Source organism: Podarcis erhardii (assembly GCF_964252035.2).
Source record: "Podarcis erhardii genome assembly, chromosome: 12".
Lineage (NCBI taxonomy): Eukaryota > Metazoa > Chordata > Lepidosauria > Squamata > Lacertidae > Podarcis > Podarcis erhardii.
In genome coordinates this window covers 20,623,318-20,825,612 of record NC_138513.1, presented here as the reverse complement: position 1 = coordinate 20,825,612, position 202,295 = coordinate 20,623,318, and the positions used below count along the sequence as shown (strand labels likewise).

Below are 202,295 nucleotides of genomic sequence, written 5' to 3'. Positions count from 1 at the left end.
CTGAAGCAAAGTTCTTAACCTGAAGCACTATTTCTGGGTTAGCGGAGTCTGTAACCTGAAGCGTATGTAACCCGAGGTACCACTGTATTGGTATATAAAGCCCCTTAACAGCTTCGGACCAGTTTTCTTTCCACATCTACAAGCAGTCCATCTTTTAATGTGGCAGCATATATGTCTTGGAACTCCCTGACTATTGGCATTAGGCGGGTATTCTTGATGTATATTTTTAGACACTTTCTAAAAACTGATTTTATCTTTGTCTTATTGTTTAATACTGCTGGGGAACATATTTACCCTGAGGGCCATGTTGGTCGTGCTCTCGAAGTCTTCCTGGCAGTGGTTGGTGGGGTCAAAGCCCAAAGTGGGTGGAGCCAAAGCATCCATACACAATTTACACACAGAGACCCCACTTATGTACACATGCAATGTATTGAGAGGGGCTTACTCCAACGTAAGTGTGTTTAGCATTGTAGTTTTATTATATATTTTTGAAACCCACTTGATGACAGTTCTAAAAAACTGCTAGTGGGTGGTTTATATAACACTTATGTCTTTTTCTGAATTATCTGGCAATAGTCTGACAAGACAGTTGACACTAGGGATTGGAATAAAAAAGTCCACTTGAATAATGGCTCCAAAATCTTCAGGAAGCTTCCTAACAGCAGATATTACTTTCATCTCTCTCTCTCTCTCTCTCTCTCTCTCTCTCTCTCTCTCTCTGTGTGTGTGTGTGTGTTTCCATTTGACTCACATTATCCAGATGTTGTCAAGAGAGAAACTTTGGCATTAAAATGAAGACGACTGTTGCCCAACACAGGTGCTCCATATCCCCTCACTCCCCTCTGAACATGTTCTCCTGGACATTTGAATTCATTTAAAGTAGCTAGGTGTTCCCCTACTACCTCTTTTCCTATCTGGAATGGATCCCAATAAACAGTCTCATCCAGGAATGTATGTCTCCAGTTGGTCCACCTGAAATTGCTTCCTTAGAAAGTGGGTATTTGCAAGTATGCAATAGTTGTGACAATCAATTTGGTCAAGCACTGGCTTTTTAAAATAGTGGCAGTCCTATTACCTCCTTTAAGATGGCAAACACCATTCCCTCACACAGTGAAGCATTAACCGCTCCCTGTTGTAGATTATTTTTACATCGAAATACACCCACCCACACCCCTTATGGCACATCTGGAAATTACTAGCATTTCCCCCCTCATAGCATTTCAACATCTGTTGAGTTAGTTCTTCTGAATTAGCTGGTAGTCACCTGACCAAGACAATCACAGCAGCCACCAGAATGAAGACGTTACTTGAATAATTGTTCCAAAAATTTTACGGAACTTCTTAATATCAGTTTACTTTCACTTCACTTTTTTGTCTCATTTTGTTTTGTGTTTGTTTCTTATTTTCCAGCTAACACTCAGGGTGGAACAAGGCACTACTTCAAGTGCACACGAGAGAACAGCAGCCCCATTTCCTCCTCATTCTCCCTATAACACATGGTTCTTTAAATCTCATAACCTGGCATTGTTTCTTGCCCCTGCCCCACATTGGTGACTACTAGTGAGGACAAGAAAAAAACCAAAACACTCAGTGTAATGATGCCCAGAGGAAACAGAGCCTAATGAATTAGATGCTACAGAGGGGGCCATCAATGGAGAAGAAGGCTGTCAGTGTCTTCTACTCATGATAGTAATATTACCTACAGTATCAGATGCAGTTGCTGAGGACCACAAGTGGAAGAATACTGTTGCACTTGTGGACTTCCTGCTTGTGGACTTCCATGAGCATGAGATTGGCCACTCCGACAGCAGAATATTGGACTACACAGACCTTTGGTCTAAACCAGGGCTGCTCTTATGGGAAAGGCAACTTGATACACAGCTCCTCTTCCTCCAAGTCTGGTTTTTTGTGTTGTTGCTTTTTTGGTAATGTGAAGAAGATATCAGAAGCACCTCAAATGGCAGATGTTTGGGGAGGTGGCATCAGTCCTCTGCCTAATCATCCCAAGGCCATGACCAATCCCACTGCTTGGAAGACGTTTAGCTGGTCAAACTAACCTGCTCCGTCATGTGCAGTGCAGGATGCCACCCAATTGCCAGTGCTGAAGTAAGGTTCAACTGCCAGACCAATCAGCTTCTTTATATGGATTGGAGAAGGGCAGAGGTACAGCTTGGTAATTTTAGACCCTCCAGTCAATGGTCTTCCAGGCTGCTCCTTTTAGACGGCAATACGAGGCTCAACATATTTGTCCCACCCATCCACAAAAAATGTCCTACCTAAAAATGTGGCAGTCCCACCTAACAAGGAAGCCTGGCTATGGAGTGGCCGTGAGTCAGTCACTGTACTTCCATGTAACCCACCTCACAGGGTTCTTAGGATGAAATTGGAAGTTGGAAAACCACGGATGCCATCTTGAATTCCATGGAGAACAGGCAGAATATAACGAAAATAAGTCAGAGATTTTCAGTCGCAGTAATGATGCCATGCTTTCGTACACAGCTGATGGATAAGCTGAATGTGTGTTGACTTTGCCATTTTCATTTTTTTTGGGGGGGGGGAGGAGGAATTGTTCTGGCAGCCTAATCCTAAATATATTTGCTCAGAAGGAAGCTCCACTGAGTTCAAAAGCACTTACTTCCAGGGAAGAATACTTCCAGGCAGCCCGATATAAATTTAATAGAAAAAAAATAGCCCCTTAAGTTTCTTTGCTGTAGTGCCTTTTAATAATTTAACTCTAAATTCTTCTTTTTTTTGAACTTACTTCACCTTAGACACAGCTGCAGAGGAAATATCATTTGCTTGTTGGTTGCAATTTATTCCTGGGGAGTTGGAAACGGGTTTCTTAACATCCTGTTGTGAAACAAATTTCCTGAGAACAGTTCCTTTGACTTAAATATAACTTTAAATTACTATACAAATTCCTTCCAGTAGCACCTTAAAGACCAACTAAGTCAGTTCTTGGTATGAGCTTTCGTGTGCATGCACACTTCTTCAGATACACTGAAACAGAAGTTTCCAGACCCTTCTATATAGTGAGAAGGTGGGGAGGGGTATTACTCAGAAGGGTGGTGGGAATGGGTGATTGGCAGATAGCTGTGATGAGCCTGATGACGACTCTTAACGACTGCAATAGGTCTTACAGGAAAAAGCAAGGGGTGAAAAGGTGAAAAATGGCTTTGTCATGTATAATGAGATAAGAATCCAAGGTCTTTGTTCAGACCAGGTTTCTCCATGGTTTTAAGTTTGGTGATAAGTTGTAATTCAGCAGCTTCTCTTTCCAGTCTATTTCTGAAATTCCTTTGTAGTAAAACAGCTACTTTGAGATCTTGTATAGAATGTCCTGGGAGATTGAAATGTTCTCCTACTGGTTTCTCTGTCTTGTGATTCCTGATGTCCGATTTATGTCCGTTTATTCTTTGGCGTAAGGTCTGGCCTGTTTGTCCAATATAGAGAGCTGAAGGACACTGTTGGCATTTTATGGCATACACAATGTTAGACGATGAGCAATTAAATAGTCCCGAGATGGTATGTGTGATGTTGTTGGGGCCAGTAATGGTGTTGTCCGGGTGTATGTGGCAGCAAAGTTGGCATCTGGGTTTATTGCAGGCTCTGGTGCCAGTGTCCGTGTTAGGTCTGGTTGTAGTATTATTGTGGGTTAGGAGTTGTTTAAGACTGGGTGGCTGTCTGTAGGCAATGAAAGGTCTTCCTCCCAGAGCTTGAGAAAGAGAACTGTCATTGTCCAGGAGAGGTTGTAGATCTCTGATGATGCGTTGTACTGTTTTAACTTGGGAGCTATATGTGATGACTAGAGGTGTTCTGTTATTTTCTTTTTTGGGTCTGTCTTGCAGCAAGTTCTCTCTGGGTATCAGTCTGGCTCTGTTGATCTGTTGTCTAACTTCATCTGTTGGGTATTTTAGTTCTAAAAAGGTTTGCTGTAGATCTCTTAGGTGAGAGTCTCTGTCTGTAGAATTGGAACAGATGCGGCTGTAACGTAGTGCCTGGCTATATACAATGGACTGTTTGGTATGTTTGGGATGGTAGCTAGAGGCATGTAGATATGTTTGTCGGTCAGTTGGTTTACGGTATAAGGTGGTGTCTATGTGCCCATCCTGTATTTTTATAGTAGTGTCCAAAAAATGTATTTCTTGCATAGATTGATTCATTGTTAGGTTGATTGTGGGGTGAAAATCATTGAATTTCTGGTGGAAGGTGTTCAGGGTCTGTTGACCATGTGTCCAGATGATAAAAATATCGTCAATGTATCACAGGTACAAGAGAGGTTTGAGTGGGTAGGAGTTTAGGAAACGTTGTTCTAAATCTGCCATGAAGATGTTGGCATACTGTGGGGCCATGCGGGTGCCCATTGCTGTGCCGCTGATCTGAAGGAACAGGTCATCACCAAATTTGAAGTTGTTGTGGGTAAGGACAAATTGGCAGAGTTTGGTGGCAAAGTCCGCTGTGGTTTTATCTGAAATGGTGTTCCTTATAGCTTGTAAACCATCGTTGTGTGGGATGTTGGTATACAGAGATTCCACATCCATAGTAGCTAGTATAGTATTGTTGGGAAGATTATTTAAAGATTGTATTTTCCTCAGAAAATCTGTGGTGTCACGTACATAGCTGGGAGCACTGATGGCATATGGTTTCAGAACAGAGTCCATATAACCGGAGACACCCACTGTAATAGTGCCAATACCTGAAATGATGGGGCGTCCTGGATTTCCTGGTTTGTGTATTTTAGGTAGAAGATAGAAAGTTCCTGGTCGAGGTTCTGTTGGTGTGTTTGTGAGGATCTGTTCTTGGATGTGTGGGGGGTAGCTCCTTAACAATCTTGTTCATTTCTTTTTTGTATTCTTGTGTGGGGTCTGAGTCCAATTTTATGTAAAAGGCGGTATTGGAAAGTTGTCTGTGAGCCTCCTGAATGTAGTCAGTTTTGTTCATGATGACGACAGCTCCACCTTTGTCCGCTTCTTTAATTATAATGTCTGGGTTGTTTCTGAAATTATCTATGGCTCTCCTTTCAGCATGGTTTAGATTTTGTTGTAAGCGATGGTGTTTTCTGGTCACATCTGTTTGGATTCTGTGGTGGAAGCAGTCAATGTACAGGTCCAGTGTGGTATTGCGTCCATCAGGAGGGGTCCATGTGGAGTCCCTTTTTTGTGTAACCCCTTTTCGGTGGTAGTTGGTGGTCAGTGTTCTGTTGGGAGGGTGGTTGTTGTTCACCAGTGGGTTGAGAGGTGTTGTGTTGTGTTGTGAAGTTGTTGCTTGTTCTGCTTTGTCTTGTTGTTGTGTGCCAACAGTGTCCTTCAGCTCTCTATATTGGACAAACAGGCCAGACCTTACGCCAAAGACAGAGAAACCAGTAGGAGAACATTTCAATCTCCCAGGACATTCTATACAAGATCTCAAAGTAGCTGTTTTACTACAAAGGAATTTCAGAAATAGACTGGAAAGAGAAGCTGCTGAATTACAACTTATCACCAAACTTAAAACCATGGAGAAACCTGGTCTGAACAAAGACCTTGGATTCTTATCTCATTATACATGACAAAGCCATTTTTCACCTTTTCACCCCTTGCTTTTTCCTGTAAGACCTATTGCAGTCGTTAAGAGTCATCATCAGGCTCATCACAGCTATCTGCCAATCACCCATTCCCACCACCCTTCTGAGTAATACCCCTCCCCACCTTCTCACTATATAGAAGGGTCTGGAAACTTCTGTTTCAGTGTATCTGAAGAAGTGTGCATGCACACGAAAGCTCATACCAAGAACTGACTTAGTTGGTCTTTAAGGTGCTACTGGAAGGAATTTGTTTTGTTTTGACTATGGCAGACCAACACGGCTACCTATCTGTAACTTTAAATTACTATAACTGCAGTCCTAAGAATATTTACTGGGAAATAAGGGGCTAACTACTTCTTACCTATGAATTGTATATAACAGTGGCCAAATCAGATTTGCCTGCCGTAAGTGACTTCCTCTCAGCCACCCATCCTAGAGTTTCACATGCATGTCTGTCGTTGCAAAAAAAACCAACAGGTTTTGATTTGATTTGACTTGGAGGTAGGCTGTAGTGGAGGAATAATGGAGAGAAAGAGAGTGTTGTGACCTCACCTTCCCATGCCAACTTTTCATTCTAAATTCCTGAATTATGGAGCATCTTTGCTTTTTAACAGGGCATTGGAGGCACTCCCCAGTGTTACACGAGTTACAGTTGGTTTCTAAGACGTTTCATTTGTTGTTTGATAAGTTTAGTATGGAGCTAAGCGTGCAATCCTAAAACAGGTGGTGGGGAATCTGAAGACATTTTTAACTGTTCATACAACAATCTGCTGGGCTTGCACTAGGCTAAGTGAAGGGAAATGGCCTCAACAACCCATGTTTTTTCTGTCTTTTCCATGGAAGCTGATTAACAGATCAGCAAGATTATGGTGTGTGTGTGTGTGTGTGTGTGTGTGTGTGTGTGTGTGTGTTTGCCATGTTACGGTGCATTTCTTAATGTCAAAAACAGAAGTGAAATTTTCATTCTGCCTGACTCATTTATCAAGGAATTCTTGAAAAGCAGCAAACTCTGATTTGTCTTTTTTCCATGGGAGCGGTGTGGTAGGTTTGGTTGTGGCCAATGTCTTCCTTTTTGCTCCTAAATCTCTTGCTTCTCATCCAGCCGGCTTTTCAGGTATCAGGTAAGCTCTTTTTCACTTCCATCACCATTGTGAACTTAGCACTAGGTGCATTTTTAACTGTTTACTTTTAAAGCATCTTATGGAAGCTAAAGTTGTACTATTAAAGCTAAATCAATGAAATTTCAGCTACAAGGATGATTGTTTAAAAGAACAAAATGCATTTTAAACATGACAACAATACTATGGACCACTAATAAATACGGCACAGCATTGGATAGTTTAAAATAAACTACAGAATTAGCATGAGAGGCATTTCTCTGTTCTCCATCAATCTTATTGCCTCTTATTCTGAATCCTTGTATTATCATTTTACCAGCAGTTGTCATATTGGAAGGTATGTGAAACATTCTCTCCATGTTCCTGTTATTTTTCTTAATTTTACAGACAGTGACAGATTTCTGATACATAATGAAAACCTCAAGCTTTGTATACAACCCCAGAAATCTCGTTCCATCATCCTGGTCAACTGTGATGAGGATAATGAGGGGCAACATTTCAAGTGGGTTTCCGACGACCAGATTTTGAACATGGCAGTGAAGTTATGCCTGGCAGTGCCTTCCAAGTCAAACCTGGTTGCACTCACCCTCTCCCCCTGCAATGAGACAAGTGAACTTCAGAAATGGGTATGCAGAAATGACAGCCTCCTTGCTCTCAAACAGGAAGACTTATTTTTAAATCCTGAAAGTGGCCCCCAAAGCCGTGTTATGCTGTCTAAAGCAACCACCAGTACCTGGAAGATCTATGGAACGAAAGACAGTTTGTGTTCCAAGGGCTATGAAGGTAAGATTAAGAGAATCTGTTCTAGATGATCAGCTTGTCTATAGGCATGATGCTACTTGCATAACTTCAAATCATGTTGATAACCCAAATTGGATAGCATTTGGATTTCAGCCACAAGTTTCCCCCAATCCTACCTGGAGATGTCAGGTATTGGTTCACTTCAGTTAAAGTGAATGCTTCATCCAAGCATGCAAAGGAAGGGATGCTGAAAACTCCATGGATGGTGGAAACTGACAGACACAAAAAGTGCCTGTGTATATCTGAGCATTCGTGGACCTCTTGTATTGAGGACTTTGTCTTAATCATTTCCGCTTTGCCTAATTCTGTTCTCACCAGTATCTATCCAGTTTTCTCACCGGTATCTGTCCAATTTCTTTCAGCTCTGTATACCTTAAGAGGCAATGGTTTTGGAGCCCCCTGTGTGTTTCCATTCAAGTATCGGAATAAATGGCATGCTCAATGCATAAGAGAGGATGATGAACATGGACAACTTTGGTGCGGAACAACTGCAGATGTGGATAGAGACTCTTTACGCGGATACTGTCCAGTGAAAGGTAAACACTTAACAAGGTTTTATTTCAGGCCTTACTTTCCCACCATGTGATTGCTGCTTAGAGGAATGTTTCTGCAACTACAGCAGAAATGGGTGGGGGCACTTCCCCCCGTGAGTCAAAGCAAAATGAATCATCCGTAATGTCAGGGCTCCCCAACAGAATCAGGTCTACAGTTGTTCATTGGGGAGGATGTAGTTCCATTCAGATCAAAATTGAGTTCTGGAGCTGTGGTGAATACAGGAAGCAGACAGATTACATCCCAAACATTAGGTGTTTGGTAGGGAGCAACTGAGAGGAGGAAAGATTTTGATATTGTACCACACATGCAATGGCAGTTTCCTTCCTTGAGGCAAGGAAATCAAAGCAGAAGGGAAATGTCTCAGAAGATAGTTCCTTGTAACTATACATTTGTGCATTTTGAAATTGCTTCTGTGCAGTTTTCAGGATGTGTGTACATACTGACGTTTAAGCCTGTGAGGCAGGGCTTGCCGTTCATCCACTGACTGACTCTATAGGGAGAAAGCCAATTCACAAAAACTAGCCTAGGATCTAAAACGCTGATTGCATGTGGGGTTCTAGGTTATTTATATGTGTATGTATATGCGTCGGTTTCTTCCTCGGATGCAACACAAAATGCAGGAACACTTGTAGGATTAAGGGACAATGCCAGTGGTTCTCCCCATGATCACATAAGCACCTCTATTTCTGCATACTGTTTTGGGTATTCTTCTGAAAAGTGGCATCGAGATTAATAAATATTCAAATATCCATCACTGGAAGATTTAGCTTCATCACTGATAATTTGATGATTTGACACTCACGTTTACAGATGACCATGATGAATTATTCTGGACCAGAAACCAATGGACAGGAGATCTCTACCAGATCAATTACCTCTCAGTTCTAACATGGTACCAAGCAAGAAAAAGTTGTCAGCAACAGAATGCAGAATTACTGACGATCACAGATCTACAGGAACAAGCGTACCTGACAGGTAGGACATAACAAGGCATGTCTGAAGAAGTGATTGGTATCATTTGATTTCTGCTAGTTAAGAAATGCTGTCTAAACTGTATGCAGACATTACATGGCATAATACTGAAGTATCCTCCCACACAGCACAAGGTGATTTAATTTAGATCCAGCATGCCGGCTGAAAGCATTCATCTGATTAATTTCTTCTTGGCACAAGAAGGAAAGCTGGGAAACCCTAGTAATGTTGGAATGAGTTTTTTGTTTCAACCCACCCCATCCCCACATTGTAAATATACCCCCCCCCCGGCAACAAAATGCAATTCAACCAATTTTTCTTTTCCATAAATAGGATTAATAAATGATATATCTACTTACTACTGGATTGGTCTGAACGCTTTGGATCTTGACAATGGATGGCAGTGGATTGGCAACCATCCTTTTAGATATTTAAACTGGTCTCCAGGTGAGTGAGCATCTACAATGAGTTCAATACTGAAAGCCACCCCCATTTAACAGTCAGTCACCAATGTAAAGCACTTCCAAGGATTTGTTGGTGGTTTAAAACCCAGTGGATAGTGCTTAAAGTAATTCCTTTTAAATAGTCCAGGTGGCATTTGAAAATACGTAACTCTTTGTGGTCTAGAATGCAATTCCTGCTGGGATGAGGCAGAACCCATCTCTCACATTGTTAACAAAGGCTTTTCAAACTGTTGTACATGTACATTTATTTATTTCATAACATTTATATAATTCTTGATTGTAGAGAACAATAAAAAGTGGTTTACAAAACCTACGAGTGACTATAGTTAAGTGGCTAACTTACTGTTGTGCTATGCTGGTGACTTTAAAATATATTGTTTTGACTATGTGTGTAACAAGGTTTTTATTAAAGGCGGATGATGATATCTTCTAAAGGTGGAGTCTTCAAATAAATCATAAATAAAATTAGCACAGGGCATAAACAATGATCGTTTATATCCCTCTTGCTTAAAGGCAGCCCATCCCCAGAAACAGAAAAAATCTGTGGATCAATGCAGTCTACAAATGGCAAATGGCAGAATGAAAAGTGTCAGCAGAAACTTGGATACATTTGCAAAAAAGGAAACTCTTCATTGGACGTTTCTCTTATTCCCACAGGTAGGAGATTAAACCGAGAATGCTATTCATTTACCAAACCAAATTTCAAAAACTTATTGGATGGAGGGAAGGTTGTAGTCTCCGCCTGACCCTCCAAACACTGGGGTATCCCGTTAAAAGAATTGGGGGGAGTGGCCATATCCATGGGACCAGGCGGGGCCAGGGCCAAAGCCACTCCCCCAGACAGCGGTCCCTGCGGGGGTCACCCTATTTGATGTAAGACTTAGGAACCCCTGTCTGGATTGACCTACGCATCACTTCTGGTGGGTGGGCCGGAAGTATTTTGATTGCCCCATGCCCAAGCCAAACCTCCTTCATCTGTATTCAATAAAGTTGTGGCCTGATTTGACAAAAAACCCAGTCTTATTGGTCTCTTATTATACAGGTTGGGGTATGGGAAGTCCGATGCCCAGTCCTGCAATGCTATTCATTTTACAAACTAAATTTCAAAAACTTATTTCTAGTAATGGAGGTTTTTGCTATTTGTAGCAGTGTATGCGATGCCAAATGTTTCATTGGATTGAGATGCCAGAGGGTATTTTATCAGTAGCCAAAAATAAGTTATCTATCAGGAAAGATCTCAAGCATGGTCTAAAGGCATATGTTGCAGAAACCTTGCTAAAGCTATATTTTTATGTAAACTACTGTGATATTGGTGAAAGGAGATATGTTCTCAAGTTGATGTGAGGGTAAACAAGATGATAGATCCTATGACATGTTTCCTCATGCTTCTAATGGCTCATTATCTTCCGCAAGTGGAATGATGCTTTCAGGTTCAATTTCACCATTTAATTCAGTAGAGGAGGGGATCTTCAAACTGGTTGCCTCTCCCACTTGCTGCACTATGCAAAACTACGCAAATTCAGTGTGAGTAACCCCAAGGACTGTTGATTACCACATTGGCAATAATATATTCACAGGATGAAACAGATCACCCTGTCGTGTTAATACAGATGTCTTGATTTGCCTCTGCTGAATTCTGTATATTTTAATTAAGGATGTGAGTCAATAACATTGTAACAGCAGATAATTCCTATTTTTTAAATCCATTAAATCATGCTGCCTTAAATATTATTATTCTCTTTTTAGATGGCTTAAAGCCTATTAAATGTCCAGATGGCTGGGCTGCATATGCTGGCCATTGTTACCGCCTTAACAGACGCCCCAAGACATGGAAAGGGGCATTGCTGTCCTGTCGAAGGGAACGTGGAGATTTATTAAGTATACACAACACTATGGAACACAGCTTTGTCATTTCACAGCTAGGCTACCGTACGTACATCCAGCAAGTTCTGCATTCCTGTTATTTGATGTTTGTGTGAGTGTGAGTATGAGTATGAGTATGAGAGTGGGAGCAAGATGTTTACATTTTTTGCTACCACATGTGAGTATGGAATGTTATTGAGACCTTGCCCCGATGAAGAACACAATGGAGGGATATTCTTTTGGAAGCACAACAAGGCACAAGCCAGTTAAATGTGAGACATGGCACTGGCTTCTACAGCCTTCCCCAATTAGGTTCTCTCTATATGTTTTGAACCAAAACTCCCATCAACCCCAGCCAGTGTAACCAATGATCAGGAATGATGATTGGAGTTTGAAGTCCAAAATATACCAGAAGGTACCAGGTTGGACGAAAGCTGGGCATTAGATGCTGTCTAGTTGTAGTGCTGCATTTCAGGAGTGATGGTCTCCAGTGTAGTTTGCTATACTCAAACATGCGTAATTGGAAAGGAGTGGTGAATACTTTCTCCTGCCGCACTTATACACCACAAAGCTGTGTGTGGTAGGATCCTGTTCAACACCTTCGAAAATAAAATCTGGAAGCAAACAAATAAGATACATTTGTGTTTTTAGAGCCAACGGATCTTCTATGGATTGGACTAAATGACCAGAAGACTCCAATGTATTACGAATGGAGCGATGGCTCTACAGTGAGATTCACCAAGTGGCAAAAAGGAAAACCCACACAAATTAATGGTGTGCAAAGCGACTGTATCATCATGAATGGAGAGGTAAAAAATATGGAACCTCTAATATTGTCAGGAGCTGGAGTCAGGCGTACGTCAGCAATGAAACAATAAAGCAACCGATGTCAGTGAAGTTCACTTTGATTCAAAGAAGCAAAAACACTCAGTCCTAGTGGTCACAGCAACCCTTCCCAATAGGTCTTGCCCCAATGAACCAGTAGCGAGGACTGAAGTTCCTTGCATTCCCATTGCTTTCTAAGGCTCCCCTCCTGGTTCCTTCCCTGGCAACCTAAGACTCCATTGTCATGTCTCTCGTTGCTCTTCTCTCTTCATTTCTCTCTGTGTTCTAGGAGACCAGAGGAGAGGGGAGCTGGTGACAGAAGGAGGAGGGAGGCTCCCTGGATTCTTCAGCAGGCTACCTCATCTCTGTCTCCTGCCCCCTCTTTTCTCCTGCCTCTGAGTCTAGACTGCCCTCTGCCCCAGTCTCTTCCTGTTCACTAAAGCCTGTTGCCTCTTCAGCTTCTGACATCTCTTCCTCCTGTTCTGCTCCCTCTTCTTCCTCTGACCACGCATTGTTGCCCCACAACCAATTTCCTGACTCTGAGCCTTCTTCCCTTGGAGCTTCCCCAGCTGGTGCCTCCCACCACTCCTCAGCATCCAGCCTATCCATGATGGATATTTCCACTGGATTCATTTTTGTGTGAAAGACTGGACTAATAAAATACTGAGGATCTATCTTGCACTCCCACTGATGTGCCCACACAGCCCCAACTTGCAACTATCCTGTGCTACCTTTGCATTGTCCAGGTAAGCGGTAGCACTGGGGTCAGGAGAGTGGCTCTGCAACACTGCCCCAACATGCCAACCACTTTTCTGGAGAGTGTATGTTAGAATTCTGTGAGAACAGAAAAATAGCATGTAGCGTGGTGTTAGAGGCACAATTTGTCTTGATAATCTCACATTTTTAAAAAGCGATTTCATAGCTTTGGTACCAGTGCTTGGGTGCAAATTGTCTGTTGAAATTTCGGAAGCCAAAAAAGTTGAAAAGCATCCTATTTTGGGTGGCAATGCTTCAATCCCCTGCATTTCTGATGTTCTTAACCATAACCAGAAAAACCCCCAAATGAATTATGCAATTAGTTAAAAAATAAATTGCAGAATACATTTTGCAAAGTTAAAGACAGCGTATAAAGAGAGTGGGATTCAACTGCTCTTATAACAGAATTTGGATTGCCTGGATAAATATTTTTTAATAGAACAAATGAATGCAGTCCTGAATTTTTCTGTTTTAAAATTTTTCATAAGTGTGAATTAGACCACATTAGCCTTAAGTTCTCAAGATAGAAATGTATTTTCAAATGCTACAAACTCCTGTTTGCCTGTCATTAACAACTTCTCATTATTTTTTCTTGGTAATTGTACTTCGTTGGTTTAGACTATAGATTTCATGTAATTGCGAAATGCAGTTTTCTAGCATGCACAACAATAAAGAGTTTTGCATTGACCAAAAATGCATCAAATGTAAAAAATGAAAATGTTTAAGGCATTGGGTCCTTCTTGGTTGTGATTTATATTTCTTCACTTTTCTGTCTCCAGAGGGGCTACTGGGCAGATAATTATTGTGAAGAGGAACTTGGTTACATCTGCAAAAGAGAACCATTGGCATTTCTTTCTGAAGAAGCTGAAACTGCCAATCCAGATTGCCAGAAAGTAAGTCTAAAGTAAACTGTGTAAGGTAGAAAAAAAGAAAAAAGTTAAAGGACCCCTGGAAGGTTAAGTCCAGTCAAAGGCGACTATGAGGTGTGGCGCTCATCTTGCTTTCAGGCCAAGAGAACCGGTGTTTGTCCACAGACAGCTTTCCAGGTCTTTCCAAGTAAATTAGGTGCCTTGAACTTAATATGGCAATAACATGTGTCTATTGACTTTTTGAATATTTTGACAGGGCTGGAAAAGGCATGGATCCTATTGTTACTTAATTGGACAAACATCTGCAACATTTTCAGAAGCACAGGCATTCTGTGAAACAAACAAGGGATCTCTGACTTCTGTGGAGAACAGGTATTATTCTCTCCCCCCACCCTGCCTGACATTGGTTGACATGCAAAGTAACATTTATGTCATGGGAATCAAGAAGTGAGGTAAGCTGAGGCTTGAGCATGCTCAGTTTGAAACCTACAGGTGCTGCCTTGTGATTGGCCAAAGATCTGCAGGATACAGAAACCTCTTTTGGAGCAGAGACCCTTTTTGGACCTGGCTAGGGTCACCAGGTGGGCCTGGGGCTATTTTCCTAGGAGCAGCCCCTCTCCATCGACTTCTATTGTGATTTGTGATTAGATCACCCAGACCCTCCAAATGTCACTATTTTCCAGGGACGTCCCTGATTTAGAGAGGCTGTCCCGGTTTCTGATTTAATCGGGGAATGTCCCACTTTCCCTTAGGATGTCCCTATTTCCAATGGAGAAATGTTGGAGGGTATGGAGTTATCTGACCCTCTAAGTCATCTGAAGGCAATCCTGTATAGGGAAGTTTTTTTTAATGTTTAATGTTTTCATATGTTTTTATATATGTTGGAAGCCGCCCAGAGTGGCTGAGGCAACCCAGTTAGATGTGTAGGGCATAAATAGTAAAATTATCATTATGGAATGAGACGTTCCTATTTCCATTGGAGAAATGTTGGATGGTGTGGATCACCCTCTTTGCTGGCATCGGTCCCACCAGCTTCGCAGGTCACATGACTGAGTGGAACAGTCCTAAGATCCAGTTTGAATCCTCCTCCCTCCTGCACTGCCTATCCCATGTCCCTGTTTCAGGGCTTATGATGGTTTAAGGCCTTCCAGGCTAGGAGGAACCAGGAGGGTCCTGGGAGATGTGCTGGCATAACCTGGCTGAGCTCCACTTGTAACCCAGGCAAGCTCAGCCCAACAAATTATGTTTCAGGATTCTAAACTGCCATTTTGAATTATCCATTCTGCGTTTCTTGTGAATTTCCTATTTGAGCTGCCATCTGTGGCTTAACTTCCTACCCAGAGAGCCTTTAATTCCTTGTTATAGATTTACTGGTGGACCTGGACAATTAAGACTTTCAGCCTCCATGTATTTCCATCTTAAATATGTACGTGCTTTCTAGAATATCTTCTTAAAATCTTAATATTATGCTGTACAAATATGAGTTCCATACAGTGTTTTATTTCTAAAAAATAATGTTTAGGGGTACTCTCATTTTCCTACTCAGTTTGAAATATTGCCCCTCAATGAGGCTAAACTTAGATTCACAAAACGTTTAGGGGTATGTGTACCTTGTGTACCCCCAGAAAAAAGGACTGGTTCCATATATTACCTGAGTGTAGCTGAGGTTCACCCACTTTCAGCTACATGCTCAGGTTGCAATGTGTAAATGTATTGATCCGTGATGGTGGAGCTATAAGCGTAGCCACTCCTCCTTGGTCACTGTGATCCACCCTTTGCCCTTTGAATTGATGAGAGCTGGCCCATCCATGGTAAGCCATTAATTTAATTTTAAAATCTGGAAATTAGAAATCACAAACACAGAGAAACACAAATGTATTTTTTAATACAATTGTTATGTATTCTTCTCCACAGATATGAGCAGGCCTACCTGACTAGTCTAGTTGGCTTTCGTTCGGAAAAATATTTCTGGATCGGCCTTTCAGATGTAAAGCAACCAGGCACATTCCACTGGACCAATGGAGACAGTGTTCTGCTCACCCACTGGAATGCAGAAATGCCTGGTAGGTGCTGCCTGAAGCCTAACTGAGATTGTATTTCACAAAGGGTTTCAACTAAAGTGGCTCTTGTCTTGTGTCTCCAAAAGGGCAGCTTCCGGGCTGTGTTGCCATGAGAACTGGGACTGCAGCTGGATTGTGGGACGTTGTGAACTGTGAGGAGAAGGCACCTTTCATCTGCAAACAACAGGCAGAAATTGTGACAACTCCTGCCCCAACAACAATTCCCCCTCCCCCATGCCCAGAAGGATGGCATCCAAGCAATTCTAGAAGCGTGTGTTTTAAAGTAGGTATAGAACCTCTTGAGTCAAAGTTCTTGTATTTTTCAGTAGCAGAGCAAAGAGGGAAATAGTGGCTTTTGTCTGTCAGTGAACCTTTAAAGGTTTTTGGGAGTGCAACTTTTAGTTTCAGTTTAACCGCTCAGCACAAATTATTGTTATTCTTTTTATTGTGCAGTTTCGTTAAGTTTATTTGAAGTTCAAGATTTAGAAGGTAGAGGGCAGAAGGTAGATTACTGGTTTGGAGAAGGCTGGGAAGGATTTCTGCCTGCCAAATATTTTAACATTATCAGCAACAAAATGCTGATATTGTTCCTGCCAGTGCACAAGCAGCAAAACGGGATGCACTGCCCCGTCTCCCTTCTCAGCCTTGCCGCTGCAGAGATCCATCAGTCACCCTCCTCCAACGTGCGTCCGCAACTCATGCTACTGTACATGAGCACACATTACTCAGCAGTGTAAACACACAACAGTGCTGGCTTGAGGTGTGGATACTAGGCTACGTTTATTGAACATAAATCAGGACAAAGAAAACATGGCTTCTCTCCTTGTCATTCTTCTCGGAGAGAGAGAGACAAACAAAAGTACAGTGGTACCTCGGGTTACATACGCCTCAGGTTACATACGCTTCAGGTTACAGACTCCACTAACCCAGAAATAGTACCTCGGGTTAAGAACTTAGCTTCAGAATGAGAACAGAAATCGTGCTCCAGTGGCACGGCGGCAGCAGGAGGCCCCATTAGCTAAAGTGGTGCTTCAGGTTAAGAACAGTTTCAGGTTAAGAAAGGACCTCCAGAACGAATTAAGTACTTAACCCGAGGTACCACTGTAATTCAGAGCAGATGTTCCGCTCACGGGACTCCAGCAATCTGTGCTGGAATGTAAACACAGACATGCGACATGTAACAATCCCACATATCTGCAGCAAGGGTGGAATGGAATTCCCAACACTCCACACAGACAGGACAGAGAATTAAAAGTGATATAACATGAAGGGCGTTTTTTTAAAAAATAAAAAAATCTAGAGCAACCTTGTCCATCATAAACTTTTGTAATCATCGATAATTAAGATAAGCTTTTTGCTTTGTTCTTCAGCCTGTTAATTGATGCCTCTTCTTACATCAGCAGCTAATTTGTGTTCTGGATAAACCAGTTGTCATTAGTTCCAGTCTCAAAAAAAGAAGGGAAGTTTTGCTGACCTGATGCCCTAAGAGCTAACTTTATTATGGGCTATTGCGCAGTGTCTGGGGGGCCCAATGGAGGTTCTTCTCTCCAAAACACTCCTCCACTTCCGAAAACAACTCCTTCTCTCTGCAGAGGCATAGGAAGGGGGGGCGCCCTGGGTGTCATCACTGAGGAGGCTGACATTCGGTGCACCACCCACCGGCGACTCCCAAGCCTACCCTAAGCTGTCGATGTGGTGGTGCTGAGGTGACAAAAAAAAATATGCACTGGGTACCACCTGACTTTGCTGTGCCTCTGTGTCTCCGTGTGCAGCAAGTGAGGTGAACCCCAAATAATCTTCCTAAAAGCTGGTGTTTGTGACAAATATCTAATTGTATTCATATGCATCTAGGGCTATAACAAAGACCTTCGGGACAAGAAAACTTGGTTTGAAGCAGAAGATTTTTGTAGAACAATTGGGGGGAACCTCATGTCTGCTCACAATAAGGAAGAGCATCAGCTGCTAAGAAGGTTGGAAGTTCCATAAAATGTTTATTCACGTTGCCTCAGAATCAAAAGCAATGCTGGTTAGGGATGGGGAAGAAATTTGTTCTGTTTGCATCTTAATGTGAACTTCCCAATTTTATGTATTTACACCCCTAAACCAGTAGCTGGAGCAAAACTCATATCTTTTTTAAAAATTCACACTCTAAACCCCTCCATGTCTCTCATTCACACACTAACAAATGTGTGGCACCAGAGGGATCCCTCCAAAATGCTCTTTATTCCAAAGGGTGAATCCACATCCTAAACTGGCAGAATCAGAGATCACAAAAGCAGTGTCATCCCTCTCTTCACCTTGCCAGGCTTTCCTGAAAGCAGATGCTGACACTGGCAGCTCCTAGCTTCCCTTTCATTCTGCCACTTCTTCTACACTCTTTCCAGTGGCCAATGGCTAGAAGCTGCCATGTTGTTTCTTAGAAGTCCTCCTCACAGAACAAGCTCTGTTCTTTGATAGGGGGAGCCTCTGGGAAGTTTGAAGTGGCAGCTCCCAGCCAGTAGCTCCTAGAAAGTGTACCACTGCTATTATACCATTAAATTGTTAGGTCATAAAATTGCGGGTTTGTGGGTTGTTGTTTTTTTAAAAAGTACAGTGCAGCAAACGCTGAACAGGGAAAGCATTTCAACTCAGCCTTAGTAGCTTTAATCACCTTTAAAATTTGTGCCTCATTGTGGTAAAAGGTAAAGGTAAAGGTACCCCTGCCCGTACGGGCCAGTTGTGACCGACTCTAGGGTTGCGCGCCCATCTCGCTTAAGAGGCCGGGGGCCAGAGCTGTCCGCAGACACTTCCGGGTCACGTGGCCAGCGTGACGAAGCTGCTCTGGCGAGCCAGCAGCAGCGCAGCACACGGAAACGCCGTTTACCTTCCCGCTATAAAGTGGTACCTATTTATCTACTTGCACTTAGGGGTGCTTTCGAACTGCTAGGTGGGCAGGAGCTGGGACCAAACAATGGGAGCTCACCCCGCCGTGGGGATTCGAACCGCCGACCATACGATCAGCAACTCCTAGGCGCTGAGGTTTTACCCACAGCGCCACCCGTGTCCCTTTTCCCTCATTGTGGAGAGCCACTCAATTCCTCATTATCCTCTTACGAGAAGGAACCACATAATCTGAAATGTGAATTGCCCCTTTCTCTTTCAGTTGTGTAACAGATATTGCAGATATTCGTATAGGCACATGTGCTAGGATAGCAGAAAGAAGGCAGAGGAGAGAATGGCTGTGGTGCTGCCTCAGTACCTATTTTAACTGAGGATTAACAATATAAGGATCAGGCACAGTCAAGAAACACCAAACAGTTTTTGTATATAATGAAGAAAGGACTGGGATGTCTATTGTGATTAGTCAGATATTTTGTTGGGTTGCTTGTGATATTTTTTTTTATCAAATTCCTAAATGTGCCCATGGGCCCAAAAGCACAGGGGCCTCAGGGTTTATAAAGTTGTCAGCTGTAAAGATCCAGACTCAGCATTAAATGTGGGTGTGCCTAAGAAATGACCACATGTGATATGAACACACAGGGAGTTCCTGCTCTGAATGGCACACCTGTTCTAGAAACCTGATACTCTTTAAATAAATGAACTGATGACTGTTGCATTTATGCTGTTCTATCAGTTCAAAAGCACATCAAAGTGCAAGTAGATAAATAGGTACCGCTCTGGCAGGAAGGTAAACGGTGTTTCCGTGCACTGCTCTGGTTTGCCAGAAGTGGCTTAGTCATGCTGGCCACATGACCCAGAAGCTGTATGCCGGCTCCCTCGGCCAATAAAGCGAGATGAGCGCCGCAAGCCCAGAATCGGTCACGACTGGACCTAATGGTCAGGGGTCCCTTTACTTTTACCTAGAGAGTATCAATAGTCCTTATTTTGAAAGTTTCAAATCTCTGTATTGAAATCCATTCTTTGTTTCGAGTTTTCTGCACTCTATAATTATTTTTTATATATTTTAGAATTTGTGACCACCTGTGTTGGATTGGTTTAAATGAGTTGGAGCCTGATAAAGGATTTTCTTGGACTGATGGATCTCCTGTAAGTAAATGATTAATGCTGTTGTATTGATACCAAAATTATTATTAGTTTTAAGGTTCAAACACTCCTGCCCTCATACTAAACTCTGACAGATCCCATAGCAGTATTTTAAATGTTTAGCCACTGACATATCCAGCATGAAAGTCTTTGAACATATGCTTTGTATGCTATAACATTTTTGGACCCAATATTTAACACCAGGTCCTGCAGAGTTGCTTCAAGTTGCTGCTTGCCCCATTGGATTTGTTTTATTTTTTTTAAAAAAATAGTTTTATTATTACGATAAGTAAGGAATGGTGCTGGAGGAGACTCTTGAGAGTCTCATGGACTGCAAGAAGATCAAACCTATCCATTCTTAAGGAAATCAGCCCTGAGTGCTCACTGGAAGGACAGATCCTGAAGCTGAGACTCCAATACTTTGGCCACCTCATGAGAAGAGAAGACTCCCTTGAAAAGACCCTGATGTTGGGAAAGATGGAGGGCACAAGGAGAAGGGGACGACAGAGGACAAGATGGTTGGACAGTGTTCTCGAAGCTACCAGCATGAGTTTGACCAAACTGCGGGAGTCAGTGGAAGACAGGAGTGCCTGGCGGACCCTGGTCCATGGGGTCATGAAGAGTCGGACATGATTAAAAGACTAAACAACAACAACAACAACAACAAGGAACACTACATAAAAATGAAGATTTGGTGCAGGAACATTATAACAGGAAAACACACACTGACAACCCAGTTTGCATGTAGTGCAAACCAAACTATGGCTGGATCTAGGCACTTAAAAAAAGCATTCAGTTAAACACATTGCAATCTTTGTATGAGAAAGACTGTCTCACCAGAGTGGTGCATGCCCTAGTTATCTCCCGCTTGGACTATTGCAATGTGCTCTACATGGGGCTACCTTTGGAGGTGACAACTACAACTAAGGAGCAGAGGAGCTAGCTACTGCTGTGCACCCGGGCGCGGGGCAATGGGGGCGAGGCGAGCGTCCAAGGGGGGTGGATCGAGCTGCCCATGGCGGGCTGCTTCCTGGAGGGGTGCTGCAATGCTTTGCCAGCAGCCTTTGTCCGTTTGCTCTTCAATTTGACAGCTCGGGGGCTTCCCCCTCCCAGGAAGCAGCCCGGTAGCAGTGGCAACAGCACACCACCTGCCTGCGACACCCAAGCCTCCCCCGAGCTGTCAAAACTAAGGGGGAAGGGGGGAAGGTCGCCGGCAAGGCGGCACAGTTCGAGGCAGGCTTGGGAGTCACAGGTGGGCAGCGCGCCAAATGTCACCCCCCTCAGTGATGACACCCAGGTCGGACCGCCCCCACCGCACCCCTCTTCCTCCACCTCTGACTGGGAATGGCCGCTGAGACCATATAACACTGGTCCTAAAGGATCTACACTGGCTCCCAGTATGTTTCCAAGCACAATTCAAAGTGTTGGTGCTGACCTTTAAAGCATTCAATGGCCTCGGCCCTCTGACCTCTGAAGGAGCATCTCCACCCTCATCATTTGGCCCAGATACTGAGGTCCAGCTCCAAGGTTCCCTCGCTGTGAGGTATAAATAATATATTGTTGTTGTTGTTGTTGTTGTTGTTGTTGTTGTTGTTGTTGTTGTTGTTGTTGTTGTTATTCTGGTTAGCAAAAATGGAACTCCATATCGCCATCTGGTGTCAAAGCATGAGAATGCATAAGCAATGCATATAAAGCACTTTTTCTTTGCCAGTGTAGCTGAGTCCTCTGTCTCCTTTTCTGTAAATCACTAATGAAATCTTTATTCCTATTGTAGCTTGACTTTCATGAAGGCTTTTCACCTAACTATTACAAAGACAAAGATTGCAGAGGAGTGATTCTACATTATTCATGGTGGAAACCTGAATGGTGTGAGAATTATCACAGCTGGGTTTGTCAAATAAGGAGAGGTAAGATTACTTCTATTTATTTATTTATTTATTTATTTATTTAAATAATGTTTCATTGGTTTTTACACATATTTTCCAGCATATCATCCTTTTAAACATTATTTCAAAATCTTTGGCTATCACAGCATAAGACTCCCTTCAACCTTGACCGATGTTTCTCTAAAATCTTTTCTAATTATGCATTTTGTTACTAGAGTTATTGCTATAAATTCAAATCTTAGTACCTATGCTTAATTCTTTTCACGATAACTTATATATTACTCTTACAAAACTTCTTTTAACCCTACAAGCGATGTCAATTGGTTACAATTGCTTTCCAAATATGTCAAAAACTTCTTCCATTCCTTTAGGAAAGTCTGGTCCTGCTGGTTCCAAATTTTCCCGGTTAATCTTGCCATCTCAGCATAGTTCATCAATTTCTCTTGCCACTCTTCTTTAGCTGACAAAAACAAACCCCTGTGTTGCAATGAGAACCAATCACAGAAATATAGACACAACACATAGGCTAATAATTGTTAAATCATATATAATAGAATAATGATATCATTCAAAAGGTATAATAAATCTATTAGGGTTCATATATACAATGTAACAGACTAGTGGTGCAGAATAACAGACTAGTGGTGCAGAACGTTGAGCCATATGTTCAAAATAGGCGTCAAAGGTCAGTATTATGGGTAAATCAAAAGAAATTTGGTATTAGGCAAGATTTTGAACGGCGGTTATGTTGAAGGCCTTTGCAGATGACTTAGTCATAACAGTGGAAGAACCATTAACTAGTGCTAGAAAAGCACTAGAAAGAACAGAACAAATTGGACAAGTAGCAGGTTTCAAATTAAACAAGAAAAAAAAGTTAGTGAAAAATATGAACTGAGATTTGATTGATACATTGCAGCATCAGAGTGGAATAAAAAGGTAAAGGTACCCCTGCCCGTACGGGCCAGTCTTGACAGACTCTGGGGTTGTGCGCCCATCTCACTTAAGAGGCCAGGGGCCAGCGCTGTCCGGAGACACTTCCGGGTCACGTGGCCAGCGTGACATCGCTGCTCTGGCGAGCCAGAGCCGCACACGGAAATGCCGTTTATCTTCCCGCTGGTAAGCGGTCCCTATTTATCTACTTGCACCCGGAGGTGCTTTCGAACTGCTAGGTTGGCAGGCGCTGGGACCGAGCAGCGGGAGCGCACCCCGTCGCAGGGATTCGAACCGCCGACCTTTCAATCGGCAAGTCCTAGGCGCTGAGGCTTTAACCCACAGCGCCACCTGCGTCCCTGCATCAGAGTGGAATAGATGTTGTTAAAAAACTTAAATATCTAGGAATCTGATTAACATCGAAAAATATAAATTTATTTAAAGACAATTACACACTGTATGGAATGGTATTAAAAGGGACTTAGAAGTGTGGGGTAGAATGAAACTATCCTTAATTGGTAGGATTTAAGTTATTAAAATAAGTGTGCTACTGAAAATGTTGTTTTTATTTCAATCAATCCTATCTGGCAAGGGAAGAAGCCAAGAATTAAATTTAAATGGTTAACAGATATAAAAGAAAGGGGAAGCTTCTCCCTACCAGATTTGAAATTGTATTATGAAGCATCATGCCTTTGTTGGTTAAGGAACGGGATATTGTTGGAGAATACAGATATTTTAGATCTAGAAGGATTTGACAACAGATTTGGATCTATCTATGGTATCACAAAGTAAAAGTTCATAAAGGATTTGGAAACCACATATTTCAAAAGTGATTGTATGAGGTGTGGGATAGATATAAAAATCTATTAGAACGTAAGACACCATGGTGGCTCTCACCGCTTGAGGCAATGAGTGTAAAAAAGAGAAATATGAGTAAAAATTGGGCCACCTATGAACAATTACTAATAGAGATGGAGAACCAATGGAAGCTAAAGCCATATGAAGATGTAAAATGTATGGTGAATGATTGGTTGCATTATCATCAAGTCAATGAGATGTTTAAAGAAGATAAAAACAAAAATGGATTTGGATATACAAAATCAAGGTTTGAATTGGAGTTGGTAAGATTACTTTTATTTTTTAAAAAAATAATAATATTTATTAACATTTTAAAGACTGCAAAAGAAAGACAAAGAATTAAACAATACAATACAATACAATACAAAAACAAAAACACCACACAACACCAAGCCCCAAACATTAAATTAACAAAACCAAACAAACACAATTTAAAACACATCTAATAAGTTCAGTATCTTAACTTTCATTCACTTGTTTCAACGACCTCCTCACACCTCCCTTTTTGTATTCCACTTTAATTAACTGTTTCAGCAATTCCTTTCCCTCTTCCTCTGTTTTCTGCCCTGTAATTTATCTTAACATATTCTAACCTTATTTTTCCCTTTAATATATAATTGTCTTAACATATTTTAACTTTATTTTCCCTTTAATACTCTAATAATCTATTTGTACTTAATTCCTTGTAACATTTCTACTAAAGCCATATAGCTCCTTTCCAACATTTTTCTAACACTCATTAATTTTACAATATTTTTATAAATAGTCTTTAAACTTTTTCCAATCTTCTTCCACCGACTCTTCTCCCTGGTCCCGGATTCTGCCAGTCATATCCGCCAATTCCCTATAGTCCATCAACCTGGTGATCTTCTGTCCGATGCTCTTAACTCTTTTCCAAGTCCCTTCTGTGAGTCTTCTTCATATTTATACATGAACTTTACTTTGTCTTCCACTGATCTTATTTTCATTTTACTTCCTTTGAGGCTAAAGAGTAGATCTCGGGGAAACTCCCACCTAAATATGATTTTATTCCTTCTAGACAGGGCAACCAAATCTCCGTAGTTAAATCTAAGATCTGAAAGGTATTTCAGGACGTCTTTCAAAATTTCCACTCTTGACAGTTGTTCTTCTAAGTTCCTCTGGTATTTCCAACAGTCTCTTATTTTGTTCTTCTCTTTTTTCCCTCCTCTTCCAAGTCCGAGAGCCCTCACAGTTTTAATCTCTTCTTGACCCAAGTCCCGGTCCCAAAAGTCATCAAATTCCTGTGTAAGGAAATCTATCAAACTTTCCTTCTCCAGTTCAGGTAGGGCTCTGATCCTCAAAATCTGATTTTCTTTAAATTCAATCATAGCAGGCATCAACTTTTGGTCATCAAATTGCATCTGTAGGGCTGGGACTCTCTCTCTCTCCAATTGTGTTACTTTAGGTTCAACGGCAATAACTTTCTCCCTAGCCTTCTCCGCAGTTTGCCATGTCAAAGTAGATTTCTGTGTCAGTTTCTGAATAGTTTCTGTATTGGTGTTCACTTTTTGTCCCAAATTGTCAATTTTGGTAGTTACCACATCCACCTTTTTGTGAAGCTGTTCCAGTGAGTCACTTATCTTACATAATACAACCACTAAGGCCTCTTCTGTCAACATTCTTAACCGATTCAAGGTCCCCAGAATCTCACAGGTTTTTATCTTGCAGCTGGAAATTCCCCCAGCTCAACTCTTGTGACAGTTTCAAAAGCTTCCTCTAGAGGGAAACAGTTCCTCTAGAGGGAAGCAGTATCTATTTGTATTAGTCCTTTTAAACTCAATTCAAACAATAAAGTTAGTTTCAATTTTCTGTTACTTTTGCTCCTTTTTAAACACAGACAGAGACCATGGAAACAATGTATTCCTCTTATTTAACTAACTGTCAGTGAACCTTCTAATCACGGTCAGTCCTGTTGGCAGCCCGTTTCCAGGATCGGAGCGGTGGTATATTAACTCTGTTCGCTCTCTCCTGCAGGTATACTCAGTCCAAAACTTTCCCCCCTCTGCTCCTGCCACCAAGGGGGGTTTAGTATTTTTTACTGATGGAAATTTAGTCCTTTACAATAGGTTTTCCGAGACTTCAGCTTGCATCCTCATTGCTTCAATCTATTTACAAAAGGGGAAGGTGGACTTCCTGTTTTAGACCTCCCCGTTTCGGCACCAAATTAAGACGTTTAAAAATCCAATTCTCCGCTCTACTCACGGGTAGTTGCTTTAAGATCAAATTGTCCACAGGAAAAAGTCAGCACTCTCCGGCAACAGCTATGCGGCTTCGCTCCGTGGAAGAAGCAGTCAATTCGAAACACTGCACCGCTCACCCCACGTCGCTCCGGATCCCCGAAACCGGGTTTCCCCGCGAGTAGGGGAGGCGCAAAAGGTGCCAGCCGAATCCCACGTTCACAGGCTTCACCCGCCTGTGATTTCTAGTGGGTCTCCGCCTTCGTCGTGGCGGCCAGACCCGGATTCCTACAAAGCAAATTCCTCCCGATCAGAGGAATTCCGCCATTACCGGAGGCGCTAACCCGGAAGTCCCGGTAAGATTACTTTTAAATTACAACGAGTTCGTGAAGCAAAGTGAAGAGGACTTTTTTCTGCACTGCTGAAACTGGCTTTTTATTTATTTTATTTTTTAAAAAAAAAAACATGCTTGCTACTCACCTGGCCTTTTGTGATGAGGGAAAAAATAATGTGAAATTAATTTAGCTTTCATTATGAATGTTGCAGAGTCCAGAGCTTTGGCCGCCATTTTGATGAGAACAAGCTCGTTGTGAATACAGGAAGCTACTGATAGTTCTTTCACATAGGGTTATTAGCTGTGTCTCAGAAATGTAGAAGTGTGAAATGCTAGAAATAACCCTTTACTTTCATTGTCATGGACTCCTGTTTCATTTTTCAGGTGTACCATTAAAACCGGAACCAAGCAATGATTTTGGTATGTTGGCTCATACTGTCTTCTCTCACGTCACACGGGTCTTCCTTAAGCAGCATCATGACAGGTGGGGGTGGGTCTCTCAAGTCAAGGATGCTTCTGTCAGGAGCCAAAGATACTTGTGCTCCCTGACCCTGGGCACTCCAATTCCTGCCTTCCCTCAGAACAAGCAGATTTTAAGTAGCCCTAAGGAATGTTGGGGAGGAACTGCTCTAGCAGTTCTCTGCAGCCATTGAAAGTTTGATGATGATGATGATGATGATGATGACGACGACAACTTATTTATGCCCCGTCCATCTGTCTGGGTTTCTCCAGCCACCCTGGGTGGCTACCAACATAATATTAAGAATAATAATAATAAAGTGATAAAACATCAAACATTAAAAACTTCCCTAAACAGGGCTGCCTTCAGATATCTTCTAAAACTCAGCTAGTAGTTTATTTCCTTGACATCTGATGGGAGGGCATTCCACAGGGAGGGTGCCACTACCAAGAAGGCCCTCTGACTGTTTCCCTATAGCTTCACTTCTCACAGTGAGGGAACCGCCAGAAGGCCATCGGAGCTGGACCTCAGTGTCTGGGCTGAGACACTTTTTCAGGTATACTGGGCCGAGGCTGAGGAGCCAATGGTAGATCTCCCTGGTCTGGGCTTCCTCACTCCTCTGAAATGAGTTACACAAAAATGCAAAAGGACTGTAGCTCAGTGGTAGAACATCTGCTTTGCATGAAGGAGGTCCCAGGTCCACCATATGTCCAGGAAGCACTGGGAGAGATCCCTGACTGAAACCCTGGAGACCACTACCCAGCAGTGTTGACAGTATCCTCAACTAGATGGAGCAGTGGTCTGGCTTAGGCAGCTCCCTATGTCCCTAAGTTTCAGGTATTCTTGGCTGCTCATTATCATATTCTCATATTAGTGAGCCTTGGGAGTGGTTCTCCAGCTGGGATCTTCAGAAAAACCACCTGGCTATCTGAAGTTTAGTTGCACTAGGCAACTATTGAGTGTGATTGAGAGTTAAGAGAGAAATTATCTCATAGAATCATGGAATTGTTGGAAGGAGACCCTGAGAATCATCTAGCCCAAATCCTCTGCACGTCTACTGGGAAGTAAATTTCACTGATTTCTGTTAAAGAGGAATGATTCCATTCCTACCCTCCCTCTCGGACACAAACAATATCATCCACTGGGGATGAAGGCTAATCTGGTGCTTAGCCCAGACTGAAATAGGTCAAAACCATCAGTTCTCCTCAAGAGGATCTGAACCATGACCAACCTTTCACGCATCTTGCCCAAAAAGAAATATGGGTGGCTGACTAGCCACAATATGTGGAGACATAAGCTAGTACCTTTAAGCACGCACAGAGTGCTTTTTCTTCAATCTTACATACTTGCATTTCAGCCCCCACCCCAAATCATGCCATGATCATCACCACTGAACTAGTCAAGTTTTTCTTCAGAATCTGTTGTTCATGGTTCCAAGGTGCTCTTTCATTTTAATTATATATTATTACGGTCATACAGCTGTTTTGTTGTTGGTTTACTCTAATGTAGCAGTGTTAAAGCATGCAGTTCTGGGGGCAGGAGGGTGGACATGTTCACGGTGTGCTTCAAAACTGAAATAACACACATCACTGTTGGGGTCACCCCAGTTAGGACTATTAAAATTGCATGGCTTCACCACTGGTTGTGTGAAGTAAATTTATTTGTACTCTTGTATTTCATTTTATAATATTTAAAGTATCTTAAATTAAATGGGGGAAAAACATTTCTTCTTCTTTTGCAGGATATCCATTTCAAGTAACTGAAGACGGCTGGATTACATTCAATGGCACTGAGTACTATTTCAGTAACACAACTTTAACTTCAGGAAGAGCCCGGAGATTCTGCAAAAAGCACGCTGGCGATCTTGCTGTTATTGAAAGTGGAAGTGAAAACAAGTTTTTGTGGAAATATGTAAGAAATATATGAGATATATTTTCCCTTCTGATCACATATCACTAGGTTTTTTGGGTTTTTTGTTTTTGTTTTTTAAAAAAGCCAGATGAATTGTCGGATCATGACCATTTTGTTGCCTGCTATACCTTTTCTTCAGGATGGTGTCACCAGAAGCTTGCAGAGATTAACAGTGCAATCCTATGCAAGTTATACTGCACACATCTTACACTCTGTGCAGCTTCCAACATATATAAAAACATAATAAAACATTAAACATTTAAAAAACTTCCACATGCAGGATTGCCTTCAGACAGCTGGGGGGGGGGCAGATCCTTACACTCTAACATTTCTCCAGTGAAAATAGGGACAGCATAAGGAAAAGTGGGACATTCTGGGATCAAATCAGAAACTAGGACAGCTTCTCTAAATCAGGGACATCCCTGGAAAATAGGGACACTTGGAGGGTCTGAGTTACTTCACTCAGCACTGAATCAAAGCTCTGTTTCTCCCACAGCCTCCATTGCAGCCTGAGGCTCTGCCCCTAGAGAGAATCATTTGCCCATCCTTTCTTCTCTGGTGCTTGAGAAAGAGAGAGCAAAGACCGACCCACACAAAAAACGGAGATTTGTAACTGAATACCTTTTTCATGTGACAGTCAGCTGAGATACATTCTAAGTAAATTATCAACTGTCAGGCACTCTGCTTCTCTAGCGTTAAGCTTCAGTGGAAGTTTCCATGCTACACAGAACGCATACAGAGAACAGTTATTTTCCATTTCAATGTACAATTAAACACTTATACTTAACAATCAGGGAAATTCACGGGACTTTGGAATCAGCAGATTCTGCTGACTACTGCTAGTGTGGGGACGGGGGACGGGACAACGACGACTACCAATGGTACCTTCCTACTCTGCTGGGCAAAGCTGGGATCTCTGCCACAGCAGAGACATCTCAACCAGCAGCATTCCTCTCTGGACAAGCATTGAGGTGACCATATGCCACCCTAACACACACACACACACACACACACACACACACACACTGTCCAGGTATGAATTGAGAGAGGAGCCAGGTTTGCTCTCTAACTTAGTCTGGATTCCAGTTGTTGAAGAAAAGAGTTTCATGCCCTGCTTTTAAACTCAGTTGAAGAGCACAATCACTGTTGCTCTTGTTCATCGTTAATAGCTTCTTTCCAATATGGCCTGATTTGTAAACTCTGAACTCCATGTAGAATAACTGACATATTTTCAACTGGAGAACACCAGTACTTTATTGTGTTTCTTCCCCATCTTCCCCTGTGTATGTTGTAGGACATTACTTTCAGAACTGGAGGAAACCTTTTCATTGGTTTAATTCTGGGTCCGGATAGAGGTTTTGGGTAAGCGAACAGAAAAATAAAAAATGGAAATCAGATTTTAAAATGGTAATTATGTATTAAGTTTCTCTTAGATAACAGCTAGATTGGCATTAAGATAATCTGGATATAAGGATGTTCTGCCAACATTTTTGCTATTTTGAGCAGATACACTGATTGACACTACAGGCCTACGGTCTCTGCGATGGTGCTACAGAGGCCATAGGAAGCTTGCATTTCTTGCTCTGGGAGTGCAGAGGGAGGTCTGATCTTGGAGAGAGCGATTTCGTTCAACTACTTTGTCCTTATCTTGTCCCATTACTATGAAAGCTCAATGTCAGTAAAGCTGGAAAGCAAGTGTGTGCCAGAAACAGGCTAGGGGGAAAGCTTGGCTCCAAAGGATCCAGCCTTCGCGCTGCTCCCCAACCTGGTTTTGAGGCTGGCGGTAGGGGAAAGCAGCGCTTCCCCCCACCGCCAGCCCCACAAGCTCGGTTGAAAAGCCCGCAGGAGCGGCACGCTCTTTAAAGGGTGCACGGCTCCTGTGGGCTTTTGCGGGAGATGGGGGAATTCCCCACCTGCTGCAAAAGCACACAAAAGCTGTGCGCTCTTTAAAGGCTGCACGGCTTCTGCAGGTTTTCTATGAGGTGGGGGAATTCCGCACCGCTCTTGGGGGCGTTTCCCCAAGGAGGGAGAAGGGACTGAATGGCCGAGTCAGTCCCTTCTCCCTCCTGTGGGCTTTTGCGGGAGATGGGCGAATTCCCCCACTTCCTGCAAAAGCACGCAAAAGCCGTACGCTCTTTAAAGGCTGCACAGCTTCTGCAGGCTTTAAAGAGCGCGCCGCTCTTGGGGGCTTTTCCCCAAGGAGGGAGAAGGGACTGACTGGCCGAGTCAGTCCCTTCTCCCTCCTGTGGGCTTTTGCGGGAGTTGGGGGAATTCCCCCACCTCCCGCAATAGCAGAGAGAAGGTCTGGGAGAAGTGCACAGGCTGCGTTCAGCCTGTCCGCTGCTCCCAGAGCTGGGGGGGGGGGGGAATCATATTTTTTTCATTGATTTTCCCCTCTGAAAACTAGGTGCACCCTATGGTCAGGTGTGCCCTATAGAGCCCTGCTCTTTCCAGGTAGGTAAAGGTAAAGGACCCCTGACAAGCCCTAAGAATTATCTCTTTTATTAGGCTGTCAGCACTCCTTTGCCTCTCCTATTTGCATTAGGGCTAACGGTGCCAACCTCTTAATTACAATCATACAATGTTATATTTCCTCCAAGGCTGTCACACTCCTTTCTCCCTGTACTTTCTTTCTCCTCTGAGAAAGAGGGCACCACTCTCCTCTCTTCCTGAATCCAGCTTGGAAGCTGTGCACCCCTAGTTTCTGTTGCCCTCTGCTCCCAACCACACTCTGAATGTGGTTCAGCAATGACGTTCAGCTTTTCATGACACTACAAAAAGAGGGTGAGAGTACTTTTCAGCTGGTCTTCCTATCACACTGCCCCACATTCAGACCCCATCCCTCACCATAGGAAGGTTTTTCAATGTAATGTTTTTTTTTTAATCGCCATTATATCCATTAATCCTGCTCAGCATTCTTAGTGCTGCCAGCTTTTCTTGAAGAGCCAAGTCTCAGGCTTGGAAATTCAACACCTAAATATTTCTTTTCTTAGCCAGACATTCTCTTTGTTAAAAACAAAACAAAAGTCATCGTAAACTTATGAAGTGCAAATGAAGGACTAAATACCGCATGTTATCTTCTATAGCTGGGTGGATAGAACTCCAGTGACCTATGTAGCCTGGGCACCCTGGGAACCCAACTTTGCAGACGAAGCCGAATTTTGTGTGATCATGTATCGTGAAACAGGTAATTAGAATAAAATGTTACTATTATAAGCAGTTATTGAGAATGTGCATGCTTAATGGTGAGGATTAATATGAATAGGCACCACACACTGAATCACAATCACTATTCCACCCAAAATTAAAACATTAAACCAAGGATAATCCATTATGTTAAACCTCAATAATTGTCTTCCTTTGCATAGGGCAAGGTATTAAAGTGTTTTAAAGGATACTGAGGCATGGGGCCTCTTACTACTACTAGCTATTTTTGCCATTATACAAAAGAAAACTCTGGTATTTGGAGACATAAGGAAGTTAAACAGGAGAAGGATTTTATTTTACAACAAAACAGGTAAAACAAAAGATTTTGTCACGAGATAGAGTTCTTTCAAGAAACAACAACAACAACAACAATAATAATAGATGTCACGGAGGGGTCAAAGGACTGCGCTATGCTGCCCACCTCCCTGTGTAGGGGGAGCCCAGGCAGCCACTTGTCAGGCACCCCCCTCCCCGTGTTGGCCACGTGGCTATTCAGTGAGGGGGCCTGGGATTCGGCAGCAGACAGGGCAGGGTGGGAATCCCTGTGTAGGGCACTTGGTTCGTGACCCCCCTGCCCAAATTTGTGGGCCCAGGCCTATGGTCCTCCTGCCCACCAAGCTACGCCCCTGTCTGAAACAAGTTGGTACTTTCTGTCAGTTTCCCAACCTTCTGTAAATCAAATTACTGAGGCTCCTCTATTAGTATACCAGACCAGGGGATCACCCCACCCAACCTATCTTTTTGGGGATTATACTTCTCTCACTGGAAGTTTTATTCCCTTCCTACTGAACTGAGACCCACGTAGAGTGTTCCCTCGCAACTCCACTTCTCCTGCCTCGAATTCAGCTACCTGGTTCTTATACTCTTGAAGGACACTCATCACTAGCTTTCAATCTAAGCTCAGAGACTTCTTTCTCTGGCTGTGGATATTTTCCTCAGGGCGGAATACACCCTGCTCAGAGGCTATTTACAGTATCCAAATGAATGCCAGGAACTCAACTCTCAACTGCTTTCCCTTTTCCCCTCCCAAAGTGGTGAGCCCACCCTGCTCTGGCTAGCTGCACCCGCAGCCAGTCAGAGTAAGGCTGCAACTTAGCTCTCTGCATCACCACACTCTGGCCTACCTGAACTTTCCATCACAGATACCAATCAAATACTTCTGACTAGACATTGTTAGGATTGGGTTGTAATTCAGCATTCTCTGAGCAAAGGAGTACAGCAAGAGAGAGTTTAGGAAATACTCCCCCGACTGATTGTTTATATGTTGTTTTAATAACTTCGAAGGCTTTAATTAAGTCATTTCTAGTATGAAGTACTCTCTCTATATATATTTACATTATAAATCACCTCCTATATGAAACTGCATAGTACACTTGCAGTACAGCTGTTATTGTTGCATTTTATTTTTGTTGCTAAGCTATCACTTGGAATACATACCTGATGGGCTGTACTAGTGATTTGAGCTTACCTATTGACTCGTAACAACTTATCTGTTCAGGCTTATGGAATGACATCAATTGTGAAACTGAGAATAGATTTATCTGTGAAAGGCGTAACAGTTCTGCCCCTTCAACTGTTGCTCCGACAACGCCTGAACCTCTTGGAGGCTGTCCTCAAGGCTGGCACTTCTTTGGTAACAAGGTAACTAATACAGCTATTGCAAATATATTGGTATATCAGCCCTTTTCAGATACTATGGCACAGGCAATGAATACTTTTCCAGAGTAGTTGAAGATGCACAGATTGCCCTCCATGTCCCTAGTTCTATTCTATAGATTCCACATCCTCCCTCAGCCTTCGGTACATGCTATGAAGACTGAAAAGGTCTGTTGAGCTGCAAAAAAGGAAGTAACAGTGAAAGTGATAAATAATGTAAACTAAAACAAAACGAAACCTAATTGTCAAATAGGGGAATTGGCATTTTAAAAGCTCAAGATATATGCAAGCTACAGAAAAGAGCATTGAAAGTGGCTTCAAACTAAGTGTTCAGCATTTTTTCGTGCTTTAAAGTTAAATTAGCATTTATTAAACGACCATCTGAAAAAATACAGACTGTTTTGCTTCCTAACAAAGAGCCCAAATGCTGTTATCCTAGAGACAACACTTTGAAGAGTCTTGTTCCTCATTTCTGCCTTCCTCCATCCTTGTCTGATGGCATCATGTGATGTAGGCCCTCTCTCAATGGCATATCTGCACTTGCAGAGCTATCAGCAGAGATAACTGCCCTTTCTAGAGTACATGATTTCTCCCCAACCCTGATCCCATGGGATTCCCCTTCCAGTTCGTGAATCGGGGGTGGGGGTGGTTACAATGACTCTAAAACCCAGTTAAACTATCAGTTTCTGCTACTGCTATCCTGGCACCGTTTCGTGACTCTTGACTGCATTAAACAATTCATGGGTGATGGAATTTTGAAGTTTCCCCTGTTGTAAACAAAAATTGCCCCTTTCCCTTATGGGGTATCCAAGAGCCCATATAGAGTCGTTACATAGGTTCCCTATTGGTAGGAGAGAAATAACTGTGGCCAACCAGAGAATATTGAGAAGCAAAGCAGCTAGTAAGCTTGATCTTTATTGATCTGTTGCAACAGGGTGCTCCCCTCACCCGCAGGAGGAACCCAGAAAAATGGCGCGGAAGGCCTTATAAAGAATTTTGAAATTGCCACCCTGTAGATCAAGACCACCCCCAGAAACATCATACATACATCACAGAAGGGGTGTAACCTAAGACCACCCCTCAGATACATCATACCTACATCACAGAAAAAGGCAGAAAAGGCGGTCTTAAAACAGAAATTTGAATGTTGTTTTTCTCCTGTTGTTGTTTGTCTCCTGTCTGGCAGGTTACTTGATTGGATTGCCTGGGTAGCCTGGCCAGTCTTTTGTAGTGATAAATACTTAGTTCCTGGACCAGGTCACAGGGTCACACCCTATTCAAACAAAGACATACCCTTAAGACAGGATTTGTGAAGGAAAAGACAATGGGGAGGCTTTTCCATTTTCCTTTGACCTTGCAGAGAAAACATTTGGTCAGTTTAGGAATCAAAATGGTTCCAGGTTGGTCTTCTTGTGCTGATCTATGTACGTGCTTGGTTGGTACGCTTATGAACATTACCATATATCTAAGACCATAAAATTCCTATCATACCCTCTCCCTCACAGTGCTTCCAACTATTTGGCCTTCATGAAGAAGAAAGAAAAAACTGGTCTGATGCACAAGCTACTTGTGAAGATCTAGGAGGAAACCTGGCTAGTATTCCAAACAAAGTCGTTCAAGGTGCGGTCAATTGTTTTAAAACACTCTAGGGGCTACTGCCCCTAGTAGCCAACTCTGCCTACCCACCAGTTTCCATTCCATTGCCAACTTTTCTTTCTTTATGTAACCACCTCACCCCAGCTCCATGTTCCCCATCCCCTCACAGCTCCACAAACCCCCACCCCAATCCCTATTCTCCACTACACCCAGCCAGTTATGACTGTGTCTGCAGATGTGTGCAAATATTGTATAGGGAGTGGCTTCATATTTGAAAAGTCCTGGCACTCCTACTCAAGGTATCTTCCTGTCAGAGGAATTACTGGAATGTGATTCTAGCCATGACTAGTATCTAGTGATACTAACCATTTATTAGATAAAGGGCATTAGTTTAACAAATCTGTCATGTAAATATGTGTGTTTTTTTCATTCAGCATTCCTGACACTGCATTTACAAAGTGCTTCCACTGATCCTTGGATTGGACTGAGTAATACTTTCAGTCGAGGCACATTTGTATGGAAAGATAGAAGTGTTGTCTGTTATACAAACTGGGCCAAAGGCTTCCCACTTGGGAATTATGGTGTAAGTACTGCCTGTGAAGGCTTTCATCTCTTTCTTTTGGATCCATGAAGCTACTGTCATAGTGGATATCTAATCCACTATGCAAAATTGCAAAATTGCAAGTAAAACTGGTGTTGAAAGGGGGCAGGACGCAGAAATCCCCAATTACCTATAACAGAACCCCGGTGTAAGTGGCTTCCATAGGGGAGTCACAGAATGAATGTGGTTGGTCAAGGGAGCCATGGACTCAAAAAGGTTGAAAACCATTGCTATAGAAGAAATGGGATTCAAAATGACTGCAAAAGATTAGACAACGGCTTCAATGGGTCAAAGAAATCCCAATCAAAATGTAATCAACGTTACTCTCCACCTCCTGCCCCTTAAAACAAGAAATGTCCTACGTAGTATTTATTTTATTTTTATTTATTTAATTTCTATACTGCTTTATATTTTTAAGAAAAATCTCAAAGGGGTTTACAGCATATTAAATCAATAAAACATAAATAAAACAATCTGAAGAAAGTCAAATATAGAGTATACAGTCAAAGCAACGTAACAGAAAACTAAAATATCTTAAAGATTTCAAAATAAAACATTGCAAAGGAGATCAACTTCAGAATGCATACGGTATTTAACATAGTAGGGCTGGGTGAGTCTGGGCCCCACCTCCTAGGCCAGGTGGAAAGGGCCTTGCGATACAAGGGCTGTATAACAAATTTGACCAAGTTTCAGACCAAAACAAAGACCAGAGGCATTTCTTCTTGGAATAATAGTCCCCAAGGACACCTCCCCCAAAGAGTATTTTTCTATGCAACAACTGCAGCTCGGATTTTATATGCTCAAAAATGGAGGGGGAGAGAGCAGTCCCAATGAGGGAGGAATGGCAGTTGAGGATGACAGAATATGCAGAACTGGCTAGTTTAACCAGCAGAATTAGAGAACAAGTGGAAAGCATATTTAAGGAGGGTTGGAAAATGTTTCTAGAGTACATGAGGAATCATTGCAAACAGATTAGAACATTAGTAGGTTTAAATTCAGCAGTCTAAGTTATGTTGAGATAAAATGAGAAAGAAAAGATAAGGAATGACTAGAATGTGCAGCTGCAGTGGATGGTTGGAGGAAGCTGTGGAAAGGTGAAAGGGAAGTCAATGTTTAATTATTTAATGTATTGTTATAATGAATGTAAAATAATTTTAATGATGGAAATCGCAAAAAATTGGGGTGGGCGTGTTTCAAACCAAAACAGGCTGATTTGGGGAGATCTAGGCATCAGTTGAGTAAGGCTAAATATAGCTCTGGATCACTGTGGATTACACCTGGCTGGGTGGTCCAGAGTAATCCATGGTTATCAGTGGGTGAAGTGTTAGGTAGGGAAGAGAGGCAGACATCAGGTGTGCAAAGGCAGAGAGTAGATGGCTCTTGTTTGACTGTTTACTTTCTTACATTTTCGTTTCTTAGAAAACCGTCTGCGTTTTTATAACAAAGGAACCCGAAAGAGAGGCAGGACATTGGAGAAGTGGAAATTGTTATTCAAAGAAAAGCTACATCTGCCAAAGAAACACTGGTACGTGTTTAGAAGAGAAGTAACAGAGAACATTGCTAAATCCATCTTAATGAGTCCCAACCTGTTTTCTGTGCCATTTCATTTTGACCAGAAAGAAAACCGGATTGTCAGCAATGTAGTAGAGATTCCATACTGCCTATTATACAGCAAAGAAAGCAGCAGTCATGACAGCATAATTTTATACATGCACTGAAGTGAACCATGATGCCAAAGAACCCCAGTTACTATATGTGCCTACCGATATGCAACTTGATTTTTCTACAGCTCATCCTAAAAATAGGACAGTATGAGGCTGCTGACATAGGTTTAGTTGTCTTCTAGTGTAATAATATGGAGCCCAGTTCAGTTGATCAAATCACAGGCTTCTCCACTGACCTGTTCAATTTTTAATTTTTTTTTAAAAAGACCTAAACCCCATTTGTACAGCCACACTCCTTGGAGGGTGTTTATTGAACCCACCTTGAAAAACTGCATAGTCTTTGGAAACAATGAAGATGGGCTTCAAATAGGTCTGTGAATACTTATTAGGAATTTGATTGTAAAGAAAATGTATTCTGTGGTCTGATCCAGATCTGTCTTTGATTAAAACTTGACTGAACATTGGACTTGTCCACATTTAAAAGTACACAACAAGGTTTCTAAATGTTTCATTTCAGATTTGTATAAGATGTTGCAGGATGATTGTATTCAGAAATTTAACAGAATCATAGAATGGTAGAGCCATCTAGTCCAACCCTCTTCAATGCGGGAATCACAACTAAAGAATCCCTGATGGGTGGCCTTCCAACCTCAGTTTAAAACAGAACTGTTTCGGTGTCAGGTGAAATGAAATTTAATGTGTAAAATGAGCTTTTGCCTTTTCTCTTTATTGCTTTCCTATAGACCTTGCATTATCACGCTCTGAAATGACGATTCCAGTCTCTGGCTATACCCTCTTTGGAAACAGCAGTTACTCTCTTGCTGGCCCCAAAATGACATGGGAAGAGGCCCGGAAAAAATGCAATTCCGAACAGGCAGAGCTTGCCAGCATTTGGAATCCCTACATTCAGTCATTCCTGTGGATACAGGTGTTAAAATATAGGCAGCCCATGTGGGTTGGCTTGAACAGCAAAATGGTGAGTATATGCAGTTAACATTAGCATATTCACATCAAAGGTTTGTATTCAAAGGTATGTAGTTAGAAAGTGCAGGGCTTTTATTAACTCATTTTATTGAGCATAACTTCCCCCAAACAGCTTTGGATATAACCAATTGATAATGTATAAACACCCATAATAACCCAAAAGGTTTTGGCAAGAGAGCCCCTCCACCCAACCACTCTACATTTCTTGTTTATCTCCCAGAGAGAAAATCCTTTTCTGTTTCTCATACACACACCCTCAGAGGAATTGCCCATTCAGAAATAATATCCATTAAATAATATCATTTAAAAACACAGTAATACCTTTCATGAGCATTCTCAGAAGTACCAACTCCTGTACAGAATCCTGCTAGGGTGGCATGCATGTGATTAAACAAAAGAAGAAGAAGAAGAAGAAGAAGAAGAAGAAGAAGAAGAAGAAGAAGAAGAAGAACCTTTGCCTTCACTCTCATCTGTGGAAAGAAAAAGGTTCCTCATGCAGTAACTTAATTCTCCAACGCATAGGTCTTATGTCTTGTAAATCCTATACCTCCCAGAGCGGCTGGAGCAACTCAGTCAGATGGACAGGGTACAAATAATAAAATAATAATTATTATACATTATGTTTATAAGTCGTTGTGGCGTTTGCCCCCTAGGATGTGTCAAGGAAAGGGTTAAAATTGGTGTGATGTGATTGGCCAGTGAGAATGCAAGGGGGGAGTAAAAGGTAGAGGGGAGGTTTTGAAAAGACAGTTGAGGTCTGGGAGTTGTCAGTTGAGGTTTGGGAGTTGGGAGTTGGGAGTTGAGGTTTGTCAGTTGGGAGTTGAGGCTTGGGTGTTAGAGAAGGAAGAGGGTGGAATACGCAGTGGGTTGGTTGAGTTGTATTGTGAGAGAGTGAGAGGAATTGTTAGGGAGTTAGATAGATAGTTGGGAATAATTCAGTTTGAAGTTGCAGGAACTAAGATTTAAGAAACTGACAAGAGAAAAATAAACAGCAACCATACGCTTGTTCCTGCACTTAAAAATAAACTTGATTATTTGTTTATGTTAACAACTGTCTGGACTCCGTGTGTCCCCATGAGCAGTGGGGTGGTGGCAGCGAAGAAAGCAACTGCAGTGGTGGCACAGGGTCAATAGACCGTGAAACGTCCGGGGGCCCTGTGTGATCGCCACAGTCGTATATAAAGTTCAGTTGTCAGGCAAGAAGATAAGCAATTCAAGATGTTTTCTGCTGTGCAGCTGCATTTACATTCTCTCTTCTTCATGCTGCTTCTTTCTGCAGCAAATGCACACACAAGGGCTTGCAACCAGCATATATTAATGGAGGCAACTACCTTTCCATATGACTTCAGAGGTTATAAATATAACAATACCAGAATGACTTTCCTGAAAGATTATTAAGGGAGTGAATGTGTGTGGACATTAGAATGAAGAAGAAACCAAAGTAAATCACATGAAGTGCATCTTATGGGAAATGAACCCAAAATGTTTTTTTCAAGTGTTGTTCCACTGTGCATTTGTATTTTAGACTGGTGAGCAATACAAGTGGATCAACAACCGGAGACTGACATATACGAATTGGGCTCCTGAAGAGCCAAAGCAGAAGATAGCCTGTGTCTACCTAGACCTTGATGGTCACTGGAAAACAGGAACTTGCAACGAAACATTCTTCACGGTCTGTGAGCGACATCATGGTAATCAAAGAAAAATATCTGTTTTAATATGAGACATCTAACTCTAATTTCAATAAGGTTCCCATTTGAGCACAGAGATGAGAAAAGTGTTCTTGGTACTTCTGCCTCTTTCATAGTAAATAAATGAAGAATATGATACTATTCAAACTATCAAACGATAACAAATAGATCAGTGAAAATAGAGTGGAGTTTACAATAAAGAATCCAGTATCAGATAACTCCATTTAGGTCCCACTGGTTTTGACTGAAGAGACATAGGAGTGTTGTTGTTTTTAAGAAAACATTCCCAACTTTCTAATTTTCAGGCGATGTTGACTTTCTAAAGCTATTAATCCTTCCATGTCTCAGGAGGTTCAATGCACTGCTTTATCCACAAGAGCAGATGTTACAGTTTTGGGGTGCATAACATTATCCCATAATTCTTTGTAGACAAATTGGTCTGAAAAATGCAAACATGAGAGAAGCATATGTGGGTTAAAAAGCACACCCTGTCATCTGTCCAGGGGTCTTTGAGCTAGGCACCTTGAAAATTCATTTTGTGGTGAGAAAGAATGAAAGGATTTTCTTTCCACCTCTGATGCAAGTTTGACCTGTCAATCAAAACAAAGCTCTCCTTCCTTGCCCCCTCCCCACTGCGATGTCTGCTGTACCTTCCCCCGTCATGTGATGCTGGTGTTCTGGTACACTCATTTTCACATTCAGCAAGCACTTGTCTGAAGCAGTTTGTTTCAATCGTTGCTCTACATGCCCTTGTGAGTGGAGCACATTTGTCCAGTGGCATGGCAGCTCCAGGACGGGGTGAGCATCAGCTTTCTGCTTCTCACAGGGCAATTTCAAGATCCAGTTGGAGGCTGAGAAGTCTCAAGGGATTTCACAAGGGGCTGGTGGGCCAATGGCTTCAAAGCCTCAAAGACACATCTGCTGGGACCATTTTCTTGCTTCCTGACCTGCCCCTCCCCTCGGTGTAAGTACTTCATCAAACTCTTCGGGTGTCTTCCTGTTTTACTTTCACAAGCTGCAAACCTGCAGCTGCTGCACAAATATCTGGATTGCCATCAAACACTTCCATGGTCCCTGCTTTGTGCAAATAGTGCGAACAGATTCCATTTCACCTTGTACAAGCCCAAAATTCCTCTAAGGTACCCTGCTTCATCTCCTGATGCATGATTTGTCCAAATGTTTTTCACATCCCTAGTATTTATAGATTTTTCAGGTAACTATAATTTTTTGAAAAAAAAAGAAAAATATGTTTTTTCCATAACAGGTGACATCCCAGCGGAAGCACCACAGCGGCTAGAAGAATGCCCTTCATCAAAAGGATACCCAAAAGCTTGGGTTCCTTCTCGGACTCATTGCTATCAATTCTACCCTACATCAAATACATGGGCAGAAGCATTCATAAGATGTACTCAGCTAGGTGGGTGCCATTTTGAATCAGATCAGTGGCAGTGGTGGTTAGTATCCAATACTATAGATAGAACAGTCCCTTTGAGTTCAGTGGGGCTTATAGTGGATACAGGATTCTGAACTTTGACCAGAGACAGAGGCTGAAATTCCTGCCAACAACAAATGTGTGTTATCTTTGAGGCAGTGAGGTTCTCTGAATGAAAACTGTGTTGTTTAAATCAGTAAGATTCATAAGGTTGGACAAACCAGGAGGAATGGAAGAAATAACCCTTCGCCCAGAAACTTATTTCTTATTTTCTGAATCCAACAACAGAAAGTTTTAGCGTTCAAAGAATGTTGAGAGAGACCAGTATACAGGCCGGACACCAGGAATCAACACCATTAGGCTGCTGTCCTGAGCCCTCTCCTCTGATGGACTCACCATCCAGTCTTTCTCCCCTTCACTTGCATTCTCTCCAAGCAGGCATGGTGTGGTCAGAAAGCTTGGTTTCTGTGGCCTGCCATTTTAATTTCCCCTAAATACGTATGAGCCCAGACTGAGTATTTCTCCGCTGTTGGGGGAATTACAATGGTATGTGCAAATGGCAGTGCCTTTTTCCTGGTGGTGATGTAGGTGCCTAATGCAAGACTTGGCGAATGAAGGCAAACATAGGGGAGATGAAGTGGTTAGAGTTGCCAGTGCCTTGAAAATGAGTTTCACTAACTCATGTCTTCATTGCCCTAGAAAGGTGCTCTGTCACCCACCCACTGTTGCTGCCATCTTGGTCTGCCAGCAAGTCTCCATTCAGTTTTCATTTCCTTCCCACCATATCCACCAGTCCAGAATACTTATACTATTATTTCTCCTTGTATCACTGCAGCTCATTAAATGAAACTTGTATCCTGCTTCAGACTGATGGATCACATTGCAACAATTTCTATTTGATTAAAAAAAATGAATTATTTAAATTGCTTCTGCTTTAGAGGCTGGCATAGCAGACATGACATCATGTACTTTTGCTTCTGTCTTCTAATGATCTTTTCCCCAACTCATCAATATAAAATATCTTGATAGAGTGTTAGCTTTCTCTTGGGTTGATGCTAGAAAGCTGTAGAAATATTTTTAGTGTACTGTAACTTGAAGAACAGGGCGAATTATGGTGTGTGTGTTTTTAAGTATTAAAGCTCCATTTTTTTGTGAAGCATCTACCTTGCAAATTATTTTCTGTTGAAATTTGACTGAAGGACTTTCTTTTTCATTATGCACTTAATAAACGGACGAAGTTACAAAGGTTCTTCTCCACTAAAACATTAACCAATTGAACAGCAATCATAGAGATTTGAAAGACATGGATATTCAGTAGAGGCTGGTGCCCATTTGGACTTGGAGGGCAGCAGGCAGGGAAGCCAAGAGTAAGTGAAGCCAACACAAGTTGGCAGAGTTAAGCCAATGATAGGCAAAGCCCAACCAGCTCCAGTTTGTCGCCATCCTCCTCCCTGCTGACTTATACAAAGGCAACTCTGAGACAGACAGGAAGTGCAGCCCCTCAGTTATAAGTAAAAAAGTGGGGATGGTCAAGGACACATTGAGTTTGGTGGGGCAATGCCCTACCTGTTCTGAAAGGATCAGACTCCACTGGGCAGACACTTTCTCTTACATCTCTATAACTTCATATTGTTGTCAGTACCAGTCTTACCCCAATGGGCTGCTTCATGTTTATTTTTAATGGGAAGACAAATTTTAATGAGTTGACTTTACCCATTTGATGTTTTCTAGGTAGCACCTTGACTTCAATAGAAGATTCAGATGAGCTGGAATTTTTGGTGAAACACACTCAGCAATTCCGTCAACGAGAATTTTGGATAGGATTATTCCAAAATATAGATGGTGATTGGTTTACATTTAATATTTATTTTTAAGATAACAGATTTGTAATATTTATCCATGTATATAAGTATGTTAAGATATGGCACACATTTATTTCTTTATGAAATGAAAGAGCTCAGCTGGGAATGCCATCAGTGTTAGCAAACAGAGCTAGCAAATTCATTCCCGTTTGCATTTATGAGTGCTCTTGGCAAGCATTCAGGGGGAAAACCTCACTCATGTTCAGAGTAATATCTCCTGGCATGTCCATTATCATTTTGCCTTCTGCCCCTCCAAGGGAATTGTACCCTTTCCCCACATCCTAGTGCAAGCCATGGAAGAGAGGTGTCTAGCAATAATTAAATCCACAATAAAAAGTCATGATAAAGAAGCAATATCAAACCATTGGAGAATCAACTTTAAGAAGAACATTTAAATAGGCTGCATGTTGAAACTTTTTTAAAAAATTAAATTACTGAAGAAAACAGAGAGTACTTCCAACCACATCATCTCAGTAGGCCAAAACTGTCTTTAAATCAAAAGCACGTAGTCTTTAGCGAGGGGGGCAAAATGAGCCTTCCTTGGCAGGGAATTCCAAATCCTTGGAGCAGCTGTTGAGAAGGTCCATTATCAACTTCCTCTAAAATAGGCACCTGGTGTAGGTGGGACAGATTAGAAGGGCATCTTTGGAAGATCTGCACACTTTTAAAATAGGTTAAGGTAGTCTTCAGGTTGCCTGATCCCAAGCCATTTATGACTTCTGCCTGAGTAAACATGCGTTGCATTTGACTGCCTGAAACTTCCATATTGTCAGACTTATTAATAAAATTAGGGGGGAGAGATAGTTTCCTCTTCCCATTCTACTACTTGATTGTTAATTCAGTTCATTATATGAAGATAGAAGAGCTAGTCATTTGCCACCAAAACAGAGTTGTTGCAATTTGCTACTGATTTAGCAAAACAGTTTTCAAGTATGAAAAACATGTAATTCCTAGCTTAGAGAAAGGAGAACAAGAGGTTTAGCAACTGACAATGTTAATTATGGCTTTGATCTGGAGTGCCCCCTCTTTCACAGGACACCCACATATCTTTATCTAAATGCTGTTTCTGAGAGCCAGCAGCCATTCAAAAATATATGGTTCGGGGACAAGGGGGGCAGTAATGGCAGAAATCAGAGATATCCTCACCATTTTTCACAAGCAGAAATATGTAGGACATAAGCTTATTTCAGCAATGTATTATACAATAATTGAGGTTGCATGCATATGTTCCAGACTGAAAAAACTTCAGAAGAAGAACAGCAAGAATACTTTTAAAATGAATTTCCAATATAGAATGCATTGCAACGTGTTGCTCTTCCCTTTATAGTCATTATAACAATCATGTATTTTTGTAATTAGGAGAATGGGTATGGGAAGATAACACTGCACTGGATTTTATTAACTGGAAAGGTGAATACCCCATATATGATCCAGAATATGAATTTATGGGATCTGCTTCTGATGCCCCTGACTATCACAACTATTGCATTTTCCTGTATGGTGATAGTGGAGAGTGGATCAGGGGAAACTGCAAACATTCACGTGGATTTATTTGTAAAACAAACAAAGGTAAGACTTCAATGTTTATTATAGTTGATTTAGTGATACCTATGATACAAAGCAGTATCTGAACGCTGAGAAGACTTGCAGATCTTTTTTCAGCCAGAATTCACTGGAACTCATTTCCAGCACCTGTCAGGCGGGCGCCATTGCCATTATAAGAGAACAAGGGAGGCATTCATGGTGAGTTCCGGTATCTCTTTTTCTAGAAAAATAGGACTGGAGACGTGTATAGAATCAATAATACACTCCTGTCTAACTGTTCTCTGGCTAGATTCATAGTACTAGAAGTATATCTTTATCTGTCCTCTTCTTAAATTTATCCATGAATTCATGTCTATGGTTCTGCTGCCCAGATGGGGTAGGTTTCCAGTTTCAAGCCTGAGTTCAAGGGACTGAGATGGCTTTTGTGGCCTTGGCATATGACTTATACCAGGAGTTGGACAGGAAGAGTGTGGCCCTGTTGGTTCTGCTGAACCTTTCAGCAGCTTTTGATACCACCAACCATGGTATCCTTTTGTGCTGCCTTGCTGGGATGGGACTTGGAGGCACAGTATTGGCTGTTGTCCTGTGTGTCCCTCAGCGTTCTGTTCTGCCCCGCATGCTATTTAATATTTATATGAAACTTCTGGGGGCGGTTGTCTGGGGTTTCAGGGTTCAGTGTCACCCATATGCTGATGACACCTACCTAGCTCTATTTCTCCTTTCCACCTAAATCCAAGGAAGCTGTCTCGGTTCTAAACCATGCCTGTCATCTGCAATGGACTGGATGAGGGCGAATTAACTGAAACTCAATCCGGCAAGATAGAGGAGCTCTTGGTCAGTTGGAAGGCAGAACAGGGGATAAGGATTCAGCCTGTGCCGGAACGGGTAACATGCTCCCTGAAGACATAGGTTCACAGTTTTGACATGCTTCTGAGCACAGATGCCTAGGTCTCTCTGGTGGCCAGGAGTGCATCTCCGCAGTTAAAGCTAGTGCATGAGCTGCTCACATTCCTTGAGATATCTCATTTGGCCACACACCTTAGTTAAATCCTGCTTGGATTATTTTCATGTGCACTAAGTGGGTCTGCCTTTGAAAAGTGCTCAGAAACCTCAACTAGCTCAAAGAGATGAAGCCAGACTCTTGACCATGGCTGATTATATAAGGGAGCATAGAAATCCCTTGTTACATTAGCTTCATTGTGTAATTTGCTATGATATATTTTATTGCCCCTTAAGCATATCCTTTATTTTACAGTTTTTGAAGAGGCAAGTGGAGTACCTACAAAAAGTACAGGTAAGACTGTTTTATGAAAATAACCAAGTTATAAGTATAGGCATGTATGTTATCTGGAGCACTGGACTAAACATCCCCCCCAAAAAACCTTCCAATTCAAAATTAAAGAGACAATTGTCTGAGGGTCTTTTGAGAGGATTACCTTTGACAGGTAGTGGACATCCTTAAAATGACTGCTGGCAACCATTTACTCCCATCCCACCCACCCCCAAAATTAATTATCCAGATGTAGCATTGTTCTAGGGCATTCTGGGAGGGAAATGGCAGCTGCCACACAGAAACAGAAGTGTCACTCCTCCTAGCTGCTTACTCACATAGGCTATGTTGAGGAATTTCTGCGCCAAACCCCTTCAGACTAGTAACTGTAAGTTGTCACAGACTCCAAAGGCAAGCTTGTACTCTGATTCACTTCCATCTGGGAGCTTAATATCACATATCACAAATAGGACATAGGCTGCAGGTTTTGTTTGTTTTTATCTGATCAGATTTTTCACAGAAAGAGTATATCTAGATTAAATTGGGGTGGAGGGGAGATATAGGTACTTTGATGCGAATGTTGTCATGTAGATGCTGCAAAATAAATCTAAAAAGCACAGGAGGAGCACTTATCCCACCACAGACCAGCACAGTCCTTTTTGGGTCCCACTATTATAACGCATGTGACAAGAAATGAGAAGAAAGCCCAGACCACAAAGAAAAAAGAATTGCCGGAAGAAATATCAACAGCCTCAGATATGCTGATGACCCAACCTTGATGGCAGAAAGTGAGGAGGAATTAAAGAACCTTTTATTGAGGGTGAAAGAGGAGAGCACAAAATATGGTCTGAAGCTCAACATCAAAAAAACCAAGATCATGGCCACTGATCCCATCACCTCCTGGCAAATAGAAGGGGAAGAAATGGAGGCAGTGAGAGAGTTTACTTTCTTGGGCCTCCATGATCACTGCAGATGGTTGCAGCAGTCAAGAAATTTAAAAACGCCTGCTTCTTGGGAGAAAAGCAATGACAAATCTAGACAGCATCTTAAAAAGTAGAGATATCACCTTGCTGACAAAGGTCTGTATAGTTAAAGCTATGTTTTCCCCAGTAGTGATGTATGGAAGTGAGAGCTGGACCATAAAGAAGGCTGATTGCTGAAGAATTGATGGTTTTGAATTATGGTGCTGGAGGAGACTCTTGAGAGTCCCATGGACTGCAAGAAGATCAAACCTATCCATTCTGAAGGAAATCAGCCCTGAATGCTCACTGGAAGGTCAGATTCTGAAGCTAAGGCTCCAATACTTTGGCCACCTCATGAGAAGAGAAGACTCCTTGGAAAAGACCCTGATGTTGGGAAAGATTGAGGGCACAAAGAGAAGGGGACAACAGAGGATGAAATGGTTGGACAGTGTTCTCGAAGCTACCAACATGCGTCTGACCAAACTGCGGGAGGTGTGGAAGACAGGAGTGCCTGGCGTGCTCTGGTCCATGGGGTCACGAAGAGTCAGACACAACTAAACAACAACAACAACAACAAGTTAAAGTCCAAAGCTAGTAATTAAATTAAATTTACATTGCACTCACCATAGGTGCCAATTTCCTGGGGCCCTGAATGCCCAAGCACCCACAAAGTTCCCCATGAAGGGGCCGGGCACCCACTAATTTCATTGCCAGAGCCATGCATGCTTCATATCAAAGACCAGGCTGAGGAGTACAACCTGATGAAGAATGGTGGGAGCCTACCCCTCCCCCTGCTCATGGCCAGGATCCTGAAACTCCACAGGAGCAGTGGAGTAGTGATGATTTGGAACAATGGTTCACTGAGGGGCACAGTTCGGAAGGCAATAGTTGGGCAGAACTGGGAGGTGAAAGCAAGAAGACCAGGAAGAGAGTGAGCTAGCAGACTCTCTTGCACTGGAAGATGTGCAGCCTCTCAGTCCCAAGGCTAGGAGATTAGAAAAGCTGGCTGTGCAAAAGGCTCAATGATTGAGAGGTCAGGTGGCCAGGAGACGAGAGGATGGAAATGCCTAGAGGGAAGTAGGAGGAACCTTAATTGGGAACACCTGCACTCTGAGAATGGTCACTTGTTCCTTTGCTGCATTCATTAAACATTTCTATTACTGGTAAGAGACTGCTTACCAGTAATACCCTTTGGAGGGTTGCTGTCTTTCTGAAAGTGTTCATTTAGGGTTCCTATATGTCCGGAATTTCCCAGACATACACGGTATACTGCAGTCAGCAGCAGTGTCTGGGCGGAAATCGGGAAAATGTCCGGGGAAATCTGGGTGAATGGCAGCTCATGTTGGTAGTGCCGTTTTTGCTGATTTCCCATAAAAATAGTTTGAAAATGGCTTTTTTGAGATTTTGCAAAACAACTTTTCTGTCCGGATTTTCACCGTTTGAATATGGCAACCCTATGTTTTTAGTAGTGACATGGCAGGCAGAATCAACAGCTCAACCTTCTGTATGGGTCTGTATGGTTGTTCTGCTGGGGAAAGTATTTGATGCTCTCTCTGTGCGTCTTACATATGTCTTACATATATATATTTCCCCCCAGTAGAGCAAGATGATGTTCCAGAATTACCGCAAGGCAGACTGATGATGGTGGTTCTCCCGGCTCTCCTCATCGTTATTGCTGTGGGTGTTGCAGTCTATATTTTCTACAAAAGAAGACACAGACAGCCACAAACTTTACTAGCGGGTATCGAGACCCTTTCGCATCAGGACAGCACAATAGTTTCTCAGAATCAGTACTCAGAATTTATTGTGGAGAAGCAAGAGGGGGATTAATACATTCAGGCTCAAATGCTATGCACATTTACATAGGAGTAAGTGCCACTGAACTCAATAGGACTTACTTCTGAATGAGCAGGTTTAGGATTATACTGATAATTCATTTATTTCAAAGAAGTAACCAGCCGGACGACGACTGAGGAGGAGGTGGAGCTGGCCCCGCAGCATTAAGCTGCTAAACACGCCCCCTGGAGACACCTGGCTGGCTGCCTCCGGTGGGCGTGGGCACCAGCCAGGTGAGGAGGGGCGGGGGCTATGGCCGCTGGCCAGGAGGTGGAGCTCGGGCTCCCACCCACAACCACTCCCCTCTCTTCCAGGGAGGAGAGTCTTTGTTGGGAATTGTCCCAATATGCAGGGGCACTTTCTACAAATGGAGTCAGGATGTAGAATGCTCTGAATGTGTAATGTTTATTCAATAAAAATATATTCTATGCAGAGTATTTTCTACTGGAAGATTTTTTTTTTCAAGCTAAGGATCATGTTGTTGGTATCCTTCAGTTTTGCCACAAAACAGTGAACCATTCACACATAAAGCCCTTTAAGAAAGCTAAGAACCCACTCATCAGGTAGGGGAGAAAAGAGCCAAGGATGGTGAACCTACTTCCTCCCCTAGGAGGACCTCCACTCTTCTTCTGAAGAGCCAGTTGCAGGTCCAGGCATCATGCTCCCCAATCCCCAACTCAGATAAATAAGAGACCAACAAGACTGGTTTGGATGAAAACAGGCCACACCTTTATTGAATACAGATGAAAGAGGTTTGGCTTGGGCATGGAGCATTCAAAATCCTTCTGGCCTGCCCGCTGGAAGTGATGCATAGGTCAATCTAGACGGGGATTCCTAAGACTTGCATCAAATAGGGTGACCTCCGCAGGGACCGCCGTTTGGGGGAGTGCCTTCAGCCCTGGCCCTCCCTGGGCATGTGGACATGACCATTCCCCCTAGATCCCTTTAACAGGCTCCCCCAGCTTTTGGAGAGGCAGGCGGAGACTACAACTTCCCCTCCATCCAAGACCACGGATTTCCCCAATGCTCAAGTCCAGTTGTGAAGGTTGCTATGAGGCAGGCAAAACCATCGGGTCAGAGGCACTTTGCCCAGTGGACAAATTCCTACCGGGCCCCGTAAAGAACAGCGACTACCGTAGCCACAGCAAAATCCTTGACTATCAGCCTAAACCAAGGGTGGGTGGGGAAACCCGACGAAGGGACAAACAGGTGCAGGCTGCTTAAATGGCCACGGGGTGGACCCAATGGAAGCCTTCCCGCTCTGTCAGCTCCACCCCCTGGCACAGCCCACGCCTCAGCCTGCATCCCCATTCACCAAAGCAGGGTGCAGGCTAGGATCCGGCTCCTGATAGGAAGGGCACTGAAGCCATGGTTCCATCATCAGGACCCTTGTGGAACCTCTGCCGTCCTGCAATGCTGCCGCACCAAAAGGGGTGAGTGGACTTGTCAGGATTCACAAAGGACTCCATATGTGCAGCCAAGGTGCTGATTCAGAAAGAGCAACTGCATGCAAAACAATTCCTTGTATATGCAGTTTGTTTCCATCTGGATTGTGCCTCAGCCGTTTTACTTGTTTGGATGCCTTTCTGATGAGAGCTTAAAGCTCTACACTTTTCTTTGCTTCCTTCAGTGTGATAGAGAAAGCTTTCTTTGCTCCCTCAACCCAGAAACTCACATTGGCTGCTGCTCTCAGCATAATGAGGCCAGGAGGACACAAAGTGCAATGAATTAGATGCTACTGGGCGGGGTGGAGAGGCTTTTAAAGGAGATGGAAGTTTTCAGTGGCATCTAGTCGTGATGGCTATGTTGCTTCCATTACTGGAGGCAGAATTCCTCCGATCACTCACCACGAGTGAAAGAAGACTGTTGGACTCATGTCTTGCTTGTGAGGTCCCCATCACAAGCACTGGAGGGCCACCCTGAGAATAGAATGCTAAATGGGCCTTTGGTTGATCAAGCAGGCCTCTTCTTATCGGCGGGGGAAACTTGATTCACAGTTACTCCCCCTGCCCACCACAAAGTCTGTGTATTTTGTAATATGAAGGCAAGAGTGGGAGCAGAGCTAGCAGAGGTACCAGGGAGGGTTACAGCACTTAAACACAATATTGAAAACAACTGAAAACAACTAACAATTATTAAAATGAGGTGGGCCCTCAAAAATACCTCAAAGGTCAAAAGCCAGGGGAAAGTGGTGTGTCTTCAGCATCCTCCAGAAGCAATATAATGAAGGTGCCATGTGCACCTCTGTGGGGAAGGAGTTCCACAGTTTAGCAGCTGTCAGAGAGCGCCTTTTCCTGGCTACCTTCGCCTCTGAGGGTGGGGGAACTACCAAGAGCTGTTCTCTGCCGATTTCAGCAGCAAAGTGTTCTGTATGGAAGGAGGTGGTCATTGAGATATTTGGGGCATGAGCACTTTGAATTGGGCCCAGAAATGAACTGGCTGCCACGGCAGCTGTTTTAAATGGGTTATATGCGATACAAATGGAACCCCAGCCAGCAATCTGGCTGCTACATTTGGACCAACTGAATTCTCCAAGACAACTTCAAGGACAGCCCTATGAACGTCTCCTGAGAAGTAAGTCTCATTGATTTTAATGGGCCTCAAATGCGTAGGTGATTGCAACCTAAAGGTTCTTTCTGGTTGTAAGCTTCCATTGTTGGCATCAGAAACCGACAGGGAAGTAATTCTTGCTAAATAATAAATAATAAAAAGGTAGACTCCATTCGCCCCAGTTATCCAGGCTTGATTCACAATCACAGCAATGGGGTGAAAACTGCTTCTATGTTATCAGGTTTCCATGCTGCTCTGAAAATACAAATCTGATTTCTGGTTGAACTGATCTGATTGTGTGGTAGTTGCCAAATCTAGTAGTACACTTTTCCAGGTATTGCTACTGCTGGTGTTTATCACAATCTGCCTAGCCACATGGAAAAGAAGTTAACAGGAGGGAGGGTTCAATGTTCACCAATCACTTTCTGATTATGATCCTCTTGTTAGACCTCATTATAAGTTATATTGCTGATTACCTGATGGAACTGGCTGCATTATTTTCTGTTGCTTACACTCCTTTCAAGTACATTGGATTATTTAAAAACATTAAACTACATATCTCAAGATGTATATTTGTGTCAAAGAATGTAGTTTTAATAGCACCAAATAGCACAATTTTTCTAAGCAGCAGGATGTTGCTGGTAATACAAAAATGTTTGAGAAGAACAGTAACTTCTCAATAGATTCTTAGGGCATCCATTGCTATGAGCTCCTTTTATGACCCTCAGCTACTACAACTGCAACTGTTCTACTACTACAACTGTTCCTGTGCTGGGATAACTTTGCCTTACTAGTTCATACCCTCCAACATTTCTCTGATGGAAATAGGGACATCCCGTTCCATAATGATAATTTTACTATTTATACCCCACACATCTTACTGGGTTGCCAAAGCCACTCTGAGCCACTTCCAACATATATAAAAACATAATAAAACATTAAACATTGGGGGGGGGACCCTTCCCTATACAGGATTGCCTTCAGACAGCTCAGGGGTCCGATAACTCGATACCCTCCAACATGTCTCCAATGAAAATAGGGACATCCTAAGGAAAAGCAGGACATTCTGGGATCAAATCAGAAACCAGGACAGCTTCTCTAAATCAGGGACGTCAGTGGAAAATAGGGACACTTGGAGGGTCTGCTAGTCTTCAAGATTGGATTACTGCAGTGGACTCTTTGTGGGTCTTTCTTTAAGTCTTGTCTGGAAACTACAAACATCTACAAAGTTAATGAATACATAACTACTAACTATGTGAAACATCAGTATGCACAACAATTTTACAGAACAGTCCTGCATCTCCTGGGTGACGAACCATCTTTCCCAGAGAGCCACATTTCTTCATGGTTTGGGGCTGCATACAAACATTTCCTTTTCTTTTATAAATTCTTCTGAATTATCTGCTAATGGGCTAACCAGGCACCAACTCAGCAATTTGAATGAAAAAAATCATTTGACCACTTTTTCAAAATATTCAGGAAACTTCATAACATTGCAGATGACTTTCACTTCTCAATTCTTTTGAACTCATTATACTTTGTGGTTGATCCACATTTTCCAGATGTGATTGAGGAAGGAACTAGGCAGTGCTTACCAAACAGAACAGCTGCCCCATGTCCCCAATCTCCTTTGAACATGTTGCTCTTTATTTGCTTCCTGGTGTTATTTCCTTCTCTAGAAATGCACATTGGTTGTTGCTGGTGAAGACGAAAAACAAACAAAAAAACCCCATACTGCTTCATGAAGCCAAGAGAACACAAAGTGTGCTGAATCAGATGCTACAGAGGGTGCTATGGGTGGAGGAGAAGGTGGTCAATGAGAAGCCATGATGATGATATTACCTGTAGTATCAGAAAGTGTATGTGTCTGAGGACCACTGCAATTGCATCCTCCTTGTAGGCTTCTTACAGGATCTAGTTGGCCACTATACAAATAGGACTAAATAGGCCTTTGGTCTAACCAAGCAGGGCTCTTTTCCTAGGAAGGGGAATTTGCCTGCACAGTTGTTCACCACCCTCCAATGTCTGTATTTCCTGTAATGTGAAGCAGACATTGGGATCAGAGCCAGCTCCACCATTAAACTAAGGTGACAGTTGTTCAGGGGGCAATGGCATCAAACTTCTGCCTCTGCATCTGAAGCCCCATGACCATTGTCCCTTATTGGAAGACAGAGGTGTGTGTGCTACATGGCCTGTCCTGGCCTCACTAAACTAGCCTTTTGTGTCAGGCACAGTGCAAGTTGCTGTTTCATTGCCAGTGTTGAAGGAAGATTCGACTGCCATTCCAGTTGGCCTCTGTATGTGGAATACAGAGAGGCAGTGGGGCAAGAGCTTGGTAGTTTTAGACACTGAACTTAATGGTTTCCCAGGCTCCTCCATTCAGATAGCTATTTCAGTGTTTCCCAACCTTGGGCCTCCAGCTGTTTTTGGACTACAACTCCCATCATCCCTAGCTAGCAAGACCAGTGGTCAGGGATGATGGGAATTGTAGTTCAAAAACAGCTGGAGGCCCAAGGTTGGGAAACACTGAGCTATTTGGATTACTTCGGTTGTGAAGCACAGAATAAACCTTTCTCTCACCATTCCATTCTTTACCATTGCTTCTACATTCCTGACTTCTTACAGCAAAACTACTACTACTGCTACTACTGCTACTACAAAGCATTTTGTAAACCCTGGTGTGTGTGTGTGTCTGGGAATAATATGGTGAGAATGTGCAGTTTAGCCTTTTAAACTCACTTAAATCATAACAATATCATGAGTTAATGACCACAGGAATAAAATGGGGTCTCACATACATTGTCTCTCTTACACACTGTGCCAACAGATTCTCACTCTGTGACTTTTGAGCTACTTAACAACAAGCATCCACAGCAAGAACCATCCAACCTGTGATGGCCTGGGACTCGGGCTTGGACTTGGAGCCAGAGGAGTCTCAGTCCGCACCGGATCCTTTGCCTCAGGCGGCAGCTGAACCTGGTCTGGGGCCTGATTCTGAAGAGCCTCAGTCTGCACAGGTTCACCTGCAACAAGCACCAGCTGGTCCGAGTCAGGGGCCTGAGCCTGCCCTGGCTCTAGATGCGGTGATTACCTCATTGCCTCCAGCTGGGCAATCACTTACAGCTGCGCCACTACCAGTTGGGTCAGGAGAGGCTGAGGCGGCCTCTGGGTCTAGTAACCTGCCGACATCTCCCGAGCTGCAGAGACTGAGAGGTCTGAGAGAAGGAGAGACCTGAGTACTTGTAGGAGGAGTGCTCACCTTCTGGCAAGACAGGGTGGTGAGTCACCAGGGGATCAGGACCGGCCGTTACCCTGACAGAGATAAAAGGCTGCTGCACCCTGCCCCAGGTTGCGGGAGCAAGGTTGCTGTTTGCCAGAACCTGTCTGTCATCCTGTGCCTGGCCTTGCCTGGTTTCCTGCCTCGTGTCCTGCCTTGGCCCTGTCGGACTGACTCCTCACGGAACCCTTGGATTCAGGACTGGACCAGGACTGCTTTACTCAGGTTACCCCCAGGCCCAGCACACAACCCTTGTCCATAGCAACAGAGCAAAAAAACAAAACAAAACAAAAACTAAAGACAAAAGAGGGTGGTATTTCTCTCCCCTTCCCAGTCGTGAGGAAACTTCTGGGCCTCAAAGGGCTGATGTTGGCTATCTGCTTATGATGGAAGTCCATGACAAGAGACGTTATTCCCAGCCACCACTTCAACTTGCTTGGCTTACATCTGCCAACCAAGACTATAGGGATGGGGGACCTCAGGCCTAGGGACTGTGGTCCTCCAGAACCCCTAAGTGACCCTTGGATCTTTCCCCCAGCCACACACACTTCCCAGCCACTGGCCCTGTTTTGTACCCCTCCCCCTTGAGTATTTTGCCTGTCTAGAATGTGCCGTTGAAGTATGAAATTAACATTTGCTGCTCCACCCACTAGTATGTGGTCCTTTGAAAGTTTCCTAGAACAGAATATGGCTCTCAGTCTGAAAAATGTTCCCCACTCCTGTTATGGATCAAGACTAGATTACTTCTCTGGCAGGCTTCTTGGAATCAGATCCCTCCCCCCGGTGGCAGTAATAAAGCAGATCAAAAGAAAGGAGTGTTCTTACCAGATAAGATCTTTAATAATCATAGCAAGACACAAAGGAAGTCATAGCATGTTAAAAAAATGTGTTGTTCCCAGTAAAGGTTTTCCCTCTGTCCCCATTAATCTACATCATTCCTATGTCGGGTAATCTGATCTTGTTGCCATTGCGCTTTCTGTTCTATCACTCTCAGAGCCCATCTAGTCTTAGGCAAAGGTGGAGTCAGTAATGCTTTCCAAGGACACTGAATCTGCCAGCTGTCTCTCTCTCCTGGTGTTTCCTCTTCTAGCTGCTTCTCACCCAATATTTCCCAGCTTTTCCACTCTGGCCTATGCCCTTCTGCAAACCACTGTTCTAAATCAATACTGTCCTCCTGCCCTTGGAAAGGTTCCCACCATTCCTCCTCATCCACTCCCTAACAGTCTCCTTCCGCAGTGTTTCCTCTACAGGAGGAAGTGAGCACTGGAACAATATAATTATTTAATATGAACCATTAACAGTGTTTTTATCTAAATTGCAAATGCAAGGATTTTCCATATACAGTGGTATCTCGGGTTACATACGCTTCAGGTTACATACACTTCAGGTTACAGACTCCGCTAACCCCGAAATAGTACCTCAGGTTAAGAACTTTGCTTCAGGATGAGAATAGAAATTGCACGGCAGCAGCGGGAGGCCCCATTAGCTAAAGCGATGCTTCAGGTTAAGAACAGTTTCAGGTTAACAACGGACCTCCAGAACGAATTGAGTACGTAACCAGAGGTACCACTGTATAAGCTGATTTACATCACTGACACAAAATTGAAAGGACTCCAGTAAACACATGAGCATTGTCTACAATCACTGTAAGGTCTTCACTGTAGCCACACAGTTGCTCCCTCTCAATCAAGGATCCAACTCATTTAGGAGCTCAGAGAGCACTTAGAATACTCCAGTGGAATTTCCCCATGTTAAACCTTTTCAGCAATACACACAGACATTCTCCATTTCAGCGTCAATTAAACAATTATACTTAACATAGTGTTATTGCTTCCAACTATGGAGGCAGAGCATAGCCATTATGGCTAGTGACGATTGATAGCTTTTTGATCTGTCTCTGGTCCTTTTGATCTTCATTTCCTGAGGCCAGAATCAGAATCAGCTAGCGGCTCTCTCAGAGCTTGGCCATGGCTTAAAAGCAGCATAGTTATCAATGAGGATCTCCTATGTACATCCTTCCTTAGCACTATGTACTGTTGCCTTGTTTTGTTACCTTGTGGAGTTGTACCAGCCAAAATAACTAAATAACTCATGGGTTTTCTGCAGAAATAGATCTTTTCCATGGAAGCTGGTTAGCAAAAGTGTGTGTGTGTGTGTAAGAGGGAGCCTAAGTACCAGCCTAAGTGATGAGAAACGAATCTAAATATCCCAAAGATGATATGCAAAAATAGATCTTTTCCGTGGAAGCTGATGGGTTAGCAAAAATCTGTGAGTGCGTGTGTCTGTGTCAGCACACACACACTGCAATCCGTTTGTACTACTACAATGAATTTCATGTCAAACACAGAAGTGAAAATTTCATTCTGCCTGACTCATTTATGAAGTACTTGAAAAGCAGCAAACTCTGATTTGTCTTATTTCCACGGGAGTGGTATGATAGGTTTGATTGTGGCCAATGTCTTCCCTTTGGCTCCTAAATCTCTTGCTCCTCATCCAGCCAGCTTTTCAGGTATCAGGTAAGCTCTTCTTCACTTCTATCACCATTGTGAACTTAGCAATAAGTGGAGCTGCATCTTTCACATAATTTTATCTGGTGAAATTTAAATCATCTTCTGAAAGTTAATGTTGTACAGCTAGGAAGTTAAATCCATGAAATGTTAGATTCAAGGTTAATTGGTTTAACATTTTTATTGCTTATAACCATAAGAAAGGTGTGGAAGTCATGACAATAAATTAATGGCCAACATAGTTTTGAATACAATTTATTTATTTGTGTTCTATTGTTGAAATAAAGAATTTACTTCTTTCCCTTCTTTTCCCCGTTACTTATTTTTGCACGATACAGAAATAAATTGTAAATATAAGATAAATATTTTTTGATCTAACAATATTACACAAGCAATATATCCAACATCTGCATTTACATCATAAAAAAGCATCTGGTTTATATATCACCGCTATCCTTTGCACTGACACAAAGCTATTTGATCTAGTGGAACCTTCCATCAGTGAAATAGGGAAAGGGGCAACATTTGCCATTTCTCACTTCCCTTGCATCTCCCTCCCACCCCCATGTGCCAAAGATCCCCCAAGAGGGTTGGGGTCCTCCCCATTCGGCTAATGGAGGGCTCTGCTGGATCAATGAGCTTTCCTTCGGTGTGAAGGACAATACTGGTTACAGCCCTTTGGAGCCTCTTTCTCATGAAGGGAAATCACCACATTGTTAGCTATACTTCAATAGAAGAATCATTTTTTGAAGTGGCTGGAGTTCTTTAATCATGTAGATGATGGTCTATTAACCTATGTAGTTTTAATTTCTAGATATGTTAGATAACCAATTGCTCAATTCATACTCCTTACTGCTGATACCAGTTTTAATGAATCAAGGATTAGTCATGCTTTATGTTTTTGTATTATATTGCTTTTAGGGTTGCTGTTGTCTTTATTTGTAATTCACCTCTAGATTAGTTTCAAGCAAAAAGGTGGTACAGAAATTCTTTTAATTAACTAAAGCAATAATATATCAGTTGTTCACCATATGTTTTCTTTTATTAAAAGCAGATGACCCAAAACATTGGTCACAGCCCATATAATCCACCAAAGCTGCTTTTCGCCAGTGGGTAAATGAAAATATAAGGCACTCGGGTGCTGCTGTAGGTTAAACCACAGAGCCTAGGACTTGCTGATCAGAAGGTTGGCGGTTCAAATCCCCGTGACGGGATGAGCTCCCGTTGCTCGGTCCCAGCTCCTGCCAACCTAGCAGTTCGAAAGCACATCAAAGTGCAAGTAGATAAATAGGTACCGCTCCGGCGGGAAGGTAAACGGCGTTTCTGTGCACTGCTCTGGTTCGCCAGAAGCGGCTTAGTCATACTGGCCACATGACCCGGAAGCTGTACGCCGGCTCCCTCGGCCAGTAAAGCGAGATGAGCGCTGCAACCCCAGAGTTGGCCACGAGTGGACCTAATGGTGAGGGGTCCCTTTACCTTTACCTAAATGAAAATATATGGCACAATACAAGGGTCATATGTTTTTCCCTGCACAGTTAAATTGTTGGGGTTTTGGATGGAATTGGCATCAGAGAGGGAAAGGATCAACTCACTCTTCCTTATCTGGAAGGGTTGGCCCCAGCACTGTGGTTTTAACAAAATAGAAAGATGTTAAGGGAACCAATTTCAGATCTCACACATGCCTACTTTGTCCTTCAAACACATTAAAGAAATATAACATAAAAATATTTCTGCTGGCATGGTTGAGGGTTTTTAGAAGTTTTATTTATAAAGATTTTAAAAAAACAAAAACAAAACCTCACCATGAAAATGAGATGTTGCTTAAAAATAGATACCAACAACAATAGTTAAAGGTAAAGGGAACACATGACCATTAGGTCCAGTCGTGACCGACTCTGGGGTTGCGGCACTCATCTTGCTTTATTGGCCGAGGGAGCCGGCGTACAGCTTCTGGTTCATGTGGCCAGCATGACTAAGCTGCTTCTGGCGAACCAGAGCCGTGCACAGAAACGCCGTTTACCTTCCCGCCAGAGCAGTACCTATTTATCTACTTGCACTTTGACATGCTTTTGAACTGCTAGGTTGGCAAGAGCAGGGACCGAGCAACGGGAGCTCACCGCGTCGCGGGGATTTGAACCGTCAACCTTCTGATCGGCAAGTCCTAGGCTCTGTGCTTTAACCCACAGCACCACCCGCGTCCCTTGCCAACAACAATAGCATAGTATTTAGAATAAAATAAGCTGCAAACTATATCTGCCACAAAGAATCAAAATTAGTGACTTATAAATGGAATAGTTTATTGACCACTGAATAATAAGGCACTGTACTGGATCATGAAAATAAAGTACAGTATTAACATGAAAGGCATTTCTCCCTTTTCTCTTTCAATATTACTGCCTCTTATTCTGAATCCTGGTATTACCATTCTACCAGTGGTTGGGTTATTGGAAAGTATGTGGAACTTCCTCCCTAGTTTCCTATTCTTCCTCTCTTGATTTTACAGACAGTGACAGCTTTCTGATATATAATGAAAACCTCAAGCTCTGTATACAATCTCAGAAATCTGGTTCCATCATCGTGGACAACTGCGATGAGGATAATGAGGGGCAACACTTCAAGTGGGTTTCCGACGACCAGATTTTGAACATGGCAGTGAAGTTGTGCCTGGCAGTGCCTTCCAAGTCAAACCTGGTTGCCCTCACCCTCTCCCCCTGTAATGAGACGAGTGAACTTCAGAAATGGGAGTGCAGAAATGAGAGCCTCCTTGCACTGGAACAGGGGGATTTGTTTTTAAATCCCGAAAGTGTCCAAAAAAGTCGTCTTATACTTTCTAAAGTAACCACCAGCAAGAGTACCTGGAAGATCTACGGAACGAAAGACAGCCTGTGCTCTAAGGCCTATGAAGGTAAAATTCAGAGAATCTGTCCTCTTTCTCTAGATGACCAGATGGTCAAGGCTGACATGGTGCTAACCACATAACTTCAAAACATATCCAAAGAAAACCCATCTTGTAGCAGTCATGGGAGTCCAGTTTTCATCAGCACCAGTGCAAAGGGAGAGCAGCTGTTTAGCCCTGTTTGTTTCTGTCATGGTTATGACATAAATGTCTCAGCCCAGCCTCTTTATCTCTCTGACCATCTCTTTCTATATCTATCTAACACACACACACACACACTAGCATCTTACTCTTTCCTTTAACAAAGTACAGTGGTACCTCGGGTTAAGTACTTAATTCGTTCCGGAGGTCCGTTCTTAACCTGAAACTGTTCTTAACCTGAAGCACCACTTTAGCTAATGGGGCCTCCTGCTGCCACCACGCCACCAGAGCACGATTTCTGTTCTCATCCTGAAGCAAAGTTCTTAACCCAAGGTACTATTTCTGGGTTAGCGGAGTCTGTAACCTGAAGCGTAGGTAACCTGAAGCGTATGTAACCCGAGGTACCACTGTAGTGATAATCTGCATCCAGCCAAATTCAAGTACTGTACTAAGAAAGCTTTCATGTCATATTAGAAGTGGATGGCTTTATTTTTTGGTCTTGGAGGGCCCAACACTTGAAACACAAAATGCTGCTACCAGGACTGGGGTCTCTGGGCTGTAGACCTGGAGGTTCAAGGGTAGCGATGGTGTGTGTGTGAAATTCTATTCAGTTGCATTTAAAGCTGAATCCACCACATCTGCACTTTTGAAAAGCAATACGAAAACTGAAACACAGCTACCCTTCAAAATTTTCTAAAAATTTTCGATAATGTTCTCCGAGTATTCACAAAAAGGCATCTAATAGGAAAGCGTGCATTAAAAAAAGAATATATATGTGAAAATAACATACAAAATGCATTATGTAAGGGAAATTGCAAAAAAAATTGCATTAGTCAAAACTGCATATAAAAAATGTGTGCATTAGGAGAAATTCTAAAATCACGGAGAAATCTTATGAGGATTTTTTAAAATAAAAAATTGCTGAATCTCTCCTTCCACAGTAGACAAATGCACCCTTTCCAATAGATGTTTAAATGATGTTTTGAAACTGTAAGAATTACCCGGGTGGGGGGGACATGCAAGGATAGAAATATAGCCCAACAGTATCAATTCAATTTCTATTAGTTCCATTTGTTTCATTGGTTCCACTAGTTCCATTTGCCTGAGCAGGAAATGCTTTCACTTCCTTTGCATTGCAACAAGGGGGCAGATTAACCAACACTGGGTGGTTGGTAGCTTTCTGTTTATTTCGAACTCTACTCCTGTGTAGAAATTTCATGATGGGCACCAGAGTTTAAGTATGCATAGAATGCAATTTTAGTATATGTGCTGCCGAAGCAATGTAATGAAAATGATATATAGATGGTACATGACCCCAGTTAAACTTGCCAAAATATACCACCTGTCTGATAATAAATGTTGGAAATGTAAAGAAAATGAAGGAACATTCTTTCACCTCTGGTGGACGTGTCCTAAAGTGAAGGCTTTCTGGGAAATGATATATAATGAGCTGAAAAAGGTATTTAAGTATACCTTCCTTAAGAAACCAGAGGCCTTCCTTCTGGGTATTGTCGGCCAGAGGGTGATAAAGAAGGACAGAACTTTTTTTTTGTATGCAACAACGGCAGCAAGGATACTCATCGCTAAATATTGGAAGACCCAAGATCTACCCACACTGGAAGAATGGCAGATGCAACTGATAGACTATATGGAACTGGCCGAGATGACCGGCAGAATTCGAGACCTGGGAGAGGAGAGGGTTGAAGAAGATTGGAAGAAATTCAAGATTTATCTACAAAAATATTGTAATTTGGTTGAATGTTAATAAGGATGCTAGATCATAAACAATTGAGCACCACTAAAATAGTTGGAATTAGGATGATAATGTGAGATTGAGGAAAACATAAAAAATCTTTCATTTTTAGAGAATTATTAATTATATTTAAACGAGTGGGACATAAAAACGCAAACAAGTTGATAAATTGCTGGCAAAATTTTTTATCGATGTAAGTGGGAGTGGGAGGCGTGAGGGAGTCCAAAGAAGCTATGAAAATATGTTATGAAACATGCTATATTGCTTTTTAATTGTGCATTTGTATTTAAAAATCTCAATAAAATATTTATTAAAAAAAATAAGTATGCATAGAATGCAGCCTACTTCAAAAAGACTTAGGAAGACAGCAAGATACTTTGTACCATGTCAAAACTTTGGCTCATCCACATCATATTGTCAGCAGCTCTCCAGGGTTTCATTCAGAAGTCTTTCCCAACCTTTCCTAGGGACACCAGGGACTGATGATTAAAGGGAAGTTGTACATGTGCATTCATGCAACAGAATGAATGTTCAAAACCTAGTTAATGTCAATGGGGAAGCCTGTCTACACAGAAAGTCAACATATGCATCTGAGTATATCTGGCATTCTGTGTTGAGGACTTTGTCTTCATCTCTTCTGCTTACCAACTTCTGTTCTTATCTCATAACAGATCAAAATTATTTCATCATTGCATCTATTCAATTTTCTTTTAGCTCTCTATACCTTAGAAGGCAATTCTTTTGGAGCCCCCTGTATGTTTCCATTCAAGTATCGGAATGAATTGTATGCTCAGTGCATAAGAGACAATGATGAACATGGGCGACTTTGGTGCGGAACAACTGCAGATGTGGATAGAGACTCTTTAACCGGATATTGTCCAGCGAAAGGTAAACAAAAAGGGTTTGTTTGAGCCTTTGGCATTGTGCATTTGTTGCTTAGAGGAATGTTCGTCTTAACAAAGAGAAAAGCGAACTAGTCGTTATTATATCTGTTCTACAGGTTGTGCTACTTAAGAAGAAAATGGGGAGAGGGATCTTTCTCCTGTGAATCAGAACAAAATGAATTGTCAGTAATGTCAGGGTCCCCTTACAGGATCAGGCTCACACTTCTTCAATTGAAAGGAACAGATGTCAAGCCAAAAGCAAGGTCCACAGTAGAGTTGGCAAACTGCTGTATGCAGGGTACAGCCAGTTTTCCTCTGGCCCTCTCATCTCCTTTGAGCCAATCAGCTGTTCAATGGGGAGCAGCTTAGATGGAAAAGGATTTTGATATTCTCCAAAGTGTGCAATTGCAGGTCTTTCCCCTGCTGCAAGAAGATCAAAGCAGAGGGAAAAATGTCTTGGCAGACTTCTGTCCCTTGAAAATAGGCTTTTGCATTTTTTTTCAGTTGCATACCTGCAATTTTCAGGATGCACTTACAGCTTGACATTTGACACACTGAATAGGCATAAGGCAGGGCTTGCAGTTTACCTGCACATTGACCTTCTCTGTATTGTTTTCATGGGATTACTGCACGGCTGCCAACAAAGAAGGGGTCAGATTTTGGGGAGTCAGCTGGGGCCCTAGACTCTTAGCTTTAATTTTTAAAAGATGGAAGCCAGTTGGACAGGGGTGACTAAAGACTCTTTAAGCGGACATTGTCCAGTAAAAGGTAAAACCAAGTTTGTTTATTTATAATATACAGTTTTAATTTTTTTAAAAAATCACGGGGAGTACAACATATAAGAATAAGACAGGCCCTTACTTTGCCATCATGTATGAGCTGCTTAGAGGAATGTTTCTCCTACACAGAAAAAGGGGAATAGTCATTATTGCCTCTGTTTTACTGATTGTGCAACATAAGCAGAAGATGAGGGTGGGGGGAACTTTCCCCTAAGAGTGAGAGTAAAATAAATATAAAGAATGCCAGAGCTCCATACAGGATTAGGTCTGCACTTCTTAACTTGAAAGGGATTGAGATGATGATGTAGTTCAGTTCAAGACAAAATCAAGGTCTAGAGCAGAAGTGGGGCAGCCAGATTCCATTTGTCCCTTGGTCTTCTTCCAACCCTCAGCTGTTAAGAGGGGAACAGCTGAAAAAGTTTTGATGTTGCATGAACCATGCAGCTGCAGATCCTTTCTCTTAAGAAGACCAAAGCAGAGAGGGAACCAGAAGGTACAATTTGAGTAGAGCTACTAAAATGAAATATGTGCCTTTGTTTCTATGTAGAACAATGGTCTCTGTGTGTGATGGTCTGTTAAAGATGACTGTGTCTGGTCCTTCCTGTTTTGGGATCTGGCCAGTGGTGACTCATGCAGTGGGTGGGGTAGAGTTGTATATACATCCATGCATTAGGTGTGAATGTCTACAGGGATAAAGCCAACTCATGTAAACTAACCTGAAACCTGAAGTCCTCTTTGCACACAGGGTTCCAGGAAGCGTAAATAGAAATTGATGTGGTTAAGTTGCTGTGCCTGAAGATATCCCCACCTAATGCTTGAATATTGCAAATGGGGCTTCGGAAGCCACATTATTATGGAGGGAGGCCAAGGGTGCTGCTCTATATGATTTGGGTATCCTCTGGAAAAGTGGTATCTTGATTAATCAGGTTTATCTCACTTGCAGATTTAGCTTTGCCATTTGTGATTTTATAATTTGACACTAGTGTTAACAATGCTTACAGATGATGAATTCTTCTGGACCAAAAACCATTGGACAGGGAATCTCTACCAGATCAATTCCCGCTCAGCTCTAACATGGTACCAAGCAAGAAAAAGTTGCCGGCAACAGAATGCAGATTTACTGAGCATCACCAGTTTACATGAACAAGCGTACCTGACAGGTAGAACATAATAAAGCACACTTAAAGAAGTGATCAGTTCTAATAATATTTTGCTACATAATCAATATTGTCTCAACTATAGGGAGCAATTTCATAAACATAATATAATAAGTACTCTTACTCCCAGCAGAATTAATTTGAATGTCATCCGTTTCAAATGATCCCACTGCAGATTATTCTTTGCATTCATGGTTACCAAATCTCCTAGCAGGTCCTCTGTGTCTTTGACAACAGTAGAAGCAGAAATTAATTGATTAAATCTAATGAAGCATAGCATCGGCATACTAGATGAAATGTTTCATTATATTAATTTCTGCTTAAAATTTAGCTATACTGGAATAAAAGCTGCCACCCTAGAAGCGACTTTTGTTGTGGTTTAATTTTGCTTCCTTCCACCCAGCTTCATAATTATGGATCCCATAGCTACATAATACAAGACAACTGATTTTCTTTTCATTGAATAGGATTAATAAATAGTATGACTACTGCCTACTGGATTGGTCTGATCAGCTTTGATGCCGAGAGTGGATGGCAGTGGATTGGTGATCGTCCTTTCAGATATTTAAACTGGGCTCCAGGTAAGTGAATCGTAATATATATATTATTCTATCTGAATCATAATATATATATATTATTTCTCCCGTGTTTTAGTGTTTTGTCCCTGTAGTTTCTTGTATAGATATTCCAAGAATACTATTTTCTCTTGAGATATAAATGCTTCTGCAAACAGGAAAACAAATAACATGCATTACTATTTAAAACATTACGAGCTACTTTTTAGCAGTGCTCCTAAAAATGCAGAGCCTCCAAATGAATGATAAATACAGTGTTGCTATGTTAACACAGGGCATAGATAATTATTGTTTCTCTCACTCTTTCTTAAAGGGAGCCCATCCCCAGAAACAGAAAAATTATGTGGATCAATGCTGTCTAAGAATGGCAATTGGGAGAATGATAAGTGCCACCAGAAACTTGGATACATTTGCAAGAAAGAAAACTCTTCATTAGATGTTTCTTTTATTCCTTCAGGTAGGATGCTAACCTGGGAATGAAGTTTACATATATTTCATTATGTCATAAGTTGTGGAGTTTGCCAATGGCAGTATTACATTTTTAAAAATCTTATCTCTAGCAGTGGAGGTTTTGCTGTTTGTAGCAGTATATGCAATATAGAACACTTTATTGATGTCCGGTGGCCCAGGAACCAACTGCCACGGCAGGTTGCCAGGAACGGATAAGACAAGAAAAAGTCATTACCATCTGCTTTTTCATTCAATATTCACAGAGAGAGGCTTGGGAATGCAGCCTCTTGGAATAATGACGTTGTCCCGAGTAAATCTCCACCCCTCCTTTGCTCCCTCTTCCTCATTCATCAACAGCACCACCACCCCTACGGTAGCTGCTTAGGGTCATTTGTCATTTGTCTTTGAGCCCTTTGCTCTCCTATATTTAAGGTTTGCTAGGTTCTGGGAGATGGTGGGTCTGGAATGCTTTCTAGTGACAACGTATCAGCGAGCTGCTGCTCCGGCTCTGCCTCCTCCTCCTCCTCCTCTCCCATTTTTTCCCAACTTTCCCCCTCATCTGCCTCTGAGCTGCGGCCTCCCTCAAATCCCTGTTGTAATTCTGAACTGTCTTCTTCTCTAGAAGGGTCAGGCTGGGGAAGCGGTCTCCACTGTTCCTCCTCTGCCCAGTCCCTGACAATTGGACTGAGATGCCAGAGGATATATTGTCATTAGCTAAGAATAAGTTATCAACTGTATTATTAAACTTAACAGGTAGCATTCCCATCTGTTGTTGCCATTACACAGCAAATCTCACATTCCCATAGGTGAAATAAATGTATTTGAATACAATAATGGTTGGTAATTCTATTGACAATAATACCCTCATGGTAAAGAACTGGCTACTCTGTCTTGTTAATATTGATTGTCAGATTTGCCTCTGACATATTTTATATACACAAATTGAGGAATTGAGATTATGACATCCTAATAACATAACACACTTTCTTCTTTAAAAAAATCCTCCAGTCATGCTATCTTAAATTTGTTCTCTTTTTAGATGGCTTGAAACCAATTAAATGTCCAGATGGCTGGGCTGCATTTGCAGGTCACTGTTACCGACTTAAAAGAGACCTTAAAACATGGAAGAATGCATTATGGTCCTGCAGAGAAGAAGATGGAGATTTAATAAGTATTCACAGCATTGAAGAATACAGCTTTGTCATATCTCAGCTTGGCTACCGTAAGTATATCTAGAAAGTTTGGTCCTTCTGGTATCTGCTAAATTAGTGAGATTAAGAGAGAGAGTTTTTTGTTTTGCATTTTTGTTACCACGTGCAAGAAGGGAATGTTACCCTGGGGGGAGGGTGAAGCATCAGTCTGCTGTATTGAACATGAGACCCAAATGTGAGATATGGCACTATTACAGCCTTCACCAAACTTCACCAAACCTAGGTCTCCAGCTGTTTCTGGACTACAACTTCCATCATCCCTTGTTGTTGTTTAGTCGTTTAGTCGTGTCCGACTCTTTGCGACCCCATGGACCGCCAGGCACTCCTGTCTTCCACTGCCTCCCGTAGTTTGATCAAACTCATGCTGGTAGCTTCAAGAACACTATCCAACCATCTTGTCCTCTGTCATCCCCTTCTCCTTGTGCCCTCCATCTTTCCCAACATCAGGGTCTTTTCCAGGGAGTCTTCTCTTCTCATGAGGTGGCCAAAGTATTGGAGCCTCAGCTTCACGATCTGTCCTTCCAGTAAGCACTCAGGGCTGATTTCCTTAAGAATGGATACGTTTGATCTTCTTGCAGTCCATGGGACTCTCGAGAGTCTCCTCCAGCACCATAATTCAAAAGCATCAATTCTTTGGCGATCAGCTTTCTTTATCCCTAGTGGTAAACAAATTTAATAATAATAGGATCCTGTGAAACACCTGAGTTTATTGCAATTAAAGTCTGTGAGCAAATAAACAAGATGCATTTGTGTTCTTAGAGTCAACAGATCTTCTCTGGATAGGACTGAATGACCAGAAGATTCCAAAGTATTATGAATGGAGTGATGGTTCTACAGTGAGACTCACCAAGTGGCAGAAAGGAAAACCCGCACACATAAATGATGAGCAAAGTGCCTGTGTCATTATGAATGGGGAGGTAAAAAACACGGAACCCCCAACAAAGATGTATTTCCTTGGATTCAGTTTTGTGTGAAAGATCAAATACATCCAGGTCCTGCTTTCCGAACACAATGCGTTCCCAGGAATTTGTTAGGCGAGCATTCACATAACAAGTTGACAATTTACATCATTTCTTATGGGAATATTTTTAATCTGTCCAATCACTCTCCTCCCTCCCTCCATGGTTTCTTCCTGAAATGGCTGCAGCCAACCAGGAAAAGAGATGCAAAGGGGGGGGGGACTGATTTGTCTGCTCTCTCCTGCTCCCTGATTTGTCCGATCTCTCTCCCTCCCTGCATGGTTTCTGCCCAAAAAAGGTTGCCACCGACCACAAATGCACAAACAAGTAAGGAGGGAGAAGATTTTGGCTGCTTGGATTTCTGAATCTGCGGTGGGCATAGCGAGGTCTGGGTACTAATTCTTCATTTCCGATAACAAAATTTGTGGATAACGAGCGTTCTGATAGCAGGACCTGTGTGCATAGTGGTGCACCTGGTGCACTTTCACAACCCCAGTCTGTCCTACTGTCCCAGTAAGCGGCAGTGCTGCTGTCAGGAGGGCATCTCCACATGACACCCTTCCCCATACCAACTGCTCTTGTTGAGACCTAATTGTATGTTACAAGGAGGCAGCAATTTCCATTCCATCTCATGTTAGTCACAATCAGCGCTGTTTCTCTTCTGCTACATGTAGAACCATCTTCTTGAGAATGTCACCTTTAGTCTTTTGATTTTTGTTTTTAAAAGAGGAAGCATTTCACAGATATGATTGTGCCAGTACTAAGGTGGGAATTGCTTGTTGAAATATCAGAAGCCAAACATGTCGCTGAATAAAACTTCCACTCATTGGTGGTTAGGCTCCAATGCAAGACTAATTGTTGCTTCTCATAAGAAGAAAAATTACAAATAAATTGCACAACTAATAAAACTAAATTGCAGAATACATTTTGTAAGGCAAAAGATTGTGCACAATCTGTAATAACTGAAGAATTCAAGAGAATTCAGCAAGAGAATTTGAATTGCCTAGCATCAAACTATGCTTTTTAAGGACAAGATAATGCAATAGAAAGCTTTGTATCAACACAAAAGACATCAAGCATCAAGAAAATGAGGAAGTGTATACTTCTTCACTGAAATGTTTATTTCTTTATTTTTCCATTTCCAGAGTGGATATTGGGCAGATTATTTCTGTGAAGAGGAACTTGGCTTCATCTGTAAAAGAGAACCGTTGGGATTTCTTCCTGAAGAACCTGAAAATGTTGATCCAAATTGCAAGAAAGTAAGTCTAAAGTAAACTGTACAGTAGTTTAACAAATGAAAGAAGGTTGATAAATAAAAGTTTAGGAAGAGAATTTATAATGTCGGACAAAATTAAGAAAAGAGGAGTAATATTGTATATAAAAAACAAATATGACCCACAGCAGATCTTCATGGACGAGGAGGGAAGAGTGATAGCTGTACAGTTAAAGTCGCAAGGCAAATAATAATAATAATAATAATAATAATAATAATAATAATAATAATAATAATATATGCCCCAAATGAGAGGAAATCAATTTTACAAATCTTTGGAAGAAAAATTATTTGATTATATGGATCAGAAAATAATAGTAATGGGGGATATGAATGGGGTGGTTTCCCTTGAAATGGACAGAACAATATGGAAAAAGAAGGCTCAAAAGAAGGGAAACTCCCAATGGCTTTTTTTAAGTTGATGGAAAGCTTGAACCTAATAGACATTTGGAGATTCAAATATTGATTAGAAAGAAAGTACACTTTTTTCTCTGAGCCAAATCAATCTGCCGGAAGAATAGACTCCAGTGAACTGACAATAAGAGTGGGGAATGTGGAGATATTGCCAAGGACTCTCTCAGATCATAATGCAATATTATTGGATTTGAGAAGTGAAGGGAATTCAACATTTAGATGGAAATTGAATGAAGGCCTATTAGATAATTAAATGATTCTACAAAAAGCCTAAAAAACTATAAAAGGTTATTTTGAATTAAATTTGAATAAGAAAACTGATATAAATATGGTGTGAGAGACTAGTAAAGCAGTAATGAAAGGTTTCTTTATACATCACAACATGTTTCAGAGAAAGTTAAGGGAGAAGAAAAATATACTTTCATTAAAAATGAAAAAGAGTTAACTAAGAAACCTGGAAATACATTGATAAAACAAAACATTAAGGTGCTGCAAACCCAATTTTCAACGTTAATTAATTAAGAAATAGAATGGGAAATAAAATATATAAAACAAACAAAAATTGGACTTGCAAATAAACCAGGAAAGCTTTTGGCATGGCAATTGAAAAAGAAACAAGACCAAAATAAAATCAATAAGATAAAAGTAGAGGAGAAATTAATAGATAACCTACAAGAAATTAGAAAAAAAATCTTAAAATTTTATAGAGACTTATATAAAGCTTGAAAAGAGGATTTAGAAAAAATGGAGGACTATTTAAGGCAGAATAATTTACCAAAAATTCTGAAAGAACAGAAAGATCATTTAAATGCACCAATAACAATGATAAACTAACCTAACAGTGTGGTCTTTTCTATGCTAAAGGGGAAGGAAAGGGAAGCTTTGCAAATGATTTAAAAGGGGGATATTTTAAAGGTCTAATAGCCTGCATTTCCACACATTACTTTGCTGCATGTTTTCTTTTTTTAAACCTCTGTTTGTATTATGCCCCAAAATCTCAATCTAGGAATCCAGGGAAATCTTATTTTATAACTAAATTCTGACACATTCTGGTTTCAACTGTACAACATCTATGATACCTAGTGCTGGATGTGGATTTCTGTTCAGCAACATTGGTTCAGCAACATTGCTACCAGCAACAAGGTTCAGCAACATTGCTACCAAAAACACGTCTCCAAACTTGTAATACTGTAGTAACATGTGGTTGTTGGTTCTTCTATATGAACAGGGCTGGAAAAGGCATGGTTCCTATTGTTACTTAATTAGCCAAACATCTGCAACGTTTTCAGAAGCAAATACATTCTGTGAAACAAATAAGGGATCACTGGCTTCTGTGGAGAACAGGTAAAAGGAAGCCCATGGGTTTGTTGTTCGGAGGGCGTGTTTTAGTCTATTCTCCCCCTTGTTGGGCATGAAAGAGAGAGAAAATGACTTTCCTGTGTCTATGGGCTGTTTCCAACTAAGGTTTACTCAGAGTAAACCTTCTGAAATTAATTGACATGTGTTATCCATGTTCATTAATTTCAGTGGGTCTACTTTACTCTGAATAGGACTAACAACCTTTTCTGTGAATGAAAGGTGCAATGCCTTTATTTTAAGATGCTAAATTCTTTGGCCACATAACAAATATTAAGATTTGACCTGCAGCATGCAACTAAGCTACTTTCTTGAATGAGCGGCTCCTCTCATTTCTTGTGAATTTCCTATTCGATTTTCAATCTGTGCCTTGCCTCACTTTCCTGAAACATCTGCACTACATGGGTCTTGCAGTCTTTGCCACAGACTTAATCATTGTCTCAGTCTGTGTTTTTCTGTCTAAAGTGAGTGAATGTTTTCTAGAATTCCTTCTAAGATCCTTAATGCTATGTTGTATGTGGCCACTTGTGGCCTAATGTGCAGTCTGGGCTGAGATTCTTCTGTTTCACAGTTTCTTTCTCGGGATGCCCTTGTAGTTTTTGTTTTGTACTTGTGAAAGAGTTGTAGTCTGAATTGTGCTGATAAATTCAACATGCAGGTGTATTGCTTAATGATAGTGGACCTGTAGGCTTAAGCACTTCCATTTTTTCACTGTGAGCTATCTCTTGTCATTCCAAAATGTGCATTTTGACTGGATGAGAGCTAGCCTCTTTTAAAATGTAGGAAATTAATAATCATTTGAATGCATCAATTACACATCGTTCCAGTGTGGTGTAGTAGTTAAGAGCAGTGGACTCGTAATCTGGTGATCCGGCTTCGTGTCCCCGCTCCTCAGCTGCTGGGTGATCTTGGGCTAGTCTCACTTCTCTGAAGTCTCTCAGCCCCACTCACTTCACAGAGTGTTTGTTGTGGGGAAGGAAGGGAAAGGGAGATTGTTAGCCACTTTGAGACTCCTTCAGGCAGTGATAAAGCGGGGTATCAAATCCAAACTACTATTCTTCTCTTCTTCTTCCCTACAGATATGAGCAGGCCTACCTGACTAGTCTAGTTGGGCTTCGTTCTGAAAAATATTTCTGGATTGGCCTTTCAGATGTACAGCAACGAGGGACATTCAAATGGATCAATAGAGACAATGTTCTGTTCACCGACTGGAATTCAGGAATGCCTGGTAGGTACTGCCTGAAGTCTATCAGGAATATTATGATGGCAAGGGAAAAAATAGATATACAGTCATACCTCAGTTTTCAAACATTCTGGAAGACTGTTCGAGTTCCAAAACGTTCAAAAACCAAGGTGCAAAGGGAAGTCTGCCAATTTTAATAGAGAAAATTGAGAAAAATAACTCAGCGGAAGCTGCTCGACTTTCAAGGCGTGTTCGAAAACGGAAGCATTTACTTCCGGGTTTACGGCGTTTGAAAACCGAAACTTTTGTCAACGGAGAGGTTCAAAAACCGAGGTACCGCTGTATAAGAAGGAAAATTCCTGGATGCAAGTTGGGGGCAAGTACTCTTTGGTGAGAGAACTACAGCAAATATTTAATATACATACAGTGGTACCTCAGAAGTTGAACATAATCTGTTCTCTAAGGACGTTTGACTTTGTTCAATTTCCAAGGTGCAGCTTCTGATTGGTACTTGCAGACAGCGGAAGCCCCATTGGACGTTTGGCTTCTGAGGAGCGCTCAAAACCCAGAACACTTACTTCCGGGTTTTCGTCATTCAGGAGCCTAAACTTTAGGCAATAGTGCCGTTCGACTTCTGAGGTACCACTGTATATATTCAGCTAAGTAACTCATTGAAATGTGCTTTTCCATGCAGCATCCAGAAAAGCTTGCACAGGCAGCAAAACTTGGCTTAGTTCCAAAGTGTTGTAAGTGCCTATGTTATTGGAACAGGAGCTCAAGAGAGGCTTGTTAGAGTTATGTGGTCTGAACTTGGAGCAACCAGCTTAGCCCTCCTCACACACTGAGCTTCTCAGATAGACTGAAGAAAAACAAATGCTTGATTACCTATTCCAGTGGTAGTCAAGCTTTTTATACCTACCGCCCACTAATGCATTTTTCAAATTTACTTACCGCCCACCAGTGCTGCAGTAACATGGGGCGTGGAACCGTCTACCACCCACCTGGAATCCTGAAATGCCTGTTGGGATACTGCTGGGGAGACAAAGGCATCATGCCCCCACGCTGTCTCCGACTTCCATTGACCTCCCGTAGAAACGCAGTATCAATCAATTAGTGACATGAGCTCCAGAAATAGCTTGCCACATTCCAGAGCTGATGCATGCTCTATCAGCAGATAATGCACAGCGAAAGATGCATGCAGGAGAGCATATTTACAAGTTTATTCAGCGTTGGTCAGAACAAAGAAAAAAACATGACTGCCTGCTTCAGTGTCTCAGACACAGAGAGAAAATGAAAGCATAGACACAACAGAAACATCCTGTGAACAGGAAATACGCAGGCTGTGACACAAACATCCTGCTCCCTTTAAGGTGGAACGGAAATATCCTAACATCCTCCCCCTTTCCGTGTAACCTGTAGTACCCGTGGTTCAACCTAATTGCAACCTCTGTACATAAACCTTAAGTTGTTCTCTGTTAACAACCTTAGACAACAGATCAGCAGGAATTTCATTTCCTGCCATGTAGGACACCTGAATGAGTCCTTTCTGAATACACTCTCTTGCACGATGTAGCTTAATCTGCAAGTACTTGGTTCTTTGCTTGCAACTCTCTGAGTTCAGCAAAGCCAAACAGGATCTATTGTCTTGATACACTTGTATAGGACATTTCACAGAAACTCTGATGTCCTTAAACAGTTGCATCAACCATTCACAATCCATGAGTGAAAATGACAGAGCATTGAGTTCTGCTTCACAGGAACTTAGGCTTACTGTCGTCTGCTTTTTGCACAGCCAGTCAAACAGACAGTGGTTGTACATGTAGCATACTCCAGAAGTGCTTGTACCATCCGTGGTGTCACTTCCAAAACTAGCATCTGCAAAGATTTCAAGACCTCCAGTCTTCTGACTGGTGAACCTCAGCCTGTAGTGCAAAGTCCCTTTCAGATCGGCGTACTAGACGCAAGTCTTCTGGACTCATCTCCTCCTTCTTAGGAGAAAAGTGACCAATGGTGAACAGTGGTTCTTCCAGTTCATTGTCAGATGCAACAGATGGTCTGACTGAGGCCTTTGTGCTCTTGTAGTCTGCTGTGTCATCACTGTCGCTGACATCAGCAGCAGCGCCGCCCACTGAACTGGAATCCGAACTCTGATCATCATCATCATCCTCAGCTTCCTCAGCTTCCTCAACATTATCTGCTTTTTTCAGATCACCTTCATCCTCTTCTGGGTAACTCTGGAAAATTCCCACATTTCCCCCCCACTTAGGATTGTACTCAACACTCTTTGTGAACTTAATGGACTTAGAGTCAGTCATCCATACCCTGTATGAACCTTTTTCGTATCCCATGAACAAACCATGTGCCCCACGCTTCCCAAGCTTGTTGCTCTGTGGGGTGTGTACCCACATGTCAGAACCAAAGATTCTCATGTGCTTGATGTAAGGTTTCTTACCAAACATCTTCTCATAGGAAGTACAACCAATAGGTGATGACAGTCTGCGATTATAAGTGTAAACAAACGTGGACAGAGCCTCCCCCCAATACTTCTCAGGGAGATTGGCATCATGCAAGAAGGTTTTCAGGCCTTGAAGCAAAGTCTGATTTGCTCACTCCGCAAGTCCATTCATCCATGGCGATCTAGGCGTTGACAAGTCATGCTGGATTCCCTTCTCAGTCAGGAAAGCTTCAAACTGCTGAGAAGGGAATTCAGCCTCTCGATTAGTAAACAAACAGCCAATGTGTTTACTGTGAACATTCTCCAACCAAGCACAGAATGCCTTGAACCTAGGAAATGTGTCCGATTTCTGCTGGAGGATAAACACATGAATGTACCTGGAAAAGGAATCAATTAGAACCATGAAGTACCTTGCTCCACCCACAGAGGGCTCCACCCACAGAGGGCGCAACCAGGTCTGCGTGGACTAGCTGGTAGGGTTTGGAAGCCTGCCTGCTAGATTCCTTGCCTTTTGGAGCAACCTTCACCTTGTTCTCTGCACAAGATACACATTTCATGTGAAACTTATAGGGTTTGATGTTCAAACCCTGAACCAACTCAGGCATCTTGGCCAGCGCCTGCCAAGACATGTGACAAAATCTTCGATGTGCTTCATGAATGCATCCTGCATGAAGAACTTTGTTAGTTTGTGCAACACAACAAGAATCAACATTAGACACAGCAACAGCACCATTGTCATCATAAGTTAAACAGAACAAACCATCTATAAACTTTGCATGCAAAATGTCCTCTTTGCCTTTTCTGATGACACAGACGCTCCTCTTGTAGGAAATCTCAAAGCCACGCCCAGTCAGCTGTGGGACACTGAGCAAATTGTCTGCAGCACCTGAAACATAAAGTACATCTTTGATGGTTGTGTGCAGACTTGCCAGTTTTACAGTCCCTTCTCCTGCGATTCGCAACGTCTTTCCATCAGCCTGGTGGATCTCACCATCTTGAGGTGTGAAGGAGATAAACAGATGCTTATCTTTTGCCAGATGGCGGGTGCATCCAGAATCAATAACAAATCTGGCCTTGGCCTTTGGAGCAACTTTTCCAGCAAGCAAAACCTTGTTTTCCACCGGCTGGGCTTTTGCTTGTTGCCCCCCTGCTCCTGGCCATCAAACTTGCCTTCGGCTTTTGGAGAAGCAGTGCTAGCAAACAAAGCCTTGTTTTTCCCTGGCTTGGGCTTTCCACCCCCCTTCTGCTTTGGGCCATCTGCAGGCATCTGTCTCTGTTTACTTCTGGCCTTCCGGTATCTGTGAAGATGACCTTGGCTCCCATGAGAAACAGAGCTCTCAGCTGCTGACTCCTTGGCTCCCCCTGGAGGCTGGAATGCTGCCTGGGATGACATCACAGTCAGCTCCCCCTGCAGCTTGCAACCGGTGCCCTCAGCATCCGTGCATTCACTCACATTCTGGGAAACAGCCAGGACCTCCGATGCAGTCAAACTCTGGGCTGGGATGACTGGCAGATGAGCTACTTTCAAAGCATTCCACATCTGACGTGCTGTGGTGTTTCCAGCTAGCGTAGCAATTTCCTCCAGAGAGACGGACAAGACTATTATGTCTATGGCCCTTGAATCTTGGGCCCTCCATCTATCTGTCAGAGGAACTGGAGGGGCTTCACACACAGTATGCCACACTCCAAACTGTCACAGCAAACTCTCACACCACACAGCCCAGGTCTTGTAATTGTGCTTTGGGCACTGAGCAGCTTCAGAAGCTTGGAAAAACTCCATTCCAGCTCTTTACTTGAGCCGTGAGTCTTTATGCCTTCAAAAACTCCTTATCTCGGCAGCTCATTAATCACGAAACCTCTGGCGTGGCTCCCAGGCCAATTAAGCCAGCCGGACATCAAAGTCTCTTGCCGCGGCAAACAGAAAAGCCTTATTTGCTTTCGCTTTTCCCACATACCTCAACGCAGTCTTACTCTCCTGTAAGTGCCGTGAATCTGGGTGCATAACCTGTTGTTGGGATACTGCCGGGGAGACAAAAGCCATCATGCCCCCACGCTGTCTCCGGACTTCCATCGACCTCCCGTAGAAACGCAGTATCAATCAATTAGCGACATGAGCTCCAGAAATAGCTTGCAACATTCCAGAGCTGATGCACGCTCTATCAGCAGATAATGCACAGCAAAAGATGCACGCAGGAGAGCATATTTACAAGTTTATTCAGCGTTGGTCAGAACAAAGAAAAAAAATGACTGCCTGCTTCAGTGTCTAAGACACAGAGAGAAAACGAAAGCATAGACACAACAGAAACATCCTGTGAACAGGAAATATGCAGGCTGTGACACAAACATCCTGCTCCCTTTAAGGTGGAACGGAAATATCCTAACAATGCCCACTAGTGGGTGGTAGGGACCAGGTTGATGTTAGGTACTGAAGTTCTCACCCTGGGCCAGCAGGGGGATACTGTAGATAGTTTTCACTCAGGTCTACATATGCAAATAAGGAATTGAAAGTGACGTTCAGTGATTGGATAGTTATAGAAAGTTGTTACTGTTGCATTGTAGTGGAGCTCTATATAAGCAGGCTGGCTGAACCCTTCAGTTCAGTTCTGTTCTGGGCCTGTGAATAAACAAGAGCTGTTTGAAGAATCACTGTGTTGTCTGATATGTTCACTCACAACTTAACAGTTGACTATCCCTGACCTAGTCCCTCCAAGGTGAGCTGTCCTGGCAGGACAGCTTACTCTTTGGTCTTAACCCCCTCATCCATTATTTAGTCTTAAGCAGGTTATGTGAGGTGGGCTATCCAACAGAATCATATTTTACAAAACCTTTCTCTAGTTGTTTTGAATGCCTATGAAGAAAAGCTCAATTGACGTGGCTCTTGTCTTGTGTCTCCAAAAGGGCAACAATCTGGCTGTGTAGCCATGAGAACTGGCACTGCAGCTGGACTGTGGGATGTTGTGAACTGCAAGGAGAAGGCAGCCTTCATCTGCAAACAATGGGCAGAAACTATGACAACAACTCCTGCCCCATCAACAATTCCCCCACCCCCATGCCCAGAAGGATGGCTTCAAAGCCCTTACAGAAGTGTCTGCTTTAAAGTGGGTATACTGCTTCTTGAATCCAAGCTCTTGTTTGTTTCAATATCACAGCAAAGAGAGAAATTACTTTTGTCTAAGTGAACCTTTTGAGATATTTGAGGATGTGATTTTTAGTTTTCAGTTTAACTGCTTGGTGCAGGATTTTGTTGTTATTCTTTTTAAAGTGGCTTTTAGTTCAATGTTTTGTACTGTGGTTTATTTGAAGTGTCAATATTCAATTGCCTTTTAAATGTTCCTCCACACAGGGCACCAAGCCAAAGTAGGGGTGCCACTGCAGGGTGTTTCAGTTATGATGTAGTACACACGGGTGACGCTGTGCTCTAAACCACTGAGTCTCTTGGGCTTGCCGATCAGAAGGTCGGTGGTTCAAATCCCCATGATAGAGTGAGCTCCCTTTGCTGTGTCCCAGCTCCCGGCAACCTAGCAGTTCAAAAGCACACCAGTGCAAGTAGATAAATAGGTACCACTGCAGAAGGAAGGTAAACGGTGTTTCTGCGGGCTCTGGTTTCCATCACAGTGTTTCATTGCACCAGAGGCGGTTTAGTCCTGCTGGCCACATGACCCGGAAAGCTGTCTGTGGACAAATGCCTGCTCCCTCAGCTTGAAAGTGAGATGAGCACCGCATCCCCATAGTCACCTTTGACTGGACATTACCATCCAGGGGTCCTTTAGCTTTTCTTTTCTTTTAGTGCATGTGCAGAACAGAAAGCAAGAGTCGGGGGGGCACTGAATTGTGTCCTTGCAGAGGGTGCCACTGAAATTTCAAAGTCCAAAGTCCACCCCTGTCTCCAGGTAGGGATGGGAGGGGACACTTCCTGAACTCGCATTTTGTCAACATTGATCAAAGTTGTTCAGTAAGACCAGATACCAAACTGCCCCCCCCCTGAAAGACACCCCTACATTGATAGTAACACAGTAGGTGCCTTTACTAGAGTCTGAAGATCCAGGGAGTCCAGTCTACCTGCAACTCTATCACCAAGAGGGTGGAAATGAGGCTTAATTATGCTTGAAGATATTTATAGCAGCAACATCTATGTATCTAGGGTCCAAATCTTGTGAGATTTGCTGGAGACTATCAGAAATGGTGCTCAAGCAGAAGAAGTAACATTCATTGTTGTCATCGTTTTATTGTTTGTAGCCCACCCATCTGACTAGGCGGTGCAACTCTGGGCAGCTTTCAACATTTTAGATATGTTGATCTTTACACATTAAAAAGCTTCCTCCTCTACAGGGAACTTTGTAATCAGTGAGTTGCTGAGCCATACCCTTCTATAGATGAAAAAAAGACTGTGCTTGTGCAGTTAAAATAGGACTTGCAGATGGGAAGATAAGATTTGTGCTTCCTAATCTGACCAGCTGTTTCAGGTACTGCCAGTCCTGGACTTCCTTGTGCAAAGGCAGGTAGAAGACACAGCTGGTGGAAAGGACAAAACATAGGAGGGAAGTTCTAACGAGCAATTGGTGGGAGTTTCCCACCCAAATCTATTTATTTATTTTTTAAAAAAATGTGCAGATTAATCACATACTTTTATGCCATGTCTGCTTTGGCCCTTAGTTACCATTGTTACATGTCAAATAGGGGTTCGTGCAAACCATGCAGATCTCACTGTGAATGGAATTTGCAAGATTCTTACCAATATGCAATTGTATTTATATCCATTTAGGCCTATACAAGTAACGTGCTAACTTGGTTTGAAGCACGTGATTTTTGTAGAGCAATTGGAGGAGACCTAGCTTCTGCTAACAGCGAAGAAAAGGAGGGTTTGTACCATCAGTGAGTTTTATGAAATGTTTATTTCTTCACATTGTCTCAGAATCAAAAACTGTTCTGGTTACCAGGTAGACTGAAATATGTACTGTGGTGTTTTGGGCTCAGACCCAACTTCTGCTTTTTAACTCAGTGTCTTTGGGAACTTGTTTGTCCATTGTGACTATCCATGCCCCCATGTCAGACATTTCGGTATAGTGCTGATAATAGGATGGTATTTTTTTAAGGTTCAAATGTGCCCGTCAACCAACCAAAAAGGAGGTAGGGGTCAGGGTTTATAATGTAGTCACCTGGAAAGATTTAGAATAAATAATAATAATAATTTAATTTATTATTTATACCCTGCCCATCTGGCTGAGTTTCCCCAGCCACTCTGGGTTGCTCCCAATCAAATGTTAAAAACAGTACAGCATTAAATATTAAAAACTTCCCTAAATAGGGCTGCCTTCAGATGTCTTTTAAAGATAGGATAGCTGCTTATTTCCTTCAGATCTGAAGGGAGGGTGTTCCAGAGGGTGGGCACCACTACCGAGAAGGCCCTCTGCCTGGTTCCCTGTAACTTGGCTTCTTGCAGCGAGGGAACCGCCAGAAGGCCCTCGGCGCTGGACCTCAGTGTCCGGGCTGTATCATGGGGGTGAAGACGCTCCTTCAGGTATACAGGACCGAGGCCGTTTAGTGCTTTAAAGGTCAGCACCAACACTTTGAATTGTGCTCGGAAACGTACTGGGAGCCAATGCAGATCTCTCAGGACCGGAGTTATGTGGTCCCGGCAGCCACTCCTAGTCACCAGTCTGGCTGCCGCATTCTGGATTAATTGCAGTTTCTGGGTCACCTTCAAAGGTAGCCCCACGTAGAGTGCATTGCAGTAGTCCAAGCGGGAAATAACTAGAGCATTCTAAAATTTTCTGCACTCTAAAATTATCTTTTATATATTTTAGGTTTCGACGTCTTTGTTGGGTTGGTTTAATTAAGTTGGAGCCTGATAAAGGATTTACTTGGAGTGATGGATTTCCTGTAAGTATGCTAATGTACTGACAGGGAAATTAATATCATTTTTACAAAACCATTTTGAATATGAATGTTGAAGCTCTTTTGTTTTCTGATCAGATCCCATAGCATTGTTTTAAATGTTTAGTCACTTAAATTTCCAGCATCCAAGCCTTTAAGCATACAATTTGTATGTAATCTAATTTTTGGACCCAGCACCTGTGGCAATTCCTGCAGAGTTGATTAAATTGCTGCTTATCCAGTTGGATTAGATTTGTTTTTGTTTTGTTTTTAAAATAGTGCTCTTATTATTATTATTAAGTAACAAACAGAGCATTAAACAATGCACCAATAGGAGCATAAACACCTACATGTAATGCAAAAATGAACTATGGTTTAGTGCAAATGGGAAAACAAAGATTGTGGCTGCTGCCCTCCTTCCCTGGTCCTGCTGATCCTGTACTATCCAAAGCAAAGCCATGATTTGGAAAAGTGGCCATTACAGTTAAAATATTTTTCATCATCTGAGGCTCTTCTTCATGCGCCTCCTCCATGAGAGGTTTGGAGGGTGGCAACATGACAAAGGGCCTTTTCTGCAGTGGCACTCTGCTTGTGGAATGCTCTCCCCAGGGAGGTTTGTTTGGCACCTTCATTACAGTATGACGCGGCAGCTAAAAAAGCCAATGCAATTCTGGGCTGCATCAATAGGGGTATATCATCTAGATCAAGGGAAGTAATAGTGCCACTGTATTCTGCTCTGGTCAGACCTCACCTGGAGTACTGTGTCCAGTTCTGGGCACCACAGTTCAAGAAGGACACTGACAAACTGGAACGTGTCCAGAGGAGGGCAACCAAAATGGTCAAAGGCCTGGAAACGATGCTGTAATGGTTATAAGGGGTTACTTGTGCGTAAGTTGCCGTTACTTTCGGCTAGATTGCCTGGCTAACCATGCCTTGGCTGACAGCCCTCCACTCTGTGGCCGGTCAGTCGCTTGCAGAATCCGTCAGTGGGTGTTTCTTGAACCTCTTCCAGCATAGAAGTTGTTTGACGCCAAGTCTCTGCCTACTCTCCCTGCGTGGAACTCTTCTGTGCAAGGAAGGACTGGGCAGAGGTGTGCCTGCGCTCTCTCCACTAGTCTCGGGCGAAGAGTCTTGGATACCCCTCTCTGAATCCTCCATCTCCCTCCAGTGTGGTGTAGTGGTTGAGAGCAGTAGTCTTGTAATCTGGGGAACTGGGTTTGCATCTCCGCTCCTCCACATGCAGCTGCTGGGTGACCTTGGGCCAGTCACACTTCCTTGAAGTCTCTCAGCCCCACTCACCTCACAGAGTGTTTGTTGTGGGGGAGGAAGGGAAAGGAGAATGTTAGCCGCTTTGAGACTCCTTAAAGGGAGTGAAAGGCGGGATATCAAATCCAAACTCCCTTCTCTGCTGGTGTTGCACTGAATTCCTTCCCCTCTGCTGGTCCCCTCTCCTGAATCGCTCAGGATCCTTGCCTCCATCTCTCGCTCCGATGTCAGTTCCCTGACATCCACCTCCCTCCCAGGACCCCCTCCACCCCCGGCCCGACCCTGTGACGTAACTTCGTCTCCCTCTTCAGCCGACAATGCAGGGAATCCCCGGAAGGAGCTGCCGTCATCCTCCGAGGACTCAAACCCCGCTTCCCACCCGCTCCGATTTCTTCGCGCGGGATGGGCTTCCCAGTCCGATTCCTCCTCCTCTGACGCTTCTCCTCCTTCCTCTTCGGAAGCGGGAAAACCCACAAAATCCTCTTCCTCGTCTGTGGTCCCAAATTGCTCCTCCCAGAATCTCTCTACTGGTTTGGGCTTGCCCGGATACCTGTCGTGGAACTCCTCCACAAGATATCCATCATGTATCTCCCCCGCGGGAACCCACGTGTTTTCTGATTCGGGTTCTCCCTCCCAAGCTACCAGGTACTCCACCTGCCGCCCCCGCCACCGTGAATCTAGGATTTCCATCGCTTGGTTGTGGTGTTCCCTCTCCTCTACCTGCGGGTGTGTGATGCCTTCTCCCTCCCCCCCCGGAACTCCCGTTCCCCCCTGTACAGTGAGAGTAGGGACCTATGAAACACCGGGTGGATTTTCATGCTGTCTGGCAACTTGAGCCTGAGTGCCACAGGGTTCACTTGCTGCGTTACCTCAAAGGGTCCCAGCCGTTTTGGCCTTAGCTTCTTGCACTCTCCCTTAAAGGGTAGCCCTTGGGTGGACAACCACACCCGGTCCCCCACCCTTATAGTCTCCCCTTCCTGGCGGCGCTTGTCTGCTTGCCTCTTGTAAACTTCCTTGGCCCTTTCCAAGTTCATCTTAAGTTGCTGGTGCAGGGCCTCCATTTCTTCCACAAACTGTTCTGCTGCAGGCACGCTCCACCCTTCCTCCCCCCTCCCGGGAAAGGCCCTGGGGTGACACCCATAATTGGCCATAAATGGGCTCATTCCCGTGGACACATGCTCAGCGTTATTGTACACAAATTCAGCCAGCGCTAGTCTCTCTACCCAATAGTTCTGTCTCTCGTTGATGTAGCAGTGTAGTTATTGCTGTAAAATACTGTTCGCTCTCTCTGCTTGCCCGCTGGTTTCCGGGTGTTTCGCCGTCGAGAAGCCCACCTCCACCTGCAATAAGTTCATGAGCCTCCTCCAGAACCGCGAGGTAAATTGTTTCCCGCGATCCGAGATGACACTCAAAGGAGCCCCATGCAGCCTGAAGATGTGATCAACAAACAACTTGGCCGTTTCCTCTGCCGTTACTGCATGTGAGCAAGCTATGAAGTGGCACATTTTGGTTAGCAGATCCACTACTACCATGACTGCTGTCTTCTCTCTAGACTTTGGCAAATCTGTCAAAAAATCGATAGATACCACCTCCCAGGGTCTTCCCGGTGTGGGTAAGGGTTCCAGCAACCCTGCGGGGGCAGCCCTCTCCCCTTTAGCCCGTTGGCAGCGGTCGCACCCACGTACATACTCTCGTACATCTTCACTCACCCTTGGCCACCAGAACTGCCTGGTAACCAGCAACATGGTTTTGTGTTGACCAAAATGCCCCTCTGTTGGGTTGTCGTGAAGCTGTTTGAGCACCCTTTCCCTCAAGGTCTCCCCTGGTACGTACATTGCCCCCTTGTAGTACAGCAGCCCTTCCCTTTCCTCAAAGCCTCCCTGGTTTTCCCTTGCTTCCCGGAGTTCCCTGATTCTTGTTTGAGTGAATTCGTCGTGGCGAATCAGCTCGGTTAGTTCTCATTTCCCAACCAACGCTCCCCCACACACCCATCGTTCCTCTGGGAACACGTGTCTGACTTCCGGCAGTCCCTCTCCTTCCGTGTACTCCAGCTTCCTGGACAGCGTGTCTGCCCTTACGTTCTCTTCTCCCGGCACGTACCGGATCTCGAAGAAGAACTTGGAGAACTCCTGTGCCCATCGAATCTGTCTCTGGTTGAGAACTCGAGCCGTTCTCCAGTATTCCAAGTTCTTGTGGTCTGTGCAGACCTGGATCTTGTGCTGGGCCCCTATTAGCAGATGTCTCCATTGCCGAAAGGCTGCGTAAATCGTAAGCAGTTCGCGATCATACACCGTGTAGTTTTGTTCCGACTTGCTCAGCTTCCGTGAAAAAAAAGCGCACAGTCTCCAGCTTTGCTGGCTCCCCCCCGGCTGCAACAACACCGCTCCGACGGCCCGATCCGATGCGTCGGTCTCCAGCCTCATTGGCTTCTGCAGATCCACGTGCAGGAGTTGCTCCTCTGAAGCGAATGCCTTCTTCAGTCTTTCGAAGGATTGTAGGGCACTTTCTGTCCAGACGAACTTCCTTTTGCTACTGAGACAATCCGTGATGGGTGCAGTCAGGTGGGTGAAGTTTTTGATGAACTTTCGGTAGAAGTTGCTGAACCCGAGGAACCTCTGTGCATCCTTCCGTTTTTGGGGGGGTCTTCCAGTCCAGCACCGCCTGCACCTTGCTGGGGTCCATAGCTAGGCCCCTGTCCGACAACTTGTACCCCAGAAATTCAACTTCCCTGGCGTGAAATTGGCACTTCTCCAGCTTGATCCACAACTGGTACTTCTGCAGTCTCTTTAGCACTTCCCTGACGTCCTTGACATGCTGTTTCTCATTGTCCTAATAGATTAGGACGTCGTCCAGAAATGCTACGCAGTTCTTGTACAGCAGGGAACCCAACACGTGGTGCATGAAGGCTTGAAAACAGGCGGAGCCTGACTGTAATCCAAATGGCATGGCTAAGTACTCAAAGGCCTCCAGAGGGGTGAACATGGTGGTTTTCCATTTGTCCCCCTCTCTCATTCTAATCAAATTGTATGCTCCGCTGAGGTCCAGCTTGGTGAAGATTTTCCCCTTCCTCACCCGTGTTAAAATGTCATCAATTCTGGGCATTGGGAAGGTTCTGATACAAGGTTTAACGCCCTATAATCCACGATCAATCTGGGCTGATTAGTGTTCTTTTTGTCCACAAAGAACACCGGACTGCCCCCCACTGCCTTAGATTCTCTTATGAAACCTCTTTTCAGGTTCTTGTCAATAAAGTCTCGCAACTCCTGCATCTCCCTGTCAGACATGGCATGCAGCTTACCCACCGGCAGCTGAGCCCCTGGGAGCAAGTTGATTTGGCAGTCAAAGGGCCTATGTGGTGGTAGCCTGTCCACCTCCTTCTCGCTGAAGACCTCCTGCAGGTCAGCATAATGTGGCGGCACCTCTCCACTCGGTTCCACCGTTATTCCAGCCACTCTGGCCACCCTCAAGCTTGGCTCCCCCCCCCAGACAGTGTTCCAAACAGTGAGCTGACCAGAAGGTGACCGTCCTCTGATGCCATGCCACTACTGGATCATGTAGGGCTAGCCAGCTCATGCCTAATATCGGGGGTCCCGCCAGTGTGGCCACGTGAAAGGCAATGGTTTCCGTGTGCCTGGAAACCTTCATTCTCATTGGTGGGGTTTGATGCGTCACCTCCCGTCCCAGCAGTTCCCTGCCATCTATCGTTGTGACCTGGAGGGGGAAATCCAGGGGCAGTAGATGGAGTTGGTGCTCTAGAGCGAAGTCCTTGCTGAAGAAATTGCAGGAGCTGCCTGAATCCAGCAGTCCCTTCACCTTGACTGGGTGTCCATTTGGGAGTTCTAGCACCACCTCTATGGCTATTGACACCTTGGGGGGGTCTGGTTGGGGCACTTCAATTAGTTGCTGGCCTGGCTGCTGTGCCCCCTGATTGGCAGCCAAGCGTTGGCGTTTCCCTGCACTTTCTCCTCTTCCCCCTCCTCCTTACCACCAGCGGCTCCCATCATCCCTTGCCAAGCCTTTCTTTGTGGACAGACCTTGGCAAAATGTCCTGGCCGTTGGCAGAGGAAACACTTCTTGGCGCCTTTGCAATCCTTCCCCTCCCTCTTGTGTCCTCCGCTGGCGTTTGAAACCTCTCTCGCGCGCGCTCCATCGATTTCCATTGGCTCAACGGACTGGGAAGGCTGCCTTGGCATCTAAGGAATGCGGTAGTCAAGGCAACGCTCTCCTCCCCCCTCCCGCTTCTCCAAAGCACGCGCTTCCTGTCTCACTCCTATCGCAAGCACAGCTTTGGTCAATTCGTCCATCGATTGTGGGCGGGGCATGCAGGAGAGCTCGTCCTTCACGGCTGGGGACAACCCCTCCTCAAACAGCATTTGTATAGGGGGAGAATCTAAATTCCACTCCAACCGGTGTATTAACATCGCAAAGCGGGACCAGTAGTCTCTGACTGATAGGTTCCCCTGCTTGCACCCCATCAGTTCCCGTCTGGTCACACTCTCTTCCACTTGGCTGGAATACATCGCATCCAAAGCCTGAAAGAACTTCTGAAGGTCCTTCAAGGCAGCATTCTGCATAGCCATTAGGGGTCTGACCCATTCACGCGCCCCATCCTGCAGATGCCCCACGATATATGCCACCCTCTCTGCGTCATCAGCAAAGTCATCGTGCTGCAGTTCCAAAGCGTGCTCTATTTCTGTTCCGAACGCGTTATAGTCCTGGGGCTTCCCCCCAAACTTGTGTACCAGTCCTGGCACCTTCCTTGCCACGGGGGTGGGTCTGACCTGCGCATCCTGAGCTGGCCTTTCATCCAGCCGTGCCGTCAGCAGAGCCACACGCTGTTCCAAATCTCGGTTCCTCTCCACCAGATTCTGCACACCTGCAGCTTGCTCCGTGGCGCTGGCACCTCCAGTCTGACTCATGGTCTCCTGCCTGTGCACAAGTAACGTCAGAGACTGACGGATTGCTGTAATGGTTGTAAGGGGTTACTTGAGCGTAAGTTGCCATTACTTTCGGCTAGATTGCCTGGCTAACCATGCCTTGGCTGACAGCCTTCCACTCCGTGGCTGGTCAGTCGCTTGCAGAATCCATCAGTGGGCGTTTCTTGAACCTCTTCCAGCATAGAAGTTGTTTGACGCCAAGTCTCCGCCTACTCTCCCTGCGCGGAACTCTTCTGCGCAAGGAAGGACTGGGCAGAGGTGTGCCTGCGCTCTCTCCACTAGTCTCGGGCGAAGAGTCTTGGATACCCCTCTCCGAATCCTCCATCTCCCTCCCTTCTCTGCTGGTGTTGCGCTGAATTCCTTCCCCTCTGCTGGTCCCCTCTCCTGCATCGCTCGGGAGCCTTGCCTCCACCTCTCACTCCGATGTCAGTTCCCTGACAGATGCCTTATGAGGAACGGCTAAGGGAGCTGGGCATGTTTAGCCTGGAGAAGAGGGGGTTAAGGGGTGATATGATAGCCATGTTCAAATATATAAAAGGGTGTCACATAGAGGAGGGAGAAAGGTTGTTTTCTGCTGCTCCAGAGAAGCGGACACGGAGCAATGGCTCCAAACTACAAGAAAGAAGATTCCACCAAAACATTAGGAAGAACTTCCTGACAGTAAGAGCTGTTCGACAGTGGAATTTGCTGCCAAGGAGTGTGGTGGAGTCTCCTTCTTTGGAGGTCTTTAAGCAGAGGCTTGACAACCATATGTCAGGAGTGCTCTGATGGTGTTTCCTGCTTGGCAGGGGGTTGGACTCGATGGCCCTTGTGGTCTCTTCCAATTCTATGATTCTATGATTCTATGATTCTATCTTGAGGTGCAGGCAAAAATATATTTCTTCTCCCATGCCTTTGGCTAATTAAACAATCTATGGCTTTTAAAACTGGTTATGAATTTTGTTTGTTACTATGTTGTGTATTTTTGTGTTTTTATATTGTAAACCACCCTGTGATCCTCGGATGAAGGGACATACAAAAATGTAATAAATTTTACTATTATTATAATATTTATACCCTGCCCATCTGGCTGGGTTGCCCCAGCCACTCTTGACAGCTTACAACACACACACAAATAATAATAAAACATAAGACATTAATAGTAACAATCAGATCCTGTATAAAAATTCACAATAACTTTAAAATAAACAATGTATATCAAATAAAGCAATATGCAATAATCCATTAGAATCCAATAGTAAGCACTAAAATTTGACTCCAGCTGCTCTCCTTCGTGTTGAAGTGGATACAATAACAATACAGGCAAGAATTGACTATCTGTGTCTAAAATATGTAAAAAGACTTTAATCCCTCCCGGAGGAGATTCCCCCGCTATGTCTTTCACAAAATGAGAACAGACCAAATGCTGGAAGGCTGGCATCCAACACCTCTTGTCCCAATATCAACTACAAGATCTTCAGGCGGTCATGAAGTTGGACAAGGGGCACTTAAGAGATCGCCTCTATAGGTCCGTTGCAGAAAGGGATTTAACCATGATTGCCTCTACCCAAAGTTGACCATGGTTCCCACTTATCCAAATGGAGCACACTCGAGCTAGTTATTGACAAAGCTCCCACTTGCCATACTAAGAATCGCTTTTACAGAATTATGATTTCAATCAATGCCCTTGGCGGTGTTGGATGGACGGTACAGCAAAGTACAGTACAACGAGAGACTTTATCTGTGTGGGCAACCTTATGTACAGGACCTGTACCATTATTTACTGCAATGCCCGCTATATACAGACCCAAGAGACTGATTTATAAAACCCCTGCTTACGAATGGAACACGCTCGAACAGGGTGGAAAGGGTGAAATGGCTGCTGAGTGATACGGATGATTTTGTAACTTATAAACTATACACAGTGGCAGCTAAGAAGATTAGGAGAAAAGAACTAGACAAAATTGCAGTCAATTGCAAAGGTGATTTGGACATTTAAGTTGGCACATTCTACCTGAGAATCCCCAGCTAGTCTCTTACATGCAGCAAACAATTTTTAGGAGACGTGATTGCGATTTATCATATTTGTTATGCCTGATGTTTTATGGTTATTGTTGATTTTTTATGTTCTTCTTGTGAATGATGCCGTGGCCTTTGGCTAGTGCAATAAAGTCTATGAATGAATGAAACACTAAAATTTAACATCGGCAAGTAATATTTAAACAGTTTACACTTATCAATTACAATAAAGAATTACTCATCCATAATCAATAAAAACAGCAGCAAATCACAATACATAAAAAACCACAACGCCTGTTCTCATTAAAAGAGAGCACGTGTTGCGGTGGGGGCCAGACAAGACACCCCGCTGTTGCTAGGCATGTTTGGGATGCTTGGCCCTAGCAGGGATTGGTAGCCAGAGTTGCTGAGGTAATTTTGATGTTGCCAATTTGGGGGTGGGAACAGAGTTTTTTAAGCAGTGCACACAGCAATCTGCCCTCCCTCCCTTGATTTGGGTCTTATGCATTGACCTTGCTATGCCTGTCATGGGGTCGCCTGCTGTTGGGGCAGGGGCCTGGTAGAAATTTTGTCCATTTGGCTGATTGGCTGGTGTTATTTGGTTTTTGCCTACTGCGTAGCAAATCGTCACAACTTTGAGGTTGCGGTTAGGCATTGGTTAAAATTGGTTGGAGGATGGGTAAGGATTGGCTGGGCCTGCCCCTCCAATGCTGCTGCTGCAAGGGAATTCCGTTAAAGGAATTCAGGGGCTTGCCATTCTTTTGTCCAAACCCCTGGAATTGGGTTTGGGCCGCGTAAGCCCCTGGGAGCATGCGGGGAGAAGCTGAGGGCCTGTGTCACAGCTCCAGTTCTCCCCAATATTGTTTCCCCTCACTGACTTTTGCTGGAATCCGGAAGTCAGTTCTGTCCCCAAGGTGGGGGGACAGATAGTCCTATCCTAACCAATGCCTAAGCAACCACTTACATCCATGTATGTTAATAAAGTTGTGGCCAAAATTATGCCAAAAACCTTAAACAAAAATTCTGTGTGATATGTGAGATATTGCGGTAGGGGTGTCTTGGGGCCCTCAACACGCAAAACATACAAAACAATGTAAAAGGATTAAATTAAATGAATGAATGAATGAATGAATGAATGAATGAATGACAGTTTCAGTATGATACTGTGGGAGAATCAGCTGATATGTCTGCCCTGCTCTGGACCACAGTGGGAGTGTGGTGAATTGGTAGGCAGAGGTAAAACATGTTCAGTCGTTGGGAAAACTTGCAATGACAGGAACTGTTTCTTTATAATAGCCTTTCACACCCAGATTGTATTAACAGAGAAATGACAGCTCATCTTTCTCTCTATACATACACACATACATACATACATGTATAAAGAATGCTACTGTAAGTCTGTATCCTTTTCTGTAGATTTCTGAAGATTTTTATAAAGAAAAAGAGTAATGAATATTTATTCCTACTGCAGGTAGACTCTGAACCGTATAGGTATCCTTCACGTCATGTCAGAGACGAAGGATGTGTAGCAGCTTTTGCAGGTTTTATGGGGCTGGCACTTTCCCCATGTGAGAATATGTTGTGTTGGATTTGCCAAATAAAGAGAGGTAAGATTACTTTTGATTTACAACTAGTTCATTAAGCAAAGTGAAAGGGCCTTTTTATTATGGTACACACTGAGGTATATTATGTTCCATTTCAGTGAGAAGCAGGAATCTAGTGCATGGAGGCCATTGTGAATTCAGAAGTACTTATTGACACAATGCATAGTTAAACCATGGAACTTGTCCCACAAGAGGTAGTGATGGCAGCAATATTTCTGAATACCAATTGCTACAAAGGGAGGGAGCATTCTTGTGCTGGTTTCCTACAGGCGTCTAGGTGGCCACTGTGAGAACAGGAAGCTGTACTAGATGGGCCATTGGACTTAATACAGGAAGCCACTGAAGGCTGCTTTGCATTATATTATTATTTGTGCTTCAGAAATGTAAAAATATTGGGGTGTGGCCACAGCACCTGAGGAAATGGCCAACTAAAGAGAGAGTTCTGTAAAGGCACCTGAATCTTTTGAGGTTCTGCAACACTAATCCTGCCTCCATGAGCTAGGAAAGGGAGAATTCATATACAGGTGAAAATGAGAGATCTGACCACCCCTTTTTCAGCCCAAAGACCATGTTTCCCCTTCAAGCTGTCAAGAAAATCAGGCTGCATCTAACATAGCACCTTCAACACAAGATGTCCCAAACACTCCTAGGAAAGGAGAAAGCAACATCTGAGATACATTTGTAGTACAGCAACTAAAACTACAAATAAGAATGGTGGAAAGATCTAAAGAAGGTAACATTAGACTGGGCACTCTCACAGATACAAGAACTTCAGCAGCAACAGCAGGCACTGCTCATGAAAGGAAGATACAATGGTACCTCTAGTTGCAGACTTAATCTGTTTCATGGTGCCGTTCCCACCCCGAAAAGGCCACAACTAAAGCGCCTCTTCTGCGCATGAGCGTCGCACGATCGAGCACTTCTGCGTATGCACGGGTGGCGAACCCGGAAGTAAACACTTCCGGGTTTGCTGCGTTCGTAAGCTGAAAGTCTGTAACAAGAGCGGAACGCAACACGAGGTATGACTGTAAAAGTTTTAGCAGAATGAGAAAGCTGTAATACTTGATAAACTTAAAGGGGCAGGAAATGAGGGACTTCCTGTGTGCCTTTTTCATGAAGGATTGTTGGAGGATGATCTGATTGAATTCATTGTTCCATGGTTTAAGTCTATTCACCCTGGTTTTATCTTAACCACAGATGATTTCGCTTGCCATTGTAGCATCTGGGGGTTCACCTTACTTGCGCCTCTAGGGGGGAAAGGCAGAAGTAGCTTCTATGGGAAATAGAAAACTCCATGGACAAAGACAACAGACATATAAAAGTTATGACGCTGGAAGATGAGCCCCTCAGGTCAGAAGGCGTCCAACATGCTACTGAGGAAGAATGGAGGACAAGTACAAGTAGATTCAGAGCTGATGAAGCGGCTGGGCCAAAGCCGAAAGGACGCTCAGTTGCGGATATGCCTGGAAGCGAAAGGAAAGGCCAATGCTGTAAAGAAAAATATTGCATAGGAACCTGGAATGTAAGAACCATGAACCTGGGTAAGTTGGATGTGGTCAAAAATGAGATGACAAGAATAAATATTGACATCGGGCATCAGTGAACTAAAATGGACGGGAATGGGCGAATTCAGTTCGGATGACCATCATATCTACAACTGTGGGCAAGAAACCCGTAAAAGAAATGGAGTGGCCCTCATAGTCAACAAAAGAGTAGCGAAAGCTGTACTGGAATGCAATCTCAAAAATGATAGAATGATATCGATAAGAATCCAAGGCAGACCTTTTAACAACACAGTAATCCGAGTTTATGCACCAACTACTGGTGCTGAAGAAACTGAACTTGACCAATTCTATGAAGACTTACAACACCTTATAGAAGTGACACCAAAGAAGGATGTTCTTCTCATTATAGGAGATTGGAATGCTAAAGTAGGGAATCAAGAGATAAAAGGAACAACTGGCAAGTTTGGCCTTGGAGATCAAAACGAAGCAGGGCAAAGGCTAATAGAGTTCTGTCAAGAGAACAAGCTGGTCATCACAAACACACTTTTACAACAACACAAAAGACGACTCTGCACATGGACATCACCAGATGAGATGGGCAGCATCAAAATCAGATAGATTATATTCTCTGCAGCCAAAGATGGAGAAGCTCTATACAGTCAGCAAAAACAAGACCTGGAGCTGACTGTGGCTCAGATCATCAGCTTCTTATAGCAAAATTCAAGCTTAAACTGAAGAAAGTAGGAAAAACCACTGGGTCGGTAAGATACAATCTAAATCAAATCCCTTATGATACACAGTGGAAGTGAGGAACAGGTTTAAGGATTTAGATTTGCTGGACAGAGTGCCTGTAGAGCTATGGGTGGAGGCTCGCAGTGGCCGGAGGATTGGAGAAGATCAGTCTACATCCCAATCCCAAAGAAGGGCAGTGCCAAAGAATGCTCCAACTACGGCACAATTGCACTCATTTCACATGCTAGCAAGGTTATGCTTAAAATTCTACAAGGAAGGCTCAAGCAGTATGTGGGCCGAGAACTCCCAGAAGTGCAAGCTGGATTTAGAAGAGGCAGAGGAACCAGAGACCAAATTGCAAACATGTGCTGGATTATGGAGAAAGCTAGAGAGTTCCAGAAAGACATCTACTTCTGCTTCATTGACTATGCAAAAGCCTTTGACTGTGTCGACCACAGCAAACTATGGCAAGTTCTTAAAGAAATGGGAGTGCCTGATCACCTCAACTGTCTCCTGAGAAATCTCTATGTGGGACAAGAAGCTACAGTTAAAACTGAATATGGAACAACAGATTGGTTCAAAATTGGGAAAGGAGTATGACAAGGCTGTATATTGTCTCCCTGCTTATTTAACTTATATGCAGAATTCATCATGTGAAAGGCTGGGCTGGATGAATCCCTAGCTGGAATTAAGATTGCCGGAAGAAATATCAACAACCTCAGATATGCAGATGACACAACCTTGATGGCAGAAAGTGAAGAAGGCTGGTCGCCGAAGAATTGATGCTTTTGAATTATGGTGCTGGAGGAGACTCTTGAGAGTCCCATGGACTGCAAGAAGATCAAACCTATCCATTCTTAAGGAAATCAGCCCTGAGTGCTCACTGGAAGGACAGATCGTGAAGCCGAGGCTCCAATACTTTGGCCAACTCATGAGAAGAGAAGACTCCCTGGAAAAGACCCTGATGTTGGGAAAGATGGAGGGCACAAGGAGAAGGGGACGACAGAGGACGAGATGGTTGGATAGTGTTTTCGAAGCTACCAGCATGAGTTTGACCAAACTGCAGGAGGCAGTGGAAGACAGGAGTGCCTGGCATGCTCTGGCGTGCTCTGGTCCATGGAGTCACGAAGAGTCGGACACGACTAAACGACTAAACAACACCACCTACCTGAAAGGTAGATTTACTTGTCCAGTGTAAAGGATCACTGGGGCCACACCCTTGCATGACCTACAACACCTTTTCCCACCTCTGTTTGCACCTCTGTTGGCTTTCAGTTAATACTATTATGGCCTCTAGTTCTGGACTGTTCATGCTTGGTGAATACGTAAAACTGAAGAGCCAGGAGCAAACTAAATGAAGAGGGGACAGCCTATTTCCTGTAAAAGGCTACTCCTGCCTTTGTCCACTAGAGGTACAAGTAAGCCCAACCCAGTGATGCTATACTGGACAAGCAAATCTACTCTTCTGGTAAGTACATGCAGGCATGGGCATAGGAAGGGGGTGGGGGTGCGTGCCGCCCTGGGTGTCATCCTGAGGGGGGTGACATTCCGCGCACCCCTGCCCCAACTCCCAAGCCTACAGTGAGCAGTAAAGCGGCAGCAAAGCAGGCGAAAGCAACAGTAAAGCGTCGGCAAAGCGTCGCAATTCCCTCCTTCCCCCGGCTTGCTGTAGGCTTGGGAGTCACAGGGGGGTTTGCGCCGTTGCCGATGATCCTGGCTGGAGGAGGCAGGCAGGCAGGCAGGCAGGGGAGAGGACGGGTGTCATCCTTGAAGGGGGTGACATCCGGCACACGCCCCCGCCCGTGACTCCCAAGCCTACAGCGAGCGACAGCCCCAGCAGCTTGTCAGGGCTGCCAGCAAAACAGCGCAGCTCCCCCCTTCCCTCGACTCATCTCCCAACTTGGGGGAAGGGGTGACAAAAAAAATTTCCACACCGGGTACAACCTGACCTTGCTACGCCTCTGCATGCAGGACTTTTTTTCAGCCGGGACTCACTAGAACTCAGTTCCAGCACCTCTCAGGTAGGTGCCATTGTCATTATATAAGAGAAGAAGGGAAATTTTCATGGTGAGTTCCAGCACCTCCTTTTCTAGAAAAATAGTATTGGGTTCATGATCTCATATGTACAGTTATATATATACATTATCACTTTTGAGAAATATTTAGAAAGTACTTATTTATTTTCTGTACTGCCCTTCAATCTGGTATGCAATGTAATGTAACAGTGATTAATTTTATTTTGATATGACCATGAATAGCTTTAACCTCATACATTTACCAGCTTTGGTCTGGTTTTTGTAAACATTTTTTATTTTTATGTACTCCTGTTGGTAATATGAAACAATGCAATACCATATAAATCGCACTATTATAAGCAATATGTGTTTGGTTTTTTCAGGTGCACAGTTAAAACCGGAACCACGCAGTGATATTGGTATGTTGAGTGATTCTACCTTTGCTTAGGTCATGTGTGTCTCTCTTAAGCAGCACTATAAAAGTGGAGGTGGAGCTGCCTTAACAGCTCTTTCAGGCTACTGATGGTTCTGTCACGAGCCAAAGATGTGTGTGCTTCCTGGCTTGGGCACCCCAGTTTCTGCCTTCCCTCAGAACAAACAGGTCTTAAGTAAAAAAAATGGGGAAGGGGCTTCCCCAGAGGTTCTCTTCAGCCACTAAGGGTCCTACTATTGGGATTTCAGCTCCGGTCGTCGAGCTGATAAGGCTCATCTTCTTTTGAGCCCACCCAGCAGAGCATTAAAACAACGCCACAGCGGAAGGATGAGATAATATGGGCTACATTGCTATGCTTTATTACTAAGTTATGCAGAGAGCAAAGAAATATACATGTTCTCTCTATGAGAAGCAGAGAGCAACTGAACAAAGGAAACAACAGAACAAAGGAAACAGGAAACCAGTAACGTCACATCCCGTCTCCCTTTCCCGTGAGAATCCAACAGTATCTGGACTCTGTGGAATGTAAACAGTCCTGTGACTGCAAGCAGCTGCTCAATGAGGAAACAGAAACTAACACCTACCAGGAGCCAATGGTAGCTGCTTTCTGGCCTGGGCTTGCTCATTCCTCCAAAATGGATTACATACAACTGGGGAAGCTCAGTGGTACAACTGCTTTGTATGCAAGAGGTCCCAGGCCCTGCTAGAAAATGTGAAGTCATAAGATAGTACCTTTAAAAACATATGCAGTGTCTTTTCTTCAGTTTTGCATACTTGCCTTTCAGCAAATAATTCCATGGTTGTCATTACTTAAACGACCAGTTTTTCCCCCCATGGGAGATATATTTCCACAGTCTTAGGTGCTCGTTTTATAATTTAATTTGAAAATAAATTATTAGGGTAATCAAACTGTAATAGTTTTAAATGTACCATGGTGTGACAGGGGAATGGAGAGGGAGAAGTTGTTCATTGTGTGCTTCAAAATTGAAATCATATATCTGACAGTCTAAAGTGGGCGAGATCATTGAAGCTGCTTAGCTGCACTGCTGGTTGTGTGAATTAACGTTATTCACACTTGTATACAATAAAGGATGGCTAAGAAATATTTTGATATTTAATATTCATTATTAAAATAATAAAATTGCTTCTTTTTGTAGAATATTTGTTCAGAAGAATTGAAGATGGCTGGATTGAGTACAAGGGCAATGAGTACTATTTCAGTAATGAACAGACATCTGTCGAAAGAGCACGGGAATTCTGCAAGAAACATGAAGGAGATCTTATTGTCATTGAAAGTCGCAGTGAATGGCGATTTGTGTGGAGATATGTAAGAAAAATATGGAGCATATGCTTTCCAATCAAGTATAACTTGGTTTTTTAAAAAAGGGCACATGAATTATTTGATCAAGGCCATTTTTATGTCTGCTAATCATTTTCCTCTGGATGCTGGCATCAAAAGCTTGCAGAGATTAGCAGTGCAATTCCATGCATGTCTACTGAAAAGTAAGTCTCATTGTCTTTAATGGGTCTCATTTCCAAGTAAGTGTGTAAAATATTGCAACCTTTGTGGTCATATACTACTATCATAGCATAAGCCAAGGAAATGAGGCTTGCAAATATATACTCGTGTGTGTGTGTGTGTGTGTGTTTCATTCACCCCCAATAATCATCACATATCCAAAGCACTGTGCTGAAAACAGTTTCCACGTAATCAGGGATTCTACGCAGGCATGGATATATGAATGTGATTCCTGAATGGACTGGTGAGATTCTGTGGTGTAACACATGGAGTTCCTACTTACTGAACGCAATGTGTTCTGTGGAAATCCTTTGGTAGGCGAGAGTTTGCACAGTGAGTCCATAAATTCCATCCATTCCTATGGGAACATTGCAAATGTAGGATTTGTTTGACCACTCCCCCACCCCCCTCTCCAATCACCAAAAGAGAGACAAAGTAAAAAAACTTATTTGTCCAACCTCTCCTGCTCTCTGAATTGTATGATTTCACTTCCCCCCCACCCCTCTCTGATTTCTGCCCCAGAGTATAGCAAGGTCTGGGCAGAATTATTTAAGTGCAGATAAGTGAATTTTCGGATAGCAAGCATGCAAATAGCCAGACCTGTGAGTATTAGACTCTCAAGGCATTGCTGGTGCTGACACTTATTGCTATCTGTTAATAAGGAAGTTAAGATGCGGTGAGGTACAGTTTGTGATTATCATCCTCTTGTTGGATCTCAGCAGAATTTCTATTGCCCATGGAATGGGCATATTCTGTGGCTATATTGTACTACTTTCCAGCACATTTGTATTCTTTTAAAATCTAGGAATATTTGCTTCGATGTGCATTTTTTTTTGCGAAGCATGTAATTTTAATGGCACCTGTCAGGGAACTGCCATCAGTGCTGGAGGGAGAGAGCAAAAGCCAAGTGGATTATAGAGAGCCTCCAGGGATCGGGAGAAGTAGCTCCTCTTCCGGGTAAGAGGATAAACGCAGGTCCAGTGGTGAGGAGGCGCAGACGTCGGAAATGGCGAGGCGGTCCCAGGACTCATTGCCTGGGAGAAACGAGGAGGGAAGGGGTCCTCCGCTGCCCACGCCCTCTCTGCGCAGAAGGCATTCGCGCAGAGAGGGGCGGCGCAGACTGGGTGTAAAGGAGCTTCTTTGTTGGAGGAAGTTTAAGAAACGCCCACTCACGGATTCTGCCAGTGATTGAGTCAGCCATGGGTGAGTGGTGCTCCGGACAGATAAAGTTTACGTTGGCAGCCAAGCAAGGTATTGGCAGCCAGCCAGGGAGATATTTGCCTGCAAGAGCAACCCCTTGGAACTATAACAGCACCAAAGTTAAACATCCCACCCAGAAATAATTTTCTAAGGAACTTGATGGTGCTGGTAATAGATAAAATAATGTTTCAGAGAACAGAATGCTCTTCTAAGTGGACAACAATGGGCATGAAAGATTATTAGTGGGATACACTGTAACTGATTTTATACAGTATAGAAATAAAAACATTCAGAAAATCAGCTAATTACATCAGTTAAAGTATAACATAATAAAAAACTTTCTTTCATGTTTACCCTCATTTTAATTGACATGTTTTAATTTGTTTTAATTGTAAAGCTTTAATTGTGTTTTTAAACAAACACATTATGTTCATCATTACAAACTTCCTATGGAATAACTGAATTATATTGCTCTGGATAATACCTGATTATTTTATTGCTGAATTTACGTTGCATTTACTTCCATTTTTCCTTTGTATGTTTTAGAGCAAGTATTATGGATCTGCTTATTATGCAACTGCTTATTATATTGGTTTAATTCTGGGACTCGATAGAAAGTTCAGGTAAGTGAACAAAAGAAGAAGCGGAAATCAGATTTTTAACAATTGTAAATACTAACTTTATTTTAGATCATAACTAGGTTAGCATTAGGATTTAAGTCTTCTGTATGTAAGGATGTGACACCTGCCCACCATTCATCAGTTACTCTTCTGGTTGACTCTGCAATCCTGTGGTTCTTTTTTTAAAAAATATAATTTTTATTAACAGGCCAATCAAATCACATTAATTCCAAATCACATTAGTTCCAAATCATACAGCCAAATTTTTAAAATTTTGTTGGGGGTACCCATACTTCAAGCTCCGAAAGGAATCCAAACATCACTCTTGCTGCTGCTTTGATTAAACAATTCTATCCAGTTCTGTCCAGATAGACTCTTTGTTATTTTCCTCATCTTCTTGTTGTTATCATATATTCCTTTCTTTATGATCGCTGATAATCTTCACAAGCAGGTTGAAAACAAACATATCCTGTGTGGGTTTTACACTCTCCAAGAGTCATATCACATAAAGGACAGACGCCATTTCCACACCTCCGTAAAGAACATTCCCACAGTCTGTCCGTTGATTTCCACAGGCTTATCAATCTATATCTCAGGGGGCTCTGCCAGGTCAAGAACACATTCCAATCACCATACATTCACATTCCGATGACCCTGGTCCTCCTCCCCCTTGTCCTCCTATGAGCAAGCCTGTCTTAATGAAACTCCATTTGTAACTGCGTCATAAAACTTTCTTTCCATTCCCCGATGTTTCCACCAGTCCTCTCTTTGATCAGTAATTCATTTCCACACAGTTCTTAATCTCCTGCTTGTGATTAGTAATTTGCAACGATTCTTCTTCTTCTGGAGGGGAGGGTTATTGAATACTCACATAAGACAAAAAAAGAAAAGTTTTTTCCTCCCCCCCTTTCCGGTTCAGTCCTACATACCAATCTTGTAATGATGATTCTTCACTTGATTTATTGTCCAGCCCGTCGCTCCGCTCACAGAGATCCCATTATTCAGCAGTCTTTACTCCTGATCTTCACTTGATGTATGTGCATTAGCTTCTTTCCAATTATATATTTCCAATTATATATTTTGAGTTAATGCAAACCAGTGCGTGATTAGAGACAGCGTCAGGGAGAGCCGACCTCACCCAAGGGCTTCGTGCCAAGTGCCCTCACCCCCTTCTTTCGAATCCGGGGGTGAATTATGGACACAGCTGGCAAGGCAGTCCCTCCCCCATTCCCTTGCGGGGGGGCAAATGAGGCTGCATACTCCCATATCAGCCTCTTAATTACTTCGTGTGGGTCGGAGAGATGTTATTGTCGGCCAACTTCCAATGCGCCCCCTGGTGGCCCCCCAATCCTGTGGTTCTTTTGATGGTTTCCTATGAGAACATCATATTTCCTTTCCTGAGAGTGGAGAGGGAGGTCTGAGCTTGGCGGAGACAGCTGGATGTCAGTTACATTCTCCATGCCACCTAAGGAACTTCCATGGCCATTGCCTTGCTGAAATCAATCTCCAATGACTGGAAAGTGAGCGTGGCAGTGGCCGACCAGGAGAAGTCTTGGATCCAAAAGATCCAAAATCATCTTAGTCCCCAACCATGCCCCTGAACTATGGAGAAGCTTGTGTTTGTCAGCATGTGGAAATAATTTAATGGCAAGGGGGATAGAAAATGATGGGGGAGTGCACAAATCCTGCCCCACCTTTAATTCTGCTCTGGCACCACTGGCGCCAACTATAAGGGGCCTTTGGTACCTAAGGAACCAGAAAAAATGGTTGTGGGTGCCTGGCACCCACACCGCTGGGCCTCTGACGTGACTTCTTGTGCTTCAAAAAGCACCAGAAATCATGGCTGATGCCTTGTATAGCCTTGGGGGTGGCATCCAAGGCCTTATTGGGCCTCGGACACAACTTCTGGAGTCCCTAGGAGCCGTTGCGGCACACACAATGTGACTTCATGATGTCATAGCACAACATGATGTCACGATACGTCGCACGCCGCTTGGCACCAATAATCTGGGGCCCAAATCAGCGCCCCTGTCTGCTACAGTGAGCCCAGCAATGCTTGGGATACTGCAGTTAAGCCATTTTCATCATTTTAGTTCAGTTAAAGTACAGTTGCAGTGTGTCCGTTGAGCCCCAGGCTACCTTTTGCTTTAGAGTTTACCTGGTGGATGGTAGCACTTTTCATCACTGCTCTGACTTGCCAATTAACAACAACAACAACAAATATACTTTTCTTACCTGCCTTTCACCAGAAGGTCTCAGGGCAACTTGCAAAGTACAAATGCAGTCTTAAGATTTACTAGGCTGCCACAACTGCCTTTTCTCTCACAGCTATATTAGATCTGAGGGTGCTGCTTCCCTCTTTACAAACTTACTGTGCTCTGTTTGCTCCAAGGTTTGGGGGGGCACAGCCCTCCCTTTTCCTTGTGGCCAGTGTGGTCTAATGGCTAGACTGTTGAACTATGAGTTTGAGCTTGAATTCTCACTCAACCATGAAACTCAGTATGTGACCTTGGACCACCAATGTTTCTCACCGCATGGTGATTAAAATATAATATTATACAAAATAACTGGCAATCTGCTCCCCTATAATAGCAACTCAATCTTTAAAGATAATGATTAGGCGTTTTTTGTTAACAGCATTTTGGATGCTGCCAATAAAAAAATTCTGGCAATGCTGCCAGATACAAAATTCAATTCAACATCTAAATCTTTTCTTAAGCTGGTGTTCCATTGGCTAAAACAAACAAACAAACAAACACCCACAAAAACTGAAAACCATTGTAAAAGTATGCAGTGTAAATGCAAGAGAAATTATGCTGTTCTGTTCAATGATTTCATATTGTTTTCTCTAGCTGGTTGGATGGAACTCCAGTGACCTTTGCAATGTGGGCACCCAATGAACCCAACTTTTCAAATGATGAAGAAACCTGTGTCTACATGTATCGTGAAACAGGCAAGTAGAATAAAAGATTAAAATTTTTAAAAGGGGGTGCATATACAATCAATAGCGGGGCAACTGATTAATTAAAATAAACTACCACAAACGGAACCCATGTCACATCACAATAATTATTCTGGCCCACTGAAGATGTGGGTGGATGGAATAATATTACCGGTATTTTGCATTTCTAATTGTCTTCCTTTGAATCTCATAATATTAAAATGTTTTAGAGGACATTTTGGGTGTCCACACTAGGGCACTAATACGTATGTGGGTCACTACTTTCATTAATGCATTTGCTCACCTTGGTTCACACAGAGAAGAACTTAACACTTGCCAACGTGGTGTGGTGGTTAAGAGCAGTGGACTTGTAATCTGGGGAACTGGGTTCGCTTCCCCACTCCTCCACATGCAGCTGCTGGGTGACCTTGGGCTAGTCACACTTCTCTGAAGTCTCTCAGCCTCACTCACCTCACAGAGTGTTTTTTGTGGGGGAGGAGGGAAAAGGAGATTGTTAGCCGCTTTGAGACTCCTTAAGGGGAGTAAAAGGAGGAATATCAAGTCCAAACTCTCTTCTTCCTCTTCCTCTTCCTCTTCCTCTTCCTCTTCCTCTTCCTCTTCCTCTTCCTCTTCCTCTTCCTCTTCTTCTTCTTGCCTGCTGCATTAGATCAGTGACCCATCTAGTCTAGCATCCTGTTAGCGCTGTGGCCGACCAGATGCCCATAGGAAGCCTATAGGCAGGACCTGAGCACAATAGCAGGCTCCCTTCCTGCAGTATCCAAAAACTGGTATTCAGAAGCATATTGCCTCTGACTGTGGATGTAAAACAAGGTCACTGGGGGTTAAGTAGGCAGTTACAGCCTTGTCCTCCATTCATTTGTTGAGTTTGTAGTCATCACGGCCTCATACTGGAGCAAATTCCATGCACTGTGTGAAGAAGTACATTGTTTTGTCTCTCCTGATTATTCCAGCTTTTGGTTTCATTGCGTGTCTATGAGTTCTAGTACTATGGGAGGGACAGGACTTTTCTCTGTCCACTTTCTTCCTGCCATGCATAATATAATGCACTTGTATTGTGTCACCTCTTACTTGCTTTTTCTCTGAATACCTCCCACCAAATATTGTAATCTTTCCTCTTAGGGAAGTTGCTTCATCCACTTTATTATTTTGGTTGCCCTTTTCTGAACCTTTTCCAACTCTACAATATCCTTTTTGAAGTAAAGTGATGACAGCAATACACAGTACAGTGATGCCTCGCAAGACGAAAAGAATCCGTTCCGCGAGTCTCTTCGTCTAGCGGTTTTTTCGTCTTGCAAAGCAAGCCCATTGACGGCTTAGCGGATTAGCGCTATTAGCGGTTTAGCAGCTTTTAGCGGCTTTTAGCGGCTTATTGGATAAGCGGCTTAGCGGCTTAGAAAAAGGGGGGGAAGGGGGGAAAAACCCCGCAGGAACTCGCAATACATTTTCGTCTTGCGAAGCAAGCCCATAGGAAATTCGTTTTGCGAAGCGCCTCCAAAACGGAAAACTCTTTCGTCTAGCGAGTTTTCCGTCTTGCAAGGCATTCGTCTTGCGGGGCACCACTGTATTCTAAATGCAGTTGCTCCACAAAGTTGTACGTAGAATGGCGTCACAATCGCAGTGTAATTTTCAGTTCCTTTCCTAATGATCCCTAGCAGCGAGTTTGCCTTCCGCCCAGCTGCTGAACACTTGGCTGACATCTTCTTCAAGCAATCCATTAGGACCCATGGTCTCATTCCTCGTCAGTCACCACCAGTTCAGATCCCATGTGAAATTAAGATTTTTGGCAATGAAACAAGAGCAGCTTGTCAAACTGGGACTGGCTCATCAGCAGTTGAGATTATGTTTGCTTCTAGTTACCTTCTACAACCAAAATATTCTGAGGACATGGAAAGTCTTTTCTGACTGGGGTTGGAAACACCACATTGTCCCTTAAAAGGCTGGTATTTCATCCCTGCTGCTCTTCTTGCAAGAAGGTCTTATTTTGAGGCTGCGGCCTAACATGCCTAACCACCAGGCATCTATGATGCCATTGTTTCTAAGGATCTGAACAAGCCAGTGGGATCTCATCCTTTCCTCAGACAGTTTCATAGTGGGGCCATCCTGAAGTCACCTCCACACAGCATAGATTTCCCTCATGGAAGTCTGCTTCTTTTCATCTACTCTCAAGAGTGCTCTTCCTAGTGACATTCACCTTTGCTCAATGGATCTCAGAGCTCAAAAACCTTCATGTGTTCCACAAGGACAGTGTAACAGTCTGAATTATTTCTTCCTTTCTCCCTAAGGTTTGCCACCTTTACACTGCCAGCAGGAACTCAGTTCTTACCTCCTTCTCTCCTCCTGTTTATCTTTCTGAAAGAGACTAGCATTCCCTTGATATCAGTGTTTGTGGACCTTGCAGCTTGGGTAAATTAGATTGGAACAATCACTTACAGCATAGTGCTGAGGCCATCTCTACATCCATAGCGGGGGGAGGGAATGATTTCTTACCTGTAAAGGGGATTTCTGTGCATGTAATAAGATGAACTCAGGTCCCACACTGTAGGTCTTGGGCTGCCTCAGCTTGTGGAGGATTTTTTTCTAGTATGCCTGACCTCTTTTCTAGTTTTTACTTGTTGTTTCTTGTTTGACAGAGTGTTGTTGTTCTGGTTGTGCTATCTTTGTGCCTTTTTCAGTCTCTTAGAGTCTTATATTTTAAAGAGCGAAAAAGAGGACACATTTGCTAACTTCTACTTTTAACTGTGGATCACTATGATGACTCTCATTTTACAAACCCATGAAAAGGAGTACATGTCCTGGAAAAAGAGGACATATGAGATCTCTACTAGGAGGGAGGGTTTTTTGTGCGTGTTTTTATCATATCATAGAATCATAGAATCATAGAATCATAGAGTTGGAAGAGATCACAAGGGCCATCGAGTCCAACCCCCTGCCAAGCAGGAAACACCATCAGAGCACTCCTGACATATGGTTGTCAAGCCTCTGCTTAAAGACCTCCAAAGAAGGAGACTCCACCACACTCCTTGGCAGCAAATTCCACTGTCAAACAGCTCTTACTGTCAGGAAGTTCTTCCTAATGTTTAGGTGGAATCTTCTTTCTTGTAGTTTGGATCCATTGCTCCGTGTCCGCTTCTCTGGAGCAGCAGAAAACAACCTTTCTCCCTCCTCCATGTGACATCCTTTTATATATTTGAACATGGCTATCATATCACCCCTTAACCTCCTCTTCTCCAGGCTAAACATGCCCAGCTCCCTTAGCCGTTCCTCATAAGGCATCGTTTCCAGGCCTTTGACCATTTTGGTTGCCCTCCTCTGGACACGTTCTAGTTTCTCAGTGTCCTTCTTGAACTGTGGTGCCCAGAACTGGACACAGTACTCCAGGTGAGGTCTGACCAGAGCAGAATACAGTGGCACTATTACTTCCCTTGATCTAGATGCTATACTCCTATTGATGCAGCCCAGAATTGCATTGGCTTTTTTAGCTGCCACGTCACACTGTTGGCTCATGTCAAGTTTGTGGTCAACCAAGACTCCTAGATCCTTTTCACATGTACAGCTCTCAAGCCAGGTGTCACCCATCTTGTATTTGTGCCTCTTATTTTTTTTGCCCAAGTGCAATACTTTACATTTCTCCCTGTTAAAATTCATCTTGTTTGTTTTGGCCCAGTTCTCTAATCTGTCAAGGTCGTTTTGAAGTGTTATCCTGTCCTCTGGGGTGTTAGCCACCCCTCCCAGTTTGGTCCATCATCCAAGTCATTGATAAAGATGTTGAATAAGACCGGGCCCAAGACAGAACCCTGTGGCACCCCACTAGTCACTCTTCTCCAGGATGAAGAGGAACCATGGATGAGCACCCTTTGGGTTCGGTCAGTCAGCCAGTTACAAATCCACTGAGTGGTAGCATAGTCAAGTCCGCAGCAGGAGTAGCGATTTTGCCAGCAACCACTAAGTGAAGCTTGACTTCCACTTTCATCTTATTATGTGTACGACAATCCCCTGTACAGGTAAAAAATGGTCATTCTTCATTTGGGAGTGATTTCATCTTACTGATGAACACCTAACTTCTTTATTCAGGCTTATGGTACGACATAAACTGTGGTACTAAGAACAAATTCATCTGTGAAAGGCATAACAGTTCTGTCCGTTCAACTCCTGCTCCCACAACGCCTGCACCTGTTGGGGGCTGTGCAGATGGCTGGCTTTTCTTTGATAAAAAGGTAACTAAGAAAGTGATTGCAAATATACTGGTATATTGCCCCTTTTCAGTTATTATAGCACATACAATGTTTTCCCAGAGCTTGTGGTGTAGTGGTTAAGAGCGGTAGAGATTGCTCTCCATGTCCACACTTCTATGCAAGGGCTCTTTATAGAGGTTCAAAATGAATGTGCACCTAGTTCAGGCGTTAAGCCATCATGATACCGCATCTCTGCATGCCACCACCCCATGTATCTTTTGTACATACTAGAAAGTCTACTGCATTGCAAAATAGAAGTGTCAGGAACAATGAATTTTTTTTTTTTTAAAGTGGTATCTTAAAAGCTTGATTATGGGTCAGCTACCCAAAATAGCAATGAATTTGTCTTCAAACTAAATTTTCAGCATTTGGTTATGTTATTGTTTATTAAATGACAATCTCGGGGGGCGGGGCGGAGCTATTTTCTGTCTGAAGAGGAGCCAGTGAGCAGTGACTGGGTTGGAGAAGGAAGGTAAAGTAGTGTATGATCTACCATTTAAAAACCATTGCAGGCTTGTGGAGGGCCAGAGCAGGAACTGGGTAAATTCCCCCCACCTCTATTTTCCACTGTGTTGGTTAACTTTTTATTAGTTCCTGGCTTCTATATGAAGAAATTAACTACACCACATCCTCCACACAATCTGAATCTCTGTCAAGTCTGTGAATCTGAGGGTTGGGATTTCCCTCTAAAGCCAAGTTAAAATATCCATGTCTGCAACTCAGTACCATCTCATGATGGTTGAGTTCACTAACCATTTCATAATTGATGGAATTTTGGAGTTTTACTCCCCCCGTAGTGCTTCCAGTTTTTTGGCTTGAATGAAGAAGAAAGGAAAAACTGGTCTGATGCACGAACTGCTTGCAGAAATCTAGGAGGAAATCTGGCAACTATACCGAACAAAGCTACACAAGGTACAGTCGGTTCTTTTAGAACATGTTGCTCACATAGACTTATTGTTGACTCAATAATAATAATTTGTTGTTTCTACCCCGTCCATCTGGCTGGGTTTCCCAGGGGTCTGAACACTCATCCCCCACCACCACTTTCTGAACAAGGCCCAGGAGAAAGAAGCCCTTCCTAAGCTGAGTGAAAACAAGGGATGTTTCTTGTAATCAAGGCCTGTTTGTGTTTTTTCCAGGCAAAAATGTAATGAGCTGGATTATGTGGTCCTTTTTAAAGCAGGGATAGCCAATGTTGCATCTGCAATATTTTGTTGCATTAAGAGAATGGTCAGGAATGATGGAAGATATAGTTTTTCTCTGTAAGAAAAACAAGTTTAAAATGTTTTTGTGTTTTAAAAAGATGCAGTATAGTAAGATCTGAAGTGGACCATAGTGGCAACTTCTGCATGACACAATTTTAAAAAACAAAACAACGAACATAAAATATAACTAGATCAGTTCATGGTATCCTATATTGATTACTTATAAGTGAGGGAGAGTATTTACCAAATTCTTTATGATGAAATATGTCCTTGTTTTTATTCAGCATTTTTCATGGTGCACTTAGAAAGTGCCTCAATTGATCCATGGATTGGACTGAATGATATTATTAGTGAAGAGAGTTTTCTATGGACAGATGGAAGTGAGGTCTACTATACAAACTGGGCCAGTGGTTTTCCAATTTATGTAAGTCCTGCCTGCAAAGGCTTTCATCTTTATTTTTTTCAGATACAAGAAATGTTCCCTATTTTCCATTCCTGCAGTAAAATTATATATATTCAGAGTGCCTTCTCAGCATTATCACTCCATTAATGTACCAGTCTTCCCATGCCAATCTTGCAAGGTTAGCTGGCCATGTTTTGATATTTAATACATGGATTGGTATTATGATTGTTAATCCTCATTTTACTCTTTATTGTTCAGTTTACTGTAGTTTAAATTGTTATGAGCCACTCCGAAAATACTCCAGAAGAAGTGTGGAATAGAAATTTTACAAATAGATACATTACATAATTGATAAAATATATAGGAAGCATCCAAGGTCAGCAGCATGTTCTGAGGAGCCTCTGACAATTTTGACTTAAAGCAATTTTGACTTAAAGCCTCTGACAATTTAGACTTAAAGCCAGGGAACTGACATCAGAGCGAGAGGTGGAGGCAAGGCTCCAAAACTATGCAGGAGAGGGGACCAGCAGGGGGGAAGGAATTCAGCGTAACACCAGTAAAGAGAAGGAGATGGAGGATTTGGAGACAGGGCTCCAAGACCCTTCACCAGAGACTAATGGGGAGAGCGCTGACACGCCTCTGCCTTCCCCTTACTTGCGCAGACGAGTGCCGCGCAGGGAAAGTAGGAGGAGACTTGGCGTCAAACAGCTCTTATGCTGGAAGAGGTTCAAGAAACGCCCACTGACGGATTCTGCAAGTGACTGACCGGCCACGGAGTGTGAGCTGTCAGCCAAAGCATGGTTGGCCAGGCAATCTGACCAAAACTGAAGGCAACTTACGCACAAGTAACCCCTTACAACCATTACAGCAATCCGTCAGTCCCTGAAGTTACTTGTGCACAGGCAAGGGACCATGAGCCAGACTGGAGGTGCCGGTGCAGCGGAGCAAGCTACGAGTGTGCAGGACTTGGTGAAGAGGAACCGGGACCTGGAACAGCAAGTAGCTCTGCTGACGGCGTGGCTGGATGAAAGGCGAACTCAGGATGCGCAGGTTAGACCCACCCCAGTGGCAAAGAAAGTGCCGGGACTGGTACGCAAGTTTGGGGGGAAGCCCCAGGACTATAACGCGTTCCGAACGGAAATAGAGTACGCTTTGGAACTGCAGCACGATGACTTTGCTGACGATGCAGAGAGGGTGGCATATATCGTGGGGCACCTTCAGGATGGGGCGCGCGAATGGGTCAGGCCCCTAATGGCCATGCAGAATGCTGCCATGAGGGACGTACGGAAGTTCCTCCAGGCTATGGACGCGATGTATTCAAGCCAAATTGGACAGAGTGTGACCCAGCGGGAGCTGATGAGGTGCAAGCAGGGGGACCTATCCGTTAGAGACTATTGGTCCTGTTTTGCGATGCTAATACACCGGCTCGAATGGGACCTGGATGACCCGCCTATACGGATGCTGTTTGAGGAGGGGTTGTCCCCAACCGTGAAGGACGAGCTCTCCCGCGTGCCCCGCCCGCAATCTATGGACGAATTGACCAAAGCTGTGCTTGCGATAGGAGCTCGGCAGGAAGTGCGCACTTTGGAAAGGCGGGAAGGGAGAGGAGAGCGTTGCCCTGACTACCGCATTCCTGAGATGCCAAGGCAGCCTTCTGGGTCCGTTGAGCCAATGGAAATCGATGGAGCGCGCGCGAGAGAGAGAGGTTTCAAGCGCCCACCAAGGATCCAAAAGGGAGGGGAAGGCTGGCAAAAGCACCAAGAAGTGTTTCCTCTGCCAACGGCCAGGACACTTTGCCAGGGCTTGTCCAGGAAGAAAGGCTTGGCAAGGGATGGTGGGAGCCTCTGGTAGCGAGGAGGAGGACGAAGTGCAGGGAAACGCCAACGCTTGGCTGCCCACAGGGGGGCACAGCAGCCAGGCGAGCAAACTAATGGAAGTGCCCCAACCAGACCCACCCAAGGCGTTAATAGCGATAGAGGTGGTGCTAGAACTCCCAAATGGGCACCCAGTCAAGGTGAAGGCAATGTTGGATTCAGGCAGCTCCTGTAATTTTTTTAGCAAGGAGTTCGCACTAGAGCACCAACTCCACCTGCTGCCACTTGATTTTCCCCTCCAGGTCACCACGATAGATGGCAGGGAGCTGCTGGGAGGGGAGGTGACACATCAAACCCCACCAATGAGAATGAGGGTTTCCAGACACACAGAAACCATTGCCTTTCATGTGGCCACACTGGCAGGACCCCCGATAATATTAGGCATGAGCTGGCTAGTGCTACATGATCCAGTGGTGGCTTGGCATCAACGGACAGTCACTTTTGGGTCAGCTCACTGTTTGGAACACTGTCTGGGCGGGGGAAGCCCAGGTTGAGGTCGGCCAGAGTGGCAGGAATGACACTGAAGCTGAGAGGAGAGGTGCCGCCACAGTACGCTGACTTACAGGAGGTATTCAGCGAGAGGGAAGCGGACAGGCTGCCACCACATAGGCCCTTTGACTGCCAAATCAACTTACTCCCAGGGGCTCAGCTGCCGGTGGGCAAGCTGTATGCCATCTCGGACCAGGAGATGCAGGAGTTGCGGAACTTTATTGACAAGAACCTGAAAAGAGGTTTCATAAGAGAATCTAAGGCAGTGGGGGGCAGTCTGGTGTTCTTTGTGGACAAAAAAACACACGAATGAGCCCAGATTGATCGTGGACTATAGGGCGTTAAACCTTGTATCAGAACCCGTAACCTTCACAATGCCCAGAATTGATGACATTTTAACACGGGTGAGGAAGGGAAAGATCTTCACCAAGTTGGACCTCCGAGGAGCGTACAATTTGATTAGGATAAGGGAGGGGGACGAATGGAAAACCACCATGTTCACCCCCCTAGGGGCCTTTGAGTACTTAGTCATGCCATTTGGATTACAGTCAGGCTCCGCCTGTTTTCAAGCCTTCATGCACCACGTGTTGGGTTCCCTGCTGTACAAGAACTGCATAGCATTTCTGGACGACGTCCTAATCTATTAGGACAATGAGAAACAGCATGTCGAGGACGTCAGGGAAGTGCTAAAGAGACTGCAGAAACACCAGTTGTGGGTCAAACTGGAGAAGTGCCAATTTCACGCCAGGGAAGTGGAATTTCTGGGGTACAAGTTGTCGGACAGGGGCTTAGCTATGGACCCCAGCAAGGTGCAGGCGGTGCTGGACTGGAAGACCCCCAAAACACGAAAGGATGTGCAGAGGTTCCTCGGGTTCAGCAACTTCTACTGGAAGTTCATCAAGAACTTCGGCCACTTGACCGCACCCATCACGGATTGTCTCAGTAGCAAAAAGAAGTTCGTCTGGACTGAAAGTGCCCAACGATCTTTCGAAAGGCTAAAGAAGGCGTTCGCGTCGGAGGAACAGCTCCTGCACGTGGATCTACAGAAGCCGATGAGACTAGAGACAGACGCATCAGACCGGGCAGTGGGGGCGGTGTTGCTCCAGCCGGGAGGGAGCCAACATGCCTGGAGACTGTGTGCCTTCTTCTCACGGAAGCTGAGCAAGTCGGAACAAAACTACACGGTGTATGACTGCGAACTGCTGGCAATTTACGCAGCCTTTCGGCAGTGGAGACATCTGCTAATAGGGGCTCAGCACAAGATTCAGGTGTGCACGGATCACAAGAACTTGGAATATTGGAGAACGGCTCGAGTTCTCAACCAGAGACAGATTCGATGGGCACAGGAGTTCTCCAAGTTCTTTGAGATCAAGTACGTGCCGGGAGAAGAGAACGTGAGGGTGGACGCACTGTCCAGGAAGCCGGAGTACGCGGAAGGAGAAGGACCGCCGGAAGTGAGACACGTGTTCCCAGAGGAACGATGGGTATGTGGGGGAGCGTTGGTTGGGAAACGAGAACTAACCGAGCTGATTCGCCAGGATGAATTCACCCAAGCCAGGATCAGGGAACTCAGGGAAGCGAGGAGAGACCAGGGAGGCTATGAGGAAAGGGATGGACTGCTATACTACAAGGGAGCCTTGCGGGACAGGGTGCTCAAACAGCTTCACGACAACCCAACAGCAGGGCACTTTGGGCAACACAAAACTATGTTACTGGTTACTAGGCAGTTCTGGTGGCCAAGGGTGAGGGAAGATGTACGAGAGTATGTATGGGGGTGTGACCGCTGCCAACGGGCTAAGGGGGAGAGGGCTGCCCCGGCAGGGTTGCTGGAACCCTTACCCACACCGGGAAGACCCTTGGAGGTGGTGTCTATCGATTTTATGACAGATTTGCCCAAGTCCAGAGGGAAGACAGCAGTCATGGTAGTAGTAGATCTGCTAACCAAAATGTGCCATTTTATAGCGTGCTCGCATGCAGTAACAGCAGAGGAAACGGCCAGGTTGTTTGTGAATTACATCTTCAGGTTGCATGGGGCTCCTTCGAGGGTTATCTCAGACCAGGGGAAACAATTTACCTTGAGGTTCTGGAGGAGGCTCATGAACTTATTGCAGGTGGAGGTGGGATTCTCGATGGCGATACACCCGGAGACCAACGGACAAGCAGAGAGAGCAAACAGTATTTTACAGCAATATCTACGCTGCTACGTGAACGAGAGACAGAACAATTGGGTAGAGAAACTAGCACTGGCTGAGTTTGCGTATAATAATGCTGAGCATGTGTCCACGGGGATGAGCCCGTTCATGGCTAATTATGGGTGTCACCCCAGGGCCTTTCCCGGGAGGGTGGAGGAAGGGTGGAGCGTATCCGTGGCAGAACAGTTCGTGGAGGAAATGGAGGCTCTGCACCAGCAGCTTAAGATGAACCTGGAAAGGGCCAAGGAAGTGTACAAGAGGCAAGCAGACAAGCGTCGCCGGGAAGGGGAGACTATAAGGGTGGGGGACCGGGTGTGGTTATCCACCCAAGGGCTACCCTTTAAAGGAGGGTGCAAGAAACTGCGGCCAAAATGGCTGGGCCCTTTTGAGGTAACACACCAAGTGAACCCGGTGGCATTCAGGCTCAAGTTGCCAGGCAGCATGAAGATCCACCCGGTGTTTCATAGGTCGCTGCTCTCACCGTACAGGGGGGGCGGAGGTTCCAGGGGGAAGGAGGAGAAGGGCTCACACACCCACAAGTGGAGGAGAGGGAACACCGCAACCAGGTGATGGAGATCCTAGATTCGCGATGGCGGGGGCGGCAGGTAGAGTACCTGGTAGCTTGGGAAGGAGAACCCGAGTTAGAAAACACGTGGGTTCCCGCGGGGGAAGTAGATGATGGATATCTGGTGGAAGAGTTCCACAGCAGGTATCCGAGGAAGCCCAAACCAATAGAAAGATTCTGGGAGGAGCAATTTGGAACCACCGATGAGGAAGAGGAGGATTTTGTGGGTTTTCCTACTTCCGAAGAGGAAGGAGGAGAAGCGTCAGGGGAAGAGGAATCGGACTGGGAAGCCCGTCCCGCGCGTAGGTATCAGAGTGGGTGGGAAGCGGGGTTTGAGTCCTCGGAGGACGACAGCAGCTCCTTCCGGGGGTTTCCTGCATCGTCGGCTGAAGAGGGAAGCAAGGTTATGTCACCTGGTTGGGCCGGGGGTGGAGGGGGTCCTGGGAGGGAGGTGGATGTCAGGGAACTGACATCAGAGCGAGAGGTGGAGGCAAGGCTCCAAAACGATGCAGGAGAGGGGACCAGCAGGGGGGAAGGAATTCAGCATAACACCAGTAGAGAAGAGGAGGAGATGGAGGATTTGGAGACAGGGCTCCAAGACCCTTCACCAGAGACTAGTGGGGAGAGCGCTGACACGCCTCTGCCTTCCCCTTACTTGCACAGACGAGTTCCGCGCAGGGAAAGTAGGAGGAGACTTGGCGTCAAATAGCTCTTATGCTGGAAGAGGTTCAAGAAACGCCCACTGACGGATTCTGCAAGTGACTGACCAGCCACGGAGTGTGAGCTGTCAGCCAAAGCATGGCTGGGCAGGCAATCTGACCAAAACTGAAGGCAACTTACGCACAAGTAACCCCTTACAACCGTTACAGCCAGTTATATTCTTCAGAGTTGCAATTTTTCTCTCAACTCTGCTGCTTTTATTCTGTCTGAATTTTGCCAACAAGTTAAGGACTTAAGTATAATCTGCCAATGCTCCATTTCCTAGTTAGACTGAATTATTTCCTTCCCACAGCAGCAGTGCCATTCACTTCAATTGTACATCCCCTTGTGTGCTTGGGAATTAAGAAAATTCCGAAAGGCATCTCACCCATTATGTTACACATCTTCCTTGATCCACTGGCCAGTATATCAGGCACTGCCTCTGTCCAGCAATGACTTTTTCTATCTCGGCTTACTAGGACTTAGTTGCATGCAAAGACCAATCTCTCCCACCCAATCTCCTCACCTTCTGCACCCTCTGAATATATTCTAGGGGTTCCCCCAGCCCTCTGAAGCAGATTTGGGTAGGGCATGAGATGTATCCAAGGGAAGGGGGAAATCCCATTGTGCAAGCAGAAATCCTTGTATTGATAGGATGAGTTATTAGGAGACCACCCACTGTTATTGCTTCAGTTTGATGCTCACACCTTTCTTTAGAACAGCTGTGGGGAAGTTTGCCTATGCTTGATCTAAGATAAAAGAATTGCCTCCTGCGCAAATTGATGGCACTTGTCTTATTTGATTTTTATGTTTTAATTCCTTAGGAAGACTGTGTTTTTATTATTAAGGGGACTGGAAATTCAGGAGGAAAGTGGAGAGATGGACCATGTTCTGCCAGGAAAAGCTACATCTGCCAAAGAAACTCTGGTACATTTTTAGAAGAGAAAAAACAAAAAAATATTTTGCAGTTCAGATTGCTTTCTAGAGTCCAAAGCCTGTTTTCTGTGCCATAATCATTTTGTCAAAAAACAAAATTAGATTTCCAGTATTAGAGATTTTGTATTTGGCTGTATAAAGAAAAGAATGCAATCGTGACAACAATATTTTATACATATACAGAGATGAACCCTGGTGTCAAAGAACCTCAGTTGTACACTTCCTGATATGGGACTTGACTTTTCACTATACCATCCCCAAAATAGGACAGAAGGAGGCTGCTGGAAAAAAGTTTAGTTCTATTTCTTTTTAAAACAATTTTTATTAAAGATTTTCATTGTTTACAAAAGCACATGCACATGGGGGTTTTGTGTCAACGTCACTTGGGTAGGTTCTCTTTCTATTCGCTTGTTATATTTTCTTGGTAGTGAGAGAGGTTAGGGTGGCCTAGGGTGTGGCTGGTTGTGTTTGGTTGGCTGCAGTGGGATTTGTGTGTGAGAGAGAGGTGTGTTGTTGGATTAAGTTAGCCATATTGATTCTTTTAGTTCTTTTTTAGTGTCATAATATCTAGCCATGTTGCAAGTGACAGCCTGCCCCCTGATCAATGCACTTTCATTTTAATAAGAAGAATAGACCCCCACAAGTACAGCCACCCTCCGAGGTCGGTTTTTGGACAGAAATTACCAGAATAGAAACAGAAATTTTTATCATCTACGAATGATGGTGGCTAGGAAACTAATTGAAGAATAGTCACTTGACTTCTATGAAAAGAAATGAATGTGTTTCAAGTAGGTCTGCTGGCTGCTTCTTAGGAATTTGATATGCTTCTTTTGTGGCTGTAAAGAATAGAGTTTGACTATCATGTTGGTTTTAATGTTTCTCTGCAAATTCTTAGTACTTTCAGATGTTAAATCTTGGGAGATAATAATGTTCAGATATTTCAGTATGAAATGAAATCAAATTTTAGGAATATATGCAGTCTAAAACAATTTCTGGCTTTTTGTTTATTTTTGCCATAGATCCTGCATTACCATATTTTGAAACAACAATTCCAGCCTCAGGCTATTTCAGTTTTGGGAATAGCAGTTACTTTTTCATTGGCACCAAAATGACATGGGAAGAGGCCAGGAAAAAATGCAATTCTGAACAGTCAGAGCTTGCCAGCATTTGGAATCCCTACATTGAATCATTCCTATGGCTAAAGGTATTGAAATATGAGGAGCCTGTGTGGATTGGTCTAACTAGCAACACGGTAAGAACATGCAATGTACATTAACATAATACTACTTTTCCACTCCAAGGGTTTGTATTCAGAAGGACATAGTTAGGAAGCACAGGGCTTTCATTGTTGTTGTTGCTGTTTAGTCGTTTAGTCATGTCTGACTCTTCGTGACCCCATGGACCAGAGCACGCCAGGCACTCCTGTCTTCCACTGCCTCCCGCAGTTTGGTCAAACTCATGCTGGTAGCTTCGAGAACACTACCCAACCATCTCATCCTCTGTCGTCCCCTTCTCCTTGTGCCCTGCATCTTTCCCCTTCAAGGATCACTGCCTTGTCATGGCGAAGGGGCTTGAATAACAAAAAGAAGCTATGAACTATGCCGAGCAGGGCACCCAAGATGGACAAGTCATAGTGGAGAGTTTAGACCAAACGTGATCCACCTGGAGGAGGAACCGGCAAGCCACTCCAATATCCCTGCCAAGAAAACTCTATGGACAAAGACAACGGGCTTTCATTAGCTGACTTTATTCAAAACTAGGGACTGCCCCTGCTCATTGCTCACGGCACTTGCCCACCCCACCTACCCTTTTGGCAACCACTCTCTCCCCACATCCAACCAACTGCCCTCCCTTTATCCACCCACCCCTTCATCCTCCCTGCATATCCTCCCTGCATCATTAATGATCATTATTATCATCGGCATAAATTTAAATCTAGTTCTTCTTTCCAAATAAGCCCAGGGTTGCAAGTCATGTAGGGCTTTGTGTGTTAGTACTAAGACCTGGAGACCTGCAGGTATATGGCGGTGTACAATTTTTTAATAGTAATAGGGCCTGGTAGGTCACTAGCAGCCAATGCAGTGTTTTCAGAATATTATTTTATTATTATTATTATTATTATTATTATTATTATTATTATTATTATTTCCTACCCTTTTCCCTGATAGGGACTCAAGGCACCTCACAGCTAATCAATGCAACTAATCAATGCAAGGTATCAAATAACAAGACCTGATCAGTTGCCAGCAGTCTTGATCAGTTGCCAGCAACACAGTGAATAGGGAGCAATATATGTAACACAATGCCCAATTGGGACAGAACAGGAATACTTGCCATTTCTCAGTCAATTATATACGCCCACTAACCCAAAGAGGCCTCATTTTATCAAGAAGAGTCAGAGCATGAGCTAGTCTAAGCAATTTCTCAATAATTGGTGACATAGGTTCACATTGGGCTGCCCCACTTACCAATCCAGCAGCTGTATTCTGCCGTAGTTGTAGCCTCTGGGTTATCTTCAAGGCAAGACCCACATAAAGCATTTTGGAGTAGCTCAGGTGAGAGGCACCAGAGCATGGACAACTAAGGCCCAACTATCTTAGTTCAGGAACAGATATAACTGGATGATTAGCGCCCATCTAGCCTTTTATTGCTTCCAGACCCCTGTCCAAAACCTTCCTGGCTTCTCCAGATTCAGATGGAGCGGATAGAGTTATGTGTCATCAGCATACCAATGACACCATGCTTCAGATCTCCAGATGACATCTCCCAAGGGTTTTTCCAATAGATATTAAACAGGACAGGGATGTCTTCAGTTGTTATAGCTATAGCAGTACCCAGAATTTATCACCTGATTGTGTTTCTGTAAATAAAATGAAAGGGGTGTGTGGAGATGATATGGAGCTCATGTTATGGGAAATAAACTACAACCAGCATGTGTTGTTCCAATGTGCATTAGAATGGTGAGCACTACACATGGATAAACAACCGGAGACTGATGTATACTAACTGGGCACCTGAAGAGCCAAAGCACAAAATAGCCTGTGTATTCATGGACCTTGAGGGTCATTGGAAAACAGGAACTTGCAATGAAACATACTTATTTATCTGTGAGCAGCATCATGGTAAGCAAAGAAATATCTCTCTTTTAATGTGGGGCACAGCACTCTAATTCCAATAAGGTCTCCATTTCAACACAGAGCTGAGATCTGTACTCTAGACACTGATCTGATAGCATCTTGATAAAACAGTTTATTCTGATTTTGGAGTATACAATTCTGAACACAGAAATCACTTTCGCCCAGTGTGTTGCTATCTATATAGATATTTTTCAGTTCCTTTTATAGGAACACCATCTACCACTCCCACCATAGGTGGAAATATGTGCCTTTATGTTGCTGTTTTTGCAGCTCCAGCACTTTGGGAAGAGATTGGGAGTTTATATGTGATAAGATCACTGGTGGTGTAATGACACCTCAAAATTATTCTTCCACCCTTGCAAAAATTGTTTTCACAGGCAGCTTGCTCCATATTCTTTCATAGTGCAAGACAAACTGGGGGCGGGGGGGAGAGAGAGAGATTAATTTCCAACTTTCACACACTCTCTCTCTCTCTATATATATATATTTGATGACTTATTGTTGAAATGCCTCCAGTGAAATACATCAGAACTTGGAATTCTTAGGAATCGTTCAGCTTCAAGTGAGAATAGCATAAAACACCCAAGGACAACATCCTGATACTTACAAACAAAAACAACACGTTACTACCTTCCTATGCATTTGATTGATTGATTGATTGATTGTGGCTGCAACAACCTAATTTTGTGTGTGTGTGTGAATTCACACACATTTAATCCCCTGCGTTAGTGCCTGAGGGCCCTGCTCTTGCCACTTACCACCTGGCCTGGGGCGGGGCCTGAAGCCTCACAAGGACTGCTTGCTGCTTGCTGCCTGCTGCCCAGGAGGACTCCCCTGTGTGAGTGCCTAAGGGCCCTGCTCCTTCCTGCCACCTGGCCCAGGGCAGGGCCTGAAGCCTCACAAGGACTGCTGTGCTCTGTTGTCCAGGAGGACTCCCCTGTGTGAGTGCCTGAGGGCCCTGCTCTTGCCACTTACCACCTGGCCCAGGGCGGGGCCTGGCAGGCCTCACTAGGACAGTTGCTGTTACTGCTGGAGGGGCACAGATTGTTTTTAAAATGTTTTTTAAAAATTTCTTTTGAATTTTTTGTATGTGGGGGGTGGGGGTGGGATGGATGTTTGGTTGGGCTTGGGGAATTTTTTTGATTTTGATGTTGTCAGGGAACTGCCATCGGAGGAACAGGTGGTGGAAAGGCTCCAGGAGAATAGGAGAGATTCTGCAGCAGAAGAAGGAACCAGTAGGGGGAGAGCAGGAGCTCCGGAGGAAGGGGAGTCGGAGGGGAGGCTCTGGGATACTTCCAGTGAGAATAGTGAAGAGGTAACAAGACCCCCCTTAGGAACTCCCACCCTTCGCCGGAAACTGTCACGCAGAGAGTCCCGGAGGCGCATGTCCGTCAAACAGCTTTTATGCTGGAGTAAATTCCGTAGACGCCCACTGTCAGATACTACCAGCGACTGACGGAGTCATGCTTTGGGGGGCTCCGTTAGTGACTCGGTTTGGTTGACCAGCCAAACACCAGAGGGATCAAGCTTTTACGCACAAGCAGCTCATTATCCCATCACAGCAATCTGACAGTCTTTGAAAGCGGCTTGTGCAAGCAGAGGGCATCATGAGTGAACCAGCCGGAACCGGAGGAGCTGGAGCTGGAGCAGGTCCAAGCCTGGAAGAAAGGTACAGGGCGTTGGAGGTCCAGCTCGCGCTGCAAACGGCGAGGCTCGAGGAGAGGAGGGCTCAAGATGCGGATAAGGGGAGAACCACCCCACTTGCCAGAAAGGTGCCTGGATTGGTGCAGAAATTTGGGGGGGATCCCAGGAACTATCAAGCCTTTAGGACAGAGATGCAATATGCTCTCAATCTACTGTTTGATGACTTCCCCGATGAGAACTCTAGAGTGGCGTATGTGATTGGCCATCTAGAGGGAGAGGCGAAGGACTGGATTCGACCCCTGATGGCAGCCAATAATGAAATCTTAAAGGACACAATGAAGTTTTTTTGCGCCATGGACTTGATGTTTTCCAGCGAGATTGAGCAGGGGGTGGTGCGCAGGCAGTTAATGGCGTGTAAACAGGGGAGCCGATCTGTACGTGAGTACTGGACTGAGTTCACCATGCTGATTCATAGACTGGGGTGGGACCTTGCGAGTGAACCAATTCAAATGCTGTTTGAAGAAGGGCTCTCTCCGGCAGTGAAAGATGAACTTTCCCGGGTGCCTAGGGCGGAGTCTATGGATCAGCTGACTAAATCTGCGCTGTCCATAGGGGCGCGCCAGGAGGCAAGAGCTTTGGAAAAGCGGGAAGGAAAGGGGGAACGTTGGAAGGACTTCCGCATTCCAGAGATTCCGGAGCAGCCTTTCCCGCCAGCAGAGCCGATGGAACTTGGAACAGCGCGCGCGCAGTTTCAAACACCAGTGAAGGGCGGAAGAAGGAGGGAAAGAGCGCCAAGAGATGTTATCTCTGCCAACAGCCAGGTCACTTTGCCAGAGTCTGTCCGCAAAGGAAGGAATGGCAAGGGATGGTGGGAACTGTTGGGGGGAAGGAGGAAGGAGAAATCACGGAGCAAGTAAAAGCCAACGCCTGGCTGCCAACATCAGGGCACAGCAGCCAGGCCAAGGAGTAGTGAATGTGCCCACGCCGGAACCTCCAAGACCAGCGCTGGTGATAGAGGTGTTGCTGGAACTGTCAAACGGACACCCACTAAAGATAAAAGCGCTATTGGATTCAGGCAGCTCCTGTAATTTCATGAGTAAGGAGTTTGCGGCTGAACACCAGATACAGACTATCCCATTAAGTAAGCCTTTGCAGGTTACCACGATTGATGGGAGGGAACTGTTGGGAGGAGAAGTGAGCCAACAGACTGTACCAATGATAATGAGGGTGGCAAGACACACAGAACTGATAGTGTTTAACGTAGCCACCTTGGGAGGAGCTCCTATTATTTTGGGAATGAGCTGGCTGGCACTACACGATCCGCTAGTAGGCTGGCATCAGAGAGTGGTTTCCTTTGGATCAGCACATTGCCTAGAACACTGCAAGGAGGGAGAGGCTCAGGTAGGGGCCAGGGCCACTCTAGCAGGGATGGAAGTGATGGACAAGGGGGAGGTGCCACCACAATACGCTGACTTGATGGACGTCTTTAGCGAAAAGGAAGCAGATAAACTGCCCCCGCACAGACCCTTTGACTGTCAAATTACCTTACTCCCAGGAGCACAATTGCCAGTGGGCAAGCTGTATGCAATGTCAGACAGTGAGATGCAGGAGTTAAGGGAGTTTATTGACAAGAACCTCAAGCGAGGTTTCATCAGAGAGTCACGAGCGGTGGGGGGCAGCCCAGTGTTCTTTGTGGACAAAAAAAACACGAGTAAACCCAGGCTTGTATGTGATTTCAGGGCCCTAAATGCAGTGTCAGAACCAGTGACTTTCCCTATGCCTAGAATTGATGACATTCTGACACGGGTGAGAAAGGGGAAAATTTTTACCAAGCTGGACCTTAGAGGGGCATATAACTTGATACGTGTGAGAAAGGGGGATGAGTGGAAGACCACTATGTTCACCCCCTTGGGGGCCTTTGAGTACCTCGTTATGCCCTTCGGATTACAGGGGGGCTCGGCCTTTTTTCAATCATTTATGAATCACGTCCTGGGGCCATTGCTCTACAAGAACTGCGTAGCATTCTTAGATGACGTCCGGGTGTACTCAGAGAATGAGGAGCAGCATGTGCGAGATGTAAGAAAAGTACTGAGCAAACTGCGAGAAAATCGGCTGTGGGTGAAACTGGAGAAGTGTCAGTTTCATACCAGGGAGGTGGAATTCCTGGGGTACCGGTTGTCTGACAAGGGATTGGCCATGGATCCCAGCAAGGTTCAAGCGGTACTGGAATGGAAAACACCAAAGACCAAGAAGGACGTGCAAAGATTCTTGGGCTTCAGAAACTTCTATAGGAAGTTCATAAAAAACTTTGCCCATTTAACAGCGCCCATCACGGATTGTCTTAGCAGCAAGAAAAAATTTGTTTGGACGGAAGAAGCGCAGCAGGCGTTCGAACACTTAAAGCAGGCGTTTGCGTCGGAAGAGCAACTTTTGCACGTAGATCTACAACAACCAATGAGAGTGGAGACTGACGCGTCAGACAGAGCGGTGGGGGCCGTGCTTCTCCAGCCGGGAAAAGATATGTCTGAATGGAGACCATGTGCATTCTTCTCGCGGAAGTTGAACAAATCCGAGAGGAACTACACCGTATACGACCGAGAACTGCTCGCCATTCATGAAGCATTCCGGAGATGGCGGCACTTGCTGATTGGGGCGCAGCACAAGGTTCAAGTCCGAACTGACCACAAAAATCTGGAATACTGGAGAACAGCCCGAGTGCTGAACCAGAGACAAGTGAGATGGGCCCAGGAGTTCTCCAAATTCCACTTTGAGATTAGTTACGTGCCAGGCTCCGAGAACGTGAGGGCGGACGCTCTTTCCAGGAAACCTGAGTACTTAGAGGGGGAGGGAGCGCCTGAGGCAAGGCATGTAATCCCTGAAGACCGCTGGGTGTGTGGGGCGGCATTGGTGGGGCAGAGGGAACTGATAGAGGGTACTGAGAACGATGAATACGCCCAAGAGAAACTCAGAGAACTCAGGAGGACAGAGGAGAACACAGGGGGGTTTGAAGAAAAGAACGGGGCGTTGTATTACAAAGGGGCACTGTACATACCCAATGGGGAACTGAGGGGCAGAGTACTCAAGCAGTTGCATGACAGCCCCACAGCGGGGCATTTTGGACAGCACAAAACCATGTGGTTGGTTACCAGGGAGTTTTGGTGGCCCAAGGTGAGGGAGGACGTACGGGAATATGTCAGGGGTTGCGACAGGTGTCAGCGAGCGAAAGGGGAGAGGGTGGCGCCAGCGGGGCTATTACAACCCTTACCCACACCAGAAAGGCCATGGGAGGCAGTATCCATAGATTTTATGACGGACCTGCCAAAATCCAAAGGCAAAACAGCTGTCATGGTGGTGGTAGATCTATTAACTAAGATGTGTCATTTTATAGCCTGTTCACATGCGGTCACAGCGGAGGAAACCACCAAGTTGTTTGTAGAGCATATTTTCAGGTTGCATGGCGCCCCCTTGAGGGTGGTCAGCGACAGAGGGAAACAGTTTACTTCCAGGTTCTGGAGGAAACTTATGAGCTTACTGCACGTGGAACTCAATTTTTCAACTGCCCGGCACCCAGAAACTAATGGGCAAGCGGAAAGGGCAAATGGGATTTTACAACAATACCTGAGGTGTTATGTAGAAGACAGAGAAAATGATTGGGTAGATAAGTTACCTCTGGCAGAATTTGCCTACAACAATGCGGAGAACGTGTCCACAGGGATGAGTCCCTTTCTGGCAAATTATGGGTGTCATCCCCGGGCATTTCCAGGAGAAGGAGGGGAGAGGTGGAGCGTGCCGGCGGCGGAACTTTTTGTTGAAGAGATGGAAGCGATCCACCGTCAGCTTCAAATTAACTTAGAGAAAGCCAAGGAAGAATATAAGAAGCAAGCAGACAGAAATAGGAGGGAAGGTGAAACTATAAGGGTGGGAAACCGGGTGTGGCTATCCACCCAAGGACTACCGTTCAAGGGAGGGAGTAAAAAGTTGAGACCCAAAAGATTGGGACCCTTTGAGGTCATACAGCAGGTCAACCCAGTAGCATTCAAACTCAGACTGCCCAGTCACATGAAATTGCACCCAGTATTTCACAGGTCATTACTGTCGCCGTACCGAGAGGGACGTGAGTGGGGGGAGCGTGAGAGAGAGGTCACCCAAACGCCCGTGATCGAAGAGAGAGAAAGCGACATGAACGTGGCAGGAATCATTGATTCCAGGTGGAAGGGGAATCAGGTGGAATATCTGGTAGAATGGGAGGGGGAAGTAGAGTCGGAAAACACTTGGGTACCAGCAGAGGTAGTCAACGACGAGGTTTTAATAGAAACATTTCATCAGCGTTTCCCCCCAAAAACGCAACCCGTGGCACGATTTAGAAGGGAACACTTTGGGACCACCGATGAGGAAGGGGAGTTTGAAGGGTTCCCAGAGTCAGGGGTGGGTGAGGAAGCCGACTCCGACGAAGAAGAGGAAGATGGGGAGAGAGACGGTACGCTGTGGCTAGAAGTGTTTGAATCCTCGGACGACGAGGAGAGTTCCTTCAGGGGCTTTCCGCCCTCACCGCCAGTGGGAGAGGAGGTGGGGGGGTGAAGGGGGCCCTGGGGGGGAGGTGGATGTCAGGGAACTGCCATCGGAGGAACAGGTGGTGGAAAGGCTCCAGGAGAATAGGAGAGATTCTGCAGCAGAAGAAGGAACCAGTAGGGGGAGAGCAGGAGCTCCGGAGGAAGGGGAGTCGGAGGGCAGGCTCTGGGATACTTCCAGTGAGAATAGTGAAGAGGTAACAAGACCCCCCTTAGGAACTCCCACCCTTCGCCGGAAACTGTCACGCAGAGAGTCCCGGAGGCGCATGTCCGTCAAACAGCTTTTATGCTGGCGTAAATTCCGTAGACGCCCACTGTCAGATACTACCAGCGACTGACGGAGTCATGCTTTGGGGGGCTCCGTTAGTGACTCGGTTTGGTTGACCAGCCAAACACCAGAGGGATCAAGCTTTTACGCACAAGCAGCTCATTATCCCATCACAGATGTTTTTGTAATTTTTACAGTTTTTTTGTTTGTATTGTTTTATTGGTTTTGTTTGTTTGTCTGTTTGTTTAAGGTGTTATTTTGTTCTTAAGGGGAGGGGTCAGGGCCGCCAGGGAGTGGGCCCCAGCCCACAAAATGGCTGGGGCATGTTCCACAGGGGGGGATGCACTGGGACAACCGATCTCAGTGATCACGGGTAGGAGGAGGAGTTACGCTAAGACTAGACCATGTCATTACAGAGGAGGCAGGTTTAGTCGTTGTCTGAGGACTATTCCTGCCTCCGGGTCTGGTCCTGATTGGATGGATACTAGAATCAGCAAGGGATACCCACATGACCTGAAGGTGCTGCTGTGCAATGCCAGGTCAATGATTCACAAGACCACTGCCATCCATGACTTGATCATGGATGGAGGACTTGACCTGGCATGTGTAACAGAGACTTGGTTGGATGAAGCAGATGGGCCTGTCCTTGCCACTGCTTGTCCACCAGGTTTCTCTTACGCACAGCAACCCAGGTCATGTTTGCAGTGATTTTTAGGAAGTCATTAGTTTGCACCAGGCGTCCTATTGGGAAGACCCAGTTTTCCGAGTGCATGTTCTGGAAGTTGGGCAATAGGGGCAGTACAGGATTCCTTTTGGTGTACCGACCTCCCTGCTGCACCAAGGATTCCCTGCCCGAGCTGCTTCAGGTCGTGGCGGATGTTCTCCTGGAGACACCTAGTTTGGTCGTCCTAGGGGATTTTAACATCCATGCCGACACAACCTTACAAGGGGCCGCTTGGGACTTTGTGGAAAGCATGGCCTCCATGGGGCTGTCCCTGAATAAGTCTGGCCCAACCCATAGCCACGGACATGCCTTGGACCTGGGGTTTACCTCTATGGATGTTGGTGATCTGACACTAAGTAAAAGCGAAACGAAAGAAGTGCCATGGTCAGATCACTTCCTGGTGCAACTGGACTTCTCTGCAACCCATCCCCTCTGCAGGGAGGTGGGACCAATTCAGATGGTCCGCCCCCGCCACTTAATGGATCCAAATGGTTTCCAGAGAGTGGTAGGGGATGCTTTATCCCATGTTGATGGCCTTTCAGCTGATTCCCTGGTGGCCCGCTGGAATGTGTAGTTAACCAGGGCTATTGATTGTTTGGCTCCGAAGCGCCCTCTCCGATTGCAAAGAGCCCGGACAGCCCCGTGGTTTTCCACAGATCTGAGGGCAATGAAACAATCGTTGAGACGGCTAGAGCACCGGTGGTGGATAACTCATTCTGAATCTGACCAGACACAGGTTAGAGCTCAACGTCGAGCCTACCAAGTGGCAATAGCGACGGCGAAGAAGAATTTCTTCACCGCCTCTATTGAATCTGCAGAAAACAGTAGCAGGAGACTTTTTCAGGTGGTTCACAATTTAGCGGAACCACCTGCAACATTGGGGCCCAGTACGGGCCACATGTTCTCCTGCAATGATTTTGCAAAGTTTTTTGCAGATAAAATCGCTCAGATTCGGGAAGAAGTAGACTCCACCGTGGGAGCAGGGCCGGGGCGGGAGAGTGCTAGAGTTTTGTCTAGTCAAGTGGGATCAATTCCTTTTTTTTTTAAATTTTTTTTTTATTTTTATTCGAAAAAAGATTCATATTACATATCAAACATATACAATTAAAGGTACAAAAAGAAAAAAAAAAGGAAAAAAAAGAAGAAAAAGAGAAAGAAAAGATAACGCGTTCAAAAGAAGAAAAAGAAAAAAAAAGAAGAGAGAAAAGAAAAGAAAAAAACAGTAAACGACAGACTTCCGTTCAACTTGGTCCAGGAATTATACAACCATTATATATTCTTTGCAGTAGAACCTACATTAGTACTATACATCGGAGGTATTAATTATCATCTGCTGTTATGTTACCAATACCCATATTGTTCTCAACATAAATTAAAAATTTCTTCCAATCATCTTTAAGTTTCGTTGTATTATTTTGCCTTATTTTCTGTGTTAATCTCGCTAATTCTATATATTGAAATAATTTCACTTGCCACTCTCCAATCGTGGGACTCTCAGGGGATTTCCAATTTTGTGCAATTAAGATCCTCGCAGCGGCTGTTGCGTACTGGAAAAAGGTTTGATCTGGTTTTTTTATTTCCTCCTCAACCATGCCCAAAAGAAACAACTCGGGTGTTTTGGGGAAGTTGTACTTTAAGATTTTTTTCAATTCGTCGTATATCCTACCCCAGAATTCCTTCACTACCTCACAGGTCCACCATAAATGGAAGAAGGTCCCAATCTTATCTTTGCATCTCCAGCAATTACTGTCAACAGTTTTATACATCTTTCCTAACTTTGCTGGGGTCAGGTACCAGCGGTACATCATTTTCTCTAGATTTTCTCGGAGGGTTGCACACAGTGTGAATTTCATACCCTTCCTCCAAAGTGTCTGCCATTTATTATAGTCTATATTATGTCCAAGGTCTCTATCCCACTTTACCATCGCACCCTTCACCAAGTCCTCTCTTGTGTCCCATTCCAATAGTTGTTTGTATAATTTGGAAAGGTGTTTTTCGTTACTCTCTAAAATTTCCACCTGAAATCTTGATTTTTTATCCCTCATCCCCAGTTTCTTGTGCTCAGACCACAGTGCATTAATCTGATGGAAGTGAAACCACTCTTTTATCTTATCTTTCAACTCCTCATAGGACTTCACCTTCCAACCTTCTTCTGTCTTAGTTAAAAGGTCCTCATAGGTCCACCTTTCCCCCGTCATATTTAACTTTTTAATTTTAATAATATCCACTGGGGAGAGCCACCAAGGGGTCCCTTCTTCCATCAGTTTTTTATGTCTATTCCACACCTCCAATAGTGCACCTCTGATTATATGACTAGAAAACCCTCTGTGAACCTCACCTTTCTTTTGCCATAAATAGGCGTGCCACCCAAACCTAATGTCAAAACCCTCCAAATCCAATAAATCAGTATTTCTAAGGGTGGCCCATTCCTTTACCCAACTTAAACAGGCTGCCTCATAATATAACCTTATATTCGGCACTGCAAAACCACCTTTCTCTCTAACGTCAGTCAGATATTTAAATTTTATCCTGGCTCTCTTCCCTTGCCAGATGAACTTAGTCAAGAGTTTTTGCCAGTTCCCAAAGCGGGTGGTACCTCTAATTATTGGGATGTTTTGGAACAAAAACAGTAGCCTTGGAAGGATACACATTTTAATCGCCGCCATCCTCCCTGTCCACGAAAGCTTCAACCTGTGCCAGGTGTCCAAATCTTTTTTAATTTCCTGCCAAATCTTGTCATAGTTATCTTCAACCAAATTTATATTTTTCGGGGATAGCCAAATTCCCAAATATTTTATCTTATTCACAATTTTTATTCCAGTCTTTTGTTCCAGTTGGGCTTTATCCTCATTGGCCAGGTTCTTTATTAGAATTTTTGTTTTCTTCCTATTCAGTCTAAATCCTGACAATCTGCCGAATTCCTCCAATAGTTCTATCACCTTGCATGTGCTGTCCATTGGTTCCTCCAAGGATAAGACTAGGTCATCGGCATATGCCTTCAACTTAAATTCTTTCTTTCCAATTCTTATCCCCTTCACTCCCACTGCATCTCTTATTCTATTTGCAATAACTTCCAAGACCATTATAAATAACAGGGGGGATAAGGGACAACCCTGCCTTGTACCTTTCCCGATCTTAAATGGTTTGGACAAGTTGTTGTTTATAATCAGCATGGCCTGTTGTTCCGAATATATCGCTTTAATACCCTTCAAATATGGGCCTTCTATACCTGCCTTTTCCAAACATAGTGATAAGAATTCCCAGGAGACATTGTCAAATGCCTTTTCGGCATCTATAAAAATTAATGCTGCTGGAATGTCTATCCTTGTATCTAAATATTCAATAATATTTAATATATGACGAACATTATCTTTCTGGTGCCTGTTCGGGAGGAACCCCGCTTGATCTTTATGTATGTGTTTCGTTAATACCTTCTTAAGTCTGCTTGCCATAATATCGGCAAAGATCTTATAATCGTTATTGAGCAGAGAGATTGGCCTGTAATTTTTAATATCTGTTTTCTCAGTTTCTGATTTTGGAACCAGAGTTATATATGCCTCCTTCCAGGAGCCGGGAAATTTCCCTCCCTGGAGAATATTATTAATTAGGTCTCTAAGTACCGGAGCGAGGAGTTCCCCTAATATTTTATAATATTTTGAGGACAGACCATCCGGCCCGGGGGCCTTTCCATTTTTCATTCTATTTATAGCCTCCTTAACTTCATTTACTGTGATCTCCTTATTTAATTGTGTTCTGTCCTCTTCCATTATGTATTTTCCTCTATCCTGCTCCAGGTAACTTTCAATTTCTAAACTATCTTCCGTTCCTCTCTCATACAACTTTTCAAAAAACTGAACGAACCTTTTTCCTATTTCATCTGGGTCTTCTATGATGTTATCTTCCGTTATTATTTTACTTATCACATTCTGCTTCTTTCTTTTTCTCAACTGCCATGCAAGTAATTTTCCCATTTTATTTGCCGATTCAAAATACCTCTGCTTCATATATTTAATTCTCCAGTCTAATTCTTGATTTAATATAGCTGAGTATTGGGCCTGTAACACATTCGCGCCTCCAAAGTGGGATCAATTCCAATCTGTTACCTCCGAGGATGTGGACAGGCTGCTTGGACGAGTGAAGCCAACCACCTGTCTCCTGGATCCTTGCCCATCCTGGCTTATAAAAGCTAGCCGGGAAGGACTGAGCGATGGGCTTTGTGGGGTGGTGAATGCTTCCCTCCATGAGGGAGCCTTCCCAGACCCGCTGAAAGAGGCGGTTATTAAACCACTTCTTAAAAAACCATCTTTAGATGCGGCCACGATGGCCAACTATTGCCCAGTCTCAAATCTTCCATTCTTGGGCAAGGTGATTGAGCGAGTGGTTGCTGAACAACTCCAGGCACGCCTGGAAGAAGCGGACCATTTGGATCCCTTCCAGTCGGGATTCAGGCCTCATCATGGGACTGAAACTGCCTTGGTCGCACTGGTTGATGATCTCCGGCGGGCTAGGGACAAAAGTGAGAGCTGTTTCCTAGTTTTGCTGGATCTCTCAGCGGCGTTTGATACCATCGACCATAACATCCTTCTGGACTGTCTAGAGGGGCTGGGAGCTGGGGGCACTGTCATACAGTGGTTCCGCTCCTTCCTCCTGGGCCGTGTTCAGAAAGTGGTGGTGGGGGATGAGTGTTCAGACCCCTGGGCTCTCACTTGTGGGGTGCCTCAGGGTTCTGTCCTCTCCCCCATGCTTTTCAACATTTACATGCAGCCTCTGGGAGAGATCATCAGGAGGTTTGGGCTGGGCGTTCATCAGTATGCAGATGATACCCAGCTCTACCTTTCTTTTAAATCAGAACCAGTGAAGGCGGTGAAGGTCCTGTGTGAGTGTCTGGAGGCGGTTGGAGGATGGATGGCGGCTAACAGATTGAGGTTGAATCCTGACAAGACAGAAGTACTGTTTTTGGGGGACAGGAGGCGGGCAGGTGTCGAGGACTCCCTGGTCCTGAATGGGGTAACTGTGCCTGCCCCTGAAGGACCAGGTGCACAGCCTGGGAGTCATTTTGGACTCACAGCTGTCCATGGAGGCACAGGTCAAATCTGTATCCAGGGCAGCTGTTTACCAGCTCCATCTGGTACATAGGCTGAGACCCTATCTGCCTGCGGACTGTCTCGCCAGAGTGGTGCATGCTCTGGTTATCTCCCGCTTGGACTACTGCAATGCGCTCTACGTGGGGCTACCTTTGAAGGTGACTCAGAAACTACAACTAATCCAGAATGCGGCAGCTAGACTGGTGACTGGGGGCGGCCGCCGAGACCATATAACACCGGTCTTGAAAGACCTACATTGGCTCCCAGTACGTTTCCAAGCACAATTCAAAGTGTTGGTGCTGACCTTTAAAGCCCTAAACGGCCTTGGTCCAGTATACCTGAAGGAGCATTTCCACCCCCATCGTTCTGCCCGGACGCTGAGGTCCAGCGCTGAGGGCCTTCTGGCGGTTCCCTCATTGTGAGAAGCAAAGGTACAGGGAACCAGGCAGAGGGCCTTCTCGGTAGTGGAGCCCACCCTGTGGAACACCCTTCCAGCAGATGTCAAAGCGATAAACAACTACCTGACATTCATAAGACATCTTAAGGCAGCCCTGTTCAGGGAAGTTTTAACGTGTGATATTTTAGTGTATTTTTGGTTTCTATGGAAGCCGCCCAGAGTGGCTGGGGAAACCCAGCCAGATGGGCGGGGTATAAATAAATAAATTATTATTATTATTATTATTATTATTATTATTATTAATAATAATAATAATAATTCTCTTCCATTGTATTTTCTTCTTTGTTTCTTTAGTTCCTATATGTTATGGAATCATACGTTTTTGATTAAAGAAATAAAAATAAGTATTTAGATTTTGGGGTTGGCTTTCTATGTAAAATCATTCCCTCTGATTAAAAGCTTGACATGTCAATCACAGCAGAGCTCCCTCTCCTTGTCTCCACATCTCTCTGGTGTTTGCTCTCCCTTCTCCCATCATCTGGTATGCTAAAGGTAATTTTGCTTTCAACAGCCACCTGTCTGCAGCAGTTTCTTTAAATGTTTGGCTTGCCGTGGCACAGTGGGGTCCACTGTGGCACAGTGTGCGAACTTGTACAGATCCCATATCCCCTTTTATAAGCCAAAGGGGTATCGTGCTTTGCCTCATGACTCAGGACCTGTCTAAACCTTAAGCACTCCCCTTATATTTCTAGGTTTCTAAGATGCCTTTATTTTTAAAAAAGAAAACTACTTGCTTTATAACAGGTGCATTCCCAACGGAGGCACCACAGCTGCCAGGAAAATGCCCTCCTCCAACAAAAGACAACGGGAGAGCTTGGGTTCCTTTTCGGGCTCATTGCTATAAATTCTACCCTGCTTGGGAATCTTGGTGGCAAGCGATCATCAGATGTTCTTATTTTGGTGAGTGTCATTTTGAAAAAGGAATTGTTTTACAAATGAGAATGGTAGGAAGAAAAATGGTACAGCCCATGGCATGCAGGAAATTCTTTCTTTCTGGCACAATCCAATAATAAAAAGTTTTATTATCAAAATAATACTGAGAATAATGTGTTACAGATCTGGTATCAGGGATCAGCACCAACAACCATTTGCTGATGGCCTGAGTTCCCTGAACACCAGCCAGTCTTCCTCTCCTTGCCCAATCCCAAAGCATTGTTGGTGCAGCCAAAAACCCCTGTTGCCATGGCTCACCTTTTGATTCCTCCATAATGCCTCTGGGGCCAGATAGAATGTTCCTTCCCTGGGGCCACAGAAGCCCCATGGGAGAATTTAAATAGTCCTTTCCTGCTACACTGGCTTTTTGCCACTGGCGGCACACAATGAAAGAAAGATGGGCCAGGGGCAAAAGAAAAGCAGAGGAGAGCTCAAGCAAGCAGACTTGGCCCTACCTGGGAAGGAGTCTTCATCATCTGTGCCTTCACTGCCCTGGACAGGGCCTTTGCCACTTCACCATGCCTGCCAGGGGACATCACTGTTGCCAAGAAAAGACCAGCAAGAGCTGCAGAGGGTCCTGTCAAACCTGGCATTGTTCTGCCAGTGTGGCACCATTCAATTCTTGTTCTCATATGTTGGAGGTCTTACCTGTCCTTCAGCATAAGTTCCCAGGTCAGGTTACAACAATACAAAGTTAAAACCAGCCCTGAGATTTGTGGGATGTAAAACACATAGCTGTCAAGTACAACATTCCTAGAGTGGGCATACAAGGGGACAAACTTCCTCTGCATGTGACTAGAGGTGGGCGTTGCCTTACCTGCCCATGTAACAAAAAGGGCAAGGCAGGGAGCACACTTCCTCCTTGGCTTTTCTCTCTCTGACTCCATTCATCAAGAAGCAACATCTCTTCAGCTAGAGATGCCCTGTTGGCTTTCAGCCAAAAAGGGACAAAGGAACTCTCTCCCTATGGGATAGATTCCATGTGTACATATTTTGTAACCTAAGTCTGCCTTCAGGGATCCAATTGTGAACTGAATGATACTGTGAGTAAACTTCTTTTTACTGACTTTAAATAAGATTGTCATGTCTATTCTTTTTAAGAGGGACAAAAGGAGATTACCAGGAATCTATATTAATAAGCTTAAACAAGCTTGCAACAAAGCTAACTGCTGTGTGTTTAAAAAGAGGAATGCACTCTGCTAAGTAAAGGGACTTACTAACGCAAGTTATATGAAGAATACTATTTAACAGTATATCCTCTCCTGCCTCCCTGAACGTTCCCACAAGATTTACATACATCAGGTGTGAAAAGCCAGGGGAAAGAGAGGCACCATCATATGGCAGAAGTGATAAAATGAAGGTGCAAGAGGACATATCTATGTGGAAAGAGAATTCCACAACTTAGGGCCATAGGCCTGTTCTCTGTTGGGCTGCCATTCCTTGCACTTCCAAGGTCAGTGGAATTAGCAAAATGGCAATCTGAGAGTATTTATACTGAAGAGATCAGTTTCCGATACTTGAGGCCTGCACTATTTAGGGTTTTTAACACAAATGGGATCACCTTGAAATGTGTCTAGAAATGAAAGGGCTACCTAGACAGATGTTTTAAATTAGGCTGTGTCAGTTCTAAATGGAACCTCAGCCAATCATCTGCCAGTTCCATCCATCCATCTCCACCAGTTCATATTGCTGAATATACTACTATTTCTGCTGCTGCTGCAATATTTCTCTGAAGAAAACTTGTATCCTGTTTCAAACTGATTGACCAATAAATTCTATTTGATATAAGAATGGGTTAATCCGAGTTCCTCGTACTCAGTAAACATGACATCAAAGCCACACAGGCACCCCACTAATATAAATACTTTGAAAGGGTATCATCTTTCTCTCCAGAGAACTGAGGTGATTTTTTTCCCTTTTATGTGTAATTAGAAATACAGAGTGAAAAACGTTTTCAGTACTGGAGCTCAGGATTTTTGTGAACCATCTGATTTGTAAAAATGACATTTCTATTGAATGTTTGATCAAGTGATTTTCTTTAATTGTTAATTATTATTTTCTACAAATGGGTAGGTTACAATGATCCTTCTCCAATAGAAATTATGCAATAGAATAGCAGTCACAAGCATTTGAAAGAAAGATATACCGTATTTTTCGCTCTATAAGACTCACCAGACCACAAGACGCACCTAGTTTTTGGAGGAGGAAAACAATAAAAAAAATATTCTGAATCTCAGAAGCCAGAACAGCAAGAGGGATCGCTGCGCAGTGAAAGCAGCAATCCCTTTTGCTGTTCTGGCTTCTGGGATAGCTGCACAGCCTGCATTCGCTCTATAAGACGCACACACATTTCCCCTTACTTTTTAGGAGGGAAAAGGTGAGTCTTATAGAGCAAAAAATGCGGTATATATTTTCTCTAAATATTCAGAACTTCATATTGCTGCCAGTGCTGGATAGTGATTCATTGGTCTTATCTTGTTAGGCAGTCTTTTTCAAGGAGAAGATAACTTTTTAATGAGTTTACTTTATTCCTGTGGTATATTTCCTAGGTGGCACCTTGGCTTCAATAGAAGATTTAGCTGAACTGGATTTTTTGTTGGAGTACACTCAGCAATTCAGCAAGGAAGAATTTTGGATTGGATTGTTCAAAAATATAGATGGTAATTGTTTAACACTCAATATTTATATACATAATAAATGTATTATCTGTATTTATGCAAAAGTGTCCTCAAATATGACACACATTTCCTTTGGAGGGGGGAGTTTAGATGTAAAAGAGCTCAGCAGCAAAAGCCATCGGTTGTAAGTGAATGATGCTTGCATCTTCTTGGCAAGCATTCAGGAAAAAGGAAAAAGCTCACCAATTATCTGAGAATTCATCAACTAGATGGTAAACAGTAGTATAGGAAACATCTATGCCATGGGTCAGCAAACTAAGGCCCAGAGGCTGGGGCTAGCCCAATTGCCTTCTGGATCCGGCCCACAGACGGTCCAGGAATTGCCGCATGAATTGGCATGGGGATTCTGATTGTTCGGGCTGCCCCATTCCCCACCCCCTCACACATACCATGGCGGCGCCTCCTCCCTTCCTCCTCCTGGCTTCTCCCTGCCCTGCCTAGAGGAGGAAGGGGGCTGGGCTGAGCCAACTGAGCGCCATTTTAAGCAGCCCCTCTCTGGAGCCAGCCCTTTCATGCGGCTCATCACCCTGCCACCACCAGCAGCAGCAGCCCCTGCCGCTCGCAAGGCACAGGTAAGCAACCACTGGGGCTCATCCGGTGCTGTGAAGAAGGGAGGGGAGAGTTGTGGGAGGGGGTTGGGTTTTTTTCAAAACATAGTTTGACCCCCCCATAAGGTCTGAGGGACAGTGGACCGGTGCCTTGCGGAAAAAGTTTGCTGACCCCTGACTATGCTTTCAAATAATCAAGCCCTGCCCCTAACCACATCTCCTTCAACTTGACTTATGCCATTACTTGAAGTTCCATCCCAGATGTCCCACTAGGCATATTGGGAAAATAAAATTTATAATTACTACATATTTTGGGAAGTGGCTTGTCCTTTTGTCCTCCGTAGGTTCAGGCATCTCTCAAGATATCATTGCCAAACTTGGCATGAGGATTCCTGAAGTTCGGGGTGACAGTTTTCATTGATGTTGGAATGCCAGACACTATTTTAAATCAAAATGGTGGTCCGAAATGTCACTATCTCCATGGGGCTAAAAAGCACTCGCCAAGCATCACCCTCTGGGAGTGGCCATCCAAGTAGAACCAGTACCACCTCAACACAGTGCCATCCACCCCTAATTTGTACAGCCACTCCAGAAGGATAGAATGGCCATGATATCGAAAGCTGCTGAGAGGCCAAGGAGAATTAACAAGGGCGTGTTTTCCCCCTCTCTCTCTTGACAAAGTCATCATACAGGGAGACCAAAACAGTTTCTGTGCCAAAACCAAACCTAAATGCTGATTGAAATGGATTTGAGCCTAAAAATCATAGCTCCCTTTTTCACCCCCATTTCACATTGGTTCAGCAGTTGAGAACAAAGGACTATGTGGTGTTAAAATGGAGGATGCTACTCAATTAACATATGCAAACTTCCTGTAACCCCATCCCAGTCTCATGACTGCATGTGATAAACTGTAAAGAATTAGATCGCCACACCGTTGCAGTGGAAATTTACAGCTAACCTCCATCTCAAGCCCTATGGAAAAACACTGGCATTCCCTTCCCTGCTGTCTTCAATACTCACATTTTTTCCAACTTTTTAATGTAACATGAAATAACTGGGAGGAGGAAATGTGATGTAGCACCTCTTTTCCCTGCCCACCTCCTGACCATAAAGGTTTTCAAAAACCAGCAGCGCAATGAAAGGGAAGCGCTGTCGCGGCTGCATTTGAGCAGCTAAACCCCGCCCCCAAGCCTCCACCTGATTGGTTGGCTCCCTGGGGGCGCGGCATGGCAGCCGGGACAACTGGGCAGGGGCCAGAACGTCCCCTGCCAACACGGGAAACAGCTCCCGCTCACAACTCCTCTCTGTAAGGAGGAGAGGCTTTTCAAAAACCCTAATTTAACATTAGCCCACTCCCCAAATTTATCCAGGCCGTGAAATCATCCAGATCAGGTGGGAACGTTGGATCACTGTCTGTGTGTACATTTGAACTGCCCTAATAAGAAAACAAATTGCCCTATTTAAAAACCATGATTTATAGGTTTCTTTGAATTGCTTGGCAGCACTGGTCACGTTCTACTAGTAAGTAATAATTCAAAAAATGGCTTTGATCTGGAGCAGTGTCAATGTTCCCACTTACCATGGCACCTCTATGTTGTCTGCACATGTGAGCCAGACAACCAGTACTTTCTTGTGATGATCCTGACGGTATGGAGTGCTGTCACTTATTTCATTTTTTTTGCTATCACTGGCAGACATTTTCTGCTGGCACCTATGGCACCAGACCCTCCTTTTTTTAAACCGAAAAGAACACTGCAGAGAACCATCCAAAATAGTACTAAATATGGGGGGGGGGGGAGTGTTGTCAGAAATCAGAGGCACTCTCCCCTTATTAGTGTGTTCAGTGTTCTGATACAATAATGGCAGTAGCTTGCATATTCCCAAACTGAAAAAGGTGAAGAGGAAAAAGGATCGCTGTAATTTTAAAACACGTTTCCATATAGTATGTTTTACAGTCATGGTGCTACTCTTCTCCTTTCTGTCATAATGCTATTTATATATTTTTATAATTAGGAGAATGGATGTGGAAGGATAAAACTCAAGTGGGTTTTGTCAACTGGAGAGGCGAAGAGCCTGCATTCAATCCTCAAGCTTTTCGGGATCAGAAATGCATTGCCATGAACAGCAATGATGGGAAATGGTTGGTTATGAACTGCCGCAAGAGTATTTCATTTATATGTAAAACACCCAAAAGTAAGTCATAAATTATTATTAAACTAAATTTTAGCCATAATTCTGATATAATACAATAGGGGAATATTGAGTTATATAGAACTGCAGTTAGTGTCTTAAGGCGATCTTGTCCAACTGCTCTCTTGCTTGATTCATTGTACAGTACTAGAAGTTTATCCTTATCTCTTTATCTGCTTCCTTCTTCACAAAGCTCTCAAAGGAAGGTGTTTCCGTGATTCTACAAAACAGACTTTTCCCTACCAAAGCAGTTTGACAACCTTCCACCCCCTGCTATGCTTACTAGCAAGTTCTTAGCATTCTTTCCAAACTGTCAGTCATTCCTTTTCTAGCACAAACTGTTGGTATTTTGTATTTTGGTTAAAGGAAAAAACACAAGGTATGAGAGAAAGAGAGTTTCCTGGATGCTTAAGATCCAGGTTTGAGGTAAGTGGGCTTTGGTCTCTCTCACCAAAGCAGAGATTTAAAATACAAAATATGCAGCTGTCAGAGCTGCCTCTAGGTCCCAACTCACAGAGGACCAATGCCAGGCTGATGTTATGTACAAAAGTCTTTATTGAAGTTTAATTTCCATTTCAAAGCCAGAGCGTGCAGCCCTACGTCTAGACTCTAGATCGGCGAAGTCCCGTCTGAGTCTCCGCCCCTTCCACACCAGTTTAAGATCCTAGCCCTGCTCCACCTCCTGCGCTGCTCTCTTCTCCTCTGGGTCCTCCTGCCCTCTGGGGCATTGCCCTTTCTGGACTCTTCCGACGCTGAGTCGCTTAGCTCCTCCCCCTGCCTCCGGCGTGCTTTAGGACCCAGTTCCCAATCCTCACTCTCTGCTGTCCCGCGCTCCTGTACATTTGAACTTGCTTCTCGCGCCAACCCAGTGACCTTTCTCCTAACCGTTACACTACTTCTATCACTGCTTCCCTCTTCCGTGACACTGGCCGGATCTGACCTCCCTTCCGTTGTCCGACTCTCCGAGGGAGGCGTGGTAGACTCTGCCTCGTCTCCTCTCCCTGGTGGGGAAAGCACTGGCCCTGACGCCTGGGACTCTTCCCCCCCACTCTGCTCTGGTGGGGAAGCTGGTCCTGATTTCCAACTACTGCTCTGGGAGTCCCTGCTGCCCCCTTGCTCCTGGGGCGTTCCCCTTGGGACCCCCCTGCCCCTGGCCACTGGCGCTCCCTTCTGTGAATCTTCCGATTCACTGGAGAGGCTCGTGGAATCCCTCGGACCACTGTCCCCTCCTACGCTCCCTTCGGATTCCTCCCCCTCGCTCTCCATCTCCCATCTTCCCTGTGCCTCAGCTCCTGAGCCCCTGACAGCAGCGAAGTAAAGCATTGAAATTTAGGTTCTTAGACCTTTCAAATATCCTCTTTTAGGTTGCCTCCAAACTTCCCCACTTCCCTTAGCATAGAAAGAAACCACACATTTGGCTGGTTAAAAATGGTTTACTAACAAACACTTCAAAGGCCAGATTCATGTGCTTTTCCATACAGCAGTAAGAAAAGACAGGCAACAAGACTTAGGTTCCAAAGTGATGAGAGTTTCTAAATCATTTGTAGAGAAACACAAAGATGGCTTGTTTAAACCATGAATGCAATAAACATTTCAAATGGTTCTCATTTTTAAATAGTAGTGTGCTGGATTGAAACTTCAAAGTTAGGAAGGGCCCTGTCTAGCATACATTGCTAAGTTATTTTCATGTTGTGATATGTCAAGGCCCAAAGCCTGAAAAATATAAAGTTTTCCCTACAATTTTGATAGCCCTGGCGTAATATCCAAGTGGATATTGCAATCAAATATTTGAAAATCAGCTTTTTTGCTGTTGTTCAAATAAAGTTGCACTAATATCTACTACTGTGGGCAAGAAACCCGTAAAAGAAATGGAACGGCCCTCATAGTCAACAAAAGAGTGGCGAAAGCTGTACTGGGATGCAATCCCAAAAATGATAGAATGATCTCGATACGAATCCAAGGCAGACCTTTTAACATCACAGTAATCCAAGTTTATGCACCAACTACTGGTGCTGAAGAAACTGAAATTGACAAATTCTATGAAGACTTACAAGACCTTATAGAAGTGACACCAAAGAAGGATGTTCTTCTCATTATAGGGGATTGGAATGCTAAAGTAGGGAATCAAGAGATAAAAGGAACAACTGGCAAGTTTGGCCTTGGAGATCAAAACGAAGCAGGGCAAAGGCTAACAGAGTTCTGTCAAGAGAACAAGCTGGTCATCACAAACACGCTTTCCCAACAACACAAGAGATGACTCTACACGTGGACATCACCAGATGGGCAGCATCGTAATCAGATTGATTATATTCTCTGCAGCCAAAGATGGAGAAGCTCTATACAGTCAGCAAAAACAAGACCTGGAGCTGACTGTGGCTCAGATCATCAGCTTCTTATAGCAAAATTCAAGCTTAAACTGAAGAAAGTAGGAAAAACCACTGGGCCGGTAAGATACAATCTGAATCAAATCCCTTATGAATACACAGTGGAAGTGAGGAACAGGTTTAAGGATTTAGATTTGTTGGACAGAGTGCCTGAAGAACTATGGGTGGAGGCTCGCAACATTATACAGGAGGCAGCAACGAAAACCATCCCAATGAAAAGGAAATGCAAGAAAGCAAAGTGGCTGTCCAACGAGGCCTTACAAATAGCAGGGGAGAGAAGGCAAGCAAAATGCGAGGGAGATAGTGAAAGATACAGGAAATTGAATGCAGATTTCCAAAAAAATAGCAAGGAGAGACAAGAAGGCCTTCTTAAACGAGCAATGCAAAGAAATAGAGGAAAACAACAGAATGGGAAGAACCAGAGATCTGTTCAAGAAAATTGGAGATATGAAAGGAACATTTCGTACAAAGATTACCATAATAAAGGACAAAAGTGGTAAGGACCTAACAGAAGCAGAAGACATAAAGAAGAGGTGGCAAGAATACACTGAGGAATTATACCAGAAAGATATCGATGGCTCGTACACCCCAGGTAGTGTGGTTGCTGACCTTGAGCCAGATATCCTGGAGAGTGAAGTCAAATGGGCCTTAGAAAGCACTGCAAATAACAAGGCCAGTGGAAGTGATGATATTCCAGCTGAACTATTTAAAATTTTAAAAGATGATGCTGTTAAGGTGCTACACTCAATATGCCAGCAAATTTGGAAAACTCAGCAGTGGCCAGAGGATTGGAGAAGATCAGTCTACATCCCAATCCCAAAGAAGGGCAGTGCCAAAGAATGCTCCAACTACCGCACTCATTTCACACGCTAGCAAGGTTATGCTTAAAATTCTACAAGGCAGGCTTAAGCAGTATGTGGACCGAGAACTCCCAGAAGTGCAAGCTGGATTTCGAAGGGGCAGAAGAACCAGAGACCAAATTGCAAACATGCGCTGGATTATGGAGAAAGCTACAGAGTTCCAGAAAGACATCTACTTCTGCTTCATTGACTATGCAAAAGCCTTTGACTGTGTCGACCACAGCAAACTATGGCAAGTTCTTAAAGAAATGGGAGTGCCTGATCACCTCATCTGTCTCCTGAAAAATCTCTATGTGGGACAAGAAGCTACAGTTAGAACTGGATATGGAACAACTGATTGGTTCAAAATTGGTAAAGGAGTACGGCAAGGCTGCATATTGTCTCCCTGCTTATTTAACTTATATGCAGAATTCATCATGCGAAAGGCAGGGCTGGATGAATCCCAAACCGGAATTAAGATTGCCGGAAGAAATATCAACAACCTCAGATATGCAGATGACACAACCTTGATGGCAGAAAGTGAGGAGGAATTAAAGAACCTTTTAATGAGGGTGAAAGAGGAGAGTGCAAAATATGGTCTGAAGCTCAACATCAAAAAAACGAAGATCATGGCCACTGGTCCCATCACCTCCTGGCAAATAGAAGGGGAAGAAATGGAGGCAGTGAGAGATTTTACTTTCTTGGGCTCCATGATCACTGCAGATGGTGACAGCAGTCATGAAATTAAAAGACGCCTGCTCCTTGGGAGAAAGGTGATGGCAAACCTAGACAGCGTCTTAAAAAGCAGAGACATCACCTTGCCAACAAAGGTCCGTATAGTTAAAGCCATGGTGTCAGAGCTGCCTCTAGGTCCCAGCTCACAGAGGACCAACGCTAGCCAGTAATAACGTATAAAAGTCTTTATTGAAGGTTAGTTTCCATTTCCAAACCGCAGCGTGCAACTCTACGTCTTAGAAGCTAGACCGGCGAAGCTCCATCTGAGTCTCCGCCTCCTAGACACCAGTTTAAGACTCTAGCTTTACTCCACCTCTTCCGTTGTTCTTTCCTCCTCTGGGTCCTTCTGCCCCCTGGGGTTTCCTCCTTTCTGGACTCTTCTGACGCTGACCCCCCTGAGTCTTGCCCCTCCTTCCAGCGGGCTTTAGGACCTGGCTCCCTATCCGGGCTGCCTGCTGTGCCGCTCGCCTGTACATTTGAACTTGGCGCGCGCGCCCAGCCGGTAACTTTCCTCTTGACCGTTTCCCCGCTCTCCGATGGAGGCGTGGTCAATCCTGACTCATCTCCTCTCGCTGGTGGTGAGAACACTGGTCCCGATGCCTGGGACTCCTCCCCCCCACTGCGCTCTGGTGGGGAGGCTGGTCCTGATTTCCAACTGCTGCTCTGGGAGTCCCCGCTGGCCCCTTCCTTCTGGGGTTTCCCCCTTGGCACCCCCCTTGCCCTGGCCATCGGCGCTCCCTTCTGTGAATCTTCCGATTCGCTGGAGAGGCTCATGGAATCCCTCGGACCACTTTCATCTCCTGTGCTTCCCTCGGATTCCTCCCCCTCGCTCTCCATTTCCTCCCTCTCCTGTGCCTCTGCTCCTGAGCCCCTGACACATGGTTTTCCCAGTAGTGATGTATGGAAGTGAGAGCTGGACCATCAAGAAGGCTGATCGCCGAAGAATTGATGCTTTTGAATTATGGTGCTGAAGGAGACTCTTGAGAGTCCCATGGACTGCAAGAAGATCAAATCTCACCATTCTTAAGGAAATCAGCCCTGAGTGCTCACTGGAAGGACAGATCGTGAAGCTGAGGCTCCAGTACTTTGGCCACCTCATGAGAAGAGAAGACTCCCTGGAAAAGACCCTGATGCTGGGAAAGATGGAGGGCACAAGGAGAAGGGGATGACAGAGGACGAGATGGTTGGACAGTGTTCTCGAAGCTACAAACATGAGTCTGACCAAACTGCGGGAGGCAGTGGAAGACAGGAGTGGCTGGCGTGCTCTGGTCCATGGGGTCATGAAGAGTCGGACACGACTAAACGACTAATCAACAACAATACGGCCAGTAAAGCGAGATGAGCGCCGCAACCCCAGAGTCGTTTGCGACTGGACTTAACTGTCAGGGGTCCTTTACCTTTTTTAATACGGTATACTTTACCATTAAGTGTTTGACAACATTTGAAGGACCAATGGGCCAAATCATCTTTTGGTGAATCAAATGCCCAAACCTGGATTCTTGCGCTGGTGGGGGGGGGGCAGACCTGCTGGCAGAGAGGCTGCTTAGGTTTCCTTCCACTCAAAACTCCCACTGATTCACTTTCCTGCTGATCAGAACTCTTGAGCTAAACAGCAGCAACATTCCCTTGCATAACTATCTTCCTACTGGGCTGAGGAGGAAGTTCTGTGGTTTGCAGACTGTATATGATTACACCTTAAGCATGTCTTTTATTTTGCAGTTAATGATGAAACAACTAAAGCACCTACAAACAGTACAGGTAAGACTATTAATGACACATGGTCATTCTGCTTGGATGGCTGCCACTACCCCCTCACTGGTATTACTAATGTCAGTATTTTTTTAAAAAAATATAAATTTCATACATTTATATGCCGCTTAGAAGTTCTCTATATTAAGTGGTGTACATAAAATTTCTATTCTAAACAAAACATACCGGGGTGGGGGGGGGGGAGAGAGACAGTTAAATTCCATTATTATAAACAACAGCACCCTACCTTGAAATGCCAGCTGAAATAAAAAAAACCTTTGTCATGCACCTGAATTTCAGCAAGTAACATGGCAGGAAGAAATCACTTTAGAACAGAAAGCAATGACTAGAAAGTCCAAGCCCATAGAACAAAAACAGCACTGAAAGTGCTCATCAAATATCGAATTCTACAATGAATGGACTACTGCTCTACACTAGAGGGGTTGGTGGAGCACGGATGACCCCATCCATAGGGTAATCCAGCCCACAACAAATTCTCTAATCAAGGCGTCACTCTGCATGGTGAACAACTCCTTCCTCCTGAGCACAACAAGACTGTGTTGTCCAATACCATCAAACAACTGGTGGCCATTTGGCTTGGTGGGCTGTCACGTGCTTCCCCTGGTTGTATTCATGTCTTTGGTAGCAAAATGGCAGGCTGTAATCAGCTTCTGAACCTCCTCTCAGGAGGTTGTGCAGGCTACTGGGGGTGGGGAGGAATAATGACAGCTCTGCTTTCTGGTAAAGAACTTTTCCTTTGAAGTGAATGAGTTGGGGAGTGGGAGAGAGATATTTTGATTCATTGGAAAATTCCATAGTATTGCATGTGAAAAATGGGGAGGGGGAACCTAGGTTCCCCTTTCACGGGCACATGCACAGAACAATGCTATCATTTTTAGCCATAGTGTTGAAACTACTGGGGGAAGATACACTATTGCTTGGACACATGGAAATTGTTCAGCAGTGTCCCACAGCTTTGGGGTTACATTTCTTCATAGCCCTTTCTTTTAAGAGGGTTAATCTGTTTCTACTTTGAGTAAAATAAAAGCTGCTCCTATACATGCTCAGCTTGTGACTCCACATATCTTCTGCATCCCATTTCCTCCCTACAAATAAGGGGCAATGTTCATGGTTTGCAAGTTCACAACACGCTGTGCTTAGGTGCAGTAAACACCACCATCCTTCTTATCATAGTGTAAAGCATTTAATGTCTTGGTTTTGTATTTATATATCTACACCTTTTCTCTCATTGGCAGTGCAAGAAGAAGATGTCTCTGCATTTGCACACGGCAAATATTTGAAAGTCGTTCTCCCAGTCATCTTCATTCTCATTGGTGCAGGTATCACAGCCTGTATTTTCTACAGAAGAAGAAGAAGAAGCAGGCAACTATAAACCACAGCAGGCTTTGACAATCCTTTCCATTGTGACCGTGTGATAATTCTTCAGGAAAAAATGGCTCAGAATCACATGTGGTGGATGAAGAGAGAAATTAACAAATGTAGGCACTAATGCTATCTGTATACATTTACCTGGAAGTAAGCCCATTGAACCCCCATTCAGACTTACTTCTGAATTGACAGGTGTAGGATTGCACCCTTAATTCATTCATTTCCAAGAAGTAACCACGGCTGGAAGTTATTCGTCTTAAGCAGCAGTATACATGGGTACTTTCTACAGCGAGACTCATGATGTAGAATGCTCTGAATACATATTATCTAGTACGAATAAAATCATAAATTGTACTGATTATATTCTGATTAAAGATTATGCAATTCGGAAAAAAAACTAAGTGTCATGTCAATGTTATCCTCTGGCAACCAAGGTGCTGCAATATATTCTTGCCCCAATTCAGTGGGCCATTTATGCACAAAGGCCTTTTCAGGAAAGCTAAAATCCCACTTGTCAGGAGGAGGAGGAAGAGCAGAAGGGTGAATCTCCTCCAGAAGAGACAATTTTCAAGATTAAAAAAATGAGCCTAGGTGCTGTTGCAGAGAGTGTGACTGCATGCGCAGCACCTAACTGTGTGCCTGTAGTTCCCTATACAGCTAGGTCTGTTTGTACCTCTGTGTGCAGTGGTGTGGGAAGGGGTGGGTGGTGGGTGCGGACCGCCCAGGGTGTCATCACTGAGGGGGGTGTTCAGCCAACAAACGCAATGAAACGTGGCTGAACTTGATGCTGTGTAGTGGAGAGTGTATGGATAAGGAGTCAGCATAGCTATGTTCTGCCCCTAAGGTCAGAGGAAGTATGCCAGAATTGCACTGGCAGTGCCACGGGGCTTTCCCCCCTCCCTCTCCACCAGTGGGGGAGTGTATGCCTGTGCCCCCTGAACCCACTCAGGCCCAGGCATTGCCCTTATAGCCACCGCCGGGAGGCAGAGGCAGGCGAGAGGGGAAAGCGAGCCATCCCACCAGCACTTGGGAGCTGCGTGGAGCCACTTCTCCCTTCGCTGCCACTCTGTGTCTTTTAAGCACCTACACTCAGGTATTCATGGTTTTTCCCCCCTGAGTAATGGGCTGTGTTTTTGAAGTTGCAAACAAATTAACAGGATGACTCTTTCCTCCTTCTCTCCCTCTCTCCCCCCTCTCTCTGTGCCCCCTCCCATCTTTCCACATATCCCCACTTAACTGTTTCCTGCCTCACTTTAAATCCTTTCTCACATGGAAAGACACCTTTGGGAAGCGATTTTGCTTTTGGCTCCTTCCCCCTAGGATTATAGTATTGTAGAATTGGAAGGGAACCTGTTGAGTATCATCTAGTCCAGTGTTTCCCAACCTTGGGCCTCCAGCTGTTTTTGAACTACAATTCCCATCATCCCTGACCACTGGTCTTGCTAGCTAGGGATGATGGGAGTTGTAGTCCAAAAACAGCTGGAGGCCCAAGGTTGGGAAACACTAGTCCAACCCTCTGCAATGCAGGAATATGCCACTGTCCCATCCTTTTTTACATTTGCTCTCAGCCCTCGTTTGCCCTCCTATGTAAATTTACATATCACTCTCCCTCTCTCCCTCTTTCTCTATCTCTCTCACACACGGTTGCCTCGGAGTAGACTCACTGAAATGAATTAAAAATCCAAACATAAATTTCAAAGTGTCTTCCCTAAGTAGAATTTAGTTGGATGTAGCCCTTTATTATGACCAAAGTATCTTACCTAAAAAGATCTGCACAAACCAGTTTATCTGAGTGCATTATTCTCAGGGTGGGAGGACTCCTTTATTTATAATTACTTAATCATACGGGACTAAATTGCATTATGTTGTAAGGACCTTTCATAAAATCTTAGAATTGTAAATTTGGAAGGGACCCCAAGGGTCATCTAGTCCAACCCCCTGCAATGCAGGAATCTCAACTAAAGCATCCATGACAGATGGCCATCCAACCTCCAGTTACAAACTTCCAAGGAAGGAGAGTGCAAAACCTCCCAAGGGAGTCTGTTGCATTGTTGAAGGGCTCTTGCTGTCCGAAAAGTTCTTCCTGATGTTTCGTCAGAATCTCCTTTCATGTAACTTGAAGCCATTTTTTTGTGTCCTACTCTCCAGAGTGGGAGAAAACAAGCTTGTTCCATCTTCCATGTGACAGCCCTTTAAATATTCAAAGATGGCTGTCATATCTCCTCTTAGTCTCCTCATTTCCAGGCTAAACATACCCAGCTCATTCAAGCACTCTTCATAAGGCTTTCCAGACCTTTGATCATATTGGTTGTCCTCCTCTGCACACGTTCCAGCTTATCAATGTCCTTCATAAATTGTGGTGCCCAGAACTAGACACAGTATTCCAGGTGTGGTCTGACCAAAGCAGAGTAGAGTGGTACTTGATCTAGAGAGTAGACTTCTGTTGATGTAGCCTAGAATAGCATTAGCTTCTTTTGCTGCAGCATCACATTGTTGATTCATATTGTGGTCTACTAAGACTCCTAGATCCTGTTAACATATATTGCTGGTAAACCAAGTGCCCCCCATCTTATATTGGTGCAACTGGTTATTCCTGCCTAAGCGAAGAACCTTCAGGCTGAAAGGGACTAGTGGGACAGAAGAACAGAAAGGAAAATCTCTTCTGGTGGGCTCCAGCGTCACTTCCTGAAATTTCGGGATTTTTTAAAAACATGCAATTTTGTAAAGCACTTACCTAGATTAGGGAAGGTTTAAGAAGGCAGTCCTCACCTGACCACAACCCCCATAGGCACCAACTCCCTATGGCTGAGGGGATCTCGGACTACCCCACCCCCTGCGAAATTGGGATGGCATTAAGCCCACCCACCCACCCTTAGGGGCCTGACCTCACTGTGGTGAGCCTCACCGGGCCTTCCCACACCTACGATCAGCCCCATTGGGCTTTCCCACCCCGTAGCCTAAGATATCTCAAAATGTTGCTATGTTGACAAATGGAAAAGAAAAGAACCAAGTATGTCACCTTGAGGTCCATGGAGAAAAGGTGGGATATAAACATAAAGATAAATAAAATAAATATGTAGCGAGTGATTTTCAGTATCTATGAATGCAGCCCAGCTTTCACACACAGCTGGCAGATAATCTGAACACTTGCTGACTGAAACTCTTGAATTTTTACATTGTTCATTTGCCATTTAACTTATAAGGGGGAAACTATATATATTTAGTTCTAATAGATCAATATTCGTTTAGAAGGAAATCCCATTGAATTAAAAAGGATTTATCCAGTGCTGCTGCTGCCTTTTCAGCCAGAACTTGCTGGAACTCAGTTCTGGCACCTCTCAGGTGGGCACCATTGCCATTCTAAGAGAGCAAGGGAGGTGTTCGTGGTGAGTTCTGGCACCTCTTTTTCTAGAAAAATGGCACTGGATTTATATTAATGGAAGAATTCTTAAGCTTGCAGCCTGACATAAATTTAATAGTGAAATTTCCAGCTCTTCATTCTCTTTGCTTACGTACCTGTAACAAATCTGGCATTTTAAGGGAAGTGATTTATAGACAAATACTTCCACTTTGGGGTTCGCTGAAGTTTGGCCTCAGCTGCACAGGATATATAGTTTTGTTTTTCAGTTACAACTTACTTGGAAAAGGATTTCCTAACAGCCTGTTGTGAAATATAATTCTTGAAAACAATGACATATTTTTCTTGAAATATATGTCCTACGCGTGCCTACTAGCAAATAAGGGGCTAACTACCGCTCACATACAAGTTCCATACCCTCCAACACCCCCCAGATAAAAATAAGGACATTTATCTAGACAACCTCCCCCTTTTTTGCCCCCTGCTGAGCATTTCCGATCAGAAGAAGGGTGAGTTCCACCACTATTACACCAACAGGACACTGCACACACACCCTCTACCCTCCTGAGAAAACTCCTTAGTCCTGATTTTATTTTATTTTATTCTTTGGTAGATTTACCAAAAGAAAACCACATACCAAAAAAAAAATTTATTATTATTTTAAAAGGGGGCAAGATTACATGCAGATGCATAAAGCATTTTTAATTTATTTTTTTTTAAATGAAGACCCCTTGCACCCAACTCCATACACCCTATCTTCCTGCCCAGGGCACAGTGGTGGAGGAAGCCTCTCTGGCGCCCGGGGTGGGGAATGCACATGTGCAGCAGCCTGTACAGACACCGCAAGCGCCCTCAGCCGCTTTACAGCTGGGGGGGAGGCAGTGGGCCATCTTGTCACCCCTCCACAGGGTGGCACCCGGGGTGAGCCGCCCCCCACCCCATCATACACCCCTGGCAGGGCAGCCCTGCGCTTCCCCCACAGTTTAAAAAGCCATAAATATTGCTCAATTAGCCAAGGGCTGCTTCTCCTTCCACAGTATTTCGCCAGAAGAGGAAGTGAACATTGGAACAAATATATTGTCAGCATGTCAGCAAGCATGAAACCAAATGTCGAAAGAAGGTAGTATGTGATGAAGCACTCAATGCATCTTTCACAATGAAAGTGTAATGAGTTTAGTATCGATTCTTGGTGTTCTTTTGCATGGCAAAGGCATTTATTAACAGTTTCTGACAGAACTCACTGCAACGGCAGTGACGGAGCCAAATAACTTACGATTCTTTAACATGAACCAACATCACTGCCACAAACTTTTAAGAAGACCAGGAAACACATGAGCACAGTCACATGCACGCAAATACCATTCTTTCTCTCTTAAGCTGGGTTTTGCTGCCTCAGTCTGTGTCTGCCCTTCCATCTCAGCTTTCACTGTGATCTTCAAATAGGTGCCAGAAAAATAATTGCAGGCGCTTAAAAAAGATCCTCCATAATTAGACAAAAATAAATAAATCTGAGCAACATTAAACTTAACCTGTTTCCAAGGACTCAAGGCCTACAGAAAGGACACAACAGACATCATTCCTAACTGTTCTAAGGTAATATAACCTAGTTGCCCATAATGGTGCCCACTCCCTGCTTCAGCTCTCCCACGGAGCATGTGTAACCTATTGGTATTTGGTTATTATAAAATAATAATTTCCTGGATGCCTAGATCCAGACGCTGGGCAAGCCCTCTCCAGTCAGTAAGCCCAGCAGAGATGTAAAATAATGAAACATGCAGCAAAGTAAAGCATGGGAATGTAGACTGTTAGACCTTTAAAATATCCCACTTTAACTCACTTACAAAGTTTCCCTTTGTTTCCAGTTAGCATAGAAAAGGCCACACAGTTTGGTAAGTTTAAAAAGATTTTTTTACTTACAAAGTTTCCAAAGATCAGATTCATGTAGTTTTCCATAGAAAACTAGAAAGAAAAACACAGGCAGAAAAACTTAGTTGCAAAATTTGATAACATGGTTTCTAAACACATGGTGTGGGCTCTGAGTGACAAGCCCAGGTGTCCTCCCTGGCCAGATTCACATAATGGAAGAGGGGCGAACAAAGAAACTTCACCTCCTTCATCCCAAGGTGAGGGGGTATGACCCAGTCAAGTCTAGCAAAAATACCTTACTCTATGGCTTTAACTCCTTCATGCTACGCATGCTATTTATATGAGGCTGAATTTCCCACATACCTTTGTCTAAGTGATACGCAGCAGCAGGTTACATACTGTAATGGTTCTAGGGGTTGCTCGTGCGTAAATCGGCGCCACGCTTGGCTGAATTACCTGGGTGAACCCTTTCTGTCTGGATAGCCACTCACTCGTGGCTGTCTCAATCACTGGCAGAATCCGTCAGTGGGCGTTTCTTGAACTTCTTCCAGCAAAGAAGCTCTTTGACGCCTAGTGTCCGTCTACTCTCCCTGCGCGGAAGCCTTCTGCGCAGGGAGGGTGTGGGCAGCGGAGGACCCATGCTCTCCCCGCTGGTCTCCGGCAAGGAGTCATGGAGCCACCTCGCCAATTACCCCATCTGCCCCCCTTCTCCACTAGTGTTACACTGATTTCCTTCCCCAGAAGATGGGCTGCTTCTCTCCCTCCCGGTACGCTCTCCAGAATCCCTCTGGAGCCCTCCCTCTCCCTCTGGCTCCGATGGCAGTTCCCTGACACATACCAATTATTCTTGTCCTTTGCCTGGTAAATTGGGTGTGGGTGGGTTGTATATAGTTTTGCTTTCATGCTCCCCAGAACCTGAAATGATTATTGCTGGGACTGACTTCTTCTGCTAAATTCACCCTTCTGAAAATCAACTCTGAAACTTTCAAGCCTGCAGAGACTATAAATGGTGTGTGTGTGTGTGTGTGTGTGTGTGTGTGTGTGTGTGTGTGTGTGTGTGTGTTTGTGTGTTCCAGCTCTCTTAAGGGTTGGTGGCTTGGAATATCATCCAGTGCATTCTTAAAGAACTAGACAGTGGCAGAGTATATGGTACTGTTGCCTGGGGCAAGTGCATTGCTTCAAGGGTGTACATATGCTGCCCTGGTAGCCCAGTACCTGGGGTCTGACTGTCCTACCCCAGCCTCGGAAAGTGGTGCAGGGGGTGCACTCTCACATTGGAGCCTGGGAGTGGAGCTGTGGCCAACTGTATATACTTGGGCCATCACGCAAGGAAGCTGCCTCTGCAGTTCCTTCGCTCATTGGAGCCAGGCTCCAAAGGCCCAACCCGGGCACAGCTTCCCTCACCATGACTCTGGCCTCAATGAGGGAGCCAGTCATGGGAGTGCCTGGTTGTGCCCCTAAAAAACAACAACAACGCCTCTTTGCCCTCCCCACGCTACATCACTGGACCTAGGTTATTACAAGAAGGAGCTACATAGACGGCTCTTAGTCAGGGACTGTATCTGCACACTCTTCAAGTAAAGGGCAGCAGTTTCAAACAAGAGTTTTCACTTTCCTGAATTCCCTCAGCAAACCTTGCAGAGTAAACCTTGTGGGCCAAGGATGCAGTTTGAGTCTTAACCTTAACACACTCAGCCTCCATGCTGTCTGTGGTCCCACAATTGGGACACGCCAGGCCTTACACAGTTCCTGTCAGCTCTTTGTTCTGAGCAGTTCATCTCACTGACTTTAGCCACAGAGATTCCTTATCGGTTTGATCTGGAACTTGGTCTTCAAGTCATGGCTAAAGCAGTAGCATAGTTATCAGTGAGAATCCTTTAGTTACTTCCTTCCGTAGCACTGTGTACTGTATGTTGGCTTGGTGAGTTGTACCAGCCTATGCGATGGGAAATAAATCTAAATAACCCAAAGATTTTCAGCAGAAATAGGTTTTTTCCTCTGAAGGAAGCTGATTAAAAGTTTAGCAAAAAATCTAAGTGAGTGTGCTACAAGTGTTTCATAATGCCAAAGACAGAAGTGAAAATATCATTCTGCCTGACTCATTTATGAAGGAGTTCTTAAAAAGCAGCAAACTCTGATTTCTTTTATTTCCACGGGAGCGGTGTGGCAAGTTTGGTTGTGGCCAATGTCTTTCCTTTTGTTCCTAAATCTCTTGATCCTCATTCAACCAGCTTTTCAGGTATCAGGTAAGCTCTTCTTCACTTCCATCACCGTTGTTACCTCAGCAATAAGTTGAGGTGCATATTTCAGGTACTTTTATTTGGTTAAATTTAAATAATCTTCTGGAAGTTAAAGTTGTACAGCTTGGAAGTTAAATCCACGACATGTTAGATTGAATGATAACTAATTTAATATTTAAGTTGCTCACAACAAAGAAAACAGGTGTGGGTTACAATAAATTAACTGCTAACACAATTTTGAAAACATGTTTTTAAATTGTGTTCTATTGCTTCAAGAAATATTTTGCTTTTGTCCTATACAGAAGTCAGTCATATCCCTGTTGCTTATTTTTGCACAATACAGGAAAAAAATGCTAAATATAAGAAATTCTTAAACAATAATACGTTAACAATATTATTCATGAAAAATACTCAGCATCTTCATTAAATGACAGTGTTTGCTGATGACACATTGATAATGGTGCAAGATTCAATTGTTGTGCTTCAGTCTTTGAAAGAACACTTAGAAATCTTCCACCAAGATTTAATTGCAAATTAATTATGCAAAATTAAAAACACTACCAATTAATTTGATGGTGACACTTCAAAAGCGGATGACAGAAATGTCAAAGATAAAGATAGCCCATGTGAGGTTTAAATAGCTCGGGATAATCTTAACAGTTGATCTCAAACAATTAAATCAAAGAAATTATGAAGCTTTGTTAAAAAACAATAAACAAAGAACTGTTAAAGTAGAAGTTCACAAGCCATAGCTGGCTAGCTCATATCATGGCTATTAAAATGTCAAGACAGCTGGCCAGAGGTAGGTGGAACGGTATTTTTGGAGGGAGAATAAAAGGAGCCATTTCTGAGGAAGTTTAAGAGAAAGCAAAAGGGAGAGTTGTTTCTGGTCTGTTTGTGTCCACACTGAGGAAAATATCTATAGCTAGAGAAAGGAGACTCTTATCTTAGATTAGAAGACTGTGTGCAGTGCCTAGGGGGAGTATTCAGCCAGGAGTTAAATGGGAGGCTGAGTTTGACCCAGGAGAAGTAGAAGTTGTGAGGTTACAGTTTACTTAGGTCTCATTCTAGTCAGGAGGGGAGAGCTCCTCTAGAAAGAGAAGACTCCCAAACCAGTTAAGAGAGGTGTGGTGATCCCTTGGGTCTGTTACTTGGAATACCTCAGGAGTGTGATTGTAAAAAGATAGGGTAACTGACAAAAAGTACCACCTTGCTTAGGAACCAAAGTATTAAGCTGTGGAGGAAGCTGTGTATGTAACACCAAAGTAATTAAGTTTCAGGAACTGAAGTAACATAACTGAAAATAAGCAAAGCATTTACCAACTTGTCTAGAAATCTGTAACATCTAATGGAAGCACGATAACTGAACATAAGCAACTGAAGCTTAAAAGAAGCTGTGTGTTTACTACCTTGATTGGAGGCCTGTAATGGAATCCATTAGATTTAGTGTAAATATTAAATAAGTTAACTGCTTCTTGAAAGTACATTATTTCCTGACACATTGTCAGGGAACTGCCATCGGAGAGACAGGTAGTGGACAGGCTACAGGAGAATAGGAGAGAATCTGCAGTAGAAGAGGGAACCAGCAGGGGGAGTGCAGGAGTCACAGCGGAGGGGAGGCTCTGGGATGCTTCCAGTGAGAGTAGTGGAGAGGTAACGGGACCCCCGTTGGGAACGCCCACCCTTCGCCGGAAACTGTCACGCAGAGAGTCTCGAAAGCGCATGTCTGTCAAAGAGCTTTTATGTTGGCGTAAATTCCGTAGACGCCCACTGTCAGATTCTACCAGCGACTGACGGAGTCATGCTTTGGGGGCTCCGTTAGTGCATCGGTTTGGATGACCAGCCAAACCCCAGAGGGATCAAGCTTTTACGCACAAGCAGCACACTATCCCACCACAGCAATCTGACAGTCTTTGAAAGCAGCTTGTGCAAGCAGAAGGCATCATGAGCGAACCATCCGGAACCGGAGGAGCAGGAGCGGGAGCTGGCGCAGATCCAAGCCTGGAACAAAGGTACAGGGCGTTGGAGGTCCAGCTGGCACTGCAAACGGCGAGGCTCGAGGAGAGGAGGGCTCAAGATGCAGATAAGGGGAAGACCACCCCACTTGCCAGACGGGTGCCTGGACTGGTGCAGAAATTTGGGGGGGATCCCCGGAACTATCAAGCCTTTAGGACAGAGATGCAATATGCACTCAATCTACTGTTTGATGACTTCCCCGACGAGAACTCTAGAGTGGCGTACGTGATTGGCCATCTAGAGGGAGGGGCGAGGGACTGGGTTCGGCCCCTGATGGCAGCCAATAATGAAATCTTAAAGGACACAATGAAGTTTTTCCGCGCCATGGACTTGATGTTTTCCAGCGAGATCGAGCAGGGAGTGGTGCGCAGGCAGTTAATGGCGTGTAAACAGGGGAGCCGATCTGTACGTGAGTACTGGACTGAGTTCACCATGCTGATTCATAGACTTGGGTGGGACCTTGCTAGTGAACCTATTCAAATGCTGTTTGAAGAAGGTCTCTCTCCGGCAGTGAAAGATGAACTTTCCCGGGCGCCTAGGGCGGAGTCTATGGATCAGCTGACTAAATCAGCGCTGTCCATTGGGGCACGCCAGGAAGCTAGAGCTATGGAAAAGCGGGAAGGAAAGGGGGAACGTTGGAAGGACTTCCGCATTCCAGAGATTCCGGAGCAGCCTTTCCCGCCAGCAGAGCCGATGGAACTTGGAACAGCGCGCGCGCGCGCAGTTTCAAACACCAGTGAAGGGCGGAAGAAGGAGGGAAAGAGCGGCAAGAGATGCTATCTCTGCCAACAGCCAGGTCACTTTGCCAGAGTCTGTCCGCAAAGGAAGGAATGGCAAGGGATGGCGGGAACTGTTGGGGGGAAGGAGGAAGAAGAAATCACGGAGCCAGTAAAAGCCAACGCCTGGTTGCCAACATCAGGGCACAGCAGCCAGGCCAGGGAGTAATGAATGTGCCCACGCCGGAACCTCCAAGACCAGCGCTTGTGATAGAGGTGTTGCTGGAACTGGCAAACGGACACCCACTGAAGATAAAGGCGCTATTGGATTCAGGTAGCTCATGTAATTTCATGAGCAAAGAGTTTGCAGCTGCACACCAAATACAGACTATCCCATTGAGTAAGCCTTTGCAGGTTACCACGATTGATGGGAGGGAGCTGTTGGGAGGAGAAGTGAGCCAACAGACTGTACCAATGATAATGAGGGTGGCACGACACACCGAACTGATAGCGTTTAACGTAGCCACCTTGGGAGGAGCTCCTATTATCTTGGGTATGAGCTGGCTGGCGCTACACGATCCGCTAGTAGGCTGGCATCAGAGAGTGGTTTCCTTTGGATCAGCACATTGCCTAGAACACTGCAAGGAGGGAGAGGCTCAGGCAGGCGCCAGGGGCACTCTAGCAGGGATGGAAGTGATGGACAAAGGGAGGGTGCCACCACAATACGCTGACTTGCTTGACGTATTCAGCGAAAAAGAAGCAGATAAACTGCCCCCGCACAGACCCTTTGATTGTCAAATTACCTTACTCCCAGGAGCACAATTGCCAGTGGGCAAGCTGTATGCAATGTCAGACAGTGAGATGCAGGAGTTAAGGGAGTTCATTGACAAGAATCTCAAGCGAGGTTTCATCAGAGAGTCACGAGCGGTGGGGGGCAGCCCAGTGTTCTTTGTGGACAAAAAAAACACAGGCAAGCCCAGGCTTGTATGTGATTTCAGGGCCCTAAATGCAGTGTCAGAACCAGTGACTTTCCCTATGCCCAGAATTGATGACATTCTAACACGGGTGAGAAAAGGGAAAATTTTTACCAAGCTGGACCTTAGGGGGGCATATAACTTGATACGTGTGAGAAAGGGGGATGAGTGGAAGACCACTATGTTCACCCCCTTGGGGGCCTTTGAGTACACCGTTATGCCTTTCGGATTACAAGGGGGCTCCGCCTGTTTTCAATCATTCATGAATCACGTCCTGGGGCCACTGCTCTACAAGAACTGCGTAGCGTTCTTAGATGACGTTCTGGTGTACTCAGACAATGAGGAGCAGCATGTGCGAGATGTAAGAGAGGTACTGAGCAAGCTGCGAGAAAACCGGCTGTGGGTGAAACTGGAGAAGTGTCAGTTTCATACCAAGGAGGTGGAATTCCTGGGGTACCGGTTGTCTGACAAGGGATTGGCCATGGATCCCAGCAAGGTTCAAGCGGTACTGGAATGGAAAACACCAAAGACCAAGAAGGACGTGCAAAGGTTCCTGGGCTTCGGAAACTTCTATAGGAAGTTCATCAAAAACTTTGCCCATTTAACAGCGCCCATCACGGATTGTCTTAGTAGCAAAAAGAAATTTGTTTGGACGGGAGAAGCGCAACAAGCGTTCGAACGCTTAAAGCAGGCGTTTGCGTCGGAAGAGCAACTCTTGCACGTGGATCTACAACAACCAATGAGAGTGGAGACTGACGCGTCAGACCGAGCGGTGGGGGCCGTTCTTCTCCAGCCGGGAAAAGATACGTCTGAATGGAGACCGTGTGCATTCTTCTCGCGGAAGTTGAACAAATCAGAGAGGAACTACACAGTGTACGACCGAGAACTGCTCGCCATTCATGAAGCATTCCGGAAATGGCGGCACTTGCTGATTGGGGCGCAGCACAAGGTTCAAGTCCGAACTGACCACAAAAATCTGGAATACTGGAGAACAGCCCGAGTGCTGAACCAGAGACAAGTGAGATGGGCCCAGGAGTTCTCCAAATTCCACTTTGAGATTCGTTACGTGCCCGGCTCCGAGAACGTGAGGGCGGACGCTCTTTCCAGGAAACCTGAGTACTTAGAGGGGGAGGGAGCGCCTGAGGCAAGGCATGTAATCCCTGAAGACCGCTGGGTGTGTGGGGCGGCATTGGTGGGGCAGAGGGAACTGATAGAGGGTACGGAGAACGATGAATACGCCCAAGAGAAACTCAGAGAGCTCCGGAGGACAGAGGAGAACACAGGGGGGTTCGAAGAAAAGAACGGGGCGTTGTATTACAAAGGGGCACTGTACATACCCGACGGGGAACTGAGGGGCAGAGTACTCAAGCAGTTGCATGACAGCCCCACAGCGGGACATTTTGGACAGCACAAAACCATGTGGTTGGTTACCAGGGAGTTTTGGTGGCCCAAGGTGAGGGAGGACGTACGGGAATATGTCAGGGGTTGCGACAGGTGCCAGCGAGCGAAAGGAGAGAGGGTGGCGCCAGCGGGGCTATTACAACCCTTACCCACGCCCGAAAGGCCATGGGAGGCAGTATCCATAGATTTTATGACGGACCTGCCAAAATCCAAAGGCAAAACAGCTGTCATGGTGGTGGTAGATCAATTAACCAAGATGTGTCATTTTATAGCTTGTTCACATGCAGTCACAGCGGAGGAAACCGCCAAGTTGTTTGTAGAACATATTTTCAAGTTGCATGGCGCCCCCTTGAGGGTGGTCAGCGACAGAGGGAAACAATTTACTTCCAGGTTCTGGAGGAAACTTATGAGCTTACTGCACGTAGAACTCAATTTCTCAACTGCCCGGCACCCAGAAACCAATGGGCAAGCGGAAAGGGCAAATGGGGTTTTACAACAATACCTGAGGTGTTATGTAAAAGACAGAGAAAATGATTGGGTGGATAAGTTACCTCTAGCAGAATTTGCCTACAACAACGCGGAGAACGTGTCCACAGGGATGAGTCCCTTCCTGGCAAATTATGGGTGTCACCCCCGGGCATTCCCAGGAGAGGGAGGGGAGAGGTGGAGCGTGCCGGCGGCGGAATATTTTTTTGAAGAGATGGAGGCGATCCACCGTCAGCTTCAACTTAACTTAGAGAAAGCCAAGGAAGAATATAAGAAGCAAGCAGACAGAAATAGGAGGGAAGGTGAAACTATAAGGGTGGGGGACCGGGTGTGGTTGTCCACCCAAGGGCTACCGTTCAAGGGCGGGAGTAAGAAATTGAGGCCCAAAAGATTGGGACCCTTTGAGGTCATACAGCAGGTCAACCCAGTGGCATTCAAACTCAGGCTGCCCAGTCACATGAAATTACACCCAGTATTTCACAGGACATTACTGTCGCCGTACCGAGAGGGACGCGAGTGGGGGGAGCGTGAGAGAGAGGCCACCCAAACGCCCGTGATAGAAGAGAGAGAGCGCGACATGAACGTGGCAGGAATCATTGATTCCAGGTGGAAGGGGAATCAGGTGGAATATCTGGTAGAATGGGAGGGGGAAGCAGAGTCGGAAAACACTTGGGTACCAGCAGAGGTAGTCAATGACGAGGTTTTAATAGAAACATTTCATCAGCGTTTCCCAAGAAAACCGCAACCCGTGGCTCGATTTAGAAGGGAACACTTTGGGACCACCGATGAGGAAGGAGAGTTTGAAGGGTTCCCAGAGTCAGGGGTGGGTGAAGAAGCCGACTCCGACGAAGAAGAGGAAGACGGGGAGAGAGACGGTACGCCGTGGCTGGAAGTGTTAGAATCCTCGGACGACGAGGAGAGTTCCTTCAGGGGCTTTCCGCCCTCACCGCCAGTGGGAGAGGAGGCGGGAGGGGGTGAAGGGGGCCCTGGGGGGGAGGTGGATGTCAGGGAACTGCCATCGGAGAGACAGGTAGTGGACAGGCTACAGGAGAATAGGAGAGAATCTGCAGTAGAAGAGGGAACCAGCAGGGGGAGTGCAGGAGTCACAGCGGAGGGGAGGCTCTGGGATGCTTCCAGTGAGAGTAGTGGAGAGGTAACGGGACCCCCGTTGGGAACGCCCACCCTTCGCCGGAAACTGTCACGCAGAGAGTCTCGAAAGCGCATGTCTGTCAAAGAGCTTTTATGTTGGCGTAAATTCCGTAGACGCCCACTGTCAGATTCTACCAGCGACTGACGGAGTCATGCTTTGGGGGCTCCGTTAGTGCATCGGTTTGGATGACCAGCCAAACCCCAGAGGGATCAAGCTTTTACGCACAAGCAGCACACTATCCCACCACACACATCCTTTGTTTTATTAACTTTATTCTATAAAATAAATCTTATCTGTTCAACTTCTGCCTGGGTCTCCAAGTATCAAAGTTTTCCCTCACACAAGAACCCAAAGTCAACCTGTTGTTGTGATTATAGTGTGTGTCCATAGGTGGGAGCTACCGCAATTGGTGTACAGCAGTAGGATCCACCACATAATTGGTGCTAGAAGTGGGATCCACTACAAGAGCCCTGTGCAACTTTCTCACAAAGTTCCTTCCTATTATTTTTCCTCTCTTAATTTTACAGAGAGTGACAGCTTTCTGATATATAATGAAAACCTCAAGCTTTGTATACAGTCTTGGAACACTCGTTCCATCATCCTGGACTACTGTGATAAGAGTAATGAGCGGCAAAATTTTAGGTGGGTTTCCGACGGCCATATTTTGAACATGGCGACAAAGTTATGCCTGGCAGTGCCTTCCAAATCAGACCAGGCCCGAGTCACACTTTCCTCCTGTAATGAGACCATTGAACTTCAGAAATGGGAATGCACAAATGATACAAAGTTCCTTGGACTTGAACACCAAGATTTGTTTGTAACTCCTGAGGGTGGTCGAAAAGATCGTGTTATGCTGTCTAATAAAGCCACCAGCGAGAATACCTGGAAGATCTATGGAACTGAAGACAAATTGTGTTCTAAACACTATGAAGGTAAAGTTCAGATAATCTGTTCTCTTTTTTTAAGTGACCAGCTTGTGTATTTGCTTCAAGCATGATGAATCCCCTGCATCAGGGGGCGAAATAGGCACGATGGTAACCACGTAACTTCAAAATATATCAGTAGAAAAACCAAACTTGATAACAGTCATCAGGACCACAGTAAAGGGGCGGCAGAGGCTGTTTAAAACAGTCTGCTTCTACAGTGACAGACTTGGGTAATGTGGCACTTCGTGCAAGGTCAAAATTTGGCACCCCCACCCTGCCCTCATGCTCCCTTCTCAAAGACAGGTAAGGAGGCTCTTGGCTTTGGGAAGGAGGCATGAGGGCTTGGGCAGGGGCCTATAGGCAACCTATCACGTGGAGTTAACCAGGGCTATTGACTGTTTGGCTCCGAAGCGCCCTCTCCGATTGCATGGAGCCCGGAGAGCCCCGTGATTTTCCACGGATCTGAGGGCAATGAAACAATCGTTGAGACGGCTAGAGCGCCGGTGGCGGATAACTCATTCCGAATCTGACCGGACACAGGTTAGAGCTCAACGTCGAGCCTACCAAGTGGCGATAGCGACGGTGAAGAAGACTTTCTTCACCGCCTCTATTGCATCTGCAGAAAACAGCAGCAGGAGACTCTTTCAGGTGGTTCACAATTTAGCGGAACCACCTGTAACATCGGGGCCCAGTATGGGCCACATGTTCTCCTGCAATGATTTTGCAAAATTTTTTGCAGATAAAATCGCTCAGATTCGGGAAGAAGTAGACTCCACCGTGGGAGCAGGGCCGGGGCGGGAGAGTGCTAGAGTCCTGTCTGGTCAAGTTGTGTGGGATCAATTCCAATCTGTTACCTCCGAGGATGTGGACAGGCTGCTTGGACGAGTGAAGCCAACCACCTGCCTCCTGGATCCTTGCCCATCCTGGCTTATAAAAGCTAGCCGGGAAGGACTGGGCGATGGGCTTCATGGGGTGGTGAATGCTTCCCTCCATGAGGGAGCCTTCCCAGACCCGCTGAAAGAGGCGGTTATTAAACCGCTTCTTAAAAAAACATCTTTAGATGCGGCCACGATGGCCAATTATCGCCCAGTCTCAAACCTTCCATTCTTGGGCAAGGTGATTGAGCGAGTGGTTGCTGAACAACTCCAGGCACGCCTGGAAGAAGCAGACCATTTGGATCCCTTCCAGTCGGGATTCAGGCCTCATCATGGGACTGAAACTGCCTTGGTCGCACTGGTTGATGATCTCCGGCAGGCTAGGGACAAAGGTGAGAGCTGTTTCCTAGTTCTGCTGGATCTCTCAGCAGCCTTTGATACAATCGACCATAACATCCTTCTGGACCGTCTAGAGGGGCTGGGAGCTGGGGGCACTGTTATACAGTGGTTCCGCTCCTTCCTCCTGGGCCGTGTTCAGAAAGTGGTGGTGGGGGATGAGTGTTCAGACCCCTGGGCCCTCACTTGTGGGGTGCCTCAGGGTTCCATCCTCTCCCCCATGCTTTTTAACATCTATATGAAGCCGCTGGGAGAGATCATCAGGGGGTTTGGACTGGGTGTCCATCAATATGCAGATGATACCCAGCTCTACCTCTCTTTCAAATCAGAACCAGTGAAGGCGGTGAAGGTCCTGTGTGAGTGCCTGGAAGCGGTTGGAGGATGGATGGCGGCTAACAGATTGAGGTTGAATCCTGACAAGACAGAAGTACTGTTTTTGGGGGACAGGAGGCGGGCAGGTGTGGAGGATTCCCTGGTCCTGAATGGGGTAACTGTGCCCCTGAAGGACCAGGTGCGCAGCCTGGGAGTCATTTTGGACTCACAGCTGTCCATGGAGGCACAGGTCAAATCTGTATCCAGGGCAGCTGTTTACCAGCTCCATCTGGTACGTAGGCTGAGACCCTATCTGCCTGCAGACTGTCTCGCCAGAGTGGTACATGCTCTGGTTATCTCCCGCTTGGACTACTGCAATGCGCTCTACGTGGGGCTACCTTTGAAGGTGACCCGGAAACTACAACTAATCCAGAATGCGGCAGCTAGACTGGTGACTGGGAGCGGCCGCCGAGACCATATAACACCGGTCTTGAAAGACCTACATTGGCTCCCAGTACGTTTCCGAGCACAATTCAAAGTGTTGGTGCTGACCTTTAAAGCCCTAAATGGCCTCGGTCCAGTATATCTGAAGGAGTGTCTCCTCCCCCATCATTCTGCCCGGACACTGAGGTCCAGCTCCGAGGGCCTTCTGGCGGTTCCCTCACTGCGAGAGGCCAAGTTACAGGGAACCAGGCAGAGGGCCTTCTCGGTAGTGGCGCCCGCCCTGTGGAATGCCCTCCCATCAGACGTCAAAGCGATAAACAACTACCTGACATTCAGAAGACATCTGAAGGCAGCCCTGTTCAGGGAAGTTTTTAATTTGTGACATTTTAGTGTATTTTTCATCTTTGTTGGAAGCCGCCCAGAGTGGCTGGGGAAACCCAGCCAGATGGGCGGGGTACAAATAATAAATTATTATTATTATTATTATTATTATTATTATTATTATTATTATTATCACCTTCCCAAAGATGGGAAAGTGCTAACTGGGCTTTGGTAAGGAGACAGAAAGACTCTAGGACCCTGTCAGGGCCTTGTGCCTCATTCCCAAAGCCCAGTTTCTTGCTTACTGGGCTCTGAGACAGCGCCCTCTCAGTTCAGCGCCCAGTGTTTGTGCCCTGCTCGCACAGCCCTAAATCCACCTCTGGCTTCTGCCATGGTAAAGACAAATATGTTACCTGGCCTCTCCATCTCTCTGACTGTCTGTCCTCTATCTTGCTAACACCACACACACATTAGTCCCAGGAAGGGACCCTTTTTGTAATGAGCACTCAGCACATTACTTTTTTCTTTATCAAAGTAATGATAATGTAATTCCAGCCAAATCCAAGTACTATGAAAACTCCCGTTACTTTCATGTCACAATAGAACTGGATGTTGTTGTTGTTGGAGATTCCAACACTTGAAAGACAAAATGCTGCTACCAGTCCAGGTCTCAGCTGTAGACCTGGTAGTTCAAGGGTGGGGGTGGGGATTAAATTCTATTCAGCTTGCATTTAAAGCTGAATTTATCACATTTGCACTTTTGAAAACGTTAGGAGAACTAAAACAGAGTTTCCCTTCAAAATTCACAGTTGCCTGAATTTTGCAATGTAGTTCTGCAACCAAGCATTGCTTACAATAAGGTATCTATTAGGGGAAAGTGAGCACCAAAAATAAACATATTTGCAAAAAAATATTTTGGGGAAAGTTGCTTGCACAAATATACACATTAGTCAAATCTGCCTATAAAATGTGCTCCATATGAGATATTCACACTAAAATGCTGAATAAATCACGAGGATTTTTTAAAGTGCAAATTCCTGCAGAAATGTGGAGAACTGAATTTACATTTGGGAAAAAAGAAACTGAGAGAAACAAAACTGACAAATTCTTCCATCCCTAGTCAAGGGGTAAAAGCTAACTAGGGGAAATATCAAGGGGAAATATCAGGAGTGTCAATGGTGGAGTCTGCTGTCAGAAGCCAGCAGTAAAGGGGCAGAGAACATGCTCCAGGGTTCAGTCCTATTAGCAAGGGGTGGAGTCCAGTAGTAAATGAGCAGGACATAAACAATTACATTGTTCAGTTCAAGTGTGGATGTGTTCCTCGTATATACCCCCTTGTACAAATCAGTCCAAACTCCAGCTATATCACAAGAACAGGGCAAAAGCTAAAAATGTTGAACTCTAGCAGCTGAGAGAAACTGCAGAGCAAACATTAAGGCTTATGTGCAAACATAGATTCAAAGCACATTTCCACAAGGAATCCTGCAAACTGTGGTTTGTTAAGGGTGCTGGGAACGTGTGATTTCCCTTTCTCTCACTGAAGATGCTGCACTGAAACATTCGCCACTTCCAGGTGCTGCTTCACTCCTGTCACAAAACACATATGTGCCTTCTGCCATAGCAAAATGTTCAAGTGAAGTTTTTCAGTTGCAAATGAAACTGAAAATCCATGCCAGGATAGAACTATCCCTGAACAGTATGTGCTCCATTTCCCTTTAGCTCTGTTTGCCTTAGAAGGCAATGCTTTCACCTCCTTTGTGTTGCAACAAGGGCTCAGGTCTACCCAAACTGGATGAGCTGTACTTTTCTGTTTATTTGGCCACCCGACTCTGGAATAGGCATTCCATTATGGGCACTAGTGTTTGAGTGTGCATACCATGCAGCCTACTTCAGAAGGACTTGGAAAGATAGCAAGATGCCTTGTCTGAAGACAGAATGTTGGCTTGTCTACGTCTTATTGTCAGCACTGACTGGCAGTGGTTTCAACCAGGAGTCTTTTCCAACCCACCCTGGACACACCAAGGACTGATTATTTACTTCAATTAAAGGGAAGTTTTCATGTATGCATTGATGCAATAGAATGGATGTTCAAAACTTGAGGAATGTGAACACTGGAAAAAAAGTGTATGTGTGCATCTGTGTGTGTGTGTGTGTGTGTGTGTGTGTGTGTGTGTGTTGAGAGTTTTGTATTCATTTCTTCTGCTTTAGCTAATTCTCATAACTGTTTGAAATCAGTCCGGCATAACACAGTCTGTTCAATTTGCCTTTAGCTCTGTATACTATACAAGGCAATGCCTTGGGAGCCCCATGTAGGTTTCCATTCAAGTTTCGGAACAAATGGTATGCTCAATGCATAAGAGATGGTGATGAACATGGACAACTTTGGTGTGGAACAACTGAAGATGTGGATAGAGACTCTTTAACTGGATATTGTCCAATAAAAGGTAAACAATTTCATCTCTCTGTGGTAGCTTATCTTAAAGTTTTAAGTGTCTATACGCTTATTGCATTTATAAATTTTTATATTTATTGTTGTAAAATGTTTTAAATGTTTGTTTTCCTTCTGGGATTGTACCCCCAAGTATGTTTTATAAGCTGGTCTCCGACCATAATAAATTATCTAGCAGGTAAACAATTAAAAAAGTTTTGTTTAAACCTTTACTTTGCCATCATATCTTTGATGCTTAGAGGAATGGTTCACCTACAAAGAGAAAAGAGAAGCTGTCTCTGTTGCCTCTGTTGTACGGATTGTGCAATTTAAGAAGAAAATGGAGGTTGGGGACCTCTCCCCTGTGAGTCAGAACAAAATGAATTGTCAGTAATGTCAGGCTACCCTACAGGATCAGGCCTGCCGTTTTTCATTGGAAAGCGGTGGTTATAAGGATGCAGCTCAGTTCAGGCCAGAATCGAAGTCTAGACCAGAGGTGGGGAGCTGTCAGGGACTAACCAGATGAGGAGCAGTGGGGGAGACCTCCGCCCCAGCAGGCTTCCAGGCAGGAGGCAGATGAAGATAGTATGGACCCAGGGTCATGGTGGTTTGAGACAGGACACACCCCAGAAGAGGAAGCAAAGAGCTGGGAAATAATGGAGGGTGAGGAACAGGAGCAGGTTAGCAGGTGCCCTAGTCCTGAACAGAGAGAGGAGTCAGATGTGATAGAAACAGTACAGCAGACAAATTTCATCATGGCACTTGAAAGCCTGGTAGAGCTCTCTTCTTATCCTAGAACAAGACACTCCCTTCGTGTCTCAGAGCAGAAAGCCAAACAGAGACAGAAAGATTCCCATGCCAGCCAGGAGGAGTCTGGGATGTAGGAAATCACCAAGGGAGACGGGCGGGCACCCTGGGCAACAGCTCAAGCTTAAGGGAGTACATTCCACAGCCTCCGTGTATTCTGTTTGATACTAATAAAAGGACTGAAAAGCCACTGTCTCTGCGTATATGGATTTACTCAGCAGTTATCTCCATGAGCTGTGTGCCGGCTCCCTCGTAACAGGAGCTGCTGGATGCAGGATGCAGACAGATTTCATCTGGTCCCCTCCCAACATTCAGTGGGGAGCAGCTGAGGGGGGAAGGGGTTTGGTATGGTGTAAAGCAGAGCTTTCCAAACTTCTAATGTTGGTGACACACTTTTTAGACATGCATCATTTCATGACACAGTAATTTAGTTTTACTAGCAAACCAGAAGTTAAACTATCGTATTTACTCAAATGGAATGTGCATCTTTTTTGGCCAAATTATGTTGCAAAAAATAGGGTGTGCATTAGATTTCATGGTGCATTTATATTTGCCAGCAAATACTTTTTTGGTTTCAAGGTTTTGAAAATTGAGGCGTGCGTTAGATTTGGTGGCACATTAGAGTCGCATAAATGCAGTAAGCCATTTCCAGCCCCAGGAGCATTTACATGATACACCTACTGACACACTAATGTGTTGTGACATACAGTTTGGAAAGCTCTGGTGTAAAGTGTGTAACTGCACATCCTTCCCCTGCTGCAAGAACAAAGCAGAGGGCAAAATGTATTGGCAGACTTCTGTTCCTTGTAAACATGCATCTATGAATTTTTTCACTCATATACTGGCAATTTTCAGGATGCAGTTGCATATAGAAGTTTATCTATTTGCATAGCTCTGAAGTGGGACTTGCTGTTTACCAGCGCATTGACTTTATTTGCATTGTTTTGCTGGGATTACTGCAAGGGTTCTGACACATGGGTCGAAGGGGTCAGATTTGGGGGAGGAAGGGAAGCCAGACTCCTAGCTTTAATTTTGAGAAGAAGTAAGTCAAATGGGCAGATGTGGATAAAGGGACTGTGGATATTGTCCAGTAAAGTTAAACCCATTCATTCAAATAAAATTCATTTACAGTGGTACCTCGGGTTAAGTACTTAATTCATTCCGGAGGTCCATTTTTAACCTGAAACTGTTCTTAACCTGAAGCACCACTTTAGCTAATGGGGCCTGCTGCTGTCGCTGCGCCGCCACTGCACAATTTCTGTTCTTATCCTGAAGCAAGGTTCTTAACCCGAGGTAATATTTCTGGGTTAGCGGAGTCTGTAGTCTGAAGTGTATGTAACCTGAAGCGTATGTAACCCAAGGTACCACTGCATTTATAATCTGCACTTTTATATATATATATAAAAATTCAGTGGGTGGTATAAGATAGGAGGCTTTTAGTTTGTCATCATAAATGAGCTGTTTAGAGGGATGCTTCTCCTACAAAGAGAAAAGGGAAGCAGCCATTATTTTCTCTGTTTTATAGATTGTGTAACTTAAGCAGAAAATGTGGGGCGACAGGACTTTCCCCTGTGGATCAGAACAAAATGGATATCAATAATGTCAGGGCCTCCTACAGTATGAAGCCTGTACTTCTTCATTAGAAAGTGAGAGGGATAAGCATGTAGTTCACTTCAAAATCAAAGTCTACAGCCGAAGTAGGGTGCTAAATCCAGGGTGCAGCTAGATTTCATCTGGTCCCCTGGTCCCCTACCAACCACCAGCTGTTCAGTGGGGAGTAGCTGAGAGGGAATGGGGTTCAGATATTGTACAAAGCATGCAGGTACTTTCCTTGTGGTAAGAAGCCCAAAGCAGAGAAGGAATTTGAAGGTACAATGAGTGGAGCTACTAAAATTAAATACAGTGGTACCTCAGGTTACATACGCTTCAGGTTACAGACTCCACTAACCCAGAAATAGTACCTCGGGTTAAGAACTTTGCTTCAGGATGAGAACAAGAATCACGCTCTGGTGGCGCAGTGGCAGCAGGAGGCCCCATTAGCTAAAGTGGTGCTTCAGGTTAAGAACAGTTTCAGGTTAAGAACAGACCTCCAGAACGAATTAAGTACTTAGCCTGAGGTACCACTGTATGTTCCTCCTTATTTGGGGAATGTGTGTAATGGTATGTTAAAGGTGAATGTTTGTGCTTGGCTCTGGGCTCTGGGCTCTCATTTTGGAGTCTGTCCAGTGATGATTTGTGTTTTTATGGAGTGGGATGTGACAAAGCAGAAGTGAGGTGAGGGGAGCTCTGGGGTCAAAGGTGAATTTACGGAAGCTCTACGGGTTCAGTCACACTGAGTGCACACCCTCGGGAGCTCTGCCAGGGCTGCCACATGATTATTTAGAATGGATCATGAAAGGAGGAGGTGGGGTAGAATTTTGGCATTGCCTAGGGTGCCATTGAAATTTGAGACCCCAAGGAACACCACTGCTGGGGTAGTACAGGCCACACATTATTTATTATTGTTTTTATTTATTAAATTTGTATGCTGTGATGGCCTGATTGCAGACAGAGTTCCAGGACCTGGGGGCAGGTATCCATGTTTCTCCCTTGCAGATATCCACACTGAATGCATGAATATGGGGCTTGAGAAGCCCTCTGATTATGGAGTGAGGTCCAGTGATGCTGCCCAAGTATCACATAAGCTTCTATGTTTCTCCATAATATTTGAGGTATTCTTTTGGTAAGTGGTATGTTAAGTCATCAAATGTATCTCACTTGTAGATTTAGCTTCACCATTGGTAATTTTATAATTTGATGTTAATGTTAACAATGCTTACAGATGATGAATTTTTCTGGACCAGAAACCATTGGACAGGGGATCTGTATCAGATCAATTCTTACTCAGCTCTAACATGGTACCAAGCAAGCAAAAGTTGCCAGCAACAGAATGCAGAATTATTGAGCATCACCGATTTACAAGAACAAGCATACCTGACAGGTAGGACATAACAAGGCATACCTGAAGAAGCATTCAGTGTCCTGTGATATTCTGCTAATTAGTCAATACCGTCTCAACTACAGACAGCAACTTCATAAACATATAAGAAGTAACCTCACCCCTAGAGGAGTTTCAAACAATCCCCATACAGGTTATCCGTTGCATCTCAGGTTACCAAAGGATCTGGTAGTTCTTCTATGTCTTTAACAACTGTGTGAGGAACTGCATATAGGATTGTGTTGGTTGAAGATGATGAAACATTGTACCTGCATACTAGACAAAACGTTTCATCTAATTTCTCCCCTAGAAGCATAAAAAATGAGTATGGTTGTACCTTGGTTCTTGAACGGAATGTGTTCCAGGAGTCTATTCGAGTTTGAGAACCAAGGCACAGCTTCCAATTGGCTGCAGAAACTTCCTGCAGCCACTCAGAAACCACTGAAGCCATGCTGGAAGTTCAGCTTCCGAAAATCGTTCAAAAACCGGAACAATCACTTCCGGTTTTTGATCGTTCAGGACAGGAACGTTCGAGTTGCAAGGCGTTCAGCTTCCAAGGTTCCACTGTATTACTTTCATTTTCTCATTGGCCCCTGCCTCCAGCTTCCTAAGTGTAAACCTCATGCTACATAATATCTGCTTACCTGGGGCTCCGGAGGAGGGTGTTTGCCACACAGTATGACTGCAGCTGGGCCCAGGAGACCACCATCTTCCTGCCCAGCCCGGGGAGGGGATGGCCACCTGCTACCCCCCCAAACCTCCAGCCGTGCTGTGGCCTAATTCAACCCAATACCAGTATCCTGTGTCCACTCTGTCAGCCCTCCCTACAACAGCTGCAGACATCATGTGCCTGTGGCAGTGATTCAGTATGACTGATATTCTTTTCCTTGAATAGGATTAATAAATGATAAGAAAAATGACTACTGGATTGGATTGAACTCTTTCGATGTTGAGAGTGGGTGGCAGTGGATTGGCGATCGTCCTTTCAGATATTTAAACTGGGCTCCAGGTGAGTAAACATTGGCATGCCAACAACTAAATAAATACTGAAAGCCATCTCCATTTAGTATTCAGTCACATGTGGTATTATTATTATTATTATTATTATTATTATTATTATTATTATTATTATTAAAAATTGTATACTGCCCTATACCTTCAGGTCTCAGAAGGGTTCACAGGATAAAATCACAATATAAAAACACAAATAAAAAAACACAAAATAAATATGGTAAATGCTTCAAGGCAGCAGTCAGCAATGTTGCCTTAATTACCTCTCCCCTCTTGGTACAATAACTTTAACATATCCAAATAACAATATTAGAGGCTCCAAAACTTAGCCAATTATTACTTCAATTTCGGTTATTCTATCCTCCCAGAATTTTCTGATTTTAGGACATAACCAAAATATGTGCCACATCCCAGCACTTTCTGCTTTAGGGCTCCAATAGGCATCATTCAATGTACTATATATCCAATTAAGACATAATAGTGTCTTAGGTACCAGCAGAAGAAGAAACACACATTTAAACTCATACAGAGTTATTTTCCATTTCAATGTCAATCAAACAATTATAGTTAACAACATATTTGGGAGAAGAAAAGGCTAAGGAGTAAACCAGACACAAATCTGGAGTCCCTAAGACAGTGGGAAGGCACCCAGGGGCGGAGGAAGTGGGGCGCAGGGGGGTAGTTTGCCCTGGGTGTCACCACTGAGAGGGGTGACAAAATGCTGGGCAGCACACACTGCGGGGCCTGCAGCGCGCCCGAGCCACGTGTCTCTCCTGGGAGTGACATGGTGGCTTGCCCCAAATGGTCGGCCCGCTGCCTCCCCCTCAGCTGTAGGTCAGCTGAGTGGGAGGAGGCAGACAGACTTCTTGGAGGCCCCACGGAGCGTCCTGCTCCGGCTCGCCCTGCCCCACAAGCAGATGATCGGCTTGCTGCGCCGCTGATGGCACCTTATACACCTCCTTCCTGCAACTCCTGCAGCCAAACTAGTGCCAAACATATTTCTCTGCTTTCTTTTAAACCACACCAGTAAGGCCAAGAGAGGGGTCTTGTCATCTGGGTAGCCAAGGACTTCTATACACGCTGTCCAGGCTTGCACCATGGGGAGGTCATTTTGGTGCTGTTACTGCAGCTGTTTGAGTTCATCCCCAGAGGCGCACTTTATTGTCTCTCGGACAGTCAACAATAACAACACAAGCCTTACCCATTCCATAAAAAGGCTGTATATACATGCTTTAATAAAACAATAAAGTGTATTGGTATTTAAAATCTTGTAAGCAGCATCTTGAAATAAATAATGATTACAGTGTTGCTATGTTAGTACAAAGCAAAAAAATAATTACAGTTTTTCTCACTCTTTCTTAAAGGTAGCCCATCTCCAGAAACAGAAAAGATCTGTGGATCACTGCAGTCTGAAAATGGCAAATGGCAGAATAAAAAGTGTCAGGATAACATTGGGTACATTTGCAAGAGAGAAAATTCTTCATTAGATACTTCTGTTATTTCTTCAGGTAGGATGCTGCACTGGGAATGAAGTTTACCTTTATATTGTTGTATCATAAGTTATGGAGTGTGTCAGTGTCCAATATTTCTTAAAACTTTTCTCTAGTAATGGAGGTTTTTCTATCTGTAGCAGTGTATGCAATGTGAAGCATTTTATTAGACTCAGATGCTGGAGGAAATTTTATCAGTAGCCAAGAATAAGTTATCTATTGGTAAAGATGTAAGGTGTTGTCTAAAAAGGCATATGTTACAGGAACCTGGACCACATATGGTCAGTGTCTGAGTAGATTTCCATGGGATGGATATAATCTAGAATTCAATCCTGAAAAAAGAAGGGAATTATAGAAAAGAAAGAAATATATTGGAACTCATGTACAAAGCTCAAACAGTCTTCCCCCTACACCTAACTTTGTGATTATTACATTTTTGTGTAAACCTTTGTGATCCTTATGAATGTGGTTTATAATTATTATTAGTCAAGTCATTGAAAAGGTGTGAGTTGTATGCAAATAACCGTGAGGAGGAGGAAAGCAGAGCCAGAATTAGGGTGGCGTGGGCAATTTCCCCACACAGGTCACCGAGCCAAGGGGGAACAAAATAAGTAAATAAGGAATGAATAAATGTGAAAATAAGAAATGTTGGGGAATGCCAATTTTTGTCCTTCCTCAGGGTGCCATATTCCCAAAGCCTGCCTCTGAGGAAACTATCTGCTAGGACTGCTGAGAATATATGATTGCAAGTTTATGCCATACTATAAAAGTTTATATGTTCTATGACATTTCCTTGTGCTCCTGCTTGCTCAAGATCTTGTGCAAGTGGAAGGATGTCTTCAGATTTAATTTCACAATTTCCTGCAGTAAAGGCTGGACACCTCAGATGGCCTGCCACTTCCACTCATTCTACTCGGCTGAGCTGTGCAAATTCATAAAACATGCCTCACAGGGGGGGAGAGACCCCACTTCCCAGTCCCACCTCAGATCTTGTAGACTTGGCTCACCACCATTTTGTTACCTCAACTGGGTTTTAAAGTGGTTGCAGAAGGGGGGTTCTTACCAGAAGCCTCTTCTGCAGAAGCTTTGACCACTTGTGGTGGTGCACCCTCTGCAGGTGCAGCTGTTTTCAACACTGAGCAGGACTTTGAAGTACAGCTAATGATAGGGCTTCCCCATGACCTGGTACAAACCTAGGACCTGTTCAACAACTTTCCTGGGAGGAGGGAGCCCCATGAGTTGCTAGGGTTAAGTCTGGTAAAAGGTAAAGGTAAAGGTACCCCTGCCCGTATGGGCCAGTCGTGTCCAACTCTAGGGTTGTGCGCCCATCTCACTTAAGAGGCTGGGGGCCAGCGCTGTCCGGAGACACTTCCGGGTCACGTGGCCAGCGTGACGAAGCTGCTCTGGTGAGCCAGCACCAGTGCCGCACACGGAAACACTGTTTACCTTCCCGCTATAAAGCGGTACCTATTTATCTACTTGCACTTAAGGGTGCTTTCGAACTGCTAGGTGGGCAGGAGCTGGGACCGAAAGACGGGAGCTCACCCCGCCACGGGGATTCGAACCGCCGACCATGCAATCAGCAAGCCCTAGGCACTGAGGTTTTACCCACAGCGCCACCTGCGTCCCCCAATCTGGTAGACCCCAGTAAAGGAGCTGTGTGAAGTCCCCTTCTGCATCATACATGACGTTTGTCTCGGTCCCAAATTCTGTCATTGGATTAATTGGCAATACATAATTTCTAAGAACCGTGTGTATATGTGTGAGAGAGAGCAGGTTGCCTTCAACAAGTGTGGTGCCACAGAGTTCTGCCTTTGGCTTGGATGAAGGAACTGAGGTGATGTTTATCAAATTTGCAGATGAAATCAAACTGCGAGGGGAATATGATACTGCAGAAGTTAAAATCAGAATTCAAAAGGACCTTAACAGATTGGAGAACTGGACCAAAACTAACAAAATGAATTTCAACAGGGACAGATGTTTTAGTGAATTTCAACAGGGACACTTAGCCAGGAATAACCAGATTCACAAATAGAAGATAAGGGACACCTGGCTTGACAGCAGTGTATGTGAATAGGATCTAGGGGTCTTAATAGACAACAAGCTTAACATGAGGCAACAGTGTGAGGCAACAGCCAAAAAAGTTAATGCAATTCTAGGCTATACCAGCAGATGTATGTCCACACCAGTGGAAGTAATTGGGTCACTCTATTCTGCCTTGGTCAGACCACAACTGGAATGGAATACTGTGTCCAGTTCTGGGTGCCACAATTTAAGAGGCATACTGATATGCTGAAACATGTGCAGAGGATGGCAATCAATATGATCAAGTGTCTGTAAACCATGCTTTATGAGGAACAGTTGAGGAAGTTGGGTATGTTTAGCCCAGAGAAGAGAAGTCTGACAGGTGATATGATAGTCACCTTCATATGCTGCCAATGTCAGGCTTTTGGAGCTTCCCAATGGCCGTCAGAAGACGTAGCAGTTAAGGCATTGGGTAGGATCCATAGTAATTAATCAAAAGGGGTGCTGTTGTTTGGGTTTGCCTTCCAGGAAATTGGGGTACCCTGTTAAAGGTATTCTAAGAGAGGTGCTCATAAGCCCAGATGGGGGCTGAGGACCATAGCACTCCCCTTGGTGGCGATTCTGATGGGTTGCTCCTATTTGGCATAAGTCATAGGGCATTCCTATCTCAGAATCGACCCAATTGCTAGCAGTCAGCAGACGGGCCGAATGAACAGGGAATCACCCAATGCCTGAACCAAATTCATTTACATCTGTAATCAATAAAGTTGTGGCCTGTTTTGATCCAAGGACATAGTCCTGGTTGTTGTTTTTTTAAATTAAAAAAAATCATGTATGCAAGGCACCAGGCAGTGAGCTCAGTGCACGTGAGCATGCAGTTTTGTTTTTTAAGGAAATCCATCCAGTCATGCTATCTTAAATATGATTTTTCTCTTTTTAGGTAGGTCAAAGCCTATTAAATGTTCAGATGGCTGGGCTGCCTATGAAGGCCACTGTTACCGCCTTTACAGACACCTCAAGACGTGGCCGCAGGCAATATCATCCTGTCGAAAGGAAGGTGGAGACTTAATAAGTATACACAACATTGAAGAACACAGCTTCATCATTTCTCAGCTAGGCTACCGTAAGTACATCCAGAAAGTTCCATTCTCCTGGTATCCAAGATATGTGTGAGATAAAGGGGAAGAGAGTTTTTGAAGATTCAGGGCAGATAGAAGAAAGGACTTCTTCACGCAGCTCAGAGTTAATTATGGAACTCGCTCCCAAAAGAGGCAGTGATGGCCACAAACTTAGATGGTTTTAAAAGAGGATGGGAAAGAGGGCTATTGATGGCTATTCTCTGCCTCCACATTTGGAGGTAACAATGCTTCTGAATACCAGTTGCTGGAAGCCACAGGAGGGGAGAGTTTGTTCTTGTGCTCAAATCCTGCTTGCTGGTTTCCCAGAAGCATCTTGTTGGCCACTGTGAAAACAGGATGCTGGACTAGATGGACCAGCAGGCTCTTCTTATGTTTTGTTGTTGCCACATGCTGGAATGGAATGTTATTGGGACCCCTTCCCTGATTAAAAATATTTTGGAGGGATTGTCTGTTGTTGTTGTTGTTGTTGTTGTTGTTGTGATGATGACGATGAACATGGAACACAAAAATGTCAAATGTGAGATATGGCACAGACTATTACAGCCTTCCTCAGCCTGGTTCCATCCTGATGTTTTGAACTACAAACCCTATACATTTCAGCATAACCAATGGGCAGGGATGATGGGAGTAGTATTCCAAAACATTGGAGGGTACCAAGTTAGTGAAGATGCTAATGCATCTGTAATACTGCATTATGTGACTGACACTCCAAAATAAACTTTTTGGCTTGCCTGGGGGGGGGGGGGGGAGAGAATTCAGGCCTGGGCTCTCCATCTAGCTTTTGGGGCTCTCCGTAGGCGACACGTACTGGATGTGTTCAACATCCACCACAAGAGCCTTTGCTTTGCTGGTAATGGCTCTTGCTTGCCTAGATGGAGAAGACAGTATGGCTGCAAGGGTCACTCACCTAAAATTCAGGGTGGGTGGCAGTTGCAGTCCTGGCGCATCTCCCCAGGAGCAGAAATGATCATTTTGCCCTCACAGCTGGCCACTGGAATACTCCTCAGCCAGCTGCGCGGGATGATGGGATTGTCTGTCAAAATTCTAAATATTCTGGGCCAATCAAGACCCTGGAGGGGTGGTTTGAGCAGCAAAGCCAAGTACTAGTCTTCACTCTGGTCCACCTCTGGAAAATGAAAAGCCTGCTGAGCATTGGAGCCTTCCCACCAACCCTATATGCTGTTCCTTGGGCACCTCGTTTTGAAGACTTTGCTGTGGTTCAAAATGGTCGCTGTATTAGGGACTGGGAAGGAATTTACCTGCAAATTTTTTTGCCTGTTTGGGGTTTCTGTCTTCCTAATAGTAATCATCACATCTTTCAGCAGATAAGGTATTGGGTGGAATATTTAGTCTGTCTTTGTGTGCAGGCTGACATGGTGGATATCTCAGGGTATCCTGGAAAAGTCAGAATCAAAGTTCTGTCCTGAAGCCAAGTGGGGAGCAGCTGGGCTTCCAATTGTAGCCCAGGGCAGGCCACCTTAGTTGACCCACATCTTGAGGTGGCCCTTAACCTCAGGCATGACCCTGACCTAACTTCAGCCTTCTCCTAGCCAATACACAGCCAGTGCCTAAGCCTACCTACATCTGTAATCAATAAAGTTCTGGCTAATTTTTAATCCCCAAAAGTTGTTGTGGCATCTTTGTTTCTCCTGCCTTCCCTTGCCGCTACCTTCCACAGGGGGGCTCACTGCACATGGCTGTGCAAAAGCCCATAAGTTATGTGTGACTGAAATGTAGCATTGCTCTACCCACTGTGAAACATCTGGGTTTATTGCAATTAAAGTCAGGGAGTAAATAACATGATGAATTTGTGTTCTTAGAGCCGGAGGATAGTCTATGGATAGGACTGAATGACCGGAAGATTCAGATGTATTTTGAATGGAGTGATGGATCTACAGTGAGATTCACTAAGTGGCAGAAAGGAAAACCCACACACATAAATGATGTGCAAAACGACTGCGTATTCATGAATGGGGAGGTAAAAATAAGGAACGCTAATAGAGATGTATTTCCCTTGGATTCATCTTTGTGTGAAAGACCAAACAAATATACTGACAGCTAATCTGACACTCCCACAGCTGTGCTAGTGCACACCAAACTTTCCTACACTGTCCTTGTACTGTCTAGGTAAACAGCATAATTGGTGTAAGCAGGCTGACTCCACAACATCCTGCCCACCATGCCAGCTGCTCCTGTTGAAAGCTAATTGTATACATTGCAATTCTAGGAGAACTAAGAATTGTAAGGGGTGTAAGGAGACAGTGATTTGCATCCCATCCTTTGTTACTCATAATTAGCATTGTTTCCATACCACTACATGAAAAATGATCTTCTTTCTTTTTCTTTTTTAAAGAGGAAGCTTCTAGCAGATATGATTGTGCCATCACTTTGGTGGTGATGCTTCAGTTCTGGGCATCGCTAAGTGTACCTTCCCATAATTAGAAAAATTAAAATAAATTTCACAATTAGTAAAAATAAATCAAAGAATACATTTTGCAAAGTAAAATAATATGCATGATCTGCAAACAAACGCAAACAATGCATTTTTAAAGACAAGATAATAGAAATCTGAATTTTATATTTGGAACATCTACAAAGGTGGGAATTAGGCCACCTCACCTTAAGTTCTCCAGTTGGGATAGAAGTATATTTTCAAATGCTACCAATTTTTTGCAGGCTGAAACCTGACTTTGTTTATCATTAACAGGCTTGAAATAAATCTCTCTCTAATCCTTTTTTCTTGGTATTATTGCTTTAGGCCGGGGGTGGAGTGTCATTTTAGCTCATTATCTGCACCACCACTCACAGTCTCACAACTTATTCTTTTTTCTCAGTATAGAAATTCATTATTGTAGAGGCTGTAGAATTCAGAGCAGTGCAAATGTAATGGGCGTTTTGTGCAGCTGTCCCCCTTGTGCAACAATAGAAAACTTTGCATCAAGAAAATGAGAAAGTGTAAAGATAGTCTACCCTCCTTCATTGAGATATGTATTTCTTCACCTTTCCATCTCCAGAATGGATACTGGGCAGATAATTTTTGTGAAGAGGAACTTGGTTACATCTGTAAAAGAGCACCTTTGGCAATTCTTTCTGAAGAACCTGAAATTGCTGATCCAAATTGCCAAAAAGTAAGTATAAAGTCAATCATGTAGTAGTTTAAAAAGTGAAATAAGCATGTATGCTATCCATTTCTATTCTTAATATTCTGTTCTATAAGAGTCTAGTCTATAGGATTTGTTGCCCAGTGATGCAGAGGCACCTATAGCCTTGAGATGAGCTGTACAGTTTCTCTCTCCCACATACACACCAATTGCTTGCCCTTTCTCAATCACATTCTCCCGTCTTCAGCAACTACAACACCATTAGCTTTCCTCACTTCTTTTATTTTTTACTGCTAGTAATGGGAAGATCTACACTGTTATCCTAGAGGGTTTTCTGTTACTTAAATTTCTCTTTCTTTTATTTGCTTATTGAGAATAACAATTTGTTAGCTGCACTGCTAGTACTTAAGGTAGCAAACAATGATAAATAAAGCAAAATAAAGTAAACTCAGCATCACTGCTAAAAATGTATAAAACCTTGCCAGGTGGTGAAAAGGCCAAAGAGAATAAATGTGTTTCGCCCTCTGGAAGGCAAATAAATAAAAGCAAATGCAGATTTCAGGGAGGAATTTGCAGTGCCTTGGGGCAACTTTTTCAAAGGCCCTGCTTCCAGCAGATACGCAATATACCATCCTCCCACTGCCCATAACAAGAAGAGACATTCTAATAAATCTGTGCTGGTCTCCAAGGTATCAAATGCTAAGCTTAATCAAATTTACTTGGAACCAAGGAAGCTTCACTTCTGGATTATAGCCAGTAACCACACTTCAAACTGAGTTCTCATGTGCTTATGGAAGTGTGTGTTCTTTGGGGTTGTCATAGAATCATAGAATTGTACAGTTGGAAGGGACCCAAAGGGTCATTTAGCCAACTCCCTGCAATGCAGGAATCTCAACTAAAGCATCCATGACAGATGGCCATCCAGCCTCTGCTTCAAAACCTTCAATGAAAGATAGTCCACCATCTCCCAAGGGAGCCCACTGTCTAACAGCTCTTACTGTCAGACATTATTCCTGATGTTTAATCTCCATTCTTGTAATCAGAATACAGGTCCTGCCCTCCAGAGCAGGAGAAAACAAGCTTGCCCATCTTCTATGTGACAGCCCTTTAGATATTTGAGGATGGCTATCGTATCTCCTCTTTCCCTGGCTAAAAATACCCAGCTCCCTCAACCATTCCTCATAAGGCTTGGTTTCCAGACCCTTGATCATCTTGGTTACCCTCTTTTGCACACATTCCAGCTTGCCAATATGCTTCTCAAATTGTGGTGCCCAGAATTGAACACAGTATTCCAGGTGTGGTCTGACCAAGGCAGAATAGAGCAGTGCTGTAGCTTCCTTTTATCTGGACACTGTACTTCTTTTAATGCAACCTAGAATAGCATTAGCTTCTTTCTTTCTTTCTTTCTTTCTTTCTTTCTTTCTTTCTTTCTTTCTTTCTTTCTTTCTTTTTGCTGTATCACATTGTTGACTCATGTTAAGCTTGTAGCCTACTAAGACCCGTAGATGCTTTTCACATGTACTACTGACAATCCAGGTGCCCCTTGTCTTATATTGGTGCAGCTGGTTCTTTCTGCCTAAGTGCAGAACCTTACATTTGTCCCTGGTGAATTCCACACAAAACGTTTTGCGATTCAGATAGCGCCCTGTGTGCATTTGAAGATCCTCTATTGAATACATGGAGCATTTCCTGAGTCAGAGAAAAGTTTTGGACAAGGGAAGCTTATGCATATGCCTTGGAGCCTCTATGTGTACATTAAAGGCCCTTTATCAGCCTTTCATTGTTAAGGTATTTAAATGTAAAGTTTCTACTTTATCCCTTAGTTATATATCAGGATTGTTCTGTTTTCACTTTTTGGTTTCACACTACTGCAATTTTCAAAAGGGCAAAAAATAATAAAGATTGTCACATGGGCTGGGGTAGCAACTTACTGGCAACAGCGCTGAAAGTCTCTGATTCATTGACCTATCCAATAAAAAAGAAGCACTGCAAGTTCGTGCACTGTTGGGGTGATGACATCATTGTCCCAGGCAACATATAGGAGAACTCTGTGTAAGTTCCATGATGTCTAGTGGTGGATGTGATTCCCATCTCAGTAAATGTTCAGCAGCACCATTAAAATAAACTCAATGTCTCCATTGTGGTAATATTGTGGTAACATATGGTTGTTGGTTCTTCTATGTCAACAGGGCTGGAGAAGGCATGGTTTCTACTGTTACTTAATTGAACAAACATCTGCAACATTTTCAGAAGCAAAGACATCATGTGCAGCAAATCACGGATCTTTGACTTCTGTGGAAAGCAGGTATCAAAACTAAATGGTCTTGCTGTTAGGAGGGCATATACTGTATTCCTTTCTTCTTCCCTTTGCTGGACATGAAAGAAAGATAAATGATTACTTTTCTTGTGACTATGGGTTGTTTCCAGCTAAGGTTTGCTCACATTAAACTTGCTGATGGACATAAATTATCCGTGCTCATTAATTTCAATGGGTCTACTCTATTGTGAACAGGACTAACAACCATATGTGTTTTATGTGAGTGAAATGTGTAATTGCTATATTTCTTTGTCACATAATGAATATTAAGATGTGACCTGTAGCCTGTGACTAAGCTACTTTCTTGAATTAGCTGCTCTGTGTTTCTTGTGAATTTCCTACTTGATTTGCAATCTGTGGCTTGCCTCACTTTCCTGAAACTTCTGCACTGCATGGACCTTGCACTCCTTGTCACTGATTTCATTATATGCAACTCCCAGTTTACATGGGGCACTGTTTGTCTAAGTGAAATTACATATATTTGAAACACCACTGAAAAAGCCTGCAAACACCTCATTCTCCTCTGCCCCCACCCTGTTCTGCCCATTTTTGTATGGGGTTTGGGTCACTTCCAGGTTCAACGTGATGCATGCATGCACAGTCACACGCATATTGGCTGTGCCTATAATGGTTGCTACCTGTATTGTCCTTGTGTGGTGGGGAGACTTTCAAATCCAGTGTTTTTCTTTCTCAAGTGAGTGAATGTTTTCTAGAATTTCTTATAAAATCCCTAATCCTATATGTATGTTACACAAGTCGCCTAATGTGCAGCCTGGGCTGAGATTCTTCTGCTTCAGTTATTTGCCTGGATGCACTTGTATTTTTTGTTTTTCACTTGTAAAATTGCTGTAGACTGAATTGTATAGATAGATGCAACATGCAGGTATATTGCTTAGTGATAGTGGATCCATTGGTTTAGACACATCCCTGTCTCCACTGTGACCTGTCCATTATCCTGCTAGGCTCTGTACTTCAACAGGAAGAGAACTGTCCTGTGGTAGGCCATCAATTTTGTTTTAAAATATAGGAAATTTAAAATAATTTGAAAGAATTGATTACATATTCTTCTCCACAGATATGAACAGGCCTTCCTGACTAGTCTAGTTGGACTTCGTTCTGAAAAATATTTCTGGATCGGCCTTTCAGATGTAGAGCAACCAGGGACATTCAACTGGACAAATGGAGACGGTGTTCTGTTCACCCACTGGAACTCAGGAATGCCTGGTAGGTATTGCCTGAAGTCCATCAGGAATGGTATGTCACAAAGGCTTTCTCCAATTTTTTTGAATATCTGTGAAGAACAAGGCTCAACTGAACTTTTCTTGTACTTCCAAAAGGGCAACAACCCGGCTGTGTTGCCATGAGAACTGGGACTGCAGCTGGATTGTGGGATGTTGTGAACTGTGAGGAGAAGGCAGCCTTCATTTGCAAACGATGGGCAGATGGTGTGACAACAACTCCTGCTCCCAAACCAACTCCTCTGCCTGCATGTCCAAATGAATGGCATCCAAGCAATACTAGACCTGTGTGTTTTAAGGTAGGTATACTGTTTCTTGATGACGCAAGTGGCGCTGTGGTCTAAACCACAGAGCCTAGGGCTTGCCAATCAGAAGGTCGGTGGTTCGAATCCCCGCGATGGGGTGAGCTCCCGTTGTTGGGCCCCAGCTTCTGCCCACCTAGCAGTTCGAAAGCATGCTAAAGTGCAAGTAGATAAATAGGTACCGCTCTGGCGGGAAGGTAAACAGCGTTTCTGTGCACTGCTCTGATTCGCCACATGACCTGGAAGCTGTCTGCGGATAAACGCCGGCTCCCTCGGCCTATAGAGCGAGATGAGCGCCTCAACCCCAGAGTCGTCTGCGACTGGACCTAACGGTCAAGGGTACCTTTACCTTTATACCATTTCTTGAGTCAGTTTCAGTGCCAGTTCTTGCTTGTTTCAAAACAAGGATGGATACATATTTCAGTATGTCTGTTTTAATTTCAGTGTTACTGCTCAGTGCAGGTTTTTTATCGTTACTCTTTTTATAGTGGGGTTTGGTTCCATGATTTATTTGAACTGCCAATATTCAATTGCTTATTAAATGTTTTATAGATGGGGAGGGTGGAAGGTAGATCTCTGGTAGGTTTGCAGTAGATCAAAATGGACTTCCAGAACTGGCATTAGAGCAGAAGAAGCAACCTTCTGACCTTCTGTAGGAGAAAGACTGTGCTTGTGCAGTTTATCCAGGACTTTCAGATGGAAACACAGAGAGATTTGTGCTTCCCTGTGTTACTTGCTCTCTCAAGAACCACCAGTCTTTGAGTTCCTTGTGCAAAGGCAGGAGGAAGGGCAGCTGGTGGGAGGGACAAAATATTGGGAGGAAAGTTCAAACTGGCATCAGTGGGAGCCTCCTGCACAAAGCTATTTCCGTACATTTTAAAAACATGTACAATTATGCCATGTCTATTTTGGTCATTAGCCACTGTTATTAAATGCCAAATAGGTGTTCATGCAAACCACACAAATCTCACTGTGAATGAATTTTGCAAGATTTGTTTATTACCAATATGCAATTGTATTTATATGCATTTAGGCCTATTACAAAGAAGTAAAGAACAGGAAATCTTGGTTCGAAGCACAAGATTTTTGTAAAGCAATTGGAGGAGACCTAGCTTCTATTCACAGTGAAAACGAAAAAGATGTTATAAAGGAATTGTGAGTTTCATTAAATGGTTTTTCCTTCACTTTGTCACAGTATCAAAAAGGGTTGGGGAAGACATTTGCATTTTTTCTTGTGAACCTCCCAACTGACATTTCCTGAACCAAGGTCCGAACCCAAACACCTCTCTCCTCTGAAATGCATGTACTAAAATGGCCTGCCTCTCACTCACTTCCCTCACGCCCCTCTCTCTCTTTGCCCAGGTTCTGTAGCTGCAGTTTGTGTGTAACTCTTACAATGCAGTTGTACCTTGGAAGTCGAACAGAATCCATTCCGGAAGTCTGTTCAACTTCCACAACGTTCAGAAACCAAAGTGTGGCTTCTGATTGGCTGCAGGAAGCTCCTACAGCCAGTCAGAAGCTGCGGAAGCCCCGTCAGAAGTTTGGCTTCCTAAAATGGTTTGCAAACCAGAACAGTCACTTCTGGGTTTGTGGCATTCGGGAGCCAAAACATTCGAGAACTAAGCTGTTTGAAAAACCAAGCTACGATTGTAAAGGAAACACAACTTGCTATATGTTGAGGTGGTAACTTTTCCTACTGCCCCACACTTTCTAAGAGCACCTCCTGTTTCCATAAATGAACCATGTGCATAGGTTTGGGTGCATGTCCAGAACAATATGAGGATAGAGTTTAGCATGTAAATATGAAGCTAAAATGCAGGTTTTCAAGCTGTTTGGTGATGGAGATGGTTTGGACAGCAGTATCGCCTTTCCCATAAGTCCCTATTTTCTTTTTTAAATAAAGGATTTGTAAATTTAGCTTGAAAAAGAAAGAAAAAAAGATGGCAGTGAGAGCGAGGCTCAGTTGTAGGGTGATGGTTATTGTGGGTGGACAAGCAGCATGGCTCTGCTTGGCTGGGGTGATCAGGCATCGTCAGTGGCTTGCCCACCCCGGGCACCAACAACTCACGCTATGGCACTGCTTTCATTCTCCACTTTGCCAAGCTTTACTAAAAGTAAGAGCTGATGCTGGCTCCTCCCATATTTCATATTATCTCACCACTTCTTGAACATTCATCCCAGTGACCAGCAGCTGAGAGCTACCGATTTTCCTAGAAGGAACTACATTGTCACATAGTTAGCTTTGTTCTGAGGGAGACTTCTGGGAAGCAAAGGGAGAAAGTTTTAACAAATGTATAAATGAACTCATGGGCTGCAGAGGACTGGGGACACCTGGATTATAATGTGGTCAGCTATACAGAACCAATAACTTAGTTTGAAATCCAGGTGTGCTTAAGAATTGACCATGTGAGCAGAAGTTAGACACACACAGTTCCTGCTCCAAACAGTACACCCGCTCCAGAAATCTGATACTGTACCAAAAATTAAATGTATGAACTGGTGATAGATTCATTTATGCTATTTTTCTAAAGAATATCAAGCTAGTCACAATACAGACAACTTCCCATTTGCACACATTGCTGCAAACCCGAAAGTGGCATGACAAAGCACAAAAACAGCCCCAAAGAGTGCAAAAACTGCAAAAAAATGACACAAAAACAGCACACAGCATTCTCATTAGCTTTTCCAAGAGCAATCCCAGCAGCCTTTGCATTGACCTTTGAGGCCAGTAGAGAGTTGGAGTTTGAGAATGGAGGTTTGGAGGGAGCAATTGTGGCAGAGTTCAGTGGTCTGCTATTTTTATTTAAAAAAAGGTTCCCAGAGGTTTTGGAGGGTGTTTACAGGCTTTTTCAATGGTGTTCAATAACATGGTTTTACTTAAAGGTATGGTGCCTTGGAATGTATCCCTTGTGTAAATGGGGAGTGGTCTGTACCATAAAGTTTAAAACACCAACTGTATCTACATCCATACTCTGTTTGCAATTTTCTGATCTCTGTATATTTATTGTTATATATTTTAGAATTAGGAAAAATTATGGTTATTATTGGACTGGTTTCAGTGAGTTGGCACCCAATAAAGGATATACTTGGAGTGATGGATCTCCTGTAAGTAAATGACCTCTTACTCTCAAACTGTACATTGACAGATCCCATAGCAGTGTTTTCGATTTTAAGTCACTGGAAATTTCAGTTTTTATAAACATGATTTGCTTGTAATCTCATTTTTAGATTCAACACTTACGGCAGTTACTACAAAGCAGTGGTGGAGCTTCATGCTCCAGCAATGGGGGGTGGAGAGCAGACGGGGGCGTGGCTGGCTGACATCCTGGGGGCATGCACGCGTCCCGGGAGCATGGTGCACTGCCCAGAGGAGTGTGGCATGCATCCTGGGGCCGTGGCACGCCGCCTGCAGGGTGCAGCGCCCAGCACGGGTCAGGTGGGCACCCCACCAGGATCGCGCTGTTGGGGGTAATGCGCTCCCACCGCCCCCTCTTCTTCCACCAGTGCTGAAGAGTTCTGCTTGTCTGGTTGGATTAGATTTGTTTTTATATGTTTAAATGAACATTTTTTATTTCAAAAACAAGGATACTGGAGCAGGAGAGCACACGTTGACTGCCTGGTTTATGTTGTTTTGAGTATGTGGGCAGGTAGGCGGCATTCCTGGAACCAACAAGTGTTAAAATCTAAGCAATGATTCAGATTCCTGGAACAGCCAGGCTAGCTTCTTGGTAAGGTAACTGGCCATCCCAGTAACAAAGGAAGTGGTTTGGCATTAGAGGAAAAATGGGTGGGGGCCCCTCTCTCAACTCGCTTGTAGTTAGAAAGCCAAAGGCATGGGCCACAGGGCCAGTCATCTAGATAACTTACAGTGACCTGAACTGATTCTTTATAATAACCTATAGGATCAACACACTATTAATAAACAAATGACAGCCCATCTCTCTCTCTACATATGCACATGCACACATGTGTACAAATCTTTCAAAGACTGAAACATAAGTCTGTCTCCTTTTCTGTATATTACCGCTAAAGCTTTTTTTTTTTAAAAAAAAAAAAAGAGTAAGAAATCTTTATTCCCACTGTAGGTAGACTTTGAAAGGAATTTTTATCTTAGTGATCATTACCATGAAGACACGGGATGCAGAGCCATGTATGTCTATAGTTCGTGGCAGAGTTCTGACTGGTGTGAACATTTTAAGAATTGGGTTTGCCAAATAAAGAGAGGTAAGGTACCCTTTTAATCTAACACTAGTTCATTAAGCAAAGTGAACAGGCTTTATGCTGCTCTGCTGAAACCTGGCATTTTAACATTTTTATTACATGCCTAGCTTTTCAGAGGAGGAAATAATAATGTGAAATACATTCAGCCGTCATTAAGAATGTTGCAGAGTTCAGATCCTTGGCTTTCATATTATGAGATATGAAGTACAGGTGTCTCCCCATTTGCGCGTGATTAGCATGCATGCTCCCACTGACATGTGTGCCCTTTTTGGCACCAAAAGGGGCAGGAACAGTACAAGGTATGGGCAGAACAGGGAAATCCCCACTCATGTTCATCCCAGCGACACACAAGGTAGCCGGGAACAAAACCCCAGTGTAAGTGGGGATTCCCCTGTGTTCCATTTTGATGAGAATGAGGGATCTAGTGCATCAAATTCTTGGTGAATACAGAAGCCACTGATTGTTCTGTCACATTATGTCATTACCTTTGCGTCAGAATTACAGAAATGTCATATGCTATAAATGACACTTTAATTTTTGTGTACTCCTGTTTGCAATATGAAACGATGTAAGAAAATAGAAATTACACTAGGGTCCATTATAATTAATGTGTTTTGTTTTTCAGGTGTAACAGTGAAAAAAGATCCAGTCGATGGTTTTGGTATGTTGGGTGATTCCACCTTTCCTTGGGTCATGCATGCCTCTTTTAAGCAGCACCATGGAAAGTGGGGCTGGGGCTGCATTATCAGCTCTCTTGGACCATTGGTGGTTCTGCCAAAGATGCAGGTGCTCTCTGGCTTGGGCTTGTTCAATTCTGCCTTCCCTCAGGTCACACAAGTTTAAGTAGCCCCAGGGAAAGTGAGAAAGGAGCCACCCCACCAGTTTCTTTTCATCCATTGGAAATTCTGTCAGGAGCCAGCGGCAGCTGCTTCCTAACCTGGGCTTGCTTGCTTGGATTACATATAATTGGGGAGGGACTGTATCTTAGTGAGAGAGCATCTGATTTGCATGAGGGAGGTCCCAGGTCCTCCATATCTCCAGGTAGGACTGGGAGACATCCCTGACTGAAACCCTGGAGATTACAGCCTGGCGGTGTTGACAGTACTCAGTTAGGACCAGTGGTTTGGCTTAGGCACCCCCTATGTTCCTGAGTGTCAGATCTCCTTAGCTACTGTACATCATATTCTTATAACTTGAGTTTATCCTTCTCCTCCCCCACCCCTTTATTATTTTTGCATTTTCATTGGCTAGGCTAAGAAGATTGTACCGCTCTGGAATGTAGGATTGTCCCTCCACTTTTTTTTCAGGCTGCACTGCCGGTGCACAATTTAACAGCTTGATAAACACAAATTAGCACACACACTGGCAGAATGTGGTTCTCCAGCTTCAGAAAAACCATCAGCCTGCCTGAAGTTTAGTTGTACTAGGCAACTACTGAGTGTGAGTGAGAGCAAGAGAGATGTTATCTCAGTACAGTCGTACCTTGGAATTTGAAAGGCTTAGTTGCCGAACGTTTTGGCTCCCGAACAATCGCAATACGGAAGTGAATGTTCTGGTTTTCCAATGATTTTTGGAAGTCTAATGTCCGGTGCGGCTTCCCCAGCTTCCAACTGGCTGAAGGAAGCTCCTGCAGCCAATCGTAAGCCATGCCTTGGTTTTCAAATGGTTCCGGAAGCCGAATGGACTCCCGGAACACATTCCATTCTGCAACTAAGGTACGACTGTACTATGTATGTCTACCCAGAATTAAGTCCCACTGAATTAAGTTCAAGAGTGATGATGTCACAACCCCACTGCCCTTCTCCACAAAAAGATCGCCCATCATGGGGATGAAGGCTGATTCTGTTTCATATCTGGTCCGAAACCCAGACTGAAAAGGCCAAGAAAATCAGTTTCAAAACTGAAATAATGTATCTGTCTAAAGTAGGAGGGTCCTCATTAAGATCACTGAAGTTGCTTAGCTGGATCACTTGTTGTGTGAATTAATGTTATTCAGATGTTTATATACCTCTTCAAAATCTTTTGATGAAAAGTAGCTGAGAAATATTTTAAATCAAATAAATAAAAATATGCTTTCTTTTGCAGAATATAAATTTACAAGAATTGAAAATGGCTGGATTTTGTATAATGAGAGCGAGTACTATTTCAGCAATGCCAGTTCATCTGCAGAAAGAGCATGGGAATTCTGCAAGAAGCAACATGCAGATCTTGTGGTCATTGAAAGTGAAACTGAAAGACAGTTTTTGTGGAAATACGTAAGAAATATATGGAACATATGCTTTCTTAATCAAATATAGCTGGGTTTTAAAAAGAGCCAGATACATTGTTTGATAATAGCCATTTTGTTGCCTGACGAACATTTTCTTCTGCATGGTGTCACCGAAGCTTGCAGAGATAATTAGTGCAATCCTATTCATGTCTGTGGAGAAGTAAGTCTCTTGACTTCAATGGGTCTTACTTTCAAATAAGTCTGTAGAAGATTGCAGCCTAAATTAAAGACCTAATTTGAGCCTTTGTGGTCATATGCTTCCATTGTAAAACAAGGCACTGATGGGGAAGCGAGACTTGCCAAATAGAAATATACATACATTCTACTCACCATCACCCCACCCCCCAAATAATTGTTACAATTCGGGCATGATTCACGACCACAGCAATATGCTGATAATAGTTTCCATGTGATCAGGGGTCCACACAGGTATAGAAATAGGATTCCTGAATGGGCTGACCAGGTTGTGTGATAAATGCCAAATCTAGTACTAGACTTTCCAGGCATTGCTTGTGCTGGCAATTATCTCAATCCGTCCAACCACATGAGAAGAAATTTAACAGGAAGTGAGGTACAGTGCCCATCAAACAGTTTCTGATTATGCTCCTCTTGTTAGGTCTCACAAGAAGTTATATTTTCCATTCCTGTTGGACCTGGCATTTTCTGTGGCTATGTTGAACTACTTTCCAGCACACCGGGTTCTTTCAAAGCCTAAAAATAGTTGTTTCAGTATTTATTTTTGTGACTAAGCATGTAATTTTAATTCCACCAAAGTTAAAAATGCCATGAAGAAATCATTTTCTAAGAAACTTGATGGTTCTGGTAATAGGCTATCAAATGTTTGGGAAGAGCAGAAACTCCTCAGTAGATTCTATGGGGCCTCTCATGAAAGCATGGTGGGCTTATCACTCAGAGTTTCACCTTCTGTCTTCACCTGCCCAACCACCCTTTCTACCTTTCTCTTCACCCATTATGAAAACTTCTTCTAGCCCCTTCTTATCCCTTCCCTCTTCTAGTTGGTTAAATGTTTAGTTGGTTGGTGGTTATTTTAATTTGGGTATAACTGTAAACTGCTTATTATTGCTGCTGCTGCTGCTGGTGGTTTCTATTGATTTGTTGGTTGGTTAGTGGCTCATATAGGATATTTTGTTTTCCAATGTTTGATGCTTTGTTGTGATTTTATATATGTTGTAAGCCTCCCAGAGTGGCTAGGGAAACCCAGCAAGATGGGCGGAATATACATTTAAAAACTATTATTATTATTATTATTATTTATTAGTTCTTTCCTCTTTATTTTCTCCTTTTATTTCATTTGTTACTTTTCCTCTTCTTTGTCTTCACTAAGAATTACAAATTCACTAAATGAACAACAGACCAGGTAAACACCGTGCTATATTATGGCCTGGAAGCTGGTGGAGTGGGGTGCAATGTTACTGAGTTATATAGAAAATAGAAATCTTCAAATAACGAGCTAAAATTGAAACATTTTTTTTTTTTACTTTCTTCTGTGCTTACCCTCATTGTAACTGACAGGTTTTAATTTGTTTTAATTGAAAAGCTTTAATTTTATTTTTAAACAGCATGGACATGCTATGTTCGTAATTACAAACCTCTTTCTGTCTTGCCTGATTCTGCACTTCCTATGCATTTACTTCCCATTTTTCTTTGTATGTTGTAGAATCAGCTTTATCGCGGTTATTATGACCATTATATTGGTTTAACTGTGGATTTTGAAAAAAGTTACCGGTAAGTAAACACAAGTAAACAAACAAACAAACAAAAAGTGGAAATCAGATTTTTAGTTCTTGTGCCCAAAATAGCAGTTGTCATTTTCATCATTGGATAACCTTCCTTTGCCTAGAAGGGACGTGGGTAGCACTGTGGTCTAAACCACTGAGCCTCTTGGACTTGCCGAGTGGAAGGTCGGCGGTTCAAATCCACATGACAGTGTTGAGTTCTCATTGCTCTGTCCCAACTTCGGCCAACCTAGCTGTTCGAAAGCATGCCAGTGCAAGTAGATAAATAGGTACCGCTGTGGTGAGAAGGTAAACAGTGTTTCTGTGCACTCTTCCACTCATCACTGTGTTCCATTACACCAGAAGTGGTTTAGTCATGCTGGCCACATGACCCAGAAAGCTGTCTGTGGACAAACACCGGCTCCCTTCACCTGAAAAGCAAGATGAGTGCCACACCCATAGTCACCTTTGACTGGACTTAACCATGCAGGGGTCCTTAACCTTTTTTAAACCTTCCCCCCTCTCTGCTCTGACTCAACACTGGGTCTAACAGATCTCAAAATATACCTTCTATGATTTACTTACTTACTTATTGCATACCTCCACCATAAGGTCCCCAGGTAGGTTACAACAATGTAAAAATACATTCTTAAAATTTACTATGCTGCCACAACTCCTTTGTCTCTCCCAACTTTATTAAGACTTCAGGCACTACCTTCCCAATGACAAACTTACTGTGCTCTAGAATCATGGAATTGTAGAATTGTAGAGTTGGAAAGGAACCCCCAGGGTCATCTATTTCCTCCAAGCCTTCTGAGGGCACAGCACTGCTTTCTCCTTGTAACTGGTATGGTGCAATGGTTGGAGTGTTGGACTATGGTAGGCAGCCCTCCAGATGTTTGGGACTACAATTCCCATCATCCCTAGCTAACAGGACCAGTGGTCAGGGATGATGGAAATTGTAGTTCCAAACATCTGGAGGGCTGGAGTTTGCCTATGCCTGGACTATGGGCTTGGAGGCCAGAGCTGAATCTCCTCTCAGCCATGAAGCTCAGTGGGCCAGTCACTATTTCTCAGCCCAGTGCATCTCACTAGGTTGTTGTCATGATAAAACAGAGAAGGGAGAACTATGTACGCCATCTTGAGCTTCACAGAGGAAAAGGTGGTGTGCTGTATTGTTGTTTAGCCGTTTAGTCGTGTCCGACTCTTTGTGACCCCATGGACCAGAGCACGCCAGGCACTCCTGTCTTCCACTGCCTCCCGCAGTTTGGTCAGATGCATGTTTGTAGCTTCGAGAACACTGTCCAACCATCTCGTCCTCTGTTGTCTCCTTCTCCTTGTGCCCTCCATCTTTCCCAACATCAGAGTCTTTTCCAGGGAGTCTTGTCTTCTCATGAGGTGGCCAAAGTATTGGAGCCTCAGCTTCACGATCTGTCCTTCCAGTGAGCACTCAGGGCTGATTTCCTTCAGAGTGGATGGGTTTGATCTTCTTGCAGTCCATGGGACTCTCAAGAGTCTCCTCCAGCACCATAGTCCAAAAGCATCAATTCTTCGGCGATCAGCCTTCTTTATGGTCCAGCTCTCACTTCCATACATCACTACTGGGAAAACCACGGCTTTAACTATATGGACCTTTGTTGGTAAAGTGATGTCTCTGCTTTTTAAGATGCTGTCTAGGTTTGCCATCGCCTTTCTCCCAAGGAGCAGGTGTCTTTTAATTTGAATATTGAAGCAAAGACAGTCTCTCTCTCCCAATGGCTGCCCTTTATGATGCCACTAGAAGAGACTGAGAACAAATCCTGGCTTATAGTTGTCACTTTCTCCCACACCTGGAACATCCATCCTTTCCTCCATTCCAGCCAACTAAGGAGCAAAAAGAAGGCATGGCCGACTTTACTTCTCCCCACCACACCACCACCGCCACAAGCCACCTTCACTTCTCCCTCACTGCTGCCCCTCCATCTGGGCATTAAGAGGAAACTTTCTATGTAAATGAAGAACCAGTTAGATCTTGTGATCACCATTGCTTCGGAAATATATGCAGACGTATATAGGAGCCATCTTCTAAGGGCCATGGGGTTTTGGCCCCCACAATAAAATATTTGAGGGAGCTGGGACCCCCCCCCCAAAAAAAGTAGATGGGCATTGCCTTCAAATGTTGTGTGCGCACCACATCATATAATGTATTATATGAGGCAGGGCTTACCTGCCCTCCCCCAATGTCTTATTCAAGTTGACACCCCTGAAGACATATCAATTAGGCACTTGATTTAATGCTTGGGTGTTTTTTTTAATGCCCTGATTTGAATCAGTGCACCCCACTGCCTTTTCTTCTATGGACAGTTTATGGTTCATAAACACTGACATGAAGTGGATAGCTTAATCACAAATTTTGTTAAGCTTCATAATTGAGATAATGTTATCTATTACTATTATTTTATGCATTATCTTAAAGAAAAAGTTTGCTTGCCTCAGGCAAATAACCTCGTGGTGATAAAAAATGATATTAAGGAAAGTAACAGGCAATTTGCTCTGCTTTAATAGCATCTCAATCTTTAAAGATAATGATTTTTTTCTGAGCCATTTTGGCTCCATTATTTCAGCAATACTGCTGGATATATTTAATGTTGTTTCCTCAAAAAGAAAATCTGACAGCGCAGTCTGATAGAACACTAAGGTCAACAGCTAAACCGTTTTATTAGCTTGGTGTTCTTTGACCATGGAGCTCCAAAAAAACCTGAAAACCATTGTAAAAATATGCAGTATAAATGAAAAAGCTATGACTTTGTTCTGTCCAATACTGTCATATCATTTTCTCTAGCTGGTTGAATGGAACTCCAGTTACCTATGAAGCCTGGGCACCCAATGAACCCAACTTTTCAAATGAGGATGAAAATTGTGTCGTCATGTATTATAGAACAGGCAAGTAGAATAAAATATTATCATTCTTTTAAAAAAATCTGAGAATGTGTGTGCCTGATAGTGGCACAAAAATTAATTTATATATAGTTAACTACTACATACTGGTCCCAGCACACGTATTAATTCTTAGAGATATGAATTTCTTCTATTCAGAGCTAAAAACAAAGTTTCTCTCCAAACACCGACTCCATTAGCCCGAGGCTGGAAATAATCTGGAAATAATCATTAGCAGGTCTTTTTCTCCGGCTGCTTTCAGAGAACCAAAGACCCAAAATGGTGCCTTGTAATTGAATACCTCATGTGATCTAAGTTAAACACCTGACAGAGCTAGCAGAGATACATTCCCAGTTAATTATCAACTTTTTACGCACTCTGCTGGTCTTGTTTAGTTCAATGGAACTTCCCATCCTATGCTATGTTTTTAGCAGTACACACAGAGAGTTATACAGAGTTATTTTAAATTTCTATGTACAATGAAACAATTGTACTTAACATGACAGGATATTTAAACGTTTTAAAGCACACTTGAGGCTATGTCCACATTATGGATTATGGATGGGCATTATATTTGTATCACATCAGCAAGTGTATACAACAAAAGAGATTTGGAGAGATGCTAAACAGATATATACATTAAAGATTGCTTATTTTTAATAACATTGGAACTGTAAGTAGTTCAAATTGTGAAGAACTGCTTATTTTACAGTGGTACCTCGGGTTACATATGGTTCAGGTTACATACTGTCAGGGTCACCCGTGGTCCCAGCTCACAAGAGACCAAAGTCCACTCCAGCTTATGTACAAAAGCTTTTATTGAAGAACATTAGTAGCTTTACATCCGAGGTGCGTGACCCTACGTCTGTTACGCTTAGACCGCTGAAGTCCCCTCTGAGTCAGTACCGCCTCTACACCAGTTTAAGAGGCTTGTACTGGTCCACCTCTTTCTCTCTTTCCTTTTCCGCAGGGTCTTTCTGCCCCCGTGTGTTCTCTCCCTTCGGGACTCTCCAGAGGCTGAATCCTCTGCCGCCTCCTCCCCCCTCCTTCGGGCTTTGGGACCAGGCTCCTCCCCAGGACTCTCTTCATTTCCGCGCGCCTCCCATTTTGAACTTGGCGCGCGTACGTTGCTCCTGACCTTCCCTTCGACAGTTACACTGCCCTCGATACTACTTTCCTCCCCTTCCGGCAGGACGTTTTGCCCTGATCTCCTTCCCCTCTCTGCTTCCTGTTCTGCTCCTTCTGACACACTGGTCACTCCTCCCCCCTCACTCCGTTCCAGCGGAGCAGCCGGTCTCGCTCTCCAACTCCCACTGGGGGTTCCCCCTTCGTTTCCCTGCTCCTGACTGCTTCCCCCTCTAACTCCCCTTGGCTTGACCAGAGGGGCTCCCTTTTGGGAGTCCTCCGATTCACTGGACGGACTCATGGACAATCTTGGGTCATTGTCATCCTCTTCCTCGTCAGTCTGGAATCCTTCCCCCTCACTTTCTGTCTCCTCCCTCATCTGCGTCTCTCTCCCTGAACCCCTGACACATACGCTTCAGGTTACAGACTCCGCTAACTCAGAAATAGTACCTCGGGTTAAGAACTTAGCTTCAGAATGAGAACAGAAATCGTGCTCCGGTGGCATGGCAGCAGCGGGAGGCCCCATTAGCTAAAGTGGTGCTTCAGGTTAAGAACAGTTTCTGGTTAAGAATGGACCTTCGGAATGAATTAAGTACGTAACCAGAGGTACCATTGTATTTTATTTTTACATTTACATTATTTTTACATTTATCCATGGAACTTATGCAACGTAGAGTTCATGGACAGCCTCCCTTTGAAGCACATTGATCAGACTGAGACCAGCTTAAGTTCAGAAAAGTTGTTGTACCATGTGCCTTCAGATTGTGTACTGGCATAACTGGTATATATACCACAACAATCAAGGGCAGTGTGTTGACCTGCAAGGTCTATTTCCAGTACAGTAGTAGTAGTTGCTGTCAAGACTTTATTTGTAATGCATCCTTGAACGGCTGTTGATTATTTTTCATTTGGGAGTGATTTAATCTTACTGATCAACACAAAACTTCTCTTTTCAGGCTTATGGAATGACATAAACTGTGGTGCTGAGAAAAGATTCATCTGCGAAAGGGATAAGAGTTCTGTCCGTTCAGCTGCTCCTCCCACAACGCCTGCACCTGTTGGGGGCTGTGCAGATGGCTGGCTTTTCATTGATAAAAAGGTAACTAAGAAAGTGATTTCAAATATACTGGTATATTACCCCTTTTCAGTTATTATAGCACATACAGTGAATGTTTTCCCAGGGCTTTTGAGTATGCAGTGATTGCTATCCACGTCCACAGTTCTATGCAAGGGCTCTTTATAGAGGTTAAAATGAATGTGCACGTAGCTTAGGGGTTAAACCTCCCATCATGATTACACATCTCTCCTCCCCCCCCCCCCCGCTTCCACCACCCCCATGTCTATAAGGACTGAAAAGGACTGCTGTGCTGCAAAATAGAAGTGCCAGATTTTAAAATAAAAGGTGATATTCTTAAAGTTTGGTTATGTATCAGCTACCCAAAAGAGCAGTTAAATGGTATTCACACTAAATTTTCAGAATTTGGTTATGTTAATTTTTATTAAATGACACTCTTAGGGGGGAAACAGGTTATTTTCTTCTCAAAGAGAAGCTCAAATGCTTCCCTCCTATACTGCTCCTACAATTTGAAAAGTGTAGGTGTTCTTTCATCTGACGCGGGCAATCTCATCTTGTTGCATAGCAGATCTGGCTGTAGAAAAAACAATACCAAAACATTTAAAAGGCAATGACATTATCCAAAGCATCAAATTAAAAGCAATAAAATGCAGTTTTCAATCATTAGTTTTCTGACATTTATTTCTAAAAGAAAGTGGATATCACAGCTCTTTATCTTTCTTCACAGTGCTTCAAACTATTAGGTTTGAATGAAGAAGAGAGGAAAAACTGGCACGAAGCACGACTTGATTGCAAAGAATCCGGAGGAAATCTGGCTAGCATACCAAACAAAGAAACACAAGGTGCAGTCATTGCCTTTAAAACATGTTTAAAACTCCTGAATTAATCAAACTTTATAGGTTTTTTGTATACAAAATATATCAGTTCATGGTATTGATTACTTATTGGTCATGGTGGTGAAATCCACCATGGTGAAATATTTATGTTTTATGTTGTTGTTTTTTGTTTTTGTTTTTGTTTTGTTTTTTAGCATTCCTTATGGTGCAATTACAAAGTGTTGCAACTGACCCTTGGATTGGACTGAATGATTGTAGTTCTAGTCACAAATTTGTATGGACAAGTGGAAGTGGAGTCTACTTTACAAACTGGGCCCCAAATTTTCCCAATTACAATGTAAGTCCTGCCTGCAAAGGCTTTCATCTCTCCCCCTCCCCCAAGATGAGAAATGTATCCTACATTCTATTATTGTAACGCCTTCTCAGCATTAGCACCCCATTTATATATATCTCTCTTCCCCCTCCCCACCTACTTTGAGGGGCATCTACTTAGTTTATCTTTTAGTGCTGAAGTATCAAAAATAGGCAGGGACGTGGGTGGTGCTGTGGTCTAAACCACTGAGCCTCTTGGGCTTGACGATCAGAAGGTCGTTGGTTCAAATCCCCGCGACGGGGTGAGCTCCCGTTGCTTGGCCCCTGTTCCTGCCTACCTAGTAGTTCAAAAGCACCTCAAAGTGCAAGTAGATAAATAGGTACTGCTCTGGCGGGAAGGTAAACGGCGTTTCCGTGCACTGCTCTGGTTCGCCAGAAGCGGCTTAGTCATGCTGGCCACATGACCCGGAAGCTGTGCACCGGTTCCCTCGGCCAGTAAAGCAAGATGAGCGCCACAACCTCAGAGTCGTCCACAACTGGACCTAATGGTCAGGGGTACCTTTACATTTTTAGCAAAAGTAGGCAGTAGAGTTGTAAACAGATTCTGAAGAGCCTCTGTAGAAGTTAGTGTGAAACAACTTATATGCCAAATAAGGCCTGTTGCTTTAACTGTGTCAATTAAATTCGGTCTGAAGGGTTGGAAACTTCCCCTCAGCTCTCTCTGGACATTTTTATTCTGTTTGCATTCTGCCAGTGGATGAAAGATTTGAAGATAATCTGTCAATGTTTAGTTTCCTAGTTAGAGTTAACACCTTCCTCCCTAAAACCCACTGAAGCATTGCCATTCGTTTCAATTGTACATTCCCTACTGAGTTGGGGAATTCAGACATTCTGAAGGGCATCTCACCCATTTCCGTACACACTTTCCTTGATCTTCAGATCGGTAGGTGCTGCCACATCTTTCTCAAATAGCAATCACTTATATTAGGTCTTACAAGGATTCAGAAACATTCTGAGAAAGTTGCAAGAATCTGAGATGGCTTCTAATGTAGCATTTAAAATATTGTCCTGTCAGTGTGCTGGTGGGATGAGTTATTACAATACCACCCACTGTCTAGGTAGAGTTACTGCTCTACTTTGATGCTCACACCTGACAACCCTTTCCTTAAAAAGCTGTGGTCAATCTTCTGCCAAGGCTATGCCCACATGCCAATCGCCTGGTGTCATTAGAGCAGGAAGAAAGGAGGATGGACTTCAGAAGCACTACATGTTGAAATCCTGGCAATCAGCTGACTTTCAAGTACCTTGACTCCAGATGTCATTGTGGCATTAGGTGATTAACCAGCTGCCCCCCCCCCCCCCGCGCTACATTTAAACTCTACATTTAAGCCTGGCTGCTATTTTATTTTTTTCCAAGACTAGTTTTCAGGAAGTGTCCTGAATCCTCACTCTGATACATGGACTCCTTCTTGTGGAGGAGCTTGTGCGGAAATTTATCACACTGGGTACTCAGTGGTAATGTACTATTTCTGCCAAGACTTGAACTTAAAGGTGAGGTGGATGAATTGTCCGGCAGGAAGAGTGTTTCAAGCCAAGCTGCTTGTTGGAAACAGTATTGTATCAGGAAGAGTCAGGCATCATGTGAGCAGTTTTATAGCCAGCCCTGCTGACTACCCTACTTCCTGTAAACTTCAACAGGGCCCTCATCCAGAGCACGCATCATTAAAAGATGCCTACCCCTGAATAGGGTGCAAAGATGGGAGGCCTTGTGTTGCCAGACATGCAGTGCACCTTTAGCCTAGGGTTTGATGTGGTCTTGGCACCATCTGATCCTGGAATCACACAAGCAATTGTGTAGTCTGGACTGTGTTGAGTTGTATGATCTATTAGCTTTCATCAGGTATCGTGAATTCACAGGCACCCTTAGTTGCAGCAATCTCAGGGTGTTTGCTGGACTCCACTAACTCCCTTTGATCCCAGGATACAATGGGGCCAGCCCCTCCTTAGATATTTAATTCAGTGGTGGAGGCTGTTTCTTGGCTGGGTTGGGCAAGACAGTGATGAGAAGTGATGAGTGATGAGAGCTATCAGTGATGAGAACTATCCATCTGCAAACTTATTTCTAAAAAGATAGGATACTGTTTTCATCTAGTTTGAGAAGTACAAAAGGAGGGCTCTTAAGAAAAATCTATGACAAAAGGATTGCCCCCTACACAACATAAGTGTTTTTATTCCTTAGGGAGACTGTGTTTTTATTATGCGTGAGCCTCTACCGAAGGCAGGAAAGTGGAGAAATGGACCATGTTCTGACAGGAAAAGCTACATCTGCCAAAGAAACACTGGTACATTTTAACTTTATTGATTACAGATGTTTGCAAGTTGATTATTGATTACAGGTGTAAGCAGTTTTTGGCGTAGGCATTGGATATGTATCCTGAATCAACCAGTCAGACTGCTGATTTTTTTCTTTTTGGCTTGGTCGAACTTGGATTAAGGTTCACCCTATGACAGGCACCCCCAAACATGGCCCTCCAGATGTTTTGGGAAGAAAAGTAACAGAAAATTCACCCAGTGCTATACCAGCTGCACTGGCTCCTGGTGGAGTACAGGATCAGGTTTAAGGTGCTGGTTTTAACCTTTAAAACCCTATACGGCCTAGGACCCTCGTACCTACGGGACCGCCTCTCCTGGTATGTCCCACAGAGGAACTTACGGTCTTCAAATAAAAACATCCTGAAGGTCCCAGGCCACAGAGAGGTTAGGCTGGCCTCAACTAGAGCAAGGGCTTTTTCGGCTGTGGCTCCAATCTGGTGGAACGCTCTGTCACTTGACATCTTTCCGCAGGGCCTGCAAGACAGAGCTGTTCCACCAGGCCTTTGGTCAGGGTGCAGCCTGACTCCCTCCTTTGGCAATCTTCACAGAACTTTAGCTTAATGGTTGCCATCAATTTGATTTTAATTAATTTTTATAATGAAATGTTTTTAGAATGTTGCACTATTTTATTGTTGTTAGCCGTCCTGAGCCCGGTTTCAGCTGGGGAGGGTGGGATATAAATAAAAAGTTATTATTATTATTATTAAAATAATATGTAAATCAGATTGACTTATGGAGACCAAAGGCAGTTTTCTATGTCATATCATTTTGTTCATAAATAAAAATTAGATGGCCACCTGTCTTTGTATTAGAGATTCAACACTGAGCCGTATAAAGAAAAAGTGCAGTTGTGACAACTATATCTTATAGGTGCATAGAAATGAACTCTTATGAGAGAGAGCCTCAGATGTGGACCTGCTGAGATATAACTTGGCTTTTCACCCCTGAAATAGGACTGAAAGAGGCATAAATTGAGTTCTATTTCTGTGTCATAATATCTAACCATATTCAACATGACAGGATTCTCCCATAATCTGTGCAAGTTCATTTGACCAGAAGAACAGAACTCCATGTGTACAGCTGTCCTCCTAAGTATATTTCTTGAACCCACCTTGAATTATTATAGGAAGCTAACTGAAGAATAGTTTCTTGAAGTCTCTGTGAAGAAATGAATGTGTTTCAAAGGGGCCTGTTGACTACATGTTGGGAATTTGGTGTGCTTCTATTGAGACTATAAAGGAAATATATTTTGATGCCTTATCTGTGTCATCTTGAACTAGAACTAGAATGTTTTTGTTGACATTTAAAATGTTGATTTTCAAGGTTTTTAAATGTTTCATTGCCAATTTTTAGTAACTTTGAGATATTAAAATGTATGTGATAACAATATTACAAAATTTCAGTATCCAGTGAAATAAAATATTTGTAACATATAAAATCTAATCTGGACTTTGTCTTTTCTCTTGATTGCTTTCCTATAGATCCTGCATTATCACAGCCCGAAACAATGGCTCCAGCCTTTCGCCATATCCCTTTTGGGAATAGCAGCTACTCTTTCATTGCTCCCAATATGACTTGGGAAGAGGCCAGGAAAAAATGTAGTTCAGAACACTCAGAACTTGCCAGCATTTGGAATCCCTACATTCAATCATTCCTATGGCTGTGGGTGTTGAAATATGGAGAGCCTGTGTGGATTGGTCTAAATAGCAATATGGTAAGAACTTGGCCAACCAAGCCAAGTTTGAGGCTCTTGTGTGGAAATCAATTCAGATGGGATACCAGTGATGGAATAACACCACAGTTTAAGAAGGATATTGACAAGCTGGAACATGGGCAGAGGAGGGTGACCAAGAGGATCAAGGGCCTGGAACCATATCTTATGAGAAACAATTTAGAGAGTTGGGTATGTTTAGCCTGGAGGAGAGAAGACTAAGAGGTGATATGATAGCCATCTTCAGATATCCAAAGGGCTGTCACACGGAAAGGGTGGGGCAAGCTTGTTTTCTTGCTCTGGAGGGTAGGAGAAATCAGCTGTGATTTCTGCATTGCAGGGGTTGGGCTAGCTGAGCCTTTGGGCCTCTTCCAACTCTATGTAATTCTCTGATTCTATTGAGTGTATGTGCAGGTGAAATAAAAGGGGAAAATAAATGATACAGAATTCATGTTGTGGGAAACAAAGATTTTTCTAAACCAGCATGTGTTGTTCCATGTGCATTTGGATTTTAGACTGGTGGGCGCTACACGTGGATAAACAACCGAAGACTGGCATATACTAATTGGGCACCTGAAGAACCAAAGCAGAAAACAGCCTGTGTCTTCATGGACCTTGAGGGTCATTGGAAAACAGGAGCTTGCAATGAAACCTACTTTTCTGCCTGTGAGCAGTATACTGGTAAGCAAAGGAAGTATCTGTTTTCATGTGGAACATTACTTTCTAACTCCAATAAAGTCTCCATTTGAGCACAGTACTGAGATATGTGCTCTTGGCACTTTTGACTATTTTGTAAGGAATAAATGAGTAAAAAGTTACTATTTAATCCATCAGGTTAGAATAATAAACAAACAAAGATAGAACGGAGGCTACAATAAGCAATTAAGCCTCAAGTACTGCAACTAACGGGACGCGGGTGGCGCTGTGGGTTAAACCACAGAGCCTAGGACTTGCTGATCAGAAGGTCGGCGGTTCGAATCCCCGCGACGGGGTGAACTCCCGTTGTTCAGTCCCTGCTCCTGCCAACCTAGCAGTTCGAAAGCACGTCAAAGTGCAAGTAGATAAATAGGTACCGCTCTGGTGGGAAGGTAAACGGCGTTTCCGTGCACTACTCTGGTTTGCCAGATGACCCGGAAGCTGTACGCTGGCTCCCTCGGCCAATAAAGCGAGATGAGCGCCGCAACCCCAGAGTCCGCCATGACTGGACTTAATGGTCAGGGGTCCCTTTACCTTTACTTACTGCAACTAGCTTCCAAAGGAAGGAGGGGTAACGAAGTAGGGGATCTTTTTCCTGCTTTGAAATCCCCCTTACCCAATGGTCTTTCTCCTTGAGTTTTTTTACTGCTGTACCTTTGTAATTAGCTGCCCTACCCTCTTGTGAGAGGAAAGGTAGAAAAATATAACAACAACAATACTTATAAATAATTTCCATTGATGCTTATTCAATCCCATTGAATGAGATTGATACTGAAGCAGATTTTCTAACCACATGCTTAAGGATATGGCTTGCCACTAAGGATACAACAAAATTGTGTTCTACTAAACCGTGCAGACTGATCAAATGGTGAACTGAGCCTTGTTAAACAAATTTATTCTACTTTCAGAATATATAATTCTGACCACAGTAACCATCTTCATCCAGATTGAGGCTAAGTGTCTCATTATTTCTACACACACACACACACACACACACACACACACACACCATGTGGGTGCGTATTTCAGATTCTAGGTGTTGCTTTGTAAAATCACCTGATTCTGCTCAGGCCAATTCCCTGACTGTCCAATTCAGCTTGAGGGGTGGAGTTCTCTTCCCCCTACCTTTACTTCTGTTCACTATTCTGAATTTTAAAAATGACAGTAGTGGCTGACATTTGCCAGCATGGTAAGAGCATGGATAAAGTCTGCCAAATTATAAACAAATTGGTCCAGGGTTTTTTACGCTAAATACCTTAATTACAGTTTGCTTTTAAAAATGGGATGAGGGGTGAGAGAGAAAATGCCCTCAACTGTTTTATGTTTATTTGGTACAGAAATTTGTTGGTAAGGTTCACCATCCTGAGGGTAGGAATCCTATCACATTGCAGAACAATAACTGCAGAAGGATAGTGGCAGCTGTTACAGTTTGGGTGGATTAAAAAAGAATCAGTTAATCTCCCCTAGTGTTTTGAGGACAAATTGGCCTGAATATGGGAAACATGGTAGTCTCTGGGTAAGAAACCTGCTATCAGTCCAGGGGCTATTTTCTAGGTACTTTTAAAGCTGATTTTTTAACCTTCTAAATATTTCCACTTTTTCTTTTAACAATAACCATCCTGGCAGCTAAGAAATACAGAATCAATTCTTTATTCAACCCATCTTCAATTGGCCCATCCCCAGGAATGCCAGTGAGGGAATTGCTATCAGTCCTTTCTATGTTATTAAATTAATTTCTGGAAACACTGTCTTCCAAAAAGCTGCCAAAGGATTACACTCCCACCATAGGTGGAAATACGTGTCTTTTTTGCAAATGTCTAAAAATGACATGTTACTACCCTTCAATACTATTTTTTTTATTATTCTTGACAGGAATTGTGAATGCAACAATCTAAATTTGTCCCTTTGGTGTGTGTGTGTTCAATTTAAAATTCTCTTGTACTGTCTTTGTTTCTTTACTTCCTAGATGTTACAGAATTATATGTTTTTGATTAAACAAATAAAAATAAATATTAAGATTTTAGGGTTGAAAAACTAAAGGATTGGCTTTCCATGTAAAACCATCTTCTCTGATTAAAAAGCTTGACCTGTCTACCACAACAGAGCTCTCTCTCCTAGTCACCACTTCGCTCTGGTGTTTGCTCTCCCTTCTGACATCATCAGACTCTGGCATCCTGGTACACTAAAGCAGTGGCTTTCAACCATTGCGTCACGGCACCCTGGGGTGCCTTGGATGATGGTCTGGGGTGTTGCAGGCATCACTGGTCAATGTCCCTCTTTTCTTCCCTCCCTCTTCTGATGCCCTTTCAAGTCTCTGCCTCCCAAAGGCTTGTGCAGCTGTTTGCTGCAGCAGCCCTGGCTACAAGCTCCCCAGGCGAATTGTGCCTCTGGTGCTGGCCAGGGGGTGAGTGTTGCCAGGAACTGAGGCGGCCTCGAAGTAAACAAGCAAGTGGGTGAGGGAGCCCAGCCAGCCAGTCCAGCAGGTGCCAGCCCTTGCTGTTGGGAGTGGACAGGCAAGTGTGAGGCTGGGCGGGCAGGCGCTGCGCTGGCCTTTCTTATGCTTGCTGTGTGCAAGGCCTGCCTGGGAGCTGAGGGCCAGGTGCTGCCACTGCTGCCTCCCAAGGTAAGGTGCTGACCTCACGTTAAACTTTGGTCAGTCTCCACTGGGCCACTAAGCCTGGGGGCACCCACTTCCCAGGCCCCTGTGGGGGTGTGAGGAGGCACCTCTCTTGGGGACAGGGCGTGGTGATGGCTCAGAGAACAGGGATGTTGGCAGCTGCTGCCCAGAGGACTCCCAAGGAGAGAGGGGAGAGGAGAGGAGGCTGAGGGAACACTGCGCAAGGGTGTTCGAAAAAGGGTGAGAGGCTGCCAGCTCTGCAGGCAAGGGGTGACATAACTGGGCTCCTGAGCCCCCACAGGGCTGCCACAGAAAGAATGTAGTTGGTCAGTGGAGACATGGACTCAAAAAGGTAGAAAACCTCTGCGCTAAAGGCATTACAGTGGTACCTTGGGTTACATATGCTTCAGGTTACATACGCTTCAGGTTACAGACTCCGCTAACCCAGAAATAGTACCTCAGGTTAAGAACTTTGCTTCAGGATGAGAACATGAATCGTGCTCTGGTGGCGCAGCAGCAGCAGGAGGCCCCATTAGCCAAAGTGGTGCTTCAGGTTAAGAACAGTTTCAGGTTAAGAATGGACCTCCGGAACGAATTAAGTACTTAACCTGCCACTGTAGTAGGCACCTGTCTGTAGCAGTTCATTTAAATGTCTGGATTGCACAGTGGGGGTTCCCTGCTTTGACATGTGCAAATTCATACAGATCCCATTTCACATTTATGAGCCTAAGTTCTCTCTGAGATATCGTGCTTGCTTCATGCTTCATGATTTCTCTAAACCTTATGCACATCGCTAGTGTTTATAGATTTCTAAGATGCCTGTTCTCTTTTTTGAAAGAAAAATATGTTCTCCGTAATAGGTACAATCCCAACTGAGGAGCCGCAGCTCCCAGGAACATGCCCTGCATCAAAAGAAGATGGGAAAGCTTGGGT

The 202,295-nt window shown here is 44.1% G+C and overlaps 3 protein-coding genes across 4 annotated transcripts; all 3 read left to right on the top strand.

Annotated features, from left to right (window-relative positions):
• Positions 1 to 6,524: 6,524 nt before the first annotated feature.
• On the top strand, positions 6,525 to 48,867 carry LOC309353006 (macrophage mannose receptor 1-like). Of its 2 annotated transcripts, XM_081881850.1 has the most exons (30): positions 6,525 to 6,684; positions 7,069 to 7,464; positions 7,845 to 8,018; positions 8,848 to 9,012; positions 9,343 to 9,456; positions 9,987 to 10,130; positions 11,220 to 11,402; positions 11,988 to 12,145; positions 13,697 to 13,810; positions 14,043 to 14,158; positions 15,701 to 15,849; positions 15,933 to 16,129; positions 17,698 to 17,816; positions 19,794 to 19,872; positions 21,644 to 21,776; positions 26,460 to 26,495; positions 28,277 to 28,446; positions 29,741 to 29,808; positions 31,533 to 31,633; positions 33,152 to 33,294; positions 34,815 to 34,929; positions 35,340 to 35,488; positions 36,926 to 37,031; positions 37,914 to 38,146; positions 39,680 to 39,845; positions 41,110 to 41,262; positions 43,009 to 43,119; positions 44,499 to 44,708; positions 45,940 to 45,978; positions 48,517 to 48,867. In XM_081881850.1, the coding sequence occupies exons 1-30, from the start codon at positions 6,624 to 6,626 to the stop codon at positions 48,744 to 48,746; spliced, it is 4,332 nt and encodes a 1,443-aa protein (XP_081737976.1). In that variant the 5' UTR covers positions 6,525 to 6,623; the 3' UTR covers positions 48,747 to 48,867. The 2 variants fall into 2 exon arrangements, 1 of the variants encoding a protein (XP_081737976.1); XR_014161514.1 differs by lacking the exons at positions 45,940 to 45,978; positions 48,517 to 48,867 and adding an exon at positions 42,516 to 42,644 and having other exon boundaries at positions 44,499 to 44,516.
• An 8,057-nt stretch (positions 48,868 to 56,924) lies between these two features.
• Positions 56,925 to 143,556, top strand: LOC309352957 (macrophage mannose receptor 1-like). Its single transcript, XM_081881782.1, has 30 exons — positions 56,925 to 57,095; positions 59,590 to 59,991; positions 62,591 to 62,764; positions 64,541 to 64,699; positions 65,164 to 65,277; positions 65,585 to 65,728; positions 66,761 to 66,943; positions 67,692 to 67,849; positions 69,037 to 69,150; positions 70,807 to 70,922; positions 72,014 to 72,162; positions 77,468 to 77,670; positions 79,335 to 79,444; positions 80,377 to 80,452; positions 90,119 to 90,254; positions 94,887 to 94,922; positions 96,094 to 96,263; positions 98,202 to 98,278; positions 101,128 to 101,228; positions 105,294 to 105,451; positions 106,267 to 106,381; positions 106,959 to 107,098; positions 113,721 to 113,823; positions 114,852 to 115,084; positions 116,789 to 116,954; positions 130,459 to 130,614; positions 133,197 to 133,307; positions 135,887 to 136,066; positions 141,741 to 141,779; positions 143,027 to 143,556. Exons 1-30 carry the CDS (start codon positions 57,035 to 57,037, stop codon positions 143,161 to 143,163), a joined length of 4,221 nt encoding a protein of 1,406 aa, XP_081737908.1. The 5' UTR covers positions 56,925 to 57,034; the 3' UTR covers positions 143,164 to 143,556.
• A 6,907-nt stretch (positions 143,557 to 150,463) lies between these two features.
• Positions 150,464 to 190,640, top strand: LOC309353044 (macrophage mannose receptor 1-like). The gene is made up of 19 exons (XM_081882006.1): positions 150,464 to 150,629; positions 157,894 to 158,298; positions 162,911 to 163,084; positions 166,697 to 166,855; positions 167,748 to 167,861; positions 169,228 to 169,371; positions 172,319 to 172,501; positions 174,338 to 174,495; positions 175,532 to 175,645; positions 177,808 to 177,923; positions 179,011 to 179,159; positions 179,273 to 179,472; positions 180,509 to 180,630; positions 182,496 to 182,580; positions 183,561 to 183,699; positions 184,322 to 184,357; positions 185,782 to 185,951; positions 187,644 to 187,711; positions 190,523 to 190,640. Exons 1-19 carry the CDS (start codon positions 150,569 to 150,571, stop codon positions 190,629 to 190,631), a joined length of 2,706 nt encoding a protein of 901 aa, XP_081738132.1. The 5' UTR covers positions 150,464 to 150,568; the 3' UTR covers positions 190,632 to 190,640.
• The last annotated feature ends 11,655 nt before the right edge of the window (positions 190,641 to 202,295 follow it).

What these genes read in the sequence shown, in the direction of transcription:
- LOC309353006 (XM_081881850.1), top strand. Translation starts at nt 6,624, where the DNA reads ATGTCTTCCTTTTTGCTCCTAAATCTCTTGCTTCTCATCCAGCCGGCT. An exon ending in CGTTTCTCTTATTCCCACAG is followed by an intron (nt 10,131 to 11,219) that starts GTAGGAGATTAA and finishes TTCTCTTTTTAG; the next exon opens with ATGGCTTAAAGCCTATTAAA. An exon ending in CATAAGATGTACTCAGCTAG is followed by an intron (nt 41,263 to 43,008) that starts GTGGGTGCCATT and finishes GATGTTTTCTAG; the next exon opens with GTAGCACCTTGACTTCAATA.
- LOC309352957 (XM_081881782.1), top strand. Translation starts at nt 57,035, where the DNA reads ATGTCTTCCCTTTGGCTCCTAAATCTCTTGCTCCTCATCCAGCCAGCT. An exon ending in GTGCTCTAAGGCCTATGAAG is followed by an intron (nt 59,992 to 62,590) that starts GTAAAATTCAGA and finishes ATTTTCTTTTAG; the next exon opens with CTCTCTATACCTTAGAAGGC. An exon ending in TGTTTCTTTTATTCCTTCAG is followed by an intron (nt 65,729 to 66,760) that starts GTAGGATGCTAA and finishes TTCTCTTTTTAG; the next exon opens with ATGGCTTGAAACCAATTAAA.
- LOC309353044 (XM_081882006.1), top strand. Translation starts at nt 150,569, where the DNA reads ATGTCTTTCCTTTTGTTCCTAAATCTCTTGATCCTCATTCAACCAGCT. An exon ending in CTGATCCAAATTGCCAAAAA is followed by an intron (nt 175,646 to 177,807) that starts GTAAGTATAAAG and finishes CTATGTCAACAG; the next exon opens with GGCTGGAGAAGGCATGGTTT. An exon ending in GATTTTGAAAAAAGTTACCG is followed by an intron (nt 187,712 to 190,522) that starts GTAAGTAAACAC and finishes CATTTTCTCTAG; the next exon opens with CTGGTTGAATGGAACTCCAG.